This window comes from Patiria miniata, unplaced genomic scaffold (genome assembly GCF_015706575.1).
Source record: "Patiria miniata isolate m_02_andy unplaced genomic scaffold, ASM1570657v1 HiC_scaffold_5, whole genome shotgun sequence".
NCBI lineage: Eukaryota > Metazoa > Echinodermata > Asteroidea > Valvatida > Asterinidae > Patiria > Patiria miniata.
In genome coordinates this window covers 32,111,978-32,355,770 of record NW_024037072.1, presented here as the reverse complement: position 1 = coordinate 32,355,770, position 243,793 = coordinate 32,111,978, and the positions used below count along the sequence as shown (strand labels likewise).

General features: G+C 41.1%; 9 protein-coding genes, 5 long non-coding RNA genes and 2 pseudogenes across 22 annotated transcripts; 7 read left to right on the top strand and 9 right to left on the bottom strand.

Moving 5' to 3' along the window:
• Positions 1-548: 548 nt before the first annotated feature.
• On the bottom strand, positions 549-20,591 carry LOC119741738 (probable gamma-butyrobetaine dioxygenase). 7 transcript variants are annotated; one of them, XM_038217619.1, is made up of 15 exons: positions 20,454-20,591; positions 17,625-17,818; positions 16,703-16,785; positions 15,611-15,738; positions 12,773-12,909; positions 11,661-11,719; positions 11,024-11,099; positions 10,800-10,844; positions 9,243-9,367; positions 6,926-7,066; positions 6,218-6,278; positions 4,457-4,510; positions 3,024-3,092; positions 1,371-1,475; positions 549-688 (listed from the first exon to the last, which is right to left on the bottom strand). In XM_038217619.1, exons 2-15 carry the CDS (start codon positions 17,775-17,777, stop codon positions 581-583), a joined length of 1,344 nt encoding a protein of 447 aa, XP_038073547.1. In that variant the 5' UTR covers positions 17,778-17,818; positions 20,454-20,591; the 3' UTR covers positions 549-580. The 7 variants fall into 7 exon arrangements, with proteins under 7 accessions (XP_038073547.1, XP_038073549.1, XP_038073546.1 ...); XM_038217621.1 differs by having other exon boundaries at positions 20,421-20,581; XM_038217618.1 differs by having other exon boundaries at positions 17,625-17,810; positions 20,454-20,581.
• Positions 20,592-23,182: 2,591 nt separating this feature from the next.
• On the bottom strand, positions 23,183-27,744 carry LOC119741382. The gene is made up of 2 exons (XM_038217133.1): positions 23,830-27,744; positions 23,183-23,465 (listed from the first exon to the last, which is right to left on the bottom strand). The coding sequence occupies exon 1, from the start codon at positions 27,742-27,744 to the stop codon at positions 24,175-24,177; it is 3,570 nt and encodes a 1,189-aa protein (XP_038073061.1). The 3' UTR covers positions 23,183-23,465; positions 23,830-24,174.
• A 31-nt stretch (positions 27,745-27,775) lies between these two features.
• On the bottom strand, positions 27,776-31,260 carry LOC119740386. Its single transcript, XM_038215662.1, has 2 exons — positions 30,996-31,260; positions 27,776-30,630 (listed from the first exon to the last, which is right to left on the bottom strand). The coding sequence occupies exon 2, from the start codon at positions 30,408-30,410 to the stop codon at positions 27,876-27,878; it is 2,535 nt and encodes an 844-aa protein (XP_038071590.1). The 5' UTR covers positions 30,411-30,630; positions 30,996-31,260; the 3' UTR covers positions 27,776-27,875.
• Positions 31,261-33,101: 1,841 nt separating this feature from the next.
• On the top strand, positions 33,102-63,783 carry LOC119741381 (low-density lipoprotein receptor-related protein 2-like). The gene is made up of 13 exons (XM_038217132.1): positions 33,102-33,181; positions 37,152-37,287; positions 38,411-38,650; positions 39,077-39,239; positions 43,600-43,721; positions 44,294-44,551; positions 45,522-45,635; positions 52,813-53,004; positions 57,968-58,180; positions 58,592-58,798; positions 59,197-59,403; positions 61,682-61,793; positions 62,637-63,783. The coding sequence occupies exons 2-13, from the start codon at positions 37,197-37,199 to the stop codon at positions 62,782-62,784; spliced, it is 2,067 nt and encodes a 688-aa protein (XP_038073060.1). The 5' UTR covers positions 33,102-33,181; positions 37,152-37,196; the 3' UTR covers positions 62,785-63,783.
• Positions 63,784-71,313: 7,530 nt separating this feature from the next.
• On the top strand, positions 71,314-81,482 carry LOC119741230 (monocarboxylate transporter 12-B-like). Of its 3 annotated transcripts, XM_038216970.1 has the most exons (6): positions 71,314-71,827; positions 73,256-73,478; positions 77,736-77,836; positions 78,549-78,692; positions 79,169-80,023; positions 80,654-81,482. In XM_038216970.1, the coding sequence occupies exons 1-6, from the start codon at positions 71,632-71,634 to the stop codon at positions 80,782-80,784; spliced, it is 1,650 nt and encodes a 549-aa protein (XP_038072898.1). In that variant the 5' UTR covers positions 71,314-71,631; the 3' UTR covers positions 80,785-81,482. The 3 variants fall into 3 exon arrangements, with proteins under 3 accessions (XP_038072898.1, XP_038072901.1, XP_038072899.1); XM_038216971.1 differs by lacking the exon at positions 77,736-77,836 and having other exon boundaries at positions 71,723-71,827; positions 80,654-80,831; XM_038216973.1 differs by lacking the exons at positions 73,256-73,478; positions 77,736-77,836 and having other exon boundaries at positions 71,319-71,827; positions 80,654-80,831.
• An 8,632-nt stretch (positions 81,483-90,114) lies between these two features.
• LOC119742058 lies at positions 90,115-98,650 on the bottom strand. Its single transcript, XR_005272804.1, has 4 exons — positions 98,585-98,650; positions 91,194-91,300; positions 90,526-90,653; positions 90,115-90,227 (listed from the first exon to the last, which is right to left on the bottom strand). It is a non-coding gene; the product is annotated as an uncharacterized LOC119742058 (long non-coding RNA).
• Positions 98,651-101,916: 3,266 nt separating this feature from the next.
• On the top strand, positions 101,917-106,363 carry LOC119740403 (monocarboxylate transporter 12-like). Its single transcript, XM_038215693.1, has 3 exons — positions 101,917-102,061; positions 102,537-103,391; positions 104,270-106,363. Exons 1-3 carry the CDS (start codon positions 101,944-101,946, stop codon positions 104,398-104,400), a joined length of 1,104 nt encoding a protein of 367 aa, XP_038071621.1. The 5' UTR covers positions 101,917-101,943; the 3' UTR covers positions 104,401-106,363.
• Positions 106,364-106,853: 490 nt separating this feature from the next.
• Positions 106,854-114,214, top strand: LOC119742094 (monocarboxylate transporter 12-like). Its single transcript, XM_038218119.1, has 4 exons — positions 106,854-107,071; positions 107,819-107,962; positions 108,407-109,261; positions 113,991-114,214. Exons 1-4 carry the CDS (start codon positions 106,876-106,878, stop codon positions 114,119-114,121), a joined length of 1,326 nt encoding a protein of 441 aa, XP_038074047.1. The 5' UTR covers positions 106,854-106,875; the 3' UTR covers positions 114,122-114,214.
• Positions 114,215-127,302: 13,088 nt separating this feature from the next.
• On the bottom strand, positions 127,303-128,475 carry LOC119742113. Its single transcript, XR_005272815.1, has 2 exons — positions 128,313-128,475; positions 127,303-127,914 (listed from the first exon to the last, which is right to left on the bottom strand). It is a non-coding gene; the product is annotated as an uncharacterized LOC119742113 (long non-coding RNA).
• A 906-nt stretch (positions 128,476-129,381) lies between these two features.
• LOC119742112 lies at positions 129,382-133,714 on the bottom strand. The gene is made up of 3 exons (XR_005272814.1): positions 133,636-133,714; positions 129,560-129,631; positions 129,382-129,401 (listed from the first exon to the last, which is right to left on the bottom strand). It is a non-coding gene; the product is annotated as an uncharacterized LOC119742112 (long non-coding RNA).
• A 16,852-nt stretch (positions 133,715-150,566) lies between these two features.
• Positions 150,567-154,344, bottom strand: LOC119740497. Its single transcript, XR_005272689.1, has 4 exons — positions 154,273-154,344; positions 151,892-151,963; positions 151,664-151,735; positions 150,567-150,625 (listed from the first exon to the last, which is right to left on the bottom strand). It is a non-coding gene; the product is annotated as an uncharacterized LOC119740497 (long non-coding RNA).
• Positions 154,345-171,854: 17,510 nt separating this feature from the next.
• On the top strand, positions 171,855-172,559 carry LOC119741380. Its single transcript, XM_038217131.1, has one exon. The coding sequence runs from the start codon at positions 171,855-171,857 to the stop codon at positions 172,557-172,559; it is 705 nt and encodes a 234-aa protein (XP_038073059.1).
• Positions 172,560-179,577: 7,018 nt separating this feature from the next.
• On the top strand, positions 179,578-183,244 carry LOC119740281 (annotated as a pseudogene).
• A 1,112-nt stretch (positions 183,245-184,356) lies between these two features.
• Positions 184,357-194,497, top strand: LOC119741379 (monocarboxylate transporter 12-like). Its single transcript, XM_038217129.1, has 5 exons — positions 184,357-184,686; positions 184,923-185,055; positions 188,611-188,754; positions 189,195-190,049; positions 194,228-194,497. The coding sequence occupies exons 1-5, from the start codon at positions 184,357-184,359 to the stop codon at positions 194,356-194,358; spliced, it is 1,593 nt and encodes a 530-aa protein (XP_038073057.1). The 3' UTR covers positions 194,359-194,497.
• Positions 194,498-200,341: 5,844 nt separating this feature from the next.
• Positions 200,342-218,738, bottom strand: LOC119741378 (annotated as a pseudogene).
• A 37-nt stretch (positions 218,739-218,775) lies between these two features.
• LOC119740311 lies at positions 218,776-220,348 on the bottom strand. Its single transcript, XR_005272665.1, has 3 exons — positions 220,282-220,348; positions 219,173-219,244; positions 218,776-218,848 (listed from the first exon to the last, which is right to left on the bottom strand). It is a non-coding gene; the product is annotated as an uncharacterized LOC119740311 (long non-coding RNA).
• Positions 220,349-243,793: the final 23,445 nt, after the last annotated feature.

Sequence of the window (243,793 nt, the reverse complement as noted above, 5' to 3'; positions counted from 1 at the left end):
AATGAATGATTTCTGCTACATGCTAATGACCATGGAAAGACCAAAAAATACGACCGCGATCCCCTGGCATATGCTGGCAGTATTAATACAGTCAGTTAGTAAGTGCAATCAACAATGACCTCATTTGACTCCTAGATGACCTTTGACCTCAAAAGTCTCTCATCATCTCAAGTCCCGCTACCCAAAGATTATTGTCACCAAGTTTGGTTGAGATTGAAGTCTGACTTTTCATATGACAGGACACACACACGTACACACCCACGTTTGTTTATGGTGTAAATCGAGGATTTTCTTTTGTTCCTCTTCTCTTTTCCTTTGTTTTTACGTTTTCGCAACAGCTCTCATTGGTTTTGTACACGTTTTCTAATCGAGGTCGTCCTCGATTTGGTTACTGTCCTCGATTCACTGATGATGTTGCATGTGTGTGTCCTCGATTTACACCATAAACAAACGCAGACAGGAATACACTATCGCAATATCCCCCTTTATTGCTAAAGCAAAGCCAGGGGGATAAAAATACAGCAACTTGTTGACATGCCATGTGAACAGCTATAGCTGGACTTTTTTTCTTTGGATTTAACTATGTATAGTCTCCATTATTTACTCTCTTCACAATTTCTCCAGAACCAGTCTGCATATGCATGACCTGCACTCGACTCTTGAAATCGTCAATGTTTACGTAACATCCCTGGAGGAAAAACAAGAAGGAAAGTCATTATTCCACCTACTGTATCAACATCAGAATTGAAAATGGTTGGAAAAGTAGACAGCGATTCAAATATGTCTGCTCTCTTGAAAAATTTGATTTAGATTTCACCTACAAAGGAGTCATTGGAAACTGTTTATACACAACAATATGAGCTCGATCGGAAATATTTGGAAGCTGCGGGCCAACAAATTTGTTTTCAAATTGCATGAATCATGTGATAGTGCCACATAATTTCTGGAGGGAGTAGTGTTTTGAGTAAAAAGATCGGGTTCTTGACCCCAGTGACCCCATGATGAGCTTTGACCCCAGTTTGGTCATGTGACATGTTGGGGATGGGCTACTGATATTTTTGACAAAGTTTGGTTGAAATCGGTCAAAATGTGTAGGAGCAATAGACAATGTCAACGTATGTTAACCCTAACCGCCCCGCCTTCCTTCAAACTCCTCTTTGCCAAAGTGGAGGAATTTGGAGGATTGAGGATACATATAAACATGCGTTACTGAGTTAGTAGGATGCACTTTGTCAAGGTCTTGGGCCGTCATTTTCTTCTCCCAGATTTGCAGGGGAAAATTCACCAGAAACCTGCTTTATGTGACACATACATGTCGACCTAACTCTTGAAGTCTGAGAGACTGGCAACGGAGATGAGAGTTGACTCACCTCGAGATGTCGCCTACCTCCGTTGAGAGCAAATGCATGTCTCGCATGGAGGATGCGCAGATTGTTGAAGACAAAACACTCTCCAGGCCGCAATCTGTGAGAGACCTGAGGTTATAGGAAAGAACAGCAAAGTCAGATACCAGAGTTGTAACTAAGTCAATCTCAAGTGAGTGGCAATTCAAATCACAGATGAGGTGACAAGTAACAGGGCATGAAGTTGAATGATCAAATTAGGTTTTGCCCTTCACCGACATATAAACACTATTATACTCAGTGTGTTACCTCCCGAGTGAAAGTTGGAAAAAAATCACTCCGGTCGAACCCATGACCTCCTGCTTTCTATTGCAGATGTCTTACCACTTGACCACCGAGCTAACGGGATCGGTTGGCTGGTTTGAATCTGATGTACATAGCAGCAGGTACCACATTAACTATTTATAAGATGGAATTTTTCGATGGAATTTATACGTTGGTGAAGGGCAAAACCTAATTTGGTTTTCCTCACCCCGACGCAAGAATTTCATCTTATGAATAGTTAATGTGGTACCTGCTGCAATGTACATTAGATTCGATCCAGCCAAACCGATCCCGTTAGCTCGGTGGTCGAGTGGTAAGACATCTGCACTAGAAAGCAGGAGGTCGTGGGTTCAAGTCCCATCTGAGTGGGAGGTAACACACTGAGTATGCAGTGTTAGTACGTCGGTGAAGGGCAAAACCTAATTTCAGTTACATCACCCTGCAAAAAAAATTCCATCTTATGAATAGGAATGTCTACTAGTCACTGAGAAGCTTTTTACTAGACTTGAGACTGGATGGCTTATGATTGACTTCTGACTGACTTGTGACAACACAACAATTGAAGTCATTATTTGGCTTGATAGAAGTAAGTGCATTAATGCATTTGTCTTTAACAATCCCCTATTTCTGGTGTGGTATGTTTACAGCAGCCACTTGGCAAAACCGCATACTATGGCGATCGGTCATTCACAATATAATGCCCCCGTCTGTGGAAGAGGCTACCGGCAGCAATCCGATCTGCTGATACTGCCGATCTGCTGATACCTTCAACATTTTCAAACTTACTTGAAAACCCATCTTTTCAAGCATTACTTCTGTATCACTTAAGTTAATTGTTAAGTCTTAATTAGGCCTGTTTGAATGTTTTTAAACTGTTTTATCTGTATTTCTTTAATAACCTGTGGATTTTTAATTGTACAGCGCTTTGTGATGTCTTTGTTACATGGAAAGCATTGTTAAAATAATTCATATTATTATTATTTATTTCACCATGTACGAAAAGTATTGTTCTAAGACCCTATTAGTCATGGGCTAGATACGAGAACCACAAAGTGTTCGGTCAGGATAAATTGACCACTTTATTTTCTCCTTTCATCTTTCAATGTATCACACACTACCCTTCCCCCAACTGAAAAAAAGCTGCCAAAAACTTGTTCAGTCCTTCATTGATGAATCATAAGCTGAAATCTGGCAAAGTTTTTCTTTTACTGATATGGTTGGTATTGTAATTAATACATTCTCAACCAGCATGACCAGTTGCCTTATTTTTCACCAAATTACAACACAGTGATCAGAATGGACTGTAGCTATTCCAATCAAAAGGAAGACCAAAATCTCACTTTTAGTAGAACCTACCTTAAGCTTTGATGTGTTTATTAATTCAGAAAATTTCCTGTATGCCTCATAATACGGTTCCACGTCATCCTGCAAAAGATTTATGAATGATAAAATAATCATAAAAATGAAAAATCCTTTGAACGCAATTCTGCTACTACCCTCCAGACGTCTGTCTAGAAATAGTAATTTCCAATGAGTAAAACCCAAACCACTGGATTCCATTATGCATGTAAATATGTTGTCAGTCTCTTTGCTTAACCAATTAGTCACTGTAGCGAGCAAAACGAAACCGCCCGAGCACTCAAGGATTTAGAGATTTTTCAGTGAAAAACACAAATACAATGTCATACAGGTGCTGATGGGTTACGGAGCACAAGCCAGTGCCATAAACCTGCTTATAACACACCTCTTGCTGGTTCTTTATCCTGGTTGGCTGAAACGCGGTCACGTGTGGTTCACTAATATAGGTTAGTGCAAGACATCGCGCGCGTGTAATCTCCAGAGTATAGTGACCGATCAGGCACTATACTCAATTTTTGGACTGGTTACAATGCCCTCTCAAAAACTCTAACTCAAAAACTGAATCTAGGGAAACTAAAAGTGTTCCTTTAATTGTTGAATGGCTCATAGTTGAATCGCTTATGAGTTAATTGTTGAATTAAAACAGTTCAATTATAAAACCCTGAACAAGTTTCTTTTCTTATTTTATATTTTGGACAGAGGTGAGTTATAAAACACATATGGACTTGCATTATCTGGTCACTAGTGCACGTCTATGCCCCCTCGGGCCTGTGAGTGACCCTCTTCCGGTCACTAACAGTCTTTCGGGGCACATAGACGTGCACTAGTGACCTCACTGCCAGTCCATATGTGTATAATATGCCATGCACTTGCAGCCAGGGATCCTGCCCAAAGGCACGATGCTTGCAACTTTTGAAATATTGCAAACCTGGAAAATGGAAAACGGTGCACTGAACTCCAAGTTAGCCCAGAATACTTGGCCCTGAATTCTATATATACTTAAAGGGCATATACAACATTTGCAAACATAAAAACAGACTACCAAAGTATTATGAAATACCTTACTGGACTGTTAGTGAATGACAGTCTAAAGCATTCTGTAACATTATGGCACCTGGTGTGCTGTCATTTTCAAGAAAAGTGGTATTTTTGTATCAATTTCTAACTTTAGTCGGCCGACAGAGTTGGGAAAACATATTTAGTTAGTCTGCATTATTTTTGCAATCGATTACACACCTATGAACAGGTACAAGCCAGCTAGACTGGTTCCCATGACCTTACAATTCCCTGACGTCTCTTACTTTTCGAACACAAAACTTCAAACAAGTCAGTGTAACAGTATTTGCTACAAAATACTAATCCCCCAAAATCATCCAAAAGCAAATGTTGCGCATTTACTTTAATATCCATTAAATGTGTCAAAAACTCACCTCTGGAACCTTGAGAGGGCCTTCAAATGGCGGGGCCCAAATCACAGAGGAAATCTGGGAATTGAGATCAGACAGACAAATGAAAACAATTACAACTGACGGAAGAATGAAATACATTGGTAGAAAAGAGTACAACATGTCTAATCATTGCATTCCTTTGTCTTTTGCTTGTAGTGTGCCTCATCAAAATACTATGAGCAGAGGCACTGGCACTTGACATTTCTCTATAGACCTTTATCATGCTGCCACCATTTCAGTCATGTTCCCTGTATCCAATAACAGTACTGAATAATAGTTTTTTTGTGCAAAAAGAAACCAGACTATTTTTCCTTCCAGCTTCGCTTTGGTTACGATGATTTAATGGGAAAAATCAAGATGGCCGCAACATGATAATGGTCTATAGTGGGGAATCCAAAAGTGGGGGTGAATATATTATCAGTCAAGTGAGGGGGCATGCACATATTTGTAAGGCGTTCTGGCAATATGAGACAGAACTTGGCACAGGTCGAAATAAGGCTCTGCAGGTATTAGGAAAGAGAATAGAACTCTCCTTACAATAACGTTGTTACACTCCAATCAGACATTCCGTTGAAAAGCTGTGGCTGTTTAAAGTTCGCATTTATCGACATGTCAAACTAACAAAATACTGAGAAAAAGGCCTTTGAAGTTTCGAATTTTGTAGTCGTATAAATGAAAGATGCCAATTGTTTTTCCTTAAAAACACTTTTATTCCACGATTTTTATGCTTTTCTTTTAATCTTAAATATGTGTAGTAGACATGAAAATATCAATAAATCTGAAAATCGAAAAAAAAAATCAACCCCATTTGCTGTTTTTTTCCTTCCAAAACGGCCTGTGCCCAGTTCCGTAATATTTTGTCAAAACGCCTCACATTTGTGAAAGCACATCCTCATCATCGGTAAATATGCAAAACATGAACATCATTGCATGAATAATAGCAACTCTGATAATATTTCTTAATGCAAGTTCCTTCATGCATATATACCAAACAATATCTAGCTTTAGAGGTGGGAGGAATATTGCTTTGGGGGAAACCCAAGGAATCAGGTAGGGACTGAAAATCCAATCCACATATGGATCAGAGCAGGAATTGAACCTGGGCCCTAGAAAAGGAAGGCAAGGAAAGGACCACTGTGCCAACCTGACTCACCCTGTATCTACTTGAGCTACTATCTGTTCCCTCAGATCTCAAGATTATTCCATATGTTAAGCTGAAACCACTTCTAGTAATCAGTTTGCTCTTGTGATGGCAATTTGGATGCTCAGAGTCAGAAGCTATGTTTTACTCCTGTGACACATTTGAAATATGACCAATGAATGAAGAGCCGGTGGCTCATGAATATGTATGAGGTGTAATATACAAATAATGAATACTTATGAGTGCACTGGTTAGAATAATTTCATGAGGTGACAGATGGAATGTTCCATTCTACAAGCAGAGCCGAGTCGAATGGAACATTCCATTTGTCAAGGAATGAAATTATTCTTTCCATTGCACGAATGTGATACATTCATTATTTATTTTATACAACACCTGAATAAATGCTCATCATCTGAATGGTCAGAGCTGCCTGTGCAATTGAACTTTTATTTAATACTGTGGAATGGAACTTCTGTTTCTGTGGTCCGTAGGTTGGGATGAAAAATTCAATGACATGTGATCAACGCCAGAACAAATCCGATGACGGGGATTTATTCAGGCATTGTATAATACCAGATATACTTCACTGCATGACTGACCTTTCCATCTGGAGTAACTGTGATATGTGGACGGTGGTAGATGAAGGCAGCTGGTGTCTTCCTAATACGAAGAATGAACACATTTCGGATAAATATCAAAAGTAGTATGGAAGACATGTATGGTGCATGTAGAAGGGGGAATGTATTCAGATGTAATATGAATGGCTTGCACACATTCACCGATATATAACTGTGGACTAACTAAATTTGGTTAATTGGGGGCAGTATTTGAAAATAGATGGTCAGCCAACCATCGTTGGAAATTGATAATACAAAAATTCCACTTTTCTTGAAAATGACAGCACGCCAGATGCCATGATTTCATAGGATGCTTGAGACTATTAAATGTATTCAATTACAGCCAAGTAAGGTATTTCATGATAATTTGGTATTTTTTTTTTTTTTTGTGTTTGCAAATGTTGTATATTACCTTTAAGGCAAGATTTGAAACATCAGCTTTTTGGAATCAGAATGAAATAATGCCATTTGAAGATAACTTGTTTTCATTCAAAAGGCTGTGATTGATATATGGCCTTCATCCAGTAGCATTTGTTTTTCATGGGCACCCTGTGCAATGGTATTCGTGCTTCTGTCATCTCCTTCTTTGTTGACTTTGAGGGGGTACGTGTGCAAGGAAACCACAGAACATCATATTTCTCTGATGCTACTACAAACAATGTTATCAAAACTACAATAATCTCCACTCGCCTCTCAAAATGAATTTTCTGAAAAGTTGCAGGAACTCGTGTCAGTGTAGCGAACATGTCTGAATGAAGCCGTTGCATCTCTTGAGCCACGTGCATCACATCCAAGAAGAGGCTTTCACCACCTGTAACCTGCTCGTCAAACCTGGGAAAAGAAAGAGAAAACAATTTTCATAAATTTTCCAGGATGACAATTAACAAAGCAGTCAACAATTGTTTTGTTATACCTCTGTCTTGGATTCTTTGGATTTTGATGTAAAAATCACGAAAATAAACAGCAGTAAACACAACAATCATGTCGATTGAACGTCAACTCACATGCATGTCGCATGCTGATCCTCTGCTAGTTGGCTGCTCCCACACATGTGTGAAAACATGGTGAAAGTAGCGTGGGTACCAACGATACAAGCATTTGTACCGTACCGTACGTACGTACCGTACGTACGTCATATCCCACAGGGAGTGTGCCGTGACTTTTTACAAACTTAACACGTGATTGTTCTGGGCCAATAAAAATACAGTATTCAAGACGGTTGTATAACAATATTAATTATCCCACGAGCTTGAGTGGAACACGGAATAATGTAGTGCGTCTGTGTCCCACATGCCACAAGGCCAAAGGCCAAGTGGTATGTGAGACACAGACGCACTACATTTTCTGTGGTCCATGAGCGCAAATGGGACAACAAATTTATCCTCAAGCAAACGTGACACACGGTGTATACACTAACTTTTCCGCGGTTATGGCTCGGGCATCTTAGAATGGCGTATATGCGGAGTGCGTTATGGACCAGGAAACTTGCCACACAGTATAAAGATATAGAACGCGCCGCAAGTGTGTACAAGTGTGTAACAAGTGTGTATCTAAATGCACGTGATGATCCATATCGGACGCAACCACCCCAATTTTGAATGCGCAATGAGTATTGTGCAGCACTGGTACCAAAACCAAGTCGCGTAAGCTTAGAATAGTGCAATACGCGGAGTGCGGTATGGACCGTGGCTGTGCTACATAGTTATATGTAGCAATGCTTGTCGCCATGGATCAACAAATCAGGATGGAGGATTTAAGTTTACTTGAAGATAAATGGTCATGGTGGCGACTGCTACTGGAACAGTTCGACACATCTTTTTTGTTTTCTTCACTTTTTTTCTGTACTTTACCTGGAATTTTTTCATTTGCATTTTCTTCGCACTGGAAGTTGACAGGAGGTTTAGCATAAGGAAAGGTTTGCCACAAGGGTTCTGAGCACAAGTAAAGAAATTGCAAGTAGATAACGTGGATGAGGTTAGTGATTGATACTTGGCTGAGCAGTCCTTACGTGTTGCTATGCTCATACGTTTGCTTTCCTAATGTGTAGTTGTTGATGTGAATTAAGTGTCACTTTCTCCCTCCCCAGCCAAGAAGAAACATCACTAGTCAGGTCACAATTAACAGGGGATGAACAGCAATAAGTTTTAATAGTAACCCTAACCTTCCCAAATCCTCTTTGCAAAATGGAGGATTTTGCAGGATGGAGGCTATGTGGCAAAAAATGTGTGGCTGATTTTTGAGGGTTGCACTGTGTCAAGGTCTTAGGCCGGACCTTGTGTTGTTTGTGCTCAGTCATGCATAAATTTAGGCCTAGATTATACTTGAAGTTCTTGCACTACTCCAGGATGTCACTGGCTCTGCCTCAACATTTAAATATCTCTCATAGGACGCCATCTTCGTATTCAACGCCATCAGGTACTGTGCGCGCAGTGTGCAAAATGTTCTAAACACGTGCCCATGTTGCTCGGAATTTTTTCTAAATACAGCGCAGTTGATGCGCGTCATGAAAATTTGACGCTAAAAATGCCGATGCACGTGGCAATCTGAAGGAAGTGACGTCAATTGAGAGAGACCTATTGACGGTCATTGCAGGATGATTTTGCAGGATTGAGGCGGTGGTCGATCGCCCCTCCAAGGATTCAAGAAATAACGGATGATTTTGGATTGAGGCTGTATGCAATTTTTGCATGGAGGCAGTTATGGAGGATTTTGCAGGATTAAGGTTGCATCCTAGCAAAAATGCTGTTAAGGAATGCCACAGTTAATTCAAATATCTTATTCCTTGATTTGAGACTGGACTTATGTGATTGACCACTGACCGTAACAAAACCAGTGCTAACACTATGAATGAATAAATGAGTAACTCTGCAAAAAAAATTTAGACCTCGTATTTCTACGGGCCATAATTGCCCTGAGTTATCGATCCAACCTCCCCCAGTGATATGCAGGGGGATGGTGGAGGCCAGAGGGAGGAGAACAAGAGGACAGAACAGCCAATACATCTTACTTCAAGCAATGGAGCAGCTGCAATCCTGGTGGCGACTGGAAGTACACCAGATCCATATGCAACTCCAGAGCAACAGGTGTGTAGGCCACGTTGATTGCATCCTCCGTTGCCTCCACAGTGAAAGTCTTCGTCAGGAAATAAAACCAACAATATTCAGATTGGTCGTACGACAATGACACTGATGATTTATAACGATGTCTATACTGAAAGGCTAAAGCATGTCTTTTCAAGACTAGGCAAACCTATTAAAGCTGGTCACACTATATCAGCGCACAGAGCAGCCTATCTCAGCGCACACAAAGTTCTATTCAACTGATTCAGAATGGCTATCTACGGGAAGTCTTTTCTTGCATCTGATATTCACAATGGTGTTATGGGTCAATCCTATACAACAGCACTGCCCAGCTCTCTTTACCAGCCTGCGACCGGTCTAAGTCACAAGTGAGAGTCGGTCGGTCGGTCGGTCAGTCAGCAGGCAGTGAGAAAACTACAAAGAGGACATCAGGCTTTCCCTCTGGGACCTGCAAAAATTCACTTAATTTGACAGATTTAAAGGTAAAGAAATACATCAGATTTCACAGAAGGAAATTACCATTATCCCTAACCCCCATCAGGTATTCTTCAGGTACCCTGCTAAATGCAACAATATCCAACTCATCTCAAAGTAGAACCCCTGCTAAATGCAACAATATCCAACTCAACTCAAATAAGCCATTTGCGAGTTAAATTTGAATAAAATCTGGAACACTGACATAATCCGGTGCTTTGCACGTTTTAAGTTTGCATTCTCCCGACCAAAGAGACTGTTACTATATCATGTGATTCGGGGCAAGCCTTATGCTAGCAACCCCCAGCTACGGCATGGTCTGGTGTCTTTGTGCCATTTTCACCCATTGTTAACAATGTATTGGTGCTGAGCGTCTCAGCAAGAGCTTGCCCCGAATCATGTGATTAGCAACAGTGTCTGTTGTCTGGAGAATTCAAAGTTAAAATGTGCCAAGCATTCTGAGCAAGTCAGTGAACCAGATGTTTTTCAAATGTAAATCCCAAAGGGTAAAGGGATACCGCAAATGGCTCATTAGAAACCCTGCTATATGCAACAAACTGCAACAGTAGATTCTGTAGCATTGTGCAGTGAACCCAATGCATACCAACCTTGGCACCAAGCAGCTACCCTGCCTAATGCAACAAAGTGCAACAGTGAATACTCTTGTATCGACTTGGCACTATGAGCAGTTACCCTGCTAAATGCAACAAGATGCAACAAGCATGGGGACTTGAGTTGGCCGCTAAATGCAACAATATGCAACAACTTTGTACCTTCGTTGCTATCTGTTACATACTTTAGCAGGGTTAGGGTAAAACATGTATCCTGAACGTTGAAACTATGACCAAAGCCGCTGAGTGTCTCCACAGTAAAAGTCTCCCCGGAGTCAAAAATTGTGGACAAAAATCTGTTCCCATCAACTGGACCCTCATTACTCCAATGACAAGAACATACCCTAATATAGTGCAAGGAGCCCATACAAGCTAAGTGATAGATAAACTAATGTTTACCTTTCCATACAGTGTTTCCTGGACGGGAGCTACCAGCTCTGCAACCTTGCACACACAAAAAGATGAAATAATGGATTTGTTTCAACTATGAAAATGTGCAAATCCAGGAAAATCTCCAAGAAATTAAAAAACATGATCTTCCCCTGATAAATAGGTAGTGATGTGATAGGGTAAAATCATACGGTGATGTGACTTGACCAAGTGATTTATTTAAACTGATTTACCTTGCAGATATGGCCTACTTCACAAGGCACTTCTTTGACAAGTGCAATTCCATCCTCATTCAAATCTCTCAAGAATCTGCACAAAGTTGAACAGAAAGATCAATTGACTCATCAGTGCCACACATTGAGAGCTAAGTTTGATCTTTTTAATAACAAAAAACAATGGATTAAAGATGCGTACCTTGTGCTCTTTAAAAACACAAAAATAATTAAGCTGCTGCAAACTGCTCACTGAAATATACAAATCAAAAAGTTAGAGAGGCTTGATGTATTTCGTCTTTAGCAAAGACTTCTTCCGAAGTCTGAAGAAGTCTTTGCTAAAGACGAAATATATTAGGCCTCTCTAACTTTTTGATCTTTAAAAAACAGATTTTTATTTGGGCCAGTTAGGGGTAAAACTTTTTCTTAATAGAAGCATTGGGAGAGCGCTACTTTTTGTCATTAGAGATGTTATTACCTTGACCCCATGATGACCTTTGACCCGAGTTTGGTCATGTGACATGTTGGGGCTGGGTAGAAACAGTCAAAATATGTAGGAGCAATAGACAATGTCAACGTTTGTTACTAACTACACTTACGTAGGGATAACGGACAGCAATTTGTTGAGCTGCTACCCGCAGCCGTAAAATTCATTTACCTATTGACATCGTCTGTTTCTGTGAGCAGATCATGAAACTTGTGCTCCTTGATAGGACCCTGTAAGGACACAGAATGAGAAAAACAATATTACACCTAAAAACCTTGTCAAAGGGAAAACGTGTCAACCTTCAATGACATTCTCACAGGATTTGGTGCACTGTACGCGTAACGTCTGTTATTCATGCTTTTCCAAAGAGAACTTCCAACAATCAAATAACATTTGTTGTTTTACTCGGTGTTAGTCTTGAAAGTCTGGAAATCTTGGCGGTGGCAACAATTAAGGTCGAGGTAGATAACCAATTAAAGGGAAGATACAACATTTGCAAACATCAAAAAACGAATTGATCAAATTGTAACAAAATATCTTGCTGGATTGTTAATGAATGACAGTCTAAAGCATCCTGTGAAATCATGGCTCCTGGTGTGCTGACATTTTCAAGAAAACTTGTATTTTTCCAACGCTGGTCAGCCGACCATCGTTGGAGAAAACTGGCTATTTTTCAAAACTACTCCTAAATTTTCGTAATTAGTTATTCTGCATTTTCTTTGCAATTGATTACACATCTGTGAAGGGGTACAAGCCTGCCAGAATGATTTTCTGACCTTACAACCCCCAAAGTCTATAAATTGCAACGTCTCATTTTAAGTCAGGTACATGTAAGTGGGGTCAGGGAACCAGACCACAAGAACATGGTTGGCTTTCTTAGATTTTCCAGCATCCCAGAACCCAAAACAAGCCAGTTTAACAATATTTTCTATAGCATACTAATCCTCCAAATATATTTATTTCTGAAAATTGCAGCAAAAGCAAATGGTGTATATTCCCTTTAAGTGAATGAGAAAAAATGACCTTCACTACAGTGTTAGCCAAGACCTTCCTATCCTTAGCAAAATCTACATAAGATGACATGCATAATCTAGCAAAACTTCGGCTTGTGTGCAATGTTTGGAGGTTTAGGGAACTTTATTTCTCAAAATGTACCCCTAAATTGCACGTTGCGATCTAAGAATGATGTAAATGCACAAAAAGAGGGATTTCTAAACTATTGGTCTATTTAGTTTCAGTCTTCCCAAAAAAATTCAAACTCTCGAAATTATTCATGAACCTGCCTTGAACACAGCAACGTCTTGTTTCCGGGAGGTTTCCTGGAGAGATTGTCGGGAGTAGCTGTTGTCTTTCAGCCAGGGCAAGGGAAGAACGGTTTCATGGGACTCCTCGTTCCACTCAATGTGCAGGGTGCCACTCACTGGGAATAATGAACAAAACTACAGCCAGGGACCAAACGAGGACACCAACACACTGTACCCCTCACTAGGAGTCCAAAAAGTTTGTTGTGACTTTTTGGGGGTCGGACAAATCCAATGAATGGGCATGTTTAAGTGCAAGACATGGGGGGGGGGGGTTCAAAGTTACTCACAGAGCCCCAATGGCAGAAGTTTTTTATAGTGCCAACTCTTGAACAAAAGAACGACTATAGCCTCTCCAAAACAAGGTGTTCTCCAATCTTATCTGCAGGAAGGACGCAAACATCTGCACACGAATACCTACATTTTGTCTCATACCATTAAAAAGTTGCATCGATGACAAATCAACGCCTTTGTCGAGGCTAAAATCTTTCAGCCATGAGGGCCCGCTTTAGTGAAGAGTGTTTCTAGCTATGACTAGCTTTGGTCTATAAGCACAGCCACCAACTAGCGATGTATCTAGGTTTGGTTTATGAGGGACGGCAGACTGTGGACTGTATAGCCAGACCTGTCCAATGCCCCACCAGAAAATGGACCGATCCAGTAAGCACCGCCCCATGGTGTACTGACCAATCACAGCCGTGATTTATGTCCGACGTGCGTGCACAGAAGTCCGACATGCGTGCACGTGCATATGATGCGCGCGGCAGGAAAATGCAGTGTGGCATTGGAGAGGAGCACATGGTAATTTGACAAGTGCGCAGTGGGCGGGGCTTACTGGATCGGTCTATTGTGACATCTTTGTCCTGCATTCGGGGCACATTCTCTGGGGACTTGAAGATCACGTGTTGTTAATGTCGGGAACTGACAGTGTTCTTTTTCTTACCTTTTATAAAAATTGGTATGCCCCAGCCCGCCAGTGCCAATAACATTTGGGTCAACAGACACACTAAGCCTTTGCTCTGGAATGGTCTGGTGCCTCTGTCCTTTTCCCCACCCATTAACCCCTTAAGGACAGGGTGTAATGGGGGCATTCCTCCACACATAGAGCAAGTGGCCCGCATGACTGCACAGCCTTTGTGTGGTAGCAGGACTGCACAAAAGCAGCAGCTGTAGAACTACCCATTGGCGGTGTGCCACGGCATGCCACAGCTGGCAACTGCATTCCAATGAGGATTAGCGGGCGCGGCCATTACTACTTCCGGTAGGCAAGTGGTTAATAACAATGTCACTATGGTTACAGGCCGCGTAATTTTTATTCCTAGGACATGTAGGAGGGTTAGGAGCAATGTCATGAATAATTCATGTTTATCCATGAGAACGGACAATGACATCAACAGCATTGTTGTTAGTTACTCAACTAGTTACAATACATTAAGAAAGGGGGGGTGGTGATTTGGGGGTTGAAATGAACTGAACTCAATTAACCCGTGTTGGGGGTGCCCTACAGCACGTCAGCCACAAAAAGGTTTGTTTTCAGGCCTGATAATGAACTTAGACAATTTTTTCTTCCAATTTTTTGGTGAAAAATGAGTCATCCATCCTTCTCCATGCCGTACAAGCGATTTGGAAGAATTTTTCAAAACTTCGCTTCTTTAATGGTTGCAGGCCAGTAAATCTGTCCAAAATCGCCTATGCCGGCCAAATCACGATTTGCATGTCCTCAAATTCTTCACTATTTAAGCATATGTGGGCTATGAACTGGAGGGATTGTAAAAAGGGATGAAAGCCGTGCACAGGAATGTGAGCTTGTAGTTATGTGCAATTTGGATGAAATTGGAGCCCTAAAAGCAGACTACAGGGTGTTTCAATAAAATGGAAACCCAACTTTGAAGAACCAGTATGGACAGACTAAATGTTTACTGGATATAAAACTGATATCGTCTGAAAGCTAGTCTTTGCCTTTCAATGATACCTTGTTTACATTTCCAGGGTCATGCATCGCTGAGCGCCACTGTCATGAGATTTTGATGCAAAATTGCAGTTGGTTCACTTTCATACATCAAACACAATAGGCATAGTGTGCATTAGAATAAGTATAAGTATAAGAGAAGAAGACACGAGTGCTTAAAAAGAAACCAAAAAACCAGTCAGGTTGGTTTCAAAACTGGATTTTATTGTTTGTCATGAATTTCTCGTTTTGACCAAGCCACGTTCAAAACAATGTGCCATTTTCCCGAGGATTAACATTCAAGCCATTTCACAGACAGTTCCGTAACAATAGGCACACGGTGCCCAGTGTTTGCTTTTTTATGAAAGTGAACCAACTGCATTTTTGCATCCAGTCTTCAAGACAATGATGCTCAGTGATGCATGACTCAGAAAACCTAAACAAGGTATCATTGAAAAGCATTGAGATTACGCTTTCAGATGATACCAGTTTTATAGCCAGTAAACATATCGTCTGTCCAAACTCATTCTTTGAAGTTGGGTTTCCTTTTTTTTGTAAACACCCTGTACTTTGCAATGGAGTGTAGGTGTCGTTTTTGTCAAAATGGCGATGGGCTTCAGCACCATTTTAAGGGGTGATCATCCCAAAAAAAAAATTGAAATGAAAGATAATGAAATTAGCTTTAATTTGATGTGTGTCTTGATTACCTTGGAGAGTTGTGAGTATTTTTCCTGAATTTTTGAAGTGGGGGCACATATCATTGGGGTCTATGGCAGTTTATTTACTAGTCTGCAACCCTATCAGCTTGCCCCAATCGCATGATGGCTTCTCATCTACAAAGTCGGAAAGCATACTGTGTAGTGAATTCTTACAGGGATGCACCTTAGTCGATCGGACCGTAAGCGAGGCAGGCAAGGAATAGCTTGGCAACAGCAACTGCCCATTGTCATGGCGACAGGCTGGGCAGTGACAATTTTTCCGCAACCATAAACTGTAATACCTGCCAAGAAGATAAAGAAAATTGTAGGGAAAAAAAGTGGCGAGGACACTTTGAAAATGAGGACCCCAAATTAGTGACCCCTTCTAACAAGATTTCTGGAGACTCACCTATAAAGTCACATGTTCGGGCCAAGGTAAGGCTTATACAAATCTAATTTACAAGTGACAGCAAGTCAATGAGTCAGTCAGTGAGATGGGTACAGAGAAGAATGTAGTCGACTGGACCTCTGGGACCAGCAAAGCCAATATTTTGGCCAAGGCGGGACTCATTCAAGTCTAATTCTCAAGTGATAGTCAGTCAGTCAGTCGGTGGCACCAGCAAAAATCTAAACATTTTGCTTACTTAAGCCGCATTGGCAAATGTCTAATTCATAATACATTTAAGACAGTTAACCCATTGCTATTGGTCAATAGCCTATCACATGGGTGGATTTAAACGGTTGATAAAACACCAGCTGTCTGGTTTTAAACACTTTTCTGGTGTCCCATGAAATTTGGACTTCTAAGAAAAATAGTCCCTTTTACCCTAGGCACGTGCAATATTATGAATGAGTCAGTATTTCATAGAGTCCTAAATTCACACTACACTGACACTGCCATGCTCTCGCCACATCGCCCGCCAATCTCAATATAAGGAGATTTATAGTACTACTCATGAGAGGCACATACCATAACATGAAGTGAAATTGTTGAACAAAATCGATGAAAATGTGCGAGTTTTAACTTGTTTTGACTTTCTGACCCAAAGGTATTTATGAATGGGAATAAATATGTGCTTGGTCAGTACAAGTACGTTTCAACCCGGCTTGGGGCCTGATTGCCGATAATGTTGAGACGTCCAGGCCACAAGCCGGTTTTAAACGTACTTGTTTACTTTTTTTAAACGTGCTTGTTTAAAACCGGCCAAGCACATATTTATTCCCTTAATCAATTAACTGTAAAAGGTCACGCACTTTTCCACTCACCGACTAAGTGTGCTGTCCTTCCAAGTTATTTCTAAGTGTTTCCCTTGAGCCGTCATTTCAGAAAAGAAGCCTGAAGCATCCTGCTGAGTGTCAGAATAAACACAATATTACTTGTCAACGTACAAAGCACATCAGGCAAGAAAACTTCTCCAGAGCTGTGTGGTTTTTAAAACAGGTCAAAATTTTATTGTACTGCTGAACATAAAATTCTGCACTTACATGTATGTTCACCATTCCTGGCCTTCACAGATAACAACTAATCCTGTAAGCACAGAATCCTTAGTACCGGTGTCATATGAAAATTGGACTCGTATAAAATCTGGACTCCTTTACCCTCTTATTGGTTAAACTCTCCTATTGTCTTTACTTACCGGGTACATTGTCTCCTGGACACCACATTGTCTCCTGATGACAAACAGAGCATGTTGTTCGAAACGTCAAGTTAAACCAACTGGTCCTTCTCAGAACCACACAACTCACTAAGAGATATCATTCACATGGCGTTACCGCAAACCTCCCATTCATTGATCATGTCCACCATGCAAACGTTTAAGTCTCATTTATCTTCACTCTAGCACGCGCAGTACTACCAATGAGTCCGTATTTCAAAGAGTCCTAAATTCATACTACACCGGTGCTTGTACATGTACACAAGCCAACTCTTATCTATGAAATAGTCTAACACAGTAAGTTTGCTACTTTTGTTAAAAGAGATTATTTGCTAACAGTAATAAGGAGATCCAATGAATTTGGGTTCTACTTTATAGGGACTAATGAACAAGACATCACAAGCTTACAAACTGAATGAAAGCTTATTCACATAAAAAACGTCTCTTTTTAAAAAATGTAACTGTCAGTTTTTGGGGCACCTATTGGCAAAACTAATTTTTTTTTTTAAATTAGAAACTTGTTAAAAACCAACCACTGTCTCAGTGTGATCACTTGTGTTGTGAACGGTGGTCAATCCAGCACACAGAATTGGGGAATGGCTCTGCTGCCACTTCAAGAGGCTGCGTTGAGACAGACTAGGAGAGATGCAACGTCCTCTCAAAATTGCACTCCTGATGACGTTCATTGTGGGGATTTTTTCAGGGCCAGTGACGTAAATCTGTAGGACTTAAAAGGTAAAATACAACATTCCCTTGAGAAAAGAAGAGAAAGAGGGGACCTAGTTATAGAGACTTTCAAGATATTGAAAGGCCTTGATAAAGTAGACAGCAGCAGATTCTTCAAAACAGCTGACAGAACCAGGACAAGATGTCACTCTTTTAAACTCTTCAAGCCATCCCTGAAGAAAAACATTGGATGTAGGAAGAACTTCTTCACCCAAAGAGTGATAAACATCTGGAATTCCCTTCCACAGGCAGTAGTGGATGCCAACACTGTAGCAGCATTCAAGAAAAGACTGGATTCTCACTGGAAGGAGGAAAAGATAGGATATGGGGTCACAAAGGCTATGCCTAATTAATTTACTCATTAAACCGGGAAAGTAGTAAGTAGTAAATTGGCCACATTTATGGTGCTATAGTACTAGGCCTAGTTAAGTGGGTCTAGTATTTGGTCAAAAATCAATTTGAAATCGCATTTATTTTGTCACTTTATACTCACACAATACAAAGGGCGATCGTGAAGTGTAAGGCCCGGTTCCTATAAGGGAACAAAATCCACTTTAAAATTATTGGACCTACCAAACTAGTTGGCGACATTCTCAATAAACATGTATGTCACAGATAGAGGGCAGGGTTTTGATTTTTTGAGAGAAATTTGGGGGTAAAACACGCGACCCGAAAAATAAAGATGGCGATCACCGCGCGATGTATAGTCGGACTCCCTATTATCGCGGCATCCCTATTATCGCGGCATGGGAAATTTCTCTTTTTGCGTTGCCAAAACTCCTTCAAGTGGTAATTTTTTTCCAGTTCACCAGTCATTAAGGACTTTTTGCCAAGTTGTATAAAAAGGACGATTAAAAAATGTTGTGTCTTTCGGGACTTTTAACGATTTTTAATAAATAATAACGTTTGCCAAAACTTGCAAATTTTCCCTCAACGTGTCTGCTAAAAGGTACCGTCTATATTTTAACATAAATCTTTAATGGTGCTCTGTCCATGAAAGTTCCATTGCCTGGTTCCCATTCTTCAGCTGCAAATGTATAATGAAGTCGAAGGACGATATTTGCACCACGAAATCGTAAAAACTTGTACGGGATCAAAATAAGCACAGCGTGTTAACAAAAATAAAACGGCACACCGTGTAAAGTGAATGGCGCCCCCAATCGCCAAACAGTAGACTTGCCTCAGTCATGTCAGTGAGTTGTGTTCTCCTTTCGGGGGAAGGGCAGGGTCTTAGAAATCATCCTGCAGATATAATAGTCTTTAATCAACTTGAACTTACAGGGAAAATATCAGACTTTATTCAGGGGGTGTTTTGGTCAAACATTAACTATGAATAAAAAAGTTAAGATCATTATAAAAACCACTTCCCGCATACCGCGATAATAGGGAGTCCACCTCCACACTCCGAGCATGTCTATTTTCACAGGCATCGTACACGGAATAAACCACACCACCGTCGGAATTTTTTATATCAATTTGAAAAGGAAGAGTTATACTACACAAAAGACAGGACAATTCGGGAAGGTTATAGTGGGGAATCTCTATTCCAAACGAGAAACGTGATAAGTACCACGATAATATGGCAACCCATCCTACCGTGAGTGAGCACGCACGGCGTGCTGAATTGCAAGACACAAACCGCGCAGGAAAATCGTAATTTCTACCCCAAGAATCTGTTCAAAATTGCAAAACGGGTGTCATTAGAATTGAGAAAAGTCTGCTTTTGATTGTAAAGGTGATTTTTGAGAAATAAAAATATTTTTGACTCTCAGTCTCAGTTACTCCTAGAACTATAACCCCGCAAAATTGTTGTCAGCACAAAACACTAATTAAGTACAAAAACGTCCATCCAAACCAAGCTTTTTCCCACAGAACCGCTGCACAGTTTGCCCCTAAACTCCGTACATTACCTCATGACATACTCACGTTATGTGCACCAAACAAACATCGGTGGATTCTGTCGGTTTTTCGGCAAAAATGATGAAAAATATGCCCTTTCCGCACTGAGCCAATCTGACACTTGAAACGTGCACGCGCGCAGAATGATCGCAGTAATTTTCGGTTCGATCGCTCAGAGCGCGCCGTGGGGGGGGGGGGGGGACGTACTTGCACTTGTACGCATGCGCATATTATCGTTCCGCTCCTACCATACCCCCCGCGGCGCGCTCCGAGCCATCGAACCGAAAATGACTGCGATCATTCTGCGCGCGTGCACGTTTCAAGTGTCAGGTTGGCTCAGTGCGGAAAGGGCATATTTTTCATCATTTTTTAATCTTTTTGCCGAAAAACCGACAGAATCCACCGATGTTTGTTTGGTGCACATAACGTGAGTATTGTCATGAGGTATTGTACGGAGTTTAGGGGCAAACTGTGTAGTGGTTCTGTGGGAAAAAGCTTGGTTGGGGATGGACATTTTTGTATTTAATTAGTGTTTTGTGCTGACAACAATTTTGCGGGGTTCTAACTCTATGACTATGAGGCTCCACTACGTGGAGCCTCAAAGTCATAGTTCTAGGAGTAAGTCTCAGTCAGTCTAATTTGATCAAAACAAAACAGGGGCCCTACACTTCACGATCGCCATATAAAGCTCACTTTATACTCACACAATGCCGTCTACAAAACGTTAAAGTCATTACCTTCAGAGGTCTAATTATCTTGACTTCTTGTATTAAAGTTGTAATTTCGGGTTGAATTCGGACGACTTTCATAACTTTCAGTCACGAAGGCGTCATGCTCCAAATCGCGCCCTCTATAGCTAGCTAGCTTGCCTCGGACAAAAGTGCGCCCGCATATATAATATCCATGCGGGTCAACTTTTGACCAATACTGAATGACAGGCAACAGTGTCAACGAATTCATTAAAGCCATTTCTCAGAAAACGTGTATATTTATGCATTTGGCAGTCTTTGCAGCAGTTTGTCCAATCGTACCAGATGATCTAAACCCATGTTTCTAGGGTCAAAGAATCATTAGAGCCATTTCTCAAATGATAATACTGACATTTTCTCAGCAGCATTAACTCTTTCGCTACGGCGAGCCGCTGACACTAGCGGCACACAAAAATTGTACATGTCGTACGCGTACGGCAAGCCGCCGCGCTGCTGGCAGCGGCTCGGTGACGTCGCTGTGAATAAACAGGGTATCCCCATAAGGCCCCCCCAAAAAAGTCTCCGGTGTCCCGGTCTCACTTCTCCGGCGTGCTAGCTTCTCCGGGCGGATTCGGCGGATAACTGAGCACGTTACAGTGTACGTCACGTAAGCACGATTCATGCCCATGTATCCGCTATGCTTACTTTTCCTCAAGCTGTATTCTGAAGTCTACCAAGCCATTAATAACGCAGTGAGGGATACCCAAGAATGTATTATGTAACACTTCCTGTGGGGTCAAGTCATTCCATGGTCCGTAGCATGCATGTGTGTGTGTTCATGGAGGAATAATTAAGAATGAACTTCTTGGTCCGTGTTCCTTGCTCGTTCGTGGTCCATTTTGTCTTTATTTTGCAGCCACGGCCTAAAATAAAATTGGTTTAATTATTGGGAGTTGTGCGCGTCACGAAAATTCTGGATTGGACTGGTACCCTGTAACCATGCATACAAATATCCCAAGATCTTACGTGTACCTGTACAACCCCGAAGCACTCAGCACGCTAATACAGTTGACGAAAATGTACACTACTGCGCAATTTTGTGCATGCGTGTTGAAGCCAAATTTCCCTTTCGGAGAAGCTAGCACGCCGGAGAAGTGAGACCGTGACACCGGTTTCTGGTATGCGCGCGCGTCGCCGTAGCCATGCGCGTCGGCAAAATGAAAAAGTTTTTTTCAATGAAAGATGATGTCTCAAAACCGCCAAACTCACTGGTTTGACTGGAATCCTGCTGCTGCACAATTTTAACGTGTTTTTAGATTGGGTTATGGTCGAGAATAAGCTTTCTGTGGCCTCTCTGGACTCCAATGTATTTGCACTAAGTTTAGTCGGGCACCATTTGCAGTTATCAGCCGACATTTGAAGCAAAAAAATCAGGTAAAAAAAAAAAAAAGCCGCATCGCCGCACCACTTTTTGGGCAAGCTCCATACCAGAAACCGGAGACTTTTTTTGGGGGGCCTAACGTGGGCCTTATCTACATAATTTATATCGCATAACTCTGACCCTAGTTTGAGCCGCTGCCAGCGGCTCTCCGTCTCGCCGAGGTCTGCTGCACGTTATTGTGAGCAGTTTGTTTACAGAGAGACATTGCAAGATGGCGGCGTCCACATCGACACACGGCGGAATTTCCAGCGGTTTATTACGTCCAAACGGGGAAAAATCGGTAAATTAAATTCCGTAGCGAATGCAAATTAGCTACCGCCATTAGCATATACATTTATACATGTACATTGTATCTATGCAGGATATCATCCTTACATATCAATCGAGGCAGCTAGACTTATCTTTTCAGAGTCAATAAATTTGTTTCACTAGTTCCCAGGCGACAATTAACCATCCCAATACGTTCACCCTTGCCTATGATGCCCCCAACCCCCATATAGAAGTACTTTTTTTTTTAATTAAATGAATAGTGAAGATGATTGTTTTTTCGCCAAACTTGGATCACTTAAGTTGGATCAGTTTCATTAACATGCATTAAGCACAGGAGATTTTCCCCTAATTCACATCAAAATGGGTTTGAAGAATTGGCGGGGACACAGATACAATTTGAAATGTTCCACATGCAATTTATTATTTGTTGAAAAAAGAAAAATGGTTGTCTTTTTCGTGGTGGACGTGGGTCGTGTGGCAGTTGCCTAGGGCGCCTGTACATACCCCTCGGCTCGACCAAGTTGTAGCCGCGTCCTTCGCAGTTCAGCCTCTTAGCTGCGAGTAAGGAAAAAGGATGAGTAGCCCCCGAAATTATAAATTAAAAGTGCATATCAGTACATGACGCACCGGCATTATGACTCAATGGTCAGATTTTGAACTCGCACCAAAATTTGATAAAAATAACAAATTTTGTAGATTTTAAATTATTTCCTTAGATAACTTTTCTGGGAGACAATGGGTTTAATTTTTCGTCAGTGTCCTCCCCTTGGCCAAGTTTTCCTGAACACGCCCCTTGAGGACCGATTCATCGTTTTTCACTAGCTGTGTATGAAGAGTCAGAAAAATCTCTCTTTGACGTGCATTAATTCAGCCTTTGGTATCCTGCTTCGGTTTAAATCAATAGTATGATGTTACCAGATTTCCTGTAACGGGCTAATTGAAGATAGTATATCCAAAATCTGATCAAAAAAGGTGTGTCGGTCGGCAGTTTTTTAGTGTTTCTTTTTGGGGTTTTTTGTTTTTACTTTTCCTTGAAAAAAAAACAACAATGAAAAACATTCTTTTACCGACCCAGGTCAGCCCCGCCTATAATAATAAACCGCGTTCTCCCCATCACTTTTCTAGATTCTCAATTTAAAAGTTACACAAAATTGAAAAATGCAATCTTGGAACAAATCAAACCATAACAATATATGTTGAAAGGGAAATCTGTACTGGTTTCGGTATTAGGTGTAGCCCCGGGGAGGCGATAACATAAACTCCACCAGCTAGTGTCAACCACGATTAAGAATGCAAAATGGCCGAAGGTCAGGGCTTCAGATTCCACTTGATCTTTAATGCGCGGTGAACTGTTAACAAGATAAAAACGATACAAAACTACTAAATATCTGGCAAAAGTCCAAAACATGAACAGGTTCGAGGAAAATACCGTAAAGTTCGGTCTACATGAAGTAAACAGAGATAAACTGGGAAAGTCAATCTAAAAAAAACCACTCAAATAGTGAATACGGGCTGTAATCCCCACTACATGTACAGAGTAACGTTCAGCAACTTCTCATTCTAAGGTTAAATGTAACGATAGCTTAACATCAAAAAACCCTATCAATGTGGTAGAGAAATATAAGAAAATTACATCAGGCACAAGAAAATCTAATGACTTATTAATCAAACAAAGGCTCTAGGTGTCTATAATATCACTTGAAGATCACTTACATTACTGTGGTTCTTGAGAGTCAAATTAAAAGGCTTAAAAGTACATCTCAGGAGGGTCTAACTTCTCAAAGGTTGTAAAAACTATCAGCTGTAGGTCTTAAAATCTAGAAAATGCTTGAACTAAAACAAAGGTGTCGGGAATGCAAGCAGCATGGTATTTGATCTGGCTGTTCCTGTGTAACTCGAACAGCGCCCTCAAGTGATGGGACTGGAGGAAAGGGCGCCATCATGTGGCAGGGTTGTATAAGGGAACAATGACCTTCACACTCCCCGTCTAAAATTGAACCTAGAGAAACTTTTACTGAATATGTAATCAAGGATGTAATTGTTCGTGTACAGTCTGTCTCACTCGGTTGTAGAGCACTGCGTTGAGTCGTGACCCTTCTCAAGGAGCACAAGCTCCGAGATAGGTCGCAAGTAGGTTCTGCGCGTCCCGTCAGAGCAGACAATGATGTCAACCTTGCGAACTCTGCCATCATCACTGGGGTACGTCTTCGTGACTCTGGCAAGGGGCCAGTTGTTCCTCCAGAGCTCCTTATCTCGGACCAGAACTACGTCTCCTTCGCGGATATTGGGCTGCGTACTGTTCCACTTTGTCCTGGGCTGCAAGCTCTGGAGGTACTCCTTCTGCCATCGAAGCCAAAATTGTTCTGCAAGATACTGGGCACGACGCCAATGTTGTCTGGCATAGAGATCTTCTTTGACGAAGTCACCTGGAGGTGCCTGAAGTGTCTGAGTCTTCAGGGTGAGGAGCGTGGCAGGAGTGAGTGGTCGGGGGTCGTTGGCATCTGAGGAGACTGTAGTGATAGGTCTCGAGTTGACGATAGCACATGCTTCCGCCATAAAAGTCACAAGTACGTCATGGGTTAGCTGATGCTTACCTAGTTGGGCAAACATTGATTCCAGGACACGTCGGATGATTCCTATTGGCCGCTCCCAAACTCCTCCAAAGTGCGAGGCGTGTGGGGGGTTGAACACCCACTCGCAACTCCTGGTAGTCAAGTACCTCCCAACTTGTTCGTGGTTCAGCTCGCCCTTGGCGCCTACGAAGTTTGTTCCTCTATCGCATCTGATTTTGGCGACCGGTCCACGAACTGCAACAAATCTTCGAAGTGCACAGATGAAGGCTGAGGTGTCCATGGAGTCAATGACCTCAACGTGGACAGCTCTAGTGGAGAGGCACGTAAAGATTACAGCCCATCGTTTGGAATCTGCTGAGCCGCCTCTGGTTTTCCTCGTCACAATGGTCCAGGGTCCGAATACATCTGTTCCAACATTGGTAAAAGGGGGCGTTGGCTGGACCCGGTCTTGAGGTAGGTCGGCCATGACTTGAGTGAGAAACTTGTCTCTTAGCTTCGCACAGATGGTGCACTGGTTGATGACACTTCTGACAAGATCATGAGCGCCGATGACCCAGAAGCCTCCAGCTCGAATAGCTGCGAAGGTGAAATTCCTTCCTTGGTGTTTGACCTCTTGATGAAAGTGTTTCACAATGAGTTTGGAAACATGGCTGTTCTTGGGAAGGAGAACCTGATGACGTCCCCCCAGATCGAGGTCGGCTCTTCGCAGTCTTCCTCCGACTCTGATGAGTCCATCGTTGTCAATGAAAGGGCTTAGCTGGTACATGGGGCTTTTCTTCTTTATGGCATTTGTCGAAGCTTGCTCCAGATCACTGTTGGTGATGAGGCTGGCTAGTTCCTCTCCAAAGTACTCTTTCTGTACTGCATGGAAGATCACACGATCTGCTTTCTGCAACTCTTCAACAGATGCTCGTCTGCGGGGTTTGTCAGCTTGCTGGTTGTCGTCAGTGATCCCTTCCCGTTTCGACTTGAAGGTTTTCACTGCAACAATGAGGGTTGTGACTGCACGTCTAAGGGATGCCCAGGTAGAAAAGCGTGAGAACCTATTACATCCCAATTGCGATCCCTGGGCCATGGTGACTGGACTCTTGGGTTGGTCACTGACGTTCGTGTGGTTGACGCGCGTTTCTCTCCGCACTTCGGGGTCGTCATCGTCAAGTGGAATTCCATGACTGGCAGATGCTTCGGTCTGCGTTGGAGAGGGGTCTTGCTGCCAGAGGAAGTCTGGTCCTCTAAACCAAGTCGAGGTGCTAAGTTGGTTAGCAGGGACTGAGCGAGATGCCAGGTCCGCAGGATTCTCGTCTGTTGGCACGTGGTGCCACTGGTTGGGTGTTGACACATTGTGTATTTTGTGCACTCTATTTGCCACATACACATGGAAACGTCTAGATCGGTTGCAAATGTAGCCAAGGACTACCTTACTATCGGTGTAGTAGGTGGTACTGTCGATAGCTGCTCGTGCTCTGATCTCTGGCTCAACAGTCTGCACCAGTGTAGTTGCCAGCACTGCCCCGCACAGCTCCAGTCGTGGTATGGATACCGCATGGGGAGGTGTGACTTTCGCCTTAGCCAGAAGGAAGGACACATGTGACTGGTTGTTTTCGTTGACAAGTCTCAAGTAGGCGACCGCTGCTATTGCTAGATCACTAGCATCAGAGAAGACATGAATTTCTCGTCTGTTGACATGGCCGAAGTCTGTAGGATGATAACAGCGGGGAACATGGATGTCTTGAAGGTTGAGTAGAGAATTGCGCCAGCGGGTCCATCTTGGGAGACAGCTCTGAGGCAGTGGACGGTCCCAAAGATCCTGAGGCGAGTTTTGCTCCTTTTTTGAGGCCGCCATAAGCTCTCGTAGGATGAATTTCCCTTCAATGGTGACTGGTGCTGCTAGACCCAGCGGATCATAGATGGAGCTTGCCACCGAAAGGACTCCCCGCCGTGAGAAGGGTTTGTCTTGCAGGTCAACTTGGAACGTGAGGGTGTCTCGCTCAAGGGACCAGTACACTCCTAGGTATCGTTGGGTAGGTAGTTCATCTTGGCAGAGATTTATGCACTTCAGGTTCTTGGATCTCTCTTCCTTGGGAAGAGCGTTCATGACTTCCTTGCTGTTGGAGGCAATTTTATGGAAGTGCAAGTTCTTGGTGGCCAGGGCATCTCTACAACGTTGGACCAGGTTTGTGGCAGTCGGTGCATCTCGTTGTGATGTAAGCCCATCATCGACGTAGAAGTCATTGTGGATAAATTGCTTCACGTCAGCCCCATGAGTAGATTCGCACTCGTCGGCAACCATTCTAAGACCGAATGTTGCTACAGCAGGGGATGAGATGCTGCCAAAGAGGTGGACGTTCATCCTGTATTCTACTGTTGGTTTAGTAGGGTCATTGTCGTCGAACCACAAGAAGCGCAGATAATCACGATGCTCTGTGTTGACGTAGAAATTATGGAACATGTGTTCCACATCCCCCATCACAGCAACTTCGGCTAGCCTAAATCGAAGGAGAATCCCCAACAGACTGTTCATCATGTCCGGCCCTTGGAGGAGTGCTTTATTGAGGGAGATGCCTTTGAACTCCGCACTGGCGTCGAAAACCACTCTGATTTCTGGCTTTTTGGGATGATGTACGGCAAAGTGTGGAAGGTACCACACCGTCCCAGGAGGAGGGCACAGCTCATTCTCAGGTACTCGGCTGGCGTGGTTTCTGGTTAGGATCTTGTCAAAAAAGGCAATGTAGTCTGACATCATCTTTGGCTTACGACGTAGATTCTTCAAGAGGTTGTCTAGTCTGCTTTGGGCCTGAGGACGGTTGTTGGGCAGGTTTGGCTGATGTTGCTTGAAGGGTAGAGGGAACTCCAGATTTCCGTCTGAGTTGGTGTGGGCACCTTCTGTTAAGATGTTGAGAAAGTGCTGATCTTCGATCGACAGGGCCTTCAAGTTGTCCTCTGGAGTTTCTACGTATATGTCCGTTGGTGTGTTCTTGCGGGCTGATGAGAGCATATCTTTCACATAGAGGTGATTTTCACAGATATCTGGTCCATCAGGTTGTGGTTGAAGCATCGTGCGTTTGATGGAGGCGTGTACTTTCCCTTTTGCACCACTCATGCAAACTTGTCCAGAGACAGTCCAACCTAGGTCAGTACGTTGCGCCCATGGTGTTCCTCTAGGACCATTACGCGATTCTTGAACTTTCAGAGGCTCAGGGCAATTTCTTCCAACGAGAAGGATGATGTTGATGTCTTCTCGCACCTCTGGTATCTTTGCAGCAATTGGCCTGAGGTGGGGAAAGTTTTCACAGAGGTCAGGGTTTGGAATCTCACTCCTGTCACCAGGAATGTAGGCATTCTCGATAACGGTAGGTAGCTGTTCAGTTTCCCGTCTTGTGATTCGACAATCAGGCCGCACGCTCTTCTTCCTTCCGATGTGATTTTGTCCCCTCCGCAGGTAGAAAGCTCGTACGGAAAAGCGGGGCCTGCAAGGTTGAGTGCTTCGAATACTTCTGGGCCTCCCAAACAGGCATTGGACTGATCATCCAGCACTGCATAGCCAAGGATGGAGTTTGTGGGATGATCCTTGTGGTAGATCTTGCAGAGAACAATCTTGGAGCAAGATCTTGCCGAGGAACAGGTCAAGAACCGAGTGCACTTCGTGTTAGCAACTACATCCTTGTGGCTATTTGCTGGTTGCTTCTCGCTCTGTACCTCCCCTTCATTCTGCTTCTGGTTGATATGCATGAAGGAGGCATGTTCGGTGCTTTTGCATTTTCTGCACTGCACTTTCGTTTCACACTCCTTCATTCGGTGGTTGGAACCGCACTTGAAGCACAGACCTCTGTCCATGCAGAACTGTCGTCTCTCCTGAATAGGCTTTCTGCCAAAGGCAATACACTCGGACAGACGGTGGCCTTGTATGTCGTGAAACTGGCACTTCTCTTTGGCTTGAACTGTTGACGCGGTTGCAGATTTTGTGGGTGTGGACATCACCAGGGGGGCAGATGTAGATTTTGTGGGAGTGGACGTCGCCAGGACACGAAGAGAGGATCCGCGGCTCCTGTCTGTTCTCGGTTTCTCAGGAGTTGGATGGAGAATCTTGCTTGAGGGGTACAGCTCTGGGTCATTGTGTAGCCTCGCTTTTTGCTTCAAGAACTCAGCCAACATGGTGAATGGAGGGTAGTTGCCTTTTGCCGTTTTGTGTTCTGAAGCACGCTTACGCCAAGCGTTGTGGATGTATGTGGGCAACTTCTCGAGTATGGGATGCAGATTGTGCGCATAGTTGAGAATGTTCAGGTCAGGCAGGTCATTCATTTGGGCAGCAGCGTCTACACATAGATCGGCCAGTTCTTGGAGCTTGCGGTTCTCCTCAGCTTTGAATCTGGGGAAATCGATGAGCTTTCGGATGATTGCAGTGGTGATATTTGTCTTGTTGCCAAACCGCTCCTTCAGCTCTTTCCACGCTTCTTGATAGGCTGTCTCGGGGCTAGAAACGTAGCGATGTCGGAATCTATCTACCAGTTTCCTCACCTCCCCTTTGGTGTACTTGGCGAGAAAGGTAAGTTTCTGCGTAGCCGGTGTGTGGGCGTGGTTAACCATGGTCTCGAAGGCGCAGCGCCATGGTTGAAACATAATGGGATCCCCATCATATACATCAGGCTCATGGGTAGGCTGCCGTTGATGAGCAAGAGTGTCCGATATCTCTCGAGTCAGATTAAGGAGAGGTTGTTCTCCATCGATTGGCGTTACAGGCAGGGGGGGCTTTGGTGTAGTCGGCGAAACGTCACCGGGTGTCGAAGACAGGGTAACTGTCTGTTCAACCGATGGCTGAAAGGACGGGGTTGAGGCTTGAAGCTGGGAAGTCAGAGTTGCATCAACTACTTTGTCAGTTTGATTCAAAAACCGCAAGGCGTGGTCGTTGGAGGACTGATGTGGGGACGTAATGGACTCGCCTGTTGTGTCTTCTTGATCAGCTTGCAGGAAGGCGTCAGATTTGGCCTTCTCTATGGCTGCGGCTTGACGTGCACGGAGGATTTGCAGGTCCGCTTCGGCAGATGCCAATTTTGTTTGTTGTTCAACTTCTCGTCTCGCCTGATCAATCTTCTTTTCAGCTTCGCTGGTCATATGTAGAACTTTCATGTCAGCTGTGCGTTTGGCAATCACTTCTTCGAAAGCGGCATTTTGGGCAGCCGCTGCAGCGGCTGCAAGTGCATGTACCTTTGCACTCTGGACCGATGAAGATGTTGACTTCTGGAATCGTCCGGAAGTACTGGGAAGTCTAGAACAGCTAGACTGAGTCTCAAGGGCTATTTGGTACAATCTGTTGGCTCCCTGGGAAATAATGCAGTTTGCATAGTTGGCATTCTCGAAGAAAGTCATTTTCATACGGAGAGCGTCCTCTATGAATTCACCTGTCTGATCCTCTCTGTACAGTTGATCCAGCTTAGACCACAACTCAGTATACGATTGCAGTGCAGACCGTGCGCTGGAAAGGTTGTGAAGAATGACGGCTTGTTCTTCGGGGGCATCACTGAGGCTTTTGAGATTTTGTGAGGTTTTTCTCCAGTTCTGATGCAGGGTTTTCTCGGTTGTGATGATGTTATTGTACAGAGCTTTAGCTGTAGGGTGTCTTTCCCTCTGGGGTCGATCATGAACATGTAAGTCCTCCATGAGTGGGTCCTGGTGTCGGGTTTCAAGTTCGGGGGAAACGAGGTCAGTCTCGAGGGCATCTGCCATGATGGGGATTGAGAATGTGCCTTGTGACGAACGGGAATTACTGAGGAGTAATTTGTAGTTCGTTCTCCACAGTAATTTCACTGTACTGGTTTCGGTATTAGGTGTAGCCCCGGGGAGGCGATAACATAAACTCCACCAGCTAGTGTCAACCACGATTAAGAATGCAAAATGGCCGAAGGTCAGGGCTTCAGATTCCACTTGATCTTTAATGCGCGGTGAACTGTTAACAAGATAAAAACGATACAAAACTACTAAATATCTGGCAAAAGTCCAAAACATGAACAGGTTCGAGGAAAATACCGTAAAGTTCAGTCTACATGAAGTAAACAGAGATAAAGTGGGGAAAGTCAATCTAAAAAAACCCACTCAAATAGTGAATACGGGCTGTAATCCCCACTACATGTACAGAGTAACGTTCAGCAACTTCTCATTCTAAGGTTAAATGTAACGATAGCTTAACATCAAAAAACCCTATCAATGTGGTAGAGAAATATAAGAAAATTACATCAGGCACAAGAAAATCTAATGACTTATTAATCAAACAAAGGCTCTAGGTGTCTATAATATCACTTGAAGATCACTTACATTACTGTGGTTCTTGAGAGTCAAATTAAAAGGCTTAAAAGTACATCTCAGGAGGGTCTAACTTCTCAAAGGTTGTAAAAACTATCAGCTGTAGGTCTTAAAATCTAGAAAATGCTTGAACTAAAACAAAGGTGTCGGGAATGCAAGCAGCATGGTATTTGATCTGGCTGTTCCTGTGTAACTCGAACAGCGCCCTCAAGTGATGGGACTGGAGGAAAGGGCGCCATCATGTGGCAGGGTTGTATAAGGGAACAATGACCTTCACAAAATCCTACTGTATTTCAATTGTTTTGTATAACTTGGTTCAAAACACTTTTAAACGTGAACTGTCTCAACTTTATCAATGATAAGCAAAATGAGACTTAAAGGGAGCACCCTGTAAAATTATGGCACCTGGTGTGAAGTCGATACTTTTCAAGAAAATTTTTATTTTTGTATACATTTCCAACGGTGGTCGGCCGACCACCGAAGGAAAAACCTAATTATTTTTCACTACTGCTCCAAATTTACCATTTTCTTCAGTCCAAATTTTGTTTGCTATTGGTTTCATGTTCATGAATGGGTGCAGGCCAGCTAGACTGGTTCCCTTACCGTACAATTTTCCGGCATCTGTAAATTGATTCATTTCATCTTCAGTGGAACATTTTTGTTTTTCTTGGTTTTTCCAGCATTTTCGAACACAAAACTTTAAACAAGTCAGTGTAACAATAATTTGATCTATTATCCCCTCAAATAGTTCATTTCTGAAAATTAAAGCAAAAGCCAATGATGTACATTCCCTTTAATATAAATGTTAGTTTATAACACCTGACTCGTGAAATCAAAGTAAATATTATTGCAATAGATGGGGTGAATGCAGTTCCCGGATTATAGGCGGGGCTGCAAGGAAAAACAGCTACCGACAGACACACTTCTTAGATCAGATTTCTGGACATACAATCCCGTTGCCTCGTTTGAATTGATCCCGCGTTAGCTCGCTGGTAACCATAAACTATTTTTTTAAACCGAAGCAGGGTACCCTTTCTGAAGACATGATGGACGCAAGGCAATTAACCCGAATGGTTTGTTGGATTATTTTAAGCAATACATTACATTGTCCAACAACTTACAGGTACAAACGCAACCCATGGCATGCGAACGTTTACTTTAATTACCAAAATACTGTGACGACCTGCAGTCGTCCCTTGTTTATGATGTCATTGTTCATGAATTGTCTTGTCCAACTGCGCATTTATTTTCTCTGCGAGTCACTCCCAATTTCCACCGGTGGAAAATGAATGCGCCCTCTTGTGACTTGACCGTGCAGTGACCACGCTCCACGAAACTTGCAACCAATCAGGGATAAGGGATAAGGGAAAACAATCCAATCACAGTTAAATGGGGCGGGGCTTAGGACAACTTATTGTAAGAACCCCCTGAGATGCACTATTAAGAGAGCCCCCATGCAATCAGAGTACTGTGTGGCTGGGATGCTTTAGAACCCTTTATGCAATGAGGTGCAGTTTGGGCTGGGATGCTAAAAAAGAACCGATAGGATGCTCTAAGAGAATCGTTGGATGCTCTTCGAAAACTCCCTTGGATGCGCCCTCGAGATGCCCCCGGGATGCTCTAAGAGAACCCCTCGGGGTGCTCTAAAAGAACCCGAATACTGTTTGCAGAAACAATTAAGGCAGATGATACCTTTTCTTACGATCTTGGTTTCATGAAATTGCGATACCAGAAGGTTGCTTTCCCAATATTCATACAACCATGTACCGCGCTGCCCCGTACATAATGCACACTGTCCGAATGTGGGCTACTTAATATGTAAGCCCAACGTACAACACGTATTATACACAAATCAACACATCAAGCCGCGTCACAAAATTGCAAAGCCACCAGAAGCTAACACAATATCATTACGTGCAGAGGTCAGGGTCAAGCGTCGAAGTTCCTCCGTCGTACGATAGGCTTGGTTAGAACTATAGATAACGATGACATCATACAACTGCACCACCAACAACGTTGCACATGCGCTCTGAATAAAGAAAAATCCCATGTAAATTTTCCTAAAGCAGATTTTGTTTTCCAATATACAATAACTTTCCGGTTTGTGGAAAGCAGAACTGTAGGCATATTTCAACGAGTCCTATTTCAGTATCACATTTAAACTGAATCAACAGAGTTTCACCAGCTGCAGCCCTAAGGTAAGTTTAGAAATTTAAATTGGGGGGGGGGGTTCCTTAATTATGAACTCATATTCGGAAATCACGGAGGATTTTTTTTTACATCTTGGTGCATGTTAAGTGTTTATGTAATTGCCATTGTTATTTCTTTACTATTTTTTTATACTCCAGTATTCAGAAAACGCAAACCAATCTTCTCCCGGGCACCGTTTTTGTTTGGAGAGAATACAATTTGGGGGGTTTGAGTTTGTACATCTTTAACTTTTTTCCCTGTCATGCTGCCTGAGCAAATAACGCCACTGAATACGTGGGTTAAATTCGGCTAAATTCAGCCCATTGTATATAGACGAGATGCTTGAAAAGACATCCAGTGATTAGCCATTCTGAACAATTGAATCGAATCAGACCCGGATTAGGGCCTACGAAAACTGTTGGGGTCTACAATTATATTACGGTGCATAAAACTCACCAACATCCACCCACTGCACACGCACACGCAAGACAGGTTTTTAAAAGTTTTAGCGTCTCTCTGATGAATTTTCGATTTTGCGGAAGCTTCAAACCGTGACATGTAGTACATTATCTAGACCGTGACAGTGTAGGCCTACTTGACCGTGAACCTCAATACGAGTAAAACATTGGTAAAGCTGACAACGAACCTCAATACGTGTTATACATTGTAGCTGAAACTGTACCACCGTGTATAGTCTTACTAGGCATATATATATATACGCGCACGGTCCGGTCGTGAAATTGTCGGGGGAAATCGTTGCCTGTCAAATTATCCTCCGACGTAAATCACTTGTACGTCCAAAACCATCCAATTTCATTTCCCACAACTGTGATTTTTCAGCAAAATGTTGTAGAACGCTGCTCGCTTCATCAGCTTACGCTGTATGTGACGTAGCTGCGTGCCTATGTACATGTAAAATTTAAGGCCTACGTGTAAAGTTTGTCGTTCCGAAGCACAGTGTCGGTGCCAACAGGTTAGATCTATGCCAGTTTGGCCTGGCTTGCTTAGAACAGCTTAGCAACAAGATGGAATGCGAGGCTAAAGTGGGCTTTACCAGATGTTCCAATTATACCTACGTTTTCCAATACGTCACCGACACCACGGAGTAAAAACTCCACGTGTTAATCCATATTTTTTTCTCGATTTTCAGTTGTTGTTTTTTTTACATTTTTTTAAAAATTATTCATCCAGGCCTACCATTACATGAAGTTTCAAAGCTTCAAGAGCTTTACTTCAATAATTACGCTAATTATCCATGGCAACTTTTGCGCAAAAGTGATAATTTTCGTTTACACCAAGTAACACTCAAATTCCATTTACCATTGCAATGCATGGCGCGCACTCTGCTCAAAATGTGAGCAAAAACGTTTTCACGAAGTAACACTCTCGTTGTATGAGCGCGCGCGCGCTGACCTGAAGTTGCACTTTCCTCGTGTTGTTGTATACATTAAAGAGTGTTACTTCGTGAAAACGAAAATTTACAGTTTCGCAGCTTTTTCGGTTTCACTCACTTTTTTTCTCTTATTTCTTGTTGATTAAAATAATACACTAACGGGTGAAAAACAGCTGATTTAATAAATTCAATTCATCAAGTGTCCACAACGAGAAACCTAACTGAAAATACTCTGCCGTTTTGACGCAAGGTGTTGTTTTAGAAGGCGTTCAACTTTAGATGCCGTTTTCTCTGATTGCTAGTTTTTACTGGTATGTACATAGGTGTTACTTCGTGGTGTTGCTGACGCTATGTTCCCCAAAATCCTCAGAGTTAGGGTTAGGGTTATAAGGGTTAGATGGTTAGGGTTAGGGTTAGGGTTGGGAACATGGGTATGCACCCGCTCCAGCGCTTACCAGAGCTCTGGTAAGCGCTGGGGCGGGTGCATAGCCATTCGAAATTTTGGAAATTTGACCTTGGTTCCCTGACCCCATCCGACCTAGGGCAACTTAAGAATGGCCATTTCTGAACTACCCCCTGACGGACAATGGCCTGGTAGCATCAAACCTTTTGTGTTCAAATTGTTAATTAAACTCCACATAGCTCACGGAACGCTGGTGCCTAGGGCCTTCGGAGCACTTAATCCGGCCCTGAACAGAATTCCGTGTGCCCTGGGACCAGCTTTAATACAGGGCGAGTAAAAAAAAACCGAAACCCAAATGTCGGGACTATAATTGTTTATTGAAGTTCTGCATGTAGCACTTTCAAAATCTAGGATATGAAGCCCAATTCATACCCTTTCTTTTAGTACAAAAATCATTCAAATCGCTTATGTACTTTTCAAGTTACGGAATTTCAAACACAACCACCGTTTTAAGGTTCTGTCCACGGATCACAACAAAGTTCAGTATTCTTTCAGCAAAACGAAAACAAATCACATAGGATGTGTGTGAATTGTTTTCGTTTTGCTGAAAGAACGCACACCTTTTGTGTGATCCGTGGACAGAACCTTAAAGCTATAGTCCATCATTTGTAATTAGTGCATTTTGTTCGTTTGAAGCAACAAAAGTGTTCAAAATCTAATGAAGGATACTAAGCAACTAACCTGATGAAGTTTCAGCTAATGTAACTCCCTGACACAGCATATGGGCCCAACCTTCGCCCCACCCCGGCCCCACCACTAGAGACAGCATGTAACACCCATCCATCTCCCCCGTCACGAACTCTGTAATTAAGGTGTTTTCGTTTTGGCTTAAAAATATAGTCCATCATTTGTAATTAGTGCATTTTGTTCGTTTGAAGCAACAAAAGTGTTCACAATCTAATGAAGGATACTGAGCAACTAACCTGATGAAGTTTCAGCTAAGCTTCAGCTGTACATTCCGAGAAAAGCAGCATTCTAAGATCTCAATTTCAAATCAAAAGTTACTGAATCATGTTTTGAATTGTTTTGAATTGCAGCTATCCGGTTCGTTAGTAAAAACGTCATTCACGCGCGCCCACCATTGATTACTAGCGCCCATTGGCTACAAACGCTCGAGCTGCGTTAACTTCCGGTTCCAATCGAGCAGAATGTGCTGGAGGTGACGTCACATTAACGAACCGGATACGCGGCGTCGCGCACTGATCCGACGAATTATAACAACCGCGCGCGCGTGTGCGTCGTTCCAATACTTGTGCGCGCTGCGCTGAATAACAAAACGAACTACTAATTTAAATTTTCCTACGGTGCTTCTTAAGAATCACCGTTGGAAATGCCTTCTTTCGTTGATTACTTCAAAATGACAGCTTCCCAGAAAGAATAATTTCACAGGGAGTTTAGTTCCCTTACTATCTTTCAACCAAGTTTGTTTTTCAACAGTAAATACGCCAGTTACTTTTCGGATGGCTGCAAATGATGGACTATAGCTTTAATACGGTGGTTATGTTTAAAATTCTATAACTTGAAAAGTACATGAGTGATTTGAATGATTCTTGTACTAAAAAAAGCTTATGAATTGGGCTTTTGTATCCTAGATTTCGAAAATGCTACATGCAGAACTTCAATAAAACAATGGTCCCAACATTTGGGTTTCGTTTTTTTTCACTCACCTTATATAGGCTATCATGGAAGGGAATGGCTTTGTTTAGTTACAAATTTTATTCTCTCCTCTTAATTTATATTCGAGTAGGAAAACTGGAGTAACGTGCACAAGTCATGATAATAATACCAATCGCCCAGCCTCCGTGTCAGAAGGCCAATAAAAGGTTGGACAATGAAGAAAATGAAATTGATGAGAAAGATGTAAGGGTGATGTTACTCTGCTTTGAGCCGTGATGGAGATGTGATTTTCATGCACCTTTCGAATTTCTCACTGCGGGATCAGGTTGTCAAGCTAGGTTTCACACCTATGTTCCAACACCCCGCACGTGCAGCCGGAACATAGGGGTGTCGGAACGTAGGGATGTTGGAACATAGGGGTGTCGGAACATAGAGCAGTCACCGTCAAGCTAATTGTACATACCGATATCAAAATCTTTAAAAAGTGTTTTCATTATTCGGTCAGTTTGTTAATTTCTGAGGCTAATTCTACTTGGGAACACCTACGGATATGGATGGCACAGGAGGCAGTCGTAAAAGGTGGTGTCTGCAACACTTTCTCCTATCGGTGCTACTGACAACATTCAGAACCGCACACGCAGGTGAGCTTTTAATCTGAAACAGGTGCGGTAATATACAAAAATCAATAAGCAGGGGCCGTTTTTAGAAGAAGAACTGATAGGCCCCATCCTCTATGGTGGCATAATGCTATTATCCGTCACATTAAGAGTGCCTTTAGTGTTTCAACAATGTATTAAAGATTCGTACACCTTGCTTTTTTAGAGTTTCATCCCGAAAATAGATTGCTATTTTTCTAGCAAAAGTTATTCACTTTTGAATGAGACATCGACTGAAAAATTTGGTGCATGTTTAGTTATTGAATTATTACTTTACAATATCGGATTATGGCCGCCAGACAAAATTCCCGTTCTCGCGGCATAGGCTGGTTCCCGCCCACAATCAGCGTCGACAATGTATTGACCGGGAGCCAGTTTGCTCGAGACGCGGATCTGTAATTCAATTCAAAGTGACCCTTTCTTCAGAGGTTTACGGACGTCCAACAAAGGGGACAAAGAGGGGGTTAGAAAAACAATTGTTTAAGAGCACGGGGAACTCAACTTTAAGCAAAACTGTGTTTTAAAACCGTTCTGCTGGTTCCCAGCAAAAGATCTATCAAAAGCCTAAGATTATCAAAGGCTAAAAGTGCACTAATTACGCACCTTGAATGGCATAATTTGAGCCTTGGTTTGAGACAGTTATGTATTAAACGAGAATCAAATTTTCAAGGAGACACTTGAGATCTTGATTTCGGTATAGAGGGGCACTTTGAAGGTTTAAACTTGGTCATGCAGGCTTTCAATATACCTTTATCATGCTGCCACCATTTCAGTTATGTTCCCTGTATCCAATAACAGTACTGAATGATAATGTTTTTGTGCTAAAAGGAACCAGACTATTTTTCCTTCCGGCCTCGTTTTGGTAACGTTGATTTGAATGGGAAAAAACAAGATGGCTGCAACATGATAATGGTCTATACACAAGAAACGTTTTGTTTTTCTCTCCATTTTCTGAGATGAGGGATGACGCAGAACTCAAAAGTGGTGGAGGGCCGGGGATGGGGGGGGGGGGGCGGAGCTACCTTCCTTGACACCCGGCCCCCACATCTTATACAATGATTTGAAGTTATTTTTCAAATTAAGGCTATTCTTATTTTCTTCCATTGAGGTGATTTTGCACTCATCGCGGATCTCAACAACGGAACCATTTACGCGGGGAGCATGGGCCGCAGTCTTGTTGACTTGGCTCCCCTGCCCCTCAGCGGCATAGTGCGCCCAGTCACCGTTGACTTCGACCCACAAGAACGAATGATCTACTGGAGCGATCTCCGGAGTCAACCAAGTCCGAAAATATCTCGAGCAAACCTGGACGGCTCTAATCAAATGACTATCGCAGAGAACCTTCGCCGTAAGCCTTATTTTGACCAATCCCAAACGTTTATTTAGTAAGAAAATAAAACGACACGAATAGAAAGATCTTAGTTGTTCACGGGATTAGAGAAAAAAAGAAACTAAGTCTAATTTCCAAAACCTACAGACGGGCATTTTTTTGACAATAATTTTGGAAAGAAAACATACAAGATGAACTGAACATTGTTAGGCCTAAAGCAAAAGAAAACAACTCGTTTTGATTTCAACGTTATGATCTTACCGCAGTTCATAACTTTCATGGAGAATTCGTGTCAATTAATGAAGATTTGGTTAATGTCACTTACATATTTATGATAACAAAATTTTGTTTCTGATCCATAAAAAACATTTTATAATAGTATACATCTTTATACATGTACTTGGATGATGCATTTTCTTTAACATCTGTGTCTTGCATTGACAGTACCAGACGGGTTGGCACTGGACGTTGAAGCCAGGATCCTGTACTGGACAGACGGCGTGCTTGGACACGTGGGACGAGCAAGCATGAACGGCACTGGGAACAAAGAAATCATCGTGGAGAACCTGGACCAACCTCGAACCATTGTCACCGATCACAGCCATGGGTGAGTACGGTGTGTTGGCAGTTCCTCTATTGAGTAAAGTGTCTACTTGGTCACTGTTCATAGTATATGCATGAGTTCATTCATTATGTAATGTTCAATCATTTCACATGAGTTCGTTGATGACTGTGGAGCCCGATTCTCGAAAGGCAAGTACGGAGTACGGAGACAGACGGGGCATCTGAACTCTGTTGATGGTGGAGCTGTGCCGACAGCCTGTTGTCTTGCTTTTCTTGCTGACCGGAGTCTCTCACTGTGCTCCTTCTTCTGTTGTTCTCTGTACGCTGCACCAGTGTGGATGGCATGTCTCCAGCCAGGTCTGTTGCTGGCCCGTTCCTCCCAGTCCTCTGTATTAATAGCACATTGTTTGAGGTTGTGTTTCAAGTTGTCCTTCAAGCGTTTTCGTTGACCACCTTGGTTTCGCTTCCCATTGGTCAGTTCACCGTGCAAGATTTTCTTGGGAAGCCAATGTGACCAGCCCAACGAAGTTGGTTCTTGATGATGATGGTCTCAATGCTTGTGGCATAGGCCTCTTCCAAAAGACTGGTGGTTCGTCTCTCCTGCAATTTGATGTTGAGTATACGGTGAAGACATCGCTGATAATACTTCTCAAGGCTTTTGAGGTGGCGGCTTTAGGTGGTCCGATAGCAGGGTTGGTAGGATTATGGCTTTATAGACCTTTATCTTGGTGTTATGTTTGTACCTATTATCAAACACTCGGGCTCCGAGTCATCCGAAGGCACCACTAGCTGAATTAAGACGGACTTGAATTTCAGCATCTAGGTCTGCCTCACTTGACAGGCGACTACCAAGATGTGCAGAATGATCGACAGAGCTGAGGCACTGCTCACCAATTGTGATATCTCGGTTTTTGTCGCTCATGTGCGTTGTCAGGTGATGGTTGGAATAAAACCTGTGTCTTCCGAGTATTAGTGTGAGGCCTAGCGCATTGTAGGCGTGGCTGAAGACATGCATGGCTGCTTGAAGGTCTGTCTCTGTGTGGGCCAATATGGCATTGTCATCGGCATATGGGAGCTCAAGTACGGTCATAATGAGTGATCAACGTCTTAGCCCTCAGTCAACGTAGGTTGAAGAACTTGCCATTCACCCGGTACTGCATATCTATACCACGGGGTAGTCTCTCCATCACCAAGTATAATAATAATACAGCGGAGATGAATATCGTGAAGAGTGTTTGGGCTAAAACACATCCCTGCTTAACCCCGGTCTTCGCTTCAAACTCTCGGTAGCCTCGCCATCAATCAGGACTGATGCAGATATGTTGTCATGCAGCAGCTGGATTATTTTGATGTATTTTTCAGGGCAACCAATTCTAGGCAGCACTTTCCACAGCGTAGGCCGGTCGACGGAGTCAAACGGTGAAAGCCATATAGAGGTATCTGTGCTGTTCTCTGCACTTTTTTGAATCTGTCGCGCTGAAAATATCATGTCCACAGTTCCATGTGCTGGCCTGAAACCACATTGCGACTCCGGGAGGACCTCTGCAGCAATAGGAGTGAGGCGGCATGCAAGAATGCGAGCGAGGATCTTTTCAGCTATAGAGAGCAGGGATATACCTCGATAGTTTCCACAGTTAGTCTTCTCACCTTTCTTGAATATGGTGACAATCAAGGCGTCACGAACATCACGGGGAATAACTTCCTCTTCCTAGATCCGTTAAAAAACAGGTAACTTCTCAGCCATATTTGGGCCCGCAGCCTTGTATACTTCTGCCGGGATGCCATCTAGACCAACAGCTTTGCCATTCTTCATATCCCTAATAGCTGTGACGACCTCGATCCTAAAGTGCCGGTGGTTCATCAAGATGATCCTTAATCGGAAGTTGAGGCACTATATCTACTTCGGCATTGTTGTGTACACAGGGGTTCTGATTGAGCGGCTCACAAAAATGTTCCCTCCACCTGTCACGTATACCAGGCATGTCCTTGTGAAGAGTGCTATCCTTGCCCACAACCGGTCTAATACCATGGGATGTTGGCCCATAGGATCTTTTTAGTTCTGCGAAGAAGGCTCTGCTGTTGTTAGTGGCGGATATGACTTGCATCTCCAACACCTTCTGTTCCTGCCAAATGTTTTTCATCTCACGAACCCGGTGCTGGACTTTTGATCTCATTTCGTGATATTGCTGTTTCTTTCTGTCATTTCTGATGTCATTCTGCCAAACAGAGAATCTCCTGCGCTTGTCATTTATCATCAGCTCCATCTCTACGTCATTGTCATTTAACCAGTCTTCCGCTTCTGAGTACCAAATGTCTCATCACATGTTGTTTTGATGACAGTCTTTAGACCTACCCAGATTCATTCCGCACTGGTGTTTTCTACCGTTAGCAGAGCTTCACTCATTTTTGTCTGGAACTCATCTCGTATCTCAGGCAGGTCGAGTTGCCCTAAGTTGTACTTGGTCCTCTTCTGGTTCTTTGCTTTTATCTGTTTTGCGCGACGGACAAAGGACATGGAGGATCGTACGAGCCTATACGATCGGTCCAACACTCACCCGATGACTGATTGTCTTGGTGATAAAAACGTCTTACCTTTCACAACTATAATAACATAATCTAACATATGCCAATGGTGTGATCTGGGATGTCTCCATGATGTTTCATTCCTATTTCTTTGGCGGAAGAGGGTGTTTGTGATCAACAGCTGGAGCTGGTGCTATTTCCCCCTTCCAGAGGAAAGTGTATCCTGCTCCTATTTCTGTCAAGTATCCTTCCCCGGCGCGGCAGATCTCTTGAAGCGCCGCAATGTCGATGTCATACTGGCGAAGCTCAAGCAACGAAAGCCGTCCGTCTCTCGGGTCTCTCACCACGTTCGTTATCTATCAGAGTTCGTACATTCTATGTACCAAAATGTAATTGTTGCTTTCTTTGTTTTCGACCGCGTAGAGGTGATCCCGCTGGGTGCGGTTTCCCAGCCAGGATGTGCGGAAACAGGCTATGTTTAGGGTACCTTTTCTAACCCCTTCCCCCTGTGGGGTGAGCAGAGTGGATCCTGAAAAGGGCTGCTCAGACATGGAGGCTACTACGTACCTACTATTCTGTTGCCAAATCCAAAATCAGAGCGACTGTGACTTGAGCTCCACCGCCTGCATGCTTGTTTGCAGCCGAAAGCTTCCAAACTTCACAATCCTGCTCTCGTCACTGCTGACCAATCGCCGCAGGACTTTAGTTTGTACCAAAGTACCAAGTATAAGCTGTGCGTGATTTTTTTTTATGTGAGTACAAAGTTGCACAACAAAGTTCCCACAAACCTTGACATCACTTGCCCTGATTCCAATGGCAAGGGTACCTCGACGACTGCAGGACAAGTTCAGCTGCAGTGGATGGCCGTTGGCTCCAAGGGAGCTCATCCGCCCTTTGTAGGTCTTGTTTTTTCATAACCGGGTGTCCATATACCCTCCTCTCCAGACCGAGCCTGGAGGGGTGGCCGTTTTAGTTGCCGACGGCCCGACTATCCCTAACCCTGGTTTGGGGGCAAAATGCCAATCAAGACTGACGAGCTCTGCCAGCCCGGGTTTGTGATCAGAGTTGTCCTTCTCCTAGGTGGACTGCCGATCAAGCTAACGAGCTCCACCTGCCCGGAGCACCTGGTTATAGCGCCAGGAACCCACTTGCATCCTCTGGGGAAGGAGCTGCTCAGTCCTCCAGTCCACCCCAACACATCCTAACCCCTTTGCCCCCACTACTCACTACTCACCCTGAGTGGAAGGTGAAGCCGCCAAAGGCACGGGAGTTAAAGATAATACTGTCCGTGCTCAAATTCGATTTGTCATGCTCTTAACGAATTCTTAGCTGTCATGTTTCATTTGAACGGGAATTTTATTTTTCAAAGTCGAACAAAGTTGACTGGGGCGGGGTTTGAACTTGTGTCATCCGGATCGCCGACCCGGTGCTCTACCAACTCTACCAGCTATATCCAGCACTATGTTGGCGACTCCCCAATAAGTCAATGTCGTTGTTCAAGGGGCGCTATTTTCCTCTCTGGGTGATCCCTGTTTTGCAGCATTAATTGCTAATGTTACCGAGCATCGCGAATTTGGGCGTGATTCCTGGCTGCTATATACGGATGTATGGCTTCTGACTAGCGCCCCTTGAACAAATTGGAGAACCGCCAACATAGGGCTCGATAGCTCAGTCGGTAGAGCACTGGAACGGCAATCTGGAGGTCGCCCAGTCAGTTTCCATGAAAATTGAACGAACAATACCAAACAATATATATATAGAAATATACTCATTATTAAGTTGAAATTACAAGCTTGGATTTCTCAAAACCGTTTAGAGACATTGCGCAATCAGGAAGAAGTTGTTTAAATTTACTAATATCTTTGGGTCTTTTCCTAAAGACATATCTACTGGACTGACTGGGGGAGTAGTCCGCGGATCGAGAGAGCGGATCTCGACGGAGGAAACCGGACCAGCGTGGTTGATAGCGACTTGCACTGGCCCAATGGCGTTACCATCGATGGTAAAACATTCTTGGATCGTCTTATTAAACGGGGAACAACAGCACAAAACTTTCTTTTTAAATATTGTCGCCATTACTGTTTCCATGACTATTTCGGGGTGCTTTGGAAGGCATTGGTGATATATAATACGCACAATTTTGAAATTCAAGAAATAAAAAAACACAGTAAGAAATTAAAATAATTGTTTAAAAGACTTCTTTTTCTCTTTCTGCACAATTCCTAGTCTATCTGATTGAAAATGATGATTTGTCTGACAACCCCAAGGATATATTTTTTTTTAAATGATAATAATATGTTTTTCCAGTAAATCGTACCTGCTATCGTAATAACAGGGGCGTGTCTTTGAGGAACTTGGTAAAATTCTACAAGATATTTAGTATGGGTTTCTATGTGTTTTCCGTCGCATCATTTTGGTGGTCATATTGACTTTGTATGGCCTTATAAGATAAAAAAAAAAATAGGCTAACATGTATTTTAAGAACACATAACCTGACCAAAAAATCAATAAGGACCCCTTGGGATGCACACAAGACCTTCTTGTAAGGGATTTTCTCCTTCATTTTTCATTCAGCGGACTATCTGTACTGGTGCGATGCTTTCCTCAACAAAATCGAACGGAGCGATCTCTCGGGTCAGAACCGCGAACTGGTGATCGATCTGAATCCATACGGCGACCTCCACCCGTACGATTTAGACGTGTACCGGGGCGATGTTTACTGGACCGACTGGAAAGTCAACACGTTGATCCGGGTGAGCTTGAACGGCAGAGGAGAGGGCAACTTTGGCCCGTCGACATTCCAACAGCCTGGAGGGATTCACATCGAAGAAGGTTCGCAGATGACAAATTTCTTATTAAAAGCTAATAAAATGAGGACTTCACTGTTCTGTGTGGAGATAGATGAGTAAAAGAGGTGATATCCTTCCAGAATAGTTCACCACGATCACAATTGTCACTTATTGGAGGGGGCGTGGCGTGACGTGTATCTTTTCCAGAGCCTAGGCGACTGTACAATAAGCTCTGACCGGCCGTCTTGCAAGAAAGTCCTTCATAAAACGATACAATTACTCACTTGGTGGTGATTGTCAATTGAAATAAGAAGTTCCCATTTTGTTGAAAGTCACAATGCAAAATAATAGTGACCTTCTTAATGCAACTAAATCCTCACTCCTATGCCCTGGAGACTGACACAGGGCCAGAGGCAGGTGGTGATGTAAGTGACAGGTGTGTAGAAGCCCACTAACTTCCTGATCTCACTGACTAGCTTACCCAACTCACTGGCAGCGCGCTATTATACCTTTGAAATTAAAAGGTGGCGCCTCACATTTTTTTAAGAGAAAGAAAGGACACAAAATGCACAAAAGCCCAGTAATTGTAACCCCTCCCTCGACCCACTTCTGCATGGATACGCCACGATGCATGAGGCATTTCCAACTGGGAATTCAAGAGAAACTATAGGGGAAATGTAGCTCCTGTTATTTCAAGTTCAACTTGAGGGTTTGACTGCCGTAGCCCGCCCTACACTTAAACCTTAGAATAGCTCTAAAAAAAAAATCAGCTTAGGTAGGCACTCTAGACCTCTAAAACAGCATGCAGCACCAACAAAACGGTACATTATGTAACTCCCTGACACAGCATATGGGCCCAACCTTCGCCCCACCCCGGACCCACCACTAGAGACAGCATTTAACACCCATCCATCTCCCCCGTCAAGAACTCTGTAATTAAGGTGTTTTCGTTTTGGCTTAAAACTCGTGAGAACAACGCACGTGCCTACTCCTCACTCTTTGATCTCTCGCAGAACCCGATCATTGCGACAGTTCGCCATGCGACAACGGTGCACCTTGCGAGGATGTTATCGGCGGCTTTCTCTGTCAGTGCCCGCCTGGACTCCAAGGGACCACCTGCTCTGACGGTAAGTTTAGTTTAGACTGTTTTGTCTTAGTTTGGGAGCATTGAATGGCGACAAGCGACAAGGACCAGGAAAGGAGTCTACTCTCCCGAACTATGATCATCGACATCACTGATTAAGCCATGCAGGATAGTTTTTAGCTGCGGTATTGTAGCTCAACAAATCATCTTGTCTCTCCATTAGTACGTCAGTTAATTAGTTAGTATTTACTAAGTTTACATTGTCTATTGCTCCTGCATATTTTGACCGATTGCGACCAAACTTTGTGAAAAGTATCAGAAGCCCAGCCCCAACATGTCACATGACCAAACTGGGGTCAAGAGTCATCATGATGATCACTGGGGTCAAAACCCTGATTTGTGCTTACTCAAAACATTACGTGGCACAATCAGGTGCATCATGGTGAATCAACACGAATTCGTTGGCCCACATCTTCTGATTTCCGATCGAGTTCGTTTAATAAAAACAAGAAAACGTTCAGTATGTTGCTACAGTGATTACAAGTCAAGCCGTCATTGTCATAAAGACATACGACTACAAAATGCTTTTGACTGGATTGACCTTTCATTAATTCATTCATTCATTCATTCTTTAATATTTTTACCACATCTCATTTCATTAAGTGACAAGGCATAAATACATACATGTAGTTCTGGGTATTATGAAGTTCGAGCTTGTTTTACAAAATATATTTATACACTTTGGGCGCATTATTTTCTAATTAGAGATGGTGGAAGGGGATCCCCAAAAGCGGAGCTTGTCGAGTAGGGATCCCCTTTAACATGGATTAATACAAACATTTAATGAAAAACAATTGAACGTTTACATTTTAAATTGTACATAACACACGGAAAAACATAATATTGCTGATCAGAAAAAAAAAAATACAGAGTAGTAACCCAGTAAGAAGATTAATCTGAGCTATTATAATTTGATAGAAATTTCGATTTAAGTTTGGATTTAAATAGTGGAAGGCTACGAGTGCCCTGGAGTGATTTATGTAAGGACTTCCAGTACGTAGGGCCTTCATGCCTAATTGTCTTTTTATAAACTGTTGTTCTTGCAAATGAAAAGTGAAATTCTCTACGTTGTCCGGTAAAATGGTGATGTATAGTTTCGTTTCTGCAGAACTTTTGTGCAGTGGGATTTGGAAGTAAATTATTGTTCAAACGATGCATGAAGGCTCCAAGCTGAAGTGAATAAATGTCATTGACCTTGAGTGTTTTATGCTTACAGAAAAGAGGATTTGAATGTTCAAGTCTGTCGAAAGAATTGGTAACTCTCAATGCCCGTTTTTATAGGTTAAGAATTCTATTCGCATAACTAGCTGCACAATTCCTCCATGCTAGGATACCATAGTTCAAATAAGGCAAAATCAATGTATTTTACAGCATAAACAGTACTTCATGTGGGAAAAAGGCTTTGAGCTTACTAATGACACCTATATTTCTAGAGATAATAGAACAAATGTTGTTAACTTGAATTTTCCAAGAGAGAGTAGGATCAATATATAATCCCCAAAATTTTACACAATCAGAATAGGGCAATTTTATGTTATCGATATATATATCAGGTAAATGGGACCATGTTTTAGCGGAAAATAGCATGCAGGTTGTTTTCTTGATATTAAGGGATAATTTGTTTGCTTTAAACCATTCAGAAATTTGAAGTAATTCTTGGTTAACTAAATCAGCAAGTACATCAATGTTGTTATGACTAAGAAATAAATTACTGTCATCAGCAAACATAATGAAGGAAAATAGATCTGACGATTTGTTAAAATCATTAATATAAATAGAGAACAGTATTGGTCCAAGTATTGATCCTTGAGGAACTCCATGGGATATTTGTTTAAGAGAGGACTGATGACTCTCTAAAGACACAAATTGTTGACGATTAGAAAGGTAATTCTTAAACCACTCCAGAGGAATGCCTCTAATCCCATAATAGTCAAGCTTTGTTAAAAGAATGTTATGATTAATGGTGTCAAAGGCCTTAGAGAGTTCTAAGAAAATTCCAAGCGTATTTTTAGATGAATCAAGGTTGGTCGTGATTTTGTCTACTATCTTAATGATGGCATGTGTTGTTGAATAATTTTCTTGGAATCCGAATTGACTGTCAGATATAATATTATACTCATTTAAATATTTAGTGGTACGATTGTAAATAATTCGCTCAAGGATTTTTGAGAAGGTGGTTAATACTGATATCGGTCTATAGTTGTTTACTGATTTTGCATCACCTTTCTTAAAAATTGGAGTAACTCTGGCAACTTTCATTTTTTCAGGAAATATTCCTGTCGAAATTGACAAATTCATAACAAGAGTTAAAGGATGGGATATTGACAAAATAATTTCCTTTATAAGTGAACTAGTTATTAGGTCATAGCCTGCACTTTTTTCTTTGGCAATTTATGTACAATATCGATGACTTCTTGTTCAGTTACTGGGGCAAAGAATTTGGAGTTCGGATGGGGACTAGATAAATAATCAGAATAATTTTTAGTGCTGGTTGGAAACTTACCACTAAGTGTTTGACCAGTTGAAGTAAAATAGCTATTAAACTGATCGGCTATATGATGCGGACTATCAATAATTTCGCCATCAACGTCTATGCTATTAAGTTTGGATTGCGATTTGTTATTAATTACATTGTTGATTACTTGCCATGTATTCCGGATATTATTTCTATGTTGTTTAAATTGCTCAGCGTAGTACTTCCGTTTGGAATTACGGAGGACGTTAGTTAAAATGTTTTTGTAGCGCACATATTTTGTTCGATTAGAATCATTAGGATGCGACATATATCTATGGTATAGCTTGTTTTTGCGATGGATTGATTTGCATGAACTAACAGTAACCCACGGGGATTTAGGAGTTGATTTTCGTGATGCAGGCTTACTTTTTGTCATGGGAATATTTTTATCAAATCAAGTAAATTTAAAGTATCCATAAAATTGTTAAAAGCAATGTTTGCATTGACACAAAAGAACAAGTTGAGAGGGCCTGGCGTTTCGATCCAAGCACGATCTCTTATAAAGAGAGAGATCGAATGGCTACAGGCCCTCTAACTCGATAGACCTAGTCCCGTAGGCACTACTTTCGTTTAATTTATTTTGTTCAGTTTTACTGATGATATTTCATCTTGCTTTTTGGACTTGATCTTGTAAACTTGTTTGTATTATCCCTCGGGGGATATTTGGTTATATTCTCTGGGTCCAGCCTTTGAGAAGGTCCCTAAAAAGATCGATTTCCGTGATAGGACGAGTCATACCAGTCAGTCTACTTAACTTCCGTTTTATCTCAAACATAACGTATGATTTAGTGGAGGTTGAAGTTGTCACATGAATGCTCTATCACTAGGAAATGTTTGGACTTCCTCCTTGGTTTGCGTTGTGCGCCGTATACAGGCCCGTAGGAAGCTAAAAATGATTGGTTAGGCTCATCTCAGGGCAGGGAGCTCAGTTGATGCGAGCCGGTAGCGCGAAGCCCTTACGGCGTGGGGTTCGGGGCCCGCTTAAGGACCCCGAAAAATCTTCATTTAAACATCATTTTCAAGTTTGGAGTCAATTATCTTTTTATATTTTTTTAACGTGAGAAATCCCATGTCGGCGTTAGAGCATGAGAATAACCTGAAATGTATGAGTCTTATAGTTATACGCTCAATGCGTGAGAGTGGCAGGCCTGCAGATGCGGATCCAGGATTTGACCCAATCCCTCCCAAATTAAATGTAACCAAAAGCCAACCCCCCCCCCCAACACTATCAATATTTGTACAGAAATACATGTGCACGTATATAGGGAATTTTATTCTTTGTAATTTGTACAAGACACATTTTGGAGCACTGCACAACTGCAAGTTGAACCAGTATATGTCACTTGATGAACTTTACATAAATCGTCAAAATTAAATCGTCAAAATTTGGCCTATCGCAGTGAAACGTTTTGGACATTTTGCTCATCGCAAAACTATTTTGGATCTAGATGCTCTGTAGTGCAATCGGAGGCATTTCCTGGCCACTTTCCCCTGACTTTTTTAATGAAATGCATTTGTGTTTTAGTGGGTTGGTCTCAAAGTGGATAAATTACATCACAAGCATCACATCAGAACTGTAGCTTGACTCTCTTTCTAGATTTGTGCTCTTCAGCTTGATCCATGATTGTGTTCACAGGGAAAGGGCGTAATTATACATGTCGCCATATGCACTACAAGTTAAGCTAAATGGAATTTAACCATGAGTTTTAGTTTTCCTCAGACTTGTATTTGTGTTTTCTTAAAAAGAAGTGGTTTTCTAGCTGAGAAAATAGCAAGGAAAACTGGTTTTGTGCAAGCAAAATTCAGGGAATAATCCGTTGATATTAAATATCTTGTTGGAAAATTCCAAAATCAATTCAAGAAAGTTGCCGCCGTGAATCAGAGTTTATGAAGGGACGGGAAGTGGGATTTGCTATCAGTATCAACAGGGCCGTTCCTCATTCTTTATCTTTTATGGGATGTGAATCAAATTGGAGGACAAGAGGCTTTGTGAGCTGATGTATTTTTTAGAAAAACATTTATTTGTGCAACCAGCTTGTAGGGAAGATTTCCGTTTATTTAAGATTTAATTCACAGGTATGGATACTAGTGTATGTACATGATTGAACTGCCGAGCGTATTTGTTAAGTTTGTTCTCTTTCTAAAAAAAAAATACATCAGCTCGCTGAGTGAATCGTCCTCCAGCTTGATTCACATGACATCCAATAAGGTAAAGAATGACGAACGGCCTTGTTGATAGCAATTCCCACTTTCCGTCCCTTCATAAACTCTGATTCACAGCGGTAATTACTTTCTTTGAATGATTTTGGAATTTCCCAACAAGATATTAATTCCCAGAATTTTGCTTGCACAAAACCAGTTCTTCCTTGCTATTTTCTCAACTAAAATTCATGGTGGCGGCCAAACGCCATTCTGTTTCACTTAACATGTAGGCCTAGTGGTGACATGTATGATTACGCCCTTTCCCTTTAGACACAAACACACCCAAAAAAACACAAAAAGAAAACAAGAAAAATGTGGGGGAGGGCACCGGGGGCCATGCCTCCCCCCCCCCCTCCAATATTATTTATTTTTTAAGGGCGTCGCAATAAAGGCAGTCACTGCCTACACCACCATCTTTTCCTTTAAAAAAAATGGTTAAAGTGGTCAGAAATAGCCTCAGATCGCACCACAGAGCATCTAGAAACCAAACGAAAATCCGTCCTTGGGGCCATGCAAGGCCTTGTATACATTAAAAAAAAAAATTAAAAATAGGCCTGTTATTATTGGTACGGCTATAGCCGTACCTGCCGTACCGCTTCCTACGGCCGCATACATCACACACTTTCGTTTTGAAATCCGTGTATTCAGTAAAACCTGACCGCAAAGCCGCAAATGATACTTGGTAGGGTAAAAAAAAATTCTAGCGCACCAATTATTGCATAATTTTGTAACATAATTACACTAACCGAATGTATTCGGATTACTTCACAATACACGAGCACCACCCACGCGATGTGAATTTGGTGTTTAATAAACTTTTGCTTTCAAAAGAGTTTGGTTTCGTTTTATCTCTGGATGACGCTCGTTTCTTGACATGAATAAACCAATCCATTTTTCTTAATTGTTGAATTGGTTCAGAGTTTATTTTCAATTCCCAATTCCCTTATAATTTGAGCTCCGAATATTGAGCACTTCCTTGTTCTGTGTTGACACCGAGAGTGTATTCAAAGTTCTCGCTGCCAAAAGGCATTCTGCCAAAAGTCACTTCGGGACGAAAAAGGAAGAAGATCATTTTTCTAAAATCTGTTTTGTATAAACAATATTGAATATCTGTTCTTTATGAAGCTTATTTTGTTTGGCCGTGCCGTGATTTATTTTCAAAATGTTTATTCACTCTTTGTGCTTAGTCGCTGACATTTATTTTTGCTTATTGAGATATTTTCTCCAAAACTTCCTCTTTGAAATTATATCATAATATTAAACATGATAAATCAGACAGAGTTATGTGATCTCCCATCACATTTGGGCATGTTTGTGTTATGTTGCAAAAATCTGTACAGCTGCATATTGTTGCTTGAATTATTCTTTTAGCATTCAAGAGAAATAAAGTCTACGTCATCTTTTGGATCTTTTGGGGAAAGTTTGCAGATGCACCAGGTGCAGGCAATTATTAATGGTTCTGAGAACTGTATCTGCAAGCTTCCCCAACGTTACACTCTGCGAAAACCTCAAATCCTGTTCGTATTGAAAACAGTTTTGACTCAATTTCAATTTGAAGGAAGCGGACACCGTTTGCCAACAAACACGGAACTGTGAAAATCTTATTATAAATACTAGGATCAAGCATCCTGAGAATTTTTTGGGCCTACTATACTGTCATTTTAAAGGAAGGAGCATGGTCTGGAATAAAGATCCTATCCTATTTGACCTAACCATAGCGAGAAAAAAAAATGGTGTGCATTTCCTTAAGGGCCACTGTAATTCTTACGAATTGAAACGTAATGACAAACTTTCAAACTTTGTATCGACGGACAATTAGAGTTAGGGTTTGGGTGTAGGTTAGTGTTAGGGCAATTAAATAAACCTTCACATTTTTGCGGCTTTTTTATTGACCAACAATAAGAGTTAGGGTCATGGGCGTCGCAGGCAAAACATAATTTTTTTTTTTTTTTTATTTTTTTTTGCTTTTCCAGGGGGCGCCCCCCCCCCTTGCCCCCCCCCCCCCCACCTCGCGACGCCCATGGTTAGGGTTAGGGTTAGGGTAATGAAATAAACCTTCAAATTTTTATATTTTTTTCAACCAATAATAACTTTTATGCAATTGGGCCTTTGCAACAGTCCAGTTAAACTTGTCCCGTTAAAAAATTGTGTTGTACTTTAAAGCAACCCCCTCCCCCCTAAAAAGAAATCGCCCGAAAATAGTTCTCTCTATCTTTTCTGACTATGAAAACTTCTTGTCATCGCAGCAGAAAAGGGGCATTTAATACTCCTAATGGCTGACCTGAATCGTTTTTATGAATAATCGTCATTTTTATCACCCAGTGACTTCGCGGCCACATAAAAAGACGTTTCATGTTAGAAGCAAAGTCTTTTCGAAGTCCATTTTTCTTTTTCTCTTCTTTCCTTTTGTAAACGGCTCCTCTCTCTGCCTCCTCTTTACTAGCTACCTCCTGTGTTCTTCCACCCGACCCATCTGACGTTCTGATGGTGGTATCGGGGCAGCAAGCCGTATACCTTCCTGGTGACTCGGTCCAGTATGCCTGCCCGGATGGATATCAGCTCAGTGGATCAACCACAAGGATCTGTCTTTCGGATTTAACCTGGTCCGGCCAGCAACCTACATGCAGCTTAACAGGTTAGTGATGTCACATTCAGTCACAATCAATTCTCTCTTTTTCCCCCATCATTTTATGAAATTATTTAAAAAGAATTCAATCCTTTTTAGTTAAATCGTATAATGACCCTGTCCAATTGTTAGTATACCACCATCAAGATTAGGCCTATTAATTAAGAAAACATCCAGGACCTTAAGTGTAATTTCAATTTTAAACCCAATGACATCCATTTTGTTCCCCAAAAAATTCTCTTCTTAAAACGAGGTCCAGAGTTTTATCAAAATAATTTTAAAATTGAATTAATCATTGTTGGCACTACGAAGTTTCCAATGAGACATTGAAAGGAAAAAAAAGGTCCATTTCAATTCAGCTTTTGATTTAAATGATGTGTTGTGGATATCGCACTTATATTCTAAATTCAACTCGAGCGTGAAACAGGCGCATTATAATAACGCTCTTTTTTTATTAAAACGTATCATTGCCTGTAAGTGGTTAATAAAATGTATGCCTTCAATGACATTACATTCGTTCCGGAAAAAAATGGAGAAAATTTGAAAAATCACAGTGATTTTAACTTTAACAATCTATTTATGCCTAATGTATAACGGCCAAAACGCAGAGCAAATTGAAAATCACCGGCATCCGTTGATACTATCAGGTTTACCACCCTCAAACAAAATCACACTGTTTTCACGAAAATGTCAGTGATACACCAGTTATGTTATTTGCTCTACAGGGTGAGTCAAAAAGAAAGTGACCTGCATTGGTTGTTATTCTGTTTTCTTAAAAAGCAATCAACATTAATACATGATTGTCATAATATTATGTCTTTTTAAAGAGCATATTATTCCATTCATCTGAAGAAAAAGCAAAACTGAAATCGACCCTTCAGAACTTATGCACGTTTTACTAAGAACCCATTTTTATAGCTGTCCACGGAATGCCATAGGAAGCTATTGAGCTGAGTGAGATTTACAGATTATACACGCAGGCATCCGATTACAAATGAGATTTTAATCACTTCAGTCAAGACTGAAATATTATATTTTACTTTCAGATTTTGTGTTTTGAATATGAGGAACAAGTCCACTATTTTATCTGAAATTTTGATGGCGATTTTTATCTGTTTTCCTTTGCAAGTTTCGTTCATTCATGGAGGTCAAAAAACCTTTTATATGTGTTTCATTGTATTTGATGGGTATTCATCTGTTCGTATAACGGTAAATGTTAAGTGGTGGACAGCTGAATTTAGTTATCTTTGTATTAAGATAGTCATAACTTGTGAAAAGAGTTTGCAAATTACGTGAAATGTTCACAGTCACTAGTCAATAACATGTACTTTATCCTAGTAGGCCTACACAAGGGCGGATCCAGGGGGGGGGCCAAAGGGGGCCATGGCCCCCCCAAAACGAAACCAATTTTTTTTTTAAATGTGACATCGCAATAAAGGCAGGCAATGAGTACACCACCATCTTTTCCTCAAAAAAAAATTGGTTAAAGTGGTCAGAAATTTCCTCAGATCGCACCACAGAGCATCTAGGATCCAAAAAAATTTCGGGGCCCTAGCGGGCCCCGAACCCCACGCCGTAATTTTGTAGACCCACTTTTTTGGGGGACCAAACTTTTTTTGGCCCTCCTCAAAAAAAATGTGTTCTGGATCCGCTCTTGGGCCTACATGTATGTTATCGTTATTGTTATGAAATAGAAAGAGCCACATTTTTTGACAATATAGTTTTCGTTCCAATTCGGTCACTTTCTTTTTGACTCACCCTGTACTGGGTGAGTCTGTACAGGGTGAGTAAATAAAACATTGGGATGTGAATGTGAATTGTTTTTGTTTTACTGAAATAACGCACACTTTAACACGGTGGTTGTGTTTAAAATTCCGTAACTTGAAAAGTACATGAGTGATTTCAATGATTCTTGTACTAAATGAAAGCTTGTGAATTGGGCTTTTATATCCTAGATTTTGAAAGTGCTGCATGCAAACCTTCACTAAAACAATAGTCCCGACATTTGGGTTGGGTTTGTTTGTTTGTTTGTTTTACTCACCCTGTATTATAGGCAAAATGTTAGTGGCATGCGTCCTACACAGTGTGTGAGGCATTGGGACTTTTTTTCCCTGTTTTTTCAGTTGGTCTTCGTCCAAGAATGGATTTGCAGCTGGTCCTTGACAAAAGCCGTTCCGCCGCCGCGTCGTTAGAGGGCGCTATAAACAAAATGTATCGAATCGACTGATCTCCATGCATGTAAACAAGTGCGAGTGCACAATAAGCTCTGGCCGTCTTGCATGAAATCTATGAAAATGATCCCTGCCAGAGCTTAAAAATGCGACGCCCAAAAATGGGACGCCGATGGCACATATGGAACACCATACTTTAGATTTATACCTAGATTTATAGCGATTTGTGATAAATACCACGTGACTATAACATGAATGCACATGTTTTGCCACCATTTACAAACTGTTCATAAAAATCTTTCCGAAATGTTTCAAACAATTTGTGCTAAATATTTAAACAAGTGAAGCTAAGCGCTGGTTCCCGATCCTTCCATTCGAATATGGGGAGGGAACCAGTCTCAACCACTCCCATCGTTAAAAAAAAAAAATAGAACCATCTGAAAGCCCCCCCCCCCCCATTTTTTTTTCTAAACATAAAATGTATATGAAAAATATGTTTTGTTGCCCTTTAATTTTTTTAATACAAAAATATAATACGTTGAGTAAGAAAAAAGTGTGCATGTCAATTATGTACGGTGGCCCTGGAACGACATTTTAATATTGACCTTTTTAATATGAACCTTGTAACTTCTTCATATTGACGTTTATTGACTTCTAGAATATTCGCAATTGGCTGACGACCAGTCATGTATGCATGAACTCCAAGCAAACAACTTCGTATAGGGTGCCCGGCAACACGTGATTCGCGCTCAACGCAACGGTGCGGTCGTGATGCGGCGCTCTCTCGCGGTGGCGGGTTATCGCTGCAGCGGGTAATTGCGCATTCAACCATAAAAACGTCTAGCCCCTAGACAAGCTCGAGTATGTTGCGGGTGTATGCACTGAACGAACAATTAAATAATTGACCGAAGCCACCTGTGCCCCGCGCGCTATCGCTTTTACAATGATTGACGGAAATGGGACCGTTGGTGAAATCCCTGATATTTCCCCAAAGTAATACATATCAATGTGTGCCCTTACCATTGTTGTCATGCCTTATAAGACGTGGATATTATTTCGTAACGGTACCACCGCATATAAATGATGTTCCTTTCAATTACATCTTAAGATCATACTCTTATACTAATTAAATACGCGGATCTCGACGGAAATCTCCCGTAACTATGATTAAAAACAAAAAAAATCTGAATAGGGCTTGAAGGATGTAAAGTATTATGATAAAAGCCTTCTTAACGTGATCACAGAACACTGTTTTGCATTATTGTAATTGACAGAGAGTATACCGTCAAGAAATTAATTAGTCTCATGAATTGAACACATCATTTCTAGTGAAACAGCGCTCATTAGCCTGAACATGAATTATAAAAGATATGTGAAATAAATCAGAGAGCCTTGATTCATGATAAAAATCACTACAAGGTAGACGCCCAGGTTAAGTGACATTAAACAGCCGTCAGATTGAAACTCCATCATAACTGGTTGTTTAACTATAGGGCTTGACAAGGACTTCGTACTTTTTAGAATGCATGATTCACATTGCGAAGGAGGACGGTTCAACAATGATATTAACAAGATGCAAGGTCAAACGTTCACAATGCGAAGGTACATGGTTCATATTGCGAAGAAGCAAGGTGCAACGTTGACATCAAGCATGATCAATGGTGTACATTGACAAGATCGAACGTGAGCATTAACAAGTTGGAACATTCACATTAAGAAGGAACAACTTCCACAATGCGATATTAAGCCACGTGCAACGTGCATATTGCGAAGGTACAACGTCAATATTACAAGGTTCACATTAAAAAGGTCAATATTAAAATGTCGTTCCAGGGCCACCGTAATTATGAGACATTTTTCTTTACAAATCTATTGTTCGTGTAGTGGTAATATAGCGGATGGCGGCGCCATTCAAGTTCAACAGCGAAGCCAATAATTATGATACTCAGATTTGTTTACATGGAGATCAGTGTTTAAATGGGCAACCTCGTTCCCATGGTGTCAATCAGTACGCTTCCACCACTACCTGCTCTATCCTTGAAACGAAGTTGAAAATAAAGTAACCCTCGGGGATGAGGTTGAGTTTGGGGAAGTTCGGCACTGGGACCCCACGATATACAGAGCATATATACCTCATGTGCGGGGGCGCATTATTTTGTGAGGAATGCTCTTCAATTCTCGTGTCCCCCGACAGTGGCGTCACCAGACTTTTCAGTCTGGGGGGCACAGGGGGGGCACCAGCATTTGATGGGGGGGGGGGGCACTTAGGTGGATACGGATCGCCGTCCTGGGGGAGGGGTCTAAGGGGAGGGGGTACCCCCTCCCCTTTGGAAAATTTTCGCATACGGAGGATGGGCTAGATGCAAAATGGTGCCACATTTGATGCTAAATTCGATCTGAAGATATCTCCAGAAATTGCTATTTTTGAGGTAATGATTTTAACAACGCGCAGAATTTTGCAGAGGATAGGGGGCACCAGCATTTGATGGGGGGGGGGGCACTCGGGGGGCACTAGGTTTTCCAGGGGGGGGGCACGTGCCCCCCCCCCCCCCCCTGGCACCCCCCCCCCCCCCCCCCCCCCCCCCCCCCCCCCCCCCCCCCCCCCCCTGGCGACGCCACTGTCCCCCGATAGCCGCGGCGGGGTATCGGGACCTCCTGCCTAGGAGGTACAAAATCCAAATCCAAAAAATATTGGCCTGTCGTGTATTAGACTCAGTATAAAAGAACCCGTTTTGATCTTGGGTTAACAAAAGATTTGAAATGGGATGCAAAAATGACTTTTTTAATTTTATAATGAGCAGTTGTTGGGTGTGCACCTCCTACTCCCGACCCATCTGATGTCCTGATGGTGGTATCGGGAGGGCAAGCCGTATACCATCCCGGTGATTCGGTCCAGTATGCCTGCCCGGACGGATATCAACTCAGCGGATCAGCCACGAGGATTTGCCTATCAGACTTTACATGGGCTGGCGAAGCACCCGTATGTCAGGACGAGCTAGAACCTACTCCTGATGGTAAAAAGATACATATCCTTGTCGGGCAAACAAGTTTTTTTGCTTGAGCTTTATATCACTTCCATAGAGGAGAAGCGTCCATGTTTAGTTTACTCCTCGTGGTTTCTTGGTGTGGCTCTCTAGAGCTTTCAAAAGCGTCCGAAAAAAAATCGATCAACGATGGGTAGCATATTGAAATCGAGTTTTAAAATAATCAAATTATGTGTCACGTCCCCATTTTCAAAGGAATGATCCTGTATCAAACATCACTTTTTGTGTTTATTGAGCAGACTGCAGAGCAAGACAAGATGCTTTTGTAATTTAAAAACCGTAGTTTCATTAATCACTTAATGACCCAACAATCTGTTGATTAGTCAGTTTGGTGAACCATTCATCAGTTCAAGCATTGCCATTTCAAAATTGCTGTATCAGTTTCTGGTTGCACACCACCCACTCCTGGTCCATCTGATGTTCTCATGGTGGTATCGGATCAGCGGGCGGTTTATCTTCCCGGTGACTCGGTCCAGTATGCCTGCCCAGACGGATATCAACTCAGCGGATCAGCTACAAGGATCTGTCGGTCAGACTTCACGTGGGCTGGTGAAGCACCCCAATGTATGGAGGATGACCCTGCCACTGGTAAGAAGATATCATTGCCCAGCAATCAACGATTTTCGTGATCTTTATGTAACTTCCATAGAAAGTGACGATTCCATGTGTCAGTTATCAGATAAGCTCAAACTTTCGCTCTTCGCAGGTTTTAGGTGTGGATCCCTGGAAATTGATTCGACCAACGATATGGGTAGCACATTCAATAGTATTATTTTGTATCAAATTCCACAATTTTGTGATATTTAATTATAAAAAAAGTGTATCAGAGACATCGAACAGCAGACTATTATGACAAGTGCTTTTGTAGTTTAAACACCGTAGTTTCATTAATTTAGTAGTTAAATTGACCAGACACTCTGTTGATTAGTCAGTTTGCTAAATCATTCATTAGTTCAAGGGTTGCCATTTCCAAATTGTTATGTCAGTTTCCGGTTGCACACCACCCACCCCTGACCCATCTGACGTTCTGATGGTGGTATCGGATCAGCGTACCGTGTACCAACTCGGTGACTCGGTCCAGTATGCCTGCCCGGACGGATATCAACTCAGCGGGTCAGCCACAAGGAGGTGCCGATCAGACTTCACGTGGACCGGTCAAGCACCTCAATGTAAGAAGGAGGACCCTATCTCTGGTAAGTAGATGTCATTGCCAAGCAAACCTATAAGTATTGAATCCTATCAGGAAACCTATTTTTATAGGAAATATGGCTTTATCGCCTCTTTGAAGTCACACTTTAATGAACCGGCCCAGTGGTTCAGGTTATACGTGATACTTGGGAAACCTGCCATCCAGCAAAACAACTTGAAAAGACAAGCAATAAGTAATGAAGTTTCAGATTATCCAGGACGGTCCAGACGTATTGTGAGCATATATCTTCGCGCTTAGAACCTCATGAGAACAAAAAGTAGTTTGGGGTAGGAGGCCACACGGAGCAAAAGGAAGACGGATGACGTCAATTGAATGGATTTTTTCAGCAGAGCATGGATTATATGTCTTTATATATAGAGTCAGTTTTACGTAGCTACAGACCTCTAAAGAGATTTTTGATTAACCCTATAGCTCCGTCGGGTGTGCGATAAATCATGCTATAGCTAGAGTGTCATCGACACCGCAATATTGCCTTATAAACAGGAGTCAGACTGGCGCAGTGGTTCGTTCACGGATCCTACACAGAAGGATTGATAACTCGGCCAAACTACTAGTTAGACACGTGATAACGGCCCGTACAGGTGGGAATACCACGAATACTTGTCAACAAAGACCCCTGCGCTCGGCGGCTTTCAGATTTGCAGGGCTCTGCGCCCGATCTGGTGTCGACGTCTGTCAAGCCAGCTAGTTATATTTTTGAATATTCATGATCCTACGTTTGTGGCCTTTATTATTGAATTCTGATAAGTGATAAATACATAACCACTATGTTAACGCCGAGCACAATATCTTAGCTTTAAAATTATGAAATGTCGCATTTGTTTCATCAGTTCGGGACCACATCTCTCTCGAACTTTATAATGAAAGCCTAATTAAAACCGAGATATTGGTAAACGGTGTTCTCCTTGGAAAAGGTGTCACATTTGACGTTTAGTTCTCGTGTAAATACTTCATCTATGACGACAAAAACTGCACAATACCATCTGTTATATCCTTAAGTATTTATTTGTTAACAATTTTGGAACAAGTATATCTTACATACGGAGTGGTTTTGCCTACAGTTTTATGAATATTTCCGTTTTAGATGTCATGCAAACAAAACCGACAAATGGCACACCTGGAACATTCGCGATTAACATGCAAACGGGTATTAATGCCCGTTATCACGCGTCCATCCAATTATTAGGCAAGTCCGCTCAGTGCATTTTGTACTAGAGCTCTGAACGGTCGTTCATCCTTGTGTCTAGGATCCGTGGTTCGTTCCTCGTCTAAAGCTCTTGGTTGGTTCTTCTCCTAAAATACTCCACGTGGGAGTTTATACAGGAGACCAGAAACACCGGGGCAAACCCGGCGGGCTCGAACCCACGCTACTGTTGCCTCTGAAACACCAGAGCATGAGTCCGGTGTTCTTAACCGCTAGGCCATGATACTCCAATACATGACATTTGAAACGGAAATATTCATAAAACTGTAAGCAAAACCACTCCGTATGTAAGATATACTTGTTCCAAAAATGTTAACAAATAAATACTTTAGGATATAACAGATGGTATCGTGTAGTTTTTGTCGTCATAGATGAAGTATTTACAAAGCTCCCACTGTTCCACCGCGCCTCTGTGGTGTGACTCTTTTCTGAATCCTGCCCGGGTCCAACATGTACGTGGATTGGGTTTTTCAGTTCCTTTACCTGATGCTGTGGGTTTTTCTGGAATGTCTTTAAGGGGCTTCTTGCCTCCCTGAAATATAAAAGCTTAACATTTGTTCCATATCTTCTCTCTCTTGCTTTCGTATAGTCTTCCGGGCTAGGCCCTACATACAGTGCTTGCTGTGCGCTTTTGAAGAATCCTTGGTTTCATTATGCCAGAAAGAATTGAAATACATGTGAATAAAATCGCGAAGAAATGTCCTATCAGAAAACACATCGTATCCTTGTCAGGATAGAAACTCTTCCCCGTGTGACTCGGTGGGATTCCAACTGAAGGTGAAAATGCAGTGGAAGATCCAACCTGACTAACTCTCGAAGCTGAGGCAAATTTTATTCTTAAGTACAGATTTTATTTCAATAAATTAACGTGGCCGATTGTTGTGCATTTTCTCTCAATAAAACTCGGGTGCCACACCCAAAAAGGCACGGACAGACGAATTTCAAACGTTCCTGGCCATCTTTGGGCAAAATGCAAAAGCACGGACCAGACATAAATGTAGTTATAATTTGGGTGTGCTGAGCTATGCTCAAATATCTTTGTTATTGTATTCCATAGGAAAGAGTACAGGTGCCATACCTGTGGCGATCATTGCAGGTGGGTCTGGGGGAGCTGTTCTTTTCCTTGTGGCAGTCGCCATCATCTGCGTTGTGGCAATCACCGTCAAGAGGTATGCCATTATAAAATCTGGCTCCGGTAAAGTAGTTGAGTACTTTTTTTTCCGAGTACCGAGTACTGCCGAGTACTTAGGTTGCCAAGTACGAGTACGAGTAAAAAAAACGAGTACCGGTACTTGCACCTCCGAGTACAAGAAAAGATCTCCGAGTACGAGTACTTGCACTTCCAAGTACGAGTATGAGTACGAGTACGGGTACAAGTACTTGTATTTACCCGAGCACGAGTACGAGTACTTTTTTTTCCGAATACGGCCATAAATGGTTCATTGTGCGTAATTGGCCAAGGCCCAGTCAGACCGATATACAGACCCACTCACGGATACCTGTTAAATGTGTTTGTCCGGACGTGCACAGAGGAAAATCAGGAAACTTCGATTTCTCCACAAGCCAATCAATCATTTCAAAGTATCGATAAATTAAGGCCGTGGCAAGTCAAGCTATACATGTACCATTTTCCCCCGAGTACTACTATTCGAGTACGAGTACTTTGAAGGTTGAGTATTATTTCGATTACGAGTACTTTGACATTCGAGTACAAGTACCAGTACAAGGTATTCCAGTACGAGTACAAGGTACTCCCCCAAAAAGTACTCGGTACGAGTACCGAGTACGAGTTCTACAACAATGCTACCAGTCTTTAATAGAGGTAAACTTTTTGATAAGGATTCGGTATGTTTACTTTTGGGATTAAATGCAAATGCTCGTATAATTGTTCAAAGTAATTCTCAATCCCAGCGGCATTTCGAAAGATGCATCTCATCAAAAATTTCGCAGAAGGTCAGACAGGTTGTCTAATTATATTTTCTGTGTTTTCTGCGTTTTCTGTGACTATTTAGGAGGAGAAGGCGACGATTTGGGGGTAGAGTGCCAATATCTGACATAGCAGATCGCACATGCAAGGAGGTGTTCCCGAAGGAGTACTCAACTTACGTCCATTACGAAAAGCATATCGCCGAGCCCCTGTACAGCGAGACCCTCTTCTAAGAAAAGTGTGCATGACGAAAATATCAAGAGCGCCCTCAAGAGTTTAAGCAAGCTCGTGAAGAGAGACGTTTGGTACATTCTTTTTTATTGTGGATTTTTAAATAAGGATACACCAACTGAAAAGAGAAACAAATCTGTAAATTTCCACTATTCGGTAGACTTACAATACAGGATAAATCCTGAGCCATGTGTTGCATTGTTTCAGTATGTTAGAAATTTTTGTCGGTCTGTATTTTCAGGGTTTAATTAAGCATTATTTTTTATTTATAGAGTCACTGATGATGGTATTGTAAGACCGAAATTTGGTCTGTCCCTGAGCAACCACACTACCACTCACACAACAGGTGTTCCACATTACACTCCAAGGTCTTCACCTCACTCTTTTCCGAGCAAATTATACCCAGAGCATACCAGGACTGTGATTTCACCCTTGTACAGGGGAAAAGTGACCTCATAAGGGTACTCCCCAGGGCCCAGACTGACCGTTAAGTCAGTCCATGGTCAGTCTACCTTTACTCAGAAATAATGTCATAAGTTATGTTTTCCTTATGACATCATTTCCTATTTTCACCCAAAGTTGCCCCTCTTAAACAGTATAAAATGTCCACATTTCCCACTGCAGGCATCTGTCTTCTGTCACCTAATCCTGTGTTCTGGTACCCAGCCATACCCATGCTTCAGCCGCATGGTCTGAGGTTATATACTTCTGTATTTATACAAGACCCGATGGAATCGAGTTCTTACAAGTAAAATAGTCTTTCCTTTAAGCTGAACTCATACCAGTGTGTCTTCGTTTCTCCGTGTTTACTGTTCAACCCGCTCATCAAAGCCACAGCTACCGGAACGTAACAATATAGTCAAATATCCAAAAGACTATACGTTATAGTATTTTTGCATCGGAGAGATGTTCATTTCTAAATATGCATGGGTTTTTGCCCTTCACCGACGTAGTATTAATAAGCACTGTATGCTCAGTACTGTCTGAGAGCTTGCGAGAAAGAAAATCACACGCTTGCTTGGGTTAGACTCTAACCCACGACTTCCTGCTCTGTAGTACAGACGTCTTAACCACTCGACCTGTCGACCACCGAGCTTGCCGGGATCGGCTGGCCGGTTCGACTTTATATAAAGGTTATAGAGTCAACTTGTAGCGCACACCACTTTACTGTAATGAGCTGGTACTTCAACCGATCGAACAAGACAGTTCAAGTCTAGACTAAAGCTACTGCAATAAGTCAGCTTTGACTTACTCAAATATGTTAAATTTTCGGGGACTCCCCCCCGAAAAAAAAAGAAATTTACGAGGCTTTCTCCTGCTTTGTAAGGCAATAGGAGAATAAATATAGGAAGTTAAGCATTCTATGTATCATTTTGGCCCCAGTTTACTTGTATCAAAACATTAGTCAGCGGCTGAATGGGTGTACAAGCTTTACATTTACTGTGTGGACTTCCGAGCAAAAGATGTCCACATAAACCAGGTAACAGCGACGTTGTGTAGACTTGCCCACGTCCACAGTGTTTCCCCCTCTCTGTAAAACAGGTTAAGAGGCATTTTGGGGTTAGATATATCCATTGGAAAATGAAGAGAAACACTAAAGGGGATCACAGAAAAAAAAATTGTCCAAAGAGTTTTCACAGTGTGATTAAAATGAGTTCTTAACTACGCGAAAACAAAAGAATGTCCACACTAGGTATGTAACTTAAACAAATGTATGTGTGTACGTGTTTATGGTGTAAATCGAGGACGCACAGACACGTGGAACATCATCGATGAATTGAGATGAGGAACCAAATCGAGGACGACCTCGATAAGGAAACGTGTACAAAACCAATGAAAGCTGTTGCCAAAAAGAATTAGTATAAACAAAGGAAAAGGGAAGAGGAACAATAAATAATCCTCGAATTACACTATAAACAAACGTGTGTGTGTGTGTGTGGGGGGGGGGGGGGGCAGTAGATCCGCTACTTATTATTGTAAAAGCTCAGGTGGAATGTTGTTTCTTTGTCAGTTGTTTGGTTCTTTGTTTGCGGGTTGAATGACAAGAATTATCCACTTCATGACCGATCCCAAGGTTTGGTTGTATGCGGGTGCCATATGCTGCGAAAACTGACACCACCACCCCTCATTCCTCGTGCAATAAAACATCACAATCTTATGTTTCAACGTTTATGTTTAACTGTATAAGGACCAGACACCAAGTATTATTTTAATATGCTTATCATTTAATTAAGTTTCAGTTTACATTAATTATATAGCTTATAAGGACATTTTAATAGTTTTAATTGTTCTTGTAATTGTACACGTAATTGTTTTTACAATGCTTAAAAAAATGTTTTTACTGTATGTGAGCTTTTTAAATTACTCCTTGTGGGATATCAAAAAAGTACCTCACTTGACTTAAATTTTGAACATTAAAGTGTAAATATTTGCGCTTTAAAAGGGGCAACATTTGCGCTTGTATATAGGCCTAATGACAAACAAATAGTGGATTGTTTGCATTTAGTGGGTAGGACCAGAAATTCAGAGACTAATTAAACAATACATTGGTCGAATATCAATCTTGCAAAACAAATGTAGCCAGAGCGATTGTGTCAGTCTATTATACCGAGCTATCCCGGGGACCGGGGATTGGGGATAAAACATTACAAACTGATGATGGAATGAACTGCAAAGGGAAAACGGACTAAAGTTAAAGGGCCCATGAAATGTATTTTTTTAATGCAATCCTTGAAATGCACCTTTGTGTCCTTTAACCTTATTTTAGGTTCCAATTTGCCATTTTCAAGGGTATTTTGGTGCCTTTTTTTGTTTTTATGCTAGTGAAAATTTCCATTTTCTTGAGCAAAAGTGTGATGTCATATCAGGCAGAAATCTCCATGTTGCAATTAGTTTATGCACAAAAATTAACGACACTTCGCTGTCGTAAACTTTCTTTTCAGTGGCTTTTTCGCAAATTTCCTATTCCAATGAAACTTATCTCAGATAAAGACCCTATAGTGATGTAAATTTGTAAAAAAAAAACTTTGTTTTTGTTCTGATTTTTTGCTTCGTTCGCTTGAAAGCGGAAAAGCATTGTTTTTGTTTTATTTTTTTTGGCTTTTTCGCAATGCAGCGAAAAAGCCTTTGTTTCTGTTCTGATTTTTTTTTTCTCCCTACTTTCTTCTTTTTGTTCCATGCAAAATCCAATAGACTTTGTACACGATTTTTGTACACGCCACTTTTGGCATTGAACTTTGTCATACATCATTCAAATTAAGCATATGCATTGTCCTTATGGCAAAGTGTGACGTCATGATTACGTCATCAGGGGTCACGTGACGTTATCACAAACTGCATATTTTGAAGTCCTATATCTACAGAACTGTAAGTTCGATTGGGTTGAAACTTGGTATGTGGGTAAACCGGGATGTGTTATAGATAAAAAATGAGGTGACGTCATGATGACGTCATCATGTGATTTTATATAAATATTTGAATTTTTGGACCTTTTAGCCATATCTCACGAACGCAACATGCAAAATTCAAAATTCTTTTTGTATTTGGTTTGTTAGGTAATAGGTATTTGCACAAAATTTTGAAAAATGTGTGACGTCATCATGACGTCATCAAAAATGCGATTTTTCAAAACACATATAAGGAAAGATCCGATTGTCATGAAACTTGGTGGGTAGGTAGATAATGGAACTAGTATGCAAAGTCCGAAGTGACGTCAGGAATTTAAGTCTGGCCTGTCACAATCATCCGGGTATAAAAAGAGTATTAAATATTCTGTATTCGTACATCCATCTATGTGTATCTCATGTGCTTCATTTCAGGCTTAAACATTCTCTTATTTCTTTTTCCATCCACGCTATCCAAATTCGAGTTCAATAAAGTGCATTGACCCTATAATTCAACATATTTAGGATCGAAGTATGTGCAAGTATACAGTCAATATTACAAGGAGGTTCGGTATCGAAAATTGAAGTCATATTATGCACAATTTTCATATAGACTTGGCTTTCAACCTGGGATATTTATTTTATGGCATAAAAATGTTTCATACAGACTTAACTTCCAAGCTTGAGTATTCACGGCATAAAAATGTGTCGCAAAGTGCTATTTAAAATAACATCAAAATTTACGAAGTTGAAACACTTACCGGAGCAGTTGCGGCCTGTGTACCTATGCCTCGGGATGTTTGGGCAAACTACACGATATGCATGTACACGATATTGTGTATGCACATACATGCGGCGTGCTAACCATGGCAAAACCATACGGTGGCCCACAACTGTCACGGCAAAAGCAAAAGCGCCACGGCAAGTTTATTGGGAAGGGGCGTAATCATACATGCCGCTACTACATCAAAAAATAAAATGGGAAGGAGGAAAATGGCCGCCACCAGGAATTCTTATTAATCACAGAATTTAATTCAAATTAATTGAGAAGTGATTTTATGGCTGAGAAAATAGCAAGGCCAAGGAAAAACAAATTCTCGATTTCTCAGTTTTAGACGGGGGCAGGGACATTTTGCCCCCCCCCCAAACTCATTAAATTTACACCACTATGACTTCGCGCCTCTTTTTCTTTTCTTTTTTTCTCTTTTTTTTATTCCTTTTTTTGGTGCTTTTCCAGGGGAGGGGAAGCGCCCCCCTTGCCCCCCCCCCCCTCGCGACGCCCATGGGTGAACTAAGTCTCAAATTAACGGAACTCTTTTCTGCATGCTAGTCGGAAGGAAAAAAACTCTTCAAAAAAATGCATCAGCTCACAGAGCCTCCCGTCCTCGTAATTGTTTTGCATCCCACGAAATGTAAAGAAATGAGGAACGGCCCTGATGGTGCTGATAGCGAGTCCCACTCCTTGATAAACTCTGATTCACGGCAGCAACTCTCTTGGAATAATCTTGGAATTATCCTATAACAAATTATTATCGACGATTTATTCCCTGAACGCTGCTTGCACTGACCGGTTTTCCTTGGCCTTGCTATTTTCTCAGCCATAAAATCACTTCTCAAAGAATTAAATTCTGTGATTAATAAGAATTCCTGGTGGCGGCCATTCTCCTTCCCATTTTATTTTTTGATGTAGTAGCGGCATGTATGATTACGCCCCATCCCAATAGACCCGTGGCGCTTTTGCTTTCGCCGTGTCGCTTTTGCGCTTGCCGTGGCGCTTTTGCTTTTGCCGCGGCGCTTTTGCGCTTGCCGTGGAGCTTTTTCTTTTGTCGCGGCGCTTTTGCGCTTGCCGTGGCGCTTTTGCGCTTGCCGTGTCGCTTTTGCTTTTGCCGCGGCGCTTTTGCTTTTGCCGCGGCGCTTTTGCTTTTGCCGCGGCGCTTTTGCGCTTGCCGTGTCGCTTTTGCGCTTGCCGCGGCGCTTTTGCTTTTGCCGCGGCGCTTTTGCGCTTGCCGTGGCGCTTTTTCTTTTGCCGCGGCGCTTTTGCGCTTGCCGTGGCGCTTTTGCTTTTGCCGCGGCGCTTTTGCTTTTGCCGCGGCGCTTTTGCGCTTGCCGTGTCGCTTTTGCTTTTGCCGCGGCGCTTTTGCGCTTGCCGTGGCGCTTTTGCGCTTGCCGTGGCGCTTTTGCTTTTGCCGTGACAGTTGTGGGCCACCGTAAAACCACGTAAAAAACACAGCAAAATTCAATGGAGCTGGCTCGCAATAAGGTGTGGCTGGCAGCAGCAATGACAAGCAGTCAAGTGACCTACCTATGGTGGCCCTGAAGGGACATCGCATATCGCAAACGTGTGCGCATACGTATGCGATGTCGCGAAATTTATCGCGAATGTGTGCGCACACGTATGCGATGTCGCAAAATTTATCGCGAATATGTGCGCACACGTATGCGATGTCGCGAAATTTATCGCGAATATATGCGCACACGTATGCGATGTCGTGAAATTAATCGCGAATATGTGCGCACACGTATGCGATGTCGTGAAACAATTCGCGAATATGTGCGCACACGTATGCGAATTTGTTTGCAATGTCGTGAATTTTATTGCATACCTTGTCGCATACCTTTCAGTAAAATTCCTAATGAACTGGGGAGTTGTAGCAGCTAGTCTGGAATCTAGACGTACTGTTAGATATAAATAGGGTCTGACTAATAAACCTTCGCGCGCACGCTGTTCCTCGTGCAATCGTTACTACTAGTACTGTCGAGCGCAAACTTGCTACTTGCGCAACTTTGAAATTTGCGCACGCAAGTTTGAAATTTGCGCGCGTTTCAAACTTGCAAGTCATTTCTCTCAACCCTTCATTTTAATACTATCTTCATTCCTATATTTAACTTGTTTCTTGGTCATGCTTACATAGCAGTTAATTATTGACCTTCATTTCCATAAGTTATCTTTGTATATCTCACCATTATTGTTTGTTTATTTATCAGTATTATTTATAATCAAATACATTCTACCAAGATGTTTTAATATGAAGTTGACTCCTATGATTTATTTACTTGTGCATATCCTCCGAACAAAATCTGCACATTCACGTAGTGAAAAACCAGAGATAAAAAACTCATGGAGAAAATACTCTGGAAAACCCCACGAATAGTACTGATTTTGTTAGACCTATTAAGCTCTCCATTCCCAGCATCACATTTGTTTTAAAGTAACAATTAAAATAGTATGTGAACTCGTTGCCTGTCGGCGCGCAGATGAAGCCAACCCTTTTATCCCTCTCTATTTATACCACCTACTAACTCCTTTTCACCTCCGCGTAGCGGAGTGATATTCCAATTGAGAACTTAATTTCGTTCTATTTCACCCGGTTCAACCGAACGAAATATCATTTTTTTTTCGCACTGCATGCCATATGCAAATTAATTACGCAACTCAGTATGCTAAATTCAATGGAAAACACTAGAGGGCGCTCGCAATGCTTCGACAACTTTCGCATCGCTGTTTATGTTAAAAATATAAGACATCGACAAAGAAACGTTTTACAGACGGGACCTGGCAGCATAATTACAGGAATTTAAGTCTGGCCGGTCACAATCATTCGGGATTAAAATTGTGTTATTGGGAAAATAAAGAACAAGCTGCAAGAGACATCCAATCTCAGATTCTGGATTCTAACTTCATTGAAGAAGAGACTGAGTTGACCTCAAGAAAATCCAATCTGAAAGATGCATGTGTGTATAATGATTGATCAGTCAAAGTATGAAAGGAGACATTTCGAAAAGAAAGAAACATAGGTAGAAAGTTACAAAGGTGAAGAATATTCGGTGATATGTCCGCTTAGTGCATGTTGCACCAAGTAGGAAACAACTCCCTACGGACCACCAAAAGAGCCACCTAATACAATTCCTACAATCATTTTCACTTTCTATCAGTGTCATCTAGAAACTAAACTGCAACAAAATATTTACCAAAAAAAAAAGATTGAGAAAATGGAGACTGATGTCGATGAGAAAGGGGAAAATGGTCGGTGGTCGGAAGGGAAAGATGGTCGGTGGGGAAGATGTGTGAAGCTAAGAAGGCTCTCACTTCAGATGAACATCTGGGCAGCTGTCCGTCCAGAGACTAGATGATGTAAAACTCAGTATGCTAAATTCAATGGAAAACACAAGAGGGCGCTCGCAATGCTTCGACAACTTTCGCATCGCTGTTTATGTTAAAAATATAAGACATCGACAAAGAAGCATTTTACAGACGGGACCTGGTAGCATAATTACAGGAATTTAAGTCTGGCCGGTCACACTCATTTTGAGAACGCACCATTTGTTTCGGCTGATACAACTGGACAGAATGTTTGGGAAATTCTATAAAGTAATGCTGTATTGCATTTAGGACCCATTTGTCCGAGGTTACACTTCGCCGCGTCATTTGCGAATTTATTACGCCCACCATTGGTTCCATACACGAGCTCTCAGATCCGACCACCGGCAGCAAGACAGGCCTACAACGTCACGTTCGGCAATTCAAGTCTTCTTATTTCATTTATACTAGTCCGTGAGTTTTTGCTTCGTTGCCGTAGTGAACCAGTTTGGCAGTAGCATACAGCTAACAGGTGAGCTACGGTGACATCGCATTTAATTATTACCTTCACTGTTAACCCACGTGGTTCCTTTTATCTATTCTTCAGCACTTATACATAAATAGAAGCCTTATTTAATTTTCACCTGCAAAAATACCGCCCAGATTATATTATTATTTGTAGACAAAAGCCTATCAAATTTTATTTCCCTTATCGGCAAAGTTAGCCACAGAAACGTAATCTTTTAAGCAAAGGTAACCACAGAAATTATTTAATTTATTATTCGAATTTGGCACCCACTGAAGTTGCGAACGAAAAAACAGTTCAAGGCCGTGAACCAGACTCTCTTCCCTTTTAAGGGTCACCACGCCCTGCACGCCTCAATGAATTTTTCTGTGCCGGAGCGAGTCGCACAGTGTATTACAGTTATACAGTGTATTTCAGTCTGTTAAGGCATCCCAATGGATAGCACACTAGAAACAGATTTCTTAGAATTAACGGCTGGACCGTCGGACACACAGTACAGTCGACGACTTGAACACCCAGCAGGAAAAGCCAAAGGCCCTCCAACGACCAACCAATGTAAAAAATCTGGAATGTACACGAGTCAATCCAGAGGTCTGGAGCTCTTTGAAGCCGAAAACTCGGTCAAAAGACATTAAGCTGCAAAAAGTGCAGCAAGCACTCATAAAAGGAGTGGTGCCTAGTGTGCTTTATAAGAAAAGGACACGCATGGCTACTCGCATTGCGTAAGTGCAGCTCCGAACAATAATAAAAGGAATTCCGGCTACTACGCAACCACACCGAATAGGGGTAGGCAGTATATAACATCTACAAAAGTAACATAAATTCTGTCATAGTTCATGAAATACCCAGACAGGGCTTCATCATGGGCAGGTTTCAAGCTGGTCGTTCCCACCAGGGTTGGTACGCAGTTCTCTGTCTGTTTGTCAGCTATGTGTTGTGGATGTGGTTCATCAAGGGACTGGGAGTGATGTTACCAACACTACAAGAGCAATTTGCAACCCAAACTTGGCTGGTCGGCTGGGTGCTATCGATTATCACTGCAGTCATATGTATTACCGGTAAGCTTTTAAATTAGCGCATCTGAGTCACTTTCATGTAATGTTCGATAGTGTTAGAGCAACATTAGGCCGAGTAAAAAAAAAAGGTTCTCGTCCGGGGTTTTGAAAAATAGGAGGAAGAGGGGCTTTTTATTTTTTTCAAGATGGCCACCATTTAAAAATTTCCTGCAACCGTTGGTGTTTCCACTGTTCAAAGACACAGCCGAGGGTTTTGTAGCAAGCAAAACACCTCCATAACCATCAGTACGGTCTTTCCTAATGGGGGGATTATATCCAGGAGGCGCTTTTGCTTTTTCCGCGGCGCTTTTGCGCTTGCCGTGTCGCTTTTGCTTTTGCCGCGGCGCTTTTGCGCTTGCCGTGGCGCTTTTGCGCTTGCCGTGGCGCTTTTGCTTTTGCCGTGACAGTTGTGGGCCACCGTAAAACCACGTAAAAAACACAGCAAAATTCAATGGAGCTGGCTCGCAATAAGGTGTGGCTGGCAGCAGCAATGACAAGCAGTCAAGTGACCTACCTATGGTGGCCCTGAAGGGACATCGCATATCGCAAACGTGTGCGCATACGTATGCGATGTCGCGAATGACATCGCATTTAATTATTACCTTCACTGTTAACCCACGTGGTTCCTTTTATCTATTCTTCAGCACTTATACATAAATAGAAGCCTTATTTAATTTTCACCTGCAAAAATACCGCCCAGATTATATTATTATTTGTAGACAAAAGCCTATCAAATTTTATTTCCCTTATCGGCAAAGTTAGCCACAGAAACGTAATCTTTTAAGCAAAGTTAACCACAGAAATTATTTAATTTATTATTCGAATTTGGCACCCACTGAAGTTGCGAACGAAAAATGGGGCAATGTTCACAGATCATTTATATGCATATAACAGTTCAAGGCCGTGAACCAGACTCTCTTCCCTTTTAAGGGTCACCACGCCCTGCACGCCTCAATGAATTGTTCTGTGCCGGAGCGAGTCGCACAGTGTATTACAGTTATACAGTGTATTTCAGTCTGTTAAGGCATCCCAATGGATAGCACACTAGAAACAGATTTCTTAGAATTAATGGCTGGACCGTCGGACACACAGTACAGTCGACGACTTGAACACCCAGCAGAAAAAGCCAAAGGCCCTCCAACGACCAACCAATGTAAAAAATCTGGAATGTACACGAGTCAATCCAGAGGTCTGGAGCTCTTTGAAGCCGAAAACTCGGTCAAAAGACATTAAGCTGCAAAAAGTGCAGCAAGCACTCATAAAAGGAGTGGTGCCTAGTGTGCTTTATAAGAAAAGGACACGCATGGCTACTCGCATTGCGTAAGTGCAGCTCCGAACAATAATAAAAGGAATTCCAGCTACTACACAACCACACCGAATAGGGGTAGGCAGTATATAACATCTACAAAAGTAACATAAATTCTGTCATAGTTCATGAAATACCCAGACAGGGCTTCATCATGGGCAGGTTTCAAGCTGGTCGTTCCCACCAGGGTTGGTACGCAGTTCTCTGTCTGTTTGTCAGCTATGTTGTGGATGTGGTTCATCAAGGGACTGGGAGTGATGTTACCAACACTACAAGAGCAATTTGCAACCCAAACTTGGCTGGTCGGCTGGGTGCTATCGATTATCACTGCAGTCATATGTATTACCGGTAAGCTTTTAAATTAGCGCATCTGAGTCACTTTCATGTAATGCTCGATAGTGTTAGAGCAACATTAGGCCGAGTAAAAAAAAAAAGTTTCTCGTCCGGGGTTTTGAAAAATAGGAGGAAGAGGGGCTTTTTATTTTTTATTTTTTTCAAGATGGCCACCATTTTAAAATTTCCTGCAACCGTTGGTGTTTCCACTGTTCAAAGACACTTTTAAAATGAAAGACAAGTTGGACAAGAGAACTGAACATAATTATTTACAGTGTCCTTTAGAGTTGTATTGGTCTACCAAGAACAGATTTAGATGCATTTGCTTCAACCGCCAAAAGTCGCGAGCGAATTCTTTAAACACATGCTCCAGCGTGAGCTAGTCTCATACCGGTTGCATTCTGGCTTGGAAGTCAGCATTTACCGCATACAGTACGGCAGACAGATTCCGGTTGAATTTTCTTCTTCTTCTTCTTCTTCTTCTTCTTCCATTAAAGGGAATATACAACATTTGCAAACATCGAAAAATAAAACTACCAAGTTTTTGCGAAATACCTTAATAGGATGTTGGTAAATGACAGTCTAAAGCATCCTGTAAAATTATGGCACCTGGTATACTGTCATTTTCAAGAAAAGTGGTATTTTTGTATCAATTTCCAACGCTGATCGGCCGATCAGCGTTGGAAACAACTGGCTTTTTTTTCAAATACTGGCCCCAATTGACCATTGCACTTGTTTGCAATCGATTACAAACCTATGAACGGGTACGAGCCAGCTAGACTGGTTCCGTGACCGTACAATTCCCCAATGTATGTAAACTGCTCTGTTTCTTCTTATATGGAGTCAGGGAACCAGACTACAGGAAAATGATCGTTTTTCTTGGTTTTTATAGCATTTTCGAACCCAAAACCTCCAAACAGTCAGTGTAACTATATTTGCTTTATATTTCCAACCCCCCAATTCCATCCATTTCTGAAAATTACAGCAAAAGCAAATGATGTATATTCCCTTTAAGTACATCCCTCCATAGTGGAGTATTGTCGTACTTGGGTGCAAAAGTGCTCGGTCACGGGAACAAATATTAACGAAGAGTGCAGTAAACTAATTTAGAACTTGGTGCAAGTAAAAACGATGCCCCTGCGGCATAACTAGTAGAGGGTGAGAGGTTTCAAGCTAGTCCGGAAAATCTCCAGTGACTGAGCTGGAACCACGGTGGCTGGTAGGGCATTCCAGATGCAGATGACACTTGGAAAAAAGCTGTGCTGGTATGATAGAATTCTGCAGTGCTGTTGTGTGAACTGCTGTTGGTGGCCCCTATTCTGGTTTGATGAAGAGTACAAGTAGGGTGGGGTAGGAGGGATGGCAACGAGACCGTGCATTATCCTGTACAGCATGATGACTTTGTTGTGGGCTCGACGTTCGTAGAGAGTCTGCCATTGGAGATTTTGTAGCATCTGGGTGACACTATTCCGTTGGTTGTAGTCAGCCGTTACAAATCTAGCGGCACGCCGTTGCACCATATCAACCTGGGAAATCAGGTCCTGTGTATGTGGATCCCACACCGAGGATGAGTATTCAAGGGTGGGGCGGACATAGATCTTGTAGGCCTGTTCCTTGATCTTTGGCGGGCATCTTCTCAGGTTGCGGCGAAGAAAGCCGAGGGTGCTGTTGCTTTTCTTACAGATGTTTTGGACATGGGGCTTCCAGCTGAGATTTCGATGGATGGTGACACCTAGGTACTTTGCCTCATCTACGGTACGGAGTGCAGTCCCATGGATTGAATAAGGGGTTGCTCCGGGGATGTTGTTTCGCTTGTTTGAGATTCTAAGAACTTCACATTTATCGGCGTTGAATGACATTAGCCACTTTTTCTCCCACTCCTGAAGGTTTGCAAGATCCTTTTGAAGAATGGCAGTGTCGTCTTGAGATTGGATGGGTCTATACAGGAGAGCATCATCAGCGAAGAGGCGTAGGTTTGACGAAACGCACTCAGGCAGGTCGTTGATAAAGACCAAAAACAGTACGGTGCCTTGGGGTACCCCTGATGTTACACTGGCAACGCTGCTCTTTTTTCCCTCTAGAATAACTTGCTGGGTACGTCCTAATAGGAAATCTCGGATCCAAGACAGTAGCTGACCTCTGACCCCATAGTGATGGAGCTTCAGGAGGAGACGTTCATGAGGTACTCGGTCAAAGGCCTTCGAGAAATCTAAAAGGATTGCATCGATCTGCTGCTTGTCTCGTAGACCTCTGGCCAGGTCGTCTACTGTTAACAAGAGCTGGGATTCGCAGGATCGCTTCTTTCTAAATCCAAATTGGCATTCAGTTAACAGGTTGTGGGTATCAAGGTGTTGAATGATCTGGCTGTGGATGATATGCTCAGCTGTTTTGCAAACGATAGATGTGAGAGATATGGGGCGGTAGTTTTCAGGTCTGTGTTTGTCATCTTTTTTGAAGATTGGAGTTACATCCGCCGATTTCCACGCATGTGGGATTTTTCCTTGGTGAAGGGTAGCATTGAAAAGTTGGCAAAAAATAGGCGCAAGTTCTTCAGCTGCCTCTTTGAGAAGATAGGCAGGCAGATTGTCAGGACCACAGGCTGTGTGGGGCTTGATGTTGGCGAGGAGTTTCCTTACACCTTCACTAACGATGGAGAAAGATGGAACTGTTGGGTGCGGGCTGGTGCCAAGATCTGGTAGTTCTGATGCATTCTCATCAGTGAAGACAGAAACAAACTGGTCATTCAGCATATTGGACTTCGTTGTGCTGTCACTTTGCAGAATGACTTCTCTCATCAGTGGCGCAACACCGGAATTCTCGCATCGTTTACTCTTAATGTAAGACCAGAACCTTTTCGGGTTACTACCTTCTTCGCACAGCATGTCACTGATGTGAGTGTGGTAAGCTGTTCTGCAGTCTCTTTGCATCTGTTTCTTGAGGTTCTTGTATCGGGTCCAGTCACTCGATTTCTTCGACCTACAAGCTCTTTTGTAGGCTCTCTTCTTTCTTCTAGATAGGGCTTTGATATGGCGATTGATCCACGGATGACTGAATCTTGTGGAGGATAGCTTGGAGGGGACCATCGTATCCAAGAGTTTGTTAAGGAAGGTTGCTAACTGGCTCCAGAGATCATTGACATTAGTGTCAACAGAATTGGATGTGACGAAGTGACTGCCAAAGGTGTTAATTTCCGACTTGATGCTGCCCATATCAGCTTTCTTCCACAAGAAGATTCTTCGTCGGACTGGCTTTTGTCTTTTGGCACGAATGTCAGATACAGTAAGAACCATCTCGTGGTCGCTCACTCCAGGCACAGGCATACATTTACTGACAAGGGTTGGTCTATTTGTAAGGAACAGGTCTAAGATGTTCTTATCTCTAGTTGGAGTGTCTACAATTTGGGTTAACCCCAAGTCGTTGAAAGTAGAAATGAAGCAATTGTTGATTGCATGACTGAACTGGTGACCAACAATAGCCGCTGTAGCCCAATTTATATCAGGGAGGTTGAAGTCTCCACTGAGCCAGACTACAGCCGAAGGGTTACTAGTGATGATGCGCTGGATGGACTGGCACAAGGTCTGAGCGTAGGCAAGGTCACGATTTGGTGGTCGATACGCTGACATAACAATGAGGGGTTGATGTCCATAGAGGTGGATCTTAGAAACTAGTTCGCTATCGCTATTCACTTTGATTTCACCATCGATGATGTCATTTTTTGTAGCAAGCAAAACACCTCCATAACCATCAGTACGGTCTTTCCTAAAGGGGGGATTATATCCAGGAGGCATCATTTCTGAGCTCAACATAGATGGTTTCAGCCAGGTTTCATTAGCAATGATTACGTCAGGCTGACAACTGTCAACTGCTTCCCAAAACGCTTCCTTTTTAGCGTTCATGCTTTGTAGGTTGACCGAGAGGACCTTTAAGAGCCTGGGATTATTTTTCCTTCTTTTGGGGGACTTATTTATAGGAGAAGACTGCTGGAGGGGAGAGCCAGGGTTAGGCTCAGAGTCAATTGATGAACGACTCTGGTTTGATGAGTCACGTCTGGTGGTGGTTGTCAGACTTGGGTCATGATTACCAGTATTCATTGAACTAAACACATCAGATGAGTTGTCAATGACTGATATCACTTGGAAATTATTCTCGGACTCGCACAAGTAAGAATCGAGAATGGACGAAGAATGATTTGGGGTATCGCAAATCATGCAAATCCAGCTAACATCTGATCTGTTGATACTTTCATATACTTCCTGTGTCATTCCCATGCAGTCTGTATGATACCAGGTATCACACGTATCACAAGCTACAGCTGTTCTCGTTTTCGACCAGCGGACGGCTTTCTTACAGACCCCACATGGATACTTGGGAGAGTAACGACCTGGATTTAATTCTGTGTCATGGGCTTGAGTAATCAGAAGGATGGCTAGATACATCGACACCGAGTTCTTGCTTGGTTTAACTTTAACCAGGTTATTTTCTATAACTGAACATGAGAATAACCAGGAGGCTTGCCAAAGCTTTTGGCTGGTGTAGTGCTCAAAAACTCAAGACAGGTGCTTAGCAACTAAGCTGATGAAGTTTTAGCTATGTGAATGTTGTATATCCGTAGAAATAAAAATACAGGGACTGGATTTCAACTCAAAATTGCCGATTCTAATTTGAATTGCCCTCGAAATCAACATCCGGAACACGTTCTCGTTCAGCCGATGGCAGCTACGCGATGTACATGTCATATCACGCACCGACGAATAATATCAACCGCATCATGCGCGTGTCTGTCGTTTCAACGCTTGCGCGCACCCATTCACGGATTCGACCAAATACAAACCAGCTACTAACGGAAATTTTCAAAAATGCGTCACTCAACTCATCTTTGGAAATGACCTTCTTTCATCGTTTTCTTCAAAATGACAGAAGGGATTGTTTCACAAGGAGTTTAGTGCCATGAGCAAGCTTGTTAACAGTAATTTTGTCAGTTTACATTTTGGATACATCCACTACTCCACCTGGATCTACTCCACCTTTAAGACATCCATATATATAGATGTATTCTTTACCAACCATTTTTGTGTACTTGAATAGGTCTCCTTGCTAGGCCACTCGAGGTCATGTTTGGTACTCGCACGGTGGTGACGGTCAGCGGTTTCATCCTTGGTGTCTCCATGGTCATCGCTTCTTTTTCCACTAGTATTGTCATGTTGACATCAGTACTAGCACTGGCAGCTGGTAAATATTTTATTCATTTCAAGAGATCGTGCCATATAATGAATGCTCGAAATCTCAATTTACATAACAAGAATTGTTTTGAGTTAAAATTTAGTATCCCCCAAGATAAAAAAAAAATGGTGTTTTTTTTCGATTGCCCTTTACGAATGAATTGGTTTTTAGCATTTAAGGGGCAATGATGACTTTTTATATTCCCAGTGTTTCAGCGCTGGGTCGTGCTGGCATTAAAATATTGTTGATATCAACTTAAGTTCGAATTGAGTCCAATCTATTTAGTAATTACAAAGCTGAATTTAAAAAACTCTTTTCCCGTCTCATTAGGAAATCCATACCTTTGTGCTAACAAAATAATTGAACCATGAACTATGCAATCTATTTCACGGTGTAACACCCAAAACACACAGACCCTCCCTTCAATACTTTGTCAGCCAACGTGGAGTAGATCACTCATCGATTATCTTACATCTTATCCACAGGACCTGCTGTAAGTGTCGTCCAGATTCTGACAAGGGCGCTACTCGGGCGCTGTTTTACGACAAACTATGGCATGGCGGTAGGCATAGGGACAGCAGGAGGTGCAGTAGGCTTGATCACCGTTGGGCCTTTTACCCAACTGTTGCTGGATACGTACGGCTGGGGAGGGGCTTTGCTCATTCTTGGAGGGTTGACCATGCATCTTGGGGTGTGTGGCGCCCTCTTCCGTTCAGCGTCGACTGATGAAACAAATTACAGTTATCAGCCGGTGAGCACCGGCGCCAATGAGGAACCACAAGTCGGCTCATCAAGTGCCGAAAAGGCAGGCAACTTGAAGCAGTCATCACGACTTGGCGCCGTCAAAGACGCCCTCGGTGCGCAGATGAAACATTTCGGATTCTCAGTTTGTTTCATGTTCTCATTTTGGATCACAGCAGTCCCCTTCATATGCAACCGCTTTGTGGGTGATCAATGGATAATCTATTACGTCTCCCAAGCCGAAGCTAAAGGCTTCTCTCCTTACGACGCTGTGACATTCACCACAGCTGGAGGGGTCGGCAACTTCGTTTCCAAGATTTTGCTTGGTGTTATCGTCGATAAAGGTTTGTTAAAATTGAGAACGGCAATCGCACTGATGATCACACTGAGTTCCTCGGCTTTGTTGATAACTCCCTGGGTAAACTCTTATTGGTTGATGTCGGTCAGCTCAGTTTTCTATTATAGCGGTCGTGGAGCAGGTGCTTCACTGAATGATATGTACACCAGGGAGCTGCTTGGACCTGATCTCTTGGCATGTGCTTTCGCTTGGATGGAGCTGGTGACGGCCATTTTAAGTTTCAGCCTTGGATTCTTTCCAGGTAAGGCATATCACGCCCCATCTTATGGCTTTGGTGAGATCAGTATATTGCATGGAAGGATAGTGTCAATAGTATCAATGCAATTCCGATGTCTTAGGGTCGTCGACCAATACATGTCAAGTAAACATTTACTACACCCTCACATAACCACCGATACAGTGGTTTCATTCACAATTTGATGGTCACCTGTTAAAGGGTTCTCTCAAACATACGTTTAGGGTAGCTGCGTATATTGTGACCATGTCAAAACGTTTCTATGTCCAACATTATTGCCTTCCCTCATAATCTGAAAAAGCAAACATTTCCTGATGGAAGTTAAATTTACAGTGAATTGGAAGAGCTTTTTCCTAGGAGGAAAAAAAACCAATTTATTATTATTATTATATATGGTTAGTATTTTCATAGAATAAATTATTGACAATATGCAGTTTGAAAACTGGTAGGTTATTGCACTATACATGTTGGCAGCAATTTTAAATAGGTAAAATTAACATGAAGAAATAACAAGCTGAAAAACGGCATCAATATGTCCACACGTATTTGATTAACAATACAGGAATTATTATGTTGACACTGACGAAGCAAAGAAAACGTTTACTGGTTATAACTACTTTAATTATTGTTTTGCAGGTTGGATGTACGACCAGACTGGCAGTTTTGATTGGGCCTTTTTCATCCTGGGATGCATTTCAGCTCTATCGTGGATGGCGCTGTTGATGGAATGGGTCCAGGCGAGATGCAAGTCCCAGCAGACGGCTTGAAGTATTCCTAATTAAACTACAAGAATGCTGGCGCGTGAAATGAAAAACAACATGCTATAGAATGAATCATGCCCCTTTTCATTGCAATCTGATGAATGTGGACTATATTCTTAATTATAAAACAATAACATGATCGTGTATAAAGTATATGCTGTTGTGTTAAATTTCAAAATTTTAGGATTAATTTTCAAACTACTTTACTGGAAGAACAATATAACATTATGATCATTTATGTATAGTTACATTTTTTAATGATTAAACAATGCTTAGTTAGGGGGAAATGAAAAGCATAAGTAATACAGTACAATGTAAAAATAAAGTATGTTAACTTAAAAAATAAAAGTATGTAACTATGTAACATGGAATCTTTCACAGATCCACTCTATAATTGATTTGTACAGCAGTTTTGATGTTGAACTTACAGTTTTCAAGTAAATTTTCTCCTTTTTTTGACAAAATCTGGTTAACTTACAACGTTTTGCTGTAAAATCAGCACCTAAGACTAACGCGTTTTGTAAATATAAGTGGTTCGATGTGTTATCGATAGTTTGCTACAATTCGAAACAGATTGTTTCGATGTAGACCGCTGTAATCTGTGAATACACATTCAGCTTGTTATTTGAAATAATGGAAAAGTTGGACGGTTACATCTCCATTGTAAAGAAAGAAAGATGCACTGTACTGTCTTTGAGAAAGAACTTCTTTGTCATGACTGATTTCGCAATATTGTTCACAAATAAATCCACGCTTTTTGAACCGTTTTCCACAGTTTTTGAAATAAATCCACACTTGTTGTCATCAGTGCTAAAGGAAGGTCCAGTAAAATGTTTGTCGTGACGCATGCTGAGATTCACCACGGATCCTACAGACAAGGATGCACAACTCTGCCAAACTCTTGGTAATCGATGCGTGATAACGGCCCGTACAGCTCCGAATACCATGAAAACTTGTGTCAGCAACTGCCCAGACGGCTTAATCGCTTCACAAATTCTGTCAAGCCAGCTAATTATAGTTTTGAATATTCATGATCTCGATTTTTGCCCTTTATTATTGAATTATAATAAGTGATAACTGCATAACCATGTTAACGCCTTCCCACATATCTTTACCTTTAAAATAAACTAAGATATCTCGCATTTGTTTTCTTTTGGTTCGGGATCACATCTTCCGAAAACATTTTAATGAAAATCTAATGAAAAACGAGATTTGGATAAACGGTGTTGTCAGTGTGAACCATATAAAATAAATGAGAAATAAAAATATGAATAAAAACATATGAATAACCATAGAACAAAATCAAAAACAGAATTCCAACAACCACTTGTTTTCGTGCACACACATCATCTTAAAAAAAAAAAAAGATTGTATCGAAGAAATTAAATAACTATTCCATCAACTGGGGTAAATTCGGCATTGTATCACTAAAGACAAATGTAATATGAAAAAAAGTAAAAACTCATCAAAAAAATGTGTCACATTTGACTGTTTTCCCGGGTAAAAACTTCATTTAGGACGACAAAAACTGCACAATACCATATGTTATATCATGGTGTATTTGTCTTTTTAACAATTTTGAAACTTTTCTTTTTGTATCTTTTCCAAGGAGTTGGTGCTGCTTAAAGTTTATAAAAAAAAACTCCGTTTCAGATGTCATGCGAAAACAAGCAATATATCGCACGTGGAACATTCGCAATGTCCAAGTGTCGAAATACAAGTCTTCCACAATGATGAAATGTATGTTTCTACCTTGAAACTCAAGTATGTTCGCGTTCTTGCAGCCTTTAAGAAATTATGTGCTGTACCCAACTCACAATTGTTACTTTTCTAACGATCTAACTATCGCAACGAGCTCGACGACCGTCGCGAGATCTGACGGGTCTTAACGAGATTTCATGTAGGACACCAAGGGGTTGGCGATTAACATGCCAACGGTCTGGGCTGTACCGGCGCGCGGCTGGCGGCCTGCTGGTCTAGTCGCCACACAATCTGACCGAAAGATCAGGAAAGCGACGCAACAATAGTACTATAAAAACGAGCCCCCCCCCCCCCCCACCAGGCTGGTAACCAGTCTGCTTTAGTCATCGTAAAACAACCTAACTACTTTGGAGATCATTCTTATGGTTGAAAACAAAGATGTGTTTTCTCTTTGTAAACATGTTTTTCATATTTTTCACTAATAATTTGATGTATCAAATCTGAAACATGCGTACTTAAAACCAAAATCGCATCATTTGAATCTGGTTTCTAAGAGTCCACAACTTCAGGAAAACTGTACTTCTAGTTCTTGCAAAATTCGTGTCTTCATTTCTTCATTTCGTCAACTTTTAAATTTGTTCTTTTCCAATGAAACTACCTCTCACATCTTTTTTATACCCGATGTTGTATAATTCTCCGTAGCCTGCTTGGGGCGCCCTTCCCCATAGACCAATTTCATCGGACGCTGTACAAAAAGTACCCAGCTCAGTGGATATTACACTTTTCGTGAAAACCGTGAAAAAACATGTACAACTTTTGGATCACGAAACACGATTTTGTCGATAGCACTCGTTTATTAATAAATATCATTCAATTGACTGATCGCTGGAAATCACCCATATACGTTTCTTGATTTCTTCTTCTTGAAAGCCAGACGGAATAATTTCACATGGTGTTTAGTACTACCAGTCTTTGATCGAGGTAAACTTTGTGATAATGATTCGGTATGTTACTTTTGGGATAAATGCAAATGCTCGTATATTCTTTCAAAGTAATCCTCAATTCCAGCGGCATTTCGAAAGATGTATCTTATCAAAATTTTCGCAGAAAGTCAGACAGGTTGCCTAATTTTATGTTCCGTGTTCACTGCGTTTTCTCTGACTATTGAGGAGGAGAAGGCGGCGATTTGGGGGTAGAGTGCCAATTTCTGACATAGCAGATCGCACATGCAAGGAGTTGTTCCAGGAGGAGTACTCAAATTACGTCCATTACGAAAAGCATATCGCCGAGCCGCTGTACAGCGAGACCCTCTTCTGCGAGAAGAGAGCATGACGAAAAGATCAAGAGCGCCCTCAAGAATGTAAGCATCCTCGTGAAGACAAACGTTTGGTAAATTGTTTTCATTGTGAGCATTTTTAAATAAGGATATACCAACTGAAAAGAGAAACAAATCTGTAAATTTCCAGTATTCGTAGACTTATAATACAGGATACGTACTGAGCCATGTCTGCACTGTTTTAGTATGTTAGACGGTTTTGTCGGTCTGTATTTTCAGGGCTTAATTAAGCATTGTTTTTATTTATAGAGTCACTGATGATGGTATTGTAAGACTGCAATTTGGACTGTCCCTGAGCACCCACACTACCACTCTCACAACAGGTGTTCCACATTACACCCCAAATGTCTTCACGTCACTCTCTCCAAGCAAAGCCTTGCTTGAGGGGTCCGAGGACTCCCCCCGAAAAATTTTGAAATCTATGAGGCTTTCTCCTGCTTCGTAAGACATTTGGAGAATAAATGTAGGAATTTTATCATTCCATTTCTTATTTTGGCCCCAGTTGACTTGTATCATAACATTAGTCAGCGGCTGAATGGGTGTGCATGTTTGTGGTGTAAATCGAGGACACGCGCCTGCAACATTATCGATGAATTGAGGATAGGAACCAAATCGAGGACGACCTCGATAAGGAAATGTGTACAAAACCAATGGAAGCCTTTGCCAAAAATAGTATAAACAAAGGAAAAGGGAAGAGGAACAATGGGAAATCCTCGATTTACAGCATAAACAAACGTGAGTTGGGGGGGCAGCAACCCCCCCCCCCCCCCATCAGTTACTGATTATTGTAAAAGCTCAGGTAGAATGTTGTTTCTTCGTAAATTATTTGGGGTTTTTTGTTTTCGGGTTGAATGACAAAATCATCCACTTCATGACCGATCCCAAGCTTTTGGTCATATGATCACCGTAAACACGTTGGGCAAAATGGGTTCACTGAAAAATTACCTGGGTTGATTTTACCCAAGAAAGGGTGAAAACTGGAACTAACCATAGGCCTACATGGGTTGTTCTATAACCAAATGTTTGGGTTATAATTCAACCAAAAGTTCAAGTCATACAATACCAAATTAAATTTGGTCTTGAATGACCACAAGTTTTGGTTGAATTTAGAAGAAATTCATATTGTTGCCCTTTGTGCCCGGTACCCCTTAAGGCCGTTTATTTAACCCTTTCACTACCATGGGCTCCTTTTGGCACCAGTCGACGCCGGCTTCCTTCCTTTTGGCACCAAGCCTTTCTGCAATATGCGAAAATGTAAATAGCGCCCCCTCTCGACGAAATGTCTCTCTGGAATTATGCGCTGTGTATAGTTATAACTCCATGGTAGAAGCACATCAAACAGACTACTCAATTATGTAAATATAAACATTATTCCTCCCTAGGGGAATTGGCCAGTTTGCCTGCACGCCCAATTTCCATCATGACCGATCCCAAGCCTTTGGTCATACCACCGTTAACACGTTGGGCAAAATGGGTTCACTGAAAAATTGCCTGGGTTGATTTTACCCAAGAAAGGGTGAAAACTGGAACTACCCAAACTTGGGTTGTTCTATAGCCAAATGTTTGGGTTATAATTTATGTTAAATTCAACCAAAAATTGTAGTCATACAAGACCAAATTAAATTTGGTCTTGAATGACTAGAGAATTAGCAGAAATTCTAACCCCCAAAATTGGTTAAAGAACAACCCAAGTTTGGGTTGTTCCAGTTTTCACCCTTTCTTTGGGTAAAATTAACCCAGGCAATTTTTCAGTGTTAATATGTACACCAACGTTTGTCAACATAACAACAGGTTAAACTCTTGGGCAAATTCTTCCCAATTGTTAGAAATGTTTTACCCAAATTGGGCAATTGCAAACCAATGTTTGGTAAATTTATATTGCCCAACAGTGTTTTACCCATTATTATATGCGTGTGCCATGCTGCGACAAACTGACACCCATCCCTCATGCAATAAAGCATCACAATTTTTTCCAACGTTAATATTTAGAATCCAAGAGCTTAATAACAAATCGCCCAAAGCCAATGATGAACCATTAATTAGAATATGTGTTTTAAGTCCGGTTTCCCGCCCGGCTAGTATTTTGTGCGTCCCAGAACCACAAGGTGTGAGTCTGTGACACGTTTTATATGTTTGTACACGACAAGCGGCCGCTGTGCGGTACTGTCTTCGCTAAATGACGCCGAACATACATTTATTTTGTACCCGTAAGTCATTGCAAATATACTTCGCAAAGTTTTGCTTTTATTTTTGGGACTCGATTTTTATTAGCCGTCGCTCGAGTCGAGTCTCCTGATGAGGAACTCGAGTCGAGTCGTTTACACGCAGTGAGTCGAGTCAAGTGGATTCTTTTACCCGTATAGGACTCAGGCTCAAGTCAAGTCGAGTCATCAAAAAGTGTGACTCGAGTCAGACTCGATTCATGGACTCGAGTCGTTACAACTCTGTTAGTTAGTAGAGCAGATCAGACGAGTGTCTCGCAGGGAGCACAGCTTTTTGACATCTTTTCATCATGTTATTGCCTCTGTCTTCAGTATATGTTCCTTGTGTCGTGTCAGCTGACCCATTGTACTGTCTTTGTTTATTTGTCGTGTGCTGCCTCTACCGGCTGTTTTCCACAAGCTTCTAATAAACAGCCCCATGCTCTATTTACTTCTTTTATTTTGCTGTTAATGTGATCTTACTGCTCTATGGTTTAACCCTTTTCTCTTAAGCATGTTCTCTTAAGCATGGATGTTAATAAATGTGAAGTTGAATTGAATTGAATCCTGACGCCACTTTTTTTCATCATATATTATCTCAATGAAGGCCAGTTATTGCAAAAATGTTAAAAAGACATAAATCTATGACTGCGAAATATTTCCAATTTTGCTGGAAATGCGCCCTACTCTCCATACATACACTTCGTTTATTAGGTTGGTTTTGTACACAACCAAACTCTGGATACGTACACTCTTTCTGAAACCGAATAAAACTACAAGGACTGACACAAGGTGTACAGGAAAATAAAAGACTTAGTGACTTTATCATAAAAGTTCACATGACAACATTGAATGAAATGTTCGTAGCACCGAGTTTTTTCATGAATGTCTGCTCGATTTACGCTAGCAAGCCACGGGAGATGTCGTATCGCCTTTAATTCTTGGCAAGTTGTACTTTCAAGTTGTACTGTCTTTTGGTGTCAGCCTTGGGATCCGGAAGTAGGACAGATGATTCTCCCGATCAGCACGATTAACTACGGCACAATAATTCACCATTTTGAACTTTACTTGTGAGTACTAAGTCTGCTTCGTACCATGCAGTGCATTCACTAGCACAGTACAGACAGTAGCACGAGTTTTATTTGTCCTGCAGCAGTCATGCAGGTCGTCAACTTCGGTCTTTTGACTCGTAGTGAAATATCATACTATTGTCTGGCAATTCCATATTCCCTCTTCATTGTCGAATTATTGCCTGGCAGCTAATAATTTGAATTTTGTCAAGAAGTAATTCAATTACAACACATGGATGGAAATGTTTTTCGTTAGATGTCTCATTCCAAAGTGATTTACTTATTAATGACAGAAAAAGTATGCAATTGGGGGGAAAAAGATTAGTAAATCTAAAACAGGAAATTTGGCTGATTGTTCTTTTCCTATACAAGATAAACCCTAAACCGATACACTATATGAACCAGAAATGTCTGGAAAAACGCTCATGTTTCGGTCAAAATGTCTGAAACTGAATGGCAACAATCGATTTTGGAGGTTTGTATGGTTCACGGCCTTCAACTGTTATACGCATGTAAATGATCTGTGAACAAAGCCCGATTTTTCGTTCGCAACCACACCGAATAGGGGGAGGCACTATAGCACCTACAAATACTACAAAGATTCGTTCATAGTACATGTATACCAGACAGGGCTTCATCATGGGCAGGTTTCAGGCTGGTCGTTCCCACCAGGGTTGGTGCGCAGTTCTCTGTCTGTTTGTCAGCTATGTGTTGTGGTTGTGGCTCATCAAGGGACTGGGAGTGATGTTACCAACACTACAAGAGCAATTTGCAACCCAAACTTGGCTGGTCGGCTGGATGCTATCGATTATTACTGCAGTTATATGTTTCACCGGTAAGGTTTGAAATTATCGCATCTGAGTCACTTTTATGTAATGCTTGATAGTGTGAGAGCAACACAAAATTTAATAAAATGTATGGTGCCATGCCCCAGTTGTGAATTTTAATGACAAATGTAGTTTTATTTCATGTGCAATGACACAAAGACTATCTGTTCCAAACCTTTTTATGTGTGTGAAATAGACATCTTAAAAAAAAAACCCTGATGATGTGTGCCTGAATTTTCTGACCATGATTTTAACGCACATTGTGGGCACATCAACTGCCCCCCAAAAGGGGACGATCACATGACTGTTGTTATTTAAATAAAAGTGTGACGAAAATTAGTGTTGGTGTAGCATGGCGGCAGCGGCGTAGCTTCGGGGCGTGGGGGCACACGCCCCCCCCCCCCACATAAAAAGTTCGCGCCCCCCAGTCGCCCCCCCCCCCCCCCCATCGCCCCCACTGAAACTTGGGCATCCGGAGAAAATCACAGCCATGTGAGTTACCATGATTAGCTAGAAGAAGTCTTTTATCCCTCAATTTAGTGCGTATTTTTCATTCATCTTTTTTCCCCGCCAATGGCTGTTTATTGTGACGTTCCTTGGCGAGAATGACGTGGCGTGAATGGCGTGATGCGAATGACGTGACGCGAATAGCGGTAGTTATTAGTAGGGACCATTAGAAAACCATGCAGGTACGGGATGCGTGTGCGTATTATGACGTCATGTGACGTTTGCGTATCGCGTACGTGCATCGTTGCCGAGAGGATTAGATTTTTGTGACGAACGGACATACGGGAGGGCGTCCTCCTCTGTTGATGACGAACAGCTGTGGTGCGTTTCATAAAACTTCCCGAATAATCTTATCCTGCCAAAATCAATCTTATCTCCAAAGCAAACCCTGAAATTTACAATTAAACTTATGTCCCTTGCAAAACGAAATTTTTGTCCGAATCAAACTTAACTTTACACTTGATCCGAATCAATTGTAGCAGTAAAACAATCAATCTTAAATGTAATTTTTGGTGGGGAAAATGTTTTAAAAATGAACATTCTGCCAGAGTGAGTAAAATCGCTGCGACTTATCATGGGTTTTTCTGCTGCTTTTGATGCAGAATCCTTGTGCTTTGCAAAAGGAAAGAGTCTTTAGGGACAGGAAGAACTATTTTGATGCATAGGATGACAATGAAGGTGAAAATGATGCTACTGAAGCACTTCACGGGGGCGCTGCCAGGGGCAAAAATAACTCATCACATTTCAGTGAACGTTTGACCTCATGTATGGATGAGACCTCTGCAATTTTATTCTTTAAACATGAAAATAATCTACACATCTAAAAATACAATGACATGTATATTTCACGAAGACAACACTTTAATACTCATTGAACTTAACTGATGCAAAAAAGGTATTTTTTTTATATAAGCATTTCATAGACTTACAGGTACTTGATTTTTGGTAAAATGTTGCCGAATTTGAGTTTTGCAGACAATGTGGGCCTTATTCACGAGTTGGCAATTTTTGTCGAGTTCCCTGAATGTATTTCATCAATTGTTAACAGTTGAATGGGATGGCGCCAGACTAATTATGCAGGCACAAAATATAACTTTAAATATAGGGGAATGTTTAATTACAAATTCTAAATTATTCATTGAAGCAGACTGGAATTTATTATACATTAAGTTGCTTTCATTTCTCTTCGCAAGTTCCAAAAATTAAGATTTTACCTAACTTTCAATGCAATATGGCCGACTCGTGAATAAGGCCCATAATGCCCAATGTAAACATAACTTCCACACCCATCTTTTCAAATGAAAAGTCCCTTTTGAAAATGAACACATTTTTAATGAAGAAATTAACATTAAATGTACAGGGACAATTATTGTTTGAAACATGCTTGCCACTTGAAATATTACTCCAATTCCATACAATGTCTTTGATTTTGTTCGTGAATTTAAGTTATTCATTTAAATAAATAAAGACCAAGTTAATTTGCATAGATGGAAGACACTCCAAGATGTCTTTCTGAACAGCCCAATTTGGTTTCATTAGTGCAACTTGGACTTCTCAATTTGCAACAGCTCCTCCTCCACTTCTAGTTCTTATTTTGTAGCCTCGACAAAATAACTTTCTTGTACATTAAAGTACCGCACAAGGTGTCCAATAAGTCAATTGGCCTACATGCAACTTCTTTGTCACCAACCAACTGCAAAAGAGACCCGTTTCCGTCTCTTGTCCTCAGACTCCATACTTTGTCTGCAGTGCCAAGGCATCTATGACTAGTTCAAATGTTTCCTATGCTGGTATGGATCCTCCTATCCTGGTAAGAGACAAGTTCAGAATAGGAAATAAGATGGATTTCTGGAGAAAGGCATGGGTCTCTATTGAGTAACAGTTGACCAGACGTACAATTTATTTCTAGAGGTCAACACAATTACAACAAAAAGAAAGGTGTCTTTTTCACTAAGTGATTTCAAACCTTCTTGTAAGAGCCAAGAACCTAAAAGAAATGAAAACATATGGCGCTGACATTTAATCACCACATTTCATCAAAACCTAATTAAGAAAATCCTGTCTATTGTCAGGCAGAAGAAAACCAGTTTGAGGTCTTGGATTACCTGCAGCCTGAGTCTGGACCTTCAAATCATTCCATTCCTTTCTAACAGCCATCCAGTCTCTTGTCGGTGGTCCTCCGGCTACTCTGATCAACTTGGCTGCTTACAGCGATTTTGCTCCTAGTTTCAACCTAATTAATAACCATAACACTTCAGCTATTTTTGGCATGTGTTGCAGTAAAAGAGCAATACAAATATCAAATATAATCTGCTCAAGATCTCGTACTGTAAATACCAGAAACATTTTTTGCCATGCAATATTGCAATTTAACATTTTGAGTCGTGAGGGAACATTCATAGAGTTGAATATTTGTGGCCTATTGTTGTTTCTGGCACTCTTCACTGTCTTTTTGAACTGATTCATTCAACCTGGCATCATGTTCATTACATTGTTTAACATAATTATGCCACATGTAGTCCCATATGCTGGGAGAGACAGCCTCCCAACCCAACACATTACTGGTCCTACTTTTTCTAAATACATTTTCAAGGAACACAAAGCATTCTGTATGTGCAGTAATATTCAGACATGGAATCAGGATATAAGATTTTTACAGTCTGGCACAGAATTGTTTGGTAGTTCACAACAGAATTAGAGGTATTCTAAAAGCTAAGACTTTTGACTCTAAGTCAGTTTAAAACTGACTTAGAGTCAAAAGTCTTAGCTTTACCTGTAGCCATTTTCTTTGCTTGCACCTGACGTATGTCAGTCCATTATCTGGCCTGTGGACCACCAGCCACTCTTTCAGCACCAGCATTTCTTCTTCCTTGCCTCAACCTTTCAAGTAATGAAAAAAAAAAAAACAATTTGGGTGAATGCCATAAGGACCACAGCATTCAATATATGATTTATCTTAAAACAATACTAGCCACAGAGTTTTGTATAGAAACACAACATCATAAAGGAGCCAATTAAGATTCTTGCTAAAATGCACATTGTTAAACCATGGAGGTATTCCTATCTCCATGGTTAAACAAACATTAAAACAAGCCTCCTTGTCCACTTAATTATTAACTAATTGATTAATTAATTAAACTAGATATTTATTCACTGATTTAGTTTTTATTCAATTCTTTTGGCCATCCATACACCATCTGGATTGAAGACACACTAAACAAACACAACTATTCAATTGTACATAGAGAAGTAATTAGAAATATTCGTTACCCAAATAAACTTATTTTACCTTCATGGAGAATGAGGTTGTAGGTTGTGTCCCAGATTCGAATCCCAACTGGGCCATTATGTGGATCAGGGTATTCAGTCCCTGCTTGATTCCACGGGTTTTCCCTAGAATGTCATTCCAGGGTTTTCCTCCCACCACTAAAATTGGAATTTCCTTCCATATCCTCTACCATGCCAACAGACCCAACTGGAAATAAGTTGAGTTAGCCTACTGCCACATACATGACATAGATTATCCCAGCCACTTGTCAAATAATACATACTACCTACATGTAGTTGCAAATCGCGGAAGTGACCGTCAGGTTGCAACATTTTTTTTACAAATAATTTGACTTTAGCATGTCCAGACAGTTTGTATAAACAGGGGCCCTGTAGCGATTTCCATCTAATCGATGCATTGCAGCAAGTCTAATCCATGTATCCCAGCATGCATCACTCCTAACATGGCCGCCTACGGATGCAACCCTGCAAATAAATTCCCATAGACACTAGTGCTAAATGCCCATACTTCAAAATTCTTTTAAAAATATTCAGAACTCTCACAGGTTTTTAAGCTGCACAGAAAAATGATGGTCGACATGTCGTCTTTCAATTTCGCCCAAAGAAGACGACCCCTATTTTCCCCAAAGTGGAACGGCAGCCATCTTGAAAAATGATCCCTCCACAACATGGCAAAATAGCGCCACTTTCAAGCCCAATTGTATCCAAAATGCTCAGATTTGGAAGCCCCGAGTCCGGGTCAGAGGTTCATTGCCATATCTCTTCAATTCCCCAATGTTATGGCTCCCAGAACTCTCTAATATAGAATATTTTGAGTGTATAACTTTTATTCATGAGCTCGGCGGACGGATTTAGGCCTATTTACCGGTGTGCACCCCTACATGTTCGTATGTGAACTCGTGTTACACAACTTACAGTCGAAATAAAACTGGACTAGTTCCCGACATATCGGAGTCTATAACTTTCTTCATGGTGTCAGTAAGTACAGGATTCGTTTCTTACTAATACATCATGGCTACTTTCGGCATTATTGGAGAGTTTTGTGAAAAGAAAGAGACATGGGAAATGTACACTGATCGTCTCGGCGAATATTTCGCGGCGAACAATATCTCCGACGCAGCACGCAAAAGGGCCATACTCAACTCTGTCGTTGGTTCACAAACATATAAGCTGATTAGCAATCGTCTTGCCCCTAAGAAACCAAACGAAGCTACATATCAAGAACTAGTGGACAGACTAGAGAAGCATTTCAAACCCACAAAGTCTAGCATCATTGCTCGCTTTCAATTCAACAGCCGCTGTCGGCGATCTGGTGAATAAATCGCCGAATATTTAGCAGCACTACGTGCACTGGCCAGTGACTGCAAGTTTGGCCAAAACCTTGATGAAATGCTGAGAGACAGACTTGTGTGTGGCGTGCAGAATGAACGCATCCAGAAATCCCTGCTTGCCCAACCAGAGGACAAACTTGACCTCAAGCGCACAGTGGAACTTGCACAATCAATGCAGCTCGCAGGTGATCAGGCAAAGATGTTGTCAGCCTCTACCAGCACAATGGCTGAATCAAATACCACTGTCAATGCTTTCAAAAAGAAACAAGCTCAACGCCCAAACAGACCAACATGGTCAAATCAACGGCAGACATCTGCACGCAGTAGTTCTACACAGCAGCAAAAGCCCAGAAAACCTTGTGGAAATTGTGGAACTTTTCCCAAGAGGCGCGAATGCCCGGCCTATGGCAAGACTTGCCACAAATGTTACAAAAAGAATCACTATGCTGATTACTGCAGAAGCAGCCGCCACGTCTACACAGTAAACCCCGATTCATACTCGGAGGAAGATGAACCTGCCGTGGATGAGCAAGAATTATTTTACGTTCGAGCCGTGGACAACACCAACTTGAACTTGAAACATGACATCCACGCTACGATTGTGGTGAATAACACACACATTCCTGTCCAACTTGACACTGGTGCACGTTGTAACGTCCTGCCCATGAATGTTTACAACGTCATCCCACCACCTAAGTCCATTGATAATTCAAAGTCAACCAAGCTCATCGCTTATGGAGGAACCGAGCTTCACACAGTTGGACTAGCTACACTGCCATGTCGCATTGACTCATCGCTGACTGACCACAATATTGACTTTCACATTGTTGACACACAAGTGAAAGCTATCCTCGGCTTAACCGATTGCCTCCGTCTAGGCCTGCTGTCTGTCAATAACTTAGTTTACCATGTCTCCAATGACACCACATCGCCTCAAGTCTTCAAAGACTAAGAAGACCTGTTTGACAGCTCGCTCGGGTCACAACCAGTCATCTACACCATGACCATAGACCCCAATGCTACGCCGGTTGTCCGACCCCCACATCGCATCCCTGCTGCAATGCAAGACAATGTCAAGTCCGAACTGCAGCGGATGACTACCCTAGGCGTGATCACTCCAGTCTCCGAACCGACAGACTGGGTTTCCTCCATGGTCGCGACTCATAAGAAAAACAGCGAAGAAATCCGCTTATGCATCGACCCTCGCGACCTTAACGGAGCACTGAAACGCCCACACCACCCTACCCGAACAGTCGCTGCCAAGATGGATGGTGCGACAGTTTTCTCAGTGCTTGATGCTAAATGCTCGTTCTGGCAGATCCCTTAGATTACGAATCATCACTTCTGACTACATTCAGCACGCCATATGGCAGATACCGCTACCTTCGCATGCCCTACGGCCTCTGTTCTGCCTCCGATGTGTACCAGAGAACCATGGAGCAGATATACGCCGATCTGCCATGCTCCATCATCGTAGATGACATACTAATTGGTGGACGCACTAAAGAGGAACATGATCGAAACCTCAAAACTGTCCTTGATCGGACATGCCTCCACCCACTGACGTTACTGCCCTACAACGCTTTCTTGGCATGGTGACATACCACGCCAAGTTTGTACCCAACTTGAGCGACTTAACAGCCCCACTACGCGAGCTCACACATAGTGACATCCATTGGTGCTGGCTAGAGCAACACAATGCCGCATTTCCAGCAATCAAGGACAAGATTGCTAATGCGCCGACACTCACGTACTTTGATGTCCGCAAGCCAGTCACGTTGATCTGCGATGCCTCCAAGTTTGGCCTTGGCACAGCCTGCCTACAAGAGGGTGCCCCTGTTGCGTATGCTTCACGTACCATGAGTGACACTGAACAACGCTACGCACAGATTGAAAAAGAACTGCTTGCAGTTGTGTTTGCCTGCACCAAGTTCCACGACCACATATACGGTAAAGACATCGTGGTCGAAACTGACCACCAACCATTGGTCACCATCGTCAAAAAGCCTCTGCTGAGTGCCCCTGCGCGGCTTCAACGCATGCTTCTCCGGTTACATAGGTATAACATCACCCTCGTGTACAAGAAAGGAAAAGAATTGTTCCTTGCCGACACTTTGCCACGTGCACCCTTGACAACGACCGGTACTGAAAATGATGACCTGCAAGTCATGACCCTCCTGCCAATCTCTGACATGCGACTTGAACAGCTCAAGAAAGCAACTGCCTGTGACTCTGCCATGCAACAGCTCACTGATGTCATCAGTCGCGGATGGCCTTCGCATATCAACAATGCCCCACCAAAGGCCCACCCCTACTTCGCGTTCAGAGATGAACTGATTCTCGACCGCGGTATCATCTTAAAGGGTCATAAGGCCATCATTCCCAAGTCACTACGCGCAGAATACATCCAAATACTGCATGAAGGTCACCCAGGCATCGAGGCTACCAAACGCAGAGCCAGAGATGTAGTTTACTGGCCATCAATGTGCCTATATATCGAGCAGTCCGTCTCTGGATGCACAGTTTGCAACGCTACCAAAGCCCATCAACAGAAAGAACCACTGAAAAGCTACCCCCTACCCAGCCTTCCATGGGAACACATTGGAGTTGACCTATTCCATTGGAACGGTATGGATTACCTAGCCCTTGGTGACTCATACACCGGCTGGTTTGACTTCGCTTCACTCGACAACACCTGTGCCTCTACAGTCATTAAGGTACTCAAGAGACAATTTTCCATCCATGGAATCCCCCGCATCGTTATCAGTAACAACGCGCGACAATTTGATTGCTTCGCCTTCAAACAATTCGTACAGTCATGGGGCTTCCAGCATACAACCAGCAGTCCCCATTTTCCCCAGTCCAATGGCCTTGCAGAAAGCTCTGTCAAGCGCGCCAAACAACTCCTCGAGAAGACAAAACGCGACGGTTCAGACCTCTACCGAAACCTGCTGAACATTCGCAATGTCCCAACCAACCCCCAGCTTGGCTAACCTTCCCAACGTCTCATGTCACGGCGTCTTCGCACAACCATCCCTACCCCGACGCCACTCCTTAAACCCGCCATTTACACACGCGTCACAGCACAGTTACGCAAGAGGCAACAGCAACAGAAGTCTTCATACGACAAATCTGCCAAGCCCCTCCGACCACTGAAACCAGGGCAAGTTGTCCGTCTACAATCACCCAAAGGGCACGATCAGCTTGGAATTGTTCAAAAGCATTCCAGAAACCCCAGATCGCACATCGTCAATGCCCAAGGCACACTCTACCGCCGCAATCGGAGACACTTATTGCCAGTCCCTGAACCACCTCCACAGCAACAACACTCACCTGACTTCTACTTACCGCCACAGGATCCACTGCCTCGGCCTGCCATCCCCCACGCACCTCCACCACAGCCAGTTCTCACTCGTTCCGGTCGCATCTCGAAGCCAAATCCTAAATACACTTAACAGTTTTGTGTGACTGTTATTGCTTTGCCCGCACTGGATTTGTGTTGTTGATCCAAATTTCATGCTGATAACTTTGGACTGTCCCCGACTACTGGACTGTTAGTAACTCCATTTGCCTACTCAACATGTGTTATGTGTTGTACACTCCAAAGATGAGGGCAGAATAATCCCTTATACACACATCGAGTACTGAGACAGTCTATCTCAGTACTCAAGGCATTTGAGTTTTTTGTTTTGTTTTTTTACTATATTATTGGTTGAACCCTCTGTTTGTTTGTTTTTCAGAGGAAAGGATAGTAATTGTTTATCATGGTACATTTACATAACCAGTGCGTTTTTTAAATATTCATTAAAGGTAGAGTCCATCATTTGCAGCCATCCGAAAAGTAACTGGCGTAATTATTGTTGAAAAACTAACTTGGTTGAAAGATAGTAAGGAGACTAAACTCCCTGTGAAATTATTCTTTCTAGGAAGCTGTCATTTTGAAGTAATCAACGAAAGAAGGCATTTCCAACGGTGATTCTTAAGAAGCACCGTAGGAAAATTTAAATTAGTAGTTCGTTTTGTTATTCAGCGAAGCGCGCACAAGTATTCGAACGACGCACACGCGCGCGCGGTTGTTATAATTCGTCGGATCAGTGCGCGACGTCGCGTATAGTTGCAATTCAAAACAATTCAAAACATGATTCAGCAACTTTTGATTTGAAATTGAGATCTTAGAATGCTGTTTTTCTCGGAATGTACAGCTGAAGCTTAGCTGAAACTTCATCAGGTTAGTTGCTCAGTATCCTTCATTAGATTTTGAACTCTTTTGTTACTTCAAACGAACAAAATGCACAAATTACAAATGATGGACTCTACCTTTAAGTGTTTTCAAATCAGTGAAATAATCAGACTTTAAATTACCAGACTCCAGTTTACAAATTCACTGATCAAACAAATGTTTATTTCATAAAGCTGTTTTATTCAAATTGTTAAAACAAAACTTAGAAGAGAGGATGTAGCGATTCCCATCTAATCGAAGCATTGCAGCAAGTCTAATCCATGTATCCCAGCATGCATCACTCATAACATGGCCGCCTACATGTTCGTATGTGAACTCGTGTTACACAACTTACAGTCAAAATAAAGTTTGACTAGTTCCCGACATATCGGAGTCTATAACTTTCTTCAGGCCCTACACTACACATTCGCAATTTTTTTTTAAAAAGGGGGGCCTATATTTTACTTTAGTGACAGAAGCCCTTTGCCTTTGTAACATGAGCTTACACAGACACTTCAGATATATGTGGGTTTTTTTTCACACACAGAGTTGACCATAATTTATAGTTCACGACGAAGCAGGCCATGCTGGTTAGTTATATCATCATCATGGAGCTATCAAACACGGCGATCATGAAGTGTAGGGCCCCTGTTTTGTTTTGATGAAATAAGGGTCAAAAATATTTTTTATTGCTCAAAAATCACCTTTACAATCAAAAGCAGACTTTTCTCAATTCTAATGACACCCATTTTGCAATTTTGAAAAGATTCTTGGGGTAGAAATCACGATTTTCCTGCGCGGTTTGTGCCTTGCGATTCAGCGCGCCGTGCGTGCTCACGGTACATTGTGCGGTGATCCCCAACTTTATTTTCGGGTCGCGTGTTGTCGCCGCGCTGTCATCAGGTCATCGTCATTTTACCCCAAAATTTCCCTCAAAAAATCAAAACCCTGCCCTTTTTCTATGACATACCTGTTTATTGAGAATGTTGCCAACTAGTTTGGTAGGTCTAATAATTTTAAAGTGGATTTTGTTCCCTTATAGGAACCGGGCCCTACACTTCACGATCGCCTATATTTTATCACGATAAGTGTGCAACGTTAAAGCATACCTCCATGGTTAAACAAAATAAACTTTCGCTGATTTTTTTTGCTGAAAAGTAAAGGCTCAATTATATAATAAAATCCCCATCACATCTTTGTAATTCTTCTTTTAATAAAACTGGTAACATTATCTGCACACTATAACTGAAAGTTGTAAAATTTGGGAGTTCATAAGATAAGTATTTTTGCCGTGATTTATCGAGGAAAATCCATACGTGAACTTACCATTTTGACGTGCGATGCAGAAACGCCGTGCGAGTGCGATGAAATTTACCGCACGAACTGATGACGTCATCCACAGTTTTTCCGAGCTGCACAAGCATCCCGTATCTGCATCGTTTTCTCATGGTCCCTATTAATATCCTGCGAGCGCGAGTGGAACACGGAATAATGTAGTGCGTCTGTGTCCCACATACCACGAGGCCGAAGGCCGAGTGGTATGTGGGACACAGACGCACTACATTTTCCGTGTTCCACGTGCGCGAGCGTGATAACGAATTTGTCTTCAAGCAAACTTGGGCGCAGTACAGTTGGAACTAGCACGCTTTACACGGACATTCAGCAGTTTAGCGTATGCAGCTGGAATGTCGCCCGCATCTTGGAACAGCGGAATACGCAGAGTGCGGTATGGACCGTGGCCGTGCGGTATGGTTATATATAGCACGGCTTATTGCCATGGATCGACCAATCAGGATCGAAAATTCAAGTTTGCTTGAAGATAATGTTTAAAGGTAGAGTCCATCATTTGTAATTTGTGCATTTTGTTCGTTTGAAGCAACAAAAGAGTTCAAAATCTAATGAAGGATACTGAGCAACTAACCCGATGAAGTTTCAGCTAAGCTTCAGCTGTACATTCCGAGAAAAACAGCATTCTAAGATCTCAATTTCAAATCAAAAGTTGCTGAATCATGTTTTGAATTGTTTTGAATTGCAACTATACGCGACGTCGCGCACTGATCCGACGAATTATAACAACCGCGCGCGCGTGTGCGTCGTTCGAATACTTGTGCGCGCTTCGCTGAATAACAAAACGAACTACTAATTTAAATTTTCCTACGGTGCTTCTTAAGAATCACCGTTGGAAATGCCTTCTTTCGTTGATTACTTCAAAATGACAGCTTCCCAGAAAGAATAATTTCACAGGGAGTTTAGTCTCCTTACTATCTTTCAACCAAGTTAGTTTTTCAACAATAATTACGCCAGTTACTTTTCGGATGGCTGCAAATGATGGACTCTACCTTTAATGTAGCCATGATAGATATATACGTTTTGAACCAGCCTCGACTCCAGGGGCGCGTGCTCGTTCCTTACACTAACCCCTGGCTGTGATGATGACGTAAATGACGCTGATTGGCTATTCACAGGTACTGCGCGCGCATTTCGAAGATTGCACGCCGGGCGCGTCGATAATACGCTCGCGTGCTTTGCACGTAACGTCACGTACGAAAAAATATTTGTGATTCAAAAGTCGAGATGCCTGTACGATATGGATTATGGCAGCCGCGTTTTTCGCTAAAAAAAACCCCTGTATCTGTGGTTGTAAAGGCACGAAAGGGGTACGTACATTTAATACAAATCTTTGCTAAATAACGCAACGTCCAAACGTTATGTTTGAAAGGATTGATTCTTCAAAATCACAACTTTTAACATTTTCAGATGGCGTAGAAACGTTAAACGGATAAACTGCATCCCTAATTATCATGTGCCATATTTTGGCACATTTAAATTACACAATTCCAGTGGCAACCTCGTGCCCCGTGGGTACGATCTTGCAGCGCCATGGTGTTTCCCATCATGCCTTGCGCGATCGTAACCCCTGGAATTGTGTAATTTAAATGTGCCAAAATACGGCACATTATAATTACGGCTGCAGTTTATCCGTTTTACGTGCCGACTCCATCTTTAAAATGTTAAAAGTTGTGATTTTGAAGAATCAATACTTTCAAACACAACGTTTGGACGTTGTATTAATTAGCAAAGATTTGTATTAAATGTACGTACCCCTTTCGTGCCTTTACAACCACAGATACTGGGGTTTTTTTTAGCGAAAAACGCGGCTGACATAATCCATATCATACAGGCATCGCGACTTTTGAATCATAATTTTTTTTTTCGTACGTGACGTTACGTGCAATGCACGCGAGCGCATTATGGGCGCGCCCGGCTAGCAATCTTCGAAATGCGCGCGCAGTACGCTGTGAATAGCCATTCAGCGTCATTTACGTCATCACCACAGCCAGGGGTTAGTGTAAGGAACGAGCACGCGCCCCTGGAGTCGAGGCTGTTCCAGGGGTTACGATCGAGCAAGGCATGATGGGAAACAACATGGCGCAGCAAGATCGTACCCACGGGGCACGAAGTTGGTTTTTCAGCGCCCCATTGGTATATGGTGTCCAGCCCAGCCCAGCCCCCCCCCCCCCTCCTCCCCCACCACCGACCACTATTTGATTGTACGGAAGTCGGGTGTCCGATGAAAAAAGCCTGTCTTCCTTTCAGCATGCATGACATTTTTGGAGCCCCTCCACGTAATCTGACGCCCCCCCCCCCCCCCCCCTCCTAGGATGAGAATCCTGGCTACGCCGCTGCATGGCCGTTGTTTTGAATCCTTAAACACAAACTGTAACAGCATAGGCGGGTATAGGTTTTTTTTAATATGTCTGTGGTTAACATTGAAAAATACATCTCTCAATGGCATTTTGTCCAAAAATGCAAGAAATCGGCCGCAGAATATGAAAAGTATAACGATGCATCGCAAAATGAGTACCCCTCCATTTTTCAAAATGGCTGCCACGCCTCTTAAGGGGTGAGTTTGCAATGGCACTACATCTGGAAATATTGTCTCGTGAATATACATAATTATCTGTGTAAAGTTTCATACTTTTATTGGAAAAAGTGCACAACTGTTTCACATATCCGCTGGAATACCGAGTTCGTTCAGATAAAGGCGAGCATGGGCCCGCTTTGATTTAGTACATTAAAGGTAGAGTAGAGCTACATTTGTTTTGGGTTTTTTTTTTTGCATTTGTTTCGTTTGAAACAACAAAAGTTGCTCAAAATCTAAAGACAGGTGCTTTACTTGAGCTCCGTGACTGTTGTATATCCGCAGAAATACAAGTGCTAGGGTCTGGATTTCAATTCAATATTGCCAAGTCATATTTTGAATTGCGCCCGAAATCAGCATCCGGAACACGTTCTCGTTCAGCACCTACGCGGTGTCGATGTCACGCACTGAACCGACGAATAATTGCAACCGCATGATGCGTGTGTGTGTCGTTTCAACGCTTGCGCGCACACACCCACGGATTCGACCAATTACAAACCAGCTACTAAGTTTCCCGAAATGCGTCACTAGAATCACCTTTGGAAATGACCTTCGTTTACTGTTTTCTTCAAACTGACAGATAGAATAATTTCATAGGGAGTTTAGTGCCATTGCTATCTATGAACCAAGCAAGCTTTTTAACAATTTGGTCAGTTACATTTTGGATAGCTGCAAATCTACTCCACCTTTAAGACAAGTATAAAGATGTACTCTTACCAACCATTTTCGTGTATTAGGTCTCCTTGCTAGGCCACTCGAGGTCATGTTTGGTACTCGCACGGTGGTGACGGTCAGCGGTTTCATGCTTGGTGTCTCCATGGTCATCGCTTCTTTTTCCACTAGTATTGTCATGTTGACATCAGTACTAGCACTGGCAGCTGGTAATTTTGTAATTCATATCAAGAGATCGTGCAATACAATGAATGTTCGAAAACTCAATTTACATTACAAGGAATGTTTTGAGTTAAAATTTAGTATCCCCCAAGATTTAAAAAAAATGGGTTGTTTATTTTCGATTGCCCTTTACGAATGAATTGGTTTTTAGCATTGAAGAGGCAATGATGACTTTTTATATTCCCCGTGTTTCAGCGCTGGTTTGTGCTGGCATTAAAATGTTGTGGATATCATTGAGTTCGAATTGAGTCATTTCTATTTAGTAATTAAAAAGCTGAATTTAAAAAACTTATAACTCTTTTCTCATTAGGAAACCCATACCTTTGTACTAACAAAATAATTGATTGAACTATACAATTTATTTTTAGGGTGTCACACCCAAAACACACAGACGCTCCCTTTAATACTTTGTCAACCAACGTGGAATAGATCACTCATCGATTATCTACATCTTATCCACAGGACCTGCTTTAAGTGTCGTCCAGATTCTGACAAGGGCGCTAGTCGGACGCTGTTTTACGACAAACTATGGCATGGCGGTAGGAATAGGGACAGCAGGGGGTGCAGTCGGCATGGTCACCGTTGGGCCGTTTACCCAGATGTTGCTGGATACGTACGGCTGGAGAGGGGCTTTGCTTATTCTTGGAGGGTTGGCCGTGCATCTTGAGGTGTGTGGCGCCCTCTTACGTTCATTGTCGACTGATAAAACAAATGACAGCTATCAGCCGGTGAGCACCGGCGACAACGAGGAACCACAAGTCGGTTCATCAAGTGCTGAGGAGACAGGCAACTTGAAGCAGTCATCACGAATTAGCGCCTTCAAAAACGCCCTCGGTGCGCAGATGAAACATTTCGGATTGTCAGTTTGTTTCAAGTTCTCATTTTGGATCACAGCAGTCATCTTCATTTGCCGCCGCTTTGTGGTTGATCAATGGATGATCTATTACATTTCCCAGGCCGAAGCCAAAGGCTTCTCTCTGTATGACGCTGTGACATTCACCACAGCTGGAGGTGTCGGTAACGTCGTTTTCAAGATTTTGCTTGGTGTTATCGTCGATAAAGGTTTGTTGAAATTGAGACCGGCGATCGCACTGATGATCACACTGAGTTCCTCGACTTTATTGATAACTCCCTGGGTAAACTCTTATTGGTTGATGATGGTCAATACAGTTATCTATGTTAGCAGTCATGGAGCTCTAGTCTCACTGAATGATCTGTACACCAGGGAGCTGCTTGGAACTGATCTCTTGGCCTGTGCTTTCGCTTGGATGGAGCTGGCGACGGCCATTATAACTTTCAGCCTTGGATTCTTTCCAGGTATTAAAGCATATCACGTCCCATCTTGTGGCTTCGGCGAGATCGGTATATTGCATGGAAGGATAGTGTCAATTGTCCCAATATGCAATTTTAATGTCTTAGTAATGCCATGTAAACATTAATACCCTCACATTACCACACAGGTGTGTATTTGCCTGCAATCGGGGACCCCCTATTGTCCCTGTTTTATTCAAGTTCCCCCTTATTTTTTTTTGGAAGACCTGCTATATGCTTTGTACACTAATCCAAATTAGGAACCACTCGGGAATTGGGGACCCTATTGTCCTCCATTGTTCAACGTCCCCTATTGAATGCAGAAACAAACTCACCAATACAAGTGTTGCATTCACATTTTGATGGTCACCTCTATTAAGGGTTCTCACAGACCAGTGGCGTAACTACGGGGTGGGGGGGGGGGGGGAGTAGGAGATGTCCGTGCCCCCCCCCCTCCGGTTACCCCCATTTGAAATGTTGAATTGAAGTAGAAATTATACACCGTGCTGTCGAAAAGAGCGCTTGGATTGGTGTTCATCTAAAGGTAATTATTGTATCAACCTGTATTATTACGGACAAGTACACCAATGTATTTACACTTTTGTCATGCCAAAACTGTTGGGAAAACTACGTCCGCAATGATTACGCATATTATGTCGAGCGTCAGTAACAACGGCAGGATGTCTGTAGGCTATAGCAATTAGCATATGGTTCTTCTTTAACACCGGTCTCCTACTGTACATGTAGACAGCAATAAAAAATGAGTAAAATCAGCTTATAGGAAATAACGAGCTGACTTAAAATACAGGAATTAACAAATATGTTGGCACTGATGAAGCAAACAAATGTTTACTGGTTGGAATTATTTGAATATTGTTTTGCAGGTTGGATGTACGACCACACTGGCAGTTTTGATTTGGCCTTTTTCATCATGGGGTGCATTTCAGCTCTATCGTTGATGGCGCAGTTGATGGAATGGGTCCTGGCGAGATGCAAGTCCAAGCAGACGGCTTGAAGTATCTAGACCATCAGCCTGGAGGTTTGGCCAGTATCAAATCAGGGCATAAATGATTATAGTGCGCATGCGCAAGGTATACCGCCCCTAGATTGGAAACAAGCATTTTGATGGACATTTTGAAAAAAAGGTTGATAACACCCCAAAAGCTGCCACCGCTGCAATGCTATCACATATTTTCCAACTCTGGAGGTGTATACCTTGCCAAAAGTCGTTATGACGAATATTCCCCTCATTAGATACCGGTGGCCAAAACTTTGGATCGAGGCTGATGGCCTAATGCCTAATTAAACTGCAAGAATACTGACGTGTGACATGAAGAAAAAAATATAAAATAAATCATGCACCCTTTCATTACAATCTGATGATTGTGGACAATAGTCTTAATTATAAAAACAATGACATGACCGCATATAAAGTGCATGCTATAACGTTACATTTGAAATTTAAAGATTAATTTTCAAACCACTTTTTGGAAGAATATTAACAGTACTGAATAATAGAATTAAAACCCGTGCTAAGTTAGTGAAAATTGAAAAGCACAAGTAACACAGTATTATCATATCACCAATGTAAAAATAAAATTATATGTAATTTTACAGAAAGTTTCACAGATCCACGCTTTTGAGTTTAACAACAGTTATGATGTTGAACTCCAAGTTCTTAAGTAAAATTTCTTCTTCTTTTGGACAGAATCTGATTAATTTACAACATTTTTTTGTAAAATTATCATTGCAGAGAAAAGTGATGTGTTATCAATAGTTTTTCTTTATTTTGAAACAGATCGTTTTGATGTAGACCGATGGTTTGTGTACACTTTGCAATCACCCTTGGCTACGTAAATTTAATTTTCAGAGGTGCCTAGCTTTATATTCCACATCTTGCCCCCACGATTTTTACTCTAAAGGGAGCTAGAAGCAGTTACATAATTATTGGACCCCTGTACTGCTCAATCTTAATATGGACTTGGCACTCGGCTGGCTCAAGAAACTCTTTTACCAACTCACATGCATTATCTAACCTCCTTGCAACAACTGTTATGGCACACGTCACCGATCAATACAGCATATGTTGTAAATCAGTTGATAAGCTTGACTGGTACCATTTTATTGTGGAACATGTTAAAACTGTTTTCCTCATATATTACCATTTAATCATGTTTTATCTCATGACTTTGATCTAGCAATTTCATGCGTATAGACAAAGTATGACAGGTGGTGGTGTTGCACTCTACGTGCATAATTCCTTTAAATTCTTTCTCTGTAATGACTTATTACTGAATTGTCCTGAATGTGATTCATTGTTTATTGAAATGACTTGTACTGTGGGTAAAAATATTATTGTTGGAATAAATTATAAACCGCCTTGTTTTAATACAAATGAATTTGTTGATCTTTTTTATACTATCCTGGCAAACATAAACAAGGAAAATAACGTTTCCTATATCATGGGCGAGTTAAACATTGATTGATTGAATTATACAATGCCATAATCCCAATCAGAATGTTGCCAATTCCCTCTTTTTAGCAATTACTATTTACCACTGATGGATAGACCAACTGGTATAACGTCTAGAACTGATACTTTAATACATAATATATCAAACAGTATTGGACGTACAGAAAGCGGCTTCCTGTTCAATGACATTTCTGACCACTAACCAACATTTATCAGATACCCTCCTTTAATATTAAAGGCACTGATAAACAAAATGCACGTCGTTCATATAGATACAGTGGATAGATTGGAAAGGTTTAGAATTGACTTAACGCAAAATGGAATATAAGTTGCACGATCATATTTTTGATGATTTTCACTTGCAATTTTAAAATATAGGCCTTTGAAGAAAACTTTCCCTTCAAGATTTATTGTCTGCAGTTAATCGTTTTAATTGTGTAAATAAATAATTCATTTATTACAACACGTTGGTGGATTTTTTTTTCGTTCAATGCCTCCCTTTTTGTTTCATTCAAAAGTGAATAACTTTTACATCTCTTGCAAAATAGTAATTGAGAAACAAATCGATTTCTCGAGGTGAAACTAGAAAACGGCTGATTGTTCTTGTTATAAGAAAATGGGGTATATCGATACACTATAGTATGAACCAGAAATGTCTGAAATTGAAAAATGAAAGCAACAATGTATTTTTTTTTGGCGGGGGGCGGGGGGGGGGGTTCGTGTGGTTCACGGTCTTATTCTGGTATACGAATGTAATGATCCCCCTGAACAAGGAATTGACATTAATATTTTATTGCCCAATTATGCCTACGTAACCACATCGTATAGTCCTAAGACATGTTTACAAGTGCGATTTCCTATGGGAGCCAGGTGGGACGCTTCCCATCTGGCCCTCATAGGAAAGCGCACTTGTAAACAAAGCTTGACGTCATTAGGTCTTAGGTCTATTAGGCGGCAGTACATATTGTACATACAGAGATTCGTTCATAGTACATGTATACCAAACAGCGCTTCATTATGGACACGGTTCAAGCTGGTCGTTCCCACCAGGGTTGGTACGCAGTTCTCTGTCTGTTTGTCAACTATGTGTTGTGGGTGTGGCTCATCAAGGGACTGGGAGTGATGTTACTAACACTACAAGAGCAATTTGCAACCCAAACTTGGCTGGCCGGCTGGATGCTATCGATTATCACTGCAGTCATATGTGTTACTGGTAAGGCAAATATAGTTTTATTTCATGTGCAATGGCACAAAGACTATCCGTTGCAGACATTTTTTGTGTGAAATAGACATCGTAGACAGCCCTATGTGTACCTGAATTTTCTTGACCATGATTATACGAGCACATCAACTGCCCCCCAAAAAGGGGACGATCACATGACTGTTGTTATTTGAATAAAAGTGTGACGGAAATAACTGTTAGTGTGGCATGGCGGTTGTTTTGAATCCAGAAACACTCACAATCTAAAGACAGCTAGGTGCTGATACCAACTAACCTGATGAAGTTTTAGCTCTGTGAATGTTGTATATCCGGAGAAATAAATATGCTAGGGTCTGGATTTCAATTCAAAATTGCCGGATCAGCATCCAGAACACAGTCTCGTTCAGCCGATGGTACCTACGCCATGTCACGCACTGAACCCACGAATAATAGCAACCGCATCAAGCGCATTTGTCGTTTCAGCGCTTGCGCACCCATTCACTGATTCGACTAATTACAAACAGCTCCTTACGGACATTTCCAAAAATGTGTCACAAGACTCATCTATGAAAATGACCTTCTTTTATTGTTTTCTTAAAAATGACAGAAAGAATTATTTCACAAGGAGTTTAGCGCCATTAGCAAGCTTGTTAACAATAATGTGGTCATGCAGTTACTTTTTAGATGATCTACTCCATCTTTAAGACATTGATGTATATAGATGTACTCTTTACCAACCATTTTTGTGTACTTGATAAGGTCTCTTAGCTAGGCCACTCGAGGTTATGTTTGGTACTCGCACGGTGGTGACGGTCAGCGGTTTCATCCTTGGTGTCTCCATGATCATCGCTTCTTTTTCCACTAGTATTGTCATGTTGACATCAATACTAGCACTGGCAGCTGGTAAATAGTTTATTCATTTCAAGAGATCGTGCCATTCATTCCTAATTTACATTATAACATTTGTTTTCAGTTTAAATTTAGTATCCCCATGATTAAAAAATAAATTAGGGGTTTGTTTCGATGCCCTTTACGAATGAATTGTTTTTAGCATTTAAGAGGCACTGATGACTTTTTATATTGCGCGTTTCAGCGCTTGGTCGTACTTGCAGTATATGTTGTGGATATCGAATTAAGTTCGACTTAATTGAGTCAAATCTATTTAGTGATTAAAAAGCTCAATTTAAAACTCTTTTCCGATCTCATTAGGACATTCATACCTTCGTTGTGCTAACAAAATAAATGAACTAATAATTGTCACACCCAAAACACACTGACCCTACCTTCAATACTTTGTCAGCCAACGTGGAATAGATCACTTATCGATTATCTACATCTTATCCACAGGACCTGCTTTAAGTGTCGTCCAGATTCTGACAAGGGCGCTAGTCGGACGCTGTTTTACGACAAACTATGGCATGGCGGTAGGCATAGGGACAGCAGGAGGTGCATTAGGCGCGATCACCGTTGGGCCTTTTACCCAACTGTTGCTGGATACGTACGGCTGGAGAGGGGCTTTGCTAATTCTTGGTGGGTTGACCACGCATCTTGGGGTGTGTGGCGCCCTCTTGCGTTCAGCGTCGACTGATGAAACAAATGACAGCTATCAGCCGGTGAGCACCGGCGCCAATGAGGAACCACAAGTCGGCTCATCAAGTGCCGAGAAGACAGGCAAGTTGAAGCAGTCATCACGACTCGGCGCCTTCAAAGACGCCCTCGGTGCGCAGATACAACATTTCGGATTTTCAGTTTGTTTCAAGTACTCATTTTGGATCACAGCAGTCCCCTTCATATGCAGCCGCTTTGTGGGTGATCAGTGGATGATCTATTACGTCTCCCAAGCCGAAGCCAAAGGCTTCTCTCCGCACGACGCTGTGACATTTACCACAGCTGGAGGGGTCGGTAACGTCGTTTCCAAGATTTTGCTTGGTGTTATCGTCGATAAAAGTTTGTTAAAATTGAGACCGGTGATCGCACTGATGATCACACTGATTTCCTCCGTTTTCCTGATAACTCCCTGGATAAACTCTTATTGGTTGATGATGGTCACTGCAGTTATCTATTGTAGCGGTCACGGAGCAATTGCTTCACTGAATGATTTGTACACCAGGGAGCTGCTTGGAACCGATCTCTTGGCGTGTGCTTTCGCCTGGATGGAGCTGGTGACGGCCATTTTTAGTTTCAGCCTTGGATTCTTTCCAGGTAAGGCATATCACGTCGCATCTTATGGCTTTGGCGAGATCAGTATATTGCATGGACGGAGAGTGTCAATAGTCTTAATGCAATTCTGATGTCTTAGGTTCGTCGACCAATACATGCCGTGTAAACAATTACTACACCCTTACATAACTAGCGATACAAATGATGCCAGTCACATTTTGACGGTCACCTCTTTTAAGGGTTCTCACAGACATACGTTAAGGGTTGCTGCGTTTTATTGTGACCATGTTAAAAAGTTTCCATGTCCAAGTTTATTGCTTTCCCTTCCCCCGCCCCTCAGAAAAAAAAAGCCTGTTTCATAATCTGAAAAGCAATCATTTGCTGATTGAAAAATATTTCCTGATAATTGTTTATTGGTATTTTTCATAAAATTACTAAAATTACTAAAAATGTACAGTATGACAACCGGTAGGTAATTATGCACTGTATTTTTTTTGTATTTATACCTTTATTCATCCAGGGTAAACCCAAACAGCAAAAAGCTGATTTTCATTAGGGCCCTGCATTAAAATAAACTAATAATAATTACAAAATCGAAGGCTTAAAATTATATGCACTTAACACAAATAAAAAGCAAAAACTAAGAGAAGATAAAAGAAAAACCAGCAATAAAAACACAAAAACAAAAACAAAAACAAAAACAAATCAACACTCTCTCGGTAAAATAACGTTACTAAAAGACGAAGTTGTGAATGGGCAGCCTAGAATTAATATGGCTGCTCTTTTAAGCAATTATTGAGCGTATTATTGTGACATTCATATCGGCCTCCCCATACCGTACAGCAATAATTTAGTGTAGGCATGACTAGGCACCGAACAAGAGTGCAAAGACTAGTTCTTGGAATACAGTGACGAATTCTGTACAACATGCCTAGTTTGGAAGAGATGGACTTTTGAACATGTTCAATATGAGCAGACCAAGTAAGTGAGTCATCAATAATAACGCCCAAACATTTAAAAGTGCTGACCTTCTCAACTAAGGAGTCAACAATATAAATATTCAAGTCATTTGACGTAATCTTATGCTTTGATCCAATGAGCATGGCCTTGGTTTTAGAGGCATTGATTGTTAACTTATTACTCGTTGCCCAATCGTTTAATCTAGCCATTGCTTCGTTGAGGCTGCTCTCGATTTCTTTCTAATGTTGAGGAGCTACATGTTATTGTAGAGTCATCTGCGTACTTGTACTATTGACAATCCTCGGGAATTATAGAAGGAAGGTCCATAGTAAAGACAATGAACAACAGTGGCCCAAGGATTGACCCTTGTGGTACACCAGTATTTAATGGGAGTGGACTAGATTTGTTCCGTTCAATGCGCACAGATTGTTTGCGGTTGGTTAGGTATGAACCAAACCAGTTTAAAACATACACTGACAAGTGCATATTCTGTAGCTTCTCTAAGAGGATAAAATGATTGACAGAATCGAATGCCTTACTAAGATCAATAAAAACGGTACCTGTCATTTTACCTTTATCCATTTTACCTTTAATCTATAAAGACAATTATTAATTAATCCATGCAAAGTCGTCTCCGTCGAGTGCAGTGGTCTAAAACCAGATTGGCAAGCTGGAATCAAATTGTTATCATCGAGGTATGAATATAATGCACTGTGAACTGCCCTTTCGAGGATTTTGGAAAGAAGTGGCAAGATAGAAATTGGCCGATAGTTATTGACACTACACTTATCTCCACCCTTGTGGATGGGAATAACTGAGGCATGTTTCCACGCATCGGGATAAAGGCCACTTCTTAGTGACAAGTTCAAAATAAAAGTAAGCGCCCCAATAATATGGGGGCATGCTAGCTTAAGAAGCTTAACACTTATGCCATCGGGACCAGTTGCTTTTCCTGTAGGCATTGAACTAATCTGTTTCTTAACAAAATCTTCAGTAACATCAGGAAAAATAAATTCCTCAAAGTTGTAGTGCGCCGCGGCATGAACAGTGTTACTTTCATCCCCATCAGAAGCAACATTTGACTGATTTTTTTCTGCCATGCCATCACCAATTGTTGAGAAGAGGTCATTGAATACACTAGCCATATCGATGGGATCGTTTAATTGCTCGCCGCTTTGGGAAGTGATCGAGTTCACTCCGGGCTTTTGTTTGCTGGGGAGAACTCCTTTCACTTTACTCCAAAAAGCGGATGAGTTGCTTTTGTTAGACTCAATAGCAGAAACAAAGTAGCTGCTCTTGTGGGAGCGTATTTTAGCTGTTACATTATTTCGTAACCTTTTGTATGTATCCCAGTCGGCTGGTGATCCTGACCGTTTAGCTATTTTGTGGGCATGATCGCGTTGGCGCATCAAACTAATGATCTCACTGTTGAGCCAAGGCAGCGATTTGCTACGAATACGCTTAGATTTCTCAGGGGCATGTAAATTTACAATGTCCATGAACAAGGAGTGCCATAAAGTCCAAGCTTCATTAACATCCGTACAATCAATAACCTGCTCCCAAGGAGCGTTGGAAAGATCATCCGCCAAAGTATCATAATCTAAACGATCTAAAAGTGATAGAGTCAAATATTTGCTTTGGAATTTTCCATTCATATAAACCATAAACAAGATAATGATCACTAATTAAAACAGGTAAAACGCCAGATTCAGTGATAAAATCAGGTTTAGAGGTAAAAAATAAGGTCAATTGCACTATTTGATGAACGAGTAACACGTGTGGGCTCCTGTATAAGTTGTGTCAGTTGAAAGAGATTAAAACAAGAAATTAATTGGTTACACAAGCTATCGTTAATAACATCACAGTTAAAATCACCTAAAATAATCATATCTTTAAAATCACACGATGCCTTCTCGAGCAGGTCATTAAGACTATCAAAAGAATTGGGTCGGGGTTGAAGGTGGTCTATAAACAGAACACACCATCATTGGATGTCTGTATTTGTGCTTAATTTCAACCCAAACACATTCGATGTCGATCAATTTCGAGATCGCTGCGGCGGGAAAAAGACAAATTATTGCGTATGTACATAGACACACCTCCGCCATGACGGTTTCTGTCTCGCCTCAAAATTGAGTAACCTGGCAAGCTAATTTCATTATCAGAAATTGTTGTGGGGTCACAGAATGTTTCATTTAAACAAAGAATGTCAAAAGGTTTTTTTGACATAACGATTTTTAGATGGTCAAGTTTACTTACAAGACTCCTGACATTCAAATGAGCAAATGAAAACGCCTTTGAACTTGAGTGAATGATACCATCCATTACAGTAACTTTCGTCTTCTGTCTGGGTGCAGCAGATGTTTCACTGTTGACAGGTGCTGTTTCCACTCTTAAGTCGCTGGACAGGATCTTGCGCTGGCTCTGATGAGACATTGCTCTGGGTGCTTGGTGACGGTGTCGCGGTGCAATCGGTTGGTGTGGGCGATGCTTGTTTGACATCTGAAAATCCGTCTGATTGGACTGGCCAGTTTGGGGTTGTTTGAGTACCTCTGCATATGGCCTTTCCAAAGTATACTTCTGCTGGGATGTAGATCGCTGCTTGCTACTGTCGCGTTCCAAAGACCGCTGTTTTGGATGAACTGTTCCACCAATATGCTCAATGAAGTTTCGTGCGAAGACACCTAGGCCTTTCGGGTTCAGATGAACTCCATCCTGAGAAAGGAGATCAGTTTTGAGGTTGTCGTTGTCGATGTATTCCCAGTTATTGCCATTGGCACTTGATTTCAGAAGAGCATTAAGTTTATTCACTCTCCGAATCTGATTTGGGGACTGGTTTCTACGGTGTATGATGGATGATACTGATACAGAGCATGGTCGCAGTTCCAAGGCTAGTGAAGACATTTTTTTGCACGATGACACTAGGGTTGTCATTGGTGTTGTTTGTTCCAACGTGTAGGATAACTTCTGATACGCTATGTTTCGTGGCGAGATGTTTTGCCTTGGAGACGACGTCCTCAATTCTAGCCCCACTCATGGTGTAGCAGATGACATGTTTAGCTCGGCTGAGTTTCTTTGGTTGAATTTGCTTGATCATCGAATCGCCTATAATCAGGATGTCAGCCTTAGATTTGAAACGCTTGTGTTGTCGGTTCCTGTACTCAAGCATTTGGTCTTCCACATTTAGTTCTGTGGCTGTATTTGTCTCAAGTGGCTGCTCATCTGGTGTATTGTGGCACTCGTCAAAATGGTTGATCTCAAAGCGATTTTCGGTGAGAGCACCGGATGCATTCCGGTGAACGAAGGATCGCTCAGTTCCTCGTTTACACGGGTCTAGCCTTGACGATTTGGTAGTTGTTGGGCGCGGTCTTCCTCTTTCCAGGAGGTCGATACACGTTTTAAGTTCAATGTTTTCAGCTCTGAGGGTTTCGATTAAAGGTGTCACAAGACGTTTCAGGCTGACGATCTCGTTTTGCATTTCAACAATAGACGCGTGGAGAGACTGAATGGAACGGACAATAGGATTCGACTCATCAGGACAGTTGTTATGTAACTTGGTGCCCATCCCATTGTTGTTTGGCCGTACGTTGTCAGCTTCTGATGAAGAAGCCACCATGGCGTCTTCCTTCGTACTAATGGACTGCACATGTAGGCAGCAATTTAAAATGAGTAAATTAACATTAACGAGCGAGATGAAAAGCGGCATAAAAACTGTCAACACGTATCTGATTAACAGTACAGGAATTAACTGTTGACATTGACGAAGCAAACAAAACGTTTACTGGTTATTACTTTAATTATTTTTTTGCAGGTTGGATGTACGACCAGACTGGCAGTTTTGATTGGGCCTTTTCCATCATGGGATGCATTTCAGCTCTATCGTTGATGGCGCTGTTGATGGAATGGGTCCAAGCGAGATGCAAGTCCAAGCAGAAGGCTTGAGTACCCCTAATTAAACTACAAGAATGCTGACGAGTGACATGAAAAAAAGGTTATAGAATGGATCGTGTACCCTTTCATTGCAATCTGATGATTGTGGACGATAGTCTTAATTTTAAAAACAATCACATAACCGCGAATAAAGTGCATGTTGTTATGTTGTTGTTGTTTTCCCTTCAAAATGTATTTCCATTAATTGCAATATTGCAAGTCTAGTTATTACAATGTTTAGAAAGTACATATATAACGATCATAAATGATATTCACAACATTATTTTTGATGTACTACATGAATATAAATGTTTAACCATAGGTTATAATATATAATGTGTTATCGTTTTGAATATAAAAATGTAAGTGTGAACAGCAGTAGGCACATTAATTAAATAAATATATGCAGTTAGGTCATAAAATGTTGCCAAACGTCTTTGATTTTCTTTTGAAACTTTGCTCTGAATAATAGCTCTGTAATGAACACATTAAAAATATTTATCCTTTTAATTTCTATATTCATTTTGATTTTCGATTTAGTGTATTGAAAACATTGCTATCGTGATTATTAAATTAACCTCAGGTCTCCTATCAAAATCGGTTAATGGGTTTGACAATGTTGGTGTGATAAATTACTTTTTGTTTTTTCTTGATAGTAAACCTTTAATTGTTTCCAGAATTCAATTGTTTGTAAACAGGTTAAGAATGCGTGTTTATAGTCGTCAATCGTGTCACATATTGAGCACAACGGACTATTCTCAATTTTCTATTTATACAATATATCTTTCGTTGCTATTAGACGATGCATGAGTCTGTAACTGAAGTTTCTCAACTTAATTTCTTTAATGTCGACGGTTTTTTTCCATGTGGAAGTCCAATTAATCTTCTCACCAAGTACGTTTTCCCACCACGATTCAATCTGAGGTGTTTTACTTCTTTCGTCTATCAATATATTAAAAATGTTTCTAGTTGTAATGTTTTCTAGATTACCTAGAATAGGATTATCATGAAGTTTAATATCACTGACACCGATCTTTTCTTTACTGTCTACTATAATTGATAACCAGTCTTTTGGTAAAGCCCTTTTTAAAATGAATATTTCGACTAACCAATTCCGTTTTGTGGTCAGCTTTGTTTTAAGTTTATGTTGTTATGTTATATTTCACAATTTTAAGATAAATTTAAACCTACTTTATGGGAAGAACGATATAAATATTATGATCATTTATATATAGTTACATTTTATTTTAAATAACTGGTATTTGAACAGCACAAGTGAAACAGTACTATACGTAATTTTACGTATAATTTTAACAGATCCATGCATGTTGTAATTGATTTTTACAGCAGTTTTAATATTTAAATTTCAGTTTTCATGCAAATTTTTTTATTTTTTTTGACAAAATCTGGTAAATTTACAACTTTTGTTGTAACACTGTAAAGTAATATGTTTTTGTTGTAAATATACGTGTTTGACGGGGAAATTAAGTGATGTGTTATCAACAGATTGCTTCATTTGAAACAGCTAGATCACGCGGCGCTATAGGATCTTTGGTTGTAATCTTGTGTTGAGGATCCGTGGTTAATTATAGGGAACAAGTAACATTGCCTCAAGTCACTAATGGATTTCAGAAAAATTGACAATAGCCTTATTTCCCCCATAAAACTGATGGTGGGGGAACGATGTGTTAGACGTGCCATTTATGTTTTTATAGATACTACATGCACAAAACTATATTCCATGAAACTACATTATTTTGTTCGGGGGGACTACTTTAATATATGATGATGCATCTAATTTTATTTAAATATTTGTCAATTAAAAAAACAATAATTTCATACGTTGTATAAACGAGTCCTGTTTATTACGTCACGATTTTTCTGATTTTACGAAGAACCCGAAGAGTGAATCTGTGTTCCAGATAGCGTTTTATTTTCCCAAATCACCTCAGAAGGCTAGTTTTTACTAAATCCCACGAAGCATTCAATACATGTATTGATATTCTAGGCCTACTCCATGTTCACATTTTTTTTCCCGCCATAACAGTTTTCCTCTCATTACTGCAGACAATATTTCGTACATTATACCCACGATCCATTCCTTCGTTAGCTCAGATGAACAGAATTTTATGATTGTCACAACTGCCCCCAGAAGTTAGTGCAGTGGAATTTTCGGGACTGGTTTTCCCACCCACAACTTCGTGCAAACACCAAGAATAATCCTCCGAGACGTTCTGTATATTTACAAATTATTTAATATGCACAAACTGTATATTTATAGGCGACGAATAATCTTTACAAATATTATGGAAACAAATCCTTACGAAAATTATTGATAGAATGAGGCGATAGTAACCCAATAAATAGTGTAGATCAATACCAGAGATGAGTATAAAACTAACCTTTGGTAAAGCAAATGGATCAATGAATTAAATGCAGAAAAGTCAACAGCTTGAAGTATAGAACTTATAATCAACCAAATTTATTTAAATTAACCAAATTTACTCAATAGAAGTTTAACCTACGCTAAGACGAACCTAATGAAGCAAACAAGAACAAATAGTTAAATCAACTAATTAAATGAACTTTAATACTATTGTATTAAACCTACTCTAAGCCGGCAATAATTATTTAATATTTAGGGCCCACCGTATAGTTTACGGCTCAAGTTGCGTTGACATGCCATGGGTGGAGTACTCTCTCATTTGGACCGCTGGATTGACGGAGGAGCGCAGCCACCTCGACGGAGCCTCTGTTGTAGCTAGCCGGGTGATGTGGAAACCGGGCGTCACGGTCGACCAGCTTGACGGCGGTGACGCTGGGTAAACGCTCAATTGATCCATTTTATCTTTAGTGGAGTCAAGGAACAAGACTACTAGAACATTTTTGTTTTTCTTGGTTTTTCCAGCATTTTCGAACATAAAACTTCAAACATGTCAGTGTAACAATATTTGATCTATTATACTAACCCCTCAAAATAGTTCATTTCTGAAACTTACAGCAAAGCCAATGATGTACATTCCCTTTAAAATTTACGGCTCAAGTTGCGTTGGCATGCCATGGGTGGAGTACTCTCTCTCTCTCTCATTTGGACCGCTGGATTGACGGAGCGCAGCCACCTCGACGGAGCCTCTGTTGTAGGCAGCCGGTTGATGTGGAAACCGGGCGTCACGGTCGACCAGCTTGACGGCGGTGACGCTGGGTAGCTGCTGTCAGCCTGTCGCAGGGCCTGTCTGCCTCAAGCGACGGTCTTTTGGAATAACGGCTTCTAGCTAAGCCAGTTTGCCATCTGCAATATTTACAATTGCGGATTTAAGAAGTACATGTGTACACCCTAACATTGCAAATAGTTATATCAAAATTTATCAAACTATTAAATGATCGCCAAATATTATTATCATAGAGCCATATTTAAAAGACTCTAATAAAAGGCAATAAACGCTCAATTTAAGCTAGATATAAAACAGAGAATCAATCTAGAAAATATAGCCTCATTCATCTGTAAGAAACATGATGTCTCTAGGGTATTTACATAAACGCCTTATATCAAGTAACGCTCCAGATATTATTACTGCCATCTAAATAACACAATCAAAAGCATGTTTATTTAAAAGAAATCAAAACCTTAAACTTACGGTCTGATGGCAGATCAAAGTCCAGTATGGAGTTCTTCGCCGGTTTCAAGACCTGGTCTAGGCGATATTGTGCAAGTTTGCAGTCAGCAAAATGCTATATTCATACAGATTGATCGCAATCGGCGTTTTTCTTTTTGGCGTATCTCTTTCTTTCTTTTTTTAAAACGCGCGGGCTGCGGGTCACATGACAGGCAGGTTTTTTTTAAGAATACCAAGAACGCCATAAGATACAAAGGATAAGACCTTGGCAACATGAATATTTATAAGACACATGCATTATTTATTAGTTATATACTTACAGTCTACTTATGGTACAACGAATACGAACAATACACACGGACTACTGATACAAACACACATGTACAGATGTATACGTTATCTAAGTGTTGGTGTTGCTGGGACAACGCTGACAATGATGCCCATGCATCATAAAAGTCAAAAAAGCTGATCTCTTTTTAGAGTGATAACAGTGAATCTGTGTTCCAGAGAGCGTCATATTTTTCCAAATCACCCCCTGGAAGGTATTTTTACTAAATCCCACAAAACATTCAATATGATTCTACTCTATTTTCACATTTGTTTTCGCCATAACAGTTTTCCTCTCATATATCAATGCAGACAATATTTCGTACATTATACCCACGATCCATTCCTTCGTTAGCTCAGATGAACAGAATTTTATGATGACCATGCAAAGTCGAAAAAAGCCATGAAAATGTTTATTTTTAGATACGTATATGTTGCATAAACTCCAAGAACGTTAGAAACTCCGTCAACCTCCATATTAGAGTCTACCAATACTGTTTCTATTTTTAGAAGCCATATGTGCAGCACCAGACAAGTAAGATCGTGTCTTCCACATAAAGGTCTACATTTGCCGAGGCTCCAACGAAGTCCCATTAGAGTATTAACCCACATTCAAACAGTTTCTTTGTTTTTCCTAATTCGGTCGACTGATTGGCTTTTAAGAACAATTAATCAATGCCAATTAATATTCATGATTGTAAAGCAAACAGAACAATTCATTAATACAACTATTTTCAGCAAGGACCTGTGTACGATTCACCCTGTATAATCTCAATGCCCCTCTTCTTCTGTGTTTCCAAAAGTCGGTCGTCCTGTGCCGAGAACATTTTTGTAAGTACCAGTACTAGTATTCAACGAGCTGCGCCTTTTGTAATACCTATACGGCAGATGTACCCTCAGACGGAACATCGTGTCTCTAGAATACAGATGTTAGCAAGACGCTGGATTTAATTTGTTATCGGGCTGACCCCTATTACTATTTGGTTTTGTCTTGCGTTCTTATATATCTTTGTTCGAATCGGGTGATCGGAATTATGCCGCAAAATTCACCGCATCTTTTCTTTCAAACGGTATTATGCATAAACTTGAAACTAAGTATGAATATCAACCCTGACCCCAAGATGAGTCATTTTAAAAATTTGGGTCCTCTTTTTCGACTGTCCCGATTACATTGAACATCAGTATTTTGTAATTCTGATGTACTCTTTAATGCAGTCGTCCGCCAAGTATTATGAATAGCAAATGCCTACCCAACATATAAGACACATTTGAAGTCGTTCTTAATTACACTTGAATAGTGGGGCAGATAGGGGTATTTGGTGGAATTGTGCCTTTGATGATACGAGCATGGAATTTGGCACACAGTCAAAGTATCTCATGAGAAAGATGTTTGGCTATAGGGCAATCACAGATTTGTCCTTTGAAAAAGAACATAGGTAGAATAACAAGCAATTTTTAAAATTTTCAAAATGGCTGCCATAGCTTGTTATTCTACCTATATTTTTGTCCAAAGGACAAGATGGCCCTATAGCCAGACATCTTTCTCATGACATACTCTGACTGTGTGCCAAATGCCATGCTTGTATCATCAAAGGCACAATCCCATCACCTATCTGTCGTACCAGCGTGGTAAATCTACAGCATACCAAGGTAAGGGCGACAGGAAGAATATTACATTGTGTGATCTGATCAACCATGCTTCCATGATCGGTTTTGTCGTGTACGTGAAGTTGCTTGACTTTTACTACCGCGGTTAGCCGACGGTCAAAGTTAGGTACATTTAAAATACCAAAACAGCGTAATTATTACAAACATATGTAATTTCTTCCAACGGTTCAAGCCTTACATAAACACCTTCCATTGTCCAAGACTGTGGCTTTTTGAGACTTCAGCACGACCGTCCGTTATTGCATATTAAATTATAAGTGATTTAAGGCCAAAAATTGACAGAATACTTTTATCTATAACCTTAGAACTGAATTGAGCGTCTTCTTTATTTTTTGTGACGCTGAGGTATTGCCTTAGGAGCGGTTTTTTTTCTCAAATATAACTTTTCACGGGATCATCTCGGAAGGCTACATATTTGTTTACACGAAGTATTAAATATTAATATTTTGTTTTAACCTTAACTAATTGCCTAACCCATTTTCCTCTCATATCTTAATTAATATTTCGTACGGTGTAGTCACGAACCATTAAAATGCAGAATATTTATCATGCACACGCAGACAAAAAAAGCCATAAAACGTTTATTTTTAGATAAACATATGTTGCATAGACTCCAAGGACATGGCTTTGTCAAACTCCACACTGAAGTCTATCGATACTGATTCTATTTTCAAGCGGCCATAAATTATGTGCAGCACCAGAACCGCACTACAACAAAAAAGTTAGGACATGTTTTCCAAAAGCCATTTTTTTGTGTGTGTAAATTCGCTTGACCTTTACTTCCGGGTTTACCGAAAGGTCAAAGTTAGGTGAAATCAAAAACGAAATATATATATATATACATATATTTAAAAAAATATTAAAAACAAATGGAATTTCTTCCAAACGATATAATGGATGAACAATCTGAGTAACAATTCAAAATGCCAAGTTTCCAAATGATGACGTGATCAATTATAGGGAGAATTTGAATTGATCATTCCCCCCTTGTTTTATTCAAATCCATCACTCATTGCTCAATGTTGATGATTGTGGCACAAATGCTGATATCACCCACAGTCGGTGATGTAGACACCCGAATGCTGTGACGTCATCAAATCGGACGAAAAAAATAATCCAATCGTGGACCTTATTGTTCGGTTTTGTTTTCCAGTGGAAAAGGTCCACAATTACATAGACCAACACCTCTTGCGCTTTTACATATAGCGGAGATATAGTATATAGCGGTGATTAGATGATAGATATCTTACGTCGGCATCTGCAGCCTCTATAGCTTCCCCGCGTTACTGGAGATAGTAGATAACGAACTCGCTGCGAGACACTGTACCAGGTCCAAAGCTCATCTAATTGTTAGAACACCATCCGACGAAACAAGGACAATTTCCAGAAACAAATATCCTTTTTCCTGTTGTTTTACACCGAACTCACCATGCGTCTGTTAGCGTTGGTACTGTGCAGCGTATTTGCGGGTAAGATAGCATTATTCATCTTTTCTTTCAGCGAATCTTCTTGCGCTATTCTGTTGTCTATATGAAGATGAAAGATTTATTTTTTGTCAATGCTGTTTTAATTAAAAATGTTAAATATTATTTTTGTTTTTCAAAAGCTTTGGGCCTTTTTGCTGTCTGTTCTGCAAAAAACTTGCCACGTCAATCGGTGAGTGAAAATGGTTTGATAGTTCTTTTTCTTTTAATTCATTAAAAGAATGTTCATTCTATTTCGTGAGGTTTCACAGAGTTGTTGAAAGAATTGCGGTTTCTAAGTCGCAGTTAGAGCATTCGATTTTGTTTCGTTTGTTTCAAATTAGCGTGTTGTCATCATTTGTTGTCCGAGATGGTTAGTTGGGTTTTTTTTTTATTTCGGACTGAACAGGCAAATTCGATGTAGATTTGACAGAATGGCATGAATTTGCAATTTAACTTGGCATACAGTGAAAAATTGCCTGGGTTAATTTTACCCAAGAAGAGTGAAAACTGCAACTACTCAAAATTGGGTTGGAATTTCTGCTAAATTCAACCAAAACTTGTGGTCATACAAGGTGGTCTTCCAGTCTCTAAATTCCAAAGAGATTCACTCCCACAGTTGGAAACTAGGGACTATAGACGTTAAGAGCGAAATTTGTTCAATCGTAAAGATCGAGCTTTCACTCGAGCTTTGACTGAAGTGGTTCATTTTTTCAGACTATTTCAATCGAAAAGGACAGTAATTTTCACTTCAAAACGTCTATAGTCCCTAATTTCACTCTTTTGAATTTAGAGAGTTGTGACTTCAACTTTTGGAACGACCCAATTTTGGGTAGTTGCAGTGTCAACCTTTCTTGGATACTTGACCTACGCAATTTTTTTCAGTGTGTGTATATCGACAAACGCCATTTGTATTAACGATAAGGAAATCAGTATCTATTTATAGAAATGTATGCATATACTTATTCCATTGCACTTTCGTTTCAAATGGATACTTCCAGTATGTTGGCGAGTGGGGGATGGGGGATGACCAACATACATAAATTTTTCTGGCCATGAACATTCGAAAAGGGTTGGGGTGGCGGGGGGGGGCTGGACATTATCTTCCTATGGGGCGCTGTTCAAATCATGGTAATTATGGCAGACAATAGCGACAGATGAACGACCACTCTCAAAAAACACGGTTTTAGTGAAAAATACACAACTATCGTGGACAAATTCAGCTCATGTTCAACCACCAATCATGGTAACTCATAGGACTGTGCTTTTCTCAGGTTTGCACATTTCGAGTGATGGGGCAAGGGGGTGCGGTTGGCGGGGGGGGGGAGGGCTGCGCCCCTCCCATCCCCCACACCCCCACCCCCGTAGCTACGCTGCTGTTTTGTAATAATTAGGCAGGCTACTTTTAAGAAAATGCAAATAATCCTAAATGCTTTTCAGTTTTGGAAAGTCTTATTTCACATGACATATTTGTTTTAGCTCCCTGGATTCTGCAGTGGATACCGAGGTTTCTGTACCTACGAATACAACCCAGTATGCGGAAGTGACGGGCACACCTATGGTACTGAGTGCATGTTGTGTGTTGCGATCGCAAACGGGGCCGCATCCAGCAGTGTTACATATGTCCCCGGAATGTGCAGACGATAGAAAGTGTGACCTCATCAAACCCGATCGAATCACCTCCTACTATAGCAAAAACCGACTTAGATTTCAATACAACTAAACTTGAAAAAAATGCACACTGAATGATAGAAGGGTTTCATAATAAGTACAACGATCGATCGATATCTCTAAAAAAACAACTTAGTCAAAATATTGACTGGTGTTCCTAGTTATTGAAAACTGACTAGGAATTTAGTTAAACATGCAAAGTTTCATGCTATATTTCTAGAAAAGGTAGTTGAATTTGACCCCAATTTTAATTATTTGCATAACTACTTGTCAAAACTGACTGGAAAAATCTAGTCAGATTGACTGTTTTTCAGCACGCAGCTGACCCTGTATGGTTCATATTTAACTGATTTCTAGTCACATCTGACTAAATTTGTTGGGTAATCATTTTCTATAAACTCTTGCAATGTAGCTTACATTGACACATCTACACATTTTCGTAGACTGGTTCCCGTCTCACAACCATATACCGTCACAGAGACGGATGCTAGTCTCTGTTTGTTGTCGTGTAATACTTCCAGGTCTATTACACTGATCTCTATATAAAGGCTGGATAGCTAATAAAGAGCCGCACAATGTACGAATTTGACGCCATATTGGTGAGACCGGCTGGTGATCTTCAAAGGACAAGTTGCCGTTTTTATAGACAGCATGATTTCTTTTGTAACGTCGCGGTTCACTTGACTTATATTTTGACCACCATCACTGACCAAGGTTAACTACAATTTTTCTAACGTCGTGGTTACTAAAATGCCGCAAATATAACTTTTTCGGCATTTTGAAATAATAATCACTACGGAAATGTGTCCCTTTTAGAACATCATAATATGTGTACGTGACCAAAATGCGCGTCAACTGTTGATACAACGCGCGCGTATTTACGCGTAGAACGTTCGTGAGACCGGGGGCGAATTGGTCAATATGCAAAGTCTACTGAGTGAATGTTGTATGCATATCCGCTATCCAGTCTTTATATAGAGATCAGTGGTCTATTAGCTTTGTGTTGGTGGAAAATGAACCGCATTCAATACTGCTGATGTCGTTACGGTGAATGTTTCTTCGAAAAAAAGAGAAATGATTTGATGTTTAGCTTATTCAGTTTTAGAAAACTGTTAACAATTGTTCCTGTCATCATTTGAAACTCTAGACCATAGCTAGCAGTTTTATTTAAGTGAAAGAAACTTGCATGTACCGACTAGACTAAAATGCTAAACGCTGCTAAGAAGACGCACAGCTAACTTGCAGAGTTTATTTTATTCAAAAGTCAATAATCCCTAACGATCCTTCCTGCATATTTTACAATTCTACAGGGTGATCTAAAATAAAAAAGGAAACCCAAATGACAGGGCCATTTTGGTTATGAAGATCAGCATGTAGCACTTCGAAAATGTTGGATATAAAAGCCTAATTATTAGTATAAGCTTTCTTTCAGTACAAGAATCATTTAAATCACTTATGTGCCTTTGATGTTACGGAATTTTAAACACAACTACCGTTTCAAAGATCTGTCCACGGATCACAAAAAATAGTAAGTGTTCTTTTAGCAAAACGAAAAAAGATTCACATAGAAATGTGTGTCAATTGTTTTAGTTTTGCTGATAGAACACAAGCCCGAGGCTTTTTTGGTGATCCATGGGCAAATCTTTAAAACAGTGTCTAGCTGTGTTTAAAATTCGGTAACTTGACAAGTACATGAGAAATTTAAATGATTCTTGCACTAAAAGAAACTTATTAATTGGGCTTTTACATCCTAGATTTTGAAAGAGCTACATGAAGAACTTCGTAACAAAAATGCTCCTGACATTTGGGTTTCCTTCTTTTTTTTTTACTCACCCTGTATTGATACGATCTGAGTCACAAAGGTCATTTTGGTGAATGTTTTTTTTAATTATCAGTGGAGTTGTTTGCATGCCTGAAATACTTCTTGTTATAGTGATGATACTAATCGGTTTTGTAGTCACGTCTTTTTCCCCGAGTCCCCAAATATATTGCAATATGGTGGAACAACAGGAACGAAGCACCGACGCTTTGTTGGTGAACGATTTGAATTGAAAGAAATATCAGTTTTTGGAAACATATCTATACTTGCAGCCAGATTTCGAATCGTGTCTGAGTCCGAATTCTTTTACAAATTCTCGGACATTTTCAGTAAACCTTGCGTCCACATTCTCAGTCTCTGACCCATAATCAACGACCCATAATCGGAATCGCCTAGTGTCTAGTTTTTCAGCTTTAACTGTTGCTGTATACCAGCTTATAATGTCGTGCATACGTCATACAGTTTACCTATTCCTATTGGTCGAGAGCCCGATATTTTCAGAGGGCCACCATTGTATAACCATGTATACCTATAGAGGGGTGCTTTGATCGAAATCGTTGAAAATGAATAATTTTTGACTTGTTTTGACTTTTGGACCGAAAAAGTTTAGTTCCTTTTTTTTTTAAAACCTAAAATGACTTATGAATTGGAACAAATATGTGCTTGGTCGGTATTAAACACTCTGTTTAAGACTTGTTGGAGTCTTTGACTCGGGTAATTATCAGCATTCCAGACTCCAACCGGTCTTAAACAGAGTGTTTAACACCTCCCAAGCACACATTTATTCCCTTATTATAGCTGACTTATCTGGCTCAGAAAGTGTCTTGACTACAAAATTGATAGTTTAAATGGAGAAGTAGGTGACGTGTAAGGTGGTGACGGAGTAAGGTGGTGGTTGGGACAACGACAAAAAGAATATTACTTGGAATTTTCTACGTGGTATATCAAAAGTTGCAATGGAGGAATAAAGCTTACAAGGATCGGAGATCTCTGAGTGGTCTGAAGAGTTCTGCTGGTATCGACGATAATTTGTTTTATGAGATGTGCCTGCGAAATATGAAGATGTTGATTTGTATAGCAATATAATTCTTGCCGAAGAACAATGCGTAGTAAAACTCTGAACCCCTAGGATGGATTTACACTTTGGTTATTATACAAATAATGAATGTTTATAAGGGCAATGGTTAGAATAACTTGGTGGAATAATCAATTCCACGTGGCAAAGAATGGAACATTCCATCTGTCGCCGAATGAAATTATTCTTGCCATTGCACGAATGTGAAACATTCATTATTTGAATAGTCACAACACCTGAATAAATCCTCGTCATCTGATTGGTCAGAGCCACCAATAGTGTGACCGGGCAATCGAACTACTATTTACCGTGGAATAGAACTTCTATTTTTACGGTGCGGCTGGGACGTGGGTTTGGACGAATAATTCAATGACACGTGATCAACGACCCACCAATCCGATGACGGGGATTTATTTAGGCGTTGTATAAAAATAATGACCTATTTAAACAAAGCAAATACAACACACTATACGAACAAACATAAAATTTTTAAAACGATTGTTTTAAACATCTCACTCACATGAAGTAAATTCCGGACGAATCTTTGAATACCCCCATCTCGATTTCAGCCAGTCGATGGCCACGTATATCGCTGGAAAAGAATAAATAAACAATCAAATAAACAACGTCGCAATAAAGGCAGTTACTGCTTGCATGCACCACCGTCTTTAAAAAAAAAAAAAGTGGTTAAAGTAGTCAGAAATTGCCTCAGATCGCACTACAGAGCTTCTAGAATCCAACAAAATTACCCCTCGCGGTAATTTTTGGGACCCATTTTTTTTTTGGGGGGGGGGGGAATATTTTTGGTCCCTCTCCCCAATTGTGTTCTCGATCCGCCCTTGTTTGGAAGTGTCAGTCTGCCATCTAGACTACCGCATCGAAAGACCAACAGTACACTGTGATGATGGTTTTCACATTTTAACTACTGGAGGAAAGCCAGAAGTTTCCTCAGCCGTAGAGGGCGGTTTGATCAACATAATTTCCCCTTAAAAATATTTCGAAAAAGGGGACAAGGATGGAGTCTTTAATAGCGGAAAATTACAAAATAGGGCCTACCCATATCAATAACTTAACAGACAAATAATTGAAATGAAATCTCAATTCGTCATTTTTTTCTCGATATTTTCTTGCTCTCTTACGGCGTCATAGTCTTTAAATTAAAAGAGGACAATGTTGTTATTTGTCAATTATCATGCTTTCAGATATTCCAAGTTGTGCAGGCCGAACAAACTTCCTCTGACAAGCCTTGTGAGGATGTTGTACGATAAATCTCTTTGAATGGGGACGGGAATAAGAAAACGATAATATATAGGTTAATAATTGAATATTTCTTACGGGAGCTATTAAAAGAGTGTGCCACTTCGATAAAATTATGCGCCTATCAAATGTTTCCCCCCTCCCCCAACCTCGCTGCCCCAGGTCCGATGTTGGGATTTGGTCACGTTTTTCATGCCCCAGGATGGCGCTTTCGGGAACTGATATTACTGTAAGCCACACGGACCACATTGGGGTCAACACACCTTGGGTCAGACAAATGAACAAACCACTACTTAGACTGTAAATTATACTGAACTAGAAAACCTTTAATTTGAAAACTCTAGATCAAAATCTATAACACCAGCGCTGATGATGATAATCAAGAAAAAACATGTAAATGTTTAGGTCAACAATGACACTTTATGAAATAAACAATCATTTATCTTTCTGACAAAAAAACAAAATACCGGTATACAGACAATATTAGGGCCCTAAATATATTCAAACAAGGATATTTGAGACTCTTGATGTCACTCTAAGGCAATCAAGTCCCAATCCAAAAATGTTGATTGACTAGTCAGTTCAGTTCACTTCACTTCGTGGAGTTCCGGCGAAACCACAGAAGTTCAACGTCACTGTATACGCTACACGGCAAACGGTTCCTTCACAAGATCCCTCCTGCTTGGAGATAGACTGATGTGAGGGCTGCTCCTGTTACGGTAGTTCACCTAATGCAGACAGCATACATGTAATTCCTGTCCTTGTGAAGATGTAACATGTGTAAGCTCACATGTGGCCAGTCCAGTCACCAACGGCTTGATCCACTCAAGATGTGGAGCAGAGTTCCAGACTGTGACTGTCCAGGCAGCAAAAATACGGATCAAGTTAATCCCCAAAATATCAAGGTACACCTGAGAGTAAAAGAAAGGCAAAATATGTACCTTAACAAAAGGCTTGTGTCTCTACTCTTAACAAAAGGCTTGTGTCTCAAAAGGCTTGTGTCTCTACACGGTAGATCAAATAATCCACCCAACTTCTAGCATCGATACACTTTAAACTTGTTCAATTTCTAACATAACCCAACATGTCACTTAATTTGAATCATCCCAGTATGTGAGGATTCATTACGGAAAGGTATATTGGTCACAAGATCAATTATTTCTTCTAGATGCATTAAAACTGGCTCCCGATTTAAACAATTCACATTTGTTTCTGTAACGTTAATTTCAACATCAATTATCAACACAAGTTATCATCAAAAATCACCCCAAATGTTATAATCATCCCATTATCCTTCACTTATTCTCACCTGAGAGCCACAAGCTGTAGGATTTCAATCAATGTCAAACTAAACAGTTGACTTTTAGCAAGAATCTTGGCATTTCACTGCGGGAATTTCGCCAAAACATGTGCGAACATGGCGCCTGCCATGGTTACAGTACACGCGCGTCTCATAACCGCTTGAGGGCGCACTTCAGAGTACCGCACGGGCTACATTACATTGTTACCATTGGCGTACTACATGGAAAGGCAATCACTAGTGCACCCCAAGTATGTATGTATATCGGGGCATGGTTGGGGATTGTCCCTTACGTTTTGCCCAAGGGGTGGGGATTTTGTCACTTCAAAAGTGACAATCCCCACGTCTTGGGTGGGGCAGCCCGGGGAGAGGGGTGGGGGAAACAATCGAAAGGCGCATTACACTTAACAGAACAATTTCTAAACAGATATCATATGTGGATATTTAATGGCTTTTTAACTCTGATTTCTAACAACCCCCAAAACAAAACCTTAAAAAAAAATCATCGTTTTGATAACATCAACATCATGTTCAAGTCGCAACTTCTCCATCTTAGACACTATGGGCTTATTCTAGGCCTTGATCTCGGGCATGCACCAGAATTATTTAGAAGCCTTTTTGATATGTAAAAACAAAAACAAAATAAAAAATAAAAATTGAAACGTTGGTGTGATATCATTGGCCTCAAGTCAGAACACGCAGCTACACTGAACCGAAGTCCACGTTCCGAAAAAAATCCCAATAAGCTGAACTGGGGACGCAGCCAATATTTGGAAAACGAAAATGATAATTCTCGGTATTAAAAAAAAAAACCTCAGTCCGCCATTATGCATAGCGATAACGCAGGGAGTTCCAGTAAAAACGTGCTTGCACACTTTGTCTTCAGAATAAAAGATATGACAAAAATAGTCTCCCTCGCTCGCGGTGTGCCATGTGTTAGTCTCGTAGATGATTTTAAAAATCTTGTCTTTGTTTGAGTTAAACAAATGGGATTACAAAGAAAGGTTTTGTTATAATAAAACTCACAGAGTGACTAGACGATTTTGTATTGCAAACATTCTCGGCGGCACATTTTCCAAATCACAGGCAATCATTCGTCTGCAAAAAAACAAAAAAATCAAGTTACCTTTTTGTTTATTGTTAAAAGGCTTGTATTTCGCATCGATTAGTCTCCGGTTTCTCTTCGCACAAATCATTTGAACCATAATTACTTTACTTCAGTATCGCATGAGTTATCGTTGGTGGCATATACTCACAATGTTTGTAAATCTGTCAGCGATTCAAAAGTCCCTTCCTCGACGTTTTGCAGTTTGTTCCTGGATAGTAACCTAAAGAAATCGACATTAAAAACGGAAACGGATGTTATGATTAACTGGAATCATCAAACACAGACAGAACATCACTTCGTTTGAATAGGCCCGTGTTTCATTAGAGAACCATTTTAACAAACTATGTTGAGAAGCAGAGATACTTTTGTGTTCGACTTCGACAAACAATAATGACCGGATGTAAGATTCATATACTGACTTGCGGCGCATCATAAGCATGCACAAAGTACAGTCGTTTGACCGGTTCCGCAATCGCAAATCGTCTGAAGCGTATTGTGGCGAAAAAACGCGCTTTCACAGGAAGCTACCTATCTATAAATATGCGCAAATTACTCACCTACTTCATGATATGAATAGTTTTCTGCGATCGTTTGAAAGAGAAATTTGCCAGGACATTTTGTAGAGGTCGGTGCTTTGACCGGTTTCGCAAACGTTTTCCGGTTTCGCAAACGGCGCCCTCTGTGAGACTGGACTGAAAATATTCCTTGTTTACTGGCCAACTCTAGATCGTTTTTGCCCCCAAAACCAGCCAAGAAAAGATGTGGATTATATTTCCCTGTGCATGAGCCAAGGTCTGCACATTATAATGCGTCCAAATTTACAAAATGTAACTCCATGAAGTTGTTATGGTTTGTTGGATCTTTTTTTCTACGTTATCAGGTTATAATTATTTGACTTGCTTCAATCTGTAACTTCTTCTCATTGTCTTCTCTCCACAGGTTTCTTCAGGCTTGCGAGCTACAGTGCCTAGGGCGCTTTTGAGGAATCCTTGGTTTCATTACCAGAAATGATTAATAATAATAATAATCCAATTAAATGGCTTTCTTGCTTTTTGTGCATTCTGTCAATCATCTTGCAATCACTAATAATATTTTTCTTTTTTGTTGTTGTCTTATTCTTTATTTAATTAGACACACTCTGACTTTGGATAGAACCAGACACAAACCTTGTACCGAATTGCTCCAGTTGGTTGGGGTTTTTTTCTCACATAAGCACAGACCAGCTATTTATGAATTTGAATTATTTCTCCAGGATCATTTTAATTCCTATGACACTTAAGGAAGTGAATGCATGGCTGGATGAATTGGAACTGAATCATTAATTGTCTGCAGGGGAGCACTGTTTATTAATATTATTTGTTTATTTAATTATTATTATTTATTTACTTTTGTTTATTCCCTCCCCTTTTTTTCATTTTACTTTTTTTTGTGGGGGGGGGGGAGTGTTTCGATTTGTTCGGGGTAAAAACACAATATGCTTAATTTTGTGTGCACCAACATCCAGTAGGGGGAACCTGGGGGCCGGGAGGGGAGAGGGAACAGGCCTCAGCAGGCCAGATACATACAGGCCACATACATATTGTTTCACATTCAAATTTAATTTCACAAACAAATCAAAACAAATTGTTAAAAATGTCATAAATCCTATGGCTGTTTTATAGCAATGGCAATTTCTAATTATAATGTCGTTGGAAAGTTAAAGAGAGGGTTCGGTTACTCCTCATACGTTGTTGCACATATTAACTCTGTACGTGTATCATGCTTGGGCAACTGTAGCAAACCTCATCTACCGTTCGGTGATGCTCTTAAAAGAAAATGTCAACACATTCATCACGTACATCCCGATAACCCTTTCAATATATTGACATGTGATACCTGCATAATCGTGTGTAAAATGTAAATGTAATACAAAACTAAAGCACTCAAGAAGCTACCCCTTTGAAATCCAAAAATATACCTGTCATATAAATAAATGGTGATGAATCACAGAAATAGACATGTTCTGTGGATTTTCATGCTAAGTAGCATAGTTTTCAAACACCTCACTTCTCTTTTACATGTACTGGTTAATAAAAATGTATGTAACGCCTTTAAATTTATTGCCTTTATGACACCTGCATGTCTGTTTAATTGTTATACACAAATAATTTAAGCACTCCAGAAGCTAGCACTATACAAAAGAAGAACTTGTCACATAAATAAATTAATTCAAAGGAATGGTGATGAAGACACACAGCTACATGAACTTTCACTATAATATTCAACTTCTTCTTGACCTTCACAGATAAAACTGAAAAAGATGTGCTGATGGCCTCTTATGGCCTACATGTATCAGAAGGCTGGCGTAATCTTCTTCTTTGTCTTTGGCATTGTCTGTATGAAACACAAATTTTATATAAATCATTTAGTTTATGACCAAGTTGAAACAAAAATTGAGAAATGGTTTATAGTTTTTGACAAATTTTGTGCTCCAAGAAAACAATCAAAATTTGTGTCTCTGTACTGACGAGAGACTGGTCTTCATTAAATATTAGTGTACCTATTTTTCTTTTTGTTTAAAAGAGTAAAGAGTAAGGTTAGAACTCACCGAAAAAAATGATAATTTTAAATTTACTAAATTACTGGAAATGTCCTTTGGGTTAGAAACACACCTGTATTTTATTTTCCATATTATTATGCACTATTTTTAATTGTTCCCCACAGACCTCACCTCCTAGCCTGGGCTGACTCATGCACCCTGGATGTGGAGAGTTGTAACTCTAAAATGAATCCAAACCTCTGAGGCGCAACCGCTTCAACACCAAGTATGGGGTGAATTTTTTTAGAGCAAAGGAAAAATGTTTAGTGGGAATTTTGCTCACTAAGAAAGATTTTTGTATTTTAAATTTTGAAGTCCGCATTTTTTTAAATCCAAAACCTACATTGCTATCCGGAAGCTGGACAGAAACAAAATCATTTTGTTTCAATTTTGTTTTCAATTTTGCACTAAACACCCAGAAATGATCATCAAATTCGACATTTTTAAACAAGGATTAATAGAAATTCTCAATTTCTTTGTAAGTTGTAAAAAAAAAAAGATTTATGGCAAAATAAATAAAGTGCACCGCGCTAGGGGGCCGTCATCAACAATACTTGTCAATAGCAGCACTGGTTAATACAGTCACACCATGGCCAGTGTATTGTATAGGCAGTATGAATGCGTTTGCGGAACCGGCCAAACGACCAGCAGTTACTCTGGTGGGTATAGAAAAAACAATTCAAAGACTTCAAATCTTATATTTGTATGGTGGAATAATGAATAATTTCCAAACAAGTTGCATCTATTGCCATGATTTAATTCCCCTGAACAATCGTGTAGCAGGCAACAAACATGAAATCACGCTTCCGTGCGCGTTCCATTTCGGCAGTTCGTTAACGGCAAGTGACGGTCGTAGGGGATTTATTTTTAAATGTAAGTGAGTATCCTAAAACTAAAACCATTTTTGAAAAGTAGATTGAATAACCTTTCCATCGGTACCAAAGTTTAAGTCCTTGGCGTTTTCGTCTTCCTGAAAACGAGAGCTAGTTTTCCGAAATTGCGGAACTGGTCAAATTGCGGAACCGGTCAAATGACTGTAGTTTGAAAACGTCCAATGACATTTAGTATGGGCCTTATGCACGAGTCGGCCATATTGAACTGAAAGTGAGGTAAAATCTTAATTTTTGGAACTTGCGAAGAGAAATGACAGCAAATTAATAAGGGAATAAATGTGTGCTCCGGAGGTTTTTATCACTCTGTTTAATAACACTTAGAGTCTGGGTGCTGATAATTACCCGAGCCGGAGGCGAGGGTAATTATCAGCACCCAGACTCTAAGCGGTGTCACCACCGGAAAGAATCCATGCCGATCGCCGCAACCAAATCGGCACAACAGCCCCTAACAATGGCGGACTGTCACACGCTGGACTGATTGAGTGTATAAGATTTCATAGTGTTTGTGGATCATGAAAGCTCGGGCTACGGGGAATTGTTGGACAGCGTATTACATTTCATAAGCTTATCACCGGGCCGTTCCATCAATAGCCAGTCCAGACATATCTTGAAAATGTGCTGAGAATGCGTGGGCTTGGCAGTTTTTAATTGTCGAGTTTTGTTGTGCTTCTGAATTGATGCATACCAAAAATGTAAAAATCAATATTAAAACAAAAACAAACATGTTCAGTATAACCGATGGCATGTACTCACAGTTGACGCAAATGTGTCAAGTGTTCCATGTCTTTTTTCGTCAGGCTGGTAATTTTGTAATCTGACAAATCGCTGGAAAGAAACAAAACAAAAAAACAACAGTGATACGAAGTACGATTAGGATATGCTTTTAACACTTTTACTTTTCATGACACGAACTTTACAGCGTATATCCAGCTTTTGTAAATTGTGTATTGGTGTATGACTTGGTACAAATTTGAAAATTTAAAAGCACAAAACGAAAACAAAATATAAAATCTTTGTACTGTAGCGGTACGCCAGTAAGGAGGTCTGCTCAAATAATTAGATTTAAGGACGCCAAGGAATAATTAAGATCAAAAGAAACAAATCAAAAGAGGAGTGAAATAATGCTTGGTCTCATGAACTTGTTCACAAAAATCGATAACAATAGTTTAAATCAATACCTGATCTCAATTTTAAGCTACAAAAACAACTGTTACAAAAAGTATTGATAAGATAATAGATTCAGTTGCTAGCTCTATAAATTGTGACACAGTTGCCAATCATAAAATATATTAAATCACAAAGGTTGTATTTCTAAAGTTCCCAGATTCAAAGTGAGGTTCCTAAGATTCACCGGTTCTAATATTTTAATTAGGTTCCCCGAAGTTCCCCGAAGTTCCCCCAAGTTCCCCGAAGTTCCCCGAACGCCTGGCAAGTGTACGGCTGTGTTGTGAACTAGGCCTCCAAATTGCACACTTTGGTGTGCAGGCAGAAAAGGGATGATATTCGCGCGTTCACGGCACTGAGTGCGCGTTTGTATACATTTTTTCTGGGCTGTGTGCCAATTGTACGGTGCCTCATAAAAGACGTCTCACTACATGTTCCCTACTTTAAAACCATGCGCCCTCGAATGGTCTAATTATGAACTAATAGGGCGACCGACGCACAATAATATTATGTTAAATCTACAGAAAACATGTAGAATCAACATGGCATTATATCAAGATCCATTGAACATTATTTACGCCTTGAATCGGCCGAGTATGCACAAATGGCAATGTCAAGGGTTTACACTAGCCAGTGAAATTTACATATATATCACATACTGATAACAAACAAAACTTTTTTTGGGTCCAAACAAGATGGACAACAACTGAACAATGTCACATAAGGCATAAATCTCAAATGAGAGCTCACAATTATATACAAGCCTCAAATATAAAAAGGGCTACAGAGTATAAGCACCCAAGTGTCTTCACCTGGAATATCCCACTTGATGGCCAAATACAGGTACAGGTACTATCAAAATTCTAGGTAATAAAGACCCCTTTTACAAGTTATCCAACTATTTGCTGCCTATAAACACATTTGTTGATAAATCCAAACTACCTTACAGTCATAAGTATTGGACAAACCCTGTCCCCACAAGAACAATCGCTGTAATTTACGTGTCACAACAAACATCAAATCCAGTGTTGTCATACTTTGTACACATTACACACATAGTGCTAGTGATGCATGAGCTGAGCAAGCAGGCAAAATATTATGTTCAAGTCCCCAGGCCAATACATGCGAACATCAGTAGTCTGTCACTGACTGCAAAATGACATTCCGGTCACATTTTTTTTCTGAATACAATCAAGATAGTTTCCAATTGGACAAAACCTCGGTCTCTGAATAAAATGATTGTACATGAATTTCTAGATCATGCTTGTACACACACTCTTATCAGTGGAGTGAACCAGATAAACTTTCAATGACCTACTTCCTTAGGAAACATAATACACAGTATCAATTCGCACAATACCCAAACACTTTCCAAAAATAGAACACTCAGCATACACAGCTGTCAGAGTGTAAACAAATGGCAAGTGGATATATATTTTTCAAACATTGGACCAAAACCTGGATCCTACTTAAACAATAACTCTCATGTCATCAGGCGTTCATGGTCAAGATTTACACTCATACAGAAAATATAACTAGTGTCTGGATTAGATAAAAATCCATAATACATTTCAAACATGCATAATACTCCTGCCTTAAAACTTGGGGAGTCAAAACACCACAAATAAAAGAGCATCTCAAGGTGGCGAACCATGACCATCAACACTAACGTGAAGCGGTATCCTATAGCAAAAATTAACTCATTCTAATACAATTGTGATAAAACACATGGTTCAAATGGAACCCTTCAATGCAGTAAATTTCAAACTGCTTTTCTGTTATGTCATTGGACACAATTTAAGTAATGGCATTTGGCCAGAGACCCACATGTTTCCTTTTCATCATGTGGTGCTTTGCCTGTCTCTGATCTGGCAACACTGTTGGCCATATCTTAAATGCACAAAGATGAAATGTGAGGGGTGCCCAGTGGTTCCCTACTTTTTCTCCTGCCTTGGCGTTTGGCACTTGCAGTGATGGGTGACATTCCAAAGCTAAATTGAGCCTTTTCTCAAAAGGAGACAGTAAAACATGTGATGAAGAATAACCAGGAGATACAACACACTCCTGCGGCTTGCAACTTAATATCGACTTATTTTCCAAGTCATCACAAACGGGTGCAAACACAACACTGGGCTCTAAAACAGGCCTTCCATCAACAACCTCATGGTGATCAGAAACCAATACAATACCATCAACAGGTTTTATCAAAATCTGTTCTGACACCTCTACCTCTAGAACATCTGCTACATCAGTAACAACTACTGGCTCAGAATCAACATTTGTCACGCTAATATCACTGGGAATATCACCAACTGGACACCATTACAAGAAGACAAACTTTCCAGGTTTTTGACCTGTTGGTCTTCAACAAACTTGAGTAAAATAGCAGCATGCTCATTGAGTGCTGTCTCTATTGACTTGGCTACACTTAGCTTAGAAATGGAATCAACAGACTCACAAGGCTGTTCATTAAGTGAGTGGACCTCATCATGACCATCCTCTAATAAACTTGAAAACACATTGACAATAGTTTGTGCTAAAAACTGATGTGACACAACAATACTGTCTGGCAAAAGCATGGTTGTGATATAAATGACCACCTACGGCCTACAGTGTACATGAAAATACAAGGCTTCACAAATTTGACCAAACATCTGTACCTACACAGATATAACAGGGTCACAATACAGCCTATTGTCAATCCTACATGGGATACAATGACAGAACCTGTACACACAAAATATATATATATATTTTCACTTTTTTTTCGCCATGACAGTTTTCCTCTCATATATCAAAGTGGACAATATTTCGTACATTATACCCATGATCCATTCCTTCGTTAGCTCAGATGAACAGAATTTTATGATGACCAAGCAAAGTAAAAAAAGCCATGAAAATGTTTATTTTTAGATACGCATATGTTGCATAAACTCCAAGGACGTTAGAAACTCCGTCAACCTCCATATTAGAGTTTCTATAGTTTTTAGTAGCCATTATGTGCAGCACCAGACAAGTTAGATCGTGTCTTCCACATAAAGGTCTACATTTGCCGAGGCTCCAACGAAGTCCCATTAGAGTATAGGTTTTCCCGTCCAATTTCGCACTTAGTGCATGTAAGAGTATAAATAGTTCATTCAATTTTGCTATAGGGCAACCAAAAATTCAAACTAGTCATTCAAAATCGCCATAGGGCAGTCCAAAAAGAAAAACAGTCATTCAGAATCACCAAACGGCAGCCAAAAATTCATAATGGGCATTCAGATTCGCCATCGATCAATCAAAAGTGTAAAAACAACATTCAGATTCGCCATAGTGCATTCAAGTTGGCACGGAAGGACACGTGACTGAAAATAGAGCATTCAATTTCGCCATAGGGTATTCATGTTCATAACTAGTGCATTCAATTTAGCACTGTATTTACATGACTTGTATACATTAATACATTTTCAAATATTCTTTGCGCATTTTTCCCAACCTGCAATATGTGTGCTACCAATGACCATTCATAAAAGTTCACTGGACAATTTACATTATTTTTTACAGATGCCTGGACTTCGATAGTTGTATTTGTTTTGTCTCCTAGAGGTGAAATGTAAATCATAGAAGCATTGGCCTGCTTATTGAGCAAGTTATTTTGTTCCTCACCAGCGCCTTGGCGCAAAGTGTATATATATATTTCTTTCATCTCCTTTGGTAATGCATCCTTTGCATTTCACCTTTTGCTTTTCACATATAATTATCAGCAGCTTGAGAATTTACATTGGCAGACATTACGCAATTAACATCAATGGCTGAAAAAAATGACTGAGTTTTGAGCTTTGAACTTTAACATGTAAATTTCCTACCAAAGATCAGTAAAATATAACCATCTGCAGTTGCGATATCATATTAAGTATATACATTCAGTTATAATTATGTTTTAAAAAGAATATAAAAGGTTCAACAAAGAATTATTATAAGGAAAGAAAACCGTAATCAATGTCTTAAGTTGTGATGAAAAGATAGTTTCAAATGACTAAAGTCATATGAAAACAGATACAAGATAAAAAACACAAAATTAAATATATATATATACAATATGAAAGAAGAAAATCATGATATTGTATACATGCTATAATTTATGTCTCTAGTCAATGCATATAATTGAAGAGATGGTGCAAATGACCACAAGAAAATATACATTATGAAAGAAAATTTACGAAGATAAAAAAGGCATATGAATTAACAGAGGGAAATGTAAGGAAATTTCCCCTAATACGAATTCGTATGCCGATTGGCGAATTTGGTTGCCCTAAAGCGATTATGAATGCCAATTGGCCATTTTGGCTGCACTATAGCGAATTTAAATGCCAATTGGCCATTTTGGCTGCCCTATAGCGAATTTGAATGCCGATTGGTGATTTTGGCTGCCCTATCCGCGAAATTGAATGACCTATTTATACTTTCTCATGCACTATGTGCGAAATTGAATGACCTATCTTTACTTTTACATGCACTAAGTGCGAAATTGGACGGGAAAACCTATATTAACCTACATTCAAACAGTTTCTTTGTTTTTGCTAATTCGGTCGACTGGTTGGCTTTTAAGAACAATTTATCAAATGAATGCCAATTAAATTAAATGCCAACAGAACACTTCGTCGATCGTACCACGATCTGACCTATCCGAATTTTTGACGAATTTGGTTTTTTTAGCATATTCTGGTTATGCATGATGAAATCTTTATTTTCTAAAAATTTCAAATTCATAAGTGGCCTAATTAGCTAATGAAGCTATTTCAGCTAATTAAAAATGTTGACCTATCGCTACAAAAATCATTTCACGAACTGACGCATCGAGATAGGTCACTTCGTGAAACGCGTAAACAACGCTGTCAGTTTTCCCACGAAGTGACTTATAGAGTCTGGTACCTGGACTTAATGTGGTCCCTATCACTTTCTTATGAAATTGAGTTACTAGGGGCCAGTCTTTAGCGTTATCAGGCTTGATTTTGCCCATGAACATGTTTACTGCGGCTTATAAAAAGAATAAAAATAAGATTCACATGTGTAGTTAATGTACTGGTATAAGAAGAGAGGTGTTGCTGAAATGAATTATCAATTAAAAAAGTCATTAACAAACCGCAACCAAGGTACCGAGCGGCAAAAAGTACGGTGAAAGCCGTCTTCGGCGCTTGTGACCAGCCGTACGTGATACCATGGGTGGTGTGCAGCTAGCTGCATGCTTTCCCCCAGCGGACCACATCATTTGTGGTAATGAAGGGGTGTACTTTCTTGGGAACAATAATTACCAATATTTCTGCAATTTAAAAAAAACGAAAAAAGACGACTAATATTTTTTATGGTGTGCGAAACATTTCTTTATTAGATAATAAGTTGTTTAACGTCACAGTATATATTTTTTTCTTGAAACGAATTCAAGAAACGATGTAAAACTCAAAACAGAAACCAAATCACCCCTTACAAAATTAATGGATTCGTCCATAAAAATGTCAGCATCGTTTCCTACGGCGCTAAAGGGTCTTTCGTTTTGACTATTTTTGAAGAAAGTTACGATCAAAACTTGAATTTTTTACATTACTATTCGCTAGTAATCACAAAAATTTGAAAAGTTTTGAGGTAAAAACGGACCTGTTTATTCTAAGGACAAAACAAGTCAGCATCTGTTGCCACAAAAGCAAGATTTGTAGCGCTCCAGTCAGACAACACACGGTGGGTTGCATACTCTCTCACGTACTGCGGGAAAATGTTGTCATTCACCGGCGCGGCGCAGGCTGCCTGGCCGGCCATGCACTAACTTTTAAGGCCGGGGACCGGGACGGGGTAGCCGGCAGCAGTTCCCGGTGTTTATTTCTCATCATGAATTTCCATATTTGTTTGTAAGAGTATCGATTGAAAATGATTTGATTTTGTGGCCCTTTTTATAGCTTCTGTAGTGTAACTGGAACTGGTTCAGAGCTTTTTGACTAGAATTTGGAGGCCTCACAAAATTGAAACCGCTGCGGTGGGTGCGGCTTACATACGCCGACTTCAGATCTTAATTTGCAGATTTTTGCGTGCTGCGGCTTATACAACGCACGGCTTATATTCCGAAAATTACGGTATATCCCTATTTTTCGAATCATTTTTCTAATTTTGTGTCGCCATACTCACTAAGGTATAAGGCCTATTGTCAAATTTCAACCCCAACCAGGGGTGTTAATCGCTTTTCAAAAGTGGGGGAACATACCTTGATCAGAACTGATGCGAGCGTGAAGCGCGAAGCCCTTGAGGCGTGGGGTTCGGGGCCCCTAAAAAAATTGGATTCTAGATGCTCTGTGGTGCGATCTGAGGCAATTTCTGACCACTTTAACCAATATTTTCTGAGCAAAAGATACATTGTAGTACACTATTAATAGGGCCCTGTAAATGAGACACGTGATCAAAAATTTTTTTTACCTCTTGTATCATTTTAATTTACCTCGTTTTAAAAATTGCTCGTGGTAAAAAGTGGTGGGGCAAAATATCTACCTATTCAAAAGTGGGGGGCAACTGCCCCCTCTGCCCCCCCCCCCCCTCCCGGTTCCGCCGCCGGTGCTTGGCGTACTGTAGTGTAGACGGTAGTGGGTAGTCCTAATCAGTCAGAATAACACTTGAGTGGGGTTCGATTCCGAACTAATGCTTTTTAATGACATCTCGGTTGATATTTACGTTGATTCACTGACTGTCCTTTTGGGAAAATATTTATTAAACAAAAGGGCCAAACTAAGGTTAAATTTTTTAATATTATGATTCCTGATTGGTTTGGTTTGTTTGTGTTACAGAATGTGGATGCCTCAGTAGTTAATTGCAGCCAAAACTTTATACAGAGCACCATTCGTCTACATAATTGAATGAAGTTTTGAAAACGCTTCGTTGAAAGGAAAGTGATCGATTCCTGGAGCATGAATGTAAGCAATTTTTTTAACATAAAGGTTATTATTTAACCTTTCATACTTTTGCTGTTTATTATTTTGGTTTTATACTGCCCGGCTCAGATCAAAAAGAGCATTGCGTCTGTTCTTCGTTTTTACGTTTTGTGCTTCGTTTCTCTCTTTTTAAATGTTGATTTAGTACTCCAGTCTTGCTACAATTCTAAAGTCAATGCAGATAACAAAAACAATATAAATGGGGTGAACTGCAAAAAAGTTAAATTCAGTTGCTATGATTTGTTTTAGTTAATATTGCAAAACATATGTGAAAATCTATATAAAAAAAAGACACAGACTGCAAGGATAGTGACACCAGGCATTAAACACATTCTGAATGATTTATCAATATTTCCCTTTAACAAACTGTAATTGTTTTATATTGATTTTCCATGTCGACTATATTAAAAAAAAAAATCCAACTAAATTGTTCATGTAGATTCTAAATTTAAATTCAATGAAAAAGTATTGATTACTGAATGCATGAACCACCTGCCACAGTCTGCCTCGGAATGTAACGGGAAAATGCTCAGCCTTAAAACAAAGGGCGACTATTGATTGCCGATAACATGTTGAGTGAATGTATTTCATCATGTAGACCTGCATCATGCTTTCCTTTTGATTATGGTCAGTCCCAGTTTAAACATCAAGGCAGTACTTGTCTTTCTACATAATTAATTTGTTTCTTAGATTTACTTTTCTATCCCTTGAGTGGCCCTTAAATATGGCCTGTTCTGATAGTCGACTCTCAAAAAAAACAAAATCTTCATTGTATTAACGCCACTAAACATCCTATTTATATTCAGTTTTGACGTTTTGAGCATTGTTAATTAAAACGCAGCCGATTTTTTTTGTTAATGTATGTCATTGAGATTTATCATTATTTTTTTTAAGGGGGAGGCTTAGAAAGTATCTGCAGAAAATTGCTGTTTTTAGGGAATAATAGGTTTAAATAATGAGAAAGTACACTTTGAAGAATAAAAAAATAGAAAACAAAGATTTGAAGATTATGAGAGTGTACATGTACGTTTATCGTTCTGTTTCAGTGTAACTTAAACTTGTGAGTCTTGTTTAAACAAAATACCTGTTTTGTCCACGGATTTTATTTCTCGATTTTTTTTACAGATAAGAATAAAAAAATAATGGAATAAAAGTACACCTTTACAATGAATTCGTTCAAGAATTATTACTAGGAGGTGTACACAATGTATTCAACAAGTTTCTATGCACCCCGTATATAATGGAATTCATTTTCTAATTTCCTTCACTATAACAGCGTTTTAATTTGTAAGAGCTTATTAATCTCTAATAACAATAATATTAATATAAAAAACAACAGGTTGCAACGAACCTCCATATGACTTGACGTGAAGAGGTCCGCGCGCGCACATGCACATATGACATAAGTCACTATCAGCCACAGAGAAATCGAAATTGTTCGTTTCACGAAGTGACCTATCTGGATAGGTCGCCGTTCGCGCGCATGAAAAATGAAAATTAAATTTTCACGAAGTGACTTATCTAGATAGGTCGCCGTTCGCGCGCATGAAATATGAAAATGAAATTTTCACGAAGTGACGTATGGATTTGGCGCCTATTTTTCACCTGGTAATGATGAGTTTTTGCCTTAGAAACAATTTAAAATCATAATTCAACTATCCAACTTTATTATATATAAAAACTGAGTCAACAAAAATTAGTGTTCTGGGTAAAAGAGTCGATGCAAAATAGGCCCAACTTCAAACGCGTTTTTCTCGAAATGGCAAAAACTGAGATAGGTCAGATCGTGGTACGATCGACGAATTCATTAATACAACTTTTTTCAGCAAAGATCTGTGTACGATTCACCCTGTATAATCTCAATGCCCCTCTTGTTCTGTGTTTCTAGAAGTCGGTCGTCCTGTGTCGAGAACTTTTTTGTAAGTACTGGTACTAGTATTCAACGAGCTGCGCCTTTTGTAATACCTATACGGCAGATGTACCCTCAGACGGAACATCGTGTCTCTAGAATGTAGATGTTAGCAAGACGCTGGATTTAATTTGTTATCGGGCTGACTCCTATTACCCTTTGGTTTTGTCTTGCGTTCTTATATATCTTTGTTCGAATCGGGTGATCGGAATTATGCCGCAAAATTCACCGCATCTTTTCTTTCAAACGGTACAACGCATAAACTTGAAACTTAGTATGAATATCAACCCTGACCCCAAGATGAGTCATTTTAAAAAAAATTGGGTCCTCTTTTTCGACTTTCCCGATTACATCGAACATCAATATTTTGTAATTCTGATGCACTCTTTAATGCAGTGGTCTGCCAAGTATTATAATAGCAAATTACCTACCCAACAAATAAGACACATTTGAAGTCGTTCTTAATTACACTTGAAAAGTGGGGCAGATAGGGGTATTTGGTGGAATTGTGCCTTTGATGATACGAGCATGGAATTTGGCACACAGTCAAAGTATCTCATGAGAAAGATGTTTGGCTATAGGGCAATCACAGATTTGTCCTTTGAAAAAGAACATAGGTGGAATAACAAGCAATTTTTGAAATTTTCAAAATGGCTGCCATAGCTTGTTATTCTACCTATATTTTTTTCCAAAGGACAAGATGGCCCTATAGCCAGACATCTTTCTCATGACATACTCTGACTGTGTGCCAAATGCCATACTTGTATCATCAAAGGCACAATCCCATTACCTATCTGTCGTACCAGCGTGGCAAATCTACAAAGTACCAAGGTAAGAGCGACAGGAAGAATATCACATTGTGTGATCTGATCAACCATGCTTCCATGATCGGTTTTGTCGTGTACGTGAAGTTGCTTGACTTTTACTACCGCGGTTAGCAGACGGTCAAAGTTAGGTACATTTAAAATACCAAAACAGCGTAATTATTACAAACAAATGTAATTTCTTCCAACGGTTCAAGCCTTACATAAACACGATCCATTGTCCAAGACTGTGGCTTTTTGAGACTTCAGCACGACCGTCCGTTTTTGCATATTAAATTATAAGTGATTTAAGGCCAAAAATTGAAAGAATACTTTTATCTATAACCTTAGAACTGAATTGAGCGTCTTCTTTATTTTTTGTGACGCTGAGGTATTGCCTTTTTTTTTTCTCAAATATAACTTTTCACGGGATCATCTCGGAAGGCTACATATTTGTTTACACGAAGTATTAAATATTAATATTTTGTTTTAACCTTAACTAATTGCCTAACCCATTTTCCTCTCATATCTTAATTAATATTTCGTACGGTGTAGTCACGAACCATTAAAGTGCAGAATATTTATCATGCACACGCAGACAAAAAAAGCCATAAAACGTTTATTTTTAGATAAACATATGTTGCATAGACTCCAAGGACATGGCTTTGTCAAACTCCACATTGAAGTCTATCGATACTGATTCTATTTTCAAGCGGCCATAAATTATGTGCAGCACCAGAACCGCACTACAAAAAAAAAGCTAGGACATGTTTTCCAATAGCCATTTTTGTGTGTGTGTAAAATCGCTTGACCTTTACTTCCAGGTTTACCGAAAGGTCAAAGTTAGGTGAATTCAAAAACGAAATATATATATATACATATATTTTAAAAAATATTTAAAACAAATGGAATTTCTTCCAAACGATATAATGGATGAACAAACTGAGTAACAATTCAAAATGCCAAGTTTCCAAATGATGACGTGATCAATTCTAGGGAGAATTTGAATTGATCATTCCCCCCTTGTTTTATTCAAATCCATCACTCATTGCTCAATGTTGATGATTGTGGCACAAATGCTGATATCACCTACAGTCGGTGATGTAGGCACCTGAATGCTGTGACGTCATCAAACCGGACGAAAAAAAATCATCCAATCGTGGACCTTATTGTTCGGTTTTGTTTTCCAGTGGAAAAGGTCCACAATTACATAGACCAACACCTCTTGCGCTTTTACATATAGCGGAGATATAGTATATAGCGGTGATTAGATGATAGATATCTTACGTCGGCATCTGCAGCCTCTATAGCTTCCCCGCGTTACTGGAGATAGTAGATAACGAACTCGCTGCGAGACACTGTACCAGGTCCAAAGCTCATCTAATTGTTAGAACACCATCCGACGAAACAAGGACAATTTCCAGAAACAAATATCCTTTCTTCCTGTTGTTTTACACCGAACTCACCATGCGTCTGTTAGCGTTGGTACTGTGCAGCGTATTTGCGGGTAAGATAGCATTATTCATCTTTTCATTCAGCGAATCTTCTTGCGCTATTCTGTTGTCTATGAAGATGAAAGATAAATTTTTTGTCAATGCTGTATTAATTAAAAATGTTAAATTTTATTTTTGTTTTTCAAAAGCTTTGGGCCTTTTTGCTGTCTGTTCTGCAAAAAACTTGCCACGTCAAACGGTGAGTGAAAATGGTTTGATAGTACGTTTTCTTTTAATTCATTAAAAAAAGAATGTTCATTCTATTTCGTGAGGTTTCAGAGAGTTGTTGAAAGAATTGCGGTTTCTAAGTCGCAGTTAGAGCATTCGATTTTGTTTCGTTTGTTTCAAATTAGCGTGTTGTCATCATTTGTTGTCCGAGATGGTTAGTTGGGTTTTTTTTTTATTTCGGACCAAACAGGCAAATTCGATGTAGATTTGATAGAATGGCATGAATTTGCAATTTAACTTGGCATACAGTGAAAAATTGCCTGGGTTAATTTTACCCAAGAAGAGTGAAAACTGCAACTACCCAAAATTGGGTTGGAATTTCTGCTAAATATTCAACCAAAACTTGTGGTCATACAAGGTGGTCTTCCAGTCTCTAAATTCCAAAGAGTGAAAATTCACTCCATTCGAGTGAAAATTCACTCCCACAGTCGGAAACTAGTGACTAGGCGTTAAGAGCGAAATTTCTTCAATCGTAAAGTCTAGCTTCGACTGAAGTGGTTCATTTTTTAGACTATTTCAATCGAAAAGGACAGTGATTTTCACTTTAAAACGTCTGTAGTCCCTAATTTCACTCTTTTGAATTTAGAGAGTTGTGACTTCAACTTTTGGAACGACCCAATTTTGGGTAGTTGCAGTGTCAACCTTTCTTGTATACTTGACCTACGCAATTTTTTTCAGTGTGTGTATATCGACAAACGCCATTTGTATTATCGATAAGGAAATCAGTATCTATTCATAGAAATGTATGCATACTTATTCCATTGCACTTTCGTTTCAAATGGATACTTCCAGTATGTTGGCGAGTGGGGGATGGGGGATGACCAACAAACATAAATTTTTCTGGCCATGAACATTCGAAAAGGGTTAGGGTGGCGGGGGGGGGGGGGGGGGGGCTGGACATTATCTTCCTATGGGGCGCTATTCAAATCATGGTAATTATGGCAGACAATAGCGACAGATAAACGACCACTCTCGAAAAACACGGTTTTAGTGAAAAATACTCAACTATCGTGGACAAATTCAGCTCATGTTCAACCACCAATCATGGTAACTCATAGGACTGTGCTTTTCTCAGGTTTGCACATTTCGAGTGAGGGGGCAAGGGGGTGCGGTTGGCGGGGGGGTGGGGGGAGGGCTGCGCCCCTCCCATCCCCCACACCCCCACCCCCGTAGCTACGCTGCTGTTTTGTAATAGTTAGGTAGGCCACTTTTGAGAAAATGCAAATAATCCTAAATGCTTTTCAATTTTGGAAAGTCTTATTTCACATGACATATTTGTTTTAGCTCCCTGGATTCTGCAGTGGATACCGAGGTTTCTGTACCTACGAATACAACCCAGTATGCGGAAGTGACGGGGACACCTATGCTACGGAGTGCTCCTTGTGTGCTGCGATCGCAAACGGGGCCGCATCCAGCAGTGTTACATATGTCCCCGGAGAGTGCACAAGATAGAAAGTGTGACCTCATCAAATCCGATCGAATCACCTCCTACTATAGCAAAAACCGACTTAGATTTCAATACAACTAAACTTGAGAAAAATGCACACTGAATAATAGAAGGGTTTCATATTAAGTACAACGATCGATCGATATCTCTAAAAACAACTTAGTCAAAATATTGACTGGTGTTCCTAGTTATTGAAAACTGACTAGGAATTTAGTTAAACATGCAAAGTTTCATACTAGAAAAGGTAGTTGAATTTGACTCCAATTTTAGTTAATTGCATAACTACTTTTCAAAACTGACTGGAAAAATCTAGTCAGATTGACTGTTTTTCAGCACGCAGCTGACCCTGAATGGTTCATATTTAACTGATTTCTAGTCACATCTGACTATTTTTTGGGGTAATCAATTTATATAAACTCTTGCAATGTAGCTTACATTGAGCTTACTTATGTGACACATCTACACATTTTCGTAGACTGGTTCCCGTCTCACAACCATGTACCGTCACAGAGACGGATGCTAGTCTCTGTTTGTTGTCGTGTAATACTTACAGGTCTATTAGCTTTGTGTTGGTGGAAAATGAACCGCATTCAATACTGCTGATGTCGTTACGGTGAATGTTCCTTCGAAAAAAAGAGAAATGATTTGATGTTTAGCTTATTCAGTTTTAGAAAACTGTTAACAATTTTTCCTGTCATCATTTGAAACTCTAGACCATAGCTAGCAGTTTTATTTAAGTGAAAGAAACTTGCATGTACCGACTAGACCAAAATGCTAAACGCTGCTAAGAAGACGAACAGCTAACTTGCAGAGTTTATTTTATTCAAAAGTCAATAATCCCTAACGATCCTTCCTGCATATTTTACAATTCTACAGGGTGATCTAAAATAAAAAAGGACACCCAAATGGCAGGGCCATTTTGGTTATGAAGATCAGCATGTAGCACTTCGAAAATGTTGGATATAAAAGCCTAATTATTAATAAGCTTTCTTTCAGTACAAGAATCATTTAAATCACTTATGTGCTTTTGATGTTACGGAATTTTAAACACAACTACCGTTTCAAAGATCTGTCCACGGATCACACAAAATAGTAAGTGTTCTTTTAGCAAAACGAAAAAAATTCATAGAGGGATGTGTGTCAATTGTTTTAGTTTTGCTGATAGAACACAAGCCCGAGGCTTTTTTTGGTGATCCATGGGCAAATCTTAAAAACAGTGTCTGTGTTTAAAATTCGGTAACTTGACAAGTACATGAGAAATTTGAATGATTCTTGCACTAAAAGAAAGCTTATTAATTGAGCTTTTACATCCTAGATTTTGAAAGAGCTACATGAAGAACTTCGTAACAAAAATGCTCCTGACATTTGGGTTTCCTTTTTTTTTACTCACCCTGTATTGATACGATCTGTTTCACAAAGGTCATTTTGGTGAATGTTTTTTTAAATTATCAGTGGAGTTGTTTGCATGCCTGAAATACCTCTTGTTATAGTGATGATACTAATCGGTTTTGTAGTCACGTCTTTTTCCCCGAGTCCTCAAATATATTGCAATAAGGTGGAACAACAGGAACGAAGCCGGTAAAAAGCACCGACGCTTTGTTGGTGAACGATTTGAATTGAAAGAAATATCAGTTTCTGGAAACATAATCTTGCAGCCAGACTTCGAATCGTGTCTGAGTCCGAATTCTTTTACAAATTCTCGGAAATTTTCAGTAAACCTTGCGTCCAGATTCTCAGTCTCTGACCCATAATCAACGACCCATAATCGGAATCGCCTAGTGTCTAGTTTTTCAGCTTTAACTGTTGCTGTATACCAGCTTATATTTCATGCATACGTCGCACAGTTTACCCATTCCTATTGGTCGAGAGCCCGATATTTTCAGAGGTCCTTACCATTGTATAACCATGTATACCTATAGATGGGTGCTTTGTTGATCGAAATCGTTGAAAGTGAATAATGTTTGACTTGTTTTGACTTTTGGACCGAAAAAGTTTAGTTCCTTTTTTTTTTAACCTAAAATGACTTATGAATGGGAACAAATATGTGCTTGGTCGGTATTAAACACTCTGTTTAAGACTTGTTGGAGCCTTTGACTCGGGTAATTATCAGCATTCCAGACTCCAACCGGTCTTAAACAGAGTGTTTAACACCTCCCAAGCACACATTTATTCCCTTATTATAGCTGACTTATCTGGCTCAGAAAGTGTCTGACTACAAAACTGATAGTTTGAATGGAGAAGTAGGTGACGTGTAAGGTGGTGACGGAGTAAGGTGGTGGTTGGGATAACGACAAAAAGAATATTACTTGGAATTTTCTACGTGGTATATCAAAAGTTGCAATGGAGGAATAAAGCTTACAAGGATCGGAGATCTCTGAGTGGTCTGAAGAGTTCTGCTGGTATCGACGATAATCTGTTTTATGAGATGTGCCTGCGAAATATGAAGATGTTGAGTTGTATAGCAATATAATTCTTGCCGAAGAACAATACGTAGTAAAACTCTGAACCCCTAGGATGGCTTTACACTTTGATTATTGTACAAATAATGAATGTTTATAAGGGCAATGGTTAGAATAACTTGGTGGAATGTTCAATTCCAGGTGGCAAAGAATGGAACATTCCATCTGTCGCCGAATGAAATTATTCTTGCCATTGCACGAATGTAAAACATTCATTATTTGAATAGTCACAACACCTGAATAAATCCCCGTCATCTGATTGGTCAGAGCCACCAATAGTGTTACCGGGCAATCGAACTACTATTTACCTTGGAATAGAACTTCTATTTTTACGGTGCGGCTGGGACGTTGGTTTGGACGAATAATTCAATGACACGTGATCAACGACCCACCAATCCGATGACGGGGATTTATTTAGGCGTTGTATAAAAATAATGACCTATTTAAACAAAGCAAATACAACACAATATACGAACAAACATTGAATTTTTAAAACGATTGTTTTAAACATCTCACTCACATGAAGTAAATTCCGGACGAATCTTTGAATACCCCCATCTCGATTTCAGCCAGTCGATTGCCACGTATATCGTTGGAAAAAAATAAATAAATAAATAAACAAACAAATAAACAACGTCGCAATAAAGGCAGGTACTGCTTACATGCACTACCGTCTTTTAAAAAAAATATGGTTAAAGTGGTCAGAAATTGCCTCAGATCGCACCACAGAGCTTCTAGAATCCAAAAAAACTTTCGGGGCCCTTAAGCGGGCCCCGAACCCCACGCGGTAATTTTTGGGACCCACTTTTTGGGGGGAAAATGTTTTTGGCCCCTCCCCCCAATTGTGTTCTCGATCCGCCCTTGTTTGGAAGTGTCAGTCTGCCATCTAGACTACCGCATCGAAGACCAATAGTACACTGTGATGTTGGTTTTCACATTTTAACTACTGGAGGAAAGCCAGAAGTTTCCTCGGCCGTAGAGGGCGGTTTGATCAACATAATTTCCCCCCTTAAAAATATTTCGAAAAAGGGGACAAGGATGGAGTCTTTAAATAGCGGAAAATTACAAAATACCCATATCAATAACATAACAGACAAATATTTGAAATGAAATCTCAATTCGTCATTTTTTTTCTCGATATTTTCTTGCTCTCTTACGGCGTCATAGTCTTTAAATTAAAAGAGGACAAGGTTGTTATTTGTCAATTATCATGCTTACAGATATTCCAAGCTGTGCAGGCCGAACAAACTTCCTCTGACAAGCCTTGTGAGGATGTTGTACGATAAATCTCTTTGAATGGGGACGGGAATAAGAAAACGAAAATATATAGGTTAATAATTGAATATTTCTTACGGGAGCTATTAAAAGAGTGTGCCACTTCGATAAAATTATGCGCCTATCAAATGTTTCCCCCCTCCCCCCACTTCGCTGCCCCAGGTCCGATGTTGGGATTTGGTCACGTTTTTCATGCCCCAGGATGGCGCTTTCGGGAACTGATATGACATTGTTACCATTGGCGTACTACATGGAAAGGCAATCACTAGTGCACCCCAAGTATGTATGTATATCGGGGCATGGTCGGGGATTGTCCCTTAAGTTTTGCCCGAGGGGTGGGGATTTTGTCACTTCAAAAGTGACAATCCCCACGTCTACGGTGGGGCAGCCCAGGGAGAGGGGTGGGGGAAACAATTGAAAGGCGCATTACACTTAACAGAGCAATTTCTAAACAGATATCATATGTGGATATTTAATGCCTTTTTAACTCCGATTTCTAACAACCCCCCAAAACAAAACCTTAAAAAAAAATCATCGGTTTGATAACATCAACATCATGTTCAAGTCGCAACTTCTCCATCTTAGACACTATGGGCTTATTCTAGGCCTTGATCTCGGGCATGCACCAGAATTATTTAGAAGCCTTTTTGATATGTAAAAACAAAATAAAAAAATAAAAATTGAAAACGTTAATTGGCGTGATATCATTGGCCTCGAGTCAGAACACGCAGCTACACTGAACCGAAGTCCACGTTCCGAAAAATCCCAAGAAGCTGAACTGGGGACGCAGCCAATATTTGGAAAACGAAAATGATAATTCTCGGTATTAAAAAAAAAAAACTCAGTCCGCCATTATGCAGAGCAATAACGCAGGGAGTTCCAGTAAAAACGTGCTTGCACACTTTCTCTTCAGAATAAAAGATATGACAAAAATGGTCTCCCTCGATCGCGGTGTGTCATGTGTTAGTCTCGTAGATGATTTTAAAAATCTTGTCTTTGTTTGAGTTAAACAAATGGGATTACAAAGAAAGGTATTGTTATAATCAAACTCACAGAGTGACTAAACGATTTTGTGTTGCAAACATTCTCGGCGGCACATCTTCCAAATCACAGGCAATCATTCGTCTGCAAAAAAAAAAAAATCAAGTTACCTTTTTGTTTATTGTTAAAAGGCTTGTATTTCGCATCGATTAGTCTCCGGTTTCTCTTTACACAAATCATTTGCACCATAATTACTTTACTTCAGTATCGCAGGAGTTATCGTTGGTAGCATATACTCACAATGTTTGTAAATCTGTCAGCGATTCAAAAGTCCCTTCCTCGACGTTTTGCAGTTTGTTCCTGGATAGTAACCTAAAGAAATCGACATTAAAAACAGAAACGGATGTTATGATTAACTGGAATCATCAAACACAGACAGAACATCACTTCGTTTGAATAGGCCCGTGTTTCATTAGAGAACCATTTTAACAAACTATTTTGAGAAGCAGAGATACTTTTGTGTTCGACTTCGACAAACAATAATGACCGGATGTAAGATTCATAAACTGACTTGCGGCGCATCATAAGCATGCACAAAGTAGTTTGAAAACGTCCAATGACATTTAGTATGGGCCTTATGCACGAGTCGGCCATATTGAACTGAAAGTGAGGTAAAATCTTAATTTTTGGAACTTGCGAAGAGAAATGACAGCAAATTAATTACTAATTAAATCCAGTCTGCTTGAATGAATAATTTAAAATTTGTAATTAAACATTCCCTGGTGTTTAGCGCCAGATAAAACAAAAATGACAGTAAAATTAGGCTGCATTATACCTGCATAAATACTCTGGCGCCACCACATTCAACAGTTAAGAGTTAATGAAATACATTCAGTGAACTCGACAAAAATGGCCAACTCGTACATAAGGCCCATTGGCACTGTTTCTTACAAGGCTAATAAGAAAGACGAAAAAGGACGTAACATTCAAAAATGATTCCATGTTTGTCAATGTTCAGACGGCAGCTCGCAGTTACAGCATTTGGACACAATTATGAAAATGGCGTTCATTGGTCGTCTCAGGTCAAAGTGCAAAGTTAACAAAACAATGCATTCACTAAAACAGAGTCCCCGATGGCGTTTTTGACTGACACCGAAGAGCACAAAGAAATCAGATAAACCTTTTACCGAAGTGGGATAATGATGCCATGAATTCATAGGAGACGGTTTACCGACTCAGGTTTCTGCGATTCTAAGATAGAGGCGCTGTGTCCAAAATGCGAGGAGGAGTTAGCGTGTCACCACCGGAAAGAATCCATGCCGATCGCCGCAACCAAATCGGCACAACAGCCCCTAACAATGGCGGACTGTCACACGCTGGACTGATTGAGTGTATAAGATTTCATAGTGTTTGTGGATCATGAAAGCTCGGGCTACGGGAAATTGTTGGACAGCGTATTACATTTCATAAGCTTAGCACCGGTGTCACGGTCTCACTTCTCCGGCGTGCTAGCTTCTCCGAAAGGGAAATTTGGCTTCAACACGCATGCACAAAATTGCGCAGTAGTGTACATTTTCGTCAACTATATTAGCGTGCTGAGTGATTCGGGGTTGTACTGGTGCACGTAAGATCTTAGGATATTTGTATGCATGGTTACAGGGTACCAGTCCAATCCAGAATTTTCGTGACGCGCACATGCAACTCCCAATAACCAAAAAGACTTGAAATGCACATTTATTTTAGGCCGTGGCTGCAAAAATAAAGACAAAATGGACCACGAACGAGCAAGGAACACGGACCAAGAAGTTCGTTCTTAATTATTCCTCCATGAACACACACACATGCATGACGCTGGGAACACAAACCAGAATGCTGCGGACCATGGAATTACTTGGCCCCACAGCGTAATATTTTTATTCCTAGGAGGGTTAGGGGCAATGTCATGAATAATTCATGTTTATCCATGAGAACGGACAATGACATCAACAGCATTGTTGTTAGTTACTCAACTAGTTACAATACATTAAAGCATTTTAAAGAACGGTTGTCGTCGAGCTACCACACAGTAGCCTAGTGGATAGCGAGATGAGCTATGGATACAAAGATCCCTGGTTCGAATCCACGTCGTCGCTGCTCATTTTCATCAGCTATTTTTCTTCTCCAAATTTATCACTGAGGTAATTTTAAATTAAGGGGGGAAAAAACGAGAACCTAAGTGTTGCAATGATTCAAAGGAAAAACTGAATTATTCATGACATTGCCCCTAACCCTCCTAGGAATAAAAATTACGCGGCCCCACAGGAAGTGTTACATAATACATTCTTGGGTGTCCCTCAATGGTTATCAATGGGCTTGGTAGACTTCAGAATACAGCTCGAGGAAAAGTAAGCATAGCGGACATAGGGGCATGAATCGTGCTTATGTGACGTACACTGTAACATGCTCAGTTATCCGTAAAATCCACCTGGAGAAGCTAGCACGCCGGAGAAGTGAGACCGTGACACCGGGCCGTTCCATCAATAGCCAGTCCAGACATATCTTGAAAATGTGCTGAGAATGCGCTTGGCAGTTTTTAATTGTCGAGTTTTGGTGTGCTTCTGAATCGATGCATACCAAAATTGTAAAAATCAAGTATTAAAACAAAAACAACATGTTCAGTATAACCGATGGCATGTACTCACAGTTGACGCAAATGTGTCAAGTGTTCCATGTCTTTTTTCGCCAGGCTGGTAATTTTGTTATCTGACAAATCGCTGGAAAGAAACAAAACAAAAACAAAAAACACAGTGATACGAAGTACGATTAGGATATGCTTTCAACGCTTTTACTTTTCATGACACGAACTTTACAGCGTATATCCAGCTTTTGTAAATTGTGTATTGGTGTATGACTTGGTACAAATTTGAAAATTTAAAAGCACAAAACGAAAACAAAATATATAAAATCTTTGTACATTTCTGAAAAATATATTGGTAAGGTAAAGAACATTTTGGTGTCTACAATAAGCGAGTTCGGTATTCCAAAATAGTCTGGTGCACAGCAAGATTGAACGATTTCTTTTCGGGATGGCAGATAAATGCAAAGGAGGCTATGAGGGACGTGGTAACCGAATATCTATATTCTGTGCAATTTTTCGTGCGAAGAAGAGATGGAACTGTCGTTCGCACAAAAGTTTGGACACACAAGACACCTAAAAACACTTCGCTGTCCAAACTCTTTTTGCAAAAATGTTACTTCAGAACACGATGATCTCTTCAACTTTGCTGGTACCCCGCTATGCTTTTGCACGCGTACGATGACATGTTTAAAGAAAAATCGGCAAATCTGGATGTGCACATGAGCAGTTGGAACACCGAACTCACTTATTACGGATACAAATCTAAACATCGACACCATTTATAAATGCAAAATCGCATTTTTAACACTGCTAGAATTTAGTGGGCACATTCGGCAATTTTTGCATTGTAACTGGAGGACTACACAAAAAGGGAAAGTCACCAAAAGTGCGTATCCGGTGTCCGGCTGAATAACATGTGACTTTGAAGACAGAGCTTCGCTGGTAATCAGAGATGATATGAAGAGGACACTGGATTGAATGCTTCATACAAAAGTGGTATTCAGTATCTCTCTATTTGTGCAAATAAGTGCAAAGGCTATATTGAGCTGCTTAGTTTCTGGCTTTGGACAGACATGACTGATAACAAAAAAGCCTAAATCACGCCCAGATTAATCAACGTTACAGTGGGAACGCAGCCGGTCTTGCGTTCTAGACGGCGCCCTTTTGATTATTTTTGGAGTCGGTGAGAGTATAACATTTAATGGCTTTTTTAAATCGGGATTTTTTTTGGACTGAGGTTTAAGTTACCGTTTAAAGGGAAAATACAACATTTGCAAACTTCAAAAAATAAAACTACCAAATTATTTTGAAATACCTTGCTGGACTGTTAGTGAATGACAGTGTAAAGCATCCTGTAAAATCTTGGCACCTGGTATACTGTCATTTTCAAGAAAAGTGGTATTTTTGTATCAATTTCCAACGCTGATCGGCCGATCAGCGTTGGAAAAAAACTGGCTTTTTTCAAATACTGGCCCCAGTTGACCATCGCACTTGTTTGCAATCGATTACACACCTATGAACGGGTACAAGCCAGCTAGACTGGTTTCCTGACCTTACAATTCCCCAATATATGTAAACTGCTCTGTTTCTTCTTAAATGGAGTCAGGGAACCAGACTACAGGAAAATGATTGTTTTTCTTGGTTTTTATAGCATTTTCGAACCCAAAACCTCAAAAAAAGTCAGTGTAACTATATTTGCTATATATTTCCAACCCCCCAATTCCATCCATTTCTGAAAATTACAGCAAAAGCAAATGATGTATGTTCTCTTTAATCAGAAATAATGGGGTTAGCTGTAACCAGTGGCGCAACTACGGGTGTGTGTGTGGGGGGGGGGGGGGCAGCGGAGGTCCATGCCCCCGGGTTCCCCCACCCCTTACCCCGCCCCAACCCCAATTTTAGATCTTGAATTGCACAAAAACAATTAAACATGTATCAGTGCCTTCAGTGACCCCCTCCAAATATTCCGCTGCACCCCAGGTGCCCCCAAGAGTTATGCCGCTGGATGTAACAACGCTGACAGCCCGATCGTCCGAAGGTTCCATTGTCCGAAGGTTCTTTAGTCCGAAGGGTCATTAGTCCGAATGTTCGTTCGTCCGAAGGTTCATTGGTCCGAAGGTTCGATTGTCCGAAGGTTCAATAGTCCGGAGAGCCCATTAGTCCAAAAATAGAAAATCAGAAGGCTCGATAGTCCGATAGGATGCGATAGTCAAACGATAACGTTCGATAGTCCAAATAGGTGATAAGATTCGATAGTCCGAACTGCAGTACGGTTTCGTCAGTGTGACACTTCGGACTATCGGAACTTAGCCTACCTCATTCTCTATTCGGACTATTGGACCTTTTTGTCGATTCGGGCTATCGGACCTTACAGTATATTCGGACTATCGAACCTTATTGTCAGTTCGGAATATTAAATGAACCTTCGGACTATTAAACCTTATTTTTGTTTCGGACTATCGAACCTTCGGACTAATTAACTTCCGGATTATTGCATCAAATTTTCGGATTTACAAACCTTATTTCATTTTCGGACTAACAAACCCCCTTTTATGGGAAATGTGTGCATTCGGACTATCGAACCTTCGGACTAAAAAACCTTCGGACTATCGAACCTTCGGACTATCGAACCTTCGGACTATCGGGCAGACCCTGTAACTACGATGACCAACTTAATAGACCATTATCATGTTGCGGCCATCTTGATTTTTTGCCATTCAAATCAATGTAACCAAAACGAGGCTGGAAGGAAAAATAAGCTGGTTCCTTTTTGCACAAAAAAATTATCATTCAGTACTGTTATGGATACAGGGAACGTGACTGAAATGGTGGCAGCATGGTGAAGGTCTAGTACCACAAATCCCTTCCTCACAATGATTCTGGAGTACATTGCTAATTGTAAACAAGAAATGATCGCATGAGAAGTAATAAACAACAGTGTGCTGGTGTAAAAATACGTCAAATGAAATCAAAAGATATTGAATAAGGAGCCGACATTAAAGAGCGATTCAATGAGAAGAAACTCTGATGATGCTGACAAGAATCAAAACTCGAATTTGCTTCTGATTAAATACAAACGATTCAGACTTACAGTGAAATGGTGTTGTTAGGAAGATTTCTTGGGAATTCGGTGAGTTGTCTGGCACTGCAGTCCAGCCTGACACCGACGACTACGACTTGCACTCCCAACCCGTAGGGTATCCCGTCAGTAACATTGGTCCCCGACTCAACGCCATCGACACCTGCGCCCATAGACGCATCTCCAGTCGCATTGAATAGTGACGCTAAGGACGGCAAGTCCGTCCTTGTCTCTTCCATCTCGACAAAGCAGTCACAGGATTCGGGGAATGTGCCTTTCTCTTTTTTATTTAGACGGGATAAAAAGAAGTTGCACAAACCATTAGATTTCTTGGTTTTTAATCCGTAAATGCGCTGCGGAATCATTAATTTGAAGAAAGTAGGCCTACTGAAATTCCTATTACTATTAGTATCTCAAGGGGCCACTAAAACAGATAGGTCTAATTGCGTTTGCCTAGCAGATTGCAGGCTGAATGGCGCCTGACATGCCTCAATGATTAAAATGATGTGTAGTGGCCGAAATTACAGGGGGGAGCCTATGAGCGGCCTATTTTGACTCAAAAATCAAGAAGGAATACCTAGTGCAAGAACATGTAGCAGCTTTTGATCTTTACAATTTAAACTTTGATGGGGGAATACGCCAAGCCATTCAAAATGGAGTCAGGTTGGCGGAGCGGTACTTTCCTCGCCTTCCACCGCTGTGACCCTGGTTCGATCCCGCCTGGTCTATATAATTGAGTTTTCAGTCCCTGCCTGATTCCGTGGGTTTTCCTCTGGGGTTTCCCCCCACATCTAAAACTGTATAATTTCTTCACATTGTCTTCTCTTTACTGGGCCCCATGGGAGACCGTGGATTCCACTGATGGGCTACCCAGTTAAAATTAAGAAATACATAATATAACATAAATAAAATACCACATGGAATTTCTCTTCGGACCTCTTCGTCTTCAGCTTTATTCCCAAAGAAGTCATCCCACATCTTGGCCAAATTCCAGTCTCCTAAGGCAGTGGAAACAAAAAATAATAAAAAGACCTCTCATGGAAACAAAAACCGAAATGTATGTCCTTAAATGAAGAGCACGTGTACTGCACCGAGCTTTAACAAAATATTGCTGTAAAAGACTTTAATCACGAGTCGGCCATATTCAATTAAAAGCGAGGTAAACTCTTCATTTTTGGAACTTGCGAGTAAAATGGAAAGCAGTGAAATACAAATTCATTACAAATTAATACCAGTCTGCTCTGATGGATATTTTAAAATTTGTGATTAAACAAACCCTAATGTTTTAAGCCAGGTTTATAAAAAAAGAAAGAATTGAAAGTGAGGCTTGATGAAACGCACTCCAATCATAAAATAGTCTGGTACAATCCCATTCAACAGTTTACAATATATAAAATAGGTTCAGGGAACACGATCGAAAATGGCTTCCGTGTGCATAAGGTCTGTTGAGATGTTTCGTGTTATGTACACGCAATTTTTCAGTGGGGGGCGCTGGGGGCTGGAACATTTCATGGGGGGGGGGGGGCGTCATGTAGATCAATGATAATTTTTTTAGAAACTCAAAATCTCAGTGGGGGGAAGACTGGGGGGGGGGGGGGCGACAAGGTTTCATGGGGGGCTGTCCCCCCCCCCCCCCCCCCCAACGCCCCCCGTGGCTATGCCACTGTTTGGGAGGCATGATGATGAAAACTTTCCCAGTTGGCCTTGCTGTACAAGGGCACTTTCTGAGGAAGTTGTTTTCTGTGCGCTGGTTTTATATCTAATTCTGTGTAGACTATGTTGTGATCGCTGATACCGGGGATGACCTGAGTCTTGTTGATATGATTAGGGCGATTTGTAATGATCTGGTCGAGAATATTTCCAAGACGAGTCGGTTCTTCAACCATCTCAGCCAAGCCGTTGTCATCTAGTATCGCACCAAACTTTCTGTGAACTGATGGATGATGAACATTCGTTTTGAGAGATTTAGTTGACCAATCCCAGCCAGGGAGATTGAAGTCCCCACCGAGGATAACTGTATTGTTACCATGTCCAGATATTTTATGAAAAGATGAATCTAATGCCTCCAGTGTAGCAGCATCATCAATCTTTGCACGATAGCAAGCCCCAATGAAGAGCGTCTAACAGCCCTTGATGTTGATTTTCACCCATACCGTTTCTGAAGATTCGCACTCAAGATCTTCTGCTCGGAGACTGATGAAATCACTATTGACAGCAATGGCAACTACTCCACCAACTCCGTTTAGCCTATCACGTCTAAATACATTGTAATGAGAACTGAAGTCTTCAGAATCATGAACCATGTCTCTGTCGCTATTATAATATCTGGTCTTGTGCTGTCGATGACATTAAACGGAGCAGTTTTTTTTTATTCACGAGCGACTGACAGTTTACATTGATGATGCGTATGGGTCTAGGACCGATACAGGACTTTGGTTTGGGCTTGATAGGTGATGACATAAATCTAGGGGAGTGAAGATAATCATCAAAGCTAGCCACATTGGGTCCACTGCTGTGGAGGTCAAACAGGACTGAGCTATAGTTTGGAGAGTCACAACAGAGGCAGACCCATGAGACTGGGCTTCTTCCAAGGTTTTCATAAGATGAGTCATGGATGTCCTGACAGCCAATGTGAAACCATCTTTCACAGTTTTCGCACATAACCCCTTTGTCGTCCCAAGTGACGGGGATCCCACAGGTGCCACAAGGAAACACACTAGAGTTGGAAGTACTTGTATCTACTGAGTGATCAATTAAGACTGAGGGACCAGGATTGACTTCAATATCACTTGAGGCCATTAGACGCAGAACATATGTACAGGACCGATGATCGTTTGAAGTTGTAGTACTGAAGGTGATGAGGTTTTTTGCCATACAAAAGGCTGAATGCACTTACAGTCCTTGCTCCTGGGATTTGTTGTTTCAGGGGCGCAATTGACACCGATGATGATGATGAGAGCATTTGAACATGTCGCAGCTTGGAGTTGTATATATGTGTAGCTAACAGAAGACCAAGGATTAGCACAGAAAGGCACGACGTTCGAGTCCGACATGTCCGATTCTTAGCCATGACGATAGTGGTGCGGGCATTATAACGTTAATGAATGTTGAATTACGATGGCATGAAGTCAGATAAAAAAAAACATCAAGAAATAACCCCCAATCCGATACAAACAGTTAAAATAGAAGACATTGAAAACTTGATAAAAACTGGATGCTGATAAAAAAGAGTAAATTTTCACGATTAAAAACGACAAGTATTAAAGACAGAGATTACAAAACGCGTCCATCCGCGAAGAGCGGTAAACATTCGACAGAGTGAGCCTAGTAGTGTGAGCCTAGTAGTGAGCCTAGTAGTGGGACGAATCAAGGGTGTAAGCTCGAGGAAGGTGCCATTATAATCCAGACCGTTTGATATGCGGGAGGCAGAGATTACATTTTTGGCAGGTTGCAGTTTGGTGAATTGGTCAATGTAGTGTTCTTTCGTTTTGAACGAACAATACGGCAGCAACGTAGAAACTGCTCATCGCCCAATGAGGAGCTCTACACGATGCGCTCTACCCAACTGTGACCGGTGTCTCTGTTGAACATCATAAATATTCATGCATTTAAAAGAGCTCATCCGAGAGAGGCGTGAACACAGCAAATATCCTGTATTAATGGAGCACGTGGCCACAGCGATGTTCATTATATATTGGAAGCACGTCGTCGTGAATGTTAGGAATTGAGCGCGCGACAGAATGTTATTTGAATGCAGGTTGTGTTGCGTGGCGGTTTAGGGTCATTATTAGAGACAAATAATGAATGGGCACCTAAAGTTTCTCGTTGTAGGATAGGAGCGCAAGTTTGGTCCGCCTTCCATTGAATGGTGACCTACAATTTGTTTCCTACTTTGTTTAGTAATATTTTTCTCGCTATTTTGATAAAATTGTGATATGAAGATGAATGAAGAAAAATATGCCATTAAACACAACAGCAAGACAATGGCATTAGTTGAAAGAGAACACAAATCGTTGGAAACCAAACAAAAGGGAATGTGAAGAAATTGAAATGTCGGAAACAACTTAACAAGGAGTGACAAAAATAACCGCAACAACTGCATAATCAATATAACATTAAAAAAAAAAGATTCCTTGGCCACTGTGATTTTAGGGTTTTTTTTCATAATTTCAGTGACAGCTATTGCTCTTTGAACTTACGAGCAGATGAATTGGATAATTATGCTGTATGTGTATCTTGAGGATTGGAAGAAGGCAAACTGGTCATGCATAGCAGGGGCTCAGGTGTCTGGCCGCTGTCTGACATGATGCCCACATATCTTATTTGAATTTAAACACCAGACATGGTTATCATCAATGAGGTGTTTTTTGTGCTTATATTCCAATGAGATTTGATTTGGTAATAGAAGGCACTGTTTGAGGATATTTTGTTTGGTGTTCACAATTCAACCGGTCATAGAAAGCACTGTATTCGGGTGTGACGTTCACATTCAAATGAGATTTGGGTTGGTCAAAGAAAGCTCTGCCTGATGATATTCGGGTGTGGCGTTCACATTGAAATGAGATTTGGGTTGGTCATAGAAAGCCTTATCTGAAGATATTCGGGTGTGGTGTTCACATTCAAATGAGATTTGGGTTGGTCAAAGAAAGTTCTGCCTGAAGATATTCGGGTGTGGCGTTCACATTCAAATGAGATTTGGGTTGGTCATAGAAAGCACCGTCTGATGATATTCGGGTGTGGTGTTCACATTCAAATGAGATTTGGGTTGGTCAGAGAAAGCGCCGTCTGATGATATTCGGGTGTGGTGTTCACATTCAAATGAGATTTGGGTAGGTCAAAGAAAGTTCTGCCTGAAGATATTCGGGTGTGGCGTTCACATTCAAATGAGATTGGGTTGGTCATAGAAAGCACCGTCTGATGATATTCGGGTGTGGTGTTCACATTCAAATGAGATTTGGGTTGGTCAAAGAAAGTTCTGCCTGAAGATATTCGGGTGTGGCGTTCACATTTAAATGAGATTTGGGTTGGTCAGAGAAAGCGCTGTCTGATGATATTCGGGTGTGGTGTTCACATTCAAATGAGATTTGGGTTGGTCAAAGAAAGCTCTGCCTGAAGATATTCGGGTGTGGTGTTCACATTCAAATGAAATTTGGGTTGGTCAAAGAAAGTTCTTCCTGAAGATATTCGGGTGTGGTGTTCACATTTTAATGAGATTTGGGTTGGTCAAAGAAAGCTCTGCCTGAAGATATTCGGGTGTGATCAGGCCCGGATTACCCTATAGGCACAGTAGGCACTGTGCCTAGGTCCTACGAATAACTCGGGGGCCTACGACAAATTTGGGAGCCTTACGAAAAAACCGCAGTGTGCCATATAACACATAAATAGGCCTACCCGCACATGCAATCGGGAATCTCCAATGTCCCTTTTTTGTTTGTACTTTTTAGGAAGACCTCCCATATGTTTTGTACACGATCGCCAAATTGGGGACCTTCGGGAATCGGGGAGCCTATTGTTCTCTATTGTTCTACGTCCCCTATTGGATGCAGAAACAAACTCACACCCAGAAGTTTGTTTTTTGTGCAAATCGCAGATTTTCTGTTGTTCCTCTTCCTGTTCCTTTGTTTATACTCTAAGTGTTTTGCAACAGCTCTTATTGATTTTGTACACGTTTTCTAATCGAGGTCGTTCTCGATTTGGTTCCTGTCCTCAATTCAGCGATGATGTTGTACGTGTGTGTCCTCGAGTTACAGCATAAACACGATGACCCATTTACACACAAAGAACAGGTTTTTTTTTAAGGTTTAGGGCCTCTCGCAGAATTTTCGATTTCACCAAGTGATGCTGTACAGCATGCATACATATAGGCCCTACGGATAAAATTATCGTGTAAAGTCTGTCGTTCTGAAACACGGTGCCAACCATGGGCGTCGATCGGTGGGGGACGGGGGACATGTCGTGTCAACTATTTTCGTCCCTAGTAAAAGTTTGTTTGTTTTAAATGTGGCCTACATTAATTTTTCCTATAGCTCCAAAAAGCTGATTCTATGAATCCAAACTTGAAAATGATGTTTAAATGATGAAACCAATTTGGTTAAAGTGGTCATAAATTGTCCCAGATCGCACCTCAGAGTTTCTAGAATCCATTTTTTTTTCCCCTGGGTCATCAAGCGGGCCCCGAACCCACGCCGTTAGGCTTTGCGCTCATATTAGTTGTGATCAAGATACACATGTACCATCCCCCACTTTTAAGAAGCTATATGACCTACACCAGTTTATCCTGGCTAGATTTGTACAGTGCTTTAATAGATCAACATGAATTTGGTGCCGGTGCCAAGGGCGTAGTGGGGCCTACGGAACACTGGTGCCTATAGGGCCTACGAAACACTAAATACGGGCCTGGGTGGGACGTTCACATTCCAATGAGATTTGGGTTGGTCACAGAAAGCCTTATCTGAAGATATTCGGGTGTGGTGTTGACATCCAAATGAGATTTGGGTTTGTCAAAGAAAGCTCTGCCTGAAGATATTCGGGTGTGATGTTTACATCCAAATGAGATTTTGGTTGGTCAAAGAAAGCACCGTCTGATGCTATTCGGGTGTGGTGTTTACATCCAAATGAGATTTTGGTTGGTCATAGAAAGCACTGTCTAATGATATTCGGGTGTGGTGTTCACATTCAAATGAGATTTGGGTTGGTCAAAGAAAGCACCGTCTGATGATATTCGGGTGTGGTGTTCACATTCAAATGAGATTTGGGTTGGTCATAGAAAGCACCGTCTGAAGATATTCGGGTGTGATGTTTACATCCAAATGAGATTTGGGTTGGTCAAAGAAAGCACCGTCTGATGATATTCGGGTGTGGTGTTCACATTCAAATGAGATTTGGGTTGGTCATAGAAAGCTCTGCCTGAAGATACTCGGGTGTGATGTTTACATCCAATTGAGATTTTGGTTGGTCATAGAAAGCACCATCTGATGATATTCGGGTGTGGCGTTCACGTTCAAATGAGATTTGAGTTGGTCATAGAAGGTTTCTCCTGTCAGGCGGAACACATTAGGGTTTTTTTCACGAGATCATCAAACAGGTTTCTTGGGTTGAGATGAATGTCACCGACCACATCAGGAAACAGAAGAGTGTGCAGTCTTGGGTTGAGGTGCAGGTAAATCAAGTAAGGCTGAACACTGAAGCATGAAACGAACCGCCAAACGTGTTCCTCTGTCAACCACACTTTTAAATGTTGGAGCAGTTATCAACATAAGAAAAAAACCCGATCCATGCACTCTAAGAAAAAAATAGGCAATATTGGGTAAAATCGTACTCTTTATGGCAGTAGGAAGGGAACATGGTCGTTATGGGGGTAAACTTGACACAGCTTCTGTTGTGTCAGATTTTAATCCTGCACTATTTTACGCAGAAAAGACGATACTCCAAAAAACATGGTTAAAAAAGTACCTCAAAAGGAGTACTATTTTCGTTTACCCATCATTTTGATTAAATCTTGCCTACTCCATGTGGAGTAAAATTTTAAACATATGTTGCATTACATTGTGCTCAAAAGTTTCTCAAAAATATGCAAAATAGTATTTTTCTCCTTTATTGTTAATCTTTTTTTCGCTGCTATTTCTAATTGTGGTCAGGGACAAAGATAAACTTTGACGTCGTGGGGATTGGCAGAACTCGTACCCATTTTTGAAGTAAAGTTGAACTTCGAGAGTTTTAGCTCACGATCGACATGCAGCCTTCTACATATCGTAGACTATTCTGGTGTGGTAAACGTGTCATCATTTTTTCATGCTAATTACCCATGTTTTCATCATTTTTCATTACTCTTATAAGTCCATGCTCTTGTACAATGCTCTCACAGAGTCAGTCTGTCGGTACTGTGCATATGCAACACAGGTACCGAAGGCATCCAACACGCACAGCGAAACCGTTATCTGGAAGGAAAAAAGCGATAACGGCCAAGCTGTTATCCTTCAGTTTGCAAAGACTTTAACCAGTTTATTGCCGTATAGATTTTTTTTTGCGCACACAATTTGATTGATGAATGGTTCAATACGCAGTGCGACTCCACTACGCAACGGTTTCGCTGTATGTACGTGTACGTGTTCACGTGTTGGATGCCTTCGGTACCTGTGTGACATACATCATGCACACACACACACACCCATACTTGTTTCACATGACTAGTGTGGACTTTCCATTGCTTTCGTGTAGTTAAGAAAAACCAGTGAAAAAACTCATTTTTCTCAAACTGTGAAAACTCTTTCAACCCAATTTTTTTTCTATGATTCCCTTTAGTGTTTCTCTTCATTCTGCTACAGATAAACCTAACCCAAAAATGCCTCTAAACCTGTTTTCCAGAAATGGGGAAACACTGTGTGGACGTGGGGTAAGTCCACACAACGTCGGTGCTACCTACATTATGTGGACGTCTTTTGTTCGGAAGTCCACACTGCGTATGTAAGACAAACTCACCCATACAGACTCTGTGACAATGTCAGGTGCCTGATGGGAATGATTCGATGACGCTATGTAATTTGAACCGCCAGGCCCTCACAGCCAGACCATTTACCCCTGATTAACCCCTGGTATCCTTCAGACCCCAAACAGCCATTAAAACCACTGACTTACCATGTCAATGCCATTTGACAGTTCGATTTTGGGTCACAGGAGTGATCGAGGCAATCTCCATGTGAACAGTGCATTTGTACACAAGCCTATGTACATGTAAATGTGCACAAGCACCCTAGGTATTCCCGCCAATTTTCAACACCTCCAGGAGCATCACAAGACTGAGAAGAGCCCCTCTGGTGGATGTACCTTGGTCCATACTGGGATCACGGATCTTAGACACCAGGATAAACGACTGTTCTGAGCTCTAGTACAGAATGCACTCAGTGGACTTGACTTAATTGGTAAGACGCGTGATAACGGGCATTAATACCCGTTGGCTTGTAATCGCGAATTTTCCAGATGTGCCATTGTGTTGGGTTTTTGCATGACATCTAAAACGGAAATATTCATAAAACTGTAAGCAAAACTACTTCTTATTTAAGATATAATTGTTCCAAATTATTTTTAAAAAATCAATACTTCAGGATATAACAGATGGTATTGTGCAGTTTTTGTCGTCATAGATGAAGTATTAACCGGGAAAATGAACGTCAAAATTAGAGGAGAACACCGTTTACCAAATTTCGTTTTTAATTAGGCTTTTATTAAAAAGTTTTAGAGAGATGTGATGCCAAACCGATGAAACAAAAGCGACATTTCATTGTTCATCTTAAAGCTAAAGATATTGTGCTCGGCATTACCATGGTTAGGCCACACAAAAAAATAAGTCGCCCTCTGGTCAGCGCGCGCGTCGATTTTAATCATGCGCGTCAACCTTTTTTTTCTTCAAATTGTCCGCGGTAGCTACAGCAGCGCCCTCTATTGCCGCACCTCCTCAAATTTTTGTACCAAGGAATGGGGAAATTGCACCAAGGCAAATGATGGAGAGCACCAAGGCAAATTATGGAGGTCCCAATATATATGAGGACACAACAAAAGCAAAATAGTACCCACCTTGTCTGTACAATCCAAGCTTCAAAAAAGAAAAACCGCGTCGCCGCATCAATTCCGGAACTTTGGTCTGACCAGAGACCGAATATTTTTTTTGGGCCTTATGTAGTTATCACTTATCAGAATTCAGTAATAAAGACCAAAAACATAGACTCATGAATATTCAAAAATATAATTCGCTGGCTTGACAGACTTCCGGCGAGGCCAGATCGGGCGCAGAGCCTTGCAAATCTGAAAGCCACCGCGCGCAGTGGTCTTTGTTGAAAAGTAGACTATTCATGGTATTTGCCACCAGTACGGGCCGTTATCACGCGTCTAACCAGGAGTTGGGCCGAGTCATTAATCGTTGTGTAGGATCCGCGCTAGGATCTAGTGAAAGATGACCTGGGGAATGGCTACCACGTGGCTGGAACAATATAAAACATAGAAATGTGACTGCAATTAATACCAGCCACGCTCCAGCTAAAATAGTAATTAGTGTGAAAAAAAAACATGATGATGGCACGTTTACCACACCAAAATAGTCTACGATGTGTAGAGAAGGCTGCATGTCGTGAGCTGAAACTCACGTAGTTCAAACTTTCCTTCAAAAATGGGGACGAGTTCTGCCAATCCCCACGACGTCAAAATTTCGCGTACGTACGTCCTCCATCTTGTATACATGTCACTGATCTCTATTATAAAGACTGGATAGCTAATAAAGAGCCGCACAATGAATGAATTTGACGCCATATTGGTGAGACCGGCTGGTGATCTACAAAGGACAAGTTGCCGTTTTTATAGACAACATGATTTCTTTTGAAACGTCGCGGTTCACTTGACTTATATTTTGACCACCAACACTGACCAAGGTTAACTACAATTTTTCTAACGTCGTGGTTACTAAAATGCCGCAAATATCACTTTTTCAGCGTTTTGAAATAATAATCACTACAGAAATGTGTCCCTTTTAGAACATCATAATATGTGTACGTGACCAAAATGCGCGTCAACTGTTGATACAACGCGCGCGTATTTACGCGTAGAACGTTCGTATTATCCAGTCTTTATATAGAGATCAGTGATACATGTTTACCTCATAGATATAGAACTTAAAGCTATAGTCCATCATTTGTAATTTGTGCATTTTGTTCGTTTGAAGCAACGAAAGTGCTCAACATCTAAAGAAGGGTACTGAACAACTAACCTAATGAAGTTTCAGCTCAGCTTCAGCTGTATATTCCGAGAAAAACAGCATTCTAGGATCTCAATTTCAAATCAAAAGTTGCTGAATCATGTTTTGAATTGCGCCTGAATTCAGCGTCCGAGACACATTCTCGCTGAGCCGATTGCAGCTACGCGATGTTGCGCAGCGATCCGACGAATTATAGCAGCCGCGCGCGCGTGTGCGTCGTGCCAATGATTGCGCGCGCTTCGCCGAATAACAAAACGAACTACTAATTTAAATTTTCCTACAGTGCGTCTTAAGAAGCACCGTTGGAAAGGCCTTCTTTCGTTGATTACTTCAAAATGACAGCTTGCCAGAAAGAATAATTTCACAGGGATCAGTTTAGTCCCCTTACTATCTTTCAACCAAGTATGTTTTTCAACAATAATTACGCCAGCTACTTTTCGGATAGCTGCACGGGCCACGCGCAAAGGGCAGCTGCTGAATGCTGGACGGGAAAATATCGCCAACACCCCCACCTGAATTCAGCTATGCGTTGAAGTTCTAAACAACAGGTTGACATTTTTAACTACGATTTTTGACAATGTGACATTTCATATTCCTTTGAAAAGTTACACAAGAGTTTGCCTCTGTGTCTTATTTGGGGCCAAATTGGCGACTGTGTTGAAGGTAATTGATTTTCAGCCAAGAATACTAATTTGTACCGAAAAGTAGCCACATTGTGTTCTTATATCTTTAACAAAGGCAAATGTCAAAAGCGTAGTTAAATGTCAATCTGTTTCATGAGATTAAAATAAAAATCAACCGTTACGTGCCTATCAGACAAAACATAAACTTTTAATTTTACCAACATCAAAATGAAATAACAGAAAATCATTTTGTAAACGAGCAACGATAAAAACGGGCACTCGAAATATTGCGTTGCTTTAATAATAATAGCTTTATTTACAGATGGTATCCATGTCACCTGACAGATGATTTTCAATGGGCCATCAATTAATACTGCTAACCTCAATAGGAACATTACACTTGAAAGGAATGGATGACTACAAAAACAAGTCTGGCCATCTGTTGTTAGTACTGAACAAACTAATACTTAAATATCCATATCATCCATTAATCAAGATGTCAAGAATATCATTGCTCATGAAAAAAATACATTTGGTTGTCACCATCCGAATATTTATGTGAAGGTCTAGCCTATGCAACTTCCAGCAGGTGAGTATTGCTTCCCATAAATTTATGAACCAGAATAAGTAATCCAATATATCTTCCTCATATGCATGAACGCAAACAGAGGGCTATTCCATCTTTCAATTTCTGAGGAGCAACAATAAGACGATAACGAAATACTAAGCGAAACTTGTTAAATTTTAGCTAATATACCCCCGTCACACCGGAGGTGCGGTGCCACTGCGGTGCTTGTACGGCATAAACCGCAGTGGCACCGCCATGATCGCCGTGGTTCCGCAGTGGTTCCGTCATTGATCGCCGTAGCACCGCGGAAAACTGTCAAAACCGCGGACCTTCGCGGTGGCACGGCGTAAACTTTGAACATGTTCAAAACTTCCGCTCCACCGCAGGTTGGGCCAATCCGCAGTGGGATCGCCGCGGCGCCGCCATGACCGCCGTGGCACCGTACAAGGACCGCAGTAGGACCTCTATCACCGCCGTGCCTCCGCAGTACAACCGCCGTGCAATCGCAAAGGTCCGCAGTTTTCACAGTTTCCGCGGTGCTACGGCGATCAATGACGGAACCACTGCGGAACCACGGCGATCATAGTACCAGTGCTTCTAAGTCTTAAATAAACGGAAATCTTCCCTAGCTGGTTGCAAATACAATGTTTTCAAAAAAATTCATCAGCTCGCAGAGCCAATCGTACTCCAATTTTATCATACATCCCATAAAAAGAAAAGAATGAGGAACGGCCCTGCTGATGCTGATAGCAAATCCCATCCTCCTCCCTTGTTTTAAACCCTAATTCACGGCGGCAACTTTCTTGGAATGACTTTGGAACTTTCCAACAAGTTATTAGTATCAACAGATTGTTCCCTGAATTTTGCTTGCACAAAACCGGTTCTTCCTTGCATTTTTCCTAGCCAGAAAACCACTTCTTTTTAAGAAAACACAAGTCTGATAAAAATGTAGTGGCGACATGTATGATTACGCCCCTTCCTATTAAACACATTGACGTAAAATATCGTCCATGATTGAAGCACAGCCTCAGCTCAGGCTAGCAAGCAGAGAAAAACACCAAGGCCGAGCGCGCCCTCATTTGACGAAACTCAAGATAGGCCCCTATAAAATGCGACAATGCGACAATGCGACGGCACGACGCGACAATGCGCCGTTGACGGCGTAAACGGCTGGAGACCTTAAAAACCACAATGCGACAATGCGACTATGCGACGCGACTATGCGACGGCACGACGCGACAATGCGACGGCACGACGCGACTATGCGACGGCACGACGCGACAATGCGACGGCCCTATACAAACAGTACAAAACAATACGACGGCACGACGCGACAATGCGACGGCACGACGTGACTATGCGACGGCACGACGCGACTATGCGACGGCACGACGCGACAATGCGCCGTCGACGGCGCATGTTTGGGATTCTTGCTTGGATCTCCCAAACATGCGCCGTGTAACTTGGCAGAGATGGAATTCCATACATTTGGAATATTTCTCATTGATGTGTTCAAACTAGGAGAATGGTGCATTTTCTTTAATCACCCCCATCCCACAACAAAAGTGACTGCCAATCCTCGTTCCCCCGCGGAGTCGGACTATTATTGAAAAGCAGGAGAGGGGAGGGTGATGTTAGGCCAGAAATAATTGTTATTCGATGTTCAGGATCAGGAGTACCATCTTAACTTTTAAAACAATACACTGAAAATATTTTAAGTAGGCCCTGCGCGGTTATTACAACATTCGGAGGATCCTTTGGATCACACATGGGGATTTTTCTCCACACCCATTCCTGTGATTTATGCCCATTTGGCATTGCGTAACGTAGCCTATATTGAGTAAATGTACTCTCAAGAGATAAATTCTGTGTATTAAGTTACTCACACATGATGTTGTAGCGTTTTCAGATTATCAATTCTTAATTATCAATTCATCTTAATTTTAAGTTAATTATCACACTTTAATTATCAATGTTCCTTTTGAACTTTTTAATGATTATTTCTCCTGAATGCATTATTATCGTTTTCCTTGTATACACATACACCCACACAGTGCATATGCAATGTGTAGTTCCTATACTTTTATACAGAGCAAATGACCTTCACTGCCCACACACAAGTCACTGGTCAGTTTCTTAGTACAACCAAGTTACTTTTAAGATCATTGTTTTAAGGAACTATATTACTCATTCCTAGTCACTTTTCTGAGACTCAAGGAAACCTAGATATGACTAAGTTTTCCCATTCTTAAGTATTTCTTATTCTCAAGACTTCCTGTTTCCACCAGTATATAAGCCCTGCTCCACTAGCAGTTCTTCATTCTATTCTATTCTATTCTGTTTCAATTCCAATCATGTAGTCAGTTTAATTCGTTCTGCTCATCCAGTCAGTTCACCCAGTTCTCTTTGTCTCAATTCACTGTAACCAGTTCAATCAATCAATGTGTAAATAACATAATTGTTGTGGAATAAACAGTCACGGTAAACACAGTCCTCAACCAAAGAATTGTGTATCGACTCATCCATTCCCCAACAAATTGGTGACCTAGACAACAGTGAACACAGCAACTTGGCGATCCAGTGATACCGACAATTCAACTTCATCAAAACTGAACTGCTACAACATTGCTGAACTATGACTACTCCCAGTACCAGCACCACTGTTAATCCGCCCATCGCTGCGGTTAGTTTAAAATTGCCACCATTTTGGCCAAATGACCCTCTCATTTGGTTCATGCAAGTCGAGGCCCAATTTTTAACTCGTGGTGTTACTTCAGAGGAGACGCGTTACGCATATGTAATCTCTTCTCTTCAACCCTCCATCGCACAAGAAGTGCGGGACATTCTCATCAACCCGCCTTCCACCCAGCCCTACACAGTGTTGAAGGAGGAGCTCATCAAGCGGACTTCCGAATCGGAGAAAAAACGGCTACAAAAACTCCTGACAACTGAAGAGTTGGGGGACCGGAAACCATCCCAACTTCTGCGCAGAATGCAACAGCTGCTTGGTGAGTGCAAGTTGGAGAAATCCATCTTCAAGCAACTGTTTCTCCAACGCCTGCCTGGCAACGTACAACTCGTGTTGGCCTCCACCGCCGATGATGTCAACATTGAGCAGTTGGCTAAACTGGCCGACAAAACTGTGGAAGTCACACCTCCTCCCAGCCATGTTGCCACGGTAACAACTGGGGAGAGTTCACCTTCACAGGCTACGCAATTTCAACAACTAGCTCAACAAATCACCATGCTACAAGCACAAGTTTCTGCCTTGTCCAGTCAACCTCAGCGTCGTAGCCGCAGCCGATACTCTCTGCTGGTATCATCGCAAGTTTGGTGCTAATGCTCATAAGTGCACCAAACCCTGCTCTTTCACTACACCTGCCTCCTCGTCTTCGGGAAACGGCCCAGCCAGCAACTAGCGGCGACAAGCTCTGCTGGCCCGTCCTCATCTAGTCGCCTATTCTATGTAACGGACAGAGCAACGAAACAGCAATTTCTCATTGACACAGGAGCAGAGGTAAGCGTCATACCATGTTCCTCTCGTGAACGTCCCCACCGTCGTCACGGTCAAGATCTTCAAGCGGCAAATTCCTCAGCAATTGACACTTACGGAGAACGATCTTTGACTCTTGACATTGGACTCCGGCGGCCATGCCGCTGGGTTTTCATTGTTGCTGATGTCCAACACGCAATCATAGGCGCTGATTTTCTGCGACACTTCAACTTCCTTGTTGATCTTCGCCATCGCAGATTAATTGATGCAACAACTACATTGAGTGTTACAGGAACATCCTCGAATGCACCACTGCTCAGTCCTGTCCTCGTGACGCCAACCTCATCACAGTTCGCGGACATTCTGAAAGATTACCCCGACATTACGAGACCTTGCTATCGTGACACACCAGTGAAACACAATGTCACACATCACATCGTCACGACAGGTCAACCTTCTGCCGCACGTCCACGCCGTCTTGCACCAGACCGTCTTAAAGTAGCGAAAGACGAGTTTCAACACATGATGGACTTAGGCATCATTCGTCCATCGGACAGTAACTGGTCATCTCCACTTCACATGGTCCCCAAGAAACAACCTGGCGACTGGCGACCATGTGGAGACTATCGCGGACTCAATCGCGCCACTGTGCCTGATCGGTATCCTGCTCCGCACCTCCAAGATTTCGCCGCATCCCTACACGGTATGACAGTATTTTCGAAGATCGACCTTGTCCGTGCTTATCATCAAATTCCAATGGCACCTGACTCAATCTCGAAAACGGCCATCACTACTCCCTTCGGACTATTTGAATTTGCCCGCATGCCATTTGGGTTACGCAACGCTGCCCAAACATTTCAGCGATTCATTGATGAAGTCACTCGTGGACTTGATTTTTGCTACGCTTACATTGATGATCTGTTGGTCGCTAGCACAGATGCTGACCAGCACGCACAACATCTCCGCCTACTGTTCGATCGGCTCAGTCAGTACGGAGTCATCATCAACCCTGCAAAATGTCGGTTTGGAGTGAACTCACTTGAGTTCCTCGGACACCAAGTCGACTGCCACGGGGTAAGTCCACTCGCAGAAAAGGTCAGTGTAATCTTGAACTTTCCTCAACCTACTACACTGACAAAGCTGAGAGAGTTTCTTGGACTTGTTAATTTCTACCGCCGCTTCATCCCACGGTGCTCTCAGGTCCTTCATCCTCTCACAGCTCTGCTGGCTAGCACTGGAAAAAAGTCAGCACCAATCACATTCAATGACACAGCTACAGCCTCATTTGAAGAAATCAAAGCTGCTCTCGCAAACGCTACCCTCCTCACACATCCCAAGCCAGATGCTCCGCTGAGCGTCATGACGGATGCTTCGGATGTTGCAGTAGGAGCTGTTCTTCAACAATGGGTAGATGATTCATGGCAGCCGATCTCATTCTTCTCCAAAAAGCTCCAACCAGCCGAAACGCGCTACAGCACCTTTGGACGAGAACTCTTAGCTGTGTATTTGGCCATTCGCCATTTCCGTCACTCACTCGAGGGTCGAGAGTTTCACGTGCTCACTGATCACAAGCCCCTCACATACGCTCTGTCAGCATCAATGGACAGACATTCCCCACGTGAGATTCGCCATCTTGATTTTGTTTCACAATTCACTTGTGACATCAGATACGTCAAAGGTGGTGACAACCCTGCCGCGGACGCTCTTTCGCGTATCGAGATCAACTCCCTCAGCCCAGAGCAGTCCCACACACCCATCGATTTCAACAAGATGGCTGAATTACAACGACAGTGTGACGAACTCCAACAACTTCGTCAATCCTCATCTTCGCTGTCTTTCAAGGACATGCCACTCCCATCATGTGACACGACCCTTACCTGCGACATGTCCACAGGTAATCCACGGCCATTCGTCCCAAATGACTTGCGACGTCAGGTATTCAACGCATTTCATTCCTTGTCACACCCTGGTATTCGTGCTACTCAACGCCTCATCACAGACCGCTATGTCTGGCCAAGTATCAACCGCGATGTAAGAAATTGGACAAAATCTTGCATACAGTGTCAGCGAGCTAAAATCCATCGTCACACCGCTGCACCACTTTCCCAGTTCAAAGGCCCAAGTGCACGATTTGATCATGTACACATAGATCTAGTTGGTCCTTTGCCACCTTCCAATGGATGCCGTTACATCCTGACTTGCATTGATCGCTTCACGCGATGGCCAGAAGCCATCCCACTGCCTGACATCACAGCAGAAACAGTAGCCCGTGCTTTCATCACTAGATGGGTTGCTGCATTTGGTGTACCATCTACCATCACAACTGATCGTGGTCCTCAGTTCGAATCAGCCCTTTTCGGCGCTCTCACCAATATGCTCGGTACCAAACGTATCCGCACCACAGCATACCACCCAATCGCGAATGGACTTGTCGAGAAATTCCATCGCCAACTAAAGACGTCGATAAAGGCGCAGTTGAATCCTAACAACTGGACAGAAACACTACCGCTTGTTCTTCTTGGGATCCGCACAGCAGTCAAATCCGATTTCCATCACAGTGTTGCTGAACTCGTATATGGCACTACCCTTCGCTTACCTGGCGAATTTTTCGACAGTTCTAGTGACATTGCTGAGTTGGACCCGACAAACTATGTTCATCGCCTGAAACGCACCATGCATGAACTTCAGTCACCAACACCCCGCGCGCAACAACGGACAAAAACCAACGTTCCAGACGATTTACATTCATGTACCCATGTTTTCGTTCGTCGAGATTCTGTGCGCAAACCCCTACAACCACCATATGATGGACCGTACAAAGTTCTCAGCCGTTCTGCTAAACACTTTGTCGTCGATTTGAACAATCGCACAGATACTATCAGCATCGACCGACTGAAAAGTGCGCATTTAGACACTTCTTTTCAGAACACCGCAGTTCCGAAATCATCACATCAGTCCAACCCCTCTGTTGATGTTCATCCTGAGAACACTAATAACGCCACTCGCACAACCCGTTCTGGACGTAGAGTGCATTGGCCTAAACGCTATGTTACATTCGCTCGTTAATTGCCACACACTCACTGGAAGGGGGCTCCTGTAGCGTTTTCAGATTATCAATTCTTAATTATCAATTTATCTTAATTTTTAGTTAATTATCACACTTTAATTATCAATGTTCCTTTTGAACTTTTTAATGATTAATTCTCCTGAATGCATTACTCATCGTTTTCCTTGTATACACATACACCCACACAGTGCATATGCAATGTGTAGTCCCTATACTTTTATACAGAGTAAATGACCTTCACTGCCCACACACAAGTCACTGGTCAGTTTCTTAGTACAACCAAGTTACTTTTAAGATCATTGTTTTAAGGAACTATATTACTCATTCCTAGTCACTTTTCTGAGACTCAAGGAAACCTAGATATGACTAAGTTTTCCCATTCTTAAGTATTTCTTATTCTCAAGACTTCCTGTTTCCACCAGTATATAAGTCCTGCTCCACTAGCAGTTCTTCATTCTATTCTATTCTATTCTGTTTCAATTCCAATCATGTAGTCAGTTTAATTCGTTCTGCTCATCCAGTCAGTTCACCCAGTTCTCTTTGTCTCAATTCACTGTAACCAGTTCAATCAATCAATGTGTAAATAACATAATTGTTGTGGAATAAACAGTCACGGTAAACACAGTCCTCAACCAAAGAATTGTGTATCGACTCATCCATTCCCCAACAATGTTAACTTCTTGAGAGGGTCCCTTTCTCCGTCTTAGTTGAACTTTGCTGCCGCACAGATTGCCACCATTTTCAAGCAGTGATGGAGTACAAGTGATCGTCATGCCGAAGAAGTGCGCGTTTAAATGTTTGACCCTATCCACGTGACCAATGGCAGCGTCCTGTCAAAACACGCGTATCACACGTGCGTCCGATCTAGTTTTTAGTTCTATATCTATGGTATCTCACACATTGTAGTTAACTTCTGCCCAACTCGGAGTAAACAACGCGCTTATCAACTTTTCGGAGTAAAATTCACAGGCTACGCATTATTGAACAAAATGTAACGTGTGAAAGGGTAAAACTCGTATTTTGTTATTACACAAGTGATGCGTAATAATGTTTTGGGGTTTAAATCAGTAAATGTTTAAACATGTACTCAATTATTTTACCCAACAACTTTACGTAACAATAATTTACACTATGTTTTTAGCGTGTGTTGAAAATGATCTGGAACCATGTTTAGACCTCGAACAAGATCATAGCATTACATCAAAATGAAAACTCATTAACCTTTGTATGAAAAGTAGTTTATTAAATAATCCTTTATATAATCATTTCTCCTATTTTTGTATAATCATTTCTCCTATTATTTCATTACTTATTTGGGAAAACTAATTGGTATATTCTTTTTCGATGGCCAGGCATGTATTATAATCGGGTCGTGTCAGCAGCAATGCAACCCAACCTATACATTCCAAAATCCCAACCTATATTATGATGAAAATCGCTGTGGCCACGACCTCCATTATTGAACAGGAGTTTTGCTGTGTTCACGCCTCTCTCGGGCGAGCTCTTTTGAAGCATGCACATTTATGATGTTCAACAAGGACACCAGTCACAGTTGGATAAGAGCGCATCATGCAGAGCTTCTTGGGCGATGAGCAGTTTCTACGCTGCTGCCGTACTACGTTCGTTAAAAACGAAGGAACACTTGTAGGACTGATGGGATACAGTGTTAGACGCCTCGAAAGAGACCCCATTGTTCCGGGTGACCGTTTTGGGGGAATGGTTCGAGAGTGGTCAGATTAGACTTGGCAGGGCCTGCCGTGCTTACGCTCGGCTGGCCCTGAATGGATGGTCCGCTTGGTTATATAGCCATTGCGGCCAGCCACGGCAGAAAACCATGGGGAGTTGGTACAGAAAATAACGTTAAAATACACAAAAATGGTAAAGCCCGACAGAGTGAGAAAGCTCTTGTCTGATCAGGAGATAATAAGAAGAAAGATTATAAGAAATCTGTGACCTTACACGGTTTAGGGGTAAAAAATTCTTGATCTAGAGCTTGATCGATCGAAACACGTCTGAACGAAGAAAGAAACGCGACGATCACAGTATATCAGCGTACTTCAAGTCGCACGGCTGATTCATATATAAAGAAAGAAAGAAGACGATCACAGTATATCAGTGTGTTCGCACGGCTGATATAAGGACTGCCACACAAATGGTAAAACCCGACAGAGTGAGAAAGGTCTTCTGTGATCAGGAGATAATAAAAATAAAGATAATAAGAAATATGTGACCTTACACGGGTCAAAGAGTAAAACATTCTTGATCTAGAGCTCAATCGATCGAAACACGTCTGAACGAAGAAAGAAACGCACGGCTGACTTTACATATGCGACGATCACTAGTATATCAGCGTGCCTCGCACGGCTGATATAAGGACTGACACAATTGCAGGTGTACAGGAAAATAAAAGACTTCTTGATTTTATTATAAAAGTTCACATGACAATTGAATGAAATGTTCGTATCATTTTTTTTTTCATTACGATGTCCCTTCGATTAACGTTAGCAAGCCACTGGAGTCCTCGCCTTTAATTCCTAGCAAGTTGTACTTTCAAGTTGTACTGTCCTTTCGTGTCACCATTGGGATCCTGAAGTACGACAGATGATTCTCCCGATCAGCACGATTGCTGCAATTAACTGCACAATAATTCACCATTTTGAACTGCATTTGTGTGTACTAATTAAGTCTGCTTCGTCCCATGTGCGGTGCATTCACTAGCAAAGTACAGATAGTAGAGCACGAGTTTTGTTTGTTCTGCTATAGTGTGTATAAGATAAACCCTAAATCAATACACTATATGAACCAGAAGGGTACACACCGGTAAATCGATCCGCCAAGCTCATGAATAAAAGTTATACCCTCAAAATATTCTATATTAGAGAGTTCTGAGCGCCGTAAAATTGGGGAATTGAAGGGATATGGTAGTGAACCTCTGGCCCGGACTTGGGGCTTCCAATTCTGAGCATTTTGGATGCTATTGGGCTCGAAAGTGGCGCTATTTTGCCATGTTGTGGAGGGATCGTTTTTCAAGATGGCTACTTTTCCGCTTTGGGGAAAATAGGGGTCGTCTTCTTTGCGTGAAAATATCTCGAAAAGTCAATGGTCAACCCACCATAAATTGAAAAGAAAATGAAAGATGACACATTGATCATCATTTTTCTGTGCAGCTTGAATACCTGTGAGAGTTTTGAGTATTTTTAAAAGAATTTTGAAGTACGGGCATTTAGCACTAGTGTCTATGGGAGTTTATTTGCAGGTATGCACCCAGAAATGTCTGGTCACGTTTTTGTTTCGGCCAAAATGTCTGAATCGGCGGCCCTGACCTGGTATTTGCTATACCGCGTAAAATGACCTTCGCTTAACAAAGCCCGATTTTTCGTGTATACGCAGTGACCACAGCAATTTGGGCCAGGGTGGCACTAGACTAGCAAGGGCGGATCCAGAACACAATTTTGGGGGGGGCCAAAAAAAAATTTGGTACCCCAAAAAAGTGGGTCAAAAAAAATTACGGCGTGGGTTCGGGGCCCGCTTAAGGGCCCCGAAAAATTTTTGGATTCTAGATGCTCTATGGTGCGATCTAAGGCAATTTCTGACCACTTTAACCAATGTTTTTTTGAGGAAAAGATGGTAGTGTACTCATTGCCTGCCTTAATTGCGATGTCACATAAAAAAAAAAAAAATTGGTTTCGTTTTGGGGGGGGGGCCATGGCCCCCTTTGGCCCCCCCCCCTGGATCCGCCCTTGTAGACTAGTACCTATACCAAGGCTATCGTTCATAGTTCACGAAATACCACCCAGACAGGGCTTCATCATGGGCAGGATTCAAGCTGGTCGTTCCCACCAGGGTTGGTGCGCAGTTCTCTGTCTGCTTGTCAGCTATTTGTTGTGGGTGTGGCTCCTCAAGGCACTTGGAGTGATGTTACCAACACTACAAGAGCAATTTGCGGCCCAAACTTGGCTGGCCGGCTGGATGCTATCGATTATCACTGCAGTCATATGTGTTACCGGTAAAGTTTGTAATTATCGCATCTGAGTCACTTTCATGTAATGCTTAATGATAGTGTTAGAGCAAGACAATGAAGTTTCGTGTATGGCCCCATGCAGTGGTGAACTTGAATGGCAAATGTAGTTTTATTTCATGTGCAATGACACAAAGACTATCCGTTCCAGACATTTTTTTGTGTGAAATAGACATCGTAAAAAACAGCCCTCAGTATGTGTGCCTGAATTATCTTGACCACGGCATGATTTTAAGGCACATTGTGGGCACATCAACTGCCCCCAAAAAGGAAACGATCACATGACTGTTGTAATTCAAATAAAAGTGTGACGGAAATAACTGTTGGTGTGGCATGGCGGTTGTTTTGAATCCAGAAATACTCAAAATCTAAAGACAGCTAGGTGCTTAGCAACTAACCTGATGAAGTTTTAGCTCTGTGAATGTTGTATATCCAGAGAAATAAATATGCTAGGGCCTGGATTTTAATTCAAAATTTCCGAGTCATATTTTGAATTGTGCCCGATTAAATCAGCATCAGGAAAACGTTCTCGTTCAGCCGATGGCACCTACGTGATGTCACGCACTGAATCGACGAATAATAGCAACCGCATCATGCGTGCGTTTGTCGTTTCGACGCTTGCGCGCACCCATTCACGGATTCGACCAATTACAATCCAGCTACTAACGGAAATTTCCAAAAAAATGTGTCACTAGACTCATCTTCGGAAATGACCTTCTTTTATTGTTTTCTTCAAAATGACAGAAGGAATTATTTCCCAAGGACTTTAGTGCCATTAGCAAGCTTGTTAATAACAATGTGGTCATTGCAGTTACTTTTTGGGTGATCTACTCCATCTTTAAGACATTCATATATATAGATGTACACTTTACCAACCATTTTCGTGTACTTGATTATATAGGTATCTTTGCTAGGCCACTCGAAGTCATGTTTGGTACTCGCACGGTCGTGACGGTCGGCGGTTTCATCTTTGGTGTGTCTATGATCATCGCTTCCTTTTCCACTAGTATTGTCATGTTGACATCAGTACTAGCACTGGCAGCTGGTAAGTGTTTTATTCAATTAAATTAAGTATCCCATGAATAAATAAATAAATTGATTTTTTTTTCAATTGCCCTTCACGAATGAATTGTTTTTAGCATTTAAGAGGCAATGATGACTTTTTATATTCTGCGTGTTTCAGCACTGGGTCGACTTAAGTTCGAATTGAGTCAAATCTATTTAGTAATTAAAAAGCTGAATTTAAAACTCTTTTCCCAGCTCATTAGAACATTCATACCTTCGTTGTGCTAACAAAATAATTGAACTGCAAAATTTATTTTGGGGTGTCACACCCAAAACACACTGACCCTCCCTTTAATACTTTGTCAGCCAACGTGGAGTAGATCACTCATCGATATCTTACTTCTTATCCCCAGGACCTGCTTTAAGTGTCGTCAATATTCTGACAAGGGCACTACTCGGGCGCTGTTTTACGACAAACTATGGCAGTGTGGTAGGAATAGGGACATCAGGAGGTGCAGTAGGCGTGATAACCGCTGGGCCTTTTACCCAACTGTTGCTGGATACGTACGGCTGGAGAGGGGCTTTGCTTATTCTTGGAGTGTTTGCCATGCATCTTGAGGTGTGTGGCGCCCTCTTGCGTTCAGCGTCGACTGATGAAACAAATTACAGCTATCAGCCGGTGAGCACCGACGCCAATGAGCAATCACAAGTCGGTTCATCAAGTGCCGAGGAGAAAGGCAACTTAAAGCAGACATCACGACTTGGCGCCGTCAAAGACGCCCTCGGTGCGCAGATAAAACATTTCGGATTCTCAGTTTGTTTCAAGTTCTCATTTTGGATCACAGCAGGTCCCTTCATATGCAGCCGCTTTGTGGGTGATCAATGGATGATCTATTACGTCTCCCAAGCCGAAGCCAAAGGCTTCTCTCCGCACGACGCTGTGACATTCACCACAGCTGGAGGGGTCGGCCACGTCGTTCCCAGGATTTTCCTCGGTTGTTTCGTCGACAAAGGTTTGTTAAAATTGAGACCGGTGATCGCACTGATGATCACACTGAGTTCCTCAGCTATCCTGATAACTCCCTGCGTAAACTCTTATTGGTTGATGATGACCACTTCAGTTATCTATTGTAGCTGTGGTGGAGCAAGTGCTCCACTGAATGATCTGTACACCAGGGAGCTGCTTGCAAGGGCGGATCCAGAACACAATTTTTTGGGGGGCCAAAAAAAATCTGGACCCCAAAAAAGTGGGTCAAACAAATTACGGCGTGGGGTTCGGGGCCCGCTTAAGGGCCCCGAAATTTTTTTGGATTCTAGATGCTCTGTGGTGCGATCTGAGGAAATTTCTGACCACTTTAACCAATGGTTTTTTTGAGGAAAAGATGGTGGTGTACTCATTGCCTGCCTTTATTGCGATGTCACATAAAAAAATTTAAAAAATTGGTCTCGTTTTTTTTTTGGGAGGGGGGGCCATGGCCCCCTTTGGCCCCCCCCCCCTGGATCCGCCCTTGGCTGCTTGGAACCGAACTCTTGGCGTGTGCTTTCGCTTGGTTATGGAGCTGGTGACGGCCATTTTTAGTTTCAGCCTTGGATTCTTTCCAGGTAAGGCATATCACGTCGCATCTTATGCCTTTGGCGAGATCAGTATATTGCATGGACGAATAGTGTCAATAGTCTCAATGCAATTTTGATGTCTTAGGTTTGTCGACCAATACATGCCGTGTAAACAATTACTACACCCTTACAAAACTAGCGATACAAATGATGCCAGTCACATTTTGACGGTCACCTCTTTTAAGGGTTCTCGCAGACATACGTTAAGGGTTGCTGCGTTTATTGTGACCATGTTAAACAGTTTCCATGTCCAAGTTTATTGCATTCCCTTCCCCCGCCCCTCGGGAAAAAAATGCCTGTTTCATAATCTGAAAAGCAATCATTTGCTAATGAAAAACATTTCCTGATAATTGTTTATTGGTATTTTTCATAAAATAAATTATTAAAAATGTACAGTACGACAACCGGTAGGTGATTATGCACTAAACATGCAGGCAGCAAATTTAAATGACTAAAATGAACATTAAGAAGCGAGCTGAAAAGCGGCATAAAACTGTCAGCACGTATCTGATTAACGATACAGGAATTAATTGTTGACATTGACGAAGCAAACAAAATGTTTATTGGTTATAACTACTTCAGTTATTTTTTGGGGCAGGTTGGATGTACAACCAGACTGGCAGTTTTGATTGGGCCTTTTTCATCATAGGATGCATTTTAGCTCTATCGTTGATGGCGCTGTTGATGGAATGGGTCCAGGCGAGATGCAAGTCCAAGCAGACGGCTTGAAGTACCCCTAATTAAACTACAAGAATGCTGACGCGTGACATGAAAAAAAAGGTTATAGAATGGATCATGTACCCTTTCATTGCAATCTGATGATTGTGGACGATAGCCTTAATTTCAAAAACAATCACATGACCACGAATAAAGTGCATGTTGTTATGTTAAATTTCACAATTTTAAAATAAATTTTCAACCTACTTTATGGGAAGAACGATATACATATTATGATCATGTATATATATAGTTACATTTTATTTTAAATAACTGGTAATTGAAAAGCACAAGTGAAACAGTACTATACGTAATTTTACGTATAATTTTCACAGATCCATGCTGTAATTGATTTTTACAGCAGTTTTAATGTTTAAATTACAGTTTTCATGCTAATTTGTTTTTCTTTTTTGACAAAATCTGGTTAATTTACAACTTTTGTTGTAAAACTAGCACTGTAGAGTAATGTTTTTGTTGTAAATATACGTGTTTGACGGGGAAATTAAGTGATGTGTTGGCTTCATTGTAAACATAGATCACGCGGCGCTATAGGATCTTTGGTTGTAATCTTGTGTAGAGGATCTGTGGTTGATTATAGGGAACAAGTAACATTGCACTCAAGTCACTATTGGATTTCAGAAAAAATTGACAATAGCCTTATTTCCCCCATACAACTGATGGTGGAGGAACGATGTGTTAGATGTGCCGTTTATGTTTTTATATATACTACCACGAAACTATATTCCATGAAACTACATTATTTTGTTCGAGGGGACTACCTCCACTTTTAATATGTGATTACGCTTCTAATTTTATTTACATAAATGTTCGTCAATTAAAAAAAATTAAAATTCAAACGTGAATACATTTAGTTATATTGCAAGCGATTTTTTTCAGAATTGCCCCGTGTAAAGCTTTATTATTTGGAAATTATTACCAGTTATTAGCCGGCAAATTCTGGACGAAATTTGTTGTTTTACTTGAGCAAATTGCAGCTTCCATGTGTTTTCTTAAAGGGTTATAGGTTTATTAGTTTGCAGCCTGATCGTAACCAAAAGCGGCACGCCAACGTTTGGAAGTCTTCCCACTGAATAATGCCACAACAGAGGCGACCATAGAGAAACTTAGGCAAGCCTTTGCCATGCATGGTTTGCCAGACAAAGTTGTGTCTGACGATGGCACACCATTCACTAGCGCAGAGTTTCGCGAATTCATGACCAAGAATGGAATCCTGCATATTCGCACAGTCGCCATATCACCCAGCATCAAACGGATTAGCTGAGCGTGCAGTCCGTACCTTCAAGCACGCTATGAGGCGAATGGACACAGGGGCAGTTGAAACTAGGGTTGCCAGATTCCTGTTTCACTACAGAATTACTCCGCACACTTCGACAGGTCTGTCTCCTGCGGAAATGCTGATGGGTCGACGCTTACGCTCCCACCTTGATCAGCTTCGCGCTGATGTAGCTCAGCGTGTCATCAAACAACAGGAAAAACAGAAACACCATCACAACAAGCACGCCAAGACACGTGTGTTTGGGATTGGTGACACAGTACGTCCTAGTTCGCAACTTCACTACGGACTGGCTACTTATGGCTACAAGGCACCATCGCAGGCTATGCTGGTCCAGTCTCCTACAAAATCCGCAAAATCATCTTCGCAAACAAGAGAGCGTACCACATGAACCACATCACAAGTCACACAATCTTGACGACGACATTGACTTTGTGTCTGCTATCGCCGTCCCTCTTCCAGAACAATCTCCCGTGAAAAATGTCATCCCTCCAGCGACCAACGACCGGCCAGAACCACAAGCACCGGCCGAACCTGAACCGCAACCTGTTCCACCAGCTGACAGGAAATGCCCAGATCGTATCAGGAGTGCACCTGACCGCTATGGCTTCACAAACACTTAATCTGCGTACACATCTGAGGCAGAATAATCCTCAGTGCAGTTTGTTGCAAGTCAGGGTAGTCGATCCACCCCTGTCCTTGACATTTAAGTCACCATGTTTGATATTTGTTGTAAGTTGCAAAAGTTTTTAAAAACATATAACAGTTTTCGATTCAGCCTGGATAATGTGATTTCTATAAAGATTTTGAAATTGATCCATAACTTGCTCACATAAGTTAAAGCTTTAATTGGACATGTTTCAATATAGGGAGGAGGGGTGTAATATTCCGCCAATCGACATGTTTGGCTACTCTACTAACTGGTATAGGCCTTTCTTTTGTTTGTAAACATTGGCACCATTTTGTATGGGCTACCGTAAGCGCAAATTGAAGCCGTGGTTGGCAACATATTTTTCCAAAAAAGTCTTCATAACGCCATCAACACATAGTAAAAAGGCATATGTAGGAATTATTTTGTAGCTTTGTTGAAAATGTTGTATTTTCAAGTATCAAATAATATTTTGGTGATATGTAATAACTCTTCTTCATTTTTGTAGCGTTGGACTTTCCATAGTTTTGCAGGCCGTGGTTGGCAAAAATGCAGTTTGCCAACCAAGCGCAGAAGGTCTATTGTGCACTGTCATGACCCCTGACCCGCGTACAGAGTTTTGTTACACTCACACGCGGTGTATGCATTTTCTCACTGTACATGTACATGTACATGTACATGTACATTATTTGTTATACGTGCATTGCTGTAGTTGTGTAGTGTGTATTGCAGTGTTGAATATATCAGTGCTCTCCAGTGCCGAGCCAAAAATCGAGAATAAATCCGAGTCAGGTTTACAGTCATAAAAAGCACCGTCTGGTGATATTTTGGGTTGGTCATAGAATGCTCTGCCTAAAGATATTCGGGCGTGACGTTTATACATTCCAATGAGATTTGGGTTGGTCATAGAAAGATCTATCTGAAGATATATCGGGTGTGACGTTGGGTTGGTCATAGAAAGCTATGCCAAGATATATTCGGCTGTGATGTTTACATGAAATGATCGAGATTTGGGTTGGTCGTAGATGTTTACATACAAATGAGATTTGGGTTGGTCATATATAGAAAGCGCCGTCTGAAGATGTTCGGGTGTGATGTTCAGATACATCAGACGAGATTTGGGTTGGTCATAGAAAGCACTATCTAAAGATGCTCGGGTGTTCAAACGAATTTTGGGTGGGTCAAAGAAAGCTCTGCCTGAAGATATTCGAGTGTGATGTTCACATTCAAACGAGATTTAGGTTGGTAAAAGAAAGCTCTGCCTGAAGATATTAAGGCGTGATGTTCACATTCAAACGAGATTTAATTGAGTTGGTCAAAGATAGCTCTGCCTGAAGATATTTGGGCGTGATGTTCACATTCAAACGAGCTTTGGGTTGGTCACTATCTGAAGATGTTCGTGTGTGATATTTACATTCACGTTCATATTTCAACCAATCTGTTTTAGTGTATAATAATAAGATAAACCCTAAATCAATACACTATGAACCAGAAATTTCTGGTCGCATGCTTGATTCGGACAAATATGAGGCGCCATGTGTAAATAAATTATTTAACAAAATTATTTTTATATATAATTCATTATTTATCATATAATTCAGTTTTTCGGTTTAGGCTTATTACTTATTTATAATGCGAAATTTACATATCATAAATGTCTTCTAGGACAATTATGTATAAATAATTGTTTGGCAGTTTGCATTACATGTAAATAAATGTATTTGTCACTGCATTATTTGTATTTAATTTATCAATTAGGCCAGGTTTGTGAGGAACGCGTGACCTCGGTAAGGCGTAGACCTCAGCGGTGTATGACGTAACCACTTTAACGATTTATTAATGATATACCCTAACAAGGCATGGCCCCTTACATGGTACAATTTGAATTGCACCTAAGGTTCTTGCTAGATCAATTTCTCCCAATCAAGTTGACATAGTACCGAGTTGACATAGGACCGAGTTGACCTAGAACCGAGTTGACCTAGGACCGAGTTGACCTAGGACCGAGTTGACCTAGGACCGTTAGGTCAGCTAAGGTTATTAACATAATGACCACCACCCCCAAAACCTCACATGGACGATTGAACCAAGGCTCTCGATCGTCCCCAACTGATTTGCATATAAAAATAGTGGCCGCGTGAGGTCGCTGTTCGCGCTGTATTTTTTACATGCATGTGCATAGCGCGTGAGGATATATGCCGACGATTGACCGCGTACGGGTCGAATAACGACGAGAGCATTGACCAAGGCTATGAAATACCAGAGCAGCGCTTCAAAAATTATACCCATGTATCAATACACTTATGAACAAGAAATGTCTGAAAACGCTTTTGTTCATTTTGTTTTCACAATATGTCTGGAACAGAATATATGTATTGAAGACATGCCAACATCTGGTTTACGGTGTAATTGAACTGTTATACTTAGGCCTATGTAATGATCACTGTCCACACAGAAGGAATTTACATTACTATTTTGCAGCCCAATTATCTTATACCATATAGAGCGAATAAGGCGGCAGTACATGTACCTACAGGTATTCGTTCACAATTATAGTACATGTACTGACATACCAGACAGGGTTTCATCATGGCCAGGTTTCAAGCTGGTCGTTCCCATCAGGGTTGGTACGCAGTTCTCTGTCTGTTTGTCAGCTATGTGTTGTGGGTGTGGTTCATCAAGGGACTGGGAGTGATGTTACTAACACTACAAGAGCAATTTGCAACCCACACTTGGCTGGCCGGCTGGATGCTATCGATTATCACTGCAGTCATATGTGTTACTGGTAAGGCAAATATAGTTTTATTTCATTTGCAATGGCACAAAGACTATCCGTTGCAGACATTTTTTGTGTGAAATAGACATCGTAGACAGCCCTATGTGTGCCTGAATTTTCTTGACCATGATTATACGAGCACATCAACTGCCCCCCAAAAAGGGGACGATCACATGACTGTTGTTATTTGAATAAAAGTGTGACGGAAATAACTGATAGTGTGGCATGGCGGTTGTTTTGAATCCAGAAACACTCACAATCTAAAGACAGCTAGGTGCTGATAACAACTAACCTGATGAAGTTTTAGCTCGGTGAATGTTGTATATCCGGAGAAATAAATATGCTAGGGTCTGGATTTCAATTCAAAATTGCCTGATCAGCATCCAGAACACAGTCTCGTTCAGCCGATGGTACCTACGCCAAGTCACGCACTGAACCCACGAATAATAGCAACCGCATCAAACGCATTTGTCGTTTCAGCGCTTGCGCGCACCCATTCCCTGATTCGACTAATTACAAAAAGCTCCTTACGGACATTTCCAAAAATGTGTCACAAGACTCATCTATGAATATGACCTTCTTTTATTGTTTTCTTAAAAATGACAGAAAGAATTATTTCACAAGGAGTTTAGCGCCATTAGCAAGCTTGTTAACAATAATTTGGTCATGCAGTTACTTTTTAGATGATCTACTCCATCTTTAAGACATTGATGTATATAGATGTACTCTTTACCAACCATTTTTGTGTACTTGAATAGGTCTCTTTGCTAGGCCACTCGAGGTCATGTTTGGTACTCGCACGGTGGTGACGGTCAGCGGTTTCATCCTTGGTGTGTCTATGATCATCGCTTCTTTTGCCACTAGTATTGTCATGTTGACATCAATACTAGCACTGGCAGCTGGTAAATAGTTTATTCATTTCAAGAGATCGTGCCATTCATTCCTAATTTACATTATAACATTTGTTTTCAGTTTAAATTTAGTATCCCCATGATTAAAAAATAAATTGGGGGTTTGTTTCGATGCCCTTTACGAATGAATTGTTTTTAGCATTTAAGAGGCACTGATGACTTTTTATATTGCGCGTTTCAGCGCTTGGTCGTACTTGCAGTATTTGTTGTGGATATCGAATTAAGTTCGACTTGAGTCCAATCGATTTAGTGATTAAAAAGCTCAATTTAAAACTCTTTTCCGATCTCATTAGGACATTCATACCTTCGTTCCGCTAACAAAATAAATGAACTAATAATTGTCACACCCAAAACACACTGACCCTACCTTCAATACTTTGTCAGCCAACGTGGAATAGATCACTCATCGATTATCTACATCTTATCCACAGGACCTGCTTTAAGTGTCGTCCAGATTCTGACAAGGGCGCTAGTCGGACGCTGTTTTACGACAAACTATGGCATGGCGGTAGGAATAGGGACATCAGGAGGTGCAGTAGGCGCGATCACCGTTGGGCCTTTTACCCAACTGTTGCTGGATACGTACGGCTGGAGAGAGGCTTTGCTTATTCTTGGAGGGTTGACCATGCATCTCGGAGTGTGTGGCGCCCTCTTGCGTTCAGCGTCGACTGATGAAACAAATGACAGCTATCAGCCGGTGAGCACCGGCGCCAATGAGGAACCACAAGTCGGCTCATCAAGTGCCGAGAAGAAAGGCAAGTTGAAGCAGTCATCACGACTTGGCGCCTTCAAAGACGCCCTCGGTGCGCAGATAAAACATTTCGGATTTTCGGTTTGTTTCAAGTACTCATTTTGGATCACAGCAGTCCCCTTCATATGCAGCCGCTTTGTGGGTGATCAATGGATGATCTATTACGTCTCCCAAGCCGAAGCCAAAGGCTTCTCTCCGCACGACGCTGTGACATTCACCACAGCTGGAGGGGTCGGTAACGTCGTTTCCAAGATTTTGCTTGGTGTTATCGTCGATAAAGGTTTGTTAAAATTGAGACCGGTGATCGCACTGATGATCACACTGAGTTCCTCGGTTTTCCTGATAACTCCCTGGATAAACTCTTATTGGTTGATGATGGTCACTGCAGTTATCTATTGTAGCGGTCACGGATCAATTGCTTCACTGAATGATATGTACACCAGGGAGCTGATTGGAACCGATCTCTTGGCGTGTGCTTTCGCCTGGATGGAGCTGGTGACGGCCATTTTTAGTTTCAGCCTTGGATTCTTTCCAGGTAAGGCATATCACGTCGCATCTTATGGCTTTGGCGAGATCAGTATATTGCATGGACGGAGAGTGTCAATAGTCTTAATGCAATTCTGATGTCTTAGGTTCGTCGACCAATACATGCCGTGTAAACAATTACTACACCCTTACATAACTAGCGATACAAATGATGCCAGTCACATTTTGACGGTCACCTCTTTTAAGGGTTCTCACTGACATACGTTTAAGGGTTGCTGCGTTTTATTGTGACCATGTTAAAAAGTTTCCATATCCAAGTTTATTGCTTTCCCTTCCCCCGCCCCTCAGAAAACAAGTGCCTGTTTCATAATCTGAAAAGCAATCATTTGCTGATTGAAAAATATTTCCTGATAATTGTTTATTGGTATTTTTCATAAAATTACTAAAATTACTAAAAATGTACAGTATGACAACCGGTAGGTAATTATGCACTGTATTTTTTTTATTTATACCTTTATTTATCCAGGGTAAACCCAAACAGCAAAAAGCTGATTTTCATTAGGGCCCTGCATTAAAATAAACTAATAATAATTACAAAATCGAAGGCTTAAAATTATATGCACTTAACACAAATAAAAAGCAAAAACTAAGAGAAGATAAAAGAAAAACCAGCAATAAAAACACAAAAACAAAAACAAATCAACACTCTCTCGGTAAAATAACGTTACTAAAACAGAGCGCAAAAAAAGGAGTGTATAAACATACAAACAGACAGAGGGACTTCATTACGGAAATTTCTTTTTAAAAAATAAATGTATAAAATATAAAACAAACATATATCCCTTAAAAAATAAGACGTTTAAGAAGATTCAAGTAAACAAAGAACACACTCAAACATTATTTAGAAACAAATACAAATACTTATTAACAAAATACGAACATAAAAACTGGTAGATGTCAGAAAAGAAAAGAAAAGAAAAGAAACCCCTAAAATGATAGAAGTATTAAAAATGTTAATATAAGTAATTAAAAAGTTCTGTCTTAAAAACGGGCAGCGAACGTGTAACTCTAAGCTGAGCAGGAAAACTATTCCAAATTTTGGTTCCAGTGACTGCAAATCCTTGAGAATAATATTCTGTTTTAGAGGTGGGAATCTTCAAGCTGTTATTTGTATTCTGTCTAGTTACTTGGTATTGTGCAAAACATGAGAAGAAATCAGTCATGTATTCAGGAGCCATAGAGTTTAAACATTTAAAGACAAAAACTCCTTTCTTATAGATTACTCTCTTTGAATATGGAAGCCATTTTAGCGAAGTAAACATATCAGCAGACGAAGTTGTGAATGGGCAGCCTAGAATTAATCTGGCTACTCTTTTAAGCAATTTATTGAGCGTATTATTGTGACATTCATATCGGCCTCCCCATACCGTACAGCAATAATCTAGTGTAGGCATGACTAGGCACCGAACAAGAGTGCAAAGACTAGTTCTTGGAATACAGTGACGAATTCTGTACAACATGCCTAGTTTGGAAGAGATGGACTTTTGAACATGTTCAATATGAGCAGACCAAGTAAGTGAGTCATCAATAATAACGCCCAAACAGTTAAAAGTGCTGACCTTCTCAACTAAGGAGTCAACAATATAAATATTCAAGTCATTTGACGTAATCTTATGCTTTGATCCAATGAGCATTACCTTGGTTTTAGAGGCATTGATTGTTAACTTATTACTCGTTGCCCAATCGTTTAATCTAGCCATTGCTTCGTTGAGGCTGCTCTCGATTTCTTTCTAATGTTGAGGAGCTACATGTTATTGTAGAGTCATCTGCGTACTTGTACTATTGACAATCCTCGGGAATTATAGAAGGAAGGTCCATAGTAAAGACAATGAACAACAGTGGCCCAAGGATTGACCCTTGTGGTACACCAGTATTTAATGGGAGTGGACTAGATTTGTTCCGTTCAATGCGCAGATTGTTTGCGGTTGGTTAGGTATGAACCAAACCAGTTTAAAACATACACTGACAAGTGCATATTCTGTAGCTTCTCTAAGAGGATAAAATGTTTGACAGAATCGAATGCCTTACTAAGATCAATAAAAACGGTACCTGTCATTTTACCTTTATCCATTTTACCTTTAATCTATAAAGACAATTATTAATTAATCCATGCAAAGTCGTCTCCGTCGAGTGCAGTGGTCTAAAACCAGATTGGCAAGCTGGAATCAAATTGTTATCATCGAGGTATGAATATAATGCACTGTGAACTGCCCTTTCGAGGATTTTGGAAACAAGTGACAAGATAGAAATTGGCCGACAGTTATTGACACTACACTTATCTCCACCCTTGTGGATGGGAATAACTGAGTCATGTTTCCACACATCGGGATAAAGGCCACTTCTTAGTGACAAGTTCACAATAAAAGTAAGCGCCCAATAATATGGGGGCATGCTAGCTTAAGAAGCTTAACACTCATGCCATCGGGACCAGTTGCTTTTCCTGTAGGCATTGAACTAATCTGTTCCTTAACCAAATTTTCAGTAATATCAGGAAAAATGAATTCCTCAAAGTTGTAGTGCGCCGCGGCATGAACAGTGTTACTTTCATCCCCAATCAGAAGCAACATTTGACAAAAGTTTTTTTGACATAACGATTTTTAGATGGTCAAGTTTACTTACAAGACTCCTGACATTCAAATGAGCAAATGAAAATGCCTTTGAACTTGAGTGAATGATACCATCCATTACAGTTACTTTCGTCTTCTGTCTGGGTTTAGCAGATGTTTCACTGTTGACAGGTGCTGTTTTCACTCTAAGTCGCTGGACAGGATCTTGCGCTGGCTCTGATGAGACATTGCTCTGGGTGCTTGGTGACGGTGTCGCGGTGCAATCGGTTGGTGTGGGCGATGCTTGTTTGACATCTAAAAACCCGTCTGATTGGACTGGCCAGTTTGGGGTTGTTTGAGTACCTCTGCATATGGCCTTCCCAAAGTATACTTCTGCTGGGATGTAGATCGCTGCTTGCTACTGTCGCGTTCCAAAGATGGCTGTTTTGGATGAACTGTTCCACCAATATGCTCAATGAGGTTTCGTGCGAAGACACCTACGCCTTTCGGGTTCAGATGAACTCCATCCTGAGAAAGGAGATCAGTTTTGAGGTTGTCGTTGTCGATGTATCCCCAGTTGTTGCCATTGGCACTTGATTTCAGAAGAGCATTAAGTTCATTCACTCTCCGAATCTGATTTGGGGACAGGTTTCTACTGTGTATGATGGATGATACTGATACAGAGCATGGTCGCAGTTCCAAGGCTAGTGAAGACATTTTTTGCACGATGACACTAGGGTTGTCATTGGTGTTGTTTGTTCCAACGTGTAGGATAACTTCTGATACGCTATGTTTCGTGGCGAGATGTTTTGCCTTGGAGACGACGTCCTCAATTCTAGCCCCACTCATGGTGTAGCAGATGACATGTTTAGCTCGGCTGAGTTTCTTTGGTTGAATTTGCTTGGTCATCGAATCGCCTATAATCAGGATGTCAGCCTTAGATTTGAAACGCTTGTGTTGTCGGTTCCTGTACTCAAGCATTTGGTCTTCCACATTTAGTTTTGTGGCTGTATTTGTCTCAAGTGGCTGCTCATCTGGTGTATTGTGGCACTCGTCAAAATGGTTGATCTCAAAGCGATTTTCGGTGAGAGCACCGGACGCATTCCGGTGAACGAAGGATCGCTCAGTTCCTCGTTTTCACGGGTCTAGCCTAGACGATTTAGTAGTTGTTGGGCGCGGTCTTCCATTTTCCAGGAGGTCGATACACGTTTAAGTTCAATGTTTTCAGCTCTGAGGGTTTCGATGAAGGTGTCACAAGACGTTTCAGGCTGACGATCTCGTTTTGCATTTCAACAATAGACGCGTGGAGAGACTGAATGGAACGGACAATAGGATTCGACTCATCAGGACAGTTGTTATGTAACTTGGTGCCCATCCCATTGTTGTTTGGCCGTACGTTGTCAGCTTCTGATGAAGAAGCCACCATGGCGTCTTCCTTCGTACTAATGGACTGTACATGTAGGCAGCAATTTAAAATGAGTAAAATTAACATTAACAAGCGAGATGAAAAGCGGCATAAAAACTGTCAACACGTATCTGATTAACAGTACAGGAATTAACTGTTGACATTGACGAAGCAAACAAAACGTTTACTGGTTATTACTTTAATTATTTTTTGCAGGTTGGATGTACGACCAGACTGGCAGTTTTGATTGGGCCTTTTCCATCATGGGATGCATTTCAGCTCTATCGTTGATGGCGCTGTTGATGGAATGGGTCCAAGCGAGATGCAAGTCCAAGCAGAAGGCTTGAGTACCCCTAATTAAACTACAAGAATGCTGACGAGTGACATGAAAAAAAGGTTATAGAATGGATCATGTACCCTTTCATTGCAATCTGATGATTGTGGACGATAGTCTTAATTTTAAAAACAATCACATGACCGCGAATAAAGTGCATGTTGTTATGTTGTTGTTTTTTCCCTTCAAACTTTATTCAATTGTTTGTAAACAGGTTAAGAATGCGTGTTTATAGTCGTCAATCGTGTCACACATTGAGCACAACGGACTATTCTCAATTTTCCATTTATACAATATATCTTTCGTTGCTATTAGACGATGCATGAGTCTGTAACTGAAGTTTCTCAACTTAATTTCTTTAATGTCGACTGTTTTTTTTTCCATGTGGAAGTCCAATTAATCGTTTCACCAAGTACGTTTTCCCACCACGATTCAATCTGAGGTGTTTTACTTCTTTCGTCTATCAATATATTAAAAATGTTTCTAGTTTAAATGTTTTCTAGATTACCTAGACTAGGATTATCATGAAGTTTAATAGCACCGACACCGATCTTTTCTTTACTGTCTACTATAATTGATAACCAGTCTTTTGGTAAAGCCCTTTTTAACATGAATATTTCGACTAACCAATTCCGTGTTGTGGTCAGCTTTGTTTTAAGTTTATGTTGGTATGTTATATTTCACAATTTTAAGATAAATTTCAACCTACTTTATGGGAAGAACGATATAAATATTATGATCATTTATATATAGTTACATTTTATTTTAAATAACTGGTAATTGAAAAGCACAAGTGAAACAGTACTTTCACTGTATGCACCGCTGGAAAAACGAGACTGGAAGTCTGTTTGATGCCTTTACCCCTATTTATTCGCACACCGCTGGTGCAGGTGAAAAAACTAAAGAAAATACAAAATTCATATTAAATAATACAATCGTTTAAGCGCAAATAATCAATTAAGCAATAACATGAACGAACTCAAAGGATCATCGGACAAGTTACGAAGGGGCAGCACCTTATCGGCAGTATCAGTTATGGATGAGTTACAATTCTTGAATAAAATTAATTTAGCAAATTATCTTAATGTGTAGACCCATAGATATTATATAAACTTACAATCGTTCCCGGGGTAAGGAATCATCAGCACACACAGTGAGGTAAACGGGTTTAAGCTGTGGCGTACAGAGGTTTACGGCGGCATTCTGGGGTGCTGTACAAATAATACAAATATCGAATAAACACACATACAATATGACGGTATAAATTACTTATGAAATATTACTATAAATATACACGTAGCCTGGAGCATAAGTACACTGCCCGTATTCCATATACCGGGATAAAAGCCTGTAGAATAGTGCCAAGGGCGTTGGCTCTAAGGAATGTTCATAACATCCGGGTAAACTAAATTATCCTTAATATTACTTATGAGCTAATGAATAATATGGAACGAATGTAAACGCTTATAGTGAATTAAATGTTTGAGAATAAACATGATGTAAATTAAAGTAAAAAATACTTACAGTTGGCTACAAAAATTGACTACGGAAATTGAATAATGTGAGCTGGTCGACAGCGTGGACGCAACTGATTCGAATCTCCCTCATGCCGGAGTGGCAAGCGGGGAGACAAAAATAATGACGTAACATAATCGCATACCGAAAATGCCTGAGCGGGTTTGGTCGAAGGGGAGACGGACTGATGTTATTAGGGACTTATGCAAATAAGGGCTCTAAATAAGGGAAACAGTTACTCTAAGGAAAAAATTAAATGACGGAATAACATAATACATAGCGGTGACGATAACACTCCCCCCCATTGAATAAATGACATTCAAGACATATATTACTAATACGCTTGAAGGCCTTCAGTAATAAACACACCAAACGATACATTGGTAGAAATCTTGATGCTGTGAGTTACATCAGCAATAACATAAATTACAAATAATTATTACGTGTAAACTGACCCTAATACTATACGAATATCTAGGTTGGGATGGATCGTGGATGCATTACAAAAAAATCAATGATTTCTCATCCACACATGGTGGATTAGCAGATTCTAGCAGAACTATCTTACTAATGGGCCGCACGAGTATTGTAGTTCTGGTCTTGACTCTGACTGATCTGATTAATCCATCCCTGCCTTGCATGACTTCAATGACCAGCGCCAAAGGCCACAGGTTTCTAGGGGTCATCTCATCCAGAAGCAATACCAGATCACCAACTGCCAAATCATTCGTTACATTCAACCATTTAGATCGCTTCTGTAATTCAGGCAGGTACAGCTTTAGCCATTTGCGCCAAAATTGATCCGCGAGATGTTGCATCCAGCGCCTGCGGAAAGTATCAAATTTACCTGGTGGTATGCTACTACCTTCTCTAAAGGCCCTGTCACACTGTCTGCGATCTTACATGCGCTCTCACTGCGTCCTTGAAAAATAGCTGGGGCGCAACGACAACTACTAGATCGCAACGACAACTACATAGGTCGCCAGATGGGCGCCAGAGAGTCTTAATGGTCTCCGATGAGCGCAAAGGTCTTTGAACATGCTCAAAACAATCGCAACACCTCTGCACTCTGGCCAGGGCGCCGTAATGACGCAACTCGGGCGCTGTGCGAGCGTGAATCGTGCGACATTGAAGTGGCATTGAGGCAGCTTATAGGCGCAAGGCAGTCGATGTAGTTTTATGAGAAAGTAACTTAACTGCGATGAACTCGTATAATATTTTTTGAAACTGGACTGTGTATTGACCGTTTTGTCGTGGTATTTATACAGCGCAAGTGACGTCACATGAGCGTATACTGGTCGAATAGAGAGCGCGACGCGAGCTATTAGGACGTATCAACAGCGAGCTGAGCGTAGTGTGGGCGCGGTGACAGCGGAGCGGCAGCGACTAGATCGAGTAATTGGGCTTGACAGGGGCGCAAAGAGAGCGAGTTGAACGCATCGTAAGCGCGGAAAGAGCACAGTATGAGCGCAACCTCGTCCCCAGTGCTTACTTTATTTCCAACGTTGTTTCCAATAGTAAACCCTAGATAGGAAACTTCCTTCCTGCATCCTGATTCGATACCACAATTGGCTAGAAATTGATTTATACCGTGTACTTGGTGTTGTTATTCACAACGTGCAGTACGTGTTTTCGCGATCATTCGTCCACGCCTGCTCGAAAATATTAATACTGCATGATACTGCATGTTGTCTCGTTAAGATCGTAACAGTTTAATTAAAATAAATCATGTTTTCGTATCTCAGTGAAAAAAACATCTCTCTTCTTATTAATTTTGTTTTTTAAGCAGCTGAGATTTTTGTGATTTCTGTGATTTTTACTTTAAATTATTTTTCTGTTGCTAGATCCAGTGCAAATTGTTTTTTGAACTTTGTTATTTGTACTTGTACTTGTATGTGTGTTTTTAAGGACCCCGATGGAATTAAGTCGTGTTAACTCTTATAAACAGCTTTTCGGGTTATCCTTGGCTTTGTATTTACATGAAAAACGTTCGTTTTTATACCATTGTATGTTTGTTTGTTTTTGCCAAAATAAATAAATAAATAAATAAATAAACACGCCATGCTAGCGCTGCGACGAATTGATTCTGTTTTTACCCCGGAACCGCATACAAAAACAAACGCAAATGTAACGCACAGGCAGGCACCAGACTACTCCTAATTTGCATACGGGTTCAAAAATCTTGCACATGCAAATGATCCAATACCAGGGTGAGAGAGCAGGTAGTGGTGGGCGCGTACTGCTCGACACCCTGGGGACGAGGTTGAGTATGAGCGTAGCTTGAGCTTCTTTGAGACAGAAAGTTGTCATTTTCTTGCGTCCTCGCTGCGATTGTTCAATTTATGAAAAAAATTGGTCGCCGTAAAGTCTCCTATGAGAGCGCATATAATGTGACAGGCCCTTTAGAAGCAGCAAATGATTTAGCGTTAGTGGTGTGGGATCACGTGGGTCGTCACCAAATTTGGTCAGTGGACGCCCGTTAACGTTACATTCGGCTTCACAGAACAGGGTCTGTAATATTTCATCAGTTAGTCTGACAGACCTGGGGAGCACGGCGGTCATTACTCTCTTGAAAACCCCGATCATCCGTTCCCAAACTCCCCCCATATGGGATGCAGTCGGGGGATTAAAGTGCCAGACTATGTTTTCCTTTACAGCATAGGCATCAATGAATTTACGAGAGAGACCCTTAAGACTGTTTCTTAATTCTGATTCTCCCGCGACAAGATTGGTGCCATTGTCAGAAAAACACGACCTCAGGATGACCTCTGCGAGCCACAAATCGTCTAAAACTGTTCAGAAAGGACTTAGCGTCCAATGAATCTAATTTTTCAACGTGAACAGCTCTAATACTCAGGCAAGTGAACATGCAACCGTATCGTTTAATTTCCGACCTACCATATTTTACATGAAATGGTCCGAAAATATCAATGCCTACATACGAGAAGGGTGGCTTGTTAGCCTCTACACGCTCTTTTGGTAAGTCTGCCATAATTTGGGTACAAGGTTTGGAGTACAGTCGTTTACACGTAACACATGCCCTAAATACTTTCTTGATCAGAGGCCTAGCTTTCACTAAAAAAACAGAAGTGTTTTCTGACGATAGCTAAAACCCATTCGACACATACATGGGCAACTCTATGAATGTCTTTGACAATGGCCGTAGCAATTACGTGACTACCTGAGATTATACAAGGGTGTTTACCATGAATATCGCTTTCTTTCAATCTACCGCCCACCCTAAATAATCCACAATCATCCACAAATGGATTTAGCATTCGCAGGGGGCTGGTCACTCTAACGGCTTTACCCCGTTGTACTCGTTCCAATTCCGAATTGAACATCATGGACTGGCTTTTATGAACTAAAATTACTTCAGCATGAAGGACTTTTTGTGCCGATAGGCTTCCTGTAGACTTGCAACCTCCAAGAAATTTGACAAATCGCAACCACCAAGCCAAAGCCCTTTTCATTCTATACTATGACGAGTAATGTTGCATTATTTCGCAAAGTGGATCACTTGAAACTTCATCTGGGTTGCATTGCACAGGGGGATCATTACTTGTGACCGCCTCACATGCTACGACACATGTAGTCTTCCTAACTTCAGGATCATCACATGCCAACTTGACAGATTGAGAACCTAGTTCACGAACTCCCTTAGCTCTACAGTCAACGGACACTTCAGACAGTAGCTCTTTGTCATTGACAACAAATTTGGTCAAGTTGAATCCACCTTTACTTAGGGTCTTAGGTGTCTCCGTAATAACGACCTTGGCTTGGGACTTGAAAGCGGTCGAGCTGAGACAATCGTCAACGTAAAACGATTTAGATACCGTATACCTAACCAGGGGATCTACACTTGAGGCATCAACAACTGTTTGCTGCAGGGCATACGCTGAGCTCGACGCACACCATACTCCTCCAAATAGATGCGACATCATCCGATAACAACTCAATTGACCATCAACGTACCAAAGAAATCTGAGGGCATCTGTCTTTCACCGGTATCCTAACCTGATTGTACATGGCCTTAATGTCTGCTTGGACGGCAATACTGTGCTGACGGAATCGCAGTAAGACAGGTAAAACTTTATTGATCATATTTGGACCTTGCAAACAACGTTCGTTCAATGATTTACCTCGGAACTTACTGGCACAATCAAAAACCACTCTGAGCTTATCTGGTTTCTTGTCTGACTGCACTGCGTGATGAGGGAGATACCATATTCTATCTATTTTGAACAACTCACGTTCTGGGACCTCTTCAGCATAACCATTATTTAGCAGTTTCTCGACCTCTGCATTATATCTATCATAGCTGCTGACATCTCTTGATTGTGGGATGATAAGATTTTCTATGTAACTCCAGTACGCCTGTCGGAGCTCATCCTGGACATCTGCCTTGAGTTTTTTTAAATTTAGCTTCTTGGCCGAATCTTTTGCTTAATTTATAAGTGTTCCTGCGGCGAATTTTCCTTCTAAGTTTGGCTGAGATCCAAGGGTGAGAGTCTTTGGACTTGGTTGATCTATGAGGAATAAATAATTGAATCCCTTCATGGATGCCTTGCTTGAAGATATCCCACAACTGATCAGTTGTTGAGGTCTGTTCTGCCATGGCAATTTAATCAGCAATTTGGGAGCAGTGGCGTAACCAGGAATTTTTCAGTGGGGGTGGGGGCGCTGGGGGGGGGGGGGGGGGGCTGGAACATTTCATGGGGGGGGGCGTCATGTAGATCAATGATAATTTTGTTAGAAACTCAAAATCTGTGTGGGGGGGGGGGGGCGACTGGGGGGGGGCGACAAGGTTGCATGGGGGGAAGGGCTGTCAACCCCCCCCCCCCCCCCCCCCCGTGGCTACACCACTGTGTTCGACCCCAAACTTGTCATTTGTATCACACACCTTGTGGGAGCTGAAACGCCCATTCACCGAGCCACCTCGGGATTTTGGTGGAGATTATAGACAACCTCGTTCCGGAGTTCTTGGACATGGTGGAGGTATCGTCGACCGAGATGCCCGTCAGGTAGCCTTTCTTCCGCTTGACCCGGACGATGCCGAGCGGGGCCAAGACCTTCTGCTTGAAGAGCACTGTTGTCATGGTGTACAGGATTGGATTGAGGGCGCTGTTTATCGGAAGCACAAAGATGGCGAACCAGGCGTACACGCTGTTCGAAACACTCACACCTATATAGGTTGATATATAGGTTTTCCCTGCCAATTTCCCGAAAGTTCATTCACTTCTGAAAATCGGTCCGATTCATTTTCGTCTGAATTTGAATGCACGTCTGTAATCCATTTCAATTCAAAGAAAGTTTAATCGTTTTCATTGTCCGTGCATTCGGTTTTGAGAAACAGACGGCCAATTACGGTACCTGTGCATTCATTTACGCAAGCATACATTTTCTAAATTGAATTCAGGTACAGCTAATTTGATTGACGGTTAATGAAAAAAAAAACACCTAATTGTATTTGGTGCCGATGGCATTAAACTAAAAGAGAAATGGAATGCTGAATGTTTGAAATCGCCCTCCAAAAGCGAAAAGAAAGTCTTGCAAACGAACCTGAATGGACATAAACGAAAGGTGCTGCTCAATCAATTGATTGAACTGAAATGGAATCGAATGCTTTGGTAGCGAAAATGAAACGCGTGTTCAGAGCGATTCTCAAATTCAGACGAAAATGAAAGACTGATTTTCAGAGGAAAATGAACACTTTAGGAAATTGGCCGGGAAAACCTAAATTAAACATGTAGGTACCAGTGCCGACCATGCTTGTGTTCTTGAGAAAGATAATTCGCAGGGAGAAGACAAATATGAGTGATTGACATGACGTTAATTGTGACTGATTACAGAGCTGTATATAGACCATTATCATGTTGCGGCCATCTTGATTTGTTCCCATTCGAATCAACGTAACCAAAGCGAGACTGGAAAGAAAAATAGTCTGGTTTCTTTTCACACAAAAATATTATCACTTAGTACTGTAATTGGACACAGGGAACATGACTGAAATGGTGGCATCTTGCTAAAGGTCTATAAGCAATCAACGAATAAAAGTATCAAGACTTGCTTAACACTAGTCAAAATCCATAGAAGGTAATTGTTAGTATTTTGACTGACGAGGTGCTGCAGATTTACAGAAAAAGGGAAGAATGAAATTGCAATGAGCGGGAAAATTACCTCCCAATGCTACAAATTTAACAATTATGTTCGGCATCCAGCAGACGAAGTCCGTGGCAACGATCAGCGTGAACCTCTTAACCAGGGCCCAATCCTGGTTCTTCTTGGTCGATCTCATGGCCAGATTGGACCGCCGGATGGTAATGAACATCATGAGATAGGCGTAGGAGATGAATGCAAAGGCCACGAGGTTGAAGACGACAAAGATGACGAGGGAGAACTGCCACGCATTCGTGAAAGGCTGGTCGATCTGAAGGGGAAGACACACGCCGTTCCCCCTGTCATAAAACTCCCCGAAATACTCGGTGTGCAGCAAGGGAATGGTTGCCAAGGCGACGCCGAGTAGCCATAGCAACACCATCAGAAGACGAGCGTGGACCAGACTACGATTCTTGAACCGGAACGGGTGCACGATACTCAGGAAACGATCTATTGTAATAACAGTCAGAGTCATGATGGAAACCTCGCTGGAGAGAAGACTAAGAAAGCCGCTCAGCTTGCACGCGGAGCTGGTCCTCCACGCCAAGTCGTGGAGGATGTAGACTCCTCTAAAGATGACATCGTGGATACCGATGATCAGAAGGTAAAGCCCCATGAGTAGGTCGGCCACAGCCAGATTCATGATGAAGAAGGAATGCGTATTTTTGTCCTCTTTGACGAAACAGCGAGCGAGGTGTACGAAGGCGTTGCCGAGGGATACGAGGAGGGCAACGAACCAGACTGTTGTGACTGAGGAGACTGTTGGCCAGGAGGTTCTCAGCAGTGGAGATGCCATCGCTCTTCGGCATGCAAAGGCGAACGTGAGGAGCATAACCACACAAGGAGAAATGATCGAAGTAGCTGAACAACGAGATGAGAAGGAGACATAACTCATAACTTTGGCACACAAAGTGGAATAAAATTCGTTTTAGTGTACAATAATCTTTATCACACCAAATGAGTTTGACACATCAGGTACAGCTGTATTTTATAGCCCTAACAGTCCTGAATCCTCCAATTTCAATATAATTTTGCACACCCCCTGGAGAGTTAGGGTTAATGGAGTTGACTTCATCAATGCAATAACTGCAAACATTTTACGCCCAAAAAGAAATGTTTTATGTTGATACTTACATTGCTTTCAAACTCCTTAGTTTATCGAATATACCAATCGGCACAGATGTGAAGGGATTCTTGTTCAATTTGCTGCATAAAAAAGACAAGAAAGCATTTTGAGAAACAAAATCATGGACAGTTTTGCGCATACTTTTCTCGTAAATTAGAGTCACGTTATTGAGACGCTTTGATCTTCAAGTTACACCTTACACCAATTCTTAATGTTAATGCTGACAAAATACATAAATACATTGAAATTTAAAACGATCAATTTAAGCACTTTGCACACATGCTTTTAATTTTTGAACAATCTTTGAACGATGATACTTACAGTGTCTGTAGGTTGTTCATACCAGCAAAAGCGTCTTCCTCAAAATGCCGTATACTGTTATTGCGTAGAGACCTAGGTCCCAATGAGAGAAACAAAATGACAGGTGGATTATTTTTTTTATTTTCAGGTAACTTGCTTCAGATTTATAGCATTATTTGTTTTTCTTTGAATCGGCGAAAATACATTCGGGCAAATTGTGTCCATTACTTTCAAGAAGGCGACAGAATTGATTGTGGGTGTTTGTTCAAGAACCACTCAAAGAAAGATCTAACAAAGATCCTTTATACTCCATCACATAAATTGATCTTAGTGAGAGTCGTTAGACAGTCGAGAGTCATTTATATTTCCTAATAAGCTTAAAGGTTGATTTGCCACTCGAAGCTAACAAGTAGCATTTTCCGATCGGCTGAAAGTTCAAGTTAATCTCTTCAAAATGTCTCATATAAAGTTCATATTGATTGTCAAAGCTTGCCTACAAGCAACGCTTGACATTTATCTCTATTTAAAAGGGTACTTTGACGAGTGTTACGTTCAACGAGCAGATTAGTCTGGTTCCCTGTCCTGACAATTCCCCGACGCCCTGACGTCTATATTGTAGTTCAGGAAGCCGCCACCGGGCTAAATATAACCATGATGGCGTTTTTTTCAAAGCTCGGCTCCGTTTCCAGTTTGGCTTTATCATAACAAACTTTTAATGTTCCGGAAAAAAAATAGAAAAAGAAAATACGTGCTTCATATGTCATACAGTTGGATATTTCTGTAAGAAAACATTGACTAATGTTGAGCTGGAAACTTCAAAGCTAGGGACCCAAATAGCAGGCGAAGCCGAGTGGAGATGACGCCCAGTTTTGGAATATCCCTAGGTATTAAAACGCCGTCAGATTCAAAATAGTACATGATGCAGCAAAGCTCGCCCCTCGTACAATCCGAGTACAATACCTGATGCACAAAGTCGTCATTGAATTTCAGGGTGTGTTTTTTTTAATGCAAGCAATGAATATTCATAATCAACTCATTTTAAGCATTTTTAAATAAGCATGGCAGGTAAATATAACCTATGTTATACCCGGAAAAATACCCGGGCGCTATCCGAGAGTGTCGACAAAATGCATTCGGAAAACCTCGGACAGCTTCGAAAACGGGAGGCTGACCTAAGATTAATCAGAAATAGTCAGAATCTTTTGGTCAGACTACGAGCAGATTTACCGAAAGCGAACCACTTCTCTTTTTTTTCTTTTTTTTTATTGCAGCATACATGTACATCCTATTTTAAGCAATCACATCACGCACCTTAACATGAATATTTATCACGCTGTGTGGATGGAAGTCAATTAGGCTGTCATAGTGTTTTCTTTTCCTTTCCTTTTAATTAAACTTATCCCAAACAACAACAAAATGTTCGATGAAAATGGACATGGGTTCAAACCACAGATCTAGCGATCCATTCCACTGTCCAATAGGCCACTGTGGTAGCTCGACGAAAGCCGTTCTTTGAACAGCTTTAATGTACATGCATGACTGAGGGATAGCAATGGTGTGACGTCATTGTTATTTCTTGTGAATAAACATCGAACTAGCTGAATAATCATGATCCATTGACGATGTGTGCTGCAGATAAATACACCGCAACCAGACCAGCTCTATGCAAAACCGATTTCTCTTATAGGATTTGGTTTTTTTTACTTACAATGTGATGGCGCTTGTCAGATTGTGGAATAATCCTCTTTTGATCTCAGTCAACTTGTTGTCACCCAAATTTCTGAAAGAGAAGACAAACCTCAAAAAGTAATCTTTTATATCGCTTTTGATTTCTGGGCACAAAACCGCTTGACATTTACTTGCGGTGTTACCGGAAGTGCAATGATAATTTAACTTTAAAACGGAGGCGTGTGGTCTAGCGGTAGAGCACAGGATTCATGATCGTGAGGTTGTGGGTTGCAAGCCCCGCCGTGGCCATGCGTGATGTGCCCTTGGGTAAGACGCTTTACCTCAATTACTCCTCTCAACCCCGGTGTTAAATGGGTACCGGCATTAATCAATGCTGGGAAGGTAACATACTCGCTGTGGAGGAGGTTTGGCGATCCCCCTCTCCCCCCCCCCCCAGCAGCATATGAGTCTGGTCCAATCGCTAAAGAAAGAGAGATTGGCACTCCATTCCTGTGAACACAGGTTCGTCCCCTTCACCTTACCGTTACTGTAAAACAGAAGCATCGATATCCAAATGTTCAAGGCGGGACGATAAACGTGACAGGTCATCACTTGTTTAATTCTTATTTTCAAAGAAAACGATTTTCTTTTACTGCCTTTTAGGTGATAAAATGTCTGTGTGCATGTTGTTTCATTCAAAATAAAGTATTACGTAACCTTTAGAAATTGGCCTTCGCAACCATACGGCTGTGACACGGTAAGAGTGAATCTGTATTCCAGATAGCGTCTTATTTTCCCAAATCAGGTCGGAAGGCTAGTTTTTACTAAATCCCACGAAGCATTCAATACATGTATTGATATTCTAGGCCTACTCCATGTTCACATTTTTTTCCGCCATAACAGTTTTCCTCTCATTACTGCAGACAATATTTCGTACATTATACCCACGATCCATTCCTTCGTTAGCTCAGAACAGAATTTTATGATGCCCATGCATCATAAAAGTCAAAAAAGCTGATCTGTTTTTAGAGCGATAACAGTGAATCTGTGTTTCAGAGAGCGTTATATTTTTCCAAATCACTCCCTGGAAGGTAGTTTTACTAAATCCCACAAAACATTTATGATTCTACTCCATTTTCACATTTTCTTTACCATGACAGTTTTCCTCTCATATATCAATGCAGACAATATTTCGTACAGTATACCCACGATCCATTCCTTCGTTAGCTCAGACGAACAGAATTTTATGATGACCATGCAAAGTCAAAAAAGCCATGAAAATGTTTATTTTTGGATACGCATATGTTGCATAAACTCCAAGGACGTTAGAAACTCCGTCAACCTCCATATTAGAGTCTACCAATACTGTTTCTATAGTTTTTAGTAGCCATATGTGCAGCACCAGACAAGTTAGATCGTGTCTTCCACCGAGGCTCCACCGAAGTCCCATTAGAGTATTAACCTACATTCAAACAGTTTCTTTGTTTTTCCTAATTCGGTCGACTGGTTGGCTTTTAAGAACAATTTATCAATGCCAATTAATATTCATTATTGTAAAGCAAACAGAACAATTCATTAATACAACTATTTTCAGCAAGGATCTGTGTACGATTCACCCTGTATAATCTCAATGCCCCTCTTCTTCTGTGTTTCCAAAAGTCGGTCGTCCTGTGTCGAGAACATTTTTGTAAGTACCGGTACTAGCATTCAACGAGCTGCGCCTTTTGTAATACCTATACGGCAGATGTACCCTCAGACGGAACTTCGTGTCTCTAGAATATAGATGTTAGCAAGACGCTGGATTTAATTTGTTATCGGGCTGACCCCTATTACCTTTTGGTTTTGTCTTGCGTTCTTATATATCTTTGTTCGAATCGGGTGATCGGAATTATGCCGCAAAATTCACCGCATCTTTTCTTTCAAACGGTACAATGCATAAACTTGAAACTTAGTATGAATATCAACCCTGACCCCAAGATGAGTCATTTTAAAAATTTGGGTCCTCTTTTTCGACTGTCCCGATTACATCGAACATCAGTATTTTGTAATTCTGATGCACTCTTTAATGCAGTCGTTCGCCAAGAGTTATTATGAATAGCAAACTACCTACTCAACAAATAAGACACATTTGAAGTCGTTCTTAATAACACTTGAATAGTGGGATAGGGGTATTTGGTGGAATTGTGCCTTTGATGATACGAGCATGGAATTTGGCACACAGTCAGAGTATGTCATGAGAAAGATAACTGGCTATATGGCTATCACAGATTTGTCCTTTGGAAAAGAACATAGGTAGAATAACAAGCAATTTTTAAAATTTTCAAAATGGCTGCCATAGCTTGTTATTCTACCTATATTTTTTTCCAAAGGACAAGTCTGCGATGGCCCTATAACCAGACATCTTTCTCATGACATACTCTGACTGTGTGCCAAATGCCATGCTTGTATCATCAAAGGCACAATCCCATTACCTATCTGTCGTACCAGCGTGGCAAATCTACAAAGTACCAAGGTAAGAGCGACAGGAAGAATATCACATTGTGTGGTCTGATCAACCATGCTTTCATGATCGGTTTTGTCGTGTACGTGAAGTTGCTTGACTTTTACTACCGGGGTTTAGCAGACGGTCAAAGTTAGGTACATTTAAAATACCAAAACAGCGTAATTATTACAAACAAATGTAATTTCTTCCAACGGTTCAAGCCTTACATAAACACGATCCATTGTCCAAGACTGTGGCTTTTTGAGACTTCAGCACGATCGTCCGTTATTATATATTAAATTATAAGTGATTTAAGGCCAAAAGATTGACAGAATACTTTTATCTTAACCTTAGAACTGAATTGAGCGTTTTCTTTATTTTTTGTGCCGCTGAGGTATTGCCTTAGGAGCGGGTTTTTTTCTCAAATATAACTTTTCACGGGATCATCTCGGAAGGCTACATATTTGTTTACACAAAGTATTAAATATTAATATTTTGTTTTCTCCTTAACTAATTGCCTAATCCATTTTCCTCTCATATCTTAATTAATATTTCGTATGGTGTAGTCACGAACCATTATAGTGCCGAATATTTATCATGCACACGCAGACAGCAAAAGCCATAAAACGTTTATTTTTAGATAAACATATGTTGCATAGACTCCAAGGACATGGCTTCGTCAGACTCCACATTGTAGTCTATCGATACTGATTCTATTTTCGAGCGGCCATAAATTATGTGCAGCACCAGAACCGCACTACAAAAAAAAAATTAGGACATGTTTTCCAAAAGCCATTTTTTGTGTGTGTGTAAAATCGCTTGACCTTTACTTCCGGATTTACTGAAAGGTCAAAGTTAGGTGAATTCAAAAACAAAATATATATACATATACATATATTAAAAAAAATATAAAAAACAAATGGAATTTCTTCCAAACGATATAATGGATGAACAAACTGAGTAACAATTCAAAATGCCAAGTTTCCAAATGATGACGTGATCAATTCAGTCTAGGGAGAATTTGAATTGATCATTCCCCCTTTGTTTTATTCAAATCCATCACTCATTGCTCAATGTTGATGATTGTGGCACAAATGCTGATATCACCCACAGTCGTTGATGTAGGCACCCGAATGCTTCGACGTCATCAAACCGGACGAAAAAAAATCATCCAATCGTGGACCTTATTGTTCGGTTTTGTTTTCCAGTGGAAAGGTCCACAATTACATAGACCAACACCTCTTGCGCTTTTACATATAGCGGAGATATAGCATATAGCGGTGATTAGATGATAGATATCTTACGTCGGCATCTGCAGCCTATTTAGCTTCCCCGCGTTACTGGAGATAGTAGATAACGAACTCGCTGCGAGACACTGTACCAGGTCCAAAGCTCATCTAATTGTTAGAACACCATCCGACGAAACAAGGACAATTTCCAGAAACAAATATCCTTTCTTCCTGTTGTTTTACACCGAACTCACCATGCGTCTGTTAGCGTTGGTACTGTGCAGCGTATTTGCGGGTAAGATAGCATTATTCATCTTTTCTTTCAGCGAATCTTCTTGCGCTATTCTGTTGTCTATGAAGATGAAAGATTCATTTTTTGTCAATGCTGTTTTAATTTAAAATGTTGCATTTTATTTTTGTTTTTCAAAAGCTTTGGGCCTTTTTGCTGTCTGTTCTGCAAAAAACTTGCCACGTCAAACGGTGAGTGAAAATAGTTCGATAGTACGTTTTCTTTTAATTCATTAAAAAAGAATGTTCATTCTATTTCGTGAGGTTTCAGAGAGTTGTTGAAAGAATTGCGGTTTCTAAGTCGCATTTAGAGCATTCGATTTTGTTTCGTTTGTTTCAAATTAGCGTGTTGTCATCATTTGTTGTCCGAGATGGTTCGTTGGGTTTTTTTTTATTTCGGACCGAACAGGCAAATTCGATGTAGATTTGATAGAATGGCATGAATTTGCAATTTAACTTGGCATACAGTGAAAAATTGCCTGGGTTAATTTTACCCAAGAAGAGTGAAAACTGCAACTACTCAAAATTGGGTTGGAATTTCTGCTAAATTCAACCAAAACTTGTGGTCATACAAGGTGGTCTTCCAGTCTCTACTTTCCAAAGAGTGAAAATTCACTCCATTCGAGTGAAGATTCACTCCCACAGTCGGAAACTAGGGACTAGACGTTAAGAGCGAAATTTCTTCAATCGTAAAGATCGAGCTTTCACTCGAGCTTCGACTGAAGTGGTTCATTTTTCAGACTATTTCAATCGAAAAGGACAGTGATTTTCACTTTAAAACGTCTATAGTCCCTAATTTCACTCTTTTGAATTTAGAGAGTTGTGACTTCAACTTTTGGAACGACCCAATTTTGGGTAGTTGCAGTGTCAACCTTTCTTGGATACTTGACCTACGCAATTTTTTTCAGTGTGTGTATATCGACAAACGCCATTTGTATTAACGATAAGGAAATCAGTATCTATTTATAGAAATGTATGCATACTTATTCCATTGCACTTTCGTTTCAAATGGATACTTCCAGTATGTTGGCGAGTGGGGGATGGGGGATGACCAACATACCTAAATTGTTCTGGCCATGAACATTCGAAAAGGGTTGGGGTAGCGGAGGGGGGGGGGGGGGCTGGACATTATCTTCCTATGGGGCGCTATTCAAATCATGGTAATTATGGCAGACAATAGCGACAGATAAACGACCACTCTCGAAAAACACGGTTTTAGTGAAAAATACACAACTATCGTGGACAAATTCAGCTCATGTTCTACCACCAATCATGGTAACTCATAGGACTGTGCTTTTCTCAGGTTTGCACATTTCGAGTGAGGGGGCAAGGGGGTGCGGTTGGCGGGGGGAGGGCTGCGCCCCTCCCATCCCCCACACCCCCACCCCCGTAGCTTGGCTGCTGTTTTGTTAGCCTTGACCAAGGCGTTGGGCTTATCGATTCGCCGATAAAAAAAAATCGCCGATAAGAAAATCCCTAATCAACTTGGCAAGGCATAATTCCGTGCACATATCGATGCCCGTACGCTGCTAGTGAGAAAGCAACTTGTACCATACAGCAAGGCTATGCTTGTACATGTACGTACGCACGTACATGTACATCACACACGTACTCGTACAACAGCCATGCACTCACAGTACTGTACATGTACATGCATGTACATGTACATGCATGAGCTAGTCCGCGTAACCCAACGCCTTGATGGTTTTGAGTTGACCCAGCAAAACCTATTACGGTAATGAGGTACCACCCCCGCGTATATACTGAATTCTCATTGGTCAGCCCGCGATAGGCTAACAAACACGTCGCATCCGCGAAGAAACGCTGCAATGGCGGCCCGTTGCTGTGGGTGAAAGTCGTTCAGTCCCAGTCTGTCCGAAGCAGTATTGAAGGCTCCAACGAATTCTGCAGGTAATGATGTCATTAGACGATCGTTGCCCACTCAAATGGATTCATTACACGAGCCGAAAAACTCGAATCAATGTCAAATTGTTGAAAAAGTGACGAACATTTCGCTCTCGCTAAAAAGACATGGAAGACGCCATGATGACTAATGCATTATGCATGCCGCGCGACGTCACATGATTCTTGTGAAGCTTACGATTGGTCAGCTTAGAAATGAATTAATCATACTATTGGAAGGTTGTTTCATGTGATTGGTCCAAGACGAACCTACATAATCATCACGGCATACCCGCATACCTGAAGCCCGCCCATTTTTTTCCAAAACTGGACGAAAAAGTAAAGAAAGACATTAAACCCGGAAGTTGCAGACCCAACAAGGCGGTCGTTCGACAGGCCACGCGGCGCGTATATCCCCCACACGTACGTACGTACACCCACACGCAGAACATAGTAGGCCTACATTTACTGCCTTATTACACCATGCGTACAGTCCGTACTCACGTGTTTGTGCTTGCTGGTTGTGTTAGTACCAAACCGTTTGTACGGACAAGGGTCGGTGGTACGGTACACGCACGGACAAGGGTCGGTGGTACACGCACGTAGCCGCGTTGATTGTGGGTGCAGGGCCCGATTATCTCCCTTCGACAAAAAGCCGAGAGACCGCATTGAACAAGGCTACTGTTTTGTAATAATTAGGTATAGTATAGGCTGTTATGTACTTTTGCATTTTTTTTTGCTAAAGAAGGAATTTTTGTCATATTTAGATAGAGTTTACCTTCCTAAGCCAGAAATTCATTGGTAACATTTTTTTCCATCTACCATGTGGCGGCCATCTTGGATTTTAAAATGGCCGCCATTTTAATGCGGCCATAACTTGTATCATAACTTCGGACCTGATTGTCACATGAAGTCCATTTTGGTGGCAAACCCTATGTTTTTGATACCAAGGAACCTAAGTAAGGTGTTGTTGACGGTGTCCTCCCAATGGATGGCAGCCATATTGGATATTTCAAAATGGCCGCCATTTAGTACCTAATTTGTATCATAACTTCGGACCTGATTGTCATATGAAGTCCATTTTGGTGGCAAACCCTATATTTTTGATACCAAGGAACCCAAATAAATCATTGTTGGTGAGGTACTCTCAATGGATGGCAGCCATCTTGGATATTTTAAAATGGCCGCCATTTTGGAGATCATTTGTATCATAACTTCAGACCTGATTGTCACATGAAGTCCATTTTGGTGGCAAACCCTATGTTTTTGATACCAAGGAACCCAAGTAAGGTGTTGTTGACGGGGTATTCCCAATGGATGGCAGCCATCTTGGAAACTTCAAAATAACCGCCATCTTGGATTCATTTTAATAACAACGTACGTTGCAAGTGAATGTCGTATGAAGTCCATTTTGGTGGCAAACCCTATGTTTTTCGATACCAAGGAACCCAAGTAAATCAATTTTGATGGGGTAGACTAATGGATGGCAGCCATCTTGGATACTTCAAAATAACCGCCATCTTGGATTTCATTTTAATAATAACGTATGTTGCATTTGGTGGCAAACCCTATAAATGTGATACCAAGGAATCTAAAAAATACATTATTGATGAGGTATCCCCAATGGATGGCAGCCATCTTGGATATTTCAGAATGAGCGCCATTTTGCAGTTTAGTTTTTAAAGGGTCTCTATAGCCACGGTGACAAGTGTTGACCATTCTTGGACTGGATTGTTAATTATTGGCAATAGTAGAGCGGCATAGTGACAGAATTGTGCACTTTGTGGTTAAACTTGGCATGTCACGTCTTCATGTCTTGACGAGAATTTTCAGATATATAGGCATTTCATATCTGACCCCTGGTGACCTCTGTGAAGGGTCAATGAACGGGAAGAGTGTAGAATTCAGATGCCGCTTCAGCGGTTGTGTACAAAGTCTATGATGAGTCAAGAAATTTTTTCATAACAATATTGGAAATGTCTATTCAACACTTTTAATGACTGACCTTCATTGAGATGATATATGATAAAAAAAAAGTGATGTCAAGATGCAACATCTTTTCCCAATGAACTTTGTATACCCCAAATGCCGCTATTTATTTAATCTTTCAAATGCCACTTTTCATGACATGTGTGTAAGCCTTAATAGTGAAAAAGAAGTGTATTTTAACAATTATTCTATAGTATGTAATGATTCAGACCCAAAGACTATTTTGTCATGATCTCTGATCTCCATTTCCATGTTTTGAGAATATAAGAGGTACATCGGACAAGCATCACACTCTAAGAGTGACCAGCTAGTGGGCTGTGTAAAAAGGTTAAAAATGTGGTTACCAAAGTCCATCTGGATAGCAGAGTGTAATAAGAACAAAATAAATGCTGCTTGACATTTGTTAATACATTCCAATTGCAGCATATTGAGTCTGCCATTAATTAAAAAAGAAAAAGAAAATTGAATTCAGAGGTCACCTCAACATTTTTTATGCATGGGGTCTGAATTCAATACATGACTATGGAATAAATATGAAAGATATCATAGGAAAGTGAAGTTTTGAAGAATAATTGTTAAAGGTTGTTGACTGTCAAAGGTCACCAGAAGTACGAAATGCCTCTTATATCTAAAAATTGTCTTCAAGGCATGAAGAACCAACATGCGAAGTTTAATTTATAATTTTATCACAGATTGCACAATTCTTGGTATTATTGGGGCTATGCTGCTCCACTACAAGTACGTGCGGATGCTGTCTATAGTTAGCAATTAGTAAGTCCACTTCAGGTTATGTGTGTGCCTGGATTTCTTTTTGTTCGTAAGTGGCTCTCTGCATCAACTGCATCACATGCCCAGACAACCCTGGTCCTGTCGTGGCTAGGCTAGATATGAAAGCAGAGTCACAACTTTTGGTGACTCGACTCGACTCAAGTCCCTAAGGGTAAATGACTCGACTCAACGGCGAGCAAACGATCCGAGTTCTCATCAGAAACTTGACTCGACTCGAGCGAAGGATAATTAGGCTCGAGTCCTATATAAAAGCAAAACTTTGTGAAAAAAATAATAGCATTGACTTACGATGCAACATTTATGTTCATGCCGCTTTGCGAATACAGTTACAGCGGCCGCTTGTAATGTCCACGTGTCACAGACTCCCCATACCACATCATTCTGGAAGGTACAAAATACCATCCACCGAGAAACCGGATTTTAAACAAATTTTCCAATTTGTCGTTTCATCATTGGTTTTGGGCGATTTCTTATAAAGTTCTTGGATACGAACGCCGGCTTAATTTATGCCCTCCTTTTAAAGATTAAATAGAAACATACCGACTCTTAAATAATCAGAAACAGTTTTGTATAATGCAATTTGGTTTTGATGTCAGCGTATCAGCGAAATAAAATCTAGACCCGAAGCCCAACCAGATAGCCTTAATAAGATCGAAGTTTCACTTCTTGTTAACTGTTAGTGATACAAATGACTCTCTCTCTTGTCTTTGTTGTGTAGTTTTCAAATATTCGTAACTCAAATTGACTCAAGGTAAACATTTGACTCCACCCGACTCGACTCAAATTAAACTAATGACTCAAATTAAACTAATGAATCCAGCATTCATTATGATCGTGCTGTTGATGCCCATGAGGTAATTACACTCCAAGTATTATTCCATGTGGTTTGAAACATAGAGAAACCTGCCATCCATCGGGGTAACAATGTGTAGATTCCTTGTTATCAAATTTATGGGGTTTGCCACCAAAATATCCAAGATGGCTGCCATCCATTGGGAGAACTCCGTCAACAATGATTTACTTGGGTTCCTTGGTATCAAAAATATGACGTTTGCCACCCAAAATGGACTTCGTACGACATTCAGGTGCGACGTTATTATTGAAATGAAATCCAAGATGGCGGCTATTTTGAAATATCCAAGATGGCTGCCATCCATTGAGAGACCCCGTCAACAATGATTTACTTGGGTTCTTTGGTATCAAAAACATAGGGTTTGCCACCAAAATGGACTTCATATGACAATGAGGTCCGAAGTTATGATACAAATTAGGTCCGAAATGGCGGCCATTTTGAAATATCTAAGATGGCTGCCATCCATTTAGAGTACCCCATCGACAATGATTTACTTGGGTACTTTGGTATCAAAAACATGGGGGTTTGCCACCAAAACGGACTTCATATGACAATCAGGTCCGAAGTTATGATACAAATTAGGTCCGAAATGGCGGCCATTTTGAAATATCCAAGATGGCTGCCATCCATTGGGAGTACCCCATCAACAATGATTTACTTGGGTTCCTTGGTATCAAAAACATAGGGTTTGCCACCAAAATGGACTTCATGTGACAATCAGGTCCGAAGTTATGATAATGAAATCCAAGATGGCCGCCACATGGTAGATGGAAAAAAATGTTACCAATGGATTTCTGGCTTAGGAAGGTAAACTCTACCCAAATATGACAAAAATTCCTTCTTTAGCAAACAACATGCAAAGGTCAAAAATGTGACATAGTATACTATACTAGTAGGCCACTTTTGAGAAAATGCAAATAATCCTAAATGCTTTTCAATTTTGGAAAGTCTTATTTCACATGACATATTTGTTTTAGCTCCCTGGATTCTGCAGTGGATACCGAGGTTTCTGTACCTATGAATACAACCCAGTATGCGGAAGTGACGGGCACACCTATGGTACTGAGTGCTCCTTGTGTGCTGGGATCGCAAACGGGGACGTATCCAGCAGTGTTACATATGTCCCCGGAGAGTGCAAACGATAGAAAGTGTGACCTCATCAAACCCGATCGAATCACCTCCTACTATAGCAAAAACCGACTTAGATTTCAATACAACTAAACTTGAGAAAAATGTATACTGAATAATAGAAGGCTTTCATAATAAGTACAACGATCGATCGATATCTCTAAAAAAAAACTTAGTCAAAATATTGACTGGTGTTCCTAGTTATTGAAAACTGACTAGGAATTTAGTTAAACATGCAAAGTTTCATACTAGAAAAGGTAGTTGAATTTGACTCCAATTTTAGTTATTTGCATAACTACTTTTCAAAACTGACTGAAAAAATCTAGTCAGATTGACTGCTTTTCAGCACGCAGCTGACCCTGAACGGTTCATATTCAACCGATTTCTAGTCAAATCTGACTAATTTTTTTTTGGCAATCATTTTCTATAAACTCTTGCAATGTAGCTTACATTGAGCTTACTTATGTGACACATCTACACATTTTCGTAGTCTGGTTCCCGTCTCACAACCATATACCGTCACAGAGACGGATGCTAGTCTCTGTTTGTTGTCGTGTAATACTTACAGGTCTATTAGCTTTGTGTTGGTGGAAAATGAAACGCATTCAATACTGCTGATGTCGTTACGGTGAATGTTCCTTCGAAAAAAAAGAGAAATGATTTGATGTTTAGCTTATTCAGTTTTAGAAAACTGTTAACAATTTTTCCTGTCATCATTTGAAACTCTAGACCATAGCTAGCAGTTTTATTTAAGTGAAAGAAACTTGCATGTACCGACTAGACCAAAATGCTAAACGCTGCTAAGAAGACGAACATCTAACTTGCAGAGTTTATTTTATTCAAAAGTCAATAATCCCTAACGATCCTTCCTGCATATTTTACAATTCTACAGGGTGATATAAAAAAAGAAAAAAGGAAACCCAAATGGCAGGGCCATTTTGGTTATGAAGATCAGCATGTAGCACTTTGAAAATGTTGGATATAAAAGCCTAATAAATAAGCTTTCTTTCAGTACAAGAATCATTTAAATCACTTATGTGCCTGTGATGTTACGGAATTTTAAATACAACTACCGTTTCAAAGATCTGTCCACGGATCACAAAAAAAAATAAGTGTTCTTTTAGCAAAACGAAAAAAAATTCACATAGGGATGTGTGTCAATTGTTTTAGTTTTGCTGATAGAACACATGCCCGAGGCTTTTTTTGGTGATCCATGGGCAAATCTTAAAAACAGTGTCTGTGTTTAAAATTCGGTAACTTGACAAGTACATGAGAAATTTGAATGATTCTTGCACTAAAAGAAAGCTTATTAATTGGGCTTTCACATCCTAGATTTTGAAAGAGCTACATGAAGAACTTCGTAACAAAAATGCTCCTGACATTTGGGTTTCCTTTTTTTTTTACTCACCCTGTATTGATACGATCTGAGTCACAAAGGTCATTTTGGTGTATTTTTTTTTTAATTATCAGTGGAGTTGTTTGCATGCCTGAAATACTTCTTGTTATAGTGATGATACTAATCGGTTTTGTAGTCACGTCTTTTTCCCGAGTCCCCAAATATATTGCAATATGGTGGAACAACACGAACGAAGCCGGTATAAAGCACCGACGCTTTGTTGGTGAACGATTTGAATTGAAAGAAATACCAGTTTTTGGAAACATATCTATACTTGCAGCCAGACTTCGAATCGTGTCTGAGTCCGAATTCTTTTACAAAATCTCGGAAATTTTCAGTAAACCTTGCGTCCACATTCTCAGTCTCTGACCCATAATCAACGACCCATAATCGGAATCGCCTAGTGTCTAGTTTTTCAGCTTTAACTGTTGCTGTATACCAGCTTATATTTCATGCATACGTCACACAGTTTACCCATTCCTATTGGTCGAGAGCCCGATATTTTCAGAGGGCCTTACCATTGTATAACCATGTATACCTATAGAGGGGTGCTTTGTTGATCGAAATCGTTGAAAATGAATAATTTTTGACTTGTTTTGACTTTTGGTCCGAAAAAGTTTAGTTCCTTTTTTGTTTAAACCTAAAATGACTTGTGAATGGGAACAAATATGTGCTTGGTCGGTATTAAACACTCTGTTTAAGACTTGTTGGAGCCTTTGACTCGGGTAATTATCAGCATTCCAGACTCCAACCGGTCTTAAACAGAGTGTTTAACACCTCCCAAGCACACATTTATTCCCTTATTATAGCTGACTTATCTGGCTCAGAAAGTGTCTCGACTACAAAACTGATAGTTTGAATGGAGAAGTAGGTGACGTGTAAGGTGGTGACGGAGTAAGGTGGTGGGTGGGGATAACGACAAAAAGAATATGACTTGGAATTTTCTACGTGGTATATCAAAAGTTGCAATGGAGGAATAAAGCTTACAAGGATCGGAGATCTCTGAGTGGTCTGAAGAGTTCTGCTGGTATCGACGATAATCTGTTTTGTGAGATGTGCCTGCGAAATATGAAGATGTTGATTTGTATAGCAATATAATTCTTGCCGAACAACAATACGTAGTAAAACTCTGAACCCCTAAGATTGCTTTACACTTTGGTTATTATACAAATAATGAATGTTTATAAGGGCAATGGTTAGAATAACTTGGTGGAATGTTCAATTCCACGTGGCAAAGAATGGAACATTCCATCCGTCGCCGAATGAAATTATTCTTGCCATTGCACGAATGTAAAACATTCATTATTTGAAAAGTCACAACACCTGAATAAATCCCCGTCATCTGATTGGTCAGAGCCACTAATAGTGTGACCGGGCAATCGAACTACTATTTACCGTGGAATAGAACTTCAATTTTTACGGTGCGGCTGGGACTTGGGTTTGGACGAATAATTCAATGACACGTGATCAACGACCCACCAATCCGATGACGGGGATTTACTTAGGCGTTGTATAAAAATAATGACATATTTAAACAAAGCAAATACAACACAATATACGAACAAACATTGAATTTTTAAAACGATCGTTTTAAACATCTCACTCACATGAAGTAAATTCCGGACGAATCTTTGAATACCCCCATCTCGATCTCAGCCTGTCGATTGCCACGTATATCGCTGGAAAAGAATAAATAAATAAATAAATAAACAAACAAATAAACAACGTCGCAATAAAGGCAGGTACTGCTTACATGCACCACCGTCTTTTCAAAAAAAATGGTTAAAGTGGTCAGAAATTGCCTCAGATCGCACCACAGAGCTTCTAGAATCCAACAAAATTTCGGGGCCTTAAGCGGCCTATATCAATAACATAACAGACAAATATTTGAAATGAAATCTCAATTCGTCATTTTTTTCTCGATATTTTCTTGCTATCTTACGGCGTCATAGTCTTTAAATTAAAAGAGGACAAGGTTGTTATTTGTCAATTATCATACTTACAGATATTCCAAGTTGTGCAGGCCGAACAAACTTCCTCTGACAAGCCTTGTGAGGATGTTGTACGATAAATCTCTTTGAATGGGGAAGGGAATAAGAAAACGATAATATATAGGTTAATAATTGAATATTTCTTACGGGAGCTATTAAAAGAGTGTGCCACTTCGATAAAATTATGCGCCTATCAAATGTTCCCCCCTCCCCCCACCTCGCTGCCCCAGGTCCGATGTTGGGATTTGGTCACGTTTTTCATGCCCCAGGATGGCGCTTTCGGGAACTGATATTACATTGTTACCATTGGCGTACTACATGGAAAGGCAATCACTAGTGCACCCCACGTATGTATGTATATCGGGGCATGGTCGGGGATTGTCCCTTAAATTTTGCCCGAGGGGTGGGGATTTTGTCACTTCAAAAGTGACAATCCCCACGTCTACGGTGGGGCAGCCCAGGGAGAGGGGTGGGGGAAACAATTGAAAGGCGCATTACACTTAACAGAGAAATTTCTAAACAGATATCATATGTGAATATTTAATGCCTTTTTAACTCCGATTTCTAACAACCCCCCAAAACAAAACCTTAAAAAAAAATCATCGGTTTGATAACATCAACATCATGTTCAAGTCGCAACTTCTCCATCTTAGACACTATGGGCTTATTCTAGGCCTTGATCTCGGGCATGCACCAGAATTATTTAGAAGCCTTTTTGATATGTAAAAACAAAATAAAAAAATAAAAATTGAAAACGTTAATTGGCGTGATATCATTGGCCTCGAGTCAGAACACGCAGCTACACTGAACCGAAGTCCACGTTCCGAAAAATCCCAAGAAGCTGAACTGGGGACGCAGCCAATATTTGGAAAACGAAAATGATAATTCTCGGTATTAAAAAAAAAAAACTCAGTCCGCCATTATGCAGAGCGATAACGCAGGGAGTTCCAGTAAAAACGTGCTTGCACACTTTCTCTTCAGAATAAAAGATATGACAAAAATGGTCTCCCTCGATCGCGGTGTGTCATGTGTTAGTCTCGTAGATGATTTTAAAAATCTTGTCTTTGTTTGAGTTAAACAAATGGGATTACAAAGAAAGGTATTGTTATAATCAAACTCACAGAGTGACTAAACGATTTTGTGTTGCAAACATTCTCGGCGGCACATCTTCCAAATCACAGGCAATCATCCGTCTGCAAAAAAAAAAAAATCAAGTTACCTTTTTGTTTATTGTTAAAAGGCTTGTATTTCGCATCGATTAGTCTCCGGTTTCTCTTTACACAAATCATTTGCACCATAATTACTTTACTTCAGTATCGCAGGAGTTATCGTTGGTAGCATATACTCACAATGTTTGTAAATCTGTCAGCGATTCAAAAGTCCCTTCCTCGACGTTTTGCAGTTCGTTCCTGGATAGTAACCTAAAGAAATCGACATTAAAAACAGAAACGGATGTTATGATTAACTGGAATCATCAAACCCAGACAGAACATCACTTCGTTTGAATAGGCCCGTGTTTCATTAGAGAACCATTTTAACAAACTATTTGCAGAGAAGCAGAGATACTTTTGTGTTCGACTTCGACAAACAATAATGACCGGATGTAAGATTCATAAACTGACTTGCGGCGCATCATAAGCAAGCACAAAGTAGTTTGAAAACGTCCAATGACATTTAGTATGGGCCTTATACACGAGTCGGCCATATTGAACTGCAAGTGAGATAAAATCTTAATTTTTGGAACTGGCGAAGAGAAATGACAGCAAATTAATTACTAATTAAATCCAGTCTGCTTGAATAAATAATTTAAAATTTGTAATTAAACATTCCCTGGTGTTTAGCGCCAGATAAAACAAAAATGACAGTAAAATTAGGCTGCATTATACCTGCATAAATACCCTGGCGCCACCACATTCAACAGTTAAGAGTTAATGAAATACATTCAGTGAACTCGACAAAAATGGCCAACTCGTACATAAGGCCCATTGGCACTGTTTCTTACAAGGCTAATAAGAAAGGCGAAAAAGGACTTAACATTCAAAAATGATTCCATGTTTGTCAATGTTCAGACGGCAGCTCGCACTTACAGGATTTGGACACAATTATGAAAATGGCGTTCATTGGTCGTCTCAGGTCAAAGTGCAAAGTTAACAAAACAATGCATTCACTAAAACAGAGTCCCCGATGACGTTTTTGACTGACACCGAAGAGCACAAAGAAATCAGATAAACCTTTTACCGAAGTGGGATAATGATGCCATGAATTCATAGGAGATGGTTTACCGACTCAGGTTTCTGCGATTCTAAGATAGAGGCGCTGTGTCCAAATGCGAGGAGGAGTTAGCGTGTCACCACCGGAAAGAATCCATGCCGATCGCCGCAACCAAATAGGCACAACAGCCCCTAACAATGGCGGACTGTCACACGCTGGACTGATTGAGTGTATAAGATTTCATAGTGTTTGTGGATCATGAAAGCTCGGGCTACGGGGAATTGTTGGACAGCGTATTACATTTCATAAGCTTAGCACCGGGCCGTTCCATCAATAGCCAGTCCAGACATATCTTGAAAATGTGCTAAGAATGCGTGGGCTTGGCAGTTTTTAATTGTCGAGTTTTGGTGTGCTTCTGAATCGATGCATACCAAAAATTTAAAAATCTATATTAAAACAAAAACAAACATGTTCAGTATAACCCATGGCATGTACTCACAGTGGACGCAAATGTGTCAAGTGTTCCATGTCTTTTTTCATCAGGCTGGTAATTTTGTTATCTGACAAATCGCTGGAAAGAAACAAAACAAAAAAAAAACAGTGATACGAAGTACGATTAGGATATGCTTTTAACACTTTTACTTTTCATGACACGAACTTTACAGCGTATATCCAGCTTTTGTAAATTGTGTATTGGTGTATGATTTGGTACAAATTTGAAAATTTAAAAGCACAAAACGAAAACAAAATATAAAATCTTTGTACAATTCTGAAAAATATATTGGTAAGGTAAAGAACATTTTGGTGTCTACAATAAGCGAGTTCGGTATTCCAAAATAGTCTGGTGCACAGCAAGATTGAACGATTTCTTTTCGGGATGGCAGATAAATGCAAAGAAGGCTATGAGGGACGTGGTAACCGAATCTATATTCTGTGCAATTTTTCGTGCAATCGAGAAGAGATGGAACTATCGTTCGCACAAAAGTTTGGACACACAAGACACCTAAAAACACTTCGCTGTCCAAACTCTTTTTGCAAAAATGTTACTTCAGAACACGATGATCTCTTCAACTTTGCTGGTACCCCGCTATGCTTTTGCACGCGTACGATGACATGTTTAAAGAAAAATCGGCAAATCTGGATGTGCACATGAGCAGTTGGAATACCGAACTCACTTATTACGGATACAAATCTAAACATCGACACCATTTATGAATGAAAAATCGCGGACCATATTTAACACTGCTAGAATTTAGTGGGCACATTCGGCAATTTTTGCATTGTAACTGGAGGACTACACAAAAAGGGAAAGTCACCAAAAGTGCGTATCCGGTGTCCGGTTGAATAACATGTGACTTTGAAGACAGAGCTACGCTGGTAATCAGAGTATGAAGAGGACACTGGATTGAATACTTCATACAAAAGTGGTATTCAGTATCTCTCTATTTTGCTTTTCTCTCAGGAATAATGGGCTGAGTGTACGGTCATTTAGCCGCTTCCTTTGGTATGGTATTTCATTTGTGTACTTGAAGTTGGGTGCTGATTGATAATATGATATAGCAGTGGTGGAATTCCCTTTGGACAAAAAAAAGAAGTGCAAAGGCTATATTGAACTGCTTAGTTTCTGGCTTTGGACAGACATGACTGATAACAAAAAAGCCTAAATCAGCCCAGATTCATCAAAGTCACAATGGGAACGCAGCCGGTCTTGCGTTCTAGACGGCGCCCTTACGATTATTTTTGGAGTCGGTGAGAGTAACATTTAATGGCTTTTTTGAATCGGGATTTTTTTTGGACTGAGGTTTAAGTTACCGTTTAATCAGAAATAATGGGTTAGCTGTAACCAGTGGCGCAACTACGGGTGTGTGTGGGGGGGGGGGCAGTGGAGGTCCATGCCCCCGGGTTCCCCCACCCCCAACTCCCACCCCCCCCACCCCCAATTTTAAATCTTGAATTGCACAAAAACAATTATACATGTATCAGTGCCTTCAGTGACCCCCTCCAAATATCGGTGCACCCCAGCTAGGTGCCCCCAAGAGTTATGCCGCTGGATGTAACAACGCTGACAGCCCGATCGTCCGAAGGTTCCATTGTCCGAAGGTTCTTTAGTCCGAAGGGTCATTACATCCGAAGGTTCGTTCGTCCGAAGGTTCATTAGTCCGAAGGTTCGATTGTCCGAAGGTTCAATAGTCCGGAGAGCCCATTAGTCCAAAAATAGAAACCAGAAGGCTCGATAGTACGATAGGATGCGATAGTCAAACGATAACGTTCGATAGTCCGAATAGGTGATAAGACTCGATAGTCCGAACTGCAGTACGGTTTCGTCAGTGTGACACTTCGGACTATCGGAACTTAGCCTACCTCATTCTCTATTCGGACTATTGGACCTTTTTGTCGATTCGGGCTATCGGACCTTACAGTCTATTCGGACTATCGAACCTTATTGTCAGTTCGGAATATTAAATGAACCTTCGGACTATTAAACCTTATTTTTGTTTCGGACTATCGAACCTTCGGACTAATTAACTTCCGGATTATTGCATCAAATTTTCGGATTAACAAACCTTATTTCATTTTCGGACTAACGAACCCCCTTTTATGGGAAATGTGTGCATTCGGACTATCGAACCTTCGGACTAAAAAACCTTCGGACTATCGAACCTTCGGACTATCGAACCTTCGGACTATCGGGCAGACCCTGTAACTACGATGACCAACTTAATAGACCATTATCATGTTGCGGCCATTTTGATTTTTTGCCATTCAAATCAATTTAACCAAAGCGAGGCTGGAAGGAAAAAATAAGCTGGTTCCTTTTTGCACAAAAAACATTATCATTCAGAACTGTTATGGATACAGGGAACGTGACTGAAATGGTGGCAGCATGGTGAAGGTCTAGTACCACAAATCCCTTCCTCACAATGATTCTGGAGTACATTGCTAATTGTAAACAAGAAATGATCGCATGAGAAGTAATAAAAAACAGTGTGCTGGTGTAAAAATACGTCAAATGAAATCAAAAGATATTGAATAAGGAGCCGACATTAAAGAGCGATTCAATGAGAAGAAACTCTGATGATGCTGACAGTTTAAATGGGCTACCCAGTTAAAATTAAGAAATACATAATATAACATAAATAAAATACCACATGGAATTTCTCTTCGGACGTCTTCGTTTTCAGCTTTATTCCCAAAGAAGTCATCCCACATCTTGGCCAAATTCCAGTCTCCTGAGGCAGTGGAAACAAAAAATAATAAAAAGACCTCTCATGGAAACAAAAAACCGAAATGTATGTCCTTATATGAAGAGCACGTGTACTGCACCGAGCTTTAAAAAAAATGTTGCTGTAAAAGACTTTAATCACGAGTCGGCCATATTCAATTGAAAGCGAGGTAAACTCTTCATTTTTGGAACTTGCGAGTAAAATGGAAAGCAGTGAAATATAAAGTCATTACAAATTAATACCAGTCTGCTCTGATGGATATTTTAAAATTTGTGATTAAACAAACCCTAATGTTTTAAGCCAGGTTTATAAAAAAAGAAAGAATTGAAAGTGAGGCTTGATGAAACGCACTCCAATCATAAAATAGTCTGGTACAATCCCATTCAACAGTTTACAATATATAAAATAGGTTCAGGGAACACGATCGAAAATGGCTTTCGTGTGCATAAGGCCAAAAAAAAAAGTCTCCGGTTTCTGGTATGGAGCTTGCCCAAAAAGTGGTGCGGCGACGCGGCCTTTTTTTTTTTTTTACCTGATTTTTTTGCTTCAAATGTCGGCTGATGACTGCAAATTGTGCCCGACTAAACTTAGTGCAAATATATGGAAGCCCAGAGAGGCCACATAAAGCTTATTCTCGACCACAACCCAATCTAAAAACACGTTAAAATTGTGCAGCAGCAGGATTCCAGTCAAACCAGTGAGTTTGGCGGTTTTGAGACATCATTTTTCATTGAAAAAAAAAACTTTTTCATTTTGCCGACGCGCATGGCTACGGCGACGCGCGCGCATACCAGAAACCGGAGACTTTTTTTTTTTGGCCTAAGGTCTGTTGAGATGTTTCGCGTTATGTACACGCAGTGGCGTAGCCAGGAATTTTTCAGTGGGGGGCGCTGGGGGGGCTGGAACATTTCATGGGGGAGGGGCGTCATGTAGATCAATGAACATTTTTTTAGAAACTCAAGGTTTCATGGGACGCCCCCCCCCCCCCCGGCTACGCCACTGTTTGGGAGGCATGATGATGAAAACTTTCCCAGTTGGCCTTGCTGTACAAGGGCACTTTCCGAGGAAGTTGTTTTCTGTGCGCTGGTTTTATATCTAATTCTGTGTAGACTATGTTGTGATCGCTGATACCGGGGATGACCTGAGTCTTGTTGATTTGATTAGGGCGATTTGTAATGATCAGGTCGAGAATATTTCCAAGACGAGTCGGTTTTTCAACCATCTGAGCCAAGCCGTTGTCAAATAGTATCTCCCCAAACTTTCTGTGAACTGATGGATGATGAACATTCGTTTTGAGAGATTTAGTTGACCAATCCCAGCCAGGGAGATTGAAGTCCCGACCGAGGATAACTGTATTGTTACCATGTCCAGATATTTTATGAAGAGATGAATCTAATGCCTCCAGTGTAGCAGTATCATCAATCTTTGCACGATAGCAAGCCCCAATGAAGAGCGTCTAACAGCCCTTGATGTTGATTTTCACCCATACCGTTTCTGAAGATTCGCACTCAAGATCTTCTGCTCGGAGACTGATGAAATCACTATTGACAGCAATGGCAACTCCTCCACCAACTCCGTTTAGCCTATCACGTCTAAATACATTGTAATGAGAACTGAAGTCTTCAGAATCATGAACACTAGTGGTAAACCATGTCTCTGTCGCTATTATAATATCTGGTCTTGTGCTGTCGATGACATTAAACAGAGCAGTTTTTTTATTCACGAGCGACTGACAGTTAACATTGATGATGCGTATGGGTCTAGGACCGATACAGGACTTTGGTTTGGGCTTGATAGGTGATGACATAAATCTAGGCTCCAAAGGGGTGTGAGGATAATCATCAAAGCTAGCCACATTGGGTCCACTGCTGTGGAGGTCAAACAGGACTGAGCTATAGTTTGGAGAGTCACAACAGAGGCAGACCCATGAGACTGGGCTTCTTCCAAGGTTTTCATAAGATGAGTCATGGATGTTCTGACAGCCAATGTGAAACCATCTTTCACAGTTTTCGCACATAACCCCTTTGTCGTCCCAAGTGACGGGGATCCCACAGGTGCCACAAGGAAACACACTAGAGTTGGAAGTACTTGTATCTACTGAGTGATCAATTAAGACTGAGGGACCAGGATTGACTTCAATATCACTTGAGGCCATTAGACGCAGAACATATGTACAGGACCGATGATCGTTTGAAGTTGTAGTACTGAAGGTGATGAGGTTTTTTGCCATACAAAAGGCTGAATGCACTTACAGTCCTTGCTCCTGGGATTTGTTGTTTCAGGGCCGCAATTGACACCGATGATGATGATGAGAGCATTTGAACATGTCGCAGCTTGGAGTTGTATATATGTGTAGCTAACAGAAGACAAAGGAATAGCACAGAAAGGCACGACGTTCGTGTCCGACATGTCCGATTCTTAGCCATGACGATAGTGGTGCGGGCATTATAACGTAAATGAATGTTGAATTACGATGGCATGAAGTCAGATAAAAAAAAAAAATCAAGAAATAACCCCCAATCCGATACAAACAGTTAAAATAGAAGACATTGAAAACTTGATAAAAACTGGATGTTGATAAAAAAGAGTAAATTTTCACGATTAAAAACGACAAGTATTAAAGACAGAGATTACAAAACGCGTCCATCCGCGAAGAGCGCCCCCAACACCCAGAGACAGAGATTTCAGGGTAAACATTCGACAGAGTGAGCCTAGTAGTGTGAGCCTAGTAGTGTGAGCCTAGTAGTGAGCCTAGTAGTGGGACGAATCAAGGGTGTAAGCTCGAGGAAGGTGCCATTATAATCCAGACCGTTTGATATGCGGGAGGCTGAGATTACATTTTGGGCAGGTTGCAGTTTGGTGAATTGGTCAATGTAGTGTTCTTTCGTTTTGAACGAACAATACGGCAGCAACGTAGAAACTGCTCATCGCCCAATGAGAAGCTCTACACGATGCGCTCTACCCAACTGTGACCGGTGTCTCTGTTGAACATCATAAATATTCATGCATTTAAAAGAGCTCATCCGAGAGAGGCGTGAACACAGCAAATATCCTGTATTAATGGAGCACGTGGCCACAGCGATGTTCATTATATATTGGAAGCACGTCGTCGTGAATGTTAGGAATTGAGCGCGCGACAGAATGTTATTTGAATGCAGGTTGTGTTGCGTGGCGGTTTAGGGTCATTATTAGAGACAAATAATGAATGGGCACCTAAAGTTTCTCGTTGTAGGATAGGAGCGCAAGTTTGGTCCGCCTTCCATTGAATGGTGACCTAAAATTTGTTTCCTACTTTGTTTAGTAATATTTTTCTCGCTATTTTGATAAAATTGTGATATGAAGATGAATGAAGAAAAATATGCCATTAAACAAAACAGCAAGACAATGGCATTAGTTGAAAGAGAACACAAATCGTTGGGAAACCAAACAAAAGGGAATGTGAAGAAATTGAAATGTCGGAAACAACTTAACAAGGAGTGACAAAAATAACCGCAACAACTGCATAATCAATATAACATTAAAAAAAAGATTCCTTGGCCTCTGTGATTTTAGGTTTTTTTTTCATAATTTCAGTGACAGCTATTGCTCTTTGAACTTACGAGCAGATGAATTGGATAATTATGCTGTATGTGTATCCTGAGGATTTGAAGAAGGCAAACTGGTCATGCATAGCAGGGGCTCTGGTGTCTGGCTGCTGTCTGACATGATGCCCACATATCTTATTGAAATTCAAACACCAGACCTGGTTATCATCAATGAGGTGTTTTTTGTGCTTATATTCCAATGAGATTTGATTTGGTAAAAGAAGGCACTGTTTGAGGATATTTTGTTTGGTGTTCACAATTCAACCGGTCATAGAAAGAACAGTATTCGGGTATGACGTTCACATTCAAATGAGATTTGGGTTGGTCAAAGAAAGTTCTGCCTGAAGATATTCGGGTGTGGTGTTCACATTCAAATGGATTTGGGTTGGTCATAGAAAGCTCTGCCTGAAGATATTCGGGTGTGGTGTTCACATTCAAATGAATTTGGGTTGGTCAAAGAAAGTTCTTCCTGAAGATATTCGGGTGTGGTGTTCACATTTAAATGAGATTTGGGTTGGTCAAACAAAGCTCTGCCTGAAGATATTCGGGTGTGATCAGGCACGGATTACCCTATATATAGGCAAAGTAGGCGCTGTGCCTAGGGCCTACGAATAATTCGGGGGGCTACGACAAATACAAGAAAAAAATAGGCAATATTGGGTAAAATCGTACTCTTTATGGCAGTAGGAAGGGAACATGGTCGTTATGGGGGTAAACTTGACACAGCTTCTGTTGTGTCAGATTTTAATCCTGCACTATTTTACGCAGAAAAGACGTTACTCCAAAAAACATGGTTAAAAAAGTACCTCAAAAGGAGTACTATTCTCGTTTACCCATCATTTTGATTAAATCTTGCCTACTCCATGTGGAGTAAAATTTTAAACATATGTTGCATTACATTGTGCTCAAATGTTTCTCAAAAATATGCAAAAAAGGATTTTTCTCCTTTATTGTATATCTTTTTTTCGCTGCTATTTCTAATAAGCCATTTGCGAGTTAAATTTGAATAAAATCTGGAACGCTGACTTGATCCAATGCTTTGCACATTTTAACTTTGCATTCTCCCGACCAAAGAGACTGTTACTACAGTACGTGATTCGGAGCAAGCCTTATGCTAGCAACACCCAGCTCTGGCATGGTCTGGTGTCTTTGTGCCATTCTCACCCATTGTGAGCGATGTATTGATGCTGAGCATCTCTTACGTAACTATGCAAGAGCTTGCCCCGAAGCATGTGATTAGCAACAGTGTCTTTGGTCTGGAGAATTCAAAGCTAAAATGTGCCAAGCATTCTGAGCAAGTCAGTGTACCAGATGTTATCGAAATGTAAATCCCAAAGGGTATAGGTTACTCGCAAATGGCTTATTGTGGTCAGGGACAAAGATAAACTTTGACGTCGTGGGGATTGGCAGAACTCGTACCCATTTTTGAAGTAAAGTTGAACTTCGAGAGTTTTAGCTCACGACACGCAGCCTTCTACATATCGTAGACTATTCTGGTGTGGTAAACGTGTCATCATTTTTTCATGCTAATTACCCATGTTTTCATATTCATTACTCTTATAAGTCCATGCTCTTGTACAATGCTCTCACAGTTCGAGTCAGTCTGTCGGTACTGTGCATATGCAACACAGGTACCGAAGGCATCCAACACGCACAGCGAAACCGTTATCTGGAAGGATAAAAGCGATAACGGCCAAGCTGTTATCCTTCCGTTTGCAAAGACTATAACCAGTTTATTGCCGTACACAATTTGATTGATGAACGGTTCAATACGCACCGTAAAGTACAGTGCGACTCCACAACGCAACGGTTTCGCTGTACGTGTATACATGTTGGATGCCTTCGGCACCTGTGTTATATACATAATACACACACATACACACACCCAGTCGTTTTTTGCTATGCTTCCGAGGATTGGCTTTGTGTTTTCCTTTGTCCCTGTAATATAACACTCTCCCATAGACTAAGCACACAAACCTGCGTTCTAGGACAATAGGCACCTTCCTTCGAGGATCAATGGCCCCTTTGTGCTCCTTTTGTTGTCTGTCCTCAGGCGTAATGCCATGCAGGAACACCGTTACACACCCAGACTTGTTTCACATACCTAGTGTGGACTTTCCTTTCTTTTCGTGTAGTTAAGGAACACCAGTGGAAAAACTCATTTTTCTCAAACTGTGAAAACTCTTACAACCCAATTTTTTTTCAATGATTCCCTTTAGTGTTTCTCTTCATTCTGCTACAGATAAACCTAACCCAAAAATGCCTCTAAACCTGTTTTCCAGAAATGGGGAAACACTGTGTGGACGTGGGCAAGTCCACACTTCGTCGGTGCTACCTACATTATGTGGACGTCTTTTGTTCGGAAGTCCACACTGCGTATGTAAGACAAGCTCACACATATATACAGACTCTGTGACAATATCAGGTGCCCGATGGGAATGATTCGATGACGCTATGTAATTTGAACCGCCAGGCCCTCACAGTCAGACCATTCACCCTGATTAACCCCTGGTACAACCTCGTCCCCAGTGCTTACTTTATTTCCAACCGCGTTTCCAATAGTAAACCCTGGATAGGAAACTTTCTTCCTGTATCCTGATTCGATATCGCAATCGGCTAGTAATGGATTTTTATCGTGTACTTGGTGCTATTATTCACAACGTGCAGTACGTGTTTTCACGATCATTCGTCCATGCGCCTTCTCGAAAATACTAATATCCTTTCCAATTTGCTCATATTAATATGGAATATGATACTACATGTTGTATTGATAAGATGGTTTACAGTTTGATTTCAAAAATCGTGTTTTCGTAACTCACGCCGTGCTCGTGCTGCTACGAATTGACTATGTTTTTACCCCAGACACCGCATACAAAAACAAACGCTAATGTGTAACGCACATCCAGGCACCAGACTGTTCCTCATTTGCATACGTGTTTGCACATGCAAATGATCCAATACCAGGGTGAGAGAGAGGGTAGTGGTGGGCGCGTACTGATCGACACCCTTGGGACGAGGTTGCCCCTGGTATCCTTCAGACCCCAAACAGCCATTAATACCACAGACTTACCCTGTCGATCAATGCCATTTGAAAGTTCCATTTTTGGTCACCGTAGGTGATCGAGAGGCAATCCCCATGTGAACAGTGCATTTGTACACAAGCCTATGTAAATGTGCACAAGAACCCTAGGTTTCCCCGCCAATTTTCAACACCTCCAGGAGCATCACAAGACTTAGAAGAGCCCCTCTGGTGGATGTACGATGGTCCATACTGGGATCACGAATCCTAGACACCAGGATAAACGACTGTTCTGAGCTCTTGTACAAAATGCACTCAGTGGACTAGCCTTAATTGGTTAGACGCGTGATAACGGCCATTAATACCCGTTGCCTTGTAATCGCGAATTTTCCAGATGTGCCATTGTGTTGGGTTTTTGCATGACATCTAAAACGGAAATATTCATAAAACTGTAAGCAAAACTACTTCTTATTTAAGATATAATTGTTCCAAATTATTAAACAAATAAATACTTCAGGATATAACAAATGGTATTATGCAGTTTTTGTCGTCATAGATGAAGTATTTACCTGGGAAATGAACGTCAAAATTCGAGGAGAACACCGTTTACCCAAATTTCGTTTTTAATTAGGCTTTTATCAAAAAGTTTTAGAGAGATGTTATTATTATTTTTTTTTTTATTATTTATTCGACCAAAACAATGCACAATGAACAAACACGGTTTGAAAAACAAAAACTAAACAAAAATGTATGAAAGCTACGAAATACAAAATAAAACAAAATAAACACAAAAGACGACACTGTATAAGTGTAATTGTAAGTGTAGGGGCCACAAAAACAACGCATAATATGAAATGAAAACATCCGAAGACGATATATAAAAAGAAGATATGTGGGTCAGGGGTAAATTCAATTACTATTACCCACAGGTAAACCCCGCACATATTAAGCAGACAAACGCAGACAAGAACAAAACAAGGTACAAGAAAAATAATGAAAATATTAAACAGCAACAAGAAAACTGACCCCTATTACAAATTACACGCAAGCAAGAAGACTAATGCAACGAAGCCCAAATCATGTGAAAGTCATGTGAAAGTCATGTGAAAGTCCCCACCAATTAAATGCAACAAGTATATGAAAACACTAATGAGGATAATGAAATCAGTTGTCTGAGAAAAGTAATTGCCGAAGATTCCTAAGGAAAACAGGTAGAGTGCCCAGTACTGCAGAATCCCTAATATGGGGTGGAAATTGGTTCCAAAGTCTTGGTAGATAACGAGTAGGAGAATGATATAAAGCTTGTGTACGAGCAGGCAGATGACGGAAGGTAAGGGATTCTGGATGGCGTGCATTTATGAGAACATTGTCGTTGATCGACTCGCACCTACAAACGCCAGATAAACATTTGAAAGCAAAAGAGCATAGTAAGTAATCTCTTCTAGATGAAAGAGAAGACCAGTTTAACTGACCCAACCTATCCTCATATGGCATTTCACCGCGTCTTTGTTTCAAAGCAATGCGGGTGGCAGTGCGTTGTACGCGCTCAATCTTTTGCTGTTGAGAGAGAGTGTGAGTACCCCACGCTGGAATGCCATATTCCAGGATAGGCAGGATCAGAGATTTGTAAAGGCAGAATATGGCTTGAGTTGATGCTCCGCCAGCAATAGTACGGATGAAACCCAGGAGGCGATTTGCACGTGAGACAAGTGAGTCAATATGGGAATTCCACTGAAGATTGGAGCTAATAGTGACACCTAAATATTGAATAGAGGTAACTGTAGACAGGGCAGCATCACCAAGTGTGTAAACTGGAGGATGGATATTTTTGCTTCTGGTGACGTGCATAACCTTAGTTTTGGTTGTATTGAAGAGCATGTCATGATTTAAACACCAGTCTTGCATATTATTTAAGTCGTTCTGCAGCTGGAACTCATCCTCAACCGACCGGATGACTCGGAAGAGCAAAGCATCGTCAGCGAACAGAACACAGCTAGAGGAGACACAGTCGGGAATGCTATTGACAAACAGGTTGAATAAGGTGGGTCCAAGAACGCTACCTTGGGGAACACCAGATGAAACACTGACCCGTGAGGAAACACTACCCTGGAAAAGAACACGTTGCTTCCTGCCAGTCAAATATGATCTGACCCAACGCCAGACCACACCCTGGATGTTGTAAACCGATGAAAGTTTACTAAGCAGGATATGGTGTGGCATCCTGTCAAATGCCTTTGACATGTCTAGGAAGACGGCGTCAATTCGGGGAGGGCGTGGAACATCAAGAGTCAGTGCCCATTGATGCATAACATTGACGAGTTGGGTAACACAGCTTCGGCGTTTTGTAAAGCCGTGTTGATTGCTGTTCAACAAGCCAAACATACCCACGTGATCTGTTATAGCAGCCGCAACAACACGCTCTAGAATTTTACACAGAACGGATGTCAGTGCAACAGGTCTGTAGTTCGACAGAATGGATTTATCGCCCTTTTTGAAAACGGGGGTAATGTTTGCACATCGCCAAGCATCGGGTAATTTTCCTGAGCTTAGAGAGGTGTTGAACAGCAACCACAGAGGGATGGATACTTGACAAGAAATCTTCTTTAATATACCAGGAATAATGCCATCAGGGCCTGGAGATTTGTTGGTGGGTAGATTATACGTATGTGACACTATCAACTTTTGTCAAATGATATCTCTGTGACTCGGGTCCTTGAGTTCTGCAGTTTATTTTCTGTGAAGATGAAGAAATACAAAAACACGTCTTACTCAAGTCTTCACAACACAAAGATAATGATGAAGCGCGCGAAATATTCGACAGGGTGTGTCTGTGAGGGCGCTTCCTAATTAGCATAAAAATAAAAGTTACGTAATGGTACGGCACTACTATGTCTGAATGGGGGGTGTCCTTTCTACATCACAATTTACTATACACGTGACATTCTTCCCCCTTTTGGAAAATTGTCGTCCTCGACAATTACAGAATTACTATCCAGCTATGTACACTTATTTACAAAATTCAATCAATTATTGTCCAAAACCGATGTCTTTTCGGATGACGTCAGACTTTCATATTTACATTAAGTATAAACAGAATTGCAATATTCAGCTGGCACCTGGCCTCATACATAGTCCAGATTTCATATAATCATTGTAAACTTCAAAGGTTCATGTGCATTAATTGTTATCACTAGCATCATCTTCTAAATTCCTTGCGCTTACGCAATTCTCTTATATACAAAAAGAACAGTCGCTTAATTAAAGTGACATATTATCATAATGAGGTCTTAGTTATTTAGCCATTGACAATCCGCCAATCAAACTAATACTTAAATTATATACTGGACTTAGTTATCATGAAAAGGAACTATGTACAAGCCTTCTAACTTAACTCATAAAAATTAGACGAAAACTTCAGGAACTGTTAAATTAATGATTGAAGGTTATTTGTTAATGGCATACACAAGTTATTCGTTCATAACCAGTCGAAGACCAATTTTCTTCCTAGCTGCAGCCATTTGAGGGCTTCTGAATCTTGCTAGTAATTCCTTTCCCTTTTCCAGTTTTGCGTTGTACAGCTTTTTCATCACGTGATCGTGTGTAACTGTATGTTGTTTGGTTTGGCCAAGACGATCATATGTAAGTCTTTCAACTGGTTTACGATTTCTCTGCGGTCTTGGTTTAGGCGAGTAAGCTTGAGTTGTTTGATGAGAATCATCTTCGGAAAAAACATTTTGAGAGATGTTTTCCGGAATATCTTCTGGGGTCCGCACTGGATGATGCCTTTCGCTGGAGTGATTCGTTGCATCCTCTTTAGGGAGAAGATTGTGACCATTTTGTGGCTCTACTTCAGGCAACTGGAATTGACTCTCGTGGTGTACTTGAGGGTTGACTTCCACACTTGTCGGTTCTCTACTTACAGGTATGAATCTAATGTCCACCTCGTCATCACTGGAACCTTGTTCACTGTTGTCTATGTAGTCGTCTTTTTCTGTGTTCTTCGGACTGATGATTGATTTCTCTATTTTAGTTGGCGTCAGTGGGTATTTTCTCTCGGGGGTTTCGACGGGCAGAAACATGCACTGAGTCAAAAGATTGCGGTGAAGAGTGCGTTCTTTTCCGGTTCCAAGTGAGCGTACTGTATATACTGGCAGGTTGAGCTTCTTGGAGACGACTACATACGGGGTTGGTTCCCACCTGTCAGCAAGTTTTTGTGTGCCAATTATGTGTTTATGCTGTACCAATACTCGATCTCCTGGATAGAGAGGGGCAGGTTTGGCTCCTCTGTCATAGAGACGCTTCTGTTTGACTTGGTTCATTGCGGTGTAATCTTGTGCCCTCTTGTATGCCGACACCAGGCCCTCTCGAAATTGTTTGACGAAGTCTTCGTACGAAGGCAATGATTCTTCGCTGTCTGGTTTGAGTTCGCTGAACATCAGGTCGATGGGTAAGTTAGGATGCCTACCAAACATCAGATAGAACGGTGCGTGGCCAGTGGACTCATGTCGGGTTGCATTATAGGCATGGGCCATTTGACCTACGTACTCCTTCCAATTCTTCTTCTTGTCTGGCTCTAATGTTCCCAACATATTTAGGAGTGTGTGGTTGAATCTTTCCGTTTGTCCGTTCCCTTGCGGGTGATACGGTGTAGTACGGCTCTTCTTTATTCCTGATACATGACACAATTCTCTGATGAGTTGGCCCTCGAAATTTCTTCCTTGGTCAGCGTGAAGTCGGACTGGGAAGCCGTAGTGCTGTATGAAGTTGTTCCACAGTATCTTGGCGACTGTTTCTGCCCTCTGGTCAAGTGCTGGAAAGGCCTGCGCATATTTCGTGAAGTGGTCGGTTATAACAAGTATATTTTCGAAACCACCCTTCGATCGTTCTAGTTTCAGGAAATCTATGCAGACTAACTCCAATGGCTCACTAGTAGTGATATTTACAAGGGGAACCTTTGTCTTCGATGGCTTAGTTTTCCGAAGACAACATCGCCTGCATCGCTCACACCAGGATTTAACATCACCAGACATCTTTGGCCAAAAGAATCTGCTTCTGATCAGGTCCATAGTTTTATCGAAACCTAGATGACCCTGGTCGTCATGAAGCGCTGACATAGCAATGGCTCGGTACTGGTTGGGTAGGATTAACTGATACTCTTCCTGACCATCATGGGTTTTTCTCAAACGGTACAGGACGTCATCTTTAATCCTCAGCTTATCCCACTGTTGCAGATAAACTGAACAAGCCTTCGGTTCCCGTGACCGCTCTCTTTGATTTGGTCGTTTGTTCTGCTCCAAGTAGAATATGATACGGGATATGTGAGGATCATCACGTTGTGCTATGGCGAATTCTTCTTTTGAGATTCTCGGTAGTTGGTAGTTAGATTCCATTTTGGGAGGATGGAGATTGCCTGCTGAGCTTCGTGTGGTCACACGACATTGTACTGATGGAACTTCTAAGAATGGCAGTGAAGTCGATTGATGACCATCACAAATCGTTCGCACAATGTCGCAAGGGATGTTGTCAAGTACTTCTTCTGACGCTGTTGATGTTGCTGCAGTTGAGTCTGCGTGTGGCTTTCTGGACAACGCGTCTGCCGCTGCATTATTTTTGCCGGGTCTGTACTTGATGTCAAAGTGAAACTGTGATAAAGCTGCTACCCATCTCTGTCCGGTTGCATCAAGCTTTGCTGAAGAGGTGACGTATAGGAGGGGATTATTATCTGTGAGTACCGTGAACTTGTTTCCTAGCAGATAATCACGCAGCTTATCGGTAACAGCCCATTTAAGGGCTAGGAACTCCAGCTTATGTGCAGGATACCTTGACTCGGCGGGATTCAAGCCTCTGCTCGCGTATGCGATGACGCGTTCTTTTCCGTTTTGTATTTGGCTTAATACTGCACCGAGACCGACACCTGAAGCATCCGTTTGAAGTATGAAGGGCGATGTGTAGTCGGCATAAGCAAGAATGGGAGCAGAGGTCAGATGTTGCTTCAGTCTATCCATTGACTGCTGGCACTCTGCCGTCCAGATATAGGGAGGTGGCGGAGTTCTCTGTTGACCTCTCTTCTTTCGACGGGGATCACCGGCAGTAAGTTTGTAGAGTGGTGCTACAATAGTAGAATATCCCTTGATGAAACGTCTATAGTATCCAGTAAATCCCAAGAACCGTTGGAGTTCCTTACGATTCGTAGGAACTTTCCAATCCTCTACCTGGGACGTTTTCTCCGGGTCGGTGGAAATACCTTCCTCGGAAATGATGTGCCCAAGGTACTTGACCCTCCTCTGTAGTAGATGACACTTAGATGGTTTGAGTTTAAGGCCATGTTGACGAAGACACGAGAACACATTGCGGAGACGCTCTATGTGTTCATCAAAGGAAGCAGAGAATACAATGATGTCGTCTAAATACAGGAGGACAGTGGAATAATTCTGTTCACCCAGGCAGGCTTGCATTAGACGCTGAAAGGTAGCTGGAGCGTTTTGTAGGCCAAACGGCATTCGATTACACTCGAACAGTCCCATCGGCGTCGTGAATGCTGTCTTGGCTTTGTCGCTTTCCTCTACTTCAACTTGCCAGTACCCTGATGTCAAATCTAGCGTGCTGAATAACGTTGTATTGCCTAAAGCGTCAAGTGCTTCTTCAACCCGAGGAAGAGGAAAAGCGTCCCTCACCGTCCTACTGTTCAGTTGCCTATAATCGACGCAGATCCGCATAGAACCGTCTTTCTTGTAGGCTATCACCATAGGTGAGGCATATGGAGACGAGCTTTTACGGATGGCACCTGACTCTTCCATCCCCTTCAAATGTTCGCGGACGGCTTGATACTGGGAAGGTGGGATGCGTCGGTGAGGAAGACGAAACGGTTGGTTGTCTGTGAGTGGAATTGTGTGCTTTACCGTGGAAGTTCTTCCATAATCTAATGAGTTGGCGGAGAATATATCTGAATACTCATGAAGAAGATTGTTGAGTTTTGTTTTCTCTTCTTCGTCCTCTACTGCAGCATTGGTCAAGTCAAGTGGTGGAATGAAAGCGTATTCCTCGCTTGAGGTCTGGTTCCTAACTTCACTTCTTTGTGCGGTTTGAAGAAGACAAGTCTGGCGTACACTTCCGACATTGTTAGGTTGTGACATCAGCTCATCACCGTCACTTGGCTTCGAACCGGTGGAAGGAGTATTAGGCATCTCATCAATATGGAGGACTGATGAAATCTGAGCAAGCCTGCAGTTACGGCGGATAGTGATTGGTTTGGTTGAAATGTTACACATCCGGACTGGAATGCGACGACTAGAGCCGACATCTACAATGAGGTTACCAGCTTTGAGATAAGAAGGATGAGGGAGACTCTCTACTATTGCCGTGTAGGTTTGCCCTCTTTGACAATAAGGTGCTTCACAGACTATTTCTACATCTTGACCGGGTGGTATCTGCTTTGGAGATCTGCCTACATATCTGGCATAACCTATCCGTCCGTGCTGGTCACCCAACTCAGCCGCTAACGTGTTGAGGAACGCTGAATGCCATACGATGCTCTGTAATTTTACGTCTTCTAGGTAGTGGTTATTACCTCTGGACAAAAGCTGATCTCGTTGAGAAGTTCTGATGACATTTGTTCCAATCAGCACTGGTACTCTCTTCCTGTAACCATCGGTCGGAACGATAAAAGCAGGGACATTATCATACGTGAAACCCATTATGTGCAACGAAACAGGCACTACACCTACATACGGGACATTCTGGCCGTTTGCACCTTCGATGGAGACTTCGGGGTAGGATGGCTGTATATTTTGAAGTAGAGGGTGTGACTTCCACAGATCTTCCGTTATTGAGGTAACTTGAGAGCCGGAGTCAATGAGTGCCATGTAATTCTTGCCATTGACGCAGACAGTCTCTTCATTATTTGGACCGATGAGTTGCTGGTGTTGGGGATGGAGAGTATTAGGATAGTCAGAAGAAGAGTGCTGAGTAGCTGTACGAGTACTGGTTGATATCACTGGGCGTTGTTGTTTCTGGCCTCTGACGGTCTGCCCTCCGGCCGCGGGCCTTGGAAGTTTAAAGGTTGCCTTCTACATCCTCTGGCTATGTGTCCTTCTTGGCCACAGCGATGACAAATAAACACCCGTGGTGTTTCAGGGGCCTTGTGGTCGGATGCAGAATCTTGGGTGTCTTTTCTCCGGTATTGCGTCTTCCTCGGTTGGACCGTTAGCTGCTCCACCTTCTGTGCAAGCTGCTGGACTGTCACCATAAGACTCTTGAGAATTTCATCACTAGGATGTAGAGGTGTGATAGCAGGCGGAATGGCTGTCGTTGAAGGAGAGTTCTGCTGTTTCGGTCTGGAATTCTGATCTGAGACCACAGATTTGGCTTGATGTGGTTGAGCTTGTGCTTTTATGGCTGGCTGGTTTGAAGCTGATACTCGGTGCTCTCTCTCCATCTGCCGCAGCTCAGTCTGAAGGTCCCGGAAGGTCATCTGTCTAGGTTTCATGGGGGCTAATCTATTTGTGATTCTGTCATCCCGTACTCCCCTCATAAACTGTTGAGTGAGCATTGCATTCCGGTTCATCCAAGGAACTTTCTTGTGGAGGCGATCTTCAATCATTCTGAGAGTTGCCTCGAGTTCAACGGCGTAGATGCTGGGTGTTTCATTCGGGTGCCTTATGCGTTCATAAAATTCGGCAAGAGGATCACCTGACGTCAAGCTCTCGCCAAACTGTGCCTTTAATTCCGCAAAGGCGTGTTCTGGAGTTTGTTCTTCCACAGGTAGGTTGAGGACCAGTTTTCGAGCTGCACCTCCAAGATACCTCACTATCGTAGGAAATTGCATCTCTGCCGGCATCGAAGTAGACTCGATTAAGTATCGGGTATCCCGGATCCAATCCTCAACGCAGAGACTGCCTCCCTCCCGGCCATTGTAGATGGGCACGCTCTTAACCTGATGTGAGGGCACAAGATGAACTGGGTTTGAGGCAGAGGGTAGATTGGGGACTGAGCGGTGTTGTATAGGTGTGCTTCGGCTGGGAATAGTGGCAGCCGGGACATCAGCTGGGAAGCGGTGTTGTTGCGGCAGATATGGCATGTGGCGGTGTTGTACAGGTGTGCTTCGAATGGGAATAGTGGCAGCTGGGACATCAGCTGGGGAGCGGTGTTGTTGCGGCAGATATGGCATGGTCTCGGAGACTCTACGCTCTAAAGCAGCAACATCAGCCAGGAGCTGCTCAGTGAGTGGTCTCTGGGACGGATGAAGAAAGTCATCTACCGGTGAAGGCTGGGGATACCTTTCTGGCTGTCTGGGGCGTGCTCCACTATGTGGATGTGGTGTTAGGACAGGGACACCTCTTGTTGTTTTAGGTGTAGGGTATATGTTTTCATCATGATTCCTAGAAGTAGCCATAATGTAAGATGAAGACCTAAAAGGTATGATTTGGGCTTGAAAGCACACTGACACAATTACCAGGATATCCAAAACCAGATACATCAAGCATAAATTAATCACAATTCAGTATGCAAAAGTATGCTACACAATCAAACCAAAGAAAAAAATAATCAATTCAGTTCAATTCAAGGCAAATGGCAATACAGAAATAAATGAAATAGCAAAATTTCTGAAATTAACAGTCAATCAATCAACAATATGATTGTGATATTAGCCAAACATTCACCAATAATGAAGACAATTCAAATTCAATTCAAACAAAGAGTAAAACCTCAATAATCATACAATCAACATGTGGGGTTTCTGTGCGGACAATCAGCAGCTGGTTACCGGACTTTTGCAACTGCTTTAATCCAGTACAATTTCGCCAAATAACTGATCAGTTCATCAATGTATGATTGAATGGGGAAAAAAAAACTCTTGCAAGAAAAATACTTTTAAGTCATCCACACAGTTAACGCTAACAAATGACCAAGAATCACTACTATACAACCAGCAAACCTTCGAATTGAATATGCCTACAATTGTACTGTGACTGAGTAGTGTACACGAACATATTACTGGACCGAGTTCAACTGATGCGAGTGTTCTTCTTGTGAATTAGCAGGTGGTGTATTTCAACAGTTCTATGAATGGTCCGCTCAGCAACTTGATTATTGCGTAATCAAGTTTAACACTGAACATAGACTGCTCAAAATACCTGTTGACTGACTTACGGCTTATTGAGTCTTGTGGATGAATCTTGCAGCTCTGGGTTTCTTTGACTGGGCGTCAATCGGTGTGACGGGAACAGCTGCTCGATAATGTGGCGTTTATCGTGGCATTCAAAGCTAGAGTTCAGTTCAGTTTATAGGATGCTGGAACCTGGAAGTTTAAAACAAGTAGATTGTTCAAAGTGGCAGGAATTTGTTCCAATGTTATGGTAATCGGACGTTACATCAGCCAAACAAAGTCAATCACGGTGAACTATGCACAGGAAACGTAGTGCTGACACGACTCCCTGACTCGGACGTTCAGTTCATAGTAGTTCTTCATAGGTGTACGGGAATTCGCAAGGTTGTCATCGCTGCTGGTCAATGGTCGGGAATCTGGCTCATCAGTGGGCACGATTTCTGAAGCTGGGTGATTCACCAAAACAGAGCGAGGAATCTCACCAAATGAATGAAGAAATCGACGAAGGGACAGGGACCGTCTAGTGGCGATGAGAGTGGCGATGCGATGAGGGGACCACCTTGTCCGCAAATGTACTACCCTGGGGATACGGCGTACGGCTACCTCAGCAAGCTCCAGTCGGCCTGGCCTGGCCTGGCCTGACCTGGCCTGGGTGGATCAGCGCAGGATTGCCGGATAAAATTTGCCGTTGTAAAACCCCAGGAACCGGATCTTCCACCAATGTGACACTATCAACTTTTGTCAAATGATATCTCTGTGACTCGGGTCCTTGAGTTCTGCAGTTTATTTTCTGTGAAGATGAAGAAATACAAAAACACGTCTTACTCAAGTCTTCACAACACAAAGATAATGATGAAGCGCGCGAAATATTCGACAGGGTGTGTCTGTGAGGGCGCTTCCTAATTAGCATAAAAATAAAAGTTACGTAATGGTACGGCACTACTATGTCTGAATGGGGGGTGTCCTTTCTACATCACAATTTACTATACACGTGACACGTATAATAGAATTAATCTTACCTACAGGCACATACAGTTCTGAAAGACCAGGTAATGGTAGTGAACAAGGAGATGGGTCATTGGGAACTAGACCATCAGGGTTAAACACAGAGGAAAAGTATGCATTGAAAGCGGATGAAATAACACCAGGTTGAGATAATTTTACATTGTTATGAGTGAATACAGGAGGTGGCGGGGATTTTTTACGACTACGGACAAAAGACCAAAACCTTCGCCTGTTATCAAGTAAGGAAAACATGTCATTTATATATTTCCAATAAGCTTTCTGAGTTTGACTCTTAACCATATTACGAGTGATTTTGTACAATTGCCAGTCCCTTAACATACCAGATCTACGAGCAAATCTAAAGAGCTTATGCTTTTTGTTGATGAGTTTTTTAGTTCCGTGGTGATCCAAGGTGTAAATCTGGTCTTACGCCTTGTTGTGGAAGGAATTGAGTCCCGTACTGCTGCGTCAAGAAGATCCATAAAAGTTTCACATGATGAGTTGGGATCAGATGGGTCCAAGAATAAAGACCAGGGTATGAGGTGGATTAGTGTACCAAGGTGCCCAAAATCCCCGCGGTGAAACTGTAAGAAAGAACGCAGGAGAGCTGGTCTAGGTGGAGGTTTATTGGAGCGAAACACAATGTGTACAGCCAGGTGGTCAGATGTGATGAGACTCGGGCCGGTAGAGATGGAAGCAAAGCGGTCAGGGCGATTGGAGAATACCAGGTCTATAGTGGATCCAACAGTGATGCCGAACCTATGAAACAAAAGCGACATATCATTGTTCATCTTAAAGCTAAAGATATTGTGCTCGGCATTACAATGGTTATGTAGTTATAACTTATCAGAATTCAATAATAAAGACCAAAAACATAGACTCATGAATATTCAAAAACATAATTCGCTGGCTTGACAGACTTCGAGGCCAGATCGGGCGCAGAGCCTTGCAAATCTGAAATCCACCGCGCGCAGTGGTCTTTGTTGAAAAGTATTCATGGTATTTGCCACCAGTACAGGCCGTTATCACGCGTCTATAACCAGGAGTTGGGCCAAGTCGTTAATCCTTGTGTGTAGGATCCGCGCTAGGATCTAGTGAAAGATGACCTGGGGCATGGCTACCACGTGGCTGGAACAATTTAAAACATAGGAATGTGACTGCAATTAATACCAGCCACGCACCAGCTAAAATAGTAATTAGCATGAAAAAAATACTTAATGATGGCACGTTTACTGTAAAGGGACCATGCATATTCATATAACCTTTGATCTATACCTCCCAGGGTTACTTGATTACTATACATGGAGCGTGGAACATGAGCTACAGAACTTCACTTCATACATTGCTAGTCTTGTCATTATCATATCATATCATATCACATGGTGGCAGCGGTGTAAGTGGTCTACCCTAATAGACATCGAAAAATACCCTCGATCGAACATTTCTGGGCGAGATCAACGCTGTGAAAAGTTCCACGTTTCGCTG

Coding starts and splice junctions, on each gene's coding strand:
- LOC119741738 (XM_038217616.1), bottom strand. CDS start 18,179: ATGAGTAAATTAATTAGGCATAGCCTTTGTGACCCCATATCCTATCTT. Junction 12,910..15,610: donor ATCGACTAAGGTGCATCCCT/GTAAGAATTCAC, acceptor CATTATTCCCAG/TGAGTGGCACCCTGCACATT. Junction 11,100..11,660: donor GAAACAGACGATGTCAATAG/GTAAATGAATTT, acceptor AACTTTGTGCAG/ATTCTTGAGAGATTTGAATG.
- LOC119741382 (XM_038217133.1), bottom strand. CDS start 27,744: ATGCTTCAACCACAACCTGATGGACCAGATATCTGTGAAAATCACCTC.
- LOC119740386 (XM_038215662.1), bottom strand. CDS start 30,410: ATGGCAGATGCCCTCGAGACTGACCTCGTTTCCCCCGAACTTGAAACC.
- LOC119741381 (XM_038217132.1), top strand. CDS start 37,197: ATGGATGGCACAGGAGGCAGTCGTAAAAGGTGGTGTCTGCAACACTTT. Junction 58,181..58,591: donor GCTAGAACCTACTCCTGATG/GTAAAAAGATAC, acceptor TTGCTGTATCAG/TTTCTGGTTGCACACCACCC. Junction 61,794..62,636: donor GTGGCAATCACCGTCAAGAG/GTATGCCATTAT, acceptor GTGACTATTTAG/GAGGAGAAGGCGACGATTTG.
- LOC119741230 (XM_038216970.1), top strand. CDS start 71,632: ATGGGCAGGTTTCAAGCTGGTCGTTCCCACCAGGGTTGGTACGCAGTT. Junction 71,828..73,255: donor TGCAGTCATATGTATTACCG/GTAAGCTTTTAA, acceptor ATTCTGTCATAG/TTCATGAAATACCCAGACAG. Junction 73,479..77,735: donor TGCAGTCATATGTATTACCG/GTAAGCTTTTAA, acceptor ATTCCCATGCAG/TCTGTATGATACCAGGTATC.
- LOC119740403 (XM_038215693.1), top strand. CDS start 101,944: ATGTTTGGTACTCGCACGGTGGTGACGGTCAGCGGTTTCATGCTTGGT. Junction 102,062..102,536: donor AGTACTAGCACTGGCAGCTG/GTAATTTTGTAA, acceptor TCTTATCCACAG/GACCTGCTTTAAGTGTCGTC. Junction 103,392..104,269: donor CAGCCTTGGATTCTTTCCAG/GTATTAAAGCAT, acceptor ATTGTTTTGCAG/GTTGGATGTACGACCACACT.
- LOC119742094 (XM_038218119.1), top strand. CDS start 106,876: ATGGACACGGTTCAAGCTGGTCGTTCCCACCAGGGTTGGTACGCAGTT. Junction 107,963..108,406: donor AATACTAGCACTGGCAGCTG/GTAAATAGTTTA, acceptor TCTTATCCACAG/GACCTGCTTTAAGTGTCGTC. Junction 109,262..113,990: donor CAGCCTTGGATTCTTTCCAG/GTAAGGCATATC, acceptor ATTTTTTTGCAG/GTTGGATGTACGACCAGACT.
- LOC119741380 (XM_038217131.1), top strand. CDS start 171,855: ATGACTACTCCCAGTACCAGCACCACTGTTAATCCGCCCATCGCTGCG.
- LOC119741379 (XM_038217129.1), top strand. CDS start 184,357: ATGGAATCCTGCATATTCGCACAGTCGCCATATCACCCAGCATCAAAC. Junction 185,056..188,610: donor TTCACAAACACTTAATCTGC/GTACACATCTGA, acceptor GTACTTGAATAG/GTCTCTTTGCTAGGCCACTC. Junction 190,050..194,227: donor CAGCCTTGGATTCTTTCCAG/GTAAGGCATATC, acceptor TATTTTTTGCAG/GTTGGATGTACGACCAGACT.